Source organism: Ranitomeya imitator, chromosome 4 (genome assembly GCF_032444005.1).
Source record: "Ranitomeya imitator isolate aRanImi1 chromosome 4, aRanImi1.pri, whole genome shotgun sequence".
Classification (NCBI taxonomy): Eukaryota; Metazoa; Chordata; class Amphibia; order Anura; family Dendrobatidae; genus Ranitomeya; species Ranitomeya imitator.
In genome coordinates, this window is record NC_091285.1 from 90,824,402 (window position 1) to 91,062,784 (window position 238,383).

The following is a 238,383-nucleotide window of genomic DNA, read 5'->3' on the forward strand; positions in this document are numbered from 1 at the left end:
TCCGAATATTGTATGTGACGGAGGGTTAAAGGACTCTCCAAGGAGCAGCTAATTGAGGCTTTGGAAGGAGTTCGCCTGCAAGATGACACTGAGGAAGGATCCTCACAGCAAATGGAGGAAAGACTGCAGCCGGAGGTAAATACCCAAAAAAGTCAGTGGGTTGTGTGGTACGAGGAGGAGTTGGCATTTCTGGGAGAAGAGGCCACCATAGACGATAAGAGGAAGGCCATTCACAGAGCTCAGGAGATGGCATTGCTGGAGCAGATCGCTTTGGAAGCAGCTAGAAGCTCCAGACAGACTGTAACCTCAGCACCCACCATGAGGGAACTCCCCAGAGTGTCCCACAAAGACTTTAAGCCCTTTAATGAGGCTGCAGGCGACATTGAGGGCTTCTTCCAGGACTTTGAGCATCAGTGTTGATTAATGGAAGTACCGGAAAGGGAGCGAGTTCGACATCTTGTGGGGTTCTTAGAGGGTGGAGCTGCTGAAGCCTATAGAGCTATGGACCCTCGGGGGAACTGTGAGTATGCGGCGATTAAACAGACTATTCTAGAACATTATGCTATGTTAAACCTTGTTATCTTATTCTTATAATTATGCTAACATACAAAATTAGCATATGCTTTAATCCCACTGCTGCCAGTATTATGCGGTCTTGAAATGTTTTTGTACTTATTCTTATGATTTTGCTAACATGCAAATTAACATGTGATTTAATCTTTTGTATTTGTATAATTTTGCGGTTTTCAGTCAAGATAAGGAATCTTAAAAATCAAGCTGTTAAAGGTAGCATGGCTGAGTGGTCTAAGGCGCTGGATTTAGGCTCCAGTCTCTTTGGAGGCGTGGGTTCAAATCCCACTGCTGCCAGTGTATTTTGACTTTGAAACTTTTTAGCTTATATTTATGATTTTGCTAATAGAAAAATTAGCATGTGCTTTATTATTTTGTATTTGTATGAGTGCATGCTTTGCTGTTTTGCAAAAGACAGTAGATAGAATAATTCCTTTTTCCTTTTTGCTTAGAGACCTATCCATTTTCCACCTTGAAGAAGTTAAAATGTAGGAAAATTCACTAAACTTACTCTAAGGAAGCTTTTTTCATGTAGTATATTAAGGTAGCATGGCCAAGCGGTCTAAGGCGCTGGATTAAGGCTCCAGTCTCTTCAGAGGCGTGGGTTCAAACCCCACTGCTGCCAGTAGTTCTTCAGAACCTTTTGATCTAATTCAAATGATTTTGTATTTGCATCAGTGTGTGGATTTCTGTTTAGGAAAAGACAGTTGATAGAATCATTGTTTTTTCCTATTGTTTAGAGACTTAACCATTTTAAAACAGACCTGTAGGTTTAAATCCCACTGCTGCCAGTAGTAAGAGTTCCTTAAAACCTTTTTATCTTATTCTTATACATACGCTAACATACAAAATTACCATATGCTTTAATCCCACTGCTGCCAGTATTATGCGGTCTTGAAATGTTTTTGTACTTATTCTTATGATTTTGCTAACATGCAAATTAACATGTGATTTAATCTTTTGTATTTGTATAATTTTGCGGTTTTCAGTTAAGATAAGGAATCTTAAAAATCATGCTGCTCTTTGGAGGCGTGGGTTCAAATCCCACTGCTGCCAGTGTATTTTGACTTTGAAACTTTTTAGCTTATATTTATGATTTTGCTAATAGAAAAATTTGCATGTGCTTTATTATTTTGTATTTGTATGATTGCATGCTTTGCTGTTTTGCAAAAGACAGTAGATAGAATCATTGCTTTTTCCTTTTTGCTTAGAGACCTATCCATTTTCTGGGAGAAGCGGAGTCTCCCTAAGCTAGAAGATCGTTGGGTACAGCCGGGACCAGCTGCTTCGAAAGCATCACCAAACCAGGGATTCAAGCTTCAGGAGGCTAATTTTCATATTCCAGGTGCCTTCTGGGAGAAGCGAAGTCTCCCTAAGCTAGAAGATCGTTGGGTACAGCCGGGACCTGCTGAATTTTTGCCTGTAGGACATTATTGCAAGAGAGCTTGGCTGAGTAGATTACACAAGAAGGAAAACACACAGCAAGTCAGCAGGATCTAGGAGCAACATGGCAGATGTGACAACCTACATGGTGAGCTGCAGCATGTGCTACATGTTCACAGATCGACCAGAAGAAGAATCCAATTTCACCTGTCAGAAGTGTAGACTAGTGGCCCTTTTAGAAGAAAAGGTGCGGGGTCTGGAAGAAAGAATAGCAACTTTGAAACTCATCAAAGAGAATGAAGACTTTCTAGACAGAACAGAAGCATCTCTACTGGTCACAGAAGGTGCAAAAAGTGTCAGAGAACCTCCAAAAGCAGATGAGTGGAAGCATGTGACCAAAAGAAGCAAGAAGACCATGGAGAAATCACCAACCACACAACTGAAGAACCGATATCAAATCTTTGTAGAGGATGAAGATGGCACACCTAAGATTGAAGCAATACCAGCAAGCAAAAAAGAAAAGGGCACACAGCAACAAGTGACAGCAAAAAGTACAGCCAAGAAGCAACGAAGAGTGGTGGTGGTGGGAGACTCACTACTGAGAGGCACAGAAGCAGCCATCTGCAGACCGGACATAACTGCAAGAGAAGTATGCTGCCTTCCAGGTGCGATGATCAAGGATGTGACCGATAGGATACCAAAGCTCTTCAGCTCCAAGGACGTCCACCCATTTCTTCTGATACATGTTGGCACCAATGACACGGCAAGGAAGGACCTACCGACAATCTGCAAGGACTTTGAAGAGTTGGGGAAGAAAGTAAAGGAACTGGATGCACAGGTAGTTTTTTCTTCTATCCTTCCAGTAGATGGGCATGGCACCAGGAGATGGAACAGGATCCTTGATGCAAACAACTGGCTAAGACGATGGTGCAGACAACAAGGATTCGGATTCCTGGACCACGGTGTGAATTACTTGTACGATGGACTCCTCGCCAGAGACGGACTACACCTCAACAAACCTGGGAAACACACATTCGCCAGAAGACTCGCTACACTCATCAGGAGGGCGTTAAACTAGAAGAAGAGGGGACGGGAAGAAAAACATTAGACTCGAACAAAGACGACCCAGGAAAACATACTCAGAAGGGAGGTAAGAACATTTCTAAAACAATCCACAGTGAGGAGATTGGAACAAAACAAAATCCTCTAAACTGCATGCTCGCAAACGCCAGAAGCCTGACAAACAAGATGGAAGAACTAGAAGCAGAAATATCTACAGGTAACTTTGACATAGTGGGAATAACCGAGACATGGTTAGATGAAAGCTATGACTGGGCAGTTAACTTACAGGGTTACAGTCTGTTTAGAAAGGATCGTAAAAATCGGAGAGGAGGAGGGGTTTGTCTCTATGTAAAGTCTTGTCTAAAGTCCACTTTAAGGGAGGATATTATCGAAGGGAATGAGGATGTCGAGTCCATATGGGTTGAAATTCATGGAGGGAAAAATGGTAACAAAATTCTCATTGGGGTCTGTTACAAACCCCCAAATATAACAGAAAGCATGGAAAGTCTACTTCTAAAGCAGATAGATGAAGCTGCAACCCATAATGAGGTCCTGGTTATGGGGGACTTTAACTACCCGGATATTAACTGGGAAACAGAAACCTGTGAAACCCATAAAGGCAACAGGTTTCTGCTAATAACCAAGAAAAATTATCTTTCACAATTGGTGCAGAATCCAACCAGAGGAGCAGCACTTTTAGACCTAATACTATCTAATAGACCTGACAGAATAACAAATCTGCAGGTGGTTGGGCATTTAGGAAATAGCGACCACAATATTGTGCAGTTTCACCTGTCTTTCACTAGGGGGACTTGTCAGGGAGTCACAAAAACATTGAACTTTAGGAAGGCAAAGTTTGAACAGCTTAGAGATGCCCTTAATCTGGTAGACTGGGACAATATCCTCAGAAATGAGAATACAGATAATAAATGGGAAATGTTTAAGAACATCCTAAATAGGCAGTGTAAGCGGTTTATACCTTGTGGGAATAAAAGGACTAGAAATAGGAAAAACCCAATGTGGCTAAACAAAGAAGTAAGGCAGGCAATTAACAGTAAAAAGAAAGCATTTGCACTACTAAAGCAGGATGGCACCACTGAAGCTCTAAAAAACTATAGGGAGAAAAATACTTTATCTAAAAAACTAATTAAAGCTGCCAAAAAGGAAACAGAGAAGCACATTGCTAAGGAGAGTAAAACTAATCCCAAACTGTTCTTCAACTATATCAATAGTAAAAGAATAAAAACTGAAAATGTAGGCCCCTTAAAAAATAGTGAGGAAAGAATGGTTGTAGATGACGAGGAAAAAGCTAACATATTAAACACCTTCTTCTCCACGGTATTCACGGTGGAAAATGAAATGCTAGGTGAAATCCCAAGAAACAATGAAAACCCTATATTAAGAGTCACCAATCTAACCCAAGAAGAGGTGCGAAACCGGCTAAATAAGATTAAAATAGATAAATCTCCAGGTCCGGATGGCATACACCCACGAGTACTAAGAGAACTAAGTAATGTAATAGATAAACCATTATTTCTTATTTTTAGTGACTCTATAGCGACAGGGTCTGTTCCACAGGACTGGCGCATAGCAAATGTGGTACCAATATTCAAAAAGGGCTCTAAAAGTGAACCTGGAAATTATAGGCCAGTAAGTCTAACCTCTATTGTTGGTAAAATATTTGAAGGGTTTCTGAGGGATGTTATTCTGGATTATCTCAATGAGAATAACTGTTTAACTCCATATCAGCATGGGTTTATGAGAAATCGCTCCTGTCAAACCAATCTAATCAGTTTTTATGAAGAGGTAAGCTATAGACTGGACCACGGTGAGTCATTGGACGTGGTATATCTCGATTTTTCCAAAGCGTTTGATACCGTGCCACACAAGAGGTTGGTACACAAAATGAGAATGCTTGGTCTGGGGGAAAATGTGTGTAAATGGGTTAGTAACTGGCTTAGTGATAGAAAGCAGAGGGTGGTTATAAATGGTATAGTCTCTAACTGGGTCGCTGTGACCAGTGGGGTACCGCAGGGGTCAGTATTGGGACCTGTTCTCTTCAACATATTCATTAATGATCTGGTAGAAGGTTTACACAGTAAAATATCGATATTTGCAGATGATACAAAACTATGTAAAGCAGTTAATACAAGAGAAGATAGTATTCTGCTACAGATGGATCTGGATAAGTTGGAAACTTGGGCTGAAAGGTGGCAGATGAGGTTTAACAATGATAAATGTAAGGTTATACACATGGGAAGAAGGAATCAATATCACCATTACACACTGAACGGGAAACCACTGGGTAAATCTGACAGGGAGAAGGACTTGGGGATCCTAGTTAATGATAAACTTACCTGGAGCAGCCAGTGCCAGGCAGCAGCTGCCAAGGCAAACAGGATCATGGGGTGCATTAAAAGAGGTCTGGATACACATGATGAGAGCATTATACTGCCTCTGTACAAATCCCTAGTTAGACCGCACATGGAGTACTGTGTCCAGTTTTGGGCACCGGTGCTCAGGAAGGATATAATGGAACTAGAGAGAGTACAAAGGAGGGCAACAAAATTAATAAAGGGGATGGGAGAACTACAATACCCAGATAGATTAGCGAAATTAGGATTATTTAGTCTAGAAAAAAGACGACTGAGGGGCGATCTAATAACCATGTATAAGTATATAAGGGGACAATACAAATATCTCGCTGAGGATCTGTTTATACCAAGGAAGGTGACGGGCACAAGGGGGCATTCTTTGCGTCTGGAGGAGAGAAGGTTTTTCCACCAACATAGAAGAGGATTCTTTACTGTTAGGGCAGTGAGAATCTGGAATTGCTTGCCTGAGGAGGTGGTGATGGCGAACTCAGTCGAGGGGTTCAAGAGAGGCCTGGATGTCTTCCTGGAGCAGAACAATATTGTATCATACAATTATTAGGTTCTGTAGAAGGACGTAGATCTGGGGATTTATTATGATGGAATATAGGCTGAACTGGATGGACAAATGTCTTTTTTCGGCCTTACTAACTATGTTACTATGTTACTATGTCACCTTGAAGAAGTTAAAATGTACGAAAATTCACTAAACTTACTCTAAGGAAGCTTTTTTCATATAGTATATTAAGGTAGCATGGCTGAGCCGTCTAAGGCGGTGGATTAAGGCTCCAGTCTCTTCGGAGGCGTGGGTTCAAATCCCACTGCTGCCAGTAGGTCTTCAGAACCTTTTGATCTAATTCTTATGATTTTGTATTTGCATGAGTGTGTGGATTTATGTTTAGGAAAAGACAGTTGATAGAATCATTGGTTTTTCCTATTGTTTAGAGACTTAACCATTTTACAACAGACCTGTAGGTTCAAATCCCACTGCTGCCAGTAGTAAGAGTTCCTTAAAACCTTTTTATCTTATTCTTATAACTATGCTAACATACAAAATTAGCATATGCTTTAATCCCACTGCTGCCAGTATTATGAGGTCTTGAAATGTTTTTGTACTTATTCTTATGATTTTGCTAACATGCAAATTAGCATGTGATCTAATCTTCTTTTGTATTTGTATGATTTTTCGGTTTTCAGTTAAGATAAAGACCGTTGATAGAATCATTGTTTTTTCCTAATGTTTAGAGACATGCCCTTTTTCCAACATGCACTAATTTTAAATGTTGTCAAATGTACTTCACTTACTCTAAGGAAGCCTACTTAATCATGCTGAGTAAATCACATCGTGTAATACCACAACAGAAACCGAAGTGAAATGAAAGGGGATGATATTTTTTAAAAAAGTAGTAATTTTATTGAAACACAATTTAAACAGTAATATAAAACATTAGACATGGGGAGAAAACGCAAAGGGAAGGAGGGGGTTTAAACCACCAGACTAGAGAGAACGAGACTGCACTGACCCAAAGAGGACTAGACAAATGTTTAGATCACTAACAATACTATAGGATGGTAATAAAGTATGAAAATTAGAGCAAACTAGATGACCTCATGCAAAGTTATCTGGATGTAGTACAAGGTGCGACCCCCTAAGGCATAGAAATATCCTATAAATGGGGGGACAAAGAAACGTAATAACCATATATAATATATTAATTAGTATTAAGAGGCCATTACAGTGAATGGAACCTGAAATAGTAATATCCGAAAACCGTGTAAACAAAAGCAAAAAGTGAAGGGGACAGTGATGAAACAGAAATAATGTAGGGAGGATGAGAATAATAAGATACATAGTACCACCATGGCGGGGACCAGAGTGTATGATCTAGAAACATAAACAATAGAAGTGAAAGCTAAGAATAGGGTTCTCAAGCCCCTAAGTAAAAACTATGAATATTAGTGCACTTGGGAAGAAAGGAGGGGAGGGGGAGGGAAGGAACGCATGGGAACCGCGGCTGCACTTTCCCTCCTGCACTAGATACCTTCGCATTTAATTACAGGTAATGTACTCCCTGGCTACTTTACCCTATTTTGGCAGGTTTTCATTGTTGCACCCTATTAAGGTAGTATTCGCCTTTACATTAGCAGGTCCTTTCTTGCCTTGTATTTGGGATAGATTGATACTTACCTGTTACCTGGTGCCTGGTTATTTCTATCCATTTATAGGATATTTCTATGCCTTAGGGGGTCGCACCTTGTACTACATCCAGATAACTTTGCATGAGGTCATCTAGTTTGCTCTAATTTTCATACTTTATTACCATCCTATAGTATTGTTAGTGATCTAAACATTTGTCTAGTCCTCTTTGGGTCAGTGCAGTCTCGTTCTCTCTAGTCTAGTGGTTTAAACCCCCTCCTTCCCTTTGCGTTTTCTCCCCATGTCTAATGTTTTATATTACTGTTTAAATTGTGTTTCAATAAAATTACTACTTTTTTAAAAAATATCATCCCCTTTCATTTCACTTCGGTTTCTGTTGTGGTATTACACGATAGAATATGTGATTTATTTTGAGTTTTTGAAGTGACTTATAGCCTGTGTTCTTGCTAGGACTATGATAACATTAATCATGCTGAGTATGACTCAGCAGTATGAGTTCTTGAAAATCTTTTGTTCTTATTCTTATAATTATGATAACAGACAAAATTTGCATGTGCTTTCATCCCACTGCTGCCAGTATGATATGTGCTTGAAAATTGTTTTGAACTTACTCTTATGATTTTACTAACATACAAACTTACATGTGTTTTAATCTTCTTTTGTATTTGCTTAAGTGTTTTCTTTCAGGTTAAGATAAAAACAGTTGATAGAATTATTGTTTTTTTCCTAATATTTAGAGACATGTCTGTCATGATATGTACTTTTGCCCTGTCCTGTATTTGAATAATATGCCATTTGATGTATGTAACTGTTCTCTGGTTTCTATTAGCTGTAATTTATGTATTTTCTTGTGCTGGGAGTTCACCTGTAACAATATGTCTCCTTCCCCCAATACTTGCAGCCCTAAGCTATAATGTAATTAAGGTTTGTCAACACCACTAGTGAAGAATAGCCATTCTTTCTCACAGCAGGTGGATAGTCATATGTACATACTAGATAGACTAAGAGGAGCCGACCAGTCTAGAATCTTCAGGTGGACCCAACCATTGAATAGAAGGTGTGACCCCCACCCCCCTTCATGGACGGATCCCAGGAGCTCAGACAATCCATTCTTATTTTTGAGATCAGATGTGAGTTGATCCTTAAAGGGGAAGGAGTGGGGATTCTTAGCTGAGGCAAGACCCCACGTCCATCTGTGACTGCGGAAGCGAACGGGATGAGACTTGAGCTGAGGACATATCTCGTCGTTCGTGAGATTGTTTTGGCATCCTTTGGACTCATGTGGACTATTGCTTTGTTAGCTGGCACAAGGATTATCTGGAGGTGCCCCCGAATCTGTTCTGTTGGACTCGTGGAAGGACTATTGTTTCGTTTATCAGGTGCGGGATTACTGGAAAGCACCTCCAGATCTGTTTATTTACTTGGGCTTATTGTGGACTTCTGGTGGACTTGAAGGACATTATATATATTTGATGTTGTATGCTCCCTGCTTTAATAAATCTCATTGGATCATCCCTCGGCCCGTTGTCCATTCCTGCTCTGCTGTACACCCCGTCACAAACTGGTTGGCAGCAGTGGGATCAGAGCAGAAGGAATGGAGGACAAAGGCCCATCAACATTGGGAACCAGCACCGCAGAGTACAAGAGCTGGACTGCGATGAACCTACAAACAAAGGCCCATGAAGTAGGAGTCCGTTTTAAAGGACTCTCCAAGGAGCAGCTAATTGAGGCTTTGGAAGGAGTTCGCCTGCAAGATGACACTGAGGAAGGATCCTCACAGCAAATGGAGGAAAGACTGCAGCCGGAGGTAAATACCCAAAAAAGTCAGTGGGTTGTGTGGTACGAGGAGGAGTTGGCATTTCTGGGAGAAGAGGCCACCATAGACGATAAGAGGAAGGCCATTCACAGAGCTCAGGAGATGGCATTGCTGGAGCAGATCGCTTTGGAAGCAGCTAGAAGCTCCAGACAGACTGTAACCTCAGCACCCACCATGAGGGAACTCCCCAGAGTGTCCCACAAAGACTTTAAGCCCTTTAATGAGGCTGCAGGCGACATTGAGGGCTTCTTCCAGGACTTTGAGCATCAGTGTTGATTAATGGAAGTCCCGGAAAGGGAGCGAGTTCGACATCTTGTGGGGTTCTTAGAGGGTGGAGCTGCTGAAGCCTATAGAGCTATGGACCCTCGGGGGAACTGTGAGTATGCGGCGATTAAACAGACTATTCTAGAACATTATGCTATGTTAAACCTTGTTATCTTATTCTTATAATTATGCTAACATACAAAATTAGCATATGCTTTAATCCCACTGCTGCCAGTATTATGCGGTCTTGAAATGTTTTTGTACTTATTCTTATGATTTTGCTAACATGCAAATTAACATGTGATTTAATCTTTTGTATTTGTATAATTTTGCGGTTTTCAGTTAAGATAAGGAATCATAAAAATCATGCTTTTAAAGGTAGCATGGCCGAGTGGTCTAAGGCGCTGGATTTAGGTTCCAGTCTCTTTGGAGGCGTGGGTTCAAATCCCACTGCTGCCAGTAGGTCTTCAGAACCTTTTGATCTAATTCTTATGATTTTGTATTTGCATGAGTGTGTGGATTTCTGTTTAGGAAAAGACAGTTGATAGAATCATTGGTTTTTCCTATTGTTTAGAGACTTAACCATTTTACAACAGACCTGTAGGTTCAAATCCCACTGCTGCCAGTAGTAAGAGTTCCTTAAAACCTTTTTATCTTATTCTTATAACTATGCTAACATACAAAATTAGCATATGCTTTAATCCCACTGCTGCCAGTATTATGAGGTCTTGAAATGTTTTTGTACTTATTCTTATGATTTTGCTAACATGCAAATTAGCATGTGATCTAATCTTCTTTTGTATTTGTATGATTTTTCGGTTTTCAGTTAAGATAAAGACCGTTGATAGAATCATTGGTTTTTCCTAATGTTTAGAGACATGCCCTTTTTCCAACATGCACTAATTTTAAATGTTGTCAAATGTACTTCACTTACTCTAAGGAAGCCTACTTAATCATGCTGAGTATGACTCAGCAGTATGAGTTCTTGAAAATCTTTTGATCTTATTCTTATAATTATGAAAACAGACAAAATTTGCATGTGCTTTCATCCCACTGCTGCCAGTATGATATGTGCTTGAAAATTGTTTTGAACTTACTCTTATGATTTTACTAACATACAAACTTACATGTGTTTTAATCTTCTTTTGTATTTGCTTAAGTGTTTTCTTTCTGGTTAAGATAAAAACAGTTGATAGAATTATTGTTTTTTTCCTAATATTTAGAGACATGTCTGTCATGATATGTACTTTTGCCCTGTCCTGTATTTGAATAATATGCCATTTGATGTATGTAACTGTTCTCTGGTTTCTATTAGCTGTAATTTATGTATTTTCTTGTGCTGGGAGTTCACCTGTAACAATATGTCTCCTTCCCCCAATACTTGCAGCCCTAAGCTATAATGTAATTAAGGTTTGTCAACACCACTAGTGAAGAATAGCCATTCTTTCTCACAGCAGGTGGCTAGTCATATGTACATACTAGATAGACTAAGAGGAACCGACCAGTCTAGAATCTTCAGGTGGACCCAACCATTGAATAGAAGGTGTGACCCCCACCCCCCTTCATGGGCGGATCCCAGGAGCTCAGACAATCCATTCTTATTTTTGAGATCAGATGTGAGTTGATCCTTAAAGGGGAAGGAGTGGGGATTCTTAGCTGAGGCAAGACCCCACGTCCATCTGTGACTGCGGAAGCGAACGGGATGAGACTTGAGCTGAGGACATATCTCGTCGTTTGTGAGATTGTTTTGGCATCCCTTGGACTCATGTGGACTATTGCTTTGTTAGCTGGCACAAGGATTATCGGGAGGTGTCCCCGAATCTGTTCTGTTGGACTCGTGGAAGGACTATTGTTTCGTTTATCAGGTGCGGGATTACTGGAAAGCACCTCCAGATCTGTTTATTTACTTGGGCTTATTGTGGACTTCTGGTGGACTTGAAGGACATTATGGATATTTGATGTTGTATGCTCCCTGCTTTAATAAATCTCACTGGATCATCCCTCGGCCTGTTGTCCCTTCCTGCTCTGCTGTACACCCCGTCACAAACTGGTTGGCAGCAGTGGGATCAGAGCAGAAGGAATGGAGGACAAAGGCCCATCAACATTGGGAACCAGCACCGCAGAGTACAAGAGCTGGACTGCGATGAACCTACAAACAAAGGCCCATGAAGTAGGAGTCCGTTTTAAAGGACTCTCCAAGGAGCAGCTAATTGAGGCTTTGGAAGGAGTTCGCCTGCAAGATGACACTGAGGAAGGATCCTCACAGCAAATGGAGGAAAGACTGCAGCCGGAGGTAAATACCCAAAAAAGTCAGTGGGTTGTGTGGTACGAGGAGGAGTTGGCATTTCTGGGAGAAGAGGCCACCATAGACGATAAGAGGAAGGCCATTCACAGAGCTCAGGAGATGGCATTGCTGGAGCAGATCGCTTTGGAAGCGGCTAGAAGCTCCAGACAGACTGTAACCTCAGCACCCACCATGAGGGAACTCCCCAGAGTGTCCCACAAAGACTTTAAGCCCTTTAATGAGGCTGCAGGCGACATTGAGGGCTACTTCCAGGACTTTGAGCATCAGTGTTGATTAATGTAAGTCCCGGAAAGGGAGCGAGTTCGACATCTTGTGGGGTTCTTAGAGGGTGGAGCTGCTGAAGCCTATAGAGCTATGGACCCTCGGGCGAACTGTGAGTATGCGGCGATTAAACAGACTATTCTAGAACATTATGCTATGTTAAACCTTGTTATCTTATTCTTATAATTATGCTAACATACAAAATTAGCATATGCTTTAATCCCACTGCTGCCAGTATTATGCGGTCTTGAAATGTTTTTGTACTTATTTTTATGATTTTGCTAACATGCAAATTAACATGTGATTTAATCTTTTGTATTTGTATAATTTTGCGGTTTTCAGTTAAGATAAGGAATCGTAAAAATCATGCTGTTAAAGGTAGCATGGCCGAGTGGTCTAAGGCGCTGGATTTAGGCTCCAGTCTCTTTGGAGGCGTGGGTTCAAATCCCACTGCTGCCAGTGTATTTTTACTTTGAAACTTTTTAGCTTATATTTATGATTTTGCTAATAGAACAATTAGCATGTGTTTTATTATTTTGTATTTGTATGAGTGCATGCAAAAGACAGTAGATAGAATCATTGCTTTTTCCTTTTTGCTTAGAGACCTATCCATTTTCCACCTTGAAGAAGTTAAAATGTAGGAAAATTCACTAAACTTACTCTAAGGAAGCTTTTTTCATATAGTATATTAAGGTAGCATGGCCGAGCGGTCTAAGGCGCTGGATTAAGGCTCCAGTCTCTTCAGAGGCGTGGATTCAAATCCCACTGCTGCCAGTAGGTCTTCAGAACATTTTGATCTAATTCAAATGATTTTGTATTTGCATGAGTGTTTCTGTTTAGGAAAAGACAGTTGATAGAATCATTGTTTTTTCCTATTGTTTAGAGACTTAACCATTTTACAACAGACCTGTAGGTTTAAATCCCACTGCTGCCAGTAGTAAGAGTTCCTTAAAACCTTTTTATCTTATTCTTATACATAAGCTAACATACAAAATTAGCATATGCTTTAATCCCTCTGCTGCCAGTATTATGCGGTCTTGAAATGTTTTTGTACTTATTCTTATGATTTTGCTAACATGCAAATTAACATGTGATTTAATCTTTTGTATTTGTATAATTTTGCGGTTTTCAGTTAAGATAAGGAATCGTAAAAATCATGCTGAAAAAGGTAGCATGGCCGAGTGGTCAAAGGCGCTGGATTTAAGCTCCAGTCTCTTTGGAGGCGTGGGTTCAAATCCCACTGCTGCCAGTGTATTTTTACTTTGGAACTTTTTAGCTTATATTTATGATTTTGCTAATAGAAAAATTAGCATGTGCTTTATTATTTTGTATTTGTATGAGTGCATGCTTTGCTGTTTTGCAAAAGACAGTAGATAGAATCATTGCTTTTTCCTTTTTGCTTAGAGACCTATCCATTTTCCACCTTGAAGAAGTTAAAATGTAGGAAAATTCACTAAACTTACTCTAAGGAAGCTTTTTTCATGTAGTATATTACATCTCGTCTTGCCGAGATCCGCGAGGTTCCCCCCCTTGTCCTTAAGTCCGGCGGTTGAAATATTTATGAAATTGGTCAGTGACGATTTTAAAAAATTATCGACACGGCGGACTTTTGATAATTTAACTGCCAAACAACGGCAGGCAATCTCGCAGTTGCAATCAATGCGGGATGTTGTATTCAAGCCGGCGGACAAGGGGGGGAACATTGTGGTCTGGCCAAGCGGAAAATATGAGCGGGAGGCATTTCGCCAGCTCCGGGACTCCTGCACTTACCTTAAGCTGTCCTTCAACCCGATGGGCAGTTACTTGCGGGAGCTGGAGAGGTTTCTTGTTGGTGCTCTGGAGGGGGGTGTCATCCCCAAAAATGTGTTTGATGGCTTGATGGTCAGGTCTCCCAGGACTCCAACATTTTATCTATTACCAAAAGTCCACAAGGATGCCCTCAACCCCCCGGGGCGTCCTATTGTGTCCGGCATTGGGGGTCTTTGTGACCAAGCGTGTCGATTCATAGACTTCTATTTAAAACCCCTGGTTCAAATTTTACCGTCGTATGTCCGGGACACGACTGACGTCCTGGCACGGGTTGATGGCATCCTTGTGGACGATACTACCCTCCTCGTCACTGCTGACGTGGAGGGGTTATATACCTGCATAGAGCACGTCCATGGCTTGGAGGCGGCTCGCTTCTTCCTGGGGACCTCCGACCTGGACGGCCCACTACGTGGATTAGTCCTCGAGCTGCTGGACTATGTCCTTACCCACAATTTTTTCGTCTTTAAAGACGTTTTTTATTTACAGAAGCGTGGCACAGCCATGGGCGCGGCCTGTGCGCCCTCGTATGCGAATCTCTTCTTGGGACACTGGGAGAGATTCATTTTTGGCGACGAGGGCCCGCGGGCCGCTTCCCGTGTGCTGTGCTGGTATCGCTTCATTGATGATATTTTCTTTTTGTGGGACGGGACCGTCCGGCAGCTCGAGGACTTTATGGGTACTTTGAATAATAATATGTTTAATATAAAATTGACATATGTGTACAGTGATGTTGCGGTCGATTTTTTGGACATCCGCCTGGAGGTCGACCATTCTCGGCGTATCCAGGCTGATGTCTTCAGAAAGTCGACCTCCGTCAATGCGCTTCTACATGCGTCATCAGCACATGACCCATCCACGGTGAGGGCCGTCCCGGTCGGACAGTTCCTCAGGATGCGGCGAATATGCTCCTCTGAGCCCAGATTCGAGGCACAGGCCTCGGATCTGAAAGACCGTTTTCTGGCCCGGGGCTATAGCCGGAGATCTATTAAATACGGCTATGATCGCGCCAGAAGAACCCCACGTGAGACTCTTCTACATCCGTCCGCTAAGCGGACTAACAGGGATGGGGCCAATCCCATTCGTTTTATCTCAACTTACAACCACGAGTGGGGTAATATGCGCTCCATCCTTGCCAAACATTGGTCTGTCTTGAAGACCGAGCCCTCCCTGGCGACCTCCCTTGGCCCTAACCCACAGATGACATCGAGGAGGTGTAAAAATTTAAACGATTTATTGGTGCGTAGCCATTATGTCCCCACCCCGAACAACCCATTTGGAACAAGGGGGCCTAATGTGGGATGCTTCCCCTGTGGGCACTGTCTTGCCTGCACCAATGTCCTGCGATGCTCTAGCTTTATGTCCACGGATGGAACTAAAAAATATGATATCAGGGAGTGGATCTCTTGTGGCACAACCAATGTGGTTTATTATGCCACGTGCCCCTGTCCCATGGTGTACGTGGGCTTAACCACTCGGGAACTGAGAGTCAGGGTCCGTGAGCATGTGCGGGACATTGGTGCGGCCAGGACGGTGCCGGACATTGCTGAACTTAAATCAATACCCCGCCATTTCAGCCTGCACCACAAATGTGATGCAAAATTATTAAAGGTGAGAGGTATTGACGTTTTACATCTGGGAGTTCGAGGTGGGGACAATAAGAAATTTTTGGCACAAAAAGAAACAAAATGGATAGTGCAACTGGGCACTATGGCACCAAATGGCCTAAATGAGGCATTGAGTTTCTCCTCCTACTTATGATTACTGCTCCGCCTTCTGCTCATGGTGTGGTTGTCTATATTGTGTACCTCCTGCGTTCCTGAGGCTATTACAGTAGTTATAATCCTCTCTACCCGGTCCTCCATACCCGTTTGCAGTCGGGTGGTTGTTTTTATGCTGTTTTAATCTTTTTTTATGTGATTTTAATTGTTGTTCTTTTCTACATATTCATACTAATAGTGAACCGGAGTGATGTGATGCCCAGAGGTGTTCCTTGTTATATTGCCCTGTGGCCCTGCGAATTCTCATTACCATCCCTCCCATGATGTAAAGACCCCATCGACTGTGATTACGGCGCAAGTGAACATGACGGACAATACATGCATGAAGCAAGGAGCATGTTGGCCGTATCAGTCAACCAAAACACAGAAATATAGTTTTTTTGTTTGTTTATTATTATCAGTTTTTGTATTTGTTCTAATAGTTTTGTTATATATGTTTTCTGTTGTGCGTCTCCGTGTCCCACTTTTGTGTACTGTGGGATTGGAGTCTGATGGGTATTTCGATTCTTTTTGGAAGCTGGGGGTGAGGCGGGCGGACTTCGGATCGGTGCAACTGCATCTGATTGTCTAGAGTCACCATTTTGTATTCACATCAGTGGCAGTGTGCATCGCGCTGTGTGCCGCCTTGTCCCGGTGTGCACGGGCGTCTGCACGGCTTGTTCGCTGATTGCAGGCTTCTCCTGCATCTGCGTGCTTGCTGTGACGCCCGTTTGCACTGCCGGGACCTGTCGGACGCAGTGCGCATGCGCCGATAGCGCTACTGTTATTGGCCGCCGGGCGCCATGTGACCTGGGTCAGGGGCTATTTCAAGGTCCTTTTGAGCATTTTAGAGTTATCCCCTTGAGAAAGCGGCGGTGTGTAGCCGCGAAACGCGCGTCGGGGACCACCTCCCGACTGCCCCTCCACCCTGCCCGTGTTTTAGGTGAGTCCTTGTCCTGTGGCTGGCGTTTTATGATTTTCCATCTGTTTGTTACAGTGCCAGCAGCAATGGCACCGCTGTGTGCATAGGTTCTCACCTGTTACCTTAATGACACTGACACTTTTTGTCTACCTACCTTTAGACCGGTTAAACTTTGGCACTATCCCTGCGCTAGCTTTATTATTTCTGGTACCTTATGAGGTTGTAATTTATTATTCTATATGGCACATATGGGTTTATGTTTCTCCGGGTGGACATACGTGTGGTTTCACTGAGATCGATACTAGTGTCCAGTGTCCTACTTTCCCCTTTCTTTTTGGGAGGGGTGGGCAGGGGTCTGATATGTATACCCAGGTGGGTAGATATCATAAGGAGAGGGAGTAGGGATATGGGGGTTATGTTTTTCAGCTTATCACCAACGGCCATCTTTGTTCATATTATTTGAATATATTTGATATGTAATGATATGTTATGTGAAGTTTCTGAATAAAGTTGATCTATATTGTTCATCGATGCTCAGTTCTTCCTCCTGGCAATATAATTTGTTTTGAGCGGATAGTGAGTTCGGATTGTCTTGGTGGTATTTTCACCAGAAATCGGTTTTCTCACATTATGCATTTGGGATTTTTGTTCTCAGTATATTAAGGTAGCATGGCCGAGCGGTCTAAGGCGCTGGATTAAGGCTCCAGTCTCTTCAGAGGCGTGGGTTCAAATCACACTGCTACCAGTAGGTCTTCAGAACATTTTGATCTAATTCAAATGATTTTGTATTTGCATGAGTGTGTGGGTTTCTGTTTAGGAAAAGACAGTTGATAGAATCATTGTTTTTTCCTATTGTTTAGAGACTTAACCATTTTACAACAGACCTGTAGGTTTAAATCCCACTGCTGCCAGTAGTAAGAGTTCCTTAAAACCTTTGTATCTTATTCTTATACATACGCTAACATACAAAATTAACATATGCTTTAATCCCACTGCTGCCAGTATTATGCGGTCTTGAAATGTTTTTGTACTTATTCTTATGATTTTGCTAACATGCAAATTAACATGTGATTTAATCTTTTGTATTTGTATAATTTTGTGGTTTTCAGTTAAGATAAGGAATCTTAAAAATCGTGCTGCTAAAGGTAGAATGGCCGAGCAGTCTAAGGCGCTGCATTAAGGCTCCAGTCTCTTCAGAGGCGTGGGTTCAAATCCCACTGCTGCCAGTAGATCTTCAGAACCTTTTGATCTAATTCTTATGATTTTGTATTTGCATGAGTGTGTGGATTTCTGTTTAGGAAAAGACAGTTGATAGAACCATAGGTTTTTCCTATTGTTTAGAGACTTAACCATTTTACAACAGACCTGTAGGTTCAAATCCCACTGCTGCCAGTAGTAAGAGTTCCTTAATACCTTTTTATCTTATTCTTATACATAAGCTAACATACAAAATTAGCATGTGCTTTAATCCCACTGCTGCCAGTACTATGCGGTCTTGAAATGTTTTTGTACTTATTCTTATGATTTTGCTAACATGCAAATTAACATGTGATTTAATCTTTTGTATTTGTATAATTTTGCGGTTTTCAGTTAAGATAAGGAATCGTAAAAATCATGCTAAAAAAGGTAGCATGGCCGAGTGGTCTAAGGCGCTGGATTTAAGCTCCAGTCTCTTTGGAGGCGTGGGTTCAAATCCCACTGCTGCCAGTGTATTTTGACTTTGAAACTTTTTAGCTTATATTTATGATTTTGCTAATAGAAAAATTAGCATGTGCTTTATTATTTTGTATTTGTATGAGTGCATGCTTTGCTGTTTTGCAAAAGACAGTAGATAGAATAATTCCTTTTTCCTTTTTGCTTAGAGACCTATCCATTTTCCACCTTGAAGAAGTTAAAATGTAGGAAAATTCACTAAACTTACTCTAAGGAAGCTTTTTTCATATAGTATATTAAGGTAGCATGGCCGAGCGATCTAAGGCGCTGGATTAAGGCTCCAGTCTCTTCAGAGGCGTGTTTTCAAATCCCACTGCTGCCAGTAGGTCTTCAGAACCTTTTGATCTAATTCAAATGATTTTGTATTTGCATCAGTGTGTGGATTTCTGTTTAGGAAAAGACAGTTGATAGAATCATTGTTTTTTCCTATTGTTTAGAGACTTAACCATTTTAAAACAGACCTGTAGGTTTAAATCCCACTGCTGCCAGTAGTAAGAGTTCCTTAAAACCTTTTTATCTTATTCTTATAACTATGCTAACATACAAAATTAGCATATGCTTTAATCCCACTGCTGCCAGTATTATGAGGTCTTGAAATGTTTTTGTACTTATTCTTATGATTTTGCTAACATGCAAATTAGCATGTGATCTAATCTTCTTTTGTATTTGTATGATTTTTCGGTTTTCAGTTAAGATAAAGACCGTTGATAGAATCATTGGTTTTTCCTAATGTTTAGAGACATGCCCTTTTTCCAACATGCACTAATTTTAAATGTTGTCAAATGTACTTCACTTACTCTAAGGAAGCCTACTTAATCATGCTGAGTATGACTCAGCAGTATGAGTTCTTGAAAATCTTTTGTTCTTATTCTTATAATTATGATAACAGACAAAATTTGCATGTGCTTTCATCCCACTGCTGCCAGTATGATATGTGCTTGAAAATTGTTTTGAACTTACTCTTATGATTTTACTAACATACAAACTTACATGTGTTTTAATCTTCTTTTGTATTTGCTTAAGTGTTTTCTTTCTGGTTAAGATAAAAACAGTTGATAGAATTATTGTTTTTTATCTAATATTTAGAGACATGTCTGTCATGATATGTACTTTTGCCCTGTCCTGTATTTGAATAATATGCCATTTGATGTATGTAACTGTTCTCTGGTTTCTATTAGCTGTAATTTATGTAACATAGTAACATAGTAACATAGTAACATAGTTAGTAAGGCCGAAAAAAGACATTTGTCCATCCAGTTCAGCCTATATTCCGTCATAATAAATCCCCATTACTTGTGCTGGGAGTTCACCTGTAACAGTATGTCTCCTTCCCCCAATACTTGCAGCCCTAAGCTATAATGTAATTAAGGTTTGTCAACACCACTAGTGAAGAATAGCCATTCTTTCTCACAGCAGGTGGCTAGTCATATGTACATACTAGATAGACTAAGAGGAGCCTACCAGTCTAGAATCTTCAGGTGGACCCAACCATTGAATAGAAGGTGTGACCCCTACCTCCCTTCATGGGCAGATCACAGGAGCTCAGACAATCCATTCTTATTTTTGAGATCAGATGTGAGTTGATCCTTAAAGGGGAAGGAGTGGGGATTCTTAGCTGAGGCAAGACCCCACGTCCATCTGTGACTGCGGAAGCGAACGGGATGAGACTTGAGCTGAGGACATATCTCGTCGTTCATGAGATTGTTTTGGGATCCCTTGGACTCATGTGGACTATTGCTTTGTTAGCTGACACAAGGATTATCGGGAGGTGCCCCCGAATCTGTTCTGTTGGACTCGTGGAAGGACTATTGTTTCGTTTATCGGGTGCGGGATTACTGGAAAGCACCTCCAGATCTGTTTATTTACTTGGGCTTATTGTGGACTTCTGGTGAACTTGAAGGACATTATGGATATTTGATGTTGTATGCTCCCTGCTTTAATAAATCTCATTGGATCATCCCTCGGCCTGTTGTCCCTTCCTGCTCTGCTGTACACCCCGTCACAAACTGGTTGGCAGCAGTGGGATCAGAGCAGAAGGAATGGAGGACAAAGGCCCATCAACATTGGGAACCAGCACCACAGAGTACAAGAGCTGGACTGCGATGAACCTACAAACAAAGGCCCATGAAGTAGGAGTCCGTTTTAAAGGACTCTCCAAGGAGCAGCTAATTGAGGCTTTGGAAGGAGTTCGCCTGCAAGATGACACTGAGGAAGGATCCTCACAGCAAATGGAGGAAAGACTGCAGCCGGAGGTAAATACCCAAAAAAGTCAGTGGGTTGTGTGGTATGAGGAGGAGTTGGCATTTCTGGGAGAAGAGGCCACCATAGACGATAAGAGGAAGTCCATTCACAGAGCTCAGGAGATGGCATTGCTGGAGCAGATCGCTTTGGAAGCAGCTAGAAGCTCCAGACAGACTGTAACCTCAGCACCCACCATGAGGGAACTCCCCAGAGTGTCCCACAAAGACTTTAAGCCCTTTAATGAGGCTGCAGGCGACATTGAGGGCTTCTTCCAGGACTTTGAGCATCAGTGATGATTAATGGAAGTCCCGGAAAGGGAGCGAGTTTGACATCTTGTGGGGTTCTTAGAGGGTGGAGCTGCTGAAGCCTATAGAGCTATGGACCCTCGGGGGAACTGTGAGTATGCGGCGATTAAACAGACTATTCTAGAACATTATGCTATGTTAAACCTTGTTATCTTATTCTTATAATTATGCTAACATACAAAATTAGCATATGCTTTAATCCCACTGCTGCCAGTATTATGCGGTCTTGAAATGTTTTTGTACTTATTCTTATGATTTTGCTAACATGCAAATTAACATGTGATTTAATCTTTTGTGTTTGTATAATTTTGCGGTTTTCAGTTAAGATAAGGAATCTTAAAAATCATGCTGTTAAAGGTAGCATGGCCGAGTGGTCTAAGGCACTGGATTTAGGCTCCAGTCTCTTTGGAGGCGTGGGTTCAAATCCCACTGCTGCCAGTGTATTTTGACTTTGAAACTTTTTAGCTTATATTTATGATTTTGCTAATAGAAAAATTAGCATGTGCTTTATTATTTTGTATTTGTATGAGTGCATGCTTTGCTGTTTTGCAAAAGACAGTAGATAGAATCATTGCTTTTTCCTTTTTGCTTAGAGACCTATCCATTTTTCACCTTGAAGAAGTTAAAATGTAGGTAAATTCACTAAACTTACTCTAGGGAAGCTTTTTTCATATAGTATATTAAGGTAGCATGGCCGAGCGGTCTAAGGCGCTGGATTAAGGCTCCAGTCTCTTCAGAGGTGTAGGTTCAAATGCCAGTAGGCAGAACTTTTTGATCTAATTCAAATGATTTTGTATTTGCATGAGTGTGTGGGTTTCTGTTTAGGAAAAGACAGTTGATAGAATCATTGTTTTTTCCTATTGTTTAGAGACTTAACCATTTTAAAACAGACCTGTAGGTTTAAATCCCACTGCTGCCAGTAGTAAGAGTTCCTTAAAACCTTTTTATCTTATTCTTATACATACGCTAACATACAAAATTAGCATATGCTTTAATCCCACTGCTGCCAGTATTATGCGGTCTTGAAATGTTTTTGTACTTATTCTTATGATTTTGCTAACATGCAAATTAACATGTTATTTAATCTTTTGTATTTGTATACTTTTGCGGTTTTCAGTTAAGATAAGGAATCTTAAAAATCATGCTGCTAATGGTAGCATGGCCGAGCGGTCTAAGGCTCTGGATTAAGGCTCCAGTCTCTTCAGAGGCGTGGGTTCAAATCCCACTGCTGCCAGTAGGTCTTCAGAACCTTTTGATATAATTCTTATGATTTTGTATTTGCATGAGTGTGTGGATCTCTGTTTAGGAAAAGACAGTTGATAGAATCATTGGTTTTTCCTATTGTTTAGAGACTTAACCATTTTACAACAGACCTGTAGGTTCAAATCCCACTGCTGCCAGTAGTAAGAATTCCTTAAAACCTTTTTATCTTATTCTTATAACTATGCTAACATACAAAATTAGCATATGCTTTAATCCCACTGCTGCCAGTATTATGAGGTCTTGAAATGTTTTTGTACTTATTCTTATGATTTTGCTAACATGCACATTAGCATGTGATCTAATCTTCTTTTGTATTTGTATGATTTTTCGGTTTTCAGTTAAGATAAAGACCATTGATAGAATCATTGGTTTTTCCTAATGTTTAGAGACATGCCCTTTTTCCAACATGCACTAATTTTAAATTTTGTCAAATGTACTTCACTTACTCTAAGGAAGCCTACTTAATCATGCTGAGTATGACTCAGCAGTATGAGTTCTTGAAAATCTTTTGATCTTATTCTTATAATTATGATAACAGACAAAATTTGCATGTGCTTTCATCCCACTGCTGCCAGTTTGATATGTGCTTAAAAATTGTTTTGAACTTACTCTTATGATTTTACTAACATACAAACTTACATGTGTTTTAATCTACTTTTGTATTTGCTTAAGTGTTTTCTTTCTGGTTAAGATAAAAACAATTGATAGAATTATTGTTTTTTTCTTAATATTTAGAGACATGTCTGTCATGATATGTACTTTTGCCCTTGAAAAAACGAAATTTGAACTGCATTACTGCACTAGAAATATGAAAGATAAGAGAGATGCCTTAACGTGGCTACGAGGTACACATAAAATTGGCCATTTTTGTGCGCTAAAAGCTCTCATTTTTCATATTTCTAGTGCAGTAATGCAGTTCAAATTTCGTTTTTTCAAGTTTACATGTTTTGGCGCTGCAGTGTGCTGCCCTATTTATTTAACTATATACGAGTTGGCGACTCTGGGTTCAGCACCTGTTCACACTCAGTCTATGTTTGGATGTGCAGGTCAGGTTTTTGAAATGTACTTTTGCCCTGTCCTGTATTTGAATATGCCATTTGATGTATGTAACTGTTCTCTGGTTTCTATTAGCTGTAATTTATGTATTTTCTTGTGCTGGGAGTTCACCTGTAACAATATGTCTCCTTCCCCCAATACTTGCAGCCCTAAGCTATAATGTAACTAAGGTTTGTCAACACCACTAGTGAAGAATAGCCATTCTTTCTCACAACAGGTGGCTAGGCATATGTACATACTAGATAGACTAAGAGCAGCAGACCAGTCTAGAATCTTCAGGTGGACCCAACCATTGAATAGAAGGTGTGACCCCTACCCCCCTTCATGGGCGGATCCCAGGAGCCCAGACAATCCATTCTTATTTTTGAGATCAGATGTGAGTTGATCCTTAACCCCTTCATGACCCAGCCTATTTTGACCTTAAAGACCTTGCCGTTTTTTGCAATTCTGACCAGTGTCCCTTTATGAGGTAATAACTCAGGAACGCTTCAACGGATCCTAGCGGTTCTGAGATTGTTTTTTCGTGACATATTGGGCTTCATGTTAGTGGTAAATTTAGGTCAATAAATTCTGCGTTTATTTGTGATAAAATCGGAAATTTGGCGAAAATTTTGAAAATTTCGCAATTTTCACATTTTGAATTTTTATTCTGTTAAACCAGAGAGATATGTGACACAAAATAGTTAATAAATAACATTTCCCACATGTTTACTTTACATCACCACAATTTTGGAAACAAAATTTTTTTTTGTTAGGAAGTTATAAGGGTTAAAATTTGACCAGCGATTTGTCATTTTTACAACGAAATTTACAAAACCATTTTTTTTAGGGACCACCTCACATTTGAAGTCAGTTTGAGGGGTCTATATGGCTGAAAATACCCAAAAGTGACACCATTCTAAAAACTGCACCCCTCAAGGTACTCAAAACCACATTCAAGAAGTTTATTAACCCTTCAGGTGCTTCACAGCAGCAGAAGCAACATGGAAGGAAAAAATGAACATTTAACTTTTTAGTCACAAAAATTATCTTTTAGCAACAATTTTTTTATTTTCCCAATGGTAAAAGGAGAAACTGAACCACGAAAGTTGTTGTCCAATTTGTCCTGAGTACGCTGATACCTCATATGTGGGGGTAAACCACTGTTTGGGCGCACGGCAGGGCTTGGAAGGGAAGGAGCGCCATTTGACTTTTTGAATGAAAAATTGGCTCCACTCTTTAGCGGACACCATGTCACGTTTGGAGAGCCCCCGTGTGCCTAAAAATTGGAGCTCTCCCACAAGTGACCCCATTTTGGAAACTAGACGCCCCAAGGAACTTATCTAGATGCATAGTGAGCACTTTGAACCCCCAGGTGCTTCACAAATTGATCCGTAAAAATGAAAAAGTACTTTTTTTTCACAAAAAAATTCTTTTAGCCTCAATTTTTTCATTTTCACATGGGCAACAGGATAAAATGGATCCTAAAATGTGTTGGGCAATTTCTCCTGAGTACGCCGATACCTCATATGTGGGGGTAAACCACTGTTTGGGCACATGGTAAGGCTCGGAAGGGAAGGAGCGCCATTTGACTTTTTGAATGAAAAATTATTTCCATCGTTAGCGGACACCATGTCGCGTTTGGAGAGCTCCTGTGTGCCTAAACATTGGCGCTCCCCAACAAGTGACCCCATTTTGGAAACTAGACCCCCCCAAGGAACTTATTTAGATGCCTAGTGAGCACTTTAAACCCTCAGGTGCTTCACAAATTGATCTGTAAAAATGAAAAAGTACTTTTTTTTTACAAAAAAATTATTTTCGCCTCAATTTTTTCATTTTCACATGGGCAGTAGGATAAAATGGATCATAAAATTTGTTGGGCAATTTCTCCCGAGTACGCCGATACCTCATATGTGGGGGTAAACCACTGTTTGGGCACACGGCAGGGCTCGGAAGGGAAGGCGCGCCATTTGACTTTTTGAATGGAAAATTAGCTCCAATTGTTAGCGGACACCATGTCGCGTTTGGAGAGCCCCTGTGTGCCTATGCATTGGAGCTCCCCCACAAGTGACCCCATTTTGGAAACTAGACCCCCCCAGGAACTTATCTAGATGCATATTGAGCACTTTAAACCCCAAGGTGCTTCACAGAAGTTTATAACGCAGAGCCATGAAAATAAAAAATAATTTTTCTTTCCTCGAAAATGATTTTTTAGCCTGGAATTTCCTATTTTGCCAAGGATAATAGGAGAAATTGGACCCCAAATATTGTTGTCCAGTTTGTCCTGAGTACGCGGATACCCCATATGTGGGGGTAAACCACTGTTTGGGCGCACGGCAGGGCTCGGAAGGGATGGCACGCCATTTGGCTTTTTAAATGGAAAATTAGCTCCAATCATTAGCTGACACCATATCACGTTTGGAGAGCCCCTGTGTGCCTAAACATCGGAGATCCCCCAGAAATGACCCCATTTTGGAAACTAGACCCCCAAAGGAACTAATCTAGATGTGTGGTGAGGACTTTGAACCCCCAAGTGCTTCACAGAAGTTTATAACGCAGAGCCATGAAAATAAAAAAAAAAATATTTTCTCAAAAATGATCTTTTAGCCTGCAATTTTTTTATTTTACAAAGGGCAACAGGAGAAATTTGACCCCAAAAGTTGTTGTCCAGTTTCCAGTGGTGAGCACTTTGAACCCCCAAGTGCTTCACAGAAGTTTATAATGCAGAGCCGTGAAAATAATAAATACGTTTTCTTTCCTCAAAAATAATTATTTAGCCCAGAATTTTTTAATTTTCCCAAGGGTAACAGGAGAAATTTGACCCCAATATTTGTTGTCCAGTTTCTCCTGAGTACGGTGATACCCCATATGTGGGGGTAAACTACTGTTTGGGCACATGCCGGGGCTCGGAATTGAAGTAGTGACGTTTTGAAATGCAGACTTTGATGGAATGGTCTGCGGGCGTCACATTGCGTTTGCAGAGCCCCTGGTGTGCCTAAACAGTAGAAACCCCCCACAAGTGACCCCATTTTAGAAACTAGTCCCCCAAGGAACTTATCTAGATATGTGGTGAGCACTTTGAACCCCCAAGTGCTTCACAGACGTTTACAACGCAGAGCCGTGAAAATAAAAAATCATTTTTCTTTCCTCAAAAATGATGTTTTAGCAAGCATTTCTTTATTTTCACAAGGGTAACAGGAGAAATTGGACCCCAGTAATTGTTGCGCAGTTTGTCCTGAGTATGCTGGTACCCCATATGTGGGGGTAAACCACTGTTTGGGTGCACGTCGGGGCTCGGAAGTGAGGGAGCACCATTTGACTTTTTGAATACAAGATTGGCTGGAATCAATGGTGGCGCCATGTTGCGTTTGGAGACCCCCTGATGTGCCTAAACAGTGGAAACCCCTCAATTCTAACTCCAACACACCCCTAACCCTTATCCCAACTGTAGCCGTAACCCTAATCACAACCCTAACCCCAACACACCCGTAACCCCAACACACCCCTAACCCTAACCACAACCCTAATTCCAACCCAACCCTAGCCCTAAGGCTATGTGCCAACGTTGCGGATTCGTATGAGATTTTTCAGCACCATTTTTGAAAAATCCGCGGGTAAAAGGCACTGCGTTTTACCTGCGGAATTACCGCGGATTTCCAGTGTTTTTTTGTCCGGATTTCACCTGCGGATTCCTATTGAGGAACAGGTGTAAAACGATGCGGAATCCGCACAAAGAATTGACATGCTGCGGAAAATACAACGCAGCGTTCCCGCGTGGTATTTTCCGCACCATGGGCACAGCGGATTTGGCTTTCCATATGTTTACATGGTACTGTAAACCTGATGGAACTCTGCTGCGGATCCGCAGCGGCCAATCCGCACCGTGTGCACATAGCCTAATTCTAAAGGTATGTGCACACGCTGCGGAAAACGCTGCGGATCCGAAGCAGTTTGCCATGAGTTTACAGTTCAATGCAAACCTATGGAAAACAAAAATAGCTGTACACATGCTGCAGAAAAACTGCACGGAAACGCAGCGGTTTACATTCCGCAGCATGTCACTTCTTTCTGCGGATTCCGCAGCGGTTTTACAACTGCTCAAATAGAAAATCGCTGTTGTAAAACCGCATTGAAATGCGCAGAAAAAACATGGTAAATCCGCCATAAATCCGCAGCGGTTTAGCACTGCGGATTTATCAAATCCGCAGCGGAAAAATCCGCAGAGGACCAGAATACGTGTGCACATACCGAAACCCTAACCCTACCCCTAACCCTAACCCTACCCCTAACTCTAACCCTACCCCTACCCCTAACCCTAATTCTTACCCCAACCTTAGTGGGGAAAAAAAAAATATTTTTTTTATTGTCCCTACCTATGGGGGTGACAAGGGGGGGTCATTTACTATTTTTTTTATTTTGATCACTGAGATATAACCTTATGATCTCAGTGATCAAAATTCACTCTGGAACGAATCTGCCGGCCGGCAGATTCGGCGGGCGCACTGCACATGCGCCCGCCATTTTGGAAGATGGCGGCGCCCAGTGTTGTGAATTCTGTGGCTGAATTCACTCCTGTGGTCACAAGTGGTACTGCAGCTTCTGAGCTTCCTCCCTCAGGTGTTCTGGTGAGCTCGTTAACTGCTTCATTACTTAACTCCGCCTGATGCTGCTATCCTTGCTCCTTGTCAATGTTTCAGTGTTGGATCTGAGCTTCTCCTGATTGTTCCTGTGACCTGCTGCTCTGTATAGCTAAGTGCTTTTTGCTTTTTTTGTTGCTTTTTTTCTGTCCAGCTTGTCTTTTGTTTTGCTGGAAGCTCTGAGACGCAAAGGGTGTACCGCCGTGCCGTTAGTTCGGCACGGTGGGTTTTTTTTTTGCCCCCTTTGCGTGGTTTTGCTTTAGGGTTTTTAGTAGACTGCAAAGTTCGCTTTACTGTCTTCGCTCTGTCCTAGAATATCGGGCCCCACTTTGCTGAATCTATTTCATCCCTACGTTTTGTCTTTTCATCTTACTCACAGTCATTATATGTGGGGGGCTGCCTTTTCCTTTGGGGAATTTCTCTGGGGCAAGTCAGGCCTATTTTTCTATCTTCAGGCTAGCTAGTTTCTTAGGCTGTGCCGAGTTACCTAGGCAGTTGTTAGGCGCAATCCACAGCCGCTTTTAGTTGTGTTTAGGATAGGATCAGGTGTGCAGTCTACAGAGTTTCCACGTCTCAGAGCTCGTTCTTGTATTTTTGGGTATTTGTCAGATCACTGTGTGCGCTCTGATCGCTAAGCACACTGTGTTTCTGGATTGCCTTCATAACACCTGTCATTAGCAAACATAACAGTACAAGGAGCCAAACTAATGATTCTCAATAGAGGGAAAGAAAAAGTTCTGACATCATTTTTTTTTTTTTTCTGCTCTGTGTTCACTTTTTTTTTTCCCCTAGACATTTGGGTGATTCTGGACACAGGTGTGGACATGGATATTCAGGGTCTGTGCTCTTCAATGGATAATCTCGTTATAAATGTACAAAAAATTCAAGATACTATTGATCAGAAATCTATGTTAGAACCAAGAATTCCTATTCCTGATTTGTTTTTTGGAGATAGAACTAACTTTCTAAGTTTCAAAAATAATTGTAAGCTATTTCTGGCCTTGAAACCTCATTCTTCTGGTAATCCTATTCAACAGGTTTTGATTATTATTTCTTTTTTGCGCGGCGACCCTCAAGACTGGGCATTTTCTCTTGCGCCAGGAGACCCTGCATTGAGTAGTGTCGATGCGTTTTTCCTGGCGCTCGGATTGCTGTACGATGAGCCTAATTCAGTGGATCAGGCTGAGAAAAATTTGCTGGCTTTGTGCCAGGGTCAGGATGATATAGAAGTATATTGTCAGAAATTTAGGAAATGGTCAGTACTCACTCAGTGGAATGAATCTGCGCTTGCAGCTTTGTTCAGAAAGGGTCTCTCTGAGGCTCTTAAGGATGTCATGGTGGGATTTCCTATGCCTGCTGGTTTGAATGAGTCTTTGTCTTTGGCCATTCAGATCGGTCGACGCTTGCGCGAGCGTAAATCTGTGCACCATTTGGCGGTACTGCCTGAGGTTAAACCTGAGCCTATGCAGTGCGATAGGACTATGACTAGAGTTGAACGGCAGGAATACAGACGTCTGAATGGTCTGTGTTTCTACTGTGGTGATTCCACTCATGCTATTTCTGATTGTCCTAAGCGCACTAAGCGGTCCGCTAGGTCTGCCGTCATTGGTACTGTACAGTCCAAATTCCTTCTGTCCATTACCTTGATATGCTCTTTGTCGTCGTTTTCTGTCATGGCGTTTGTGGATTCGGGCGCTGCCCTGAATCTGATGGATTTGGATTATGCTAAACGTTGTGGGTCTTTCTTGGAGCCTTTGCGGTGTCCTATTCCATTGAGAGGAATTGATGCTACACCTTTGGCCAAGAATAAACCTCAATACTGGGCCCAGCTGACCATGTGCATGGCTCCTGCACATCAGGAAGTTATTCGCTTTCTGGTGTTGCATAATCTGCATGATGTGGTCGTGTTGGGGTTGCCATGGCTACAAACCCATAATCCAGTATTGGATTGGAATTCCATGTCGGTATCCAGCTGGGGTTGTCAGGGGGTACATGGTGATGTTCCATTTTTGTCGATTTCGTCATCCACCCCTTCTGAGGTCCCAGAGTTCTTGTCTGATTATCAGGATGTATTTGAAGAGCCCAAGTCCGATGCTCTACCTCCGCATAGGGACATATTCGCCCATCGTCATCACCACTGGGAGCAGGGTTCTTCTTTGTAGCCAAGAAGGATGGTTCGCTGAGACCGTGTATTGATTACCGCCTTCTTAATAAGATCACTGTTAAATTTCAGTATCCCTTGCCATTGTTATCTGACTTGTTTGCTCGGATTAAGGGGGCTAGTTGGTTCACTAAGATAGATCTTCGTGGTGCGTATAATCTGGTGAGAATCAGGCAAGGAGATGAATGGAAAACTGCATTCAATACGCCCGAGGGTCATTTTGAGTATCTAGTGATGCCGTTCGGACTTGCCAATGCTCCATCTGTGTTTCAGTCTTTAATGCATGACATCTTCCGTGAGTATCTGGATAAATTCCTGATTGTTTACTTGGATGACATTTTGATCTTCTCAGATGATTGGGAGTCTCATGTGAAGCAGGTCAGAATGGTTTTTCAGGTCCTGCGTGCTAACTCTTTGTTTGTGAAGGGATCAAAGTGTCTCTTCGGTGTGCAGAAAGTTTCATTTTTGGGGTTCATCTTTACCCCTTCTACTATCGAGATGGATCCAGTTAAGGTCCAAGCCATCCAGGATTGGATTCAGCCGACATCTCTGAAAAGTCTGCAAAAGTTCCTGGGCTTTGCTAATTTTTATCGTCGCTTCATCTGTAATTTTTCTAGCATTGCCAAACCATTGACCGATTTGACCAAGAAGGGTGCTGATTTGGTTAATTGGTCTTCTGCTGCTGTGGAAGCTTTTCAGGAGTTGAAGCGTCGTTTTTGTTCTGCCCCTGTGTTGTGTCAGCCAGATGTTTCTCTTCCGTTCCAGGTCGAGGTTGATGCTTCTGAGATTGGAGCAGGGGCGGTTTTGTCACAGAGAGGTTCTGATTGCTCAGTGATGAAACCATGTGCTTTCTTTTCCAGGAAGTTTTCGCCCGCTGAGCGTAATTATGATGTGGGCAATCGAGAGTTGCTGGCCATGAAGTGGGCATTCGAGGAGTGGCGTCATTGGCTTGAAGGAGCTAAGCATCGCGTGGTGGTATTGACTGATCATAAGAACTTGACTTATCTCGAGTCTGCCAAGCGCTTGAATCCTAGACAGGCCCGTTGGTCGTTATTTTTTGCCCGCTTCGACTTTGTGATTTCGTACCTTCCGGGCTCTAAAAATGTGAAGGCGGATGCTCTGTCTAGGAGTTTTGTGCCCGACTCTCCGAGTTTATCTGAGCCAGCGGGTATCCTCAAGGAAGGAGTCATTGTGTCTGCCATCTCCCCTGATTTGCGGCGGGTGCTGCAAAAATTTCAGGCGAATAAACCTGATCGTTGTCCAGCAGAGAAACTGTTCGTCCCTGATAGGTGGACTAATAAACTTATCTCTGAACTTCATTGTTCGGTGTTGGCTGGTCATCCTGGAATCTTTGGTACCAGAGAGTTAGTGGCTAGATCCTTCTGGTGGCCATCTCTGTCACGGGATGTACGTACTTTTGTGCAATCCTGTGGGATTTGTGCTAGGGCTAAGCCCTGCTGTTCTCGTGCCAGTGGGTTGCTTTTGCCCTTGCCGGTCCCAAAGAGGCCTTGGACACATATTTCGATGGATTTCATTTCTGACCTTCCCGTTTCTCAAAAGATGTCAGTCATTTGGGTGGTCTGTGATCGCTTTTCTAAAATGGTCCATCTGGTGCCCTTGGCTAAATTGCCTTCCTCCTCTGATTTGGTACCTTTGTTCTTTCAGCATGTGGTTCGGTTGCATGGCATTCCTGAGAATATTGTTTCTGACAGAGGTTCCCAGTTTGTTTCAAGGTTTTGGCGAGCCTTTTGTGGTAGGATGGGCATTGACCTATCCTTTTCCTCGGCTTTCCATCCTCAGACTAATGGCCAGACCGAACGAACCAATCAGACCTTGGAAACATATCTGAGATGTTTTGTTTCTGCAGACCAGGATGATTGGGTGTCCTTTTTGCCGTTGGCTGAGTTCGCCCTTAATAATCGGGCCAGCTCGGCTACCTTGGTTTCTCCATTTTTTTGCAATTCTGGGTTCCATCCTCGTTTCTCTTCAGGACAGGTTGAGTCTTCGGACTGTCCTGGTGTGGATTCTGTGGTGGATAGGTTGCAGCAGATCTGGACTCAGGTAGTGGACAATTTGATCTTGTCCCAGGAGAAAGCTCAACTTTTCGCTAATCGCAGACGCCGTGTGGGTCCCCGACTTCGTGTTGGGGATCTGGTTTGGTTATCTTCTCGTCATATTCCTATGAAGGTTTCCTCTCCTAAATTTAAACCTCGTTTTATTGGTCCGTATAGGATTTCTGAGGTTCTCAATCCTGTGTCTTTTCGTTTGACCCTCCCAGACTCCTTTTCCATACATAATGTATTCCATAGGTCGTTGTTGCGGAGATACGTGGCACCTATGGTTCCATCTGTTGAGCCTCCTGCCCCGGTTTTGGTGGAGGGGGAATTGGAGTATATTGTGGAGAAGATTTTGGATTCTCGTGTTTCTAGATGGAAACTCCAGTATCTGGTTAAATGGAAGGGTTATGCTCAGGAAGATAATTCCTGGGTTTTTGCCTCTGATGTTCATGCTTCCGATCTTGTTCGTGCCTTTCATGCGGCTCATCCTGGTCGGCCTGGGGGCTCTGGTGAGGGTTCGGTGACCCCTCCTCAAGGGGGGGGTACTGTTGTGAATTCTGTGGCTGAATTCACTCCTGTGGTCACAAGTGGTACTGCAGCTTCTGAGCTTCCTCCCTCAGGTGTTCTGGTGAGCTCGTTAACTGCTTCATTACTTAACTCCGCCTGATGCTGCTATCCTTGCTCCTTGTCAATGTTTCAGTGTTGGATCTGAGCTTCTCCTGATTGTTCCTGTGACCAGCTGCTCTGTATAGCTAAGTGCTTTTTGCTTTTTTTGTTGCTTTTTTTCTGTCCAGCTTGTCTTTTGTTTTGCTGGAAGCTCTGAGACGCAAAGGGTGTACCGCCGTGCCGTTAGTTCGGCACGGTGGGTTTTTTTTTGCCCCCTTTGCGTGGTTTTGCTTTAGGGTTTTTTGTAGACTGCAAAGTTCGCTTTACTGTCCTCGCTCTGTCCTAGAATATCGGGCCCCACTTTGCTGAATCTATTTCATCCCTACGTTTTGTCTTTTCATCTTACTCACAGTCATTATATGTGGGGGGCTGCCTTTTCCTTTGGGGAATTTCTCTGGGGCAAGTCAGGCCTATTTTTCTATCTTCAGGCTAGCTAGTTTCTTAGGCTGTGCCGAGTTGCCTAGGTAGTTGTTAGGCGCAATCCACAGCCGCTTTTAGTTGTGTTTAGGATAGGATCAGGTGTGCAGTCTACAGAGTTTCCACGTCTCAGAGCTCGTTCTTGTATTTTTGGGTATTTGTCAGATCACTGTGTGCGCTCTGATCGCTAAGCACACTGTGTTTCTGGATTGCCTTCATAACACCTGTCATTAGCAAACATAACAGCCCAGGAAAGAAGACGGACGGTCCCCGGGAGGCCAGGTAAGTATAAGGAGGGGGAGATCAGGGCACGGGGGGGGGCGTCGGAGCACGGGGGGGTGGATCGGAACACGGGGGGGTGGATTGGAGCACGGAGTGGGGGATCGCTGTGCGGGCGGGTGGATCGGAGCACGGGGGGGGAATCGCTGTGCGGGGGGGATCGCTGTGCGGGGGGGGATCGGAGTGCGGGGGGGTTTGATTGGAGCACGGGGGTGTGATTGGAGCACGGGGGGAGCGGGCAGGAGGACGGGGGAGCGGAGCACAGGACCGAGGGGAGCAGACCACAGATCGGGGGGCTGGGGGGGTGATCGGAGGAGTGGGGTGGGTGCACATTAGTGTGTCCAGCCATGGCCGATGATATTGCAGCATCGGCCATGGCTGGATTGTAATATTTCACCATTTTTTTAGGTGAAATATTACAAATTGCTCTGATTGGCAGTTTCACTTTCAACAGCCAATCAGAGCGATCGTAGCCACGAGGGGGTGAAGCCACCCCCCCTGGGCTAAACTACCACTCCCCCTGTCCCTGCAGATCGGGTGAAATGGGAGTTAACCCTTTCACCCGATCTGCAGGGACGCGATCTTTCCATGACGCATATGCTGCGTCATAGGTCGGAATGGCACCGACTTTCATGACGCAGCGTATGTGTCAAAGGTCGGGAAGGGGTTAAAGGGGAAGGAGTGGGGATTCTTAGCTGAGGCAAGACCCCACGTCTATCTGTGACTGCGGAAGCGAACGGGATGAGACTTGAGCTGAGGACATATCTCGTCATTCGTGAGATTGTTTTGGGATCCCTTGGACTCATGTGGACTATTGCTTTGTTAGCTGGCACAAGGATTATCGGGAAGTGCCCCCGAATCTGTTCTGTTGGACTCGTGGAAGGACTATTGTTTCGTTTATCGGGTGCGGGATTACTGGAAAGCACCTCCAGATCTGTTTATTTACTTGGGCTTATTGTGGACTTCTGGTGGACTTGAAGGACATTATGGATATTTGATGTTGTATGCTCCCTGCTTTAATAAATCTCATTGGATCATCCCTTGGCCTGTTGTCCCTTCCTGCTCTGCTGTACACCCCATCACAAACTGGTTGGCAGCAGTGGGATCAGAGCAGAAGGAATGGAGGACAAAGGCCCATCAACATTGGGAACCAGCACCGCAGAGTACAAGAACTGGACTGCGATGAACCTACAAACAAAGGCCCATGAAGTAGGAGTCCGTTTTAACCCTCCGTCACATACAACTGATCTGACAGGCGCTTCTCTTTTACTTTCATTTCTCCTTCCTCACCAGATTGTGAGGAAACCCCCTCCCTCCAGGTAGTCTCCTGTCTCTTGAAGGTCTGTGAAACCTGATATCACAGTTGGATTTCAGAGCTTCAGGGGAGAGGATATAGCTGCACAGATCTCTCAGGCTCATTGTATGTGAATACGTCACATTCAGTAAGGTTGGTATTTTATGTTTTTATTTATCACAATAGTTTATTTAGCTTGTTTTATGAATGTATAGCACAAAATGTGAGGATATTTCATAGAAATAAGGGAGATTTTATAAAAGAAAGTGTGCTGCTCAGGCATATACAGTAGTTCCCTAACATATTCCTTCTCTTGCTTCAGATTATCTGCTGAAATGGAGAGGAAAATGTACAATTTATCCAAACAACTTGATGTTGAGGAAGTAACAAACATGCTGTTAGATGATAGAGACCTCACACTGAATGAGGATTTAGGAGAGGAAAGTGAGATTGATTCTCATGATGAGGTGGAAGAATGTGTCCTGGATTCTGAAACAGAGCAAGATGGTGACAGTGGTGAGGATGAAGAAGTTGGATCATATTATATTGGAAAAGATAAAAATACTAAATGGAACAAGAAGCCATTCCAGAAAAAACGTAGGGAACCTTTAAACATTATTACTCACCTTCCTGCAGTAATAGGAACTGCACGTAATGCAAAAACTGCAGTTGAATGCTGGAACAGTATATTTACAGATGACATTCTGGACTCTATTGTCACATATACCAACCAATATATAGACATTATAAAGGACAAGTACATCTGCAACAGAACCATCAAGCCCACAGATGAAATAGAACTGCGTGCTTTTTTTGGATTACTGTACCTTGCAGGAGCTCATAGGGCAAATAGACAAAGTTTGGAGGAACTTTGGGGTAAAGATGGGGATGGAGTTGAAAAATGTAGCCTTGTTATGTCCATAAACAGATTCAAGATTCTAATTCGTTGCCTTCGGTTTGACGACAGAACTACCCGAACCGAACGCAAAACACATGACCGACTTGCTCCAATTCGTGATATATTTCAAAGATTTGTTGTAAACTGTAAACAAAGTTATTACTAGTGTTGAGCGATACCGTCCGATACTTGAAAGTATCGGTATCGGATAGTATCGGCCGATACCCGAAAAATATCGGATATCGCCGATACCGATATCCGATACCAATACAAGTCAATGGGACATCAAGTATCTGAAGGTATTCTCATGGTTCCCAGGGTCTGAAGGAGAGGAAATTCTCCTTCAGGCCCTGGGATCCATAGGGATGTGTAAAATAAAGAATTAAAATAAAAAATATTGATATGCTCACCTCTCCGGCGGCCCCTGGACATCACGCTGCTAACCGGGAGGCTTCTTTGTTTAAAATGAGCGCGTTTAGGGACTTCCATGATGTCACGGCTTGTGATTGGTCGCGTGCCACTCATGTGACCGCCACGCGACCAATCAGAAGCTGCGACGTCATTCTCAGGTCCTAAATTCCTAGAATGAGGAGTATAGGACCTGAGAATGACGTCGCGGTCGCTGGACACATTGCAGGATACACATCAGGGGAACAGCTGGCATTATGTTTAAAATGAGTGCGTTGAGGACCTGCGAATGACGTCCCGGCTTCTGATTGGTCGCGTGCCGCCCATGTGACCGGCACGCGACCAATCAGAAGCCACGACGTCATTCGCAGGTCCTTAATTCCTAGAATTAGGAGTTTTTGTGAATGAGAATGACGTCGCGGCTTCTGATTGGTCGCGTGCCGGTCACATGGGCGGCACGCGACCAATCAGAAGCCGCGACGTCATTCTCATTCACTAAACTCCTAATTCTAGGAATTCAGGACCTGCGAATGACGTCACGGCTTCTGATTGGTCGCGTGCCGGTCACATGGGCGGCACACGACCAATCAGAAGCCGGGACGTCATTCGCAGGTCCTAAAGGCGCGCATTTTAAACAAAGAAGCCTCCCGGTTAGCAGCGTGATGTCCAGGGGCCGCCGGAGAGGTGAGCATATCAATATTTTTTATTTTAATTCTTTATTTTACACATCCCTATTGATCCGATACCGATACCCGATATCACAAAAGTATCGGATCTCGGTATCGGAATTCCGATACCGCAAGTATCGGCCGATACCCGATACTTGCGGTATCGGAATGCTCAACACTAGTTATTACCCTGGAGAGAATCTCACTATTGACGAAATGCTCCCTGGTTTTCGTGGTAGATGTGCCTTTCGTCAATATATTCCATCAAAGCCAAACAAATATGGAATAAAAATTTATGCCCTTGTTGATGCCAGTAAGACCTACACTTACAACCTGGAAGTTTATGCAGGAAAACAACCAGAAGGTCCTTACTGTGTGAGCAACAAACCCATTGATGTTGTAAAAAGACTGGCTGAACCCTTATTTGGATCGGGTCGCAATATTACAGCTGACAATTGGTTTACAAGTTGTGATCTGAAAATTCAGAAGCTGTCATATGTGGGAACTGTAAGAAAAAACAAAAGGGAATTGCCGCCACAGTTTGTAAGTGTGAAAGAGAGACAACAGTACAGCAGTATGTTTGCATTCCATAATGGAAAGGCTTTAGTTTCCTATGTACCACATGCCAAAAAAATCGTACTTCTTCTATCAACACTTCATGATGATGCTGCCATCGATCCTGGGACTGGGGCAGAAAAAAAACCGGAGATAATTACATTTTACAATGCCACCAAAGGGGGTGTGGATACAGCAGATCAGATGTGCTCCACTTTCAACGTCAGCAGAAACATCAAACGCTGGCCAATGGTCATATTTTTTGCTATGTTGAATTTGGGTGGTATAAATTCACAAGTAATTTATCTTGAAAACAAGCTTGAACCACTCCGTAGACGATTGTATCTGAAAAAATTGGCCCATGAACTAGTACTTGGAGAGCTACGCAGGAGAAGCGTGAAAACAATCGGTATCCCCTCTCGCCTTCAAGTTCAGCTCAAAAGGTTCCGCCCAGAAGATGATGGTGAAAAGTCACCATCTGCACCACCTCACAAAAGAAGGAGATGCACCACCTGCCAAACGGAAAGCGGAACCAGAAGGCTTTCAAATTATGAATGTCTCAAATGTCATAAAGCAATTTGCCTGACACATGCAAAAATGGTGTGTAATTCTTGCTATTTGCTCTGCAAGTGTGACTTTTTCTGGGGAAACCTCAGCATCTACTTCTGATTGAATATGTTTTTAATAGTACTTAAGGTACCTTAAAATTAAGTTTGTGTTCAAAAATTTTCTTTGTACATTTTTGTGAGAGAGTCGAACTGGGGACTATTTGGCGGGAGTTTTGAAAAGTTTGTATTTCATAGTTATTAGTTTTATGTTAAGTAAATGTTTTTTTTGCAACTGATTATGTGTAGTCTCTTTTATTACATCCCTATGAAGGTCACTGATCACTTTTAGAGCACTGAAATTGCAAACATTAGATATTATAGGCATTTTTCCAGCAGGTGCCTGACAGGCACATTGTATGTGAACTCGTTAGTCCGAATATTGTATGTGACGGAGGGTTAAAGGACTCTCCAAGGAGCAGCTAATTGAGGCTTTGGAAGGAGTTCGCCTGCAAGATGACACTGAGGAAGGATCCTCACAGCAAATGGAGGAAAGACTGCAGCCGGAGGTAAATACCCAAAAAAGTCAGTGGGTTGTGTGGTACGAGGAGGAGTTGGCATTTCTGGGAGAAGAGGCCACCATAGACGATAAGAGGAAGGCCATTCACAGAGCTCAGGAGATGGCATTGCTGGAGCAGATCGCTTTGGAAGCAGCTAGAAGCTCCAGACAGACTGTAACCTCAGCACCCACCATGAGGGAACTCCCCAGAGTGTCCCACAAAGACTTTAAGCCCTTTAATGAGGCTGCAGGCGACATTGAGGGCTTCTTCCAGGACTTTGAGCATCAGTGTTGATTAATGGAAGTACCGGAAAGGGAGCGAGTTCGACATCTTGTGGGGTTCTTAGAGGGTGGAGCTGCTGAAGCCTATAGAGCTATGGACCCTCGGGGGAACTGTGAGTATGCGGCGATTAAACAGACTATTCTAGAACATTATGCTATGTTAAACCTTGTTATCTTATTCTTATAATTATGCTAACATACAAAATTAGCATATGCTTTAATCCCACTGCTGCCAGTATTATGCGGTCTTGAAATGTTTTTGTACTTATTCTTATGATTTTGCTAACATGAAAATTAACATGTGATTTAATCTTTTGTATTTGTATAATTTTGTGGTTTTCAGTTAAGATAAGGAATCTTAAAAATCAAGCTGTTAAAGGTAGCATGGCCGAGTGGTCTAAGGCGCTGGATTTAGGCTCCAGTCTCTTTGGAGGCGTGGGTTCAAATCCCACTGCTGCCAGTGTATTTTGACTTTGAAACTTTTTAGCTTATATTTATGATTTTGCTAATAGAAAAATTAGCATGTGCTTTATTATTTTGTATTTGTATGAGTGCATGCTTTGCTGTTTTGCAAAAGACAGTAGATAGAATAATTCCTTTTTCCTTTTTGCTTAGAGACCTATCCATTTTCCACCTTGAAGAAGTTAAAATGTAGGAAAATTCACTAAACTTACTCTAAGGAAGCTTTTTTCATGTAGTATATTAAGGTAGCATGGCCAAGCGGTCTAAGGCGCTGGATTAAGGCTCCAGTCTCTTCAGAGGCGTGGGTTCAAACCCCATTGCTGCCAGTAGTTCTTCAGAACCTTTTGATCTAATTCAAATGATTTTGTATTTGCATCAGTGTGTGGATTTCTGTTTAGGAAAAGACAGTTGATAGAATCATTGGTTTTTCCTATTGTTTAGAGACTTAACCATTTTACAACAGACCTGTAGGTTCAAATCCCACTGCTGCCAGTAGTAAGAGTTCCTTAAAACCTTTTTATCTTATTCTTATAACTATGCTAACATACAAAATTAGCATATGCTTTAATCCCACTGCTGCCAGTATTATGAGGTCTTGAAATGTTTTTGTACTTATTCTTATGATTTTGCTAACATGCAAATTAGCATGTGATCTAATCTTCTTTTGTATTTGTATGATTTTTCGGTTTTCAGTTAAGATAAAGACCGTTGATAGAATCATTGGTTTTTCCTAATGTTTAGAGACATGCCCTTTTTCCAACATGCACTAATTTTAAATGTTGTCAAATGTACTTCACTTACTCTAAGGAAGCCTACTTAATCATGCTGAGTATGACTCAGCAGTATGAGTTCTTGAAAATCTTTTGATCTTATTCTTATAATTATGAAAACAGACAAAATTTGCATGTGCTTTCATCCCACTGCTGCCAGTATGATATGTGCTTGAAAATTGTTTTGAACTTACTCTTATGATTTTACTAACATACAAACTTACATGTGTTTTAATCTTCTTTTGTATTTGCTTAAGTGTTTTCTTTCTGGTTAAGATAAAAACAGTTGATAGAATTATTGTTTTTTTCCTAATATTTAGAGACATGTCTGTCATGATATGTACTTTTGCCCTGTCCTGTATTTGAATAATATGCCATTTGATGTATGTAACTGTTCTCTGGTTTCTATTAGCTGTAATTTATGTATTTTCTTGTGCTGGGAGTTCACCTGTAACAATATGTCTCCTTCCCCCAATACTTGCAGCCCTAAGCTATAATGTAATTAAGGTTTGTCAACACCACTAGTGAAGAATAGCCATTCTTTCTCACAGCAGGTGGCTAGTCATATGTACATACTAGATAGACTAAGAGGAGCCAACCAGTCTAGAATCTTCAGGTGGACCCAACCATTGAATAGAAGGTGTGACCCCTACCCCCCTTCATGAGCGGATCCCAGGAGCTCAGATAATCCATTCTTATTTTTGAGATCAGATGTGAGTTGATCCTTAAAGGGGAAGGAGTGGGGATTCTTAGCTGAGGCAAGACCCCACGTCCATCTGTGACTGCGGAAGCGTACGGGATGAGACTTGAGCTGAGGACATATCTCGTCGTTCGTGAGATTGTTTTGGGATCCCTTGGACTCATGTGGACTATTGCTTTGTTAGCTGGCACAAGGATTATCTGGAGGTGCCCCCGAATCTGTTCTGTTGGACTCGTGGAAGGACTATTGTTTCGTTTATCGGGTGCGGGATTACTGGAAAGCACCTCCAGATCTGTTTATTTACTTGGGCTTATTGTGGACTTCTGGTGGACTTGAAGGACATTATGGATATTTGATGTTGTATGCTCCCTGCTTTAATAAATCTCATTGGATCATCCCTCGGCCTGTTGTCCCTTCCTGCTCTGCTGTACACCCCGTCACAAACTGGTTGGCAGCAGTGGGATCAGAGCATAAGGAATGGAGGACAAAGGCCCATCAACATTGGGAACCAGCACCGCAGAGTACAAGAGCTGGACTGCGATGAACCTACAAACAAAGGCCCATGAAGTAGGAGTCCGTTTTAAAGGACTCTCCAAGGAGCAGCTAATTGAGGCTTTGGAAGGAGTTCGCCTGCAAGATGACACTGAGGAAGGATCCTCACAGCAAATGGAGGAAAGACTGCAGCCGGAGGTAAATACCCAAAAAAGTCAGTGGGTTGTGTGGTACGAGGAGGAGTTGGCATTTCTGGGAGAAGAGGCCACCATAGACGATAAGAGGAAGGCCATTCACAGAGCTCAGGAGATGGCATTGCTGGAGCAGATCGCTTTGGAAGCAGCTAGAAGCTCCAGACAGACTGTAACCTCAGCACCCACCATGAGGGAACTCCCCAGAGTGTCCCACAAAGACTTTAAGCCCTTTAATGAGGCTGCAGGCGACATTGAGGGCTTCTTCCAGGACTTTGAGCATCAGTGTTGATTAATGGAAGTCCCGGAAAGGGAGCGAGTTCGACATCTTGTGGGGTTCTTAGAGGGTGGAGCTGCTGAAGCCTATAGAGCTATGGACCCTCGGGGGAACTGTGAGTATGCGGCGATTAAACAGACTATTCTAGAACATTATGCTATGTTAAACCTTGTTATCTTATTCTTATAATTATGCTAACATACACAATTAGCATATGCTTTAATCCCACTGCTGCCAGTATTATGCGGTCTTGAAATGTTTTTGTACTTATTCTTATGATTTTGCTAACATGCAAATTAACATGTAATTTAATCTTTTGTATTTGTATAATTTTGCGGTTTTCAGTTAAGATAAGGAATCGTAAAAATCATGCTGTTAAAGATAGCATGGCCGAGTGGTCTAAGGCGCTGGACTTAGGCTCCAGTCTCTTTGGAGGCGTGGGTTCAAATCCCACTGCTGCCAGTGTATTTCTACTTTGAAACTTTTTAGCTTATATTTATGATTTTGCTAATAGAAAAATTAGCATGTGTTTTATTATTTTGTATTTGTATGCGTCCATGCTTTGCTGTTTTGCAAAAGACAGTAGATAGAATCATTGCTTTTTCCTTTTTGCTTAGAGACCTATCCATTTTCCACCTTGAAGAAGTTAAACTGTAGGAAAATTCACTAAACTTACTCTAAGGAAGCTTTTTTTATGTAGTATATTAGGGTAGCATGGCCGAGCGGTCTAAGGCGCTGGATTAAGGCTCCAGTCTCTTCAGAGGCGTGGGTTCAAATCCCACTGCTGCCAGTAGGTCTTCAGAACATTTTGATCTAATTCAAATGATTTTGTATTTGCATGAGTGTGTGGGTTTCTGTTTAGGAAAAGACAGTTGATAGAATCATTGTTTTTTCCTATTGTTTAGAGACTTAACCATTTTACAACTGACCTGTAGGTTTAAATCCCACTGCTGCCAGTAGTAAGAGTTCCTTAAAACCTTTTTATCTTATTCTTATACATACGCTAATATACAAAATTAGCATATGCTTTAATCCCACTGCTGCCAGTATTATGCGGTCTTGAAATGTTTTTGTACTTATTCTTATGATTTTGCTAACATGCAAATTAACATGTGATTTAATCTTTTGTATTTGTATAATTTTGTGGTTTTCAGTTAAGATAAGGAATCTTAAAAATCATGCTGCTAAAGGTAGCATGGCCGAGCGGTCTAAGGCGCTGGATTAAGGCTCCAGTCTCTTCAGAGGCGTGGGTTCAAATCCCACTGCTGCCAGTGTATTTCTACTTTGAAACTTTTTAGCTTATATTTATGATTTTGCTAATAGAAAAATTAGCATGTGTTTTATTATTTTGTATTTGTATGAGTCCATGCTTTGCTGCTTTGCAAAAGACAGTAGATAGAATCATTGCTTTTTGCTTAGAGACCTATCCATTTTCCACCTTGAAGAAGTTAAAATGTAGGAAAATTCACTAAACTTACTCTAAGGAAGCTTTTTTTTATGTAGTATATTAAGGTAGCATGGCCGAGCGGTCTAAGGCGCTGGATTAAGCCTCCAGTCTCTTCAGAGGCGTGGGTTCAAATCCCACTGCTGCCAGTAGGTCTTCAGAACATTTTGATCTAATTCAAATGATTTTGTATTTGCATGAGTGTGTGGGTTTCTGTTTAGGAAAAGACGGTTGATAGAATCATTGTTTTTTCCTATTGTTTAGAGTCTTAACCATTTTACAACTGACCTGTAGGTTTAAATCCCACTGCTGCCAGTAGTAAGAGTTCCTTAAAACCTTTTTATCTTATTCTTATACATACGCTAATATACAAAATTAGCATATGCTTTAATCCCACTGCTGCCAGTATTATGCGGTCTTGAAATGTATTTGTACTTATTCTTATGATTTTGCTAACATGCAAATTAACATGTGATTTAATCTTTTGCATTTGTATAATTTTGTGGTTTTCAGTTAAGATAAGGAATCTTAAAAACCATGCTGCTAAAGGTAGCATGGCCGAGCGGTCTAAGGCGCTGGATTAAGGCTCCAGTCTCTTCAGAGGCGTGGGTTCAAATCCCACTGCTGCCAGTAGGTTTTCAGAACCTTTTGATCTAATTCTTATGATTTTGTATTTGCATGAGTGTGTGGATTTCTGTTTAGGAAAAGACAGTTGATAGAATCATTGGTTTTTCCTATTGTTTAGAGACTTAACCATTTTACAACAGACCTGTAGGTTCAAATCCCACTGCTGCCAGTAGTAAGAGTTCCTTAAAACCTTTTTATCTTATTCTTATAACTATGCTAACATACAAAATTAGCATATGCTTTAATCCCACTGCTGCCAGTATTATGAGGTCTTGAAATGTTTTTGTACTTATTCTTATGATTTTGCTAACATGCAAATTAGCATGTGATCTAATCTTCTTTTGTATTTGTATGATTTTTCGGTTTTCGGTTAAGATAAAGACCGTTGATAGAATCATTGGTTTTTCCTAATGTTTAGAGACATGCCCTTTTTCCAACATGCACTAATTTTAAATGTTGTCAAATGTACTTCACTTACTCTAAGGAAGCCTACTTAATCATGCTGAGTATGACTCAGCATAGTAACATAGTAACATAGTAACATAGTTAGTAAGGCCGAAAAAAGACATTTGTCCATCCAGTTCAGCCTATATTCCATCATAATAAATCCCCAGATCTACGTCCTTCTACAGAACCTAATAATTGTATGATACAATATTGTTCTGCTCCAGGAAGACATCCAGGCCTCTCTTGAACCCCTCGACTGAGTTCGCCATCACCACCTCCTCAGGCAAGCAATTCCAGATTCTCACTGCCCTAACAGTAAAGAATCCTCTTCTATGTTGGTGGAAAAACCTTCTCTCCTCCAGACGCAAAGAATGCCCCCTTGTGCCCGTCACCTTCCTTGGTATAAACAGATCCTCAGCGAGATATTTGTATTGTCCCCTTATATACTTATACATGGTTATTAGATCGCCCCTCAGTCGTCTTTTTTCTAGACTAAATAATCCTAATTTCGCTAATCTATCTGGGTATTGTAGTTCTCCCATCCCCTTTATTAATTTTGTTGCCCTCCTTTGTACTCTCTCTAGTTCCATTATATCCTTCCTGAGCACCGGTGCCCAAAACTGGACACAGTACTCCATGTGCGGTCTAACTAGGGATTTGTACAGAGGCAGTATAATGCTCTCATCATGTGTATCCAGACCTCTTTTAATGCACCCCATGATCCTGTTTGCCTTGGCAGCTGCTGCCTGGCACTGGCTGCTCCAGGTAAGTTTATCATTAACTAGGATCCCCAAGTCCTTCTCCCTGTCAGATTTACCCAGTGGTTTCCCATTCAGTGTGTAATGGTGATATTGATTCCTTCTTCCCATGTGTATAACCTTACATTTATCATTGTTAAACCTCATCTGCCACCTTTCAGCCCAAGTTTCCAACTTATCCAGATCCATCTGTAGCAGAATACTATCTTCTCTTGTATTAACTGCTTTACATAGTTTTGTATCATCTGCAAATATCGATATTTTACTGTGTAAACCTTCTACCAGATCATTAATGAATATGTTGAAGAGAACAGGTCCCAATACCGACCCCTGCGGTACCCCACTGGTCACAGCGACCCAGTTAGAGACTATACCATTTATTACCACCCTCTGCTTTCTATCACTAAGCCAGTTACTAACCCATTTACACACATTTTCCCCCAGACCAAGCATTCTCATTTTGTGTACCAACCTCTTGTGCGGCACGGTATCAAACGCTTTGGAAAAATCGAGATATACCACGTCCAATGACTCACCGTGGTCCAGCCTATAGCTTACCTCTTCATAAAAACTGATTAGATTGGTTTGACAGGAGCGATTTCTCATAAACCCATGCTGATATGGAGTTAAACAGTTATTCTCATTGAGATAATCCAGAATAACATCCCTCAGAAACCCTTCAAATATTTTACCAACAATAGAGGTTAGACTTACTGGCCTATAATTTCCAGGTTCACTTTTAGAGCCCTTTTTGAATATTGGCACCACATTTGCTATGCGCCAGTCCTGCGGAACAGACCCTGTCGCTATAGAGTCCCTAAAAATAAGAAATAATGGTTTATCTATTACATTACTTAGTTCTCTTAGTACTCGTGGGTGTATGCCATCCGGACCCGGAGATTTATCTATTTTAATCTTATTTAGCCGGTTTCGCACCTCTTCTTGGGTTAGATTGGTGACCCTTAATATAGGGTTTTCATTGTTTCTTGGGATTTCACCTAGCATTTCATTTTCCACCGTGAATACCGTGGAGAAGAAGGTGTTTAATATGTTAGCTTTTTCCTCGTCATCTACAACCATTCTTTCCTCACTATTTTTTAAGGGGCCTACATTTTCAGTTTTTATTCTTTTACTATTGATATAGCTGAAGAACAGTTTGGGATTAGTTTTACTCTCCTTAGCAATGTGCTTCTCTGTTTCCTTTTTGGCAGCTTTAATTAGTTTTTTAGATAAAGTATTTTTCTCCCTATAGTTTTTTAGAGCTTCAATGGTGCCATCCTGCTTTAGTAGTGCAAATGCTTTCTTTTTACTGTTAATTGCCTGTCTTACTTCTTTGTTTAGCCACATTGGGTTTTTCCTATTTCTAGTCCTTTTATTCCCACAAGGTATAAACCGCTTACACTGCCTATTTAGGATGTTCTTAAACATTTCCCATTTATTATCTGTATTCTTATTTCTGAGGATATTGTCCCAGTCTACCAGATTAAGGGCATCTCTAAGCTGGTCAAACTTTGCCTTCCTAAAGTTCAATGTTTTTGTGACTCCCTGACAAGTCCCCCTAGTGAAAGACAGGTGAAACTGTACAATATTGTGGTCGCTATTTCCTAGATGCCCGACCACCTGCAGATTTGTTATTCTGTCAGGTCTATTAGATAGTATTAGGTCTAAAAGTGCTGCTCCTCTGGTTGGATTCTGCACCAATTGTGAAAGATAATTTTTCTTGGTTATTAGCAGAAACCTGTTGCCTTTATGGGTTTCACAGGTTTCTGTTTCCCAGTTAATATCCGGGTAGTTAAAGTCCCCCATAACCAGGACCTCATTATGGGTTGCAGCTTCATCTATCTGCTTTAGAAGTAGACTTTCCATGGTTTCTGTTATATTTGGGGGTTTGTAACAGACCCCAATGAGAATTTTGTTACCATTTTTCCCTCCATGAATTTCGACCCATATGGACTCGACATCCTCATTTCCTTCGCTAATATCCTCCCTTAAAGTGGACTTTAGACAAGACTTTACATAGAGACAAACCCCTCCTCCTCTCCGATTTTTACGATCCTTTCTAAACAGACTGTAACCCTGTAAGTTAACTGCCCAGTCATAGCTTTCATCTAACCATGTCTCGGTTATTCCCACTATGTCAAAGTTACCTGTAGATATTTCTGCTTCTAGTTCTTCCATCTTGTTTGTCAGGCTTCTGGCGTTTGCGAGCATGCAGTTTAGAGGATTTTGTTTTGTTCCAATCTCCTCGCTCCAGCAGTATGAGTTCTTGAAAATCTTTTGATCTTATTCTTATAATTATGAAAACAGACAAAATTTGCATGTGCTTTCATCCCACTGCTGCCAGTATGATATGTGCTTGAAAATTGTTTTGAACTTACTCTTATGATTTTACTAACATACAAACTTACATGTGTTTTAATCTTCTTTTGTATTTGCTTAAGTGTTTTCTTTCTGGTTAAGATAAAAACAGTTGATAGAATTATTGTTTTTTTCCTAATATTTAGAGACATGTCTGTCATGATATGTACTTTTGCCCTGTCCTGTATTTGAATAATATGCCATTTGATGTATGTAACTGTTCTCTGGTTTCTATTAGCTGTAATTTATGTATTTTCTTGTGCAGGGAGTTCACCTGTAACAATATGTCTCCTTCCCCCAATACTTGCAGCCCTAAGCTATAATGTAATTAAGGTTTGTCAACACCACTAGTGAAGAATAGCCATTCTTTCTCACAGCAGGTGGCTAGTCATATGTACATACTAGATAGACTAAGAGGAGCCTACCAGTCTAGAATCTTCAGGTGGACCCAACCATTGAATAGAAGGTGTGACCCCTACCCCCCTTCATGGGCGGATCCCAGGAGCTCAGATAATCCATTCTTATTTTTGAGATCAGATGTGAGTTGATCCTTAAAGGGGAAGGAGTGGGGATTCTTAGCTGAGGCAAGACCCCACGTCCATCTGTGACTGCGGAAGCGTACGGGATGAGACTTGAGCTGAGGACATATCTCGTCGTTCGTGAGATTGTTTTGGGATCCCTTGGACTCATGTGGACTATTGCTTTGTTAGCTGGTACAAGGATTATCTGGAGGTGCCCCCGAATCTGTTCTGTTGGACTCGTGGAAGGACTATTGTTTCGTTTATCGGGTGCGGGATTACTGGAAAGCACCTCCAGATCTGTTTATTTACTTGGGCTTATTGTGGACTTCTGGTGGACTTGAAGGACATTATGGATATTTGATGTTGTATGCTCCCTGCTTTAATAAATCTCATTGGATCATCCCTCGGCCTGTTGTCCCTTCCTGCTCTGCTGTACACCCCGTCACAAACTGGTTGGCAGCAGTGGGATCAGAGCATAAGGAATGGAGGACAAAGGCCCATCAACATTGGGAACCAGCACCGCAGAGTACAAGAGCTGGACTGCGATGAACCTACAAACAAAGGCCCATGAAGTAGGAGTCCGTTTTAAAGGACTCTCCAAGGAGCAGCTAATTGAGGCTTTGGAAGGAGTTCGCCTGCAAGATGACACTGAGGAAGGATCCTCACAGCAAATGGAGGAAAGACGGCAGCCGGAGGTAAATACCCCAAAAAGTCAGTGGGTTGTGTGGTACGAGGAGGAGTTGGCATTTCTGGGAGAAGAGGCCACCATAGACGATAAGAGGAAGGCCATTCACAGAGCTCAGGAGATGGCATTGCTGGAGCAGATCGCTTTGGAAGCAGCTAGAAGCTCCAGACAGACTGTAACCTCAGCACCCACCATGAGGGAACTCCCCAGAGTGTCCCACAAAGACTTTAAGCCCTTTAATGAGGCTGCAGGCGACATTGAGGGCTTCTTCCAGGACTTTGAGCATCAGTGTTGATTAATGGAAGTCCCGGAAAGGTAGCGAATTCGACATCTTGTGGGGTTCTTAGAGGGTGGAGCTGCTGAAGCCTATAGAGCTATGGACCCTCGGGGGAACTGTGAGTATGCGGCGATTAAACAGACTATTCTAGAACATTATGCTATGTTAAACCTTGTTATCTTATTCTTATAATTATGCTAACATACACAATTAGCATATGCTTTAATCCCACTGCTGCCAGTATTATGCGGTCTTGAAATGTTTTTGTACTTATTCTTATGATTTTGCTAACATGCAAATTAACATGTGATTTAATCTTTTGTATTTGTATAATTTTGCGGTTTTCAGTTAAGATAAGGAATCGTAGAAATCATGCTGTTAAAGGTAGCATGGCCGAGTGGTCTAAGGCGCTGGACCTAGGCTCCAGTCTCTTTGGAGGCGTGGGTTCAAATCCCACTGCTGCCAGTGTATTTCTACTTTGAAACTTTTTAGCTTATATTTATGATTTTGCTAATAGAAAAATTAGCATGTGTTTTATTATTTTGTATTTGTATGCGTCCATGCTTTGCTGTTTTGCAAAAGACAGTAGATAGAATCATTGCTTTTTCCTTTTTGCTTAGAGACCTATCCATTTTCCACCTTGAAGAAGTTAAACTGTAGGAAAATTCATTAAACTTACTCTAAGGAAGCTTTTTTTATGTAGTATATTAGGGTAGCATGGCCGAGCGGTCTAAGGCGCTGGATTAAGGCTCCAGTCTCTTCAGAGGCGTGGGTTCAAATCCCACTGCTGCCAGTAGGTCTTCAGAACATTTTGATCTAATTCAAATGATTTTGTATTTGCATGAGTGTGTGGGTTTCTGTTTAGGAAAAGACAGTTGATAGAATCATTGTTTTTTCCTATTGTTTAGAGACTTAACCATTTTACAACTGACCTGTAGGTTTAAATCCCACTGCTGCCAGTAGTAAGAGTTCCTTAAAACCTTTTTATCTTATTCTTATACATACGCTAATATACAAAATTAGCATATGCTTTAATCCCACTGCTGCCAGTATTATGCGGTCTTGAAATGTTTTTGTACTTATTCTTATGATTTTGCTAACATGCAAATTAACATGTGATTTAATCTTTTGCATTTGTATAATTTTGTGGTTTTCAGTTAAGATAAGGAATCTTAAAAATCATGCTGCTAAAGGTAGCATGGCCGAGCGGTCTAAGGCGCTGGATTAAGGCTCCAGTCTCTTCAGAGGCGTGGGTTCAAATCCCACTGCTGCCAGTAGGTCTTCAGAACCATTTGATCTAATTCTTATGATTTTGTATTTGCATGAGTGTGTGGATTTCTGTTTAGGAAAAGACAGTTGATAGAATCATTGGTTTTTCCTATTGTTTAGAGACTTAACCATTTTACAACAGACCTGTAGGTTCAAATCCCACTGCTGCCAGTAGTAAGAGTTCCTTAAAACCTTTTTATCTTATTCTTATAACTATGCTAACATACAAAATTAGCATATGCTTTAATCCCACTGCTGCCAGTATTATGAGGTCTTGAAATGTTTTTGTACTTATTCTTATGATTTTGCTAACATGCAAATTAGCATGTGATCTAATCTTCTTTTGTATTTGTATGATTTTTCGGTTTTCGGTTAAGATAAAGACCGTTGATAGAATCATTGGTTTTTCCTAATGTTTAGAGACATGCCCTTTTTCCAACATGCACTAATTTTAAATGTTGTCAAATGTACTTCACTTACTCTAAGGAAGCCTACTTAATCATGCTGAGTATGACTCAGCAGTATGAGTTCTTGAAAATCTTTTGATCTTATTCTTATAATTATGAAAACAGACAAAATTTGCATGTGCTTTCATCCCACTGCTGCCAGTATGATATGTGCTTGAAAATTGTTTTGAACTTACTCTTATGATTTTACTAACATACAAACTTACATGTGTTTTAATCTTCTTTTGTATTTGCTTAAGTGTTTTCTTTCTGGTTAAGATAAAGACAGTTGATAGAATCATTGTTTTTTCCTATTGTTTAGAGACTTAACCATTTTACAACTGACCTGTAGGTTTAAATCCCACTGCTGCCAGTAGTAAGAGTTCCTTAAAACCTTTTTATCTTATTCTTATACATACGCTAATATACAAAATTAGCATATGCTTTAATCCCACTGCTGCCAGTATTATGCGGTCTTGAAATGTTTTTGTACTTATTCTTATGATTTTGCTAACATGCAAATTAACATGTGATTTAATCTTTTGTATTTGTATAATTTTGTGGTTTTCAGTTAAGATAAGGAATCTTAAAAATCATGCTGCTAAAGGTAGCATGGCCGAGCGGTCTAAGGCGCTGGATTAAGGCTCCAGTCTTTTCAGAGGCGTGGGTTCAAATCCCACTGCTGCCAGTGTATTTCTACTTTGAAACTTTTTAGCTTATATTTATGATTTTGCTAATAGAAAAATTAGCATGTGTTTTATTATTTTGTATTTGTATGAGTCCATGCTTTGCTGCTTTGCAAAAGACAGTAGATAGAATCATTGCTTTTTGCTTAGAGACCTATCCATTTTCCACCTTGAAGAAGTTAAAATGTAGGAAAATTCACTAAACTTACTCTAAGGAAGCTTTTTTTATGTAGTATATTAGGGTAGCATGGCCGAGCGGTCTAAGGCGCTGGATTAAGGCTCCAGTCTCTTCAGAGGCGTGGGTTCAAATCCCACTGCTGCCAGTAGGTCTTCAGAACATTTTGATCTAATTCAAATGATTTTGTATTTGCATGAGTGTGTGGGTTTCTGTTTAGGAAAAGACAGTTGATAGAATCATTGTTTTTTCCTATTGTTTAGAGACTTAACCATTTTACAACAGACCTGTAGGTTTAAATCCCACTGCTGCCAGTAGTAAGAGTTCCTTAAAACCTTTTTATCTTATTCTTATACATACGCTAATATACAAAATTAGCATATGCTTTAATCCCACTGCTGCCAGTATTATGCGGTCTTGAAATGTATTTGTACTTATTCTTATGATTTTGCTAACATGCAAATTAACATGTGATTTAATCTTTTGCATTTGTATAATTTTGTGGTTTTCAGTTAAGATAAGGAATCTTAAAAATCATGCTGCTAAAGGTAGCATGGCCGAGCGGTCTAAGGCGCTGGATTAAGGCTCCAGTCTCTTCAGAGGCGTGGGTTCAAATCCCACTGCTGCCAGTAGGTCTTCAGAACCTTTTGATCTAATTCTTATGATTTTGTATTTGCATGAGTGTGTGGATTTCTGTTTAGGAAAAGACAGTTGATAGAATCATTGGTTTTTCCTATTGTTTAGAGACTTAACCATTTTACAACAGACCTGTAGGTTCAAATCCCACTGCTGCCAGTAGTAAGAGTTCCTTAAAACCTTTTTATCTTATTCTTATAACTATGCTAACATACAAAATTAGCATATGCTTTAATCCCACTGCTGCCAGTATTATGAGGTCTTGAAATGTTTTTGTACTTATTCTTATGATTTTGCTAACATGCAAATTAGCATGTGATCTAATCTTCTTTTGTATTTGTATGATTTTTCGGTTTTCGGTTAAGATAAAGACCGTTGATAGAATCATTGGTTTTTCCTAATGTTTAGAGACATGCCCTTTTTCCAACATGCACTAATTTTAAATGTTGTCAAATGTACTTCACTTACTCTAAGGAAGCCTACTTAATCATGCTGAGTATGACTCAGCAGTATGAGTTCTTGAAAATCTTTTGATCTTATTCTTATAATTATGAAAACAGACAAAATTTGCATGTGCTTTCATCCCACTGCTGCCAGTATGATATGTGCTTGAAAATTGTTTTGAACTTACTCTTATGATTTTACTAACATACAAACTTACATGTGTTTTAATCTTCTTTTGTATTTGCTTAAGTGTTTTCTTTCTGGTTAAGATAAAAACAGTTGATAGAATTATTGTTTTTTTCCTAATATTTAGAGACATGTCTGTCATGATATGTACTTTTGCCCTGTCCTGTATTTGAATAATATGCCATTTGATGTATGTAACTGTTCTCTGGTTTCTATTAGCTGTAATTTATGTATTTTCTTGTGCAGGGAGTTCACCTGTAACAATATGTCTCCTTCCCCCAATACTTGCAGCCCTAAGCTATAATGTAATTAAGGTTTGTCAACACCACTAGTGAAGAATAGCCATTCTTTCTCACAGCAGGTGGCTAGTCATATGTACATACTAGATAGACTAAGAGGAGCCGACCAGTCTAGAATCTTCAGGTGGACCCAACCATTGAATAGAAGGTGTGACCCCTACCCCCCTTCATGGGCGGATCCCAGGAGCTCAGATAATCCATTCTTATTTTTGAGATCAGATGTGAGTTGATCCTTAAAGGGGAAGGAGTGGGGATTCTTAGCTGAGGCAAGACCCCACGTCCATCTGTGACTGCGGAAGCGTACGGGATGAGACTTGAGCTGAGGACATATCTCGTCGTTCGTGAGATTGTTTTGGGATCCCTTGGACTCATGTGGACTATTGCTTTGTTAGCTGGCACAAGGATTATCTGGAGGTGCCCCCGAATCTGTTCTGTTGGACTCGTGGAAGGACTATTGTTTCGTTTATCAGGTGCGGGATTACTGGAAAGCACCTCCAGATCTGTTTATTTACTTGGGCTTATTGTGGACTTCTGGTGGACTTGAAGGACATTATGGATATTTGATGTTGTATGCTCCCTGCTTTAATAAATCTCATTGGATCATCCCTCGGCCTGTTGTCCCTTCCTGCTCTGCTGTACACCCCGTCACAAACTGGTTGGCAGCAGTGGGATCAGAGCATAAGGAATGGAGGACAAAGGCCCATCAACATTGGGAACCAGCACCGCAGAGTACAAGAGCTGGACTGCGATGAACCTACAAACAAAGGCCCATGAAGTAGGAGTCCGTTTTAAAGGACTCTCCAAGGAGCAGCTAATTGAGGCTTTGGAAGGAGTTCGCCTGCAAGATGACACTGAGGAAGGATCCTCACAGCAAATGGAGGAAAGACGGCAGCCGGAGGTAAATACCCAAAAAAGTCAGTGGGTTGTGTGGTACGAGGAGGAGTTGGCATTTCTGGGAGAAGAGGCCACCATAGACGATAAGAGGAAGGCCATTCACAGAGCTCAGGAGATGGCATTGCTGGAGCAGATCGCTTTGGAAGCAGCTAGAAGCTCCAGACAGACTGTAACCTCAGCACCCACCATGAGGGAACTCCCCAGAGTGTCCCACAAAGACTTTAAGCCCTTTAATGAGGCTGCAGGCGACATTGAGGGCTTCTTCCAGGACTTTGAGCATCAGTGTTGATTAATGGAAGTCCCGGAAAGGGAGCGAGTTCGACATCTTGTGGGGTTCTTAGAGGGTGGAGCTGCTGAAGCCTATAGAGCTATGGACCCTCGGGGGAACTGTGAGTATGCGGCGATTAAACAGACTATTCTAGAACATTATGCTATGTTAAACCTTGTTATCTTATTCTTATAATTATGCTAACATACAAAATTAGCATATGCTTTAATCCCACTGCTGCCAGTATTATGCGGTCTTGAAATGTTTTTGTACTTATTCTTATGATTTTGCTAACATGCAAATTAACATGTGATTTAATCTTTTGTATTTGTATACTTTTGCGGTTTTCAGTTAAGATAAGGAATCGTAAAAATCATGCTGTTAAAGGTAGCATGGCCGAGTGGTCTAAGGCGCTGGACTTAGGCTCCAGTCTCTTTGGAGGCGTGGGTTCAAATACCACTGCTGCCAGTGTATTTCTACTTTGAAACTTTTTAGCTTATATTTATGATTTTGCTAATAGAAAAATTAGCATGTGTTTTATTATTTTGTATTTGTATGAGTCCATGCTTTGCTGTTTTGCAAAAGACAGTAGATAGAATCATTGCTTTTTGCTTAGAGACCTATCCATTTTCCACCTTGAAGAAGTTAAAATGTAGGAAAATTCACTAAACTTACTCCAAGGAAGCTTTTTTTATGTAGTACATTAGGGTAGCATGGCCGAGCGGTCTAAGGCGCTGGATTAAGGCTCCAGTCTCTTCAGAGGCGTGGGTTCAAATCCCACTGCTGCCAGTAGGTCTTCAGAACCTTTTGATCTAATTCAAATGATTTTGTATTTGCATGACTGTGTGGGTTTCTGTTTAGGAAAAGACAGTTGATAGAATCATTGTTTTTTCCTATTGTTTAGAGACTTAACCATTTTACAACAGACCTGTAGGTTTAAATCCCACTGCTGCCAGTAGTAAGAGTTCCTTAAAACCTTTTTATCTTATTCTTATACATACGCTAATATACAAAATTAGCATATGCTTTAATCCCACTGCTGCCAGTATTATGCGGTCTTGAAATGTATTTGTACTTATTCTTATGATTTTGCTAACATGCAAATTAACATGTGATTTAATCTTTTGCATTTGTATAATTTTGTGGTTTTCAGTTAAGATAAGGAATCTTAAAAATCATGCTGCTAAAGGTAGCATGGCCGAGCGGTCTAAGGCGCTGGATTAAGGCTCCAGTCTCTTCAGAGGCGTGGGTTCAAATCCCACTGCTGCCAGTAGGTCTTCAGAACCTTTTGATCTAATTCTTATGATTTTGTATTTGCATGAGTGTGTGGATTTCTGTTTAGGAAAAGACAGTTGATAGAATCATTGGTTTTTCCTATTGTTTAGAGACTTAACCATTTTACAACAGACCTGTAGGTTCAAATCCCACTGCTGCCAGTAGTAAGAGTTCCTTAAAACCTTTTTATCTTATTCTTATAACTATGCTAACATACAAAATTAGCATATGCTTTAATCCCACTGCTGCCAGTATTATGAGGTCTTGAAATGTTTTTGTACTTATTCTTATGATTTTGCTAACATGCAAATTAGCATGTGATCTAATCTTCTTTTGTATTTGTATGATTTTTCGGTTTTCGGTTAAGATAAAGACCGTTGATAGAATCATTGGTTTTTCCTAATGTTTAGAGACATGCCCTTTTTCCAACATGCACTAATTTTAAATGTTGTCAAATGTACTTCACTTACTCTAAGGAAGCCTACTTAATCATGCTGAGTATGACTCAGCAGTATGAGTTCTTGAAAATCTTTTGATCTTATTCTTATAATTATGAAAACAGACAAAATTTGCATGTGCTTTCATCCCACTGCTGCCAGTATGATATGTGCTTGAAAATTGTTTTGAACTTACTCTTATGATTTTACTAACATACAAACTTACATGTGTTTTAATCTTCTTTTGTATTTGCTTAAGTGTTTTCTTTCTGGTTAAGATAAAAACAGTTGATAGAATTATTGTTTTTTTCCTAATATTTAGAGACATGTCTGTCATGATATGTACTTTTGCCCTGTCCTGTATTTGAATAATATGCCATTTGATGTATGTAACTGTTCTCTGGTTTCTATTAGCTGTAATTTATGTATTTTCTTGTGCAGGGAGTTCACCTGTAACAATATGTCTCCTTCCCCCAATACTTGCAGCCCTAAGCTATAATGTAATTAAGGTTTGTCAACACCACTAGTGAAGAATAGCCATTCTTTCTCACAGCAGGTGGCTAGTCATATGTACATACTAGATAGACTAAGAGGAGCCGACCAGTCTAGAATCTTCAGGTGGACCCAACCATTGAATAGAAGGTGTGACCCCTACCCCCCTTCATGGGCGGATCCCAGGAGCTCAGATAATCCATTCTTATTTTTGAGATCAGATGTGAGTTGATCCTTAAAGGGGAAGGAGTGGGGATTCTTAGCTGAGGCAAGACCCCACGTCCATCTGTGACTGCGGAAGCGTACGGGATGAGACTTGAGCTGAGGACATATCTCGTCGTTCGTGAGATTGTTTTGGGATCCCTTGGACTCATGTGGACTATTGCTTTGTTAGCTGGCACAAGGATTATCTGGAGGTGCCCCCGAATCTGTTCTGTTGGACTCGTGGAAGGACTATTGTTTCGTTTATCAGGTGCGGGATTACTGGAAAGCACCTCCAGATCTGTTTATTTACTTGGGCTTATTGTGGACTTCTGGTGGACTTGAAGGACATTATGGATATTTGATGTTGTATGCTCCCTGCTTTAATAAATCTCATTGGATCATCCCTCGGCCTGTTGTCCCTTCCTGCTCTGCTGTACACCCCGTCACAAACTGGTTGGCAGCAGTGGGATCAGAGCATAAGGAATGGAGGACAAAGGCCCATCAACATTGGGAACCAGCACCGCAGAGTACAAGAGCTGGACTGCGATGAACCTACAAACAAAGGCCCATGAAGTAGGAGTCCGTTTTAAAGGACTCTCCAAGGAGCAGCTAATTGAGGCTTTGGAAGGAGTTCGCCTGCAAGATGACACTGAGGAAGGATCCTCACAGCAAATGGAGGAAAGACGGCAGCCGGAGGTAAATACCCAAAAAAGTCAGTGGGTTGTGTGGTACGAGGAGGAGTTGGCATTTCTGGGAGAAGAGGCCACCATAGACGATAAGAGGAAGGCCATTCACAGAGCTCAGGAGATGGCATTGCTGGAGCAGATCGCTTTGGAAGCAGCTAGAAGCTCCAGACAGACTGTAACCTCAGCACCCACCATGAGGGAACTCCCCAGAGTGTCCCACAAAGACTTTAAGCCCTTTAATGAGGCTGCAGGCGACATTGAGGGCTTCTTCCAGGACTTTGAGCATCAGTGTTGATTAATGGAAGTCCCGGAAAGGGAGCGAGTTCGACATCTTGTGGGGTTCTTAGAGGGTGGAGCTGCTGAAGCCTATAGAGCTATGGACCCTCGGGGGAACTGTGAGTATGCGGCGATTAAACAGACTATTCTAGAACATTATGCTATGTTAAACCTTGTTATCTTATTCTTATAATTATGCTAACATACAAAATTAGCATATGCTTTAATCCCACTGCTGCCAGTATTATGCGGTCTTGAAATGTTTTTGTACTTATTCTTATGATTTTGCTAACATGCAAATTAACATGTGATTTAATCTTTTGTATTTGTATAATTTTGCGGTTTTCAGTTAAGATAAGGAATCGTAAAAATCATGCTGTTAAAGGTAGCATGGCCGAGTGGTCTAAGGCGCTGGACTTAGGCTCCAGTCTCTTTGGAGGCGTGGGTTCAAATACCACTGCTGCCAGTGTATTTCTACTTTGAAACTTTTTAGCTTATATTTATGATTTTGCTAATAGAAAAATTAGCATGTGTTTTATTATTTTGTATTTGTATGAGTCCATGCTTTGCTGTTTTGCAAAAGACAGTAGATAGAATCATTGCTTTTTGCTTAGAGACCTATCCATTTTCCACCTTGAAGAAGTTAAAATGTAGGAAAATTCACTAAACTTACTCCAAGGAAGCTTTTTTTATGTAGTACATTAGGGTAGCATGGCCGAGCGGTCTAAGGCGCTGGATTAAGGCTCCAGTCTCTTCAGAGGCGTGGGTTCAAATCCCACTGCTGCCAGTAGGTCTTCAGAACCTTTTGATCTAATTCAAATGATTTTGTATTTGCATGAGTGTGTGGGTTTCTGTTTAGGAAAAGACAGTTGATAGAATCATTGTTTTTTCCTATTGTTTAGAGACTTAACCATTTTACAACAGACCTGTAGGTTTAAATCCCTGCTGCCAGTAGTAAGAGTTCCTTAAAACCTTTTTATCTTATTCTTATACATACGCTAATATACAAAATTAGCATATGCTTTAATCCCACTGCTGCCAGTATTATGCGGTCTTGAAATGTTTTTGTACTTATTCTTATGATTTTGCTAACATGCAAATTAACATGTGATTTAATCTTTTGTATTTGTATAATTTTGTGGTTTTCAGTTAAGATAAGGAATCTTAAAAATCATGCTGCTAAAGGTAGCATGGCCGAGCGGTCTAAGGCGCTGGATTAAGGCTCCAGTCTCTTCAGAGGCGTGGGTTGAAATCCCACTGCTGCCAGTAGGTCTTCAGAACCTTTTGATCTAATTCTTATGATTTTGTATTTGCATGAGTGTGTGGATTTCTGTTTAGGAAAAGACAGTTGATAGAATCATTGGTTTTTCCTATTGTTTAGAGACTTAACCATTTTACAACAGACCTGTAGGTTCAAATCCCACTGCTGCCAGTAGTAAGAGTTCCTTAAAACCTTTTTATCTTATTCTTATAACTATGCTAACATACAAAATTAGCATATGCTTTAATCCCACTGCTGCCAGTATTTTGAGGTCTTGAAATGTTTTTGTACTTATTCTTATGATTTTGCTAACATGCAAATTAGCATGTGATCTAATCTTCTTTTGTATTTGTATGATTTTTCGGTTTTCGGTTAAGATAAAGACCGTTAATAGAATCATTGGTTTTTCCTAATGTTTAGAGACATGACCTTTTTCCAACATGCACTAATTTTAAATGTTGTCAAATGTACTTCACTTACTCTAAGGAAGCCTACTTAATCATGCTGAGTATGACTCAGCAGTATGAGTTCTTGAAAATCTTTTGATCTTATTCTTATAATTATGAAAACAGACAAAATTTGCATGTGCTTTCATCCCACTGCTGCCAGTATGATATGTGCTTGAAAATTGTTTTGAACTTACTCTTATGATTTTACTAACATACAAACTTACATGTGTTTTAATCTTCTTTTGTATTTGCTTAAGTGTTTTCTTTCTGGTTAAGACAAAAACAGTTGATAGAATTATTGTTTTTTTCCTAATATTTAGAGACATGTCTGTCATGATATGTACTTTTGCCCTGTCCTGTATTTGAATAATATGCCATTTGATGTATGTAACTGTTCTCTGGTTTCTATTAGCTGTAATTTATGTATTTTCTTGTGCTGGGAGTTCACCTGTAACAATATGTCTCCTTCCCCCAATACTTGCAGCCCTAAGCTATAATGTAATTAAGGTTTGTCAACACCACTAGTGAAGAATAGCCATTCTTTCTCACAGCAGGTGGCTAGTCATATGTACATACTAGATAGACTAAGAGGAGCCAACCAGTCTAGAATCTTCAGGTGGACCCAACCATTGAATAGAAGGTGTGACCCCTACCCCCCTTCATGAGCGGATCCCAGGAGCTCAGATAATCCATTCTTATTTTTGAGATCAGATGTGAGTTGATCCTTAAAGGGGAAGGAGTGGGGATTCTTAGCTGAGGCAAGACCCCACGTCCATCTGTGACTGCGGAAGCGTACGGGATGAGACTTGAGCTGAGGACATATCTCGTCGTTCGTGAGATTGTTTTGGGATCCCTTGGACTCATGTGGACTATTGCTTTGTTAGCTGGCACAAGGATTATCTGGAGGTGCCCCCGAATCTGTTCTGTTGGACTCGTGGAAGGACTATTGTTTCGTTTATCGGGTGCGGGATTACTGGAAAGCACCTCCAGATCTGTTTATTTACTTGGGCTTATTGTGGACTTCTGGTGGACTTGAAGGACATTATGGATATTTGATGTTGTATGCTCCCTGCTTTAATAAATCTCATTGGATCATCCCTCGGCCTGTTGTCCCTTCCTGCTCTGCTGTACACCCCGTCACAAACTGGTTGGCAGCAGTGGGATCAGAGCATAAGGAATGGAGGACAAAGGCCCATCAACATTGGGAACCAGCACCGCAGAGTACAAGAGCTGGACTGCGATGAACCTACAAACAAAGGCCCATGAAGTAGGAGTCCGTTTTAAAGGACTCTCCAAGGAGCAGCTAATTGAGGCTTTGGAAGGAGTTCGCCTGCAAGATGACACTGAGGAAGGATCCTCACAGCAAATGGAGGAAAGACTGCAGCCGGAGGTAAATACCCAAAAAAGTCAGTGGGTTGTGTGGTACGAGGAGGAGTTGGCATTTCTGGGAGAAGAGGCCACCATAGACGATAAGAGGAAGGCCATTCACAGAGCTCAGGAGATGGCATTGCTGGAGCAGATCGCTTTGGAAGCAGCTAGAAGCTCCAGACAGACTGTAACCTCAGCACCCACCATGAGGGAACTCCCCAGAGTGTCCCACAAAGACTTTAAGCCCTTTAATGAGGCTGCAGGCGACATTGAGGGCTTCTTCCAGGACTTTGAGCATCAGTGTTGATTAATGGAAGTCCCGGAAAGGGAGCGAGTTCGACATCTTGTGGGGTTCTTAGAGGGTGGAGCTGCTGAAGCCTATAGAGCTATGGACCCTCGGGGGAACTGTGAGTATGCGGCGATTAAACAGACTATTCTAGAACATTATGCTATGTTAAACCTTGTTATCTTATTCTTATAATTATGCTAACATACAAAATTAGCATATGCTTTAATCCCACTGCTGCCAGTATTATGCGGTCTTGAAATGTTTTTGTACTTATTCTTATGATTTTGCTAACATGCAAATTAACATGTGATTTAATCTTTTGTATTTGTATAATTTTGCGGTTTTCAGTTAAGATAAGGAATCGTAAAAATCATGCTGTTAAAGGTAGCATGGCCGAGTGGTCTAAGGCGCTGGACTTAGGCTCCAGTCTCTTTGGAGGCGTGGGTTCAAATCCCACTGCTGCCAGTAGGTCTTCAGAACCATTTGATCTAATTCTTATGATTTTGTATTTGCATGAGTGTGTGGATTTCTGTTTAGGAAAAGACAGTTGATAGAATCATTGGTTTTTCCTATTGTTTAGAGACTTAACCATTTTACAACAGACCTGTAGGTTCAAATCCCACTGCTGCCAGTAGTAAGAGTTCCTTAAAACCTTTTTATCTTATTCTTATAACTATGCTAACATACAAAATTAGCATATGCTTTAATCCCACTGCTGCCAGTATTATGAGGTCTTGAAATGTTTTTGTACTTATTCTTATGATTTTGCTAACATGCAAATTAGCATGTGATCTAATCTTTTGTATTTGTATGATTTTTCGGTTTTCGGTTAAGATAAAGACCGTTGATAGAATCATTGGTTTTTCCTAATGTTTAGAGACATGCCCTTTTTCCAACATGCACTAATTTTAAATGTTGTCAAATGTACTTCACTTACTCTAAGGAAGCCTACTTAATCATGCTGAGTATGACTCAGCAGTATGAGTTCTTGAAAATCTTTTGATCTTATTCTTATAATTATGAAAACAGACAAAATTTGCATGTGCTTTCATCCCACTGCTGCCAGTATGATATGTGCTTGAAAATTGTTTTGAACTTACTCTTATGATTTTACTAACATACAAACTTACATGTGTTTTAATCTTCTTTTGTATTTGCTTAAGTGTTTTCTTTCTGGTTAAGATAAAAACAGTTGATAGAATTATTGTTTTTTTCCTAATATTTAGAGACATGTCTGTCATGATATGTACTTTTGCCCTGTCCTGTATTTGAATAATATGCCATTTGATGTATGTAACTGTTCTCTGGTTTCTATTAGCTGTAATTTATGTATTTTCTTGTGCAGGGAGTTCACCTGTAACAATATGTCTCCATCCCCCAATACTTGCAGCCCTAAGCTATAATGTAATTAAGGTTTGTCAACACCACTAGTGAAGAATAGCCATTCTTTCTCACAGCAGGTGGCTAGTCATATGTACATACTAGATAGACTAAGAGGAGCCGACCAGTCTAGAATCTTCAGGTGGACCCAACCATTGAATAGAAGGTGTGACCCCTACCCCCCTTCATGGGCGGATCCCAGGAGCTCAGATAATCCATTCTTATTTTTGAGATCAGATGTGAGTTGATCCTTAAAGGGGAAGGAGTGGGGATTCTTAGCTGAGGCAAGACCCCACATCCATCTGTGACTGCGGAAGCGTACGGGATGAGACTTGAGCTGAGGACATATCTCGTCGTTCGTGAGATTGTTTTGGGATCCCTTGGACTCATGTGGACTATTGCTTTGTTAGCTGGCACAAGGATTATCTGGAGGTGCCCCCGAATCTGTTCTGTTGGACTCGTGGAAGGACTATTGTTTCGTTTATCGGGTGCGGGATTACTGGAAAGCACCTCCAGATCTGTTTATTTACTTGGGCTTATTGTGGACTTCTGGTGGACTTGAGGGACATTATGGATATTTGATGTTGTATGCTCCCTGCTTTAATAAATCTCATTGGATCATCCCTCGGCCTGTTGTCCCTTCCTGCTCTGCTGTACACCCCGTCACAAACTGGTTGGCAGCAGTGGGATCAGAGCATAAGGAATGGAGGACAAAGGCCCATCAACATTGGGAACCAGCACCGCAGAGTACAAGAGCTGGACTGCGATGAACCTACAAACAAAGGCCCATGAAGCAGGAGTCCGTTTTAAAGGACTCTCCAAGGAGCAGCTAATTGAGGCTTTGGAAGGAGTTCGCCTGCAAGATGACACTGAGGAAGGATCCTCACAGCAAATGGAGGAAAGACTGCAGCCGGAGGTAAATACCCAAAAAAGTCAGTGGGTTGTGTGGTACGAGGAGGAGTTGGCATTTCTGGGAGAAGAGGCCACCATAGACGATAAGAGGAAGGCCATTCACAGAGCTCAGGAGATGGCATTGCTGGAGCAGATCGCTTTGGAAGCAGCTAGAAGCTCCAGACAGACTGTAACCTCAGCACCCACCATGAGGGAACTCCCCAGAGTGTCCCACAAAGACTTTAAGCCCTTTAATGAGGCTGCAGGCGACATTGAGGGCTTCTTCCAGGACTTTGAGCATCAGTGTTGATTAATGGAAGTCCCGGAAAGGGAGCGAGTTCGACATCTTGTGGGGTTCTTAGAGGGTGGAGCTGCTGAAGCCTATAGAGCTATGGACCCTCGGGGGAACTGTGAGTATGCGGCGATTAAACAGACTATTCTAGAACATTATGCTATGTTAAACCTTGTTATCTTATTCTTATAATTATGCTAACATACAAAATTAGCATATGCTTTAATCCCACTGCTGCCAGTATTATGCGGTCTTGAAATGTTTTTGTACTTATTCTTATGATTTTGCTAACATGCAAATTAACATGTGATTTAATCTTTTGTATTTGTATAATTTTGCGGTTTTCAGTTAAGATAAGGAATCGTAAAAATCATGCTGTTAAAGGTAGCATGGCCGAGTGGTCTAAGGCGCTGGACTTAGGCTCCAGTCTCTTTGGAGGCGTGGGTTCAAATCCCACTGCTGCCAGTGTATTTCTACTTTGAAACTTTTTAGCTTATATTTATGATTTTGCTAATAGAAAAATTAGCATGTGTTTTATTATTTTGTATTTGTATGAGTCCATGCTTTGCTGTTTTGCAAAAGACAGTAGATAGAATCATTGCTTTTTGCTTAGAGACCTATCCATTTTCCACCTTGAAGAAGTTAAACTGTAGGAAAATTCACTAAACTTACTCTAAGGAAGCTTTTTTTATGTAGTATATTAGGGTAGCATGGCCGAGCGGTCTAAGGCGCTGGATTAAGGCTCCAGTCTCTTCAGAGGCGTGGGTTCAAATCCCACTGCTGCCAGTAGGTCTTCAGAACATTTTGATCTAATTCAAATGATTTTGTATTTGCATGAGTGTGTGGGTTTCTGTTTAGGAAAAGACAGTTGATAGAATCATTGTTTTTTCCTATTGTTTAGAGACTTAACCATTTTACAACAGACCTGTAGGTTTAAATCCCACTGCTGCCAGTAGTAAGAGTTCCTTAAAACCTTTTTATCTTATTCTTATACATACGCTAATATACAAAATTAGCATATGCTTTAATCCCACTGCTGCCAGTATTATGCGGTCTTGAAATGTTTTTGTACTTATTCTTATGATTTTGCTAACATGCAAATTAACATGTGATTTAATCTTTTGCATTTGTATAATTTTGTGGTTTTCAGTTAAGATAAGGAATCTTAAAAATCATGCTGCTAAAGCTAGCATGGCCGAGCGGTCTAAGGCGCTGGATTAAGGCTCCAGTCTCTTCAGAGGCGTGGGTTCAAATCCCACTGCTGCCAGTAGGTCTTCAGAACCATTTGATCTAATTCTTATGATTTTGTATTTGCATGAGTGTGTGGATTTCTGTTTAGGAAAAGACAGTTGATAGAATCATTGGTTTTTCCTATTGTTTAGAGACTTAACCATTTTACAACAGACCTGTAGGTTCAAATCCCACTGCTGCCAGTAGTAAGAGTTCCTTAAAACCTTTTTATCTTATTCTTATAACTATGCTAACATACAAAATTAGCATATGCTTTAATCCCACTGCTGCCAGTATTATGAGGTCTTGAAATGTTTTTGTACTTATTCTTATGATTTTGCTAACATGCAAATTAGCATGTGATCTAATCTTTTGTATTTGTATGATTTTTCGGATTTCGGTTAAGATAAAGACCGTTGATAGAATCATTGGTTTTTCCTAATGTTTAGAGACATGCCCTTTTTCCAACATGCACTAATTTTAAATGTTGTCAAATGTACTTCACTTACTCTAAGGAAGCCTACTTAATCATGCTGAGTATGACTCAGCAGTATGAGTTCTTGAAAATCTTTTGATCTTATTCTTATAATTATGAAAACAGACAAAATTTGCATGTGCTTTCATCCCACTGCTGCCAGTATGATATGTGCTTGAAAATTGTTTTGAACTTACTCTTATGATTTTACTAACATACAAACTTACATGTGTTTTAATCTTCTTTTGTATTTGCTTAAGTGTTTTCTTTCTGGTTAAGATAAAAACAGTTGATAGAATTATTGTTTTTTTCCTAATATTTAGAGACATGTCTGTCATGATATGTACTTTTGCCCTGTCCTGTATTTGAATAATATGCCATTTGATGTATGTAACTGTTCTCTGGTTTCTATTAGCTGTAATTTATGTATTTTCTTGTGCAGGGAGTTCACCTGTAACAATATGTCTCCATCCCCCAATACTTGCAGCCCTAAGCTATAATGTAATTAAGGTTTGTCAACACCACTAGTGAAGAATAGCCATTCTTTCTCACAGCAGGTGGCTAGTCATATGTACATACTAGATAGACTAAGAGGAGCCGACCAGTCTAGAATCTTCAGGTGGACCCAACCATTGAATAGAAGGTGTGACCCCTACCCCCCTTCATGGGCGGATCCCAGGAGCTCAGATAATCCATTCTTATTTTTGAGATCAGATGTGAGTTGATCCTTAAAGGGGAAGGAGTGGGGATTCTTAGCTGAGGCAAGACCCCACATCCATCTGTGACTGCGGAAGCGTACGGGATGAGACTTGAGCTGAGGACATATCTCGTCGTTCGTGAGATTGTTTTGGGATCCCTTGGACTCATGTGGACTATTGCTTTGTTAGCTGGCACAAGGATTATCTGGAGGTGCCCCCGAATCTGTTCTGTTGGACTCGTGGAAGGACTATTGTTTCGTTTATCGGGTGCGGGATTACTGGAAAGCACCTCCAGATCTGTTTATTTACTTGGGCTTATTGTGGACTTCTGGTGGACTTGAAGGACATTATGGATATTTGATGTTGTATGCTCCCTGCTTTAATAAATCTCATTGGATCATCCCTCGGCCTGTTGTCCCTTCCTGCTCTGCTGTACACCCCGTCACAAACTGGTTGGCAGCAGTGGGATCAGAGCATAAGGAATGGAGGACAAAGGCCCATCAACATTGGGAACCAGCACCGCAGAGTACAAGAGCTGGACTGCGATGAACCTACAAACAAAGGCCCATGAAGTAGGAGTCCGTTTTAAAGGACTCTCCAAGGAGCAGCTAATTGAGGCTTTGGAAGGAGTTCGCCTGCAAGATGACACTGAGGAAGGATCCTCACAGCAAATGGAGGAAAGACTGCAGCCGGAGGTAAATACCCAAAAAAGTCAGTGGGTTGTGTGGTACGAGGAGGAGTTGGCATTTCTGGGAGAAGAGGCCACCATAGACGATAAGAGGAAGGCCATTCACAGAGCTCAGGAGATGACATTGCTGGAGCAGATCGCTTTGGAAGCAGCTAGAAGCTCCAGACAGACTGTAACCTCAGCACCCACCATGAGGGAACTCCCCAGAGTGTCCCACAAAGACTTTAAGCCCTTTAATGAGGCTGCAGGCGACATTGAGGGCTTCTTCCAGGACTTTGAGCATCAGTGTTGATTAATGGAAGTCCCGGAAAGGGAGCGAGTTCGACATCTTGTGGGGTTCTTAGAGGGTGGAGCTGCTGAAGCCTATAGAGCTATGGACCCTCGGGGGAACTGTGAGTATGCGGCGATTAAACAGACTATTCTAGAACATTATGCTATGTTAAACCTTGTTATCTTATTCTTATAATTATGCTAACATACACAATTAGCATATGCTTTAATCCCACTGCTGCCAGTATTATGCGGTCTTGAAATGTTTTTGTACTTATTCTTATGATTTTGCTAACATGCAAATTAACATGTGATTTAATCTTTTGTATTTGTATAATTTTGCGGTTTTCAGTTAAGATAAGGAATCGTAAAAATCATGCTGTTAAAGGTAGCATGGCCGAGTGGTCTAAGGCGCTGGACTTAGGCTCCAGTCTCTTTGGAGGCGTGGGTTCAAATCCCACTGCTGCCAGTAGGTCTTCAGAACCATTTGATCTAATTCTTATGATTTTGTATTTGCATGAGTGTGTGGATTTCTGTTTAGGAAAAGACAGTTGATAGAATCATTGGTTTTTCCTATTGTTTAGAGACTTAACCATTTTACAACAGACCTGTAGGTTCAAATCCCACTGCTGCCAGTAGTAAGAGTTCCTTAAAACCTTTTTATCTTATTCTTATAACTATGCTAACATACAAAATTAGCATATGCTTTAATCCCACTGCTGCCAGTATTATGAGGTCTTGAAATGTTTTTGTACTTATTCTTATGATTTTGCTAACATGCAAATTAGCATGTGATCTAATCTTTTGTATTTGTATGATTTTTCGGTTAAGATAAAGACCGTTGATAGAATCATTGGTTTTTCCTAATGTTTAGAGACATGCCCTTTTTCCAACATGCACTAATTTTAAATGTTGTCAAATGTACTTCACTTACTCTAAGGAAGCCTACTTAATCATGCTGAGTATGACTCAGCAGTATGAGTTCTTGAAAATCTTTTGATCTTATTCTTATAATTATGAAAACAGACAAAATTTGCATGTGCTTTCATCCCACTGCTGCCAGTATGATATGTGCTTGAAAATTGTTTTGAACTTACTCTTATGATTTTACTAACATACAAACTTACATGTGTTTTAATCTTCTTTTGTATTTGCTTAAGTGTTTTCTTTCTGGTTAAGATAAAAACAGTTGATAGAATTATTGTTTTTTTCCTAATATTTAGAGACATGTCTGTCATGATATGTACTTTTGCCCTGTCCTGTATTTGAATAATATGCCATTTGATGTATGTAACTGTTCTCTGGTTTCTATTAGCTGTAATTTATGTATTTTCTTGTGCAGGGAGTTCACCTGTAACAATATGTCTCCATCCCCCAATACTTGCAGCCCTAAGCTATAATGTAATTAAGGTTTGTCAACACCACTAGTGAAGAATAGCCATTCTTTCTCACAGCAGGTGGCTAGTCATATGTACATACTAGATAGACTAAGAGGAGCCGACCAGTCTAGAATCTTCAGGTGGACCCAACCATTGAATAGAAGGTGTGACCCCTACCCCCCTTCATGGGCGGATCCCAGGAGCTCAGATAATCCATTCTTATTTTTGAGATCAGATGTGAGTTGATCCTTAAAGGGGAAGGAGTGGGGATTCTTAGCTGAGGCAAGACCCCACATCCATCTGTGACTGCGGAAGCGTACGGGATGAGACTTGAGCTGAGGACATATCTCGTCGTTCGTGAGATTGTTTTGGGATCCCTTGGACTCATGTGGACTATTGCTTTGTTAGCTGGCACAAGGATTATCTGGAGGTGCCCCCGAATCTGTTCTGTTGGACTCGTGGAAGGACTATTGTTTCGTTTATCGGGTGCGGGATTACTGGAAAGCACCTCCAGATCTGTTTATTTACTTGGGCTTATTGTGGACTTCTGGTGGACTTGAGGGACATTATGGATATTTGATGTTGTATGCTCCCTGCTTTAATAAATCTCATTGGATCATCCCTCGGCCTGTTGTCCCTTCCTGCTCTGCTGTACACCCCGTCACAAACTGGTTGGCAGCAGTGGGATCAGAGCATAAGGAATGGAGGACAAAGGCCCATCAACATTGGGAACCAGCACCGCAGAGTACAAGAGCTGGACTGCGATGAACCTACAAACAAAGGCCCATGAAGTAGGAGTCCGTTTTAAAGGACTCTCCAAGGAGCAGCTAATTGAGGCTTTGGAAGGAGTTCGCCTGCAAGATGACACTGAGGAAGGATCCTCACAGCAAATGGAGGAAAGACTGCAGCCGGAGGTAAATACCCAAAAAAGTCAGTGGGTTGTGTGGTACGAGGAGGAGTTGGCATTTCTGGGAGAAGAGGCCACCATAGACGATAAGAGGAAGGCCATTCACAGAGCTCAGGAGATGGCATTGCTGGAGCAGATCGCTTTGGAAGCAGCTAGAAGCTCCAGACAGACTGTAACCTCAGCACCCACCATGAGGGAACTCCCCAGAGTGTCCCACAAAGACTTTAAGCCCTTTAATGAGGCTGCAGGCGACATTGAGGGCTTCTTCCAGGACTTTGAGCATCAGTGTTGATTAATGGAAGTCCCGGAAAGGGAGCGAGTTCGACATCTTGTGGGGTTCTTAGAGGGTGGAGCTGCTGAAGCCTATAGAGCTATGGACCCTCGGGGGAACTGTGAGTATGCGGCGATTAAACAGACTATTCTAGAACATTATGCTATGTTAAACCTTGTTATCTTATTCTTATAATTATGCTAACATACAAAATTAGCATATGCTTTAATCCCACTGCTGCCAGTATTATGCGGTCTTGAAATGTTTTTGTACTTATTCTTATGATTTTGCTAACATGCAAATTAACATGTGATTTAATCTTTTGTATTTGTATAATTTTGCGGTTTTCAGTTAAGATAAGGAATCGTAAAAATCATGCTGTTAAAGGTAGCATGGCCGAGTGGTCTAAGGCGCTGGACTTAGGCTCCAGTCTCTTTGGAGGCGTGGGTTCAAATCCCACTGCTGCCAGTGTATTTCTACTTTGAAACTTTTTAGCTTATATTTATGATTTTGCTAATAGAAAAATTAGCATGTGTTTTATTATTTTGTATTTGTATGAGTCCATGCTTTGCTGTTTTGCAAAAGACAGTAGATAGAATCATTGCTTTTTGCTTAGAGACCTATCCATTTTCCACCTTGAAGAAGTTAAACTGTAGGAAAATTCACTAAACTTACTCTAAGGAAGCTTTTTTTATGTAGTATATTAGGGTAGCATGGCCGAGCGGTCTAAGGCGCTGGATTAAGGCTCCAGTCTCTTCAGAGGCGTGGGTTCAAATCCCACTGCTGCCAGTAGGTCTTCAGAACATTTTGATCTAATTCAAATGATTTTGTATTTGCATGAGTGTGTGGGTTTCTGTTTAGGAAAAGACAGTTGATAGAATCATTGTTTTTTCCTATTGTTTAGAGACTTAACCATTTTACAACTGACCTGTAGGTTTAAATCCCACTGCTGCCAGTAGTAAGAGTTCCTTAAAACCTTTTTATCTTATTCTTATACATACGCTAATATACAAAATTAGCATATGCTTTAATCCCACTGCTGCCAGTATTATGCGGTCTTGAAATGTTTTTGTACTTATTCTTATGATTTTGCTAACATGCAAATTAACATGTGATTTAATCTTTTGTATTTGTATAATTTTGTGGTTTTCAGTTAAGATAAGGAATCTTAAAAATCATGCTGCTAAAGGTAGCATGGCCGAGCGGTCTAAGGCGCTGGATTAAGGCTCCAGTCTCTTCAGAGGCGTGGGTTCAAATCCCACTGCTGCCAGTGTATTTCTACTTTGAAACTTTTTAGCTTATATTTATGATTTTGCTAATAGAAAAATTAGCATGTGTTTTATTATTTTGTATTTGTATGAGTCCATGCTTTGCTGCTTTGCAAAAGACAGTAGATAGAATCATTGCTTTTTGCTTAGAGACCTATCCATTTTCCACCTTGAAGAAGTTAAAATGTAGGAAAATTCACTAAACTTACTCTAAGGAAGCTTTTTTTTATGTAGTATATTAGGGTAGCATGGCCGAGCGGTCTAAGGCGCTGGATTAAGGCTCCAGTCTCTTCAGAGGCGTGGGTTCAAATCCCACTGCTGCCAGTAGGTCTTCAGAACATTTTGATCTAATTCAAATGATTTTGTATTTGCATGAGTGTGTGGGTTTCTGTTTAGAAAAGACAGTTGATAGAATCATTGTTTTTTCCTATTGTTTAGAGACTTAACCATTTTACAACAGACCTGTAGGTTTAAATCCCACTGCTGCCAGTAGTAAGAGTTCCTTAAAACCTTTTTATCTTATTCTTATACATACGCTAATATACAAAATTAGCATATGCTTTAATCCCACTGCTGCCAGTATTATGCGGTCTTGAAATGTTTTTGTACTTATTCTTATGATTTTGCTAACATGCAAATTAACATGTGATTTAATCTTTTGCATTTGTATAATTTTGTGGTTTTCAGTTAAGATAAGGAATCTTAAAAATCATGCTGCTAAAGGTAGCATGGCCGAGCGGTCTAAGGCGCTGGATTAAGGCTCCAGTCTCTTCAGAGGCGTGGGTTCAAATCCCACTGCTGCCAGTAGGTCTTCAGAACCATTTGATCTAATTCTTATGATTTTGTATTTGCATGAGTGTGTGGATTTCTGTTTAGGAAAAGACAGTTGATAGAATCATTGGTTTTTCCTATTGTTTAGAGACTTAACCATTTTACAACAGACCTGTAGGTTCAAATCCCACTGCTGCCAGTAGTAAGAGTTCCTTAAAACCTTTTTATCTTATTCTTATAACTATGCTAACATACAAAATTAGCATATGCTTTAATCCCACTGCTGCCAGTATTATGAGGTCTTGAAATGTTTTTGTACTTATTCTTATGATTTTGCTAACATGCAAATTAGCATGTGATCTAATCTTTTGTATTTGTATGATTTTTCGGTTTTCGGTTAAGATAAAGACCGTTGATAGAATCATTGGTTTTTCCTAATGTTTAGAGACATGCCCTTTTTCCAACATGCACTAATTTTAAATGTTGTCAAATGTACTTCACTTACTCTAAGGAAGCCTACTTAATCATGCTGAGTATGACTCAGCAGTATGAGTTCTTGAAAATCTTTTGATCTTATTCTTATAATTATGAAAACAGACAAAATTTGCATGTGCTTTCATCCCACTGCTGCCAGTATGATATGTGCTTGAAAATTGTTTTGAACTTACTCTTATGATTTTACTAACATACAAACTTACATGTGTTTTAATCTTCTTTTGTATTTGCTTAAGTGTTTTCTTTCTGGTTAAGATAAAAACAGTTGATAGAATTATTGTTTTTTTCCTAATATTTAGAGACATGTCTGTCATGATATGTACTTTTGCCCTGTCCTGTATTTGAATAATATGCCATTTGATGTATGTAACTGTTCTCTGGTTTCTATTAGCTGTAATTTATGTATTTTCTTGTGCAGGGAGTTCACCTGTAACAATATGTCTCCATCCCCCAATACTTGCAGCCCTAAGCTATAATGTAATTAAGGTTTGTCAACACCACTAGTGAAGAATAGCCATTCTTTCTCACAGCAGGTGGCTAGTCATATGTACATACTAGATGGACTAAGAGGAGCCGACCAGTCTAGAATCTTCAGGTGGACCCAACCATTGAATAGAAGGTGTGACCCCTACCCCCCTTCATGGGCGGATCCCAGGAGCTCAGATAATCCATTCTTATTTTTGAGATCAGATGTGAGTTGATCCTTAAAGGGGAAGGAGTGGGGATTCTTAGCTGAGGCAAGACCCCACATCCATCTGTGACTGCGGAAGCGTACGGGATGAGACTTGAGCTGAGGACATATCTCGTCGTTCGTGAGATTGTTTTGGGATCCCTTGGACTCATGTGGACTATTGCTTTGTTAGCTGGCACAAGGATTATCTGGAGGTGCCCCCGAATCTGTTCTGTTGGACTCGTGGAAGGACTATTGTTTCGTTTATCGGGTGCGGGATTACTGGAAAGCACCTCCAGATCTGTTTATTTACTTGGGCTTATTGTGGACTTCTGGTGGACTTGAAGGACATTATGGATATTTGATGTTGTATGCTCCCTGCTTTAATAAATCTCATTGGATCATCCCTCGGCCTGTTGTCCCTTCCTGCTCTGCTGTACACCCCGTCACAAACTGGTTGGCAGCAGTGGGATCAGAGCATAAGGAATGGAGGACAAAGGCCCATCAACATTGGGAACCAGCACCGCAGAGTACAAGAGCTGGACTGCGATGAACCTACAAACAAAGGCCCATGAAGTAGGAGTCCGTTTTAAAGGACTCTCCAAGGAGCAGCTAATTGAGGCTTTGGAAGGAGTTCGCCTGCAAGATGACACTGAGGAAGGATCCTCACAGCAAATGGAGGAAAGACTGCAGCCGGAGGTAAATACCCAAAAAAGTCAGTGGGTTGTGTGGTACGAGGAGGAGTTGGCATTTCTGGGAGAAGAGGCCACCATAGACGATAAGAGGAAGGCCATTCACAGAGCTCAGGAGATGGCATTGCTGGAGCAGATCGCTTTGGAAGCAGCTAGAAGCTCCAGACAGACTGTAACCTCAGCACCCACCATGAGGGAACTCCCCAGAGTGTCCCACAAAGACTTTAAGCCCTTTAATGAGGCTGCAGGCGACATTGAGGGCTTCTTCCAGGACTTTGAGCATCAGTGTTGATTAATGGAAGTCCCGGAAAGGGAGCGAGTTCGACATCTTGTGGGGTTCTTAGAGGGTGGAGCTGCTGAAGCCTATAGAGCTATGGACCCTCGGGGGAACTGTGAGTATGCGGCGATTAAACAGACTATTCTAGAACATTATGCTATGTTAAACCTTGTTATCTTATTCTTATAATTATGCTAACATACAAAATTAGCATATGCTTTAATCCCACTGCTGCCAGTATTATGCGGTCTTGAAATGTTTTTGTACTTATTCTTATGATTTTGCTAAGATGCAAATTAACATGTGATTTAATCTTTTGTATTTGTATAATTTTGCGGTTTTCAGTTAAGATAAGGAATCGTAAAAATCATGCTGAAAAAGGTAGCATGGCCGAGTGGTCAAAGGCGCTGGATTTAAGCTCCAGTCTCTTTGGAGGCGTGGGTTCAAATCCCACTGCTGCCAGTGTATTTTTACTTTGGAACTTTTTAGCTTATATTTATGATTTTGCTAATAGAAAAATTAGCATGTGCTTTATTATTTTGTATTTGTATGAGTGCATGCTTTGCTGTTTTGCAAAAGACAGTAGATAGAATCATTGCTTTTTCCTTTTTGCTTAGAGACCTATCCATTTTCCACCTTGAAGAAGTTAAAATGTAGGAAAATTCACTAAACTTACTCTAAGGAAGCTTTTTTCATGTAGTATATTACATCTCGTCTTGCCGAGATCCGCGAGGTTCCCCCCCTTGTCCTTAAGTCCGGCGGTTGAAATATTTATGAAATTGGTCAGTGACGATTTTAAAAAATTATCGACACGGCGGACTTTTGATAATTTAACTGCCAAACAACGGCAGGCAATCTCGCAGTTGCAATCAATGCGGGATGTTGTATTCAAGCCGGCGGACAAGGGGGGGAACATTGTGGTCTGGCCAAGCGGAAAATATGAGCGGGAGGCATTTCGCCAGCTCCGGGACTCCTGCACTTACCTTAAGCTGTCCTTCAACCCGATGGGCAGTTACTTGCGGGAGCTGGAGAGGTTTCTTGTTGGTGCTCTGGAGGGGGGTGTCATCCCCAAAAATGTGTTTGATGGCTTGATGGTCAGGTCTCCCAGGACTCCAACATTTTATCTATTACCAAAAGTCCACAAGGATGCCCTCAACCCCCCGGGGCGTCCTATTGTGTCCGGCATTGGGGGTCTTTGTGACCAAGCGTGTCGATTCATAGACTTCTATTTAAAACCCCTGGTTCAAATTTTACCGTCGTATGTCCGGGACACGACTGACGTCCTGGCACGGGTTGATGGCATCCTTGTGGACGATACTACCCTCCTCGTCACTGCTGACGTGGAGGGGTTATATACCTGCATAGAGCACGTCCATGGCTTGGAGGCGGCTCGCTTCTTCCTGGGGACCTCCGACCTGGACGGCCCACTACGTGGATTAGTCCTCGAGCTGCTGGACTATGTCCTTACCCACAATTTTTTCGTCTTTAAAGACGTTTTTTATTTACAGAAGCGTGGCACAGCCATGGGCGCGGCCTGTGCGCCCTCGTATGCGAATCTCTTCTTGGGACACTGGGAGAGATTCATTTTTGGCGACGAGGGCCCGCGGGCCGCTTCCCATGTGCTGTGCTGGTATCGCTTCATTGATGATATTTTCTTTTTGTGGGACGGGACCGTCCGGCAGCTCGAGGACTTTATGGGTACTTTGAATAATAATATGTTTAATATAAAATTGACATATGTGTACAGTGATGTTGCGGTCGATTTTTTGGACATCCGCCTGGAGGTCGACCATTCTCGGCGTATCCAGGCTGATGTCTTCAGAAAGTCGACCTCCGTCAATGCGCTTCTACATGCGTCATCAGCACATGACCCATCCACGGTGAGGGCCGTCCCGGTCGGACAGTTCCTCAGGATGCGGCGAATATGCTCCTCTGAGCCCAGATTCGAGGCACAGGCCTCGGATCTGAAAGACCGTTTTCTGGCCCGGGGCTATAGCCGGAGATCTATTAAATACGGCTATGATCGCGCCAGAAGAACCCCACGTGAGACTCTTCTACATCCGTCCGCTAAGCGGACTAACAGGGATGGGGCCAATCCCATTCGTTTTATCTCAACTTACAACCACGAGTGGGGTAATATGCGCTCCATCCTTGCCAAACATTGGTCTGTCTTGAAGACCGAGCCCTCCCTGGCGACCTCCCTTGGCCCTAACCCACAGATGACATCGAGGAGGTGTAAAAATTTAAACGATTTATTGGTGCGTAGCCATTATGTCCCCACCCCGAACAACCCATTTGGAACAAGGGGGCCTAATGTGGGATGCTTCCCCTGTGGGCACTGTCTTGCCTGCACCAATGTCCTGCGATGCTCTAGCTTTATGTCCACGGATGGAACTAAAAAATATGATATCAGGGAGTGGATCTCTTGTGGCACAACCAATGTGGTTTATTATGCCACGTGCCCCTGTCCCATGGTGTACGTGGGCTTAACCACTCGGGAACTGAGAGTCAGGGTCCGTGAGCATGTGCGGGACATTGGTGCGGCCAGGACGGTGCCGGACATTGCTGAACTTAAATCAATACCCCGCCATTTCAGCCTGCACCACAAATGTGATGCAAAATTATTAAAGGTGAGAGGTATTGACGTTTTACATCTGGGAGTTCGAGGTGGGGACAATAAGAAATTTTTGGCACAAAAAGAAACAAAATGGATAGTGCAACTGGGCACTATGGCACCAAATGGCCTAAATGAGGCATTGAGTTTCTCCTCCTACTTATGATTACTGCTCCGCCTTCTGCTCATGGTGTGGTTGTCTATATTGTGTACCTCCTGCGTTCCTGAGGCTATTACAGTAGTTATAATCCTCTCTACCCGGTCCTCCATACCCGTTTGCAGTCGGGTGGTTGTTTTTATGCTGTTTTAATCTTTTTTTATGTGATTTTAATTGTTGTTCTTTTCTACATATTCATACTAATAGTGAACCGGAGTGATGTGATGCCCAGAGGTGTTCCTTGTTATATTGCCCTGTGGCCCTGCGAATTCTCATTACCATCCCTCCCATGATGTAAAGACCCCATCGACTGTGATTACGGCGCAAGTGAACATGACGGACAATACATGCATGAAGCAAGGAGCATGTTGGCCGTATCAGTCAACCAAAACACAGAAATATAGTTTTTTTGTTTGTTTATTATTATCAGTTTTTGTATTTGTTCTAATAGTTTTGTTATATATGTTTTCTGTTGTGCGTCTCCGTGTCCCACTTTTGTGTACTGTGGGATTGGAGTCTGATGGGTATTTCGATTCCTTTTGGAAGCTGGGGGTGAGGCGGGCGGACTTCGGATCGGTGCAACTGCATCTGATTGTCTAGAGTCACCATTTTGTATTCACATCAGTGGCAGTGTGCATCGCGCTGTGTGCCGCCTTGTCCCGGTGTGCACGGGCGTCTGCACGGCTTGTTCGCTGATTGCAGGCTTCTCCTGCATCTGCGTGCTTGCTGTGACGCCCGTTTGCACTGCCGGGACCTGTCGGACGCAGTGCGCATGCGCCGATAGTGCTACTGTTATTGGCCGCCGGGCGCCATGTGACCTGGGTCAGGGGCTATTTCAAGGTCCTTTTGAGCATTTTAGAGTTATCCCCTTGAGAAAGCGGCGGTGTGTAGCCGCGAAACGCGCGTCGGGGACCACCTCCCGACTGCCCCTCCACCCTGCCCGTGTTTTAGGTGAGTCCTTGTCCTGTGGCTGGCGTTTTATGATTATCCATCTGTTTGTTACAGTGCCAGCAGCAATGGCACCGCTGTGTGCATAGGTTCTCACCTGTTACCTTAATGACACTGACACTTTTTGTCTACCTACCTTTAGACCGGTTAAACTTTGGCACTATCCCTGCGCTAGCTTTATTATTTCTGGTACCTTATGAGGTTGTAATTTATTATTCTATATGGCACATATGGGTTTATGTTTCTCCGGGTGGACATACGTGTGGTTTCACTGAGATCGATACTAGTGTCCAGTGTCCTACTTTCCCCTTTCTTTTTGGGAGGGGTGGGCAGGGGTCTGATATGTATACCCAGGTGGGTAGATATCATAAGGAGAGGGAGTAGGGATATGGGGGTTATGTTTTTCAGCTTATCACCAACGGCCATCTTTGTTCATATTATTTGAATATATTTGATATGTAATGATATGTTATGTGAAGTTTCTGAATAAAGTTGATCTATATTGTTCATCGATGCTCAGTTCTTCCTCCTGGCAATATAATTTGTTTTGAGCGGATAGTGAGTTCGGATTGTCTTGGTGGTATTTTCACCAGAAATCGGTTTTCTCACATTATGCATTTGGGATTTTTGTTCTCAGTATATTAAGGTAGCATGGCCGAGCGGTCTAAGGCGCTGGATTAAGGCTCCAGTCTCTTCAGAGGCGTGGGTTCAAATCACACTGCTACCAGTAGGTCTTCAGAACATTTTGATCTAATTCAAATGATTTTGTATTTGCATGAGTGTGTGGGTTTCTGTTTAGGAAAAGACAGTTGATAGAATCATTGTTTTTTCCTATTGTTTAGAGACTTAACCATTTTACAACAGACCTGTAGGTTTAAATCCCACTGCTGCCAGTAGTAAGAGTTCCTTAAAACCTTTGTATCTTATTCTTATACATACGCTAACATACAAAATTAACATATGCTTTAATCCCACTGCTGCCAGTATTATGCGGTCTTGAAATGTTTTTGTACTTATTCTTATGATTTTGCTAACATGCAAATTAACATGTGATTTAATCTTTTGTATTTGTATAATTTTGTGGTTTTCAGTTAAGATAAGGAATCTTAAAAATCGTGCTGCTAAAGGTAGAATGGCCGAGCAGTCTAAGGCGCTGCATTAAGGCTCCAGTCTCTTCAGAGGCGTGGGTTCAAATCCCACTGCTGCCAGTAGATCTTCAGAACCTTTTGATCTAATTCTTATGATTTTGTATTTGCATGAGTGTGTGGATTTCTGTTTAGGAAAAGACAGTTGATAGAACCATTGGTTTTTCCTATTGTTTAGAGACTTAACCATTTTACAACAGACCTGTAGGTTCAAATCCCACTGCTGCCAGTAGTAAGAGTTCCTTAATACCTTTTTATCTTATTCTTATACATAAGCTAACATACAAAATTAGCATGTGCTTTAATCCCACTGCTGCCAGTACTATGCGGTCTTGAAATGTTTTTGTACTTATTCTTATGATTTTGCTAACATGCAAATTAACATGTGATTTAATCTTTTGTATTTGTATAATTTTGCGGTTTTCAGTTAAGATAAGGAATCGTAAAAATCATGCTAAAAAAGGTAGCATGGCCGAGTGGTCTAAGGCGCTGGATTTAAGCTCCAGTCTCTTTGGAGGCGTGGGTTCAAATCCCACTGCTGCCAGTGTATTTTGACTTTGAAACTTTTTAGCTTATATTTATGATTTTGCTAATAGAAAAATTAGCATGTGCTTTATTATTTTGTATTTGTATGAGTGCATGCTTTGCTGTTTTGCAAAAGACAGTAGATAGAATAATTCCTTTTTCCTTTTTGCTTAGAGACCTATCCATTTTCCACCTTGAAGAAGTTAAAATGTAGGAAAATTCACTAAACTTACTCTAAGGAAGCTTTTTTCATATAGTATATTAAGGTAGCATGGCCGAGCGATCTAAGGCGCTGGATTAAGGCTCCAGTCTCTTCAGAGGCGTGTTTTCAAATCCCACTGCTGCCAGTAGGTCTTCAGAACCTTTTGATCTAATTCAAATGATTTTGTATTTGCATCAGTGTGTGGATTTCTGTTTAGGAAAAGACAGTTGATAGAATCATTGTTTTTTCCTATTGTTTAGGGACTTAACCATTTTAAAACAGACCTGTAGGTTTAAATCCCACTGCTGCCAGTAGTAAGAGTTCCTTAAAACCTTTTTATCTTATTCTTATAACTATGCTAACATACAAAATTAGCATATGCTTTAATCCCACTGCTGCCAGTATTATGAGGTCTTGAAATGTTTTTGTACTTATTCTTATGATTTTGCTAACATGCAAATTAGCATGTGATCTAATCTTCTTTTGTATTTGTATGATTTTTCGGTTTTCAGTTAAGATAAAGACCGTTGATAGAATCAGTGGTTTTTCCTAATGTTTACAGACATGCCCTTTTTCCAACATGCACTAATTTTAAATGTTGTCAAATGTACTTCACTTACTCTAAGGAAGCCTACTTAATCATGCTGAGTATGACTCAGCAGTATGAGTTCTTGAAAATCTTTTGTTCTTATTCTTATAATTATGATAACAGACAAAATTTGCATGTGCTTTCATCCCACTGCTGCCAGTATGATATGTGCTTGAAAATTGTTTTGAACTTACTCTTATGATTTTACTAACATACAAACTTACATGTGTTTTAATCTTCTTTTGTATTTGCTTAAGTGTTTTCTTTCTGGTTAAGATAAAAACAGTTGATAGAATTATTGTTTTTTATCTAATATTTAGAGACATGTCTGTCATGATATGTACTTTTGCCCTGTCCTGTATTTGAATAATATGCCATTTGATGTATGTAACTGTTCTCTGGTTTCTATTAGCTGTAATTTATGTAACATAGTAACATAGTAACATAGTAACATAGTTAGTAAGGCCGAAAAAAGACATTTGTCCATCCAGTTCAGCCTATATTCCGTCATAATAAATCCCCATTACTTGTGCTGGGAGTTCACCTGTAACAGTATGTCTCCTTCCCCCAATACTTGCAGCCCTAAGCTATAATGTAATTAAGGTTTGTCAACACCACTAGTGAAGAATAGCCATTCTTTCTCACAGCAGGTGGCTAGTCATATGTACATACTAGATAGACTAAGAGGAGCCTACCAGTCTAGAATCTTCAGGTGGACCCAACCATTGAATAGAAGGTGTGACCCCTACCTCCCTTCATGGGCAGATCACAGGAGCTCAGACAATCCATTCTTATTTTTGAGATCAGATGTGAGTTGATCCTTAAAGGGGAAGGAGTGGGGATTCTTAGCTGAGGCAAGACCCCACGTCCATCTGTGACTGCGGAAGCGAACGGGATGAGACTTGAGCTGAGGACATATCTCGTCGTTCATGAGATTGTTTTGGGATCCCTTGGACTCATGTGGACTATTGCTTTGTTAGCTGACACAAGGATTATCGGGAGGTGCCCCCGAATCTGTTCTGTTGGACTCGTGGAAGGACTATTGTTTCGTTTATCGGGTGCGGGATTACTGGAAAGCACCTCCAGATCTGTTTATTTACTTGGGCTTATTGTGGACTTCTGGTGAACTTGAAGGACATTATGGATATTTGATGTTGTATGCTCCCTGCTTTAATAAATCTCATTGGATCATCCCTCGGCCTGTTGTCCCTTCCTGCTCTGCTGTACACCCCGTCACAAACTGGTTGGCAGCAGTGGGATCAGAGCAGAAGGAATGGAGGACAAAGGCCCATCAACATTGGGAACCAGCACCACAGAGTACAAGAGCTGGACTGCGATGAACCTACAAACAAAGGCCCATGAAGTAGGAGTCCGTTTTAAAGGACTCTCCAAGGAGCAGCTAATTGAGGCTTTGGAAGGAGTTCGCCTGCAAGATGACACTGAGGAAGGATCCTCACAGCAAATGGAGGAAAGACTGCAGCCGGAGGTAAATACCCAAAAAAGTCAGTGGGTTGTGTGGTATGAGGAGGAGTTGGCATTTCTGGGAGAAGAGGCCACCATAGACGATAAGAGGAAGTCCATTCACAGAGCTCAGGAGATGGCATTGCTGGAGCAGATCGCTTTGGAAGCAGCTAGAAGCTCCAGACAGACTGTAACCTCAGCACCCACCATGAGGGAACTCCCCAGAGTGTCCCACAAAGACTTTAAGCCCTTTAATGAGGCTGCAGGCGACATTGAGGGCTTCTTCCAGGACTTTGAGCATCAGTGATGATTAATGGAAGTCCCGGAAAGGGAGCGAGTTTGACATCTTGTGGGGTTCTTAGAGGGTGGAGCTGCTGAAGCCTATAGAGCTATGGACCCTCGGGGGAACTGTGAGTATGCGGCGATTAAACAGACTATTCTAGAACATTATGCTATGTTAAACCTTGTTATCTTATTCTTATAATTATGCTAACATACAAAATTAGCATATGCTTTAATCCCACTGCTGCCAGTATTATGCGGTCTTGAAATGTTTTTGTACTTATTCTTATGATTTTGCTAACATGCAAATTAACATGTGATTTAATCTTTTGTGTTTGTATAATTTTGCGGTTTTCAGTTAAGATAAGGAATCTTAAAAATCATGCTGTTAAAGGTAGCATGGCCGAGTGGTCTAAGGCACTGGATTTAGGCTCCAGTCTCTTTGGAGGCGTGGGTTCAAATCCCACTGCTGCCAGTGTATTTTGACTTTGAAACTTTTTAGCTTATATTTATGATTTTGCTAATAGAAAAATTAGCATGTGCTTTATTATTTTGTATTTGTATGAGTGCATGCTTTGCTGTTTTGCAAAAGACAGTAGATAGAATCATTGCTTTTTCCTTTTTGCTTAGAGACCTATCCATTTTTCACCTTGAAGAAGTTAAAATGTAGGTAAATTCACTAAACTTACTCTAGGGAAGCTTTTTTCATATAGTATATTAAGGTAGCATGGCCGAGCGGTCTAAGGCGCTGGATTAAGGCTCCAGTCTCTTCAGAGGTGTAGGTTCAAATGCCAGTAGGCAGAACTTTTTGATCTAATTCAAATGATTTTGTATTTGCATGAGTGTGTGGGTTTCTGTTTAGGAAAAGACAGTTGATAGAATCATTGTTTTTTCCTATTGTTTAGAGACTTAACCATTTTAAAACAGACCTGTAGGTTTAAATCCCACTGCTGCCAGTAGTAAGAGTTCCTTAAAACCTTTTTATCTTATTCTTATACATACGCTAACATACAAAATTAGCATATGCTTTAATCCCACTGCTGCCAGTATTATGCGGTCTTGAAATGTTTTTGTACTTATTCTTATGATTTTGCTAACATGCAAATTAACATGTTATTTAATCTTTTGTATTTGTATACTTTTGCGGTTTTCAGTTAAGATAAGGAATCTTAAAAATCATGCTGCTAATGGTAGCATGGCCGAGCGGTCTAAGGCTCTGGATTAAGGCTCCAGTCTCTTCAGAGGCGTGGGTTCAAATCCCACTGCTGCCAGTAGGTCTTCAGAACCTTTAGATATAATTCTTATGATTTTGTATTTGCATGAGTGTGTGGATCTCTGTTTAGGAAAAGACAGTTGATAGAATCATTGGTTTTTCCTATTGTTTAGAGACTTAACCATTTTACAACAGACCTGTAGGTTCAAATCCCACTGCTGCCAGTAGTAAGAATTCCTTAAAACCTTTTTATCTTATTCTTATAACTATGCTAACATACAAAATTAGCATATGCTTTAATCCCACTGCTGCCAGTATTATGAGGTCTTGAAATGTTTTTGTACTTATTCTTATGATTTTGCTAACATGCACATTAGCATGTGATCTAATCTTCTTTTGTATTTGTATGATTTTTCGGTTTTCAGTTAAGATAAAGACCATTGATAGAATCATTGGTTTTTCCTAATGTTTAGAGACATGCCCTTTTTCCAACATGCACTAATTTTAAATTTTGTCAAATGTACTTCACTTACTCTAAGGAAGCCTACTTAATCATGCTGAGTATGACTCAGCAGTATGAGTTCTTGAAAATCTTTTGATCTTATTCTTATAATTATGATAACAGACAAAATTTGCATGTGCTTTCATCCCACTGCTGCCAGTTTGATATGTGCTTAAAAATTGTTTTGAACTTACTCTTATGATTTTACTAACATACAAACTTGAAAAAACGAAATTTGAACTGCATTACTGCACTAGAAATATGAAAGATAAGAGAGATGCCTTAACGTGGCTACGAGGTACACATAAAATTGGCCATTTTTGTGCGCTAAAAGCTCTCATTTTTCATATTTCTAGTGCAGTAATGCAGTTCAAATTTCGTTTTTTCAAGTTTACATGTTTTGGCGCTGCAGTGTGCTGCCCTATTTATTTAACTATATACGAGTTGGCGACTCTGGGTTCAGCACCTGTTCACACTCAGTCTATGTTTGGATGTGCAGGTCAGGTTTTTGAAATGTACTTTTGCCCTGTCCTGTATTTGAATATGCCATTTGATGTATGTAACTGTTCTCTGGTTTCTATTAGCTGTAATTTATGTATTTTCTTGTGCTGGGAGTTCACCTGTAACAATATGTCTCCTTCCCCCAATACTTGCAGCCCTAAGCTATAATGTAACTAAGGTTTGTCAACACCACTAGTGAAGAATAGCCATTCTTTCTCACAACAGGTGGCTAGGCATATGTACATACTAGATAGACTAAGAGCAGCAGACCAGTCTAGAATCTTCAGGTGGACCCAACCATTGAATAGAAGGTGTGACCCCTACCCCCCTTCATGGGCGGATCCCAGGAGCCCAGACAATCCATTCTTATTTTTGAGATCAGATGTGAGTTGATCCTTAACCCCTTCATGACCCAGCCTATTTTGACCTTAAAGACCTTGCCGTTTTTTGCAATTCTGACCAGTGTCCCTTTATGAGGTAATAACTCAGGAACGCTTCAACGGATCCTAGCGGTTCTGAGATTGTTTTTTCGTGACATATTGGGCTTCATGTTAGTGGTAAATTTAGGTCAATAAATTCTGCGTTTATTTGTGATAAAATCGGAAATTTGGCGAAAATTTTGAAAATTTCGCAATTTTCACATTTTGAATTTTTATTCTGTTAAACCAGAGAGATATGTGACACAAAATAGTTAATAAATAACATTTCCCACATGTTTACTTTACATCACCACAATTTTGGAAACAAAATTTTTTTTTGTTAGGAAGTTATAAGGGTTAAAATTTGACCAGCGATTTGTCATTTTTACAACGAAATTTACAAAACCATTTTTTTTAGGGACCACCTCACATTTGAAGTCAGTTTGAGGGGTCTATATGGCTGAAAATACCCAAAAGTGACACCATTCTAAAAACTGCACCCCTCAAGGTACTCAAAACCACATTCAAGAAGTTTATTAACCCTTCAGGTGCTTCACAGCAGCAGAAGCAACATGGAAGGAAAAAATGAACATTTAACTTTTTAGTCACAAAAATTATCTTTTAGCAACAATTTTTTTATTTTCCCAATGGTAAAAGGAGAAACTGAACCACGAAAGTTGTTGTCCAATTTGTCCTGAGTACGCTGATACCTCATATGTGGGGGTAAACCACTGTTTGGGCGCACGGCAGGGCTTGGAAGGGAAGGAGCGCCATTTGACTTTTTGAATGAAAAATTGGCTCCACTCTTTAGCGGACACCATGTCACGTTTGGAGAGCCCCCGTGTGCCTAAAAATTGGAGCTCTCCCACAAGTGACCCCATTTTGGAAACTAGACGCCCCAAGGAACTTATCTAGATGCATAGTGAGCACTTTGAACCCCCAGGTGCTTCACAAATTGATCCGTAAAAATGAAAAAGTACTTTTTTTTCACAAAAAAATTCTTTTAGCCTCAATTTTTTCATTTTCACATGGGCAACAGGATAAAATGGATCCTAAAATGTGTTGGGCAATTTCTCCTGAGTACGCCGATACCTCATATGTGGGGGTAAACCACTGTTTGGGCACATGGTAAGGCTCGGAAGGGAAGGAGCGCCATTTGACTTTTTGAATGAAAAATTATTTCCATCGTTAGCGGACACCATGTCGCGTTTGGAGAGCTCCTGTGTGCCTAAACATTGGCGCTCCCCAACAAGTGACCCCATTTTGGAAACTAGACCCCCCCAAGGAACTTATTTAGATGCCTAGTGAGCACTTTAAACCCTCAGGTGCTTCACAAATTGATCTGTAAAAATGAAAAAGTACTTTTTTTTTACAAAAAAATTATTTTCGCCTCAATTTTTTCATTTTCACATGGGCAGTAGGATAAAATGGATCATAAAATTTGTTGGGCAATTTCTCCCGAGTACGCCGATACCTCATATGTGGGGGTAAACCACTGTTTGGGCACACGGCAGGGCTCGGAAGGGAAGGCGCGCCATTTGACTTTTTGAATGGAAAATTAGCTCCAATTGTTAGCGGACACCATGTCGCGTTTGGAGAGCCCCTGTGTGCCTATGCATTGGAGCTCCCCCACAAGTGACCCCATTTTGGAAACTAGACCCCCCCAGGAACTTATCTAGATGCATATTGAGCACTTTAAACCCCAAGGTGCTTCACAGAAGTTTATAACGCAGAGCCATGAAAATAAAAAATAATTTTTCTTTCCTCGAAAATGATTTTTTAGCCTGGAATTTCCTATTTTGCCAAGGATAATAGGAGAAATTGGACCCCAAATATTGTTGTCCAGTTTGTCCTGAGTACGCGGATACCCCATATGTGGGGGTAAACCACTGTTTGGGCGCACGGCAGGGCTCGGAAGGGATGGCACGCCATTTGGCTTTTTAAATGGAAAATTAGCTCCAATCATTAGCTGACACCATATCACGTTTGGAGAGCCCCTGTGTGCCTAAACATCGGAGATCCCCCAGAAATGACCCCATTTTGGAAACTAGACCCCCAAAGGAACTAATCTAGATGTGTGGTGAGGACTTTGAACCCCCAAGTGCTTCACAGAAGTTTATAACGCAGAGCCATGAAAATAAAAAAAAAAATATTTTCTCAAAAATGATCTTTTAGCCTGCAATTTTTTTTATTTTACAAAGGGCAACAGGAGAAATTTGACCCCAAAAGTTGTTGTCCAGTTTCCAGTGGTGAGCACTTTGAACCCCCAAGTGCTTCACAGAAGTTTATAATGCAGAGCCGTGAAAATAATAAATACGTTTTCTTTCCTCAAAAATAATTATTTAGCCCAGAATTTTTTAATTTTCCCAAGGGTAACAGGAGAAATTTGACCCCAATATTTGTTGTCCAGTTTCTCCTGAGTACGGTGATACCCCATATGTGGGGGTAAACTACTGTTTGGGCACATGCCGGGGCTCGGAATTGAAGTAGTGACGTTTTGAAATGCAGACTTTGATGGAATGGTCTGCGGGCGTCACATTGCGTTTGCAGAGCCCCTGGTGTGCCTAAACAGTAGAAACCCCCCACAAGTGACCCCATTTTAGAAACTAGTCCCCCAAGGAACTTATCTAGATATGTGGTGAGCACTTTGAACCCCCAAGTGCTTCACAGACGTTTACAACGCAGAGCCGTGAAAATAAAAAATCATTTTTCTTTCCTCAAAAATGATGTTTTAGCAAGCATTTCTTTATTTTCACAAGGGTAACAGGAGAAATTGGACCCCAGTAATTGTTGCGCAGTTTGTCCTGAGTATGCTGGTACCCCATATGTGGGGGTAAACCACTGTTTGGGTGCACGTCGGGGCTCGGAAGTGAGAGAGCACCATTTGACTTTTTGAATACAAGATTGGCTGGAATCAATGGTGGCGCCATGTTGCGTTTGGAGACCCCCTGATGTGCCTAAACAGTGGAAACCCCTCAATTCTAACTCCAACACACCCCTAACCCTTATCCCAACTGTAGCCGTAACCCTAATCACAACCCTAACCCCAACACACCCGTAACCCCAACACACCCCTAACCCTAACCACAACCCTAATTCCAACCCAACCCTAGCCCTAAGGCTATGTGCCAACGTTGCGGATTCGTATGAGATTTTTCAGCACCATTTTTGAAAAATCCGCGGGTAAAAGGCACTGCGTTTTACCTGCGGAATTACCGCGGATTTCCAGTGTTTTTTTGTCCGGATTTCACCTGCGGATTCCTATTGAGGAACAGGTGTAAAACGATGCGGAATCCGCACAAAGAATTGACATGCTGCGGAAAATACAACGCAGCGTTCCCGCGTGGTATTTTCCGCACCATGGGCACAGCGGATTTGGCTTTCCATATGTTTACATGGTACTGTAAACCTGATGGAACTCTGCTGCGGATCCGCAGCGGCCAATCCGCACCGTGTGCACATAGCCTAATTCTAAAGGTATGTGCACACGCTGCGGAAAACGCTGCGGATCCGAAGCAGTTTGCCATGAGTTTACAGTTCAATGCAAACCTATGGAAAACAAAAATAGCTGTACACATGCTGCAGAAAAACTGCACGGAAACGCAGCGGTTTACATTCCGCAGCATGTCACTTCTTTCTGCGGATTCCGCAGCGGTTTTACAACTGCTCAAATAGAAAATCGCTGTTGTAAAACCGCATTGAAATGCGCAGAAAAAACATGGTAAATCCGCCATAAATCCGCAGCGGTTTAGCACTGCGGATTTATCAAATCCGCAGCGGAAAAATCCGCAGAGGACCAGAATACGTGTGCACATACCGAAACCCTAACCCTACCCCTAACTCTAACCCTACCCCTACCCCTAACCCTAATTCTTACCCCAACCTTAGTGGGGAAAAAAAAAATATTTTTTTTATTGTCCCTACCTATGGGGGTGACAAGGGGGGGTCATTTACTATTTTTTTTATTTTGATCACTGAGATATAACCTTATGATCTCAGTGATCAAAATTCACTCTGGAACGAATCTGCCGGCCGGCAGATTCGGCGGGCGCACTGCACATGCGCCCGCCATTTTGGAAGATGGCGGCGCCCAGTGTTGTGAATTCTGTGGCTGAATTCACTCCTGTGGTCACAAGTGGTACTGCAGCTTCTGAGCTTCCTCCCTCAGGTGTTCTGGTGAGCTCGTTAACTGCTTCATTACTTAACTCCGCCTGATGCTGCTATCCTTGCTCCTTGTCAATGTTTCAGTGTTGGATCTGAGCTTCTCCTGATTGTTCCTGTGACCTGCTGCTCTGTATAGCTAAGTGCTTTTTGCTTTTTTTGTTGCTTTTTTTCTGTCCAGCTTGTCTTTTGTTTTGCTGGAAGCTCTGAGACGCAAAGGGTGTACCGCCGTGCCGTTAGTTCGGCACGGTGGGTTTTTTTTTTGCCCCCTTTGCGTGGTTTTGCTTTAGGGTTTTTTGTAGACTGCAAAGTTCGCTTTACTGTCTTCGCTCTGTCCTAGAATATCGGGCCCCACTTTGCTGAATCTATTTCATCCCTACGTTTTGTCTTTTCATCTTACTCACAGTCATTATATGTGGGGGGCTGCCTTTTCCTTTGGGGAATTTCTCTGGGGCAAGTCAGGCCTATTTTTCTATCTTCAGGCTAGCTAGTTTCTTAGGCTGTGCCGAGTTACCTAGGCAGTTGTTAGGCGCAATCCACAGCCGCTTTTAGTTGTGTTTAGGATAGGATCAGGTGTGCAGTCTACAGAGTTTCCACGTCTCAGAGCTCGTTCTTGTATTTTTGGGTATTTGTCAGATCACTGTGTGCGCTCTGATCGCTAAGCACACTGTGTTTCTGGATTGCCTTCATAACACCTGTCATTAGCAAACATAACAGTACAAGGAGCCAAACTAATGATTCTCAATAGAGGGAAAGAAAAAGTTCTGACATCATTTTTTTTTTTTTCTGCTCTGTGTTCACTTTTTTTTTTCCCCTAGACATTTGGGTGATTCTGGACACAGGTGTGGACATGGATATTCAGGGTCTGTGCTCTTCAATGGATAATCTCGTTATAAATGTACAAAAAATTCAAGATACTATTGATCAGAAATCTATGTTAGAACCAAGAATTCCTATTCCTGATTTGTTTTTTGGAGATAGAACTAAGTTTCTAAGTTTCAAAAATAATTGTAAGCTATTTCTGGCCTTGAAACCTCATTCTTCTGGTAATCCTATTCAACAGGTTTTGATTATTATTTCTTTTTTGCGCGGCGACCCTCAAGACTGGGCATTTTCTCTTGCGCCAGGAGACCCTGCATTGAGTAGTGTCGATGCGTTTTTCCTGGCGCTCGGATTGCTGTACGATGAGCCTAATTCAGTGGATCAGGCTGAGAAAAATTTGCTGGCTTTGTGCCAGGGTCAGGATGATATAGAAGTATATTGTCAGAAATTTAGGAAATGGTCAGTACTCACTCAGTGGAATGAATCTGCGCTTGCAGCTTTGTTCAGAAAGGGTCTCTCTGAGGCTCTTAAGGATGTCATGGTGGGATTTCCTATGCCTGCTGGTTTGAATGAGTCTTTGTCTTTGGCCATTCAGATCGGTCGACGCTTGCGCGAGCGTAAATCTGTGCACCATTTGGCGGTACTGCCTGAGGTTAAACCTGAGCCTATGCAGTGCGATAGGACTATGACTAGAGTTGAACGGCAGGAATACAGACGTCTGAATGGTCTGTGTTTCTACTGTGGTGATTCCACTCATGCTATTTCTGATTGTCCTAAGCGCACTAAGCGGTCCGCTAGGTCTGCCGTCATTGGTACTGTACAGTCCAAATTCCTTCTGTCCATTACCTTGATATGCTCTTTGTCGTCGTTTTCTGTCATGGCGTTTGTGGATTCGGGCGCTGCCCTGAATCTGATGGATTTGGATTATGCTAAACGTTGTGGGTCTTTCTTGGAGCCTTTGCGGTGTCCTATTCCATTGAGAGGAATTGATGCTACACCTTTGGCCAAGAATAAACCTCAATACTGGGCCCAGCTGACCATGTGCATGGCTCCTGCACATCAGGAAGTTATTCGCTTTCTGGTGTTGCATAATCTGCATGATGTGGTCGTGTTGGGGTTGCCATGGCTACAAACCCATAATCCAGTATTGGATTGGAATTCCATGTCGGTATCCAGCTGGGGTTGTCAGGGGGTACATGGTGATGTTCCATTTTTGTCGATTTCGTCATCCACCCCTTCTGAGGTCCCAGAGTTCTTGTCTGATTATCAGGATGTATTTGAAGAGCCCAAGTCCGATGCTCTACCTCCGCATAGGGACATATTCGCCCATCGTCATCACCACTGGGAGCAGGGTTCTTCTTTGTAGCCAAGAAGGATGGTTCGCTGAGACCGTGTATTGATTACCGCCTTCTTAATAAGATCACTGTTAAATTTCAGTATCCCTTGCCATTGTTATCTGACTTGTTTGCTCGGATTAAGGGGGCTAGTTGGTTTACTAAGATAGATCTTCGTGGTGCGTATAATCTGGTGAGAATCAGGCAAGGAGATGAATGGAAAACTGCATTCAATACGCCCGAGGGTCATTTTGAGTATCTAGTGATGCCGTTCGGACTTGCCAATGCTCCATCTGTGTTTCAGTCTTTAATGCATGACATCTTCCGTGAGTATCTGGATAAATTCCTGATTGTTTACTTGGATGACATTTTGATCTTCTCAGATGATTGGGAGTCTCATGTGAAGCAGGTCAGAATGGTTTTTCAGGTCCTGCGTGCTAACTCTTTGTTTGTGAAGGGATCAAAGTGTCTCTTCGGTGTGCAGAAAGTTTCATTTTTGGGGTTCATCTTTACCCCTTCTACTATCGAGATGGATCCAGTTAAGGTCCAAGCCATCCAGGATTGGATTCAGCCGACATCTCTGAAAAGTCTGCAAAAGTTCCTGGGCTTTGCTAATTTTTATCGTCGCTTCATCTGTAATTTTTCTAGCATTGCCAAACCATTGACCGATTTGACCAAGAAGGGTGCTGATTTGGTTAATTGGTCTTCTGCTGCTGTGGAAGCTTTTCAGGAGTTGAAGCGTCGTTTTTGTTCTGCCCCTGTGTTGTGTCAGCCAGATGTTTCTCTTCCGTTCCAGGTCGAGGTTGATGCTTCTGAGATTGGAGCAGGGGCGGTTTTGTCACAGAGAGGTTCTGATTGCTCAGTGATGAAACCATGTGCTTTCTTTTCCAGGAAGTTTTCGCCCGCTGAGCGTAATTATGATGTGGGCAATCGAGAGTTGCTGGCCATGAAGTGGGCATTCGAGGAGTGGCGTCATTGGCTTGAAGGAGCTAAGCATCGCGTGGTGGTATTGACTGATCATAAGAACTTGACTTATCTCGAGTCTGCCAAGCGCTTGAATCCTAGACAGGCCCGTTGGTCGTTATTTTTTGCCCGCTTCGACTTTGTGATTTCGTACCTTCCGGGCTCTAAAAATGTGAAGGCGGATGCTCTGTCTAGGAGTTTTGTGCCCGACTCTCCGAGTTTATCTGAGCCAGCGGGTATCCTCAAGGAAGGAGTCATTGTGTCTGCCATCTCCCCTGATTTGCGGCGGGTGCTGCAAAAATTTCAGGCGAATAAACCTGATCGTTGTCCAGCAGAGAAACTGTTCGTCCCTGATAGGTGGACTAATAAACTTATCTCTGAACTTCATTGTTCGGTGTTGGCTGGTCATCCTGGAATCTTTGGTACCAGAGAGTTAGTGGCTAGATCCTTCTGGTGGCCATCTCTGTCACGGGATGTACGTACTTTTGTGCAATCCTGTGGGATTTGTGCTAGGGCTAAGCCCTGCTGTTCTCGTGCCAGTGGGTTGCTTTTGCCCTTGCCGGTCCCAAAGAGGCCTTGGACACATATTTCGATGGATTTCATTTCTGACCTTCCCGTTTCTCAAAAGATGTCAGTCATTTGGGTGGTCTGTGATCGCTTTTCTAAAATGGTCCATCTGGTGCCCTTGGCTAAATTGCCTTCCTCCTCTGATTTGGTACCTTTGTTCTTTCAGCATGTGGTTCGGTTGCATGGCATTCCTGAGAATATTGTTTCTGACAGAGGTTCCCAGTTTGTTTCAAGGTTTTGGCGAGCCTTTTGTGGTAGGATGGGCATTGACCTATCCTTTTCCTCGGCTTTCCATCCTCAGACTAATGGCCAGACCGAACGAACCAATCAGACCTTGGAAACATATCTGAGATGTTTTGTTTCTGCAGACCAGGATGATTGGGTGTCCTTTTTGCCGTTGGCTGAGTTCGCCCTTAATAATCGGGCCAGCTCGGCTACCTTGGTTTCTCCATTTTTTTGCAATTCTGGGTTCCATCCTCGTTTCTCTTCAGGACAGGTTGAGTCTTCGGACTGTCCTGGTGTGGATTCTGTGGTGGATAGGTTGCAGCAGATCTGGACTCAGGTAGTGGACAATTTGATCTTGTCCCAGGAGAAAGCTCAACTTTTCGCTAATCGCAGACGCCGTGTGGGTCCCCGACTTCGTGTTGGGGATCTGGTTTGGTTATCTTCTCGTCATATTCCTATGAAGGTTTCCTCTCCTAAATTTAAACCTCGTTTTATTGGTCCGTATAGGATTTCTGAGGTTCTCAATCCTGTGTCTTTTCGTTTGACCCTCCCAGACTCCTTTTCCATACATAATGTATTCCATAGGTCGTTGTTGCGGAGATACGTGGCACCTATGGTTCCATCTGTTGAGCCTCCTGCCCCGGTTTTGGTGGAGGGGGAATTGGAGTATATTGTGGAGAAGATTTTGGATTCTCGTGTTTCTAGACGGAAACTCCAGTATCTGGTTAAATGGAAGGGTTATGCTCAGGAAGATAATTCCTGGGTTTTTGCCTCTGATGTTCATGCTTCCGATCTTGTTCGTGCCTTTCATGCGGCTCATCCTGGTCGGCCTGGGGGCTCTGGTGAGGGTTCGGTGACCCCTCCTCAAGGGGGGGGTACTGTTGTGAATTCTGTGGCTGAATTCACTCCTGTGGTCACAAGTGGTACTGCAGCTTCTGAGCTTCCTCCCTCAGGTGTTCTGGTGAGCTCGTTAACTGCTTCATTACTTAACTCCGCCTGATGCTGCTATCCTTGCTCCTTGTCAATGTTTCAGTGTTGGATCTGAGCTTCTCCTGATTGTTCCTGTGACCAGCTGCTCTGTATAGCTAAGTGCTTTTTGCTTTTTTTGTTGCTTTTTTTCTGTCCAGCTTGTCTTTTGTTTTGCTGGAAGCTCTGAGACGCAAAGGGTGTACCGCCGTGCCGTTAGTTCGGCACGGTGGGTTTTTTTTTGCCCCCTTTGCGTGGTTTTGCTTTAGGGTTTTTTGTAGACTGCAAAGTTCGCTTTACTGTCCTCGCTCTGTCCTAGAATATCGGGCCCCACTTTGCTGAATCTATTTCATCCCTACGTTTTGTCTTTTCATCTTACTCACAGTCATTATATGTGGGGGGCTGCCTTTTCCTTTGGGGAATTTCTCTGGGGCAAGTCAGGCCTATTTTTCTATCTTCAGGCTAGCTAGTTTCTTAGGCTGTGCCGAGTTGCCTAGGTAGTTGTTAGGCGCAATCCACAGCCGCTTTTAGTTGTGTTTAGGATAGGATCAGGTGTGCAGTCTACAGAGTTTCCACGTCTCAGAGCTCGTTCTTGTATTTTTGGGTATTTGTCAGATCACTGTGTGCGCTCTGATCGCTAAGCACACTGTGTTTCTGGATTGCCTTCATAACACCTGTCATTAGCAAACATAACAGCCCAGGAAAGAAGACGGACGGTCCCCGGGAGGCCAGGTAAGTATAAGGAGGGGGAGATCAGGGCACGGGGGGGGCGTCGGAGCACGGGGGGGTGGATCGGAACACGGGGGGGTGGATTGGAGCACGGAGTGGGGGATCGCTGTGCGGGCGGGTGGATCGGAGCACGGGGGGGGAATCGCTGTGCGGGGGGGATCGCTGTGCGGGGGGGGATCGGAGTGCGGGGGGGTTTGATTGGAGCACGGGGGTGTGATTGGAGCACGGGGGGAGCGGGCAGGAGGACGGGGGAGCGGAGCACAGGACCGAGGGGAGCAGACCACAGATCGGGGGGCTGGGGGGGTGATCGGAGGAGTGGGGTGGGTGCACATTAGTGTGTCCAGCCATGGCCGATGATATTGCAGCATCGGCCATGGCTGGATTGTAATATTTCACCATTTTTTTAGGTGAAATATTACAAATCGCTCTGATTGGCAGTTTCACTTTCAACAGCCAATCAGAGCGATCGTAGCCACGAGGGGGTGAAGCCACCCCCCCTGGGCTAAACTACCACTCCCCCTGTCCCTGCAGATCGGGTGAAATGGGAGTTAACCCTTTCACCCGATCTGCAGGGACGCGATCTTTCCATGACGCATATGCTGCGTCATAGGTCGGAATGGCACCGACTTTCATGACGCAGCGTATGCGTCAAAGGTCGGGAAGGGGTTAAAGGGGAAGGAGTGGGGATTCTTAGCTGAGGCAAGACCCCACGTCTATCTGTGACTGCGGAAGCGAACGGGATGAGACTTGAGCTGAGGACATATCTCGTCATTCGTGAGATTGTTTTGGGATCCCTTGGACTCATGTGGACTATTGCTTTGTTAGCTGGCACAAGGATTATCGGGAAGTGCCCCCGAATCTGTTCTGTTGGACTCGTGGAAGGACTATTGTTTCGTTTATCGGGTGCGGGATTACTGGAAAGCACCTCCAGATCTGTTTATTTACTTGGGCTTATTGTGGACTTCTGGTGGACTTGAAGGACATTATGGATATTTGATGTTGTATGCTCCCTGCTTTAATAAATCTCATTGGATCATCCCTTGGCCTGTTGTCCCTTCCTGCTCTGCTGTACACCCCATCACAAACTGGTTGGCAGCAGTGGGATCAGAGCAGAAGGAATGGAGGACAAAGGCCCATCAACATTGGGAACCAGCACCGCAGAGTACAAGAACTGGACTGCGATGAACCTACAAACAAAGGCCCATGAAGTAGGAGTCCGTTTTAACCCTCCGTCACATACAACTGATCTGACAGGCGCTTCTCTTTTACTTTCATTTCTCCTTCCTCACCAGATTGTGAGGAAACCCCCTCCCTCCAGGTAGTCTCCTGTCTCTTGAAGGTCTGTGAAACCTGATATCACAGTTGGATTTCAGAGCTTCAGGGGAGAGGATATAGCTGCACAGATCTCTCAGGCTCATTGTATGTGAATACGTCACATTCAGTAAGGTTGGTATTTTATGTTTTTATTTATCACAATAGTTTATTTAGCTTGTTTTATGAATGTATAGCACAAAATGTGAGGATATTTCATAGAAATAAGGGAGATTTTATAAAAGAAAGTGTGCTGCTCAGGCATATACAGTAGTTCCCTAACATATTCCTTCTCTTGCTTCAGATTATCTGCTGAAATGGAGAGGAAAATGTACAATTTATCCAAACAACTTGATGTTGAGGAAGTAACAAACATGCTGTTAGATGATAGAGACCTCACACTGAATGAGGATTTAGGAGAGGAAAGTGAGATTGATTCTCATGATGAGGTGGAAGAATGTGTCCTGGATTCTGAAACAGAGCAAGATGGTGACAGTGGTGAGGATGAAGAAGTTGGATCATATTATATTGGAAAAGATAAAAATACTAAATGGAACAAGAAGCCATTCCAGAAAAAACGTAGGGAACCTTTAAACATTATTACTCACCTTCCTGCAGTAATAGGAACTGCACGTAATGCAAAAACTGCAGTTGAATGCTGGAACAGTATATTTACAGATGACATTCTGGACTCTATTGTCACATATACCAACCAATATATAGACATTATAAAGGACAAGTACATCTGCAACAGAACCATCAAGCCCACAGATGAAATAGAACTGCGTGCTTTTTTTGGATTACTGTACCTTGCAGGAGCTCATAGGGCAAATAGACAAAGTTTGGAGGAACTTTGGGGTAAAGATGGGGATGGAGTTGAAAAATGTAGCCTTGTTATGTCCATAAACAGATTCAAGATTCTAATTCGTTGCCTTCGGTTTGACGACAGAACTACCCGAACCGAACGCAAAACACATGACCGACTTGCTCCAATTCGTGATATATTTCAAAGATTTGTTGTAAACTGTAAACAAAGTTATTACTAGTGTTGAGCGATACCGTCCGATACTTGAAAGTATCGGTATCGGATAGTATCGGCCGATACCCGAAAAATATCGGATATCGCCGATACCGATATCCGATACCAATACAAGTCAATGGGACATCAAGTATCTGAAGGTATTCTCATGGTTCCCAGGGTCTGAAGGAGAGGAAATTCTCCTTCAGGCCCTGGGATCCATAGGGATGTGTAAAATAAAGAATTAAAATAAAAAATATTGATATGCTCACCTCTCCGGCGGCCCCTGGACATCACGCTGCTAACCGGGAGGCTTCTTTGTTTAAAATGAGCGCGTTTAGGGACTTCCATGATGTCACGGCTTGTGATTGGTCGCGTGCCGCTCATGTGACCGCCACGCGACCAATCAGAAGCCGCGACGTCATTCTCAGGTCCTAAATTCCTAGAATGAGGAGTATAGGACCTGAGAATGACGTCGCGGTCGCTGGACACATTGCAGGATACACATCAGGGGAACAGCTGGCATTATGTTTAAAATGAGTGCGTTGAGGACCTGCGAATGACGTCCCGGCTTCTGATTGGTCGCGTGCCGCCCATGTGACCGGCACGCGACCAATCAGAAGCCACGACGTCATTCGCAGGTCCTTAATTCCTAGAATTAGGAGTTTTTGTGAATGAGAATGATGTCGCGGCTTCTGATTGGTCGCGTGCCGGTCACATGGGCGGCACGCGACCAATCAGAAGCCGCGACGTCATTCTCATTCACTAAACTCCTAATTCTAGGAATTCAGGACCTGCGAATGACGTCACGGCTTCTGATTGGTCGCGTGCCGGTCACATGGGCGGCACACGACCAATCAGAAGCCGGGACGTCATTCGCAGGTCCTAAAGGCGCGCATTTTAAACAAAGAAGCCTCCCGGTTAGCAGCGTGATGTCCAGGGGCCGCCGGAGAGGTGAGCATATCAATATTTTTTATTTTAATTCTTTATTTTACACATCCCTATTGATCCGATACCGATACCCGATATCACAAAAGTATCGGATCTCGGTATCGGAATTCCGATACCGTAAGTATCGGCCGATACCCGATACTTGCGGTATCGGAATGCTCAACACTAGTTATTACCCTGGAGAGAATCTCACTATTGACGAAATGCTCCCTGGTTTTCGTGGTAGATGTGCCTTTCGTCAATATATTCCATCAAAGCCAAACAAATATGGAATAAAAATTTATGCCCTTGTTGATGCCAGTAAGACCTACACTTACAACCTGGAAGTTTATGCAGGAAAACAACCAGAAGGTCCTTACTGTGTGAGCAACAAACCCATTGATGTTGTAAAAAGACTGGCTGAACCCTTATTTGGATCGGGTCGCAATATTACAGCTGACAATTGGTTTACAAGTTGTGATCTGAAAATTCAGAAGCTGTCATATGTGGGAACTGTAAGAAAAAACAAAAGGGAATTGCCGCCACAGTTTGTAAGTGTGAAAGAGAGACAACAGTACAGCAGTATGTTTGCATTCCATAATGGAAAGGCTTTAGTTTCCTATGTACCACATGCCAAAAAAATCGTACTTCTTCTATCAACACTTCATGATGATGCTGCCATCGATCCTGGGACTGGGGCAGAAAAAAAACCGGAGATAATTACATTTTACAATGCCACCAAAGGGGGTGTGGATACAGCAGATCAGATGTGCTCCACTTTCAACGTCAGCAGAAACATCAAACGCTGGCCAATGGTCATATTTTTTGCTATGTTGAATTTGGGTGGTATAAATTCACAAGTAATTTATCTTGAAAACAAGCTTGAACCACTCCGTAGACGATTGTATCTGAAAAAATTGGCCCATGAACTAGTACTTGGAGAGCTACGCAGGAGAAGCGTGAAAACAATCGGTATCCCCTCTCGCCTTCAAGTTCAGCTCAAAAGGTTCCGCCCAGAAGATGATGGTGAAAAGTCACCATCTGCACCACCTCACAAAAGAAGGAGATGCACCACCTGCCAAACGGAAAGCGGAACCAGAAGGCTTTCAAATTATGAATGTCTCAAATGTCATAAAGCAATTTGCCTGACACATGCAAAAATGGTGTGTAATTCTTGCTATTTGCTCTGCAAGTGTGACTTTTTCTGGGGAAACCTCAGCATCTACTTCTGATTGAATATGTTTTTAATAGTACTTAAGGTACCTTAAAATTAAGTTTGTGTTCAAAAATTTTCTTTGTACATTTTTGTGAGAGAGTCGAACTGGGGACTATTTGGCGGGAGTTTTGAAAAGTTTGTATTTCATAGTTATTAGTTTTATGTTAAGTAAATGTTTTTTTTGCAACTGATTATGTGTAGTCTCTTTTATTACATCCCTATGAAGGTCACTGATCACTTTTAGAGCACTGAAATTGCAAACATTAGATATTATAGGCATTTTTCCAGCAGGTGCCTGACAGGCACATTGTATGTGAACTCGTTAGTCCGAATATTGTATGTGACGGAGGGTTAAAGGACTCTCCAAGGAGCAGCTAATTGAGGCTTTGGAAGGAGTTCGCCTGCAAGATGACACTGAGGAAGGATCCTCACAGCAAATGGAGGAAAGACTGCAGCCGGAGGTAAATACCCAAAAAAGTCAGTGGGTTGTGTGGTACGAGGAGGAGTTGGCATTTCTGGGAGAAGAGGCCACCATAGACGATAAGAGGAAGGCCATTCACAGAGCTCAGGAGATGGCATTGCTGGAGCAGATCGCTTTGGAAGCAGCTAGAAGCTCCAGACAGACTGTAACCTCAGCACCCACCATGAGGGAACTCCCCAGAGTGTCCCACAAAGACTTTAAGCCCTTTAATGAGGCTGCAGGCGACATTGAGGGCTTCTTCCAGGACTTTGAGCATCAGTGTTGATTAATGGAAGTACCGGAAAGGGAGCGAGTTCGACATCTTGTGGGGTTCTTAGAGGGTGGAGCTGCTGAAGCCTATAGAGCTATGGACCCTCGGGGGAACTGTGAGTATGCGGCGATTAAACAGACTATTCTAGAACATTATGCTATGTTAAACCTTGTTATCTTATTCTTATAATTATGCTAACATACAAAATTAGCATATGCTTTAATCCCACTGCTGCCAGTATTATGCGGTCTTGAAATGTTTTTGTACTTATTCTTATGATTTTGCTAACATGCAAATTAACATGTGATTTAATCTTTTGTATTTGTATAATTTTGTGGTTTTCAGTTAAGATAAGGAATCTTAAAAATCAAGCTGTTAAAGGTAGCATGGCCGAGTGGTCTAAGGCGCTGGATTTAGGCTCCAGTCTCTTTGGAGGCGTGGGTTCAAATCCCACTGCTGCCAGTGTATTTTGACTTTGAAACTTTTTAGCTTATATTTATGATTTTGCTAATAGAAAAATTAGCATGTGCTTTATTATTTTGTATTTGTATGAGTGCATGCTTTGCTGTTTTGCAAAAGACAGTAGATAGAATAATTCCTTTTTCCTTTTTGCTTAGAGACCTATCCATTTTCCACCTTGAAGAAGTTAAAATGTAGGAAAATTCACTAAACTTACTCTAAGGAAGCTTTTTTCATGTAGTATATTAAGGTAGCATGGCCAAGCGGTCTAAGGCGCTGGATTAAGGCTCCAGTCTCTTCAGAGGCGTGGGTTCAAACCCCACTGCTGCCAGTAGTTCTTCAGAACCTTTTGATCTAATTCAAATGATTTTGTATTTGCATCAGTGTGTGGATTTCTGTTTAGGAAAAGACAGTTGATAGAATCATTGGTTTTTCCTATTGTTTAGAGACTTAACCATTTTACAACAGACCTGTAGGTTCAAATCCCACTGCTGCCAGTAGTAAGAGTTCCTTAAAACCTTTTTATCTTATTCTTATAACTATGCTAACATACAAAATTAGCATATGCTTTAATCCCACTGCTGCCAGTATTATGAGGTCTTGAAATGTTTTTGTACTTATTCTTATGATTTTGCTAACATGCAAATTAGCATGTGATCTAATCTTCTTTTGTATTTGTATGATTTTTCGGTTTTCAGTTAAGATAAAGACCGTTGATAGAATCATTGGTTTTTCCTAATGTTTAGAGACATGCCCTTTTTCCAACATGCACTAATTTTAAATGTTGTCAAATGTACTTCACTTACTCTAAGGAAGCCTACTTAATCATGCTGAGTATGACTCAGCAGTATGAGTTCTTGAAAATCTTTTGATCTTATTCTTATAATTATGAAAACAGACAAAATTTGCATGTGCTTTCATCCCACTGCTGCCAGTATGATATGTGCTTGAAAATTGTTTTGAACTTACTCTTATGATTTTACTAACATACAAACTTACATGTGTTTTAATCTTCTTTTGTATTTGCTTAAGTGTTTTCTTTCTGGTTAAGATAAAAACAGTTGATAGAATTATTGTTTTTTTCCTAATATTTAGAGACATGTCTGTCATGATATGTACTTTTGCCCTGTCCTGTATTTGAATAATATGCCATTTGATGTATGTAACTGTTCTCTGGTTTCTATTAGCTGTAATTTATGTATTTTCTTGTGCTGGGAGTTCACCTGTAACAATATGTCTCCTTCCCCCAATACTTGCAGCCCTAAGCTATAATGTAATTAAGGTTTGTCAACACCACTAGTGAAGAATAGCCATTCTTTCTCACAGCAGGTGGCTAGTCATATGTACATACTAGATAGACTAAGAGGAGCCAACCAGTCTAGAATCTTCAGGTGGACCCAACCATTGAATAGAAGGTGTGACCCCTACCCCCCTTCATGAGCGGATCCCAGGAGCTCAGATAATCCATTCTTATTTTTGAGATCAGATGTGAGTTGATCCTTAAAGGGGAAGGAGTGGGGATTCTTAGCTGAGGCAAGACCCCACGTCCATCTGTGACTGCGGAAGCGTACGGGATGAGACTTGAGCTGAGGACATATCTCGTCGTTCGTGAGATTGTTTTGGGATCCCTTGGACTCATGTGGACTATTGCTTTGTTAGCTGGCACAAGGATTATCTGGAGGTGCCCCCGAATCTGTTCTGTTGGACTCGTGGAAGGACTATTGTTTCGTTTATCGGGTGCGGGATTACTGGAAAGCACCTCCAGATCTGTTTATTTACTTGGGCTTATTGTGGACTTCTGGTGGACTTGAAGGACATTATGGATATTTGATGTTGTATGCTCCCTGCTTTAATAAATCTCATTGGATCATCCCTCGGCCTGTTGTCCCTTCCTGCTCTGCTGTACACCCCGTCACAAACTGGTTGGCAGCAGTGGGATCAGAGCATAAGGAATGGAGGACAAAGGCCCATCAACATTGGGAACCAGCACCGCAGAGTACAAGAGCTGGACTGCGATGAACCTACAAACAAAGGCCCATGAAGTAGGAGTCCGTTTTAAAGGACTCTCCAAGGAGCAGCTAATTGAGGCTTTGGAAGGAGTTCGCCTGCAAGATGACACTGAGGAAGGATCCTCACAGCAAATGGAGGAAAGACTGCAGCCGGAGGTAAATACCCAAAAAAGTCAGTGGGTTGTGTGGTACGAGGAGGAGTTGGCATTTGTGGGAGAAGAGGCCACCATAGACGATAAGAGGAAGGCCATTCACAGAGCTCAGGAGATGGCATTGCTGGAGCAGATCGCTTTGGAAGCAGCTAGAAGCTCCAGACAGACTGTAACCTCAGCACCCACCATGAGGGAACTCCCCAGAGTGTCCCACAAAGACTTTAAGCCCTTTAATGAGGCTGCAGGCGACATTGAGGGCTTCTTCCAGGACTTTGAGCATCAGTGTTGATTAATGGAAGTCCCGGAAAGGGAGCGAGTTCGACATCTTGTGGGGTTCTTAGAGGGTGGAGCTGCTGAAGCCTATAGAGCTATGGACCCTCGGGGGAACTGTGAGTATGCGGCGATTAAACAGACTATTCTAGAACATTATGCTATGTTAAACCTTGTTATCTTATTCTTATAATTATGCTAACATACACAATTAGCATATGCTTTAATCCCACTGCTGCCAGTATTATGCGGTCTTGAAATGTTTTTGTACTTATTCTTATGATTTTGCTAACATGCAAATTAACATGTAATTTAATCTTTTGTATTTGTATAATTTTGCGGTTTTCAGTTAAGATAAGGAATCGTAAAAATCATGCTGTTAAAGGTAGCATGGCCGAGTGGTCTAAGGCGCTGGACTTAGGCTCCAGTCTCTTTGGAGGCGTGGGTTCAAATCCCACTGCTGCCAGTGTATTTCTACTTTGAAACTTTTTAGCTTATATTTATGATTTTGCTAATAGAAAAATTAGCATGTGTTTTATTATTTTGTATTTGTATGCGTCCATGCTTTGCTGTTTTGCAAAAGACAGTAGATAGAATCATTGCTTTTTCCTTTTTGCTTAGAGACCTATCCATTTTCCACCTTGAAGAAGTTAAACTGTAGGAAAATTCACTAAACTTACTCTAAGGAAGCTTTTTTTATGTAGTATATTAGGGTAGCATGGCCGAGCGGTCTAAGGCGCTGGATTAAGGCTCCAGTCTCTTCAGAGGCGTGGGTTCAAATCCCACTGCTGCCAGTAGGTCTTCAGAACATTTTGATCTAATTCAAATGATTTTGTATTTGCATGAGTGTGTGGGTTTCTGTTTAGGAAAAGACAGTTGATAGAATCATTGTTTTTTCCTATTGTTTAGAGACTTAACCATTTTACAACTGACCTGTAGGTTTAAATCCCACTGCTGCCAGTAGTAAGAGTTCCTTAAAACCTTTTTATCTTATTCTTATACATACGCTAATATACAAAATTAGCATATGCTTTAATCCCACTGCTGCCAGTATTATGCGGTCTTGAAATGTTTTTGTACTTATTCTTATGATTTTGCTAACATGCAAATTAACATGTGATTTAATCTTTTGTATTTGTATAATTTTGTGGTTTTCAGTTAAGATAAGGAATCTTAAAAATCATGCTGCTAAAGGTAGCATGGCCGAGCGGTCTAAGGCGCTGGATTAAGGCTCCAGTCTCTTCAGAGGCGTGGGTTCAAATCCCACTGCTGCCAGTGTATTTCTACTTTGAAACTTTTTAGCTTATATTTATGATTTTGCTAATAGAAAAATTAGCATGTGTTTTATTATTTTGTATTTGTATGAGTCCATGCTTTGCTGCTTTGCAAAAGACAGTAGATAGAATCATTGCTTTTTGCTTAGAGACCTATCCATTTTCCACCTTGAAGAAGTTAAAATGTAGGAAAATTCACTAAACTTACTCTAAGGAAGCTTTTTTTTATGTAGTATATTAGGGTAGCATGGCCGAGCGGTCTAAGGCGCTGGATTAAGCCTCCAGTCTCTTCAGAGGCGTGGGTTCAAATCCCACTGCTGCCAGTAGGTCTTCAGAACATTTTGATCTAATTCAAATGATTTTGTATTTGCATGAGTGTGTGGGTTTCTGTTTAGGAAAAGACGGTTGATAGAATCATTGTTTTTTCCTATTGTTTAGAGTCTTAACCATTTTACAACTGACCTGTAGGTTTAAATCCCACTGCTGCCAGTAGTAAGAGTTCCTTAAAACCTTTTTATCTTATTCTTATACATACGCTAATATACAAAATTAGCATATGCTTTAATCCCACTGCTGCCAGTATTATGCGGTCTTGAAATGTATTTGTACTTATTCTTATGATTTTGCTAACATGCAAATTAACATGTGATTTAATCTTTTGCATTTGTATAATTTTGTGGTTTTCAGTTAAGATAAGGAATCTTAAAAACCATGCTGCTAAAGGTAGCATGGCCGAGCGGTCTAAGGCGCTGGATTAAGGCTCCAGTCTCTTCAGAGGCGTGGGTTCAAATCCCACTGCTGCCAGTAGGTCTTCAGAACCTTTTGATCTAATTCTTATGATTTTGTATTTGCATGAGTGTGTGGATTTCTGTTTAGGAAAAGACAGTTGATAGAATCATTGGTTTTTCCTATTGTTTAGAGACTTAACCATTTTACAACAGACCTGTAGGTTCAAATCCCACTGCTGCCAGTAGTAAGAGTTCCTTAAAACCTTTTTATCTTATTCTTATAACTATGCTAACATACAAAATTAGCATATGCTTTAATCCCACTGCTGCCAGTATTATGAGGTCTTGAAATGTTTTTGTACTTATTCTTATGATTTTGCTAACATGCAAATTAGCATGTGATCTAATCTTCTTTTGTATTTGTATGATTTTTCGGTTTTCGGTTAAGATAAAGACCGTTGATAGAATCATTGGTTTTTCCTAATGTTTAGAGACATGCCCTTTTTCCAACATGCACTAATTTTAAATGTTGTCAAATGTACTTCACTTACTCTAAGGAAGCCTACTTAATCATGCTGAGTATGACTCAGCAGTATGAGTTCTTGAAAATCTTTTGATCTTATTCTTATAATTATGAAAACAGACAAAATTTGCATGTGCTTTCATCCCACTGCTGCCAGTATGATATGTGCTTGAAAATTGTTTTGAACTTACTCTTATGATTTTACTAACATACAAACTTACATGTGTTTTAATCTTCTTTTGTATTTGCTTAAGTGTTTTCTTTCTGGTTAAGATAAAAACAGTTGATAGAATTATTGTTTTTTTCCTAATATTTAGAGACATGTCTGTCATGATATGTACTTTTGCCCTGTCCTGTATTTGAATAATATGCCATTTGATGTATGTAACTGTTCTCTGGTTTCTATTAGCTGTAATTTATGTATTTTCTTGTGCAGGGAGTTCACCTGTAACAATATGTCTCCTTCCCCCAATACTTGCAGCCCTAAGCTATAATGTAATTAAGGTTTGTCAACACCACTAGTGAAGAATAGCCATTCTTTCTCACAGCAGGTGGCTAGTCATATGTACATACTAGATAGACTAAGAGGAGCCTACCAGTCTAGAATCTTCAGGTGGACCCAACCATTGAATAGAAGGTGTGACCCCTACCCCCCTTCATGGGCGGATCCCAGGAGCTCAGATAATCCATTCTTATTTTTGAGATCAGATGTGAGTTGATCCTTAAAGGGGAAGGAGTGGGGATTCTTAGCTGAGGCAAGACCCCACGTCCATCTGTGACTGCGGAAGCGTACGGGATGAGACTTGAGCTGAGGACATATCTCGTCGTTCGTGAGATTGTTTTGGGATCCCTTGGACTCATGTGGACTATTGCTTTGTTAGCTGGTACAAGGATTATCTGGAGGTGCCCCCGAATCTGTTCTGTTGGACTCGTGGAAGGACTATTGTTTCGTTTATCGGGTGCGGGATTACTGGAAAGCACCTCCAGATCTGTTTATTTACTTGGGCTTATTGTGGACTTCTGGTGGACTTGAAGGACATTATGGATATTTGATGTTGTATGCTCCCTGCTTTAATAAATCTCATTGGATCATCCCTCGGCCTGTTGTCCCTTCCTGCTCTGCTGTACACCCCGTCACAAACTGGTTGGCAGCAGTGGGATCAGAGCATAAGGAATGGAGGACAAAGGCCCATCAACATTGGGAACCAGCACCGCAGAGTACAAGAGCTGGACTGCGATGAACCTACAAACAAAGGCCCATGAAGTAGGAGTCCGTTTTAAAGGACTCTCCAAGGAGCAGCTAATTGAGGCTTTGGAAGGAGTTCGCCTGCAAGATGACACTGAGGAAGGATCCTCACAGCAAATGGAGGAAAGACTGCAGCCGGAGGTAAATACCCAAAAAAGTCAGTGGGTTGTGTGGTACGAGGAGGAGTTGGCATTTCTGGGAGAAGAGGCCACCATAGACGATAAGAGGAAGGCCATTCACAGAGCTCAGGAGATGGCATTGCTGGAGCAGATCGCTTTGGAAGCAGCTAGAAGCTCCAGACAGACTGTAACCTCAGCACCCACCATGAGGGAACTCCCCAGAGTGTCCCACAAAGACTTTAAGCCCTTTAATGAGGCTGCAGGCGACATTGAGGGCTTCTTCCAGGACTTTGAGCATCAGTGTTGATTAATGGAAGTCCCGGAAAGGTAGCGAGTTCGACATCTTGTGGGGTTCTTAGAGGGTGGAGCTGCTGAAGCCTATAGAGCTATGGACCCTCGGGGGAACTGTGAGTATGCGGCGATTAAACAGACTATTCTAGAACATTATGCTATGTTAAACCTTGTTATCTTATTCTTATAATTATGCTAAAATACACAATTAGCATATGCTTTAATCCCACTGCTGCCAGTATTATGCGGTCTTGAAATGTTTTTGTACTTATTCTTATGATTTTGCTAACATGCAAATTAACATGTGATTTAATCTTTTGTATTTGTATAATTTTGCGGTTTTCAGTTAAGATAAGGAATCGTAGAAATCATGCTGTTAAAGGTAGCATGGCCGAGTGGTCTAAGGCGCTGGACCTATGCTCCAGTCTCTTTGGAGGCGTGGGTTCAAATCCCACTGCTGCCAGTGTATTTCTACTTTGAAACTTTTTAGCTTATATTTATGATTTTGCTAATAGAAAAATTAGCATGTGTTTTATTATTTTGTATTTGTATGCGTCCATGCTTTGCTGTTTTGCAAAAGACAGTAGATAGAATCATTGCTTTTTCCTTTTTGCTTAGAGACCTATCCATTTTCCACCTTGAAGAAGTTAAACTGTAGGAAAATTCATTAAACTTACTCTAAGGAAGCTTTTTTTATGTAGTATATTAGGGTAGCATGGCCGAGCGGTCTAAGGCGCTGGATTAAGGCTCCAGTCTCTTCAGAGGCGTGGGTTCAAATCCCACTGCTGCCAGTAGGTCTTCAGAACATTTTGATCTAATTCAAATGATTTTGTATTTGCATGAGTGTGTGGGTTTCTGTTTAGGAAAAGACAGTTGATAGAATCATTGTTTTTTCCTATTGTTTAGAGACTTAACCATTTTACAACTGACCTGTAGGTTTAAATCCCACTGCTGCCAGTAGTAAGAGTTCCTTAAAACCTTTTTATCTTATTCTTATACATACGCTAATATACAAAATTAGCATATGCTTTAATCCCACTGCTGCCAGTATTATGCGGTCTTGAAATGTTTTTGTACTTATTCTTATGATTTTGCTAACATGCAAATTAACATGTGATTTAATCTTTTGTATTTGTATAATTTTGTGGTTTTCAGTTAAGATAAGGAATCTTAAAAATCATGCTGCTAAAGGTAGCATGGCCGAGTGGTCTAAGGCGCTGGATTAAGGCTCCAGTCTCTTCAGAGGCGTGGGTTCAAATCCCACTGCTGCCAGTGTATTTCTACTTTGAAACTTTTTAGCTTATATTTATGATTTTGCTAATAGAAAAATTAGCATGTGTTTTATTATTTTGTATTTGTATGAGTCCATGCTTTGCTGCTTTGCAAAAGACAGTAGATAGAATCATTGCTTTTTGCTTAGAGACCTATCCATTTTCCACCTTGAAGAAGTTAAAATGTAGGAAAATTCACTAAACTTACTCTAAGGAAGCTTTTTCTATGTAGTATATTAGGGTAGCATGGCCGAGCGGTCTAAGGCGCTGGATTAAGGCTCCAGTCTCTTCAGAGGCGTGGGTTCAAATCCCACTGCTGCCAGTAGGTCTTCAGAACATTTTGATCTAATTCAAATGATTTTGTATTTGCATGAGTGTGTGGGTTTCTGTTTAGGAAAAGACAGTTGATAGAATCATTGTTTTTTCCTATTGTTTAGAGACTTAACCATTTTACAACAGACCTGTAGGTTTAAATCCCACTGCTGCCAGTAGTAAGAGTTCCTTAAAACCTTTTTATCTTATTCTTATAACTATGCTAACATACAAAATTAGCATATGCTTTAATCCCACTGCTGCCAGTATTATGAGGTCTTGAAATGTTTTTGTACTTATTCTTATGATTTTGCTAACATGCAAATTAGCATGTGATCTAATCTTCTTTTGTATTTGTATGATTTTTCGGTTTTCGGTTAAGATAAAGACCGTTGATAGAATCATTGGTTTTTCCTAATGTTTAGAGACATGCCCTTTTTCCAACATGCACTAATTTTAAATGTTGTCAAATGTACTTCACTTACTCTAAGGAAGCCTACTTAATCATGCTGAGTATGACTCAGCAGTATGAGTTCTTGAAAATCTTTTGATCTTATTCTTATAATTATGAAAACAGACAAAATTTGCATGTGCTTTCATCCCACTGCTGCCAGTATGATATGTGCTTGAAAATTGTTTTGAACTTACTCTTATGATTTTACTAACATACAAACTTACATGTGTTTTAATCTTCTTTTGTATTTGCTTAAGTGTTTTCTTTCTGGTTAAGATAAAGACAGTTGATAGAATCATTGTTTTTTCCTATTGTTTAGAGACTTAACCATTTTACAACTGACCTGTAGGTTTAAATCCCACTGCTGCCAGTAGTAAGAGTTCCTTAAAACCTTTTTATCTTATTCTTATACATACGCTAATATACAAAATTAGCATATGCTTTAATCCCACTGCTGCCAGTATTATGCGGTCTTGAAATGTTTTTGTACTTATTCTTATGATTTTGCTAACATGCAAATTAACATGTGATTTAATCTTTTGTATTTGTATAATTTTGTGGTTTTCAGTTAAGATAAGGAATCTTAAAAGTCATGCTGCTAAAGGTAGCATGGCCGAGCGGTCTAAGGCGCTGGATTAAGGCTCCAGTCTCTTCAGAGGCGTGGGTTCAAATCCCACTGCTGCCAGTGTATTTCTACTTTGAAACTTTTTAGCTTATATTCATGATTTTGCTAATAGAAAAATTAGCATGTGTTTTATTATTTTGTATTTGTATGAGTCCATGCTTTGCTGCTTTGCAAAAGACAGTAGATAGAATCATTGCTTTTTGCTTAGAGACCTATCCATTTTCCACCTTGAAGAAGTTAAAATGTAGGAAAATTCACTAAACTTACTCTAAGGAAGCTTTTTTTATGTAGTATATTAGGGTAGCATGGCCGAGCGGTCTAAGGCGCTGGATTAAGGCTCCAGTCTCTTCAGAGGCGTGGGTTCAAATCCCACTGCTGCCAGTAGGTCTTCAGAACATTTTGATCTAATTCAAATGATTTTGTATTTGCATGAGTGTGTGGGTTTCTGTTTAGGAAAAGACAGTTGATAGAATCATTGTTTTTTCCTATTGTTTAGAGACTTAACCATTTTACAACAGACCTGTAGGTTTAAATCCCACTGCTGCCAGTAGTAAGAGTTCCTTAAAACCTTTTTATCTTATTCTTATACATACGCTAATATACAAAATTAGCATATGCTTTAATCCCACTGCTGCCAGTATTATGCGGTCTTGAAATGTATTTGTACTTATTCTTATGATTTTGCTAACATGCAAATTAACATGTGATTTAATCTTTTGCATTTGTATAATTTTGTGGTTTTCAGTTAAGATAAGGAATCTTAAAAATCATGCTGCTAAAGGTAGCATGGCCGAGCGGTCTAAGGCGCTGGATTAAGGCTCCAGTCTCTTCAGAGGCGTGGGTTGAAATCCCACTGCTGCCAGTAGGTCTTCAGAACCTTTTGATCTAATTCTTATGATTTTGTATTTGCATGAGTGTGTGGATTTCTGTTTAGGAAAAGACAGTTGATAGAATCATTGGTTTTTCCTATTGTTTAGAGACTTAACCATTTTACAACAGACCTGTAGGTTCAAATCCCACTGCTGCCAGTAGTAAGAGTTCCTTAAAACCTTTTTATCTTATTCTTATAACTATGCTAACATACAAAATTAGCATATGCTTTAATCCCACTGCTGCCAGTATTATGAGGTCTTGAAATGTTTTTGTACTTATTCTTATGATTTTGCTAACATGCAAATTAGCATGTGATCTAATCTTCTTTTGTATTTGTATGATTTTTCGGTTTTCGGTTAAGATAAAGACCGTTGATAGAATCATTGGTTTTTCCTAATGTTTAGAGACATGCCCTTTTTCCAACATGCACTAATTTTAAATGTTGTCAAATGTACTTCACTTACTCTAAGGAAGCCTACTTAATCATGCTGAGTATGACTCAGCAGTATGAGTTCTTGAAAATCTTTTGATCTTATTCTTATAATTATGAAAACAGACAAAATTTGCATGTGCTTTCATCCCACTGCTGCCAGTATGATATGTGCTTGAAAATTGTTTTGAACTTACTCTTATGATTTTACTAACATACAAACGTACATGTGTTTTAATCTTCTTTTGTATTTGCTTAAGTGTTTTCTTTCTGGTTAAGATAAAAACAGTTGATAGAATTATTGTTTTTTTCCTAATATTTAGAGACATGTCTGTCATGATATGTACTTTTGCCCTGTCCTGTATTTGAATAATATGCCATTTGATGTATGTAACTGTTCTCTGGTTTCTATTAGCTGTAATTTATGTATTTTCTTGTGCAGGTAGTTCACCTGTAACAATATGTCTCCTTCCCCCAATACTTGCAGCCCTAAGCTATAATGTAATTAAGGTTTGTCAACACCACTAGTGAAGAATAGCCATTCTTTCTCACAGCAGGTGGCTAGTCATATGTACATACTAGATAGACTAAGAGGAGCCGACCAGTCTAGAATCTTCAGGTGGACCCAACCATTGAATAGAAGGTGTGACCCCTACCCCCCTTCATGGGCGGATCCCAGGAGCTCAGATAATCCATTCTTATTTTTGAGATCAGATGTGAGTTGATCCTTAAAGGGGAAGGAGTGGGGATTCTTAGCTGAGGCAAGACCCCACGTCCATCTGTGACTGCGGAAGCGTACGGGATGAGACTTGAGCTGAGGACATATCTCGTCGTTCGTGAGATTGTTTTGGGATCCCTTGGACTCATGTGGACTATTGCTTTGTTAGCTGGTACAAGGATTATCTGGAGGTGCCCCCGAATCTGTTCTGTTGGACTCGTGGAAGGACTATTGTTTCGTTTATCGGGTGCGGGATTACTGGAAAGCACCTCCAGATCTGTTTATTTACTTGGGCTTATTGTGGACTTCTGGTGGACTTGAAGGACATTATGGATATTTGATGTTGTATGCTCCCTGCTTTAATAAATCTCATTGGATCATCCCTCGGCCTGTTGTCCCTTCCTGCTCTGCTGTACACCCCGTCACAAACTGGTTGGCAGCAGTGGGATCAGAGCATAAGGAATGGAGGACAAAGGCCCATCAACATTGGGAACCAGCACCGCAGAGTACAAGAGCTGGACTGCGATGAACCTACAAACAAAGGCCCATGAAGTAGGAGTCCGTTTTAAAGGACTCTCCAAGGAGCAGCTAATTGAGGCTTTGGAAGGAGTTCGCCTGCAAGATGACACTGAGGAAGGATCCTCACAGCAAATGGAGGAAAGACTGCAGCCGGAGGTAAATACCCAAAAAAGTCAGTGGGTTGTGTGGTACGAGGAGGAGTTGGCATTTCTGGGAGAAGAGGCCACCATAGACGATAAGAGGAAGGCCATTCACAGAGCTCAGGAGATGGCATTGCTGGAGCAGATCGCTTTGGAAGCAGCTAGAAGCTCCAGACAGACTGTAACCTCAGCACCCACCATGAGGGAACTCCCCAGAGTGTCCCACAAAGACTTTAAGCCCTTTAATGAGGCTGCAGGCGACATTGAGGGCTTCTTCCAGGACTTTGAGCATCAGTGTTGATTAATGGAAGTCCCGGAAAGGTAGCGAGTTCGACATCTTGTGGGGTTCTTAGAGGGTGGAGCTGCTGAAGCCTATAGAGCTATGGACCCTCGGGGGAACTGTGAGTATGCGGCGATTAAACAGACTATTCTAGAACATTATGCTATGTTAAACCTTGTTATCTTATTCTTATAATTATGCTAAAATACACAATTAGCATATGCTTTAATCCCACTGCTGCCAGTATTATGCGGTCTTGAAATGTTTTTGTACTTATTCTTATGATTTTGCTAACATGCAAATTAACATGTGATTTAATCTTTTGTATTTGTATAATTTTGCGGTTTTCAGTTAAGATAAGGAATCGTAGAAATCATGCTGTTAAAGGTAGCATGGCCGAGTGGTCTAAGGCGCTGGACCTATGCTCCAGTCTCTTTGGAGGCGTGGGTTCAAATCCCACTGCTGCCAGTGTATTTCTACTTTGAAACTTTTTAGCTTATATTTATGATTTTGCTAATAGAAAAATTAGCATGTGTTTTATTATTTTGTATTTGTATGCGTCCATGCTTTGCTGTTTTGCAAAAGACAGTAGATAGAATCATTGCTTTTTCCTTTTTGCTTAGAGACCTATCCATTTTCCACCTTGAAGAAGTTAAACTGTAGGAAAATTCATTAAACTTACTCTAAGGAAGCTTTTTTTATGTAGTATATTAGGGTAGCATGGCCGAGCGGTCTAAGGCGCTGGATTAAGGCTCCAGTCTCTTCAGAGGCGTGGGTTCAAATCCCACTGCTGCCAGTAGGTCTTCAGAACATTTTGATCTAATTCAAATGATTTTGTATTTGCATGAGTGTGTGGGTTTCTGTTTAGGAAAAGACAGTTGATAGAATCATTGTTTTTTCCTATTGTTTAGAGACTTAACCATTTTACAACTGACCTGTAGGTTTAAATCCCACTGCTGCCAGTAGTAAGAGTTCCTTAAAACCTTTTTATCTTATTCTTATACATACGCTAATATACAAAATTAGCATATGCTTTAATCCCACTGCTGCCAGTATTATGCGGTCTTGAAATGTTTTTGTACTTATTCTTATGATTTTGCTAACATGCAAATTAACATGTGATTTAATCTTTTGTATTTGTATAATTTTGTGGTTTTCAGTTAAGATAAGGAATCTTAAAAATCATGCTGCTAAAGGTAGCATGGCCGAGTGGTCTAAGGCGCTGGATTAAGGCTCCAGTCTCTTCAGAGGCGTGGGTTCAAATCCCACTGCTGCCAGTGTATTTCTACTTTGAAACTTTTTAGCTTATATTTATGATTTTGCTAATAGAAAAATTAGCATGTGTTTTATTATTTTGTATTTGTATGAGTCCATGCTTTGCTGCTTTGCAAAAGACAGTAGATAGAATCATTGCTTTTTGCTTAGAGACCTATCCATTTTCCACCTTGAAGAAGTTAAAATGTAGGAAAATTCACTAAACTTACTCTAAGGAAGCTTTTTCTATGTAGTATATTAGGGTAGCATGGCCGAGCGGTCTAAGGCGCTGGATTAAGGCTCCAGTCTCTTCAGAGGCGTGGGTTCAAATCCCACTGCTGCCAGTAGGTCTTCAGAACATTTTGATCTAATTCAAATGATTTTGTATTTGCATGAGTGTGTGGGTTTCTGTTTAGGAAAAGACAGTTGATAGAATCATTGTTTTTTCCTATTGTTTAGAGACTTAACCATTTTACAACAGACCTGTAGGTTTAAATCCCACTGCTGCCAGTAGTAAGAGTTCCTTAAAACCTTTTTATCTTATTCTTATAACTATGCTAACATACAAAATTAGCATATGCTTTAATCCCACTGCTGCCAGTATTATGAGGTCTTGAAATGTTTTTGTACTTATTCTTATGATTTTGCTAACATGCAAATTAGCATGTGATCTAATCTTCTTTTGTATTTGTATGATTTTTCGGTTTTCGGTTAAGATAAAGACCGTTGATAGAATCATTGGTTTTTCCTAATGTTTAGAGACATGCCCTTTTTCCAACATGCACTAATTTTAAATGTTGTCAAATGTACTTCACTTACTCTAAGGAAGCCTACTTAATCATGCTGAGTATGACTCAGCAGTATGAGTTCTTGAAAATCTTTTGATCTTATTCTTATAATTATGAAAACAGACAAAATTTGCATGTGCTTTCATCCCACTGCTGCCAGTATGATATGTGCTTGAAAATTGTTTTGAACTTACTCTTATGATTTTACTAACATACAAACTTACATGTGTTTTAATCTTCTTTTGTATTTGCTTAAGTGTTTTCTTTCTGGTTAAGATAAAGACAGTTGATAGAATCATTGTTTTTTCCTATTGTTTAGAGACTTAACCATTTTACAACTGACCTGTAGGTTTAAATCCCACTGCTGCCAGTAGTAAGAGTTCCTTAAAACCTTTTTATCTTATTCTTATACATACGCTAATATACAAAATTAGCATATGCTTTAATCCCACTGCTGCCAGTATTATGCGGTCTTGAAATGTTTTTGTACTTATTCTTATGATTTTGCTAACATGCAAATTAACATGTGATTTAATCTTTTGTATTTGTATAATTTTGTGGTTTTCAGTTAAGATAAGGAATCTTAAAAGTCATGCTGCTAAAGGTAGCATGGCCGAGCGGTCTAAGGCGCTGGATTAAGGCTCCAGTCTCTTCAGAGGCGTGGGTTCAAATCCCACTGCTGCCAGTGTATTTCTACTTTGAAACTTTTTAGCTTATATTCATGATTTTGCTAATAGAAAAATTAGCATGTGTTTTATTATTTTGTATTTGTATGAGTCCATGCTTTGCTGCTTTGCAAAAGACAGTAGATAGAATCATTGCTTTTTGCTTAGAGACCTATCCATTTTCCACCTTGAAGAAGTTAAAATGTAGGAAAATTCACTAAACTTACTCTAAGGAAGCTTTTTTTATGTAGTATATTAGGGTAGCATGGCCGAGCGGTCTAAGGCGCTGGATTAAGGCTCCAGTCTCTTCAGAGGCGTGGGTTCAAATCCCACTGCTGCCAGTAGGTCTTCAGAACATTTTGATCTAATTCAAATGATTTTGTATTTGCATGAGTGTGTGGGTTTCTGTTTAGGAAAAGACAGTTGATAGAATCATTGTTTTTTCCTATTGTTTAGAGACTTAACCATTTTACAACAGACCTGTAGGTTTAAATCCCACTGCTGCCAGTAGTAAGAGTTCCTTAAAACCTTTTTATCTTATTCTTATACATACGCTAATATACAAAATTAGCATATGCTTTAATCCCACTGCTGCCAGTATTATGCGGTCTTGAAATGTATTTGTACTTATTCTTATGATTTTGCTAACATGCAAATTAACATGTGATTTAATCTTTTGCATTTGTATAATTTTGTGGTTTTCAGTTAAGATAAGGAATCTTAAAAATCATGCTGCTAAAGGTAGCATGGCCGAGCGGTCTAAGGCGCTGGATTAAGGCTCCAGTCTCTTCAGAGGCGTGGGTTGAAATCCCACTGCTGCCAGTAGGTCTTCAGAACCTTTTGATCTAATTCTTATGATTTTGTATTTGCATGAGTGTGTGGATTTCTGTTTAGGAAAAGACAGTTGATAGAATCATTGGTTTTTCCTATTGTTTAGAGACTTAACCATTTTACAACAGACCTGTAGGTTCAAATCCCACTGCTGCCAGTAGTAAGAGTTCCTTAAAACCTTTTTATCTTATTCTTATAACTATGCTAACATACAAAATTAGCATATGCTTTAATCCCACTGCTGCCAGTATTATGAGGTCTTGAAATGTTTTTGTACTTATTCTTATGATTTTGCTAACATGCAAATTAGCATGTGATCTAATCTTCTTTTGTATTTGTATGATTTTTCGGTTTTCGGTTAAGATAAAGACCGTTGATAGAATCATTGGTTTTTCCTAATGTTTAGAGACATGCCCTTTTTCCAACATGCACTAATTTTAAATGTTGTCAAATGTACTTCACTTACTCTAAGGAAGCCTACTTAATCATGCTGAGTATGACTCAGCAGTATGAGTTCTTGAAAATCTTTTGATCTTATTCTTATAATTATGAAAACAGACAAAATTTGCATGTGCTTTCATCCCACTGCTGCCAGTATGATATGTGCTTGAAAATTGTTTTGAACTTACTCTTATGATTTTACTAACATACAAACGTACATGTGTTTTAATCTTCTTTTGTATTTGCTTAAGTGTTTTCTTTCTGGTTAAGATAAAAACAGTTGATAGAATTATTGTTTTTTTCCTAATATTTAGAGACATGTCTGTCATGATATGTACTTTTGCCCTGTCCTGTATTTGAATAATATGCCATTTGATGTATGTAACTGTTCTCTGGTTTCTATTAGCTGTAATTTATGTATTTTCTTGTGCAGGTAGTTCACCTGTAACAATATGTCTCCTTCCCCCAATACTTGCAGCCCTAAGCTATAATGTAATTAAGGTTTGTCAACACCACTAGTGAAGAATAGCCATTCTTTCTCACAGCAGGTGGCTAGTCATATGTACATACTAGATAGACTAAGAGGAGCCGACCAGTCTAGAATCTTCAGGTGGACCCAACCATTGAATAGAAGGTGTGACCCCTACCCCCCTTCATGGGCGGATCCCAGGAGCTCAGATAATCCATTCTTATTTTTGAGATCAGATGTGAGTTGATCCTTAAAGGGGAAGGAGTGGGGATTCTTAGCTGAGGCAAGACCCCATGTCCATCTGTGACTGCGGAAGCGTACGGGATGAGACTTGAGCTGAGGACATATCTCGTCGTTCGTGAGATTGTTTTGGGATCCCTTGGACTCATGTGGACTATTGCTTTGTTAGCTGGCACAAGGATTATCTGGAGGTGCCCCCGAATCTGTTCTGTTGGACTCGTGGAAGGACTATTGTTTCGTTTATCGGGTGCGGGATTACTGGAAAGCACCTCCAGATCTGTTTATTTACTTGGGCTTATTGTGGACTTCTGGTGGACTTGAAGGACATTATGGATATTTGATGTTGTATGCTCCCTGCTTTAATAAATCTCATTGGATCATCCCTCGGCCTGTTGTCCCTTCCTGCTCTGCTGTACACCCCGTCACAAACTGGTTGGCAGCAGTGGGATCAGAGCATAAGGAATGGAGGACAAAGGCCCATCAACATTGGGAACCAGCACCGCAGAGTACAAGAGCTGGACTGCGATGAACCTACAAACAAAGGCCCATGAAGTAGGAGTCCGTTTTAAAGGACTCTCCAAGGAGCAGCTAATTGAAGCTTTGGAAGGAGTTCGCCTGCAAGATGACACTGAGGAAGGATCCTCACAGCAAATGGAGGAAAGACTGCAGCCGGAGGTAAATACCCAAAAAAGTCAGTGGGTTGTGTGGTACGAGGAGGAGTTGGCATTTCTGGGAGAAGAGGCCACCATAGACGATAAGAGGAAGGCCATTCACAGAGCTCAGGAGATGGCATTGCTGGAGCAGATCGCTTTGGAAGCAGCTAGAAGCTCCAGACAGACTGTAACCTCAGCACCCACCATGAGGGAACTCCCCAGAGTGTCCCACAAAGACTTTAAGCCCTTTAATGAGGCTGCAGGCGACATTGAGGGCTTCTTCCAGGACTTTGAGCATCAGTGTTGATTAATGGAAGTCCCGGAAAGGGAGCGAGTTCGACATCTTGTGGGGTTCTTAGAGGGTGGAGCTGCTGAAGCCTATAGAGCTATGGACCCTCGGGGGAACTGTGAGTATGCGGCGATTAAACAGACTATTCTAGAACATTATGCTATGTTAAACCTTGTTATCTTATTCTTATAATTATGCTAACATACAAAATTAGCATATGCTTTAATCCCACTGCTGCCAGTATTATGCGGTCTTGAAATGTTTTTGTACTTATTCTTATGATTTTGCTAACATGCAAATTAACATGTGATTTAATCTTTTGTATTTGTATAATTTTGCGGTTTTCAGTTAAGATAAGGAATCGTAAAAATCATGCTGTTAATGGTAGCATGGCCGAGTGGTCTAAGGCGCTGGACTTAGGCTCCAGTCTCTTTGGAGGCGTGGGTTCAAATCCCACTGCTGCCAGTGTATTTCTACTTTGAAACTTTTTAGCTTATATTTATGATTTTGCTAATAGAAAAATTAGCATGTGTTTTATTATTTTGTATTTGTATGAGTCCATGCTTTGCTGTTTTGCAAAAGACAGTAGATAGAATCATTGCTTTTTGCTTAGAGACCTATCCATTTTCCACCTTGAAGAAGTTAAAATGTAGGAAAATTCACTAAACTTACTCTAAGGAAGCTTTTTTCATGTAGTACATTAGGGTAGCATGGCCGAGTGGTCTAAGGCGCTGGGTTAAGGCTCCAGTCTCTTCAGAGGCGTGGGTTCAAATCCCACTGCTGCCAGTAGGTCTTCAGAACCTTTTGATCTAATTCAAATGATTTTGTATTTGCATGAGTGTGTGGGTTTCTGTTTAGGAAAAGACAGTTGATAGAATCATTGTTTTTCCTATTGTTTAGAGACTTAACCATTTTACAACAGACCTGTAGGTTTAAATCCCTGCTGCCAGTAGTAAGAGTTCCTTAAAACCTTTTTATCTTATTCTTATACATACGCTAATATACAAAATTAGCATATGCTTTAATCCCACTGCTGCCAGTATTATGCGGTCTTGAAATGTTTTTGTACTTATTCTTATGATTTTGCTAACATGCAAATTAACATGTGATTTAATCTTTTGTATTTGTATAATTTTGTGGTTTTCAGTTAAGATAAGGAATCTTAAAAATCATGCTGCTAAAGGTAGCATGGCCGAGCGGTCTAAGGCGCTGGATTAAGGCTCCAGTCTCTTCAGAGGCGTGGGTTGAAATCCCACTGCTGCCAGTAGGTCTTCAGAACCTTTTGATCTAATTCTTATGATTTTGTATTTGCATGAGTGTGTGGATTTCTGTTTAGGAAAAGACAGTTGATAGAATCATTGGTTTTTCCTATTGTTTAGAGACTTAACCATTTTACAACAGACCTGTAGGTTCAAATCCCACTGCTGCCAGTAGTAAGAGTTCCTTAAAACCTTTTTATCTTATTCTTATAACTATGCTAACATACAAAATTAGCATATGCTTTAATCCCACTGCTGCCAGTATTATGAGGTCTTGAAATGTTTTTGTACTTATTCTTATGATTTTGCTAACATGCAAATTAGCATGTGATCTAATCTTCTTTTGTATTTGTATGATTTTTCGGTTTTCGGTTAAGATAAAGACCGTTGATAGAATCATTGGTTTTTCCTAATGTTTAGAGACATGCCCTTTTTCCAACATGCACTAATTTTAAATGTTGTCAAATGTACTTCACTTACTCTAAGGAAGCCTACTTAATCATGCTGAGTATGACTCAGCAGTATGAGTTCTTGAAAATCTTTTGATCTTATTCTTATAATTATGAAAACAGACAAAATTTGCATGTGCTTTCATCCCACTGCTGCCAGTATGATATGTGCTTGAAAATTGTTTTGAACTTACTCTTATGATTTTACTAACATACAAACTTACATGTGTTTTAATCTTCTTTTGTATTTGCTTAAGTGTTTTCTTTCTGGTTAAGATAAAAACAGTTGATATAATTATTGTTTTTTTCCTAATATTTAGAGACATGTCTGTCATGATATGTACTTTTGCCCTGTCCTGTATTTGAATAATATGCCATTTGATGTATGTAACTGTTCTCTGGTTTCTATTAGCTGTAATTTATGTATTTTCTTGTGCTGGGAGTTCACCTGTAACAATATGTCTCCTTCCCCCAATACTTGCAGCCCTAAGCTATAATGTAATTAAGGTTTGTCAACACCACTAGTGAAGAATAGCCATTCTTTCTCACAGCAGGTGGCTAGTCATATGTACATACTAGATAGACTAAGAGGAGCCAACCAGTCTAGAATCTTCAGGTGGACCCAACCATTGAATAGAAGGTGTGACCCCTACCCCCCTTCATGAGCGGATCCCAGGAGCTCAGATAATCCATTCTTATTTTTGAGATCAGATGTGAGTTGATCCTTAAAGGGGAAGGAGTGGGGATTCTTAGCTGAGGCAAGACCCCACGTCCATCTGTGACTGCGGAAGCGTACGGGATGAGACTTGAGCTGAGGACATATCTCGTCGTTCGTGAGATTGTTTTGGGATCCCTTGGACTCATGTGGACTATTGCTTTGTTAGCTGGCACAAGGATTATCGGGAGGTGCCCCCGAATCTGTTCTGTTGGACTCGTGGAAGGACTATTGTTTCGTTTATCGGGTGCGGGATTACTGGAAAGCACCTCCAGATCTGTTTATTTACTTGGGCTTATTGTGGACTTCTGGTGGACTTGAAGGACATTATGGATATTTGATGTTGTATGCTCCCTGCTTTAATAAATCTCATTGGATCATCCCTCGGCCTGTTGTCCCTTTCTGCTCTGCTGTACACCCCGTCACAAACTGGTTGGCAGCAGTGGGATCAGAGCATAAGGAATGGAGGACAAAGGCCCATCAACATTGGGAACCAGCACCGCAGAGTACAAGAGCTGGACTGCGATGAACCTACAAACAAAGGCCCATGAAGTAGGAGTCCGTTTTAAAGGACTCTCCAAGGAGCAGCTAATTGAGGCTTTGGAAGGAGTTCGCCTGCAAGATGACACTGAGGAAGGATCCTCACAGCAAATGGAGGAAAGACTGCAGCCGGAGGTAAATACCCAAAAAAGTCAGTGGGTTGTGTGGTACGAGGAGGAGTTGGCATTTCTGGGAGAAGAGGCCACCATAGACGATAAGAGGAAGGCCATTCACAGAGCTCAGGAGATGGCATTGCTGGAGCAGATCGCTTTGGAAGCAGCTAGAAGCTCCAGACAGACTGTAACCTCAGCACCCACCATGAGGGAACTCCCCAGAGTGTCCCACAAAGACTTTAAGCCCTTTAATGAGGCTGCAGGCGACATTGAGGGCTTCTTCCAGGACTTTGAGCATCAGTGTTGATTAATGGAAGTCCCGGAAAGGGAGCGAGTTCGACATCTTGTGGGGTTCTTAGAGGGTGGAGCTGCTGAAGCCTATAGAGCTATGGACCCTCGGGGGAACTGTGAGTATGCGGCGATTAAACAGACTATTCTAGAACATTATGCTATGTTAAACCTTGTTATCTTATTCTTATAATTATGCTAACATACACAATTAGCATATGCTTTAATCCCACTGCTGCCAGTATTATGCGGTCTTGAAATGTTTTTGTACTTATTCTTATGATTTTGCTAACATGCAAATTAACATGTGATTTAATCTTTTGTATTTGTATAATTTTGCGGTTTTCAGTTAAGATAAGGAATCGTAAAAACCATGCTGTTAAAGGTAGCATGGCCGAGTGGTCTAAGGCGCTGGACTTAGGCTCCAGTCTCTTTGGAGGCGTGGGTTCAAATCCCACTGCTGCCAGTGTATTTCTACTTTGAAACTTTTTAGCTTATATTTATGATTTTGCTAATAGAAAAATTAGCATGTGTTTTATTATTTTGTATTTGTATGCGTCCATGCTTTGCTGTTTTGCAAAAGACAGTAGATAGAATCATTGCTTTTTCCTTTTTGTTTAGAGACCTATCCATTTTCCACCTTGAAGAAGTTAAACTGTAGGAAAATTCACTAAACTTACTCTAAGGAAGCTTTTTTTATGTAGTATATTAGGGTAGCATGGCCGAGCGGTCTAAGGTGCTGGATTAAGGCTCCAGTCTCTTCAGAGGCGTGGGTTCAATTCCCACTGCTGCCTTCAGAACATTTTGATCTAATTCAAATGATTTTGTATTTGCATGAGTGTGTGGGTTTCTGTTTAGGAAAAGACAGTTGATAGAATCATTGTTTTTTCCTATTGTTTAGAGACTTAACCATTTTACAACTGTCCTGTAGGTTTAAATCCCACTGCTGCCAGTAGTAAGAGTTCCTTAAAACCTTTTTATCTTATTCTTATACATACGCTAATATACAAAATTAGCATATGCTTTAATCCCACTGCTGCCAGTATTATGCGGTCTTGAAATGTTTTTGTACTTATTCTTATGATTTTGCTAACATGCAAATTAACATGTGATTTAATCTTTTGTATTTGTATAATTTTGCGGTTTTCAGTTAAGATAAGGAATCGTAAAAATCATGCTGTTAAAGGTAGCATGGCCGAGTGGTCTAAGGCGCTGGACTTAGGCTCCAGTCTCTTTGGAGGCGTGGGTTCAAATCCCACTGCTGCCAGTGTATTTCTACTTTGAAACTTTTTAGCTTATATTTATGATTTTGCTAATAGAAAAATTAGCATGTGTTTTATTATTTTGTATTTGTATGCGTCCATGCTTTGCTGTTTTGCAAAAGACAGTAGATAGAATCATTGCTTTTTCCTTTTTGTTTAGAGACCTATCCATTTTCCACCTTGAAGAAGTTAAACTGTAGGAAAATTCACTAAACTTACTCTAAGGAAGCTTTTATTATGTAGTATATTAGGGTAGCATGGCCGAGCGGTCTAAGGCGCTGGATTAAGGCTCCAGTCTCTTCAGAGGCGTGGGTTCAAATCCCACTGCTGCCTTCAGAACATTTTGATCTAATTCAAATGATTTTGTATTTGCATGAGTGTGTGGGTTTCTGTTTAGGAAAAGACAGTTGATAGAATCATTGTTTTTTCCTATTGTTTAGAGACTTAACCATTTTACAACTGTCCTGTAGGTTTAAATCCCACTGCTGCCAGTAGTAAGAGTTCCTTAAAACCTTTTTATCTTATTCTTATACATACGCTAATATACAAAATTAGCATATGCTTTAATCCCACTGCTGCCAGTATTATGCGGTCTTGAAATGTTTTTGTACTTATTCTTATGATTTTGCTAACATGCAAATTAACATGTGATTTAATCGTTTGTATTTGTATAATTTTGTGGTTTTCAGTTAAGTTAAGGAATCTTAAAAATCATGCTGCTAAAGGTAGCATGGCCGAGCGGTCTAAGGCGCTGGATTAAGGCTCCAGTCTCTTCAGAGGCGTGGGTTCAAATCCCACTGCTGCCAGTGTATTTCTACTTTGAAACTTTTTAGCTTATATTTATGATTTTGCTAATAGAAAAATTAGCATGTGTTTTATTATTTTGTATTTGTATGAGTCCATGCTTTGCTGCTTTGCAAAAGACAGTAGATAGAATCATTGCTTTTTGCTTAGAGACCTATCCATTTTCCACCTTGAAGAAGTTAAAATGTAGGAAAATTCACTAAACTTACTCTAAGGAAGCTTTTTTTATGTAGTATATTAGGGTAGCATGGCCGAGCGGTCTAAGGCGCTGGATTAAGGCTCCAGTCTCTTCAGAGGAGTGGGTTCAAATCCCACTGCTGCCAGTAGGTCTTCAGAACATTTTGATCTAATTCAAATGATTTTGTATTTGCATGAGTGTGTGGGTTTCTGTTTAGGAAAAGACAGTTGATAGAATCATTGTTTTTTCCTATTGTTTAGAGACTTAACCATTTTACAACAGACCTGTAGGTTTAAATCCCACTGCTGCCAGTAGTAAGAGTTCCTTAAAACCTTTTTATCTTATTCTTATACATACGCTAATATACAAAATTAGCATATGCTTTAATCCCACTGCTGCCAGTATTATGCGGTCTTGAAATGTTTTTGTACTTATTCTTATGATTTTGCTAACATGCATCTTATTCTTATACATACGCTAATATACAAAATTAGCATATGCTTTAATCCCACTGCTGCCAGTATTATGCGGTCTTGAAATGTTTTTGTACTTATTCTTATGATTTTGCTAACATGCAAATTAACATGATTAAATCTTTTGCATTTGTATAATTTTGTGGTTTTCAGTTAAGATAAGGAATCTTAAAAATCATGCTGCTAAAGGTAGCATGGCCGAGCGGTCTAAGGCGCTGGATTAAGGCTCCAGTCTCTTCAGAGGCGTGGGTTCAAATCCCACTGCTGCCAGTAGGTCTTCAGAACCTTTTGATCTAATTCTTATGATTTTGTATTTGCATGAGTGTGTGGATTTCTGTTTAGGAAAAGACAGTTGATAGAATCATTGGTTTTTCCTATTGTTTAGAGACTTAACCATTTTACAACAGACCTGTAGGTTCAAATCCCACTGCTGCCAGTAGTAAGAGTTCCTTAAAACCTTTTTATCTTATTCTTATAACTATGCTAACATACAAAATTAGCATATGCTTTAATCCCACTGCTGCCAGTATTATGAGGTCTTGAAATGTTTTTGTACTTATTCTTATGATTTTGCTAACATGCAAATTAGCATGTGATCTAATCTTCTTTTGTATTTGTATGATTTTTCGGTTTTCGGTTAAGATAAAGACCGTTGATAGAATCATTGGTTTTTCCTAATGTTTAGAGACATGCCCTTTTTCCAACATGCACTAATTTTAAATGTTGTCAAATGTACTTCACTTACTCTAAGGAAGCCTACTTAATCATGCTGAGTATGACTCAGCAGTATGAGTTCTTGAAAATCTTTTGATCTTATTCTTATAATTATGAAAACAGACAAAATTTGCATGTGCTTTCATCCCACTGCTGCCAGTATGATATGTGCTTGAAAATTGTTTTGAACTTACTCTTATGATTTTACTAATATACAAACTTACATGTGTTTTAATCTTCTTTTGTATTTGCTTAAGTGTTTTCTTTCTGGTTAAGATAAAGACAGTTGATAGAATCATTGTTTTTTCCTATTGTTTAGAGACTTAACCGTTTTACAACTGACCTGTAGGTTTAAATCCCACTGCTGCCAGTAGTAAGAGTTCCTTAAAACCTTTTTATCTTATTCTTATACATACGCTAACATACAAAATTAGCATATGCTTTAATCCCACTGCTGCCAGTATTATGCGGTCTTGAAATGTTTTTGTACTTATTCTTATGATTTTGCTAACATGCAAATTAACATGTGATTTAATCTTTTGTATTTGTATAATTTTGTGGTTTTCAGTTAAGATAAGGAATCTTAAAAATCATGCTGCTAAAGGTAGCATGGCTGAGCGGTCTAAGGCGCTGGACTAAGGCTCCAGTCTCTTCAGAGGCGTGGGTTCAAATCCCACTGCTGCCAGTAGGTCTTCAGAACCTTTTGATCTAATTCTTATGATTTTGTATTTGCATGAGTGTGTGGATTTCTGTTTAGGAAAAGACAGTTGATAGAATCATTGGTTTTTCCTATTGTTTAGAGACCTAACCATTTTACAACAGACCTGTAGGTTCAAATCCCACTGCTGCCAGTAGTAAGAGTTCCTTAAAACCTTTTTATCTTATTCTTATAACTATGCTAACATACAAAATTAGCATATGCTTTAATCCCACTGCTGCCAGTATTATGAGGTCTTGAAATGTTTTTGTACTTATTCTTATGATTTTGCTAACATGCAAATTAGCATGTGATCTAATCTTCTTTTGTATTTGCATAATTTTTCGGTTTTCAGTTAAGATAAAGACCGTTGATAGAATCATTGGTTTTTCCTAATGTTTAGAGACATGCCCTTTTTCCAACATGCACTAATTTTAAATGTTGTCAAATGTACTTCACTTACTCTAAGGAAGCCTACTTAATCATGCTGAGTATGACTCAGCAGTATGAGTTCTTGAAAATCTTTTGATCTTATATATATAATTATGATAACAGACAAAATTTGCATGTGCTTTCATCCCACTGATGCCAGTATGATATGTGCTTGAAAATTGTTTTGAACTTACTCTTATGATTTTACTAACATACAAACTTACATGTGTTTTAATCTTCTTTTGTATTTGCTTAAGTGTTTTCTTTCTGGTTAAGATAAAAACAGTTGATAGAATTATTGTTTTTTTCCTAATATTTAGAGACATGTCTGTCATGATATGTACTTTTGCCCTGTCCTGTATTTGAATAATATGCCATTTGATGTATGTAACTGTTCTCTGGTTTCTATTAGCTGTAATTTATGTATTTTCTTGTGCTGGGAGTTCCCCTGTAACAATATGTCTCCTTCCCCCAATACTTGCAGCCCTAAGCTATAATGTAATTAAGGTTTGTCAACACCACTAGTGAAGAATAGCCATTCTTTCTCACAGCAGGTGGCTAGTCATATGTACATACTAGATAGACTTAGAGGAGCCGACCAGTCTAGAATCTTCAGGTGGACCCAACCATTGAATAGAAGGTGTGACCCCTACCCCCCTTCAAGGGCGGATTCCAGGAGCTCAGACAATCCATTCTTATTTTTGAGATCAGATGTGAGTTGATCCTTAAAGGGGAAGGAGTGGGGATTCTTAGCTGAGGCAAGACCCCACGTCCATCTGTGACTGCGGAAGCGAACGGGATGAGACTTGAGCTGAGGACATATCTCGTCGTTCGTGAGATTGTTTTGGGATCCCTTGGACTCATGTGGACTATTGCTTTGTTAGCTGGCACAAGGATTATCGGGAGGTGCCCCCGAATCTGTTCTGTTGGACTCGTGGAAGGACTATTGTTTCGTTTATCGGGTGCGGGATTACAGGAAAGCACCTCCAGATCTGTGTATTTACTTGGGCTTATTGTGGACTTCTGGTGGACTTGAAGGACATTATGGATATTTGATGTTGTATGCTCCCTGCTTTAATAAATCTCATTGGATCATCCCTCGGCCTGTTGTCCCTTCCTGCTCTGCTGTACACCCCGTCACAAACTGGTTGGCAGCAGTGGGATCAGAGCAGAAGGAATGGAGGACAAAGGCCCATCAACATTGGGAACCAGCACCGCAGAGTACAAGAACTGGACTGCGATGAACCTACAAACAAAGGCCCATGAAGTAACATAGTAACATAGTAACATAGTTAGTAAGGCCGAAAAAAGACATTTGTCCATCCAGTTCAGCCTATATTCCATCATAATAAATCCACAGATCTACGTCTTTCTACAGAACCTAATAATTGTATGATACAATATTGTTCTGCTCCAGGAAGACATCCAGGCCTCTCTTGAACCTCTCGACTGAGTTCACCATCACCACCTCCTCAGGCAAGCAATTCTAGATTCTCACTGCCCTAACAGTAAACAATCCTCTTCTATGTTGGTGGAAAAACCTTCTCTCCTCCAGACGCAAAGAATGCCCCCTTGTGCCCGTCACCTTCCTTGGTATAAACAGATCCTCAGCGAGATATTTGTATTGTCCCCTTATATACTTATACATGGTTATTAGATCGCCCCTCAGTCATCTTTTTTCTAGACTAAATAATCCTAATTTCGCTAATCTATCTGGGTATTGTAGTTCTCCCATCCCCTTTATTAATTTTGTTGCCCTCCTTTGTACTCTCTTTAGTTCCATTATATCCTTCCTGAGCACCGGTGCCCAAAACTGGACACAGTACTCCATGTGCGGTCTAACTAGGGATTTGTACAGAGGCAGTATAATGCTCTCATCATGTGTATCCAGACCTCTTTTAATGCACCCCATGATCCTGTTTGCCTTGGCAGCTGCTGCCTGGCACTGGCTGCTCCAGGTAAGTTTATCATTAACTAGGATCCCCAAGTCCTTCTCCCTGTCAAGTAGGAGTCCGTTTTAAAGGACTCTACAAGGAGCAGCTAATTGAGGCTTTGGAAGGAGTTCGCCTGCAAGATGACACTGAGGAAGGATCCTCACAGCAAATGGAGGAAAGACTGCAGCCGGAGGTAAATACCCAAAAAAGTCAGTGGGTTGTGTGGTACGAGGAGGAGTTGGCATTTCTGGGAGAAGAGGCCACCATAGACGATGAGAGGAAGGCCATTCACAGAGCTCAGGAGATGGCATTGCTGGAGCAGATCGCTTTGGAAGCAGCTAGAAGCTCCAGACAGACTGTAACCTCAGCACCCACCATGAGGGAACTCCCCAGAGTGTCCCACAAAGACTTTAAGCCCTTTAATGAGGCTGCAGGCGACATTGAGGGCTTCTTCCAGGACTTTGAGCATCAGTGTTGATTAATGGAAGTCCCGGAAAGGGAGCGAGTTCGACATCTTGTGGGGTTCTTAGAGGGTGGAGCTGCTGAAGCCTATAGAGCTATGGACCCTCGGGGGAACTGTGAGTATGCGGCGATTAAACAGACTATTCTAGAACATTATGCTATGTTAAACCTTGTTATCTTATTCTTATAATTATGCTAACATACAAAATTAGCATATGCTTTAATCCCACTGCTGCCAGTATTATGCGGTCTTGAAATGTTTTTGTACTTATTCTTATGATTTTGCTAACATGCAAATTAACATGTGATTTAATCTTTTGTATTTGTATAATTTTGTGGTTTTCACTTAAGATAAGGAATCTTAAAAATCATGCTGTTAAAGGTAGCATGGCCGAGCGGTCTAAGGCGCTGGATTAAGGCTCCAGTCTCTTTGGAGGCGTAGGTTTAAATCCCACTGCTGCCCATGTATTATGACTTTGAAACTTCTTAGCTTATATTTATGATTTTGCTAATAGAAAAATTAGCATGTGTTTTATTATTTTGTATGAGTGCATGCTTTGCTGTTTTGCAAAAGACAGTAGATAGAATAACTCCTTTTTCCTTTTTGCTTAGAGACCTATCCATTTTCCACCTTCAAGAAGTTAAAATGTAGGAAAATTCACTAAACTTACTCTAAGGAAGCTTTTTTCATGTAGTATATTAAGGTAGCATGGCCGAGCGGTCTAAGGCGCTGGATTAAGGCTTCAGTCTCTTCAGAGGCGTGGGTTCAAATCCCACTGCTGCCAGTAGGTCTTCAGAACATTTTGATCTAATTCAAATGATTTTGTATTTGCATGAGTGTGTGGGTTTCTGTTTAGGAAAAGACAGTTGATAGAATCATTGTTTTTTCCTATTGTTTAGAGACTTAACCATTTTACAACAGACCTGTAGGTTTAAATCCCACTGCTGCCAGTAGTAAGAGTTCCTTAAAACCTTTTTATCTTATTCTTCTACATACGCTAATATACAAAATTAGCATATGCTTTAATCCCACTGCTGCCAGTATTATGCGGTCTTGAAATGTTTTTGTACTTATTCTTATGATTTTGCTAACATGCAAATTAACATGTGATTTAATCTTTTGTATTTGTATAATTTTGTGGTTTTCAGTTAAGATAAGGAATCTTAAAAATCATGCAGCTAAAGGTAGCATGGCCGAGCGGTCTAAGGCGCTGGATTAAGGCTCCAGTCTCTTCAGAGGCGTGGGTTCAAATCCCACTGCTGCCAGTAGGTCTTCAGAACCTTTTGATCTAATTCTTATGATTTTGTATTTGCATGAGTGTGTGGATTTCTGTTTAGGAAAAGACAGTTGATAGAATCATTGGTTTTTCCTATTGTTTAGAGACTTAACCATTTTACAACAGACCTGTAGGTTCAAATCCCACTGCTGCCAGTAGTAAGAGTTCCTTAAAACCTTTTTATCTTATTCTTATAACTATGCTAACATACAAAATTAGCATATGCTTTAATCCCACTGCTGCCAGTATTATGAGGTCTTGAAATGTTTTTGTACTTATTCTTATGATTTTGCTAACATGCAAATTAGCATGTGATCTAATCTTCTTTTGTATTTGTATGATTTTTCGGTTAAGATAAAGACCGTTGATAGAATCATTGGTTTTTCCTAATGTTTAGAGACATGCCCTTTTTCCAACATGCACTAATTTTAAATGTTGTCAAATGTACTTCACTTACTCTAAGGAAGCCTACTTAATCATGCTGAGTATGACTCAGCAGTATGAGTTCTTGAAAATCTTTTGATCTTATTCTTATAATTATGATAACAGACAAAATTTGCATGTGCTTTCATCCCACTGATGCCAGTATGATATGTGCTTGAAAATTGTTTTGAACTTACTCTTATGATTTTACTAACATACAAACTTACATGTGTTTTAATCTTCTTTTGTATTTGCTTAAGTGTTTTCTTTCTGGTTAAGATAAAAACAGTTGATAGAATTATTGTTTTTTTCCTAATATTTAGAGACATGTCTGTCATGATATGTACTTTTGCCCTGTCCTGTATTTGAATAATATGCCATTTGATGTATGTAACTGTTCTCTGGTTTCTATTAGCTGTAATTTATGTATTTTCTTGTGCTGGGAGTTCCCCTGTAACAATATGTCTCCTTCCCCCAATACTTGCAGCCCTAAGCTATAATGTAATTAAGGTTTGTCAACACCACTAGTGAAGAATAGCCATTCTTTCTCACAGCAGGTGGCTAGTCATATGTACATACTAGATAGACTTAGAGGAGCCGACCAGTCTAGAATCTTCAGGTGGACCCAACCATTGAATAGAAGGTGTGACCCCTACCCCCCTTCAAGGGCGGATTCCAGGAGCTCAGACAATCCATTCTTATTTTTGAGATCAGATGTGAGTTGATCCTTAAAGGGGAAGGAGTGGGGATTCTTAGCTGAGGCAAGACCCCACGTCCATCTGTGACTGCGGAAGCGAACGGGATGAGACTTGAGCTGAGGACATATCTCGTCGTTCGTGAGATTGTTTTGGGATCCCTTGGACTCATGTGGACTATTGCTTTGTTAGCTGGCACAAGGATTATCGGGAGGTGCCCCCGAATCTGTTCTGTTGGACTCGTGGAAGGACTATTGTTTCGTTTATCGGGTGCGGGATTACAGGAAAGCACCTCCAGATCTGTGTATTTACTTGGGCTTATTGTGGACTTCTGGTGGACTTGAAGGACATTATGGATATTTGATGTTGTATGCTCCCTGCTTTAATAAATCTCATTGGATCATCCCTCGGCCTGTTGTCCCTTCCTGCTCTGCTGTACACCCCGTCACAAACTGGTTGGCAGCAGTGGGATCAGAGCAGAAGGAATGGAGGACAAAGGCCCATCAACATTGGGAACCAGCACCGCAGAGTACAAGAACTGGACTGCGATGAACCTACAAACAAAGGCCCATAAAGTAACATAGTAACATAGTTAGTAAGGCCGAAAAAAGACATTTGTCCATCCAGTTCAGCCTATATTCCATCATAATAAATCCACAGATCTACGTCTTTCTACAGAACCTAATAATTGTATGATACAATATTGTTCTGCTCCAGGAAGACATCCAGGCCTCTCTTGAACCCCTCGACTGAGTTCACCATCACCACCTCCTCAGGCAAGCAATTCTAGATTCTCACTGCCCTAACAGTAAACAATCCTCTTCTATGTTGGTGGAAAAACCTTCTCTCCTCCAGACGCAAAGAATGCCCCCTTGTGCCCGTCACCTTCCTTGGTATAAACAGATCCTCAGCGAGATATTTGTATTGTCCCCTTATATACTTATACATGGTTATTAGATCGCCCCTCAGTCATCTTTTTTCTAGACTAAATAATCCTAATTTCGCTAATCTATCTGGGTATTGTAGTTCTCCCATCCCCTTTATTAATTTTGTTGCCCTCCTTTGTACTCTCTCTAGTTCCATTATATCCTTCCTGAGCACCGGTGCCCAAAACTGGACACAGTACTCCATGTGCGGTCTAACTAGGGATTTGTACAGAGGCAGTATAATGCTCTCATCATGTGTATCCAGACCTCTTTTAATGCACCCTATGATCCTGTTTGCCTTGGCAGCTGCTGCCTGGCACTGGCTGCTCCAGGTAAGTTTATCATTAACTAGGATCCCCAAGTCCTTCTCCCTGTCAAGTAGGAGTCCGTTTTAAAGGACTCTACAAGGAGCAGCTAATTGAGGCTTTGGAAGGAGTTCGCCTGCAAGATGACACTGAGGAAGGATCCTCACAGCAAATGGAGGAAAGACTGCAGCCGGAGGTAAATACCCAAAAAAGTCAGTGGGTTGTGTGGTACGAGGAGGAGTTGGCATTTCTGGGAGAAGAGGCCACCATAGACGATGAGAGGAAGGCCATTCACAGAGCTCAGGAGATGGCATTGCTGGAGCAGATCGCTTTGGAAGCAGCTAGAAGCTCCAGACAGACTGTAACCTCAGCACCCACCATGAGGGAACTCCCCAGAGTGTCCCACAAAGACTTTAAGCCCTTTAATGAGGCTGCAGGCGACATTGAGGGCTTCTTCCAGGACTTTGAGCATCAGTGTTGATTAATGGAAGTCCCGGAAAGGGAGCGAGTTCGACATCTTGTGGGGTTCTTAGAGGGTGGAGCTGCTGAAGCCTATAGAGCTATGGACCCTCGGGGGAACTGTGAGTATGCGGCGATTAAACAGACTATTCTAGAACATTATGCTATGTTAAACCTTGTTATCTTATTCTTATAATTATGCTAACATACAAAATTAGCATATGCTTTAATCCCACTGCTGCCAGTATTATGCGGTCTTGAAATGTTTTTGTACTTATTCTTATGATTTTGCTAACATGCAAATTAACATGTGATTAGGAAAACTGTAGGAAAATTCACTAAACTTACTCCAAGGAAGCTTTTTTTATGTAGTATATTAGGGTAGCATGGCCGAGCGGTCTAAGGCGCTGGATTAAGGCTCCAGTCTCTTCAGAGGCGTGGGTTCAAATCCCACTGCTGCCAGTAGGTCTTCAGAACATTTTGATCTAATTCAAATGATTTTGTATTTGCATGAGTGTGTGGGTTTCTGTTTAGGAAAAGACAGTTGATAGAATCATTGTTTTTTCCTATTGTTTAGAGACTTAACCATTTTACAACAGACCTGTAGGTTTAAATCCCACTGCTGCCAGTAGTAAGAGTTCCTTAAAACCTTTTTATCTTATTCTTATACATACGCTAATATACAAAATTAGCATATGCTTTAATCCCACTGCTGCCAGTATTATGTGGTCTTGAAATGTTTTTGTACTTATTCTTATGATTTTGCTAACATGCAAATTAACATGTGATTTACATTTGCTATGCATACATTTGCTATGCGCCAGTCCTGCGGAACAGACCCTGTCGCTATACAGTCACTAAAAATAAGAAATAATGGTTTATCTATTACATTACTTAGTTCTCTTAGTACTCGTGGGTGTATGCCATCCGGACCCGGAGATTTATCTATTTTAATCTTATTTAGCCGGTTTCGCACCTCTTCTTGGGTTAGATTGGTGACCCTTTATATAGGGTTTTCATTTTTTCTTGGGATTTCACCTAGCATTTCATTTTCCACCGTGAATACCGTGGAGAAGAAGGTGTTTAATATGTTAGCTTTTTCCTCGTCATCTACAACCATTCTTTCCTCACTATTTTTTAAGGGGCCTACATTTTCAGTTTTTATTCTTTTACTATTGATATAGTTGAAGAACAGTTTGGGATTAGTTTTACTCTCCTTAGCAATGTGCTTCTCTGTTTCCTTTTTGGCAGCTTTAATTAGTTTTTTAGATAAAGTATTTTTCTCCCTATAGTTTTTTAGAGCTTCAATGGTGCCATCCTGCTTTAGTAGTGCAAATGCTTTCTTTTTACTGTTAATTGCCTGTCTTACTTCTTTGTTTAGCCACATTGGGTTTTTCCTATTTCTAGTCCTTTTATTCCCACAAGGTATAAACTGCTTACACTGCCTATTTAGGATGTTCTTAAACATTTCCCATTTATTATCTGTATTCTCATTTCTGAGGATATTGTCCCAGTCTACCAGATTAAGGGCATCTCTAAGCTGTTCAAACTTTGCCTTCCTAAAGTTCAATGTTTTTGTGACTCCCTGACAAGTCCCCCTAGTGAAAGACAGGTGAAACTGCACAATATTGTGGTCGCTATTTCCTAAATGCCCAACCACCTGCAGATTTGTTATTCTGTCAGGTCTATTAGATAGTATTAGGTCTAAAAGTGCTGCTCCTCTGGTTGGATTCTGCACCAATTGTGAAAGATAATTTTTCTTGGTTATTAGCAGAAACCTGTTGCCTTTATGGGTTTCACAGGTTTCTGTTTCCCAGTTAATATCCGGGTAGTTAAAATCCCCCATAACCAGGACCTCATTATGGGTTGCAGCTTCATCTATCTGCTTTAGAAGTAGACTTTCCATGCTTTCTGTTATATTTGGGGGTTTGTAACAGACCCCAATGAGAATTTTGTTACCATTTTTCCCTCCATGAATTTCAACCCATATGGACTCGACATCCTCATTCCCTTCGCTAATATCCTCCCTTAAAGTGGACTTTAGACAAGACTTTACATAGAGACAAACCCCTCCTCCTCTCCGATTTTTACGATCCTTTCTAAACAGACTGTAACCCTGTAAGTTAACTGCCCAGTCATAGCTTTCATCTAACCATGTCTCGGTTATTCCCACTATGTCAAAGTTACCTGTAGATATTTCTGCTTCTAGTTCTTCCATCTTGTTTGTCAGGCTTCTGGCGTTTGCGAGCATGCAGTTTAGAGGATTTTGTTTTGTTCCAATCTCCTCACTGTGGATTGTTTTAGAAATGTTCTTACCTCCCTTCTGAGTATGTTTTCCTGGGTCGTCTTTGTTCGAGTCTAATGTTTTTCTTCCCGTCCCCTCTTCTTCTAGTTTAACGCCCTCCTGATGATTGTAGCGAGTCTTCTGGCGAATGTGTGTTTCCCAGGTTTGTTGAGGTGTAGTCCGTCTCTGGCGAGGAGTCCATCATACCAGTAATTCACACCGTGGTCCAGGAATCCAAATCCTTGTTGTCTGCACCATCGTCTTAGCCAGTTGTTTGCATCAAGGATCCTGTTCCATCTCCTGGTGCCATGCCCGTCTACTGGAAGGATAGAAGAAAAAACTACCTGTGCATCCAGTTCCTTTACTTTCTTCCCCAACTCTTCAAAGTCCTTGCAGATTGTCGGTAGGTCCTTCCTTGCCGTGTCATTGGTGCCAACATGTATCAGAAGAAATGGGTGGACGTCCTTGGAGCTGAAGAGCTTTGGAATCCTATCGGTCACATCCTTGATCATCGCACCTAGAAGGCAGCATACTTCTCTTGCAGTTATGTCCGGTCTGCAGATGGCTGCTTCGGTGCCTCTCAGTAGTGAGTCTCCCACCACCACCACTCTTCGTTGCTTCTTGGCTGTACTTTTTGCTGTCACTTGTTGCTGTGTGCCCTTTTCTTTTTTGCTTGCTGGTATTGCTTCATTCTTAGGTGTGCCATCTTCATCCTCTACAAAGATTTGATATCGGTTCTTCAGTTGTGTGGTTGGTGATTTCTCCATGGTCTTCTTGCTTCTTTTGGTCACATGCTTCCACTCATCTGCTTTTGGAGGTTCTCTGACACTTTTTGCACCTTCTGTGACCAGTAGAGATGCTTCTGTTCTGTCTAGAAAGTCTTCATTCTCTTTGATGAGTTTCAAAGTTGCTATTCTTTCTTCCAGACCCCGCACCTTTTCTTCTAAAAGGGCCACTAGTCTACACTTCTGACAGGTGAAATTGGATTCTTCTTCTGGTCGATCTGTGAACATGTAGCACATGCTGCAGCTCACCATGTAGGTTGTCACATCTGCCATGTTGCTCCTAGATCCTGCTGACTTGCTGTGTGTTTTCCTTCTTGTGTAATCTACTCAGCCAAGCTCTCTTGCAATAATGTCCTACAGGCAAAAATATGCAAATTAGCCTCCTGAAGCTTGAATCCCTGGTTTGGTGATGCTTTCGAAGCAGCTGGTCCCGGCTGTACCCAACGATCTTCTAGCTTAGGGAGACTTCGCTTCTCCCAGAAGGCACCTGGAATATGCAAATTAGCCTCCTGAAGCTTGAATCCCTGGTTTCCCTGGTAGTGGTGTTGACAAACCTTAATTACATTATAGCTTAGGGCTGCAAGTATTGGGGGAAGGAGACATATTGTTACAGGTGAACTCCCAGCACAAGAAAATACATAAATTACAGCTAATAGAAACCAGAGAACAGTTACATACATCAAATGGCATATTATTCAAATACAGGACAGGGCAAAAGTACATATCATGACAGACATGTCTCTAAATATTAGGAAAAAAAACAATAATTCTATCAACTGTTTTTATCTTAACCAGAAAGAAAACACTTAAGCAAATACAAAAGAAGATTAAAACACATGTAAGTTTGTATGTTAGTAAAATCATAAGAGTAAGTTCAAAACAATTTTCAAGCACATATCATACTGGCAGCAGTGGGATGAAAGCACATGCAAATTTTGTCTGTTATCATAATTATAAGAATAAGATCAAAAGATTTTCAAGAACTCATACTGCTGAGTCATACTCAGCATGATTAAGTAGGCTTCCTTAGAGTAAGTGAAGTACATTTGACAACATTTAAAATTAGTGCATGTTGGAAAAAGGGCATGTCTCTAAACATTAGGAAAAACCAATGATTCTATCAACGGTCTTTATCTTAACTGAAAACCGAAAAATCATACAAATACAAAAGAAGATTAGATCACATGCTAATTTGCATGTTAGCAAAATCATAAGAATAAGTACAAAAACATTTCAAGACCTCATAATACTGGCAGCAGCGGGATTAAAGCATGTGCTAATTTTGTATGTTAGCATAGTTATAAGAATAAGATAAAAAGGTTTTAAGGAACTCTTACTACTGGCAGCAGTGGGATTTGAACCTACAGGTCTGTTGTAAAATGGTTAAGTCTCTAAACAATAGGAAAAACCAATGATTCTATCAACTGTCTGTTCCTAAACAGAAATCCACACACTCATGCAAATACAAAATCATAAGAATTAGATCAAAATGTTCTGAAGACAGCAGTGGGATTTGAACCCACGCCTCTGAAGAGACTGGAGCCTTAATCCAGCGCCTTAGACCGCTCGGCCATGCTACCTTTAGCAGCATGATTTTTCAGATTCCTTATCTTAACTGAAAACCACAAAATTATACAAATACAAAAGATTAAATCACATGTTAATTTGCATGTTAGCAAAATCATAAGAATAAGTACAAAAACATTTCAAGACCGCATAATACTGGCAGCAGTGGGATTAAAGCATATGCTAATTTTGTATGTTAGCGTATGTATAAGAATAAGATAAAAAGGTTTTAAGGAACTCTTACTACTGGCAGCAGTGGGATTTAAACCTACAGGTCTGTTTTAAAATGGTTAAGTCTCTAAACAATAGGAAAAAACAATGATTCTATCAACTGTCTTTTCCTAAACAGAAACCCACACACTCATGCAAATACAAAATCATTTGAATTAGATCAAAATGTTCTGAAGACCTACTGGCAGCAGTGGGATTTGAACCCACGCCTCTGAAGAGACTGGAGCCTTAATCCAGCGCCTTAGACCGCTCGGCCATGCTACCTTAATATACTACATGAAAAAAGCTTCCTTAGAGTAAGTTTAGTGAATTTTCCTACATTTTAACTTCTTCAAGGTGGAAAATGGATAGGTCTCTAAGCAAAAAGGAAAAAGCAATGATTCTATCTACTGTCTTTTGCAAAACAGCAAAGCATGCACTCATACAAATACAAAATAATAAAACACATGCTAATTTTTCTATTAGCAAAATCATAAATATAAGCTAAAAAGTTTCAAAGTCAAAATACACTGGCAGCAGTGGGATTTGAACCCACGCCTCCAAAGAGACTGGAGCCTAAATCCAGCGCCTTAGACCACTCGGCCATGCTACCTTTAACAGCATGATTTTTATGATTCCTTATCTTAACTGAAAACCGCAAAATTATACAAATACAAAATATTAAATCACATGTTAATTTGCATGTTAGCAAAATCATAAGAATAAGTACAAAAGCATTTCAAGACCGAATAATACTGGCAGCAGTGGGATTAAAGCATATGCTAATTTTGTATGTTAGCATAATTATAAGAATAAGATAACAAGGTTTAACATAGCATAATGTTCTAGAATAGTCTGTTTAATCGCTGCATACTCACAGTTCCCCCGAGGGTCCATAGCTCTATAGGCTTCAGCAGCTCCACCCTCTAAGAACCCCACAAGATGTCGAACTCGCTCCCTTTCCGGGACTTCCATTAATCAACACTGATGCTCAAAGTCCTGGAAGAAGCCCTCAATGTCGCCTGCAGCCTCATTAAAGGGCTTAAAGTCTTTGTGGGACACTCTGGGGAGTTCCCTCATGGTGGGTGCTGAGGTTACAGTCTGTCTGGAGCTTCTAGCTGCTTCCAAAGCGATCTGCTCCAGCAATGCCATCTCCTGAGCTCTGTGAATGGCCTTCCTCTTATCGTCTATGGTGGCCTCTTCTCCCAGAAATGCCAACTCCTCCTCGTACCACACAACCCACTGACTTTTTGGGGTATTTACCTCCGGCTGCAGTCTTTCCTCCATTTGCTGTGAGGATCCTTCCTCAGTGTCATCTTGCAGGCGAACTCCTTCCAAAGCCTCAATTAGCTGCTCCTTGGAGAGTCCTTTAAAACGGACTCCTACTTCATGGGCCTTTGTTTGTAGGTTCATCGCAGTCCAGCTCTTGTACTCTGCGGTGCTGGTTCCCAATGTTGATGGGCCTTTGTCCTCCATTCCTTCTGCTCTGATCCCACTGCTGCCAAACAGTTTGTGACGGGGTGTACAGCAGAGCAGGAAGGGACAACAGGCCGAGGGATGATCCAATGAGATTTATTAAAGCAGGGAGCATACAACATCAAATATCCATAATGTCCTTCAAGTCCACCAGAAGTCCACAATAAGCCCAAGTAAATAAACAGATCTGGAGATGCTTTCCAGTAATCCCGCACCCGATAAACGAAACAATAGTCCTTCCACGAGTCCAACAGAACAGATTCGGGGGCACCTCCCGATAATCCTTGTGCCAGCTAACAAAGCAATAGTCCACATGAGTCCAAGGGATCCCAAAACAATCTCACGAACGACGAGATATGTCCTCAGCTCAAGACTCATCCCGTTCGCTTCCGCAGTCACAGATGGACATGGGGTCTTGCCTCAGCTAAGAATCCCCACTCCTTCCCCTTTAAGGATCAACTCACATCTGATCTCAAAAATAAGAATGGATTGTCTGAGCTCCTGGGATCCGCCCATGAAGGGGGGTAGGGGTCACACCTTCTATTCAATGGTTGGGTCCACCTGAAGATTCTAGACTGGTCGGCTCCTCTTAGTCTATCTAGTATGTACATATGACTAGCCACCTGCTGTGAGAAAGAATGGCTATTCTTCACTAGTGGTGTTGACAAACCTTAATTACATTATAGCTTAGGGCTGCAAGTATTGGGGGAAGGAGACATATTGTTACAGGTGAACTCCCAGCACAAGAAAATACATAAATTACAGCTAATAGAAACCAGAGAACAGTTACATACATCAAATGGCATATTATTCAAATACAGGACAGGGCAAAAGTACATATCATGACAGACATGTCTCTAAATATTAGGAAAAAAAACAATAATTCTATCAACTGTTTTTATCTTAACCAGAAAGAAAACACTTAAGCAAATACAAAAGAAGATTAAAACACATGTAAGTTTGTATGTTAGTAAAATCATAAGAGTAAGTTCAAAACAATTTTCAAGCACATATCATACTGGCAGCAGTGGGATGAAAGCACATGCAAATTTTGTCTGTTATCATAATTATAAGAATAAGATCAAAAGATTTTCAAGAACTCATACTGCTGAGTCATACTCAGCATGATTAAGTAGGCTTCCTTAGAGTAAGTGAAGTACATTTGACAACATTTAAAATTAGTGCATGTTGGAAAAAGGGCATGTCTCTAAACATTAGGAAAAACCAATGATTCTATCAACGGTCTTTATCTTAACTGAAAAGCGAAAAATCATACAAATACAAAAGAAGATTAGATCACATGCTAATTTGCATGTTAGCAAAATCATAAGAATAAGTACAAAAACATTTCAAGACCTCATAATACTGGCAGCAGCGGGATTAAAGCATGTGCTAATTTTGTATGTTAGCATAGTTATAAGAATAAGATAAAAAGGTTTTAAGGAACTCTTACTACTGGCAGCAGTGGGATTTCAACCTACAGGTCTGTTGTAAAATGGTTAAGTCTCTAAACAATAGGAAAAACCAATGATTCTATCAACTGTCTTTTCCTAAACAGAAATCCACACACTCATGCAAATACAAAATCATAAGAATTAGATCAAAATTTTCTGAAGACAGCAGTGGGATTTGAACCCACGCCTCTGAAGAGACTGGAGCCTTAATCCAGCGCCTTAGACCGCTCGGCCATGCTACCTTTAGCAGCATGATTTTTAAGATTCCTTATCTTAACTGAAAACCACAAAATTATACAAATACAAAAGATTAAATCACATGTTAATTTGCATGTTAGCAAAATCATAAGAATAAGTACAAAAACATTTCAAGACCGCATAATACTGGCAGCAGTGGGATTAAAGCATATGCTAATTTTGTATGTTAGCGTATGTATAAGAATAAGATAAAAAGGTTTTAAGGAACTCTTACTACTGGCAGCAGTGGGATTTAAACCTACAGGTCTGTTTTAAAATGGTTAAGTCTCTAAACAATAGGAAAAAACAATGATTCTATCAACTGTCTTTTCCTAAACAGAAACCCACACACTCATGCAAATACAAAATCATTTGAATTAGATCAAAATGTTCTGAAGACCTACTGGCAGCAGTGGGATTTGAACCCACGCCTCTGAAGAGACTGGAGCCTTAATCCAGCGCCTTAGACCGCTCGGCCATGCTACCTTAATATACTACATGAAAAAAGCTTCCTTAGAGTAAGTTTAGTGAATTTTCCTACATTTTAACTTCTTCAAGGTGGAAAATGGATAGGTCTCTAAGCAAAAAGGAAAAAGCAATGATTCTATCTACTGTCTTTTGCAAAACAGCAAAGCATGCACTCATACAAATACAAAATAATAAAACACATGCTAATTTTTCTATTAGCAAAATCATAAATATAAGCTAAAAAGTTTCAAAGTCAAAATACACTGGCAGCAGTGGGATTTGAACCCACGCCTCCAAAGAGACTGGAGCCTAAATCCAGCGCCTTAGACCACTCGGCCATGCTACCTTTAACAGCATGATTTTTATGATTCCTTATCTTAACTGAAAACCGCAAAATTATACAAATACATAGTAACATAGTAACATAGTAACATAGTTAGTAAGGCCGAAAAAAAGACATTTGTCCATCCAGTTCAGCCTATATTCCATCATAATAAATCCCCAGATCTACGTCCTTCTACAGAACCTAATAATTGTATGATACAATATTGTTCTGCTCCAGGAAGACATCCAGGCCTCTCTTGAACCCCTCGACTGAGTTCGCCATCACCACCTCCTCAGGAAAGCAATTCCAGATTCTCACTGCCCTAACAGTAAAGAATCCTCTTCTATGTTGGTGGAAAAACCTTCTCTCCTCCAGACGCAAAGAATGCCCCCTTGTGCCCGTCACCTTCCTTGGTATAAACAGATCCTCAGCGAGATATTTGTATTGTCCCCTTATATACTTATACATGGTTATTAGATCGCCCCTCAGTCGTCTTTTTTCTAGACTAAATAATCCTAATTTCGCTAATCTATCTGGGTATTGTAGTTCTCCCATCCCCTTTATTAATTTTGTTGCCCTCCTTTGTACTCTCTCTAGTTCCATTATATCCTTCCTGAGCACCGGTGCCCAAAACTGGACACAGTACTCCATGTGCGGTCTAACTAGGGATTTGTACAGAGGCAGTATAATGCTCTCATCATGTGTATCCAGACCTCTTTTAATGCACCCCGTGATCCTGTTTGCCTTGGCAGCTGCTGCCTGGCACTGGCTGCTCCAGGTAAGTTTATCATTAACTAGGATCCCCAAGTTCTTCTCCCTGTCAGATTTACCCAGTGGTTTCCCGTTCAGTGTGTAATGGTGATATTGATTCCCTCTTCCCATGTGTATAACCTTACATTTATCATTGTTAAACCTCATCTGCCACCTTTCAGCCCAAGTTTCCAACTTATCCAGATCCATCTGTAGCAGAATACTATCTTCTCTTGTATTAACTGCTTTACATAGTTTTGTATCATCTGCAAATATCGATATTTTACTGTGTAAACCTTCTACCAGATCATTAATGAATATGTTGAAGAGAACAGGTCCCAATACTGACCCCTGCGGTACCCCACTGGTCACAGCGACCCAGTTAGAGGCTATACCATTTATAACCACCCTCTGCTTTCTATCACTAAGCCAGTTACTAACCCATTTACACACATTTTCCCCCAGACCAAGCATTCTCATTTTGTGTACCAACCTCTTGTGCGGCACGGTATCAAACGCTTTGGAAAAATCGAGATATACCACGTCCAATGACTCACCGTGGTCCAGTCTATAGCTTACCTCTTCATAAAAACTGATTAGATTGGTTTGACAGGAGCGATTTCTCATAAACCCATGCTGATATGGAGTTAAACAGTTATTCTCATTGAGATAATCCAGAATAACATCCCTCAGAAACCCTTCAAATATTTTACCAACAATAGAGGTTAGACTTACTGGCCTATAATTTCCAGGTTCACTTTTAGAGCCCTTTTTGAATATTGGCACCACATTTGCTATGCGCCAGTCCTGCGGAACAGACCCTGTCGCTATAGAGTCACTAAAAATAAGAAATAATGGTTTATCTATTACATTACTTAGTTCTCTTAGTACTCGTGGGTGTATGCCATCCGGACCCGGAGATTTATCTATTTTAATCTTATTTAGCCGGTTTCGCACCTCTTCTTGGGTTAGATTGGTGACCCTTAATATAGGGTTTTCATTGTTTCTTGGGATTTCACCTAGCATTTCATTTTCCACCGTGAATACCGTGGAGAAGAAGGTGTTTAATATGTTAGCTTTTTCCTCGTCATCTACAACCATTCTTTCCTCACTATTTTTTAAGGGGCCTACATTTTCAGTTTTTATTCTTTTACTATTGATATAGTTGAAGAACAGTTTGGGATTAGTTTTACTCTCCTTAGCAATGTGATTCTCTGTTTCCTTTTTGGCAGCTTTAATTAGTTTTTTAGATAAAGTATTTTTCTCCCTATAGTTTTTTAGAGCTTCAATGGTGCCATCCTGCTTTAGTAGTGCAAATGCTTTCTTTTTACTGTTAATTGCCTGTCTTACTTCTTTGTTTAGCCACATTGGGTTTTTCCTATTTCTAGTCCTTTTATTCCCACAAGGTATAAACCGCTTACACTGCCTATTTAGGATGTTCTTAAACATTTCCCATTTATTATCTGTATTCTCATTTCTGAGGATATTGTCCCAGTCTACCAGATTAAGGGCATCTCTAAGCTGTTCAAACTTTGCCTTCCTAAAGTTCAATGTTTTTGTGACTCCCTGACAAGTCCCCCTAGTGAAAGACAGGTGAAACTGCACAATATTGTGGTCGCTATTTCCTAAATGCCCAACCACCTGCAGATTTGTTATTCTGTCAGGTCTATTAGATAGTATTAGGTCTAAAAGTGCTGCTCCTCTGGTTGGATTCTGCACCAATTGTGAAAGATAATTTTTCTTGGTTATTAGCAGAAACCTGTTGCCTTTATGGGTTTCACAGGTTTCTGTTTCCCAGTTAATATCCGGGTAGTTAAAGTCCCCCATAACCAGGACCTCATTATGGGTTGCAGCTTCATCTATCTGCTTTAGAAGTAGACTTTCCATGCTTTCTGTTATATTTGGGGGTTTGTAACAGACCCCAATGAGAATTTTGTTACCATTTTTCCCTCCATGAATTTCAACCCATATGGACTCGACATCCTCATTCCCTTCGCTAATATCCTCCCTTAAAGTGGACTTTAGACAAGACTTTACATAGAGACAAACCCCTCCTCCTCTCCGATTTTTACGATCCTTTCTAAACAGACTGTAACCCTGTAAGTTAACTGCCCAGTCATAGCTTTCATCTAACCATGTCTCGGTTATTCCCACTATGTCAAAGTTACCTGTAGATATTTCTGCTTCTAGTTCTTCCATCTTGTTTGTCAGGCTTCTGGCGTTACAAAATACTAATATTTACTAATAATACTAATACGTTACAAAATACATAATACAAAATATTAAATCACATGTTAATTTGCATGTTAGCAAAATCATAAGAATAAGTACAAAAGCATTTCAAGACCGCATAATACTGGCAGCAGTGGGATTAAAGCATATGCTAATTTTGTATGTTAGCATAATTATAAGAATAAGATAACAAGGTTTAACATAGCATAATGTTCTAGAATAGTCTGTTTAATCGCTGCATACTCACAGTTCCCCCGAGGGTCCATAGCTCTATAGGCTTCAGCAGCTCCACCCTCTAAGAACCCCACAAGATGTCGAACTCGCTCCCTTTCCGGGACTTCCATTAATCAACACTGATGCTCAAAGTCCTGGAAGAAGCCCTCAATGTCGCCTGCAGCCTCATTAAAGGGCTTAAAGTCTTTGTGGGACACTCTGGGGAGTTCCCTCATGGTGGGTGCTGAGGTTACAGTCTGTCTGGAGCTTCTAGCTGCTTCCAAAGCGATCTGCTCCAGCAATGCCATCTCCTGAGCTCTGTGAATGGCCTTCCTCTTATCGTCTATGGTGGCCTCTTCTCCCACAAATGCCAACTCCTCCTCGTACCACACAACCCACTGACTTTTTGGGGTATTTACCTCCGGCTGCAGTCTTTCCTCCATTTGCTGTGAGGATCCTTCCTCAGTGTCATCTTGCAGGCGAACTCCTTCCAAAGTCTCAATTAGCTGCTCCTTGGAGAGTCCTTTAAAACGGACTCCTACTTCATGGGCCTTTGTTTGTAGGTTCATCGCAGTCCAGCTCTTGTACTCTGCGGTGCTGGTTCCCAATGTTGATGGGCCTTTGTCCTCCATTCCTTCTGCTCTGATCCCACTGCTGCCAAACAGTTTGTGACGGGGTGTACAGCAGAGCAGGAAGGGACAACAGGCTGAGGGATGATCCAATGAGATTTATTAAAGCAGGGAGCATACAACATCAAATATCCATAATGTCCTTCAAGTCCACCAGAAGTCCACAATAAGCCCAAGTAAATAAACAGATCTGGAGGTGCTTTCCAGTAATCCCGCACCCGATTAACGAAACAATAGTCCTTCCACGAGTCCAACAGAACAGATTCGGGGGCACCTCCCGATAATCCTTGTGCCAGCTAACAAAGCAATAGTCCACATGAGTCCAAGGGATCCCAAAACATTCTCACGAACGACGAGATATGTCCTCAGCTCAAGACTCATCCCGTTCGCTTCCGCAGTCACAGATGGACATGGGGTCTTGCCTCAGCTAAGAATCCCCACTCCTTCCCCTTTAAGGATCAACTCACATCTGATCTCAAAAATAAGAATGGATTGTCTGAGCTCCTGGGATCCGCCCATGAAGGGGGGTAGGGGTCACACCTTCTATTCAATGGTTGGGTCCACCTGAAGATTCTAGACTGGTCGGCTCCTCTTAGTCTATCTAGTATGTACATATGACTAGCCACCTGCTGTGAGAAAGAATGGCTATTCTTCACTAGTGGTGTTGACAAACCTTAATTACATTATAGCTTAGGGCTGCAAGTATTGGGGGAAGGAGACATATTGTTACAGGTGAACTCCCAGCACAAGAAAATACATAAATTACAGCTAATAGAAACCAGAGAACAGTTACATACATCAAATGGCATATTATTCAAATACAGGACAGGGCAAAAGTACATATCATGACAGACATGTCTCTAAATATTAGGAAAAAAAACAATAATTCTATCAACTGTTTTTATCTTAACCAGAAAGAAAACACTTAAGCAAATACAAAAGAAGATTAAAACACATGTAAGTTTGTATGTTAGTAAAATCATAAGAGTAAGTTCAAAACAATTTTCAAGCACATATCATACTGGCAGCAGTGGGATGAAAGCACATGCAAATTTTGTCTGTTATCATAATTATAAGAATAAGATCAAAAGATTTTCAAGAACTCATACTGCTGAGTCATACTCAGCATGATTAAGTAGGCTTCCTTAGAGTAAGTGAAGTACATTTGACAACATTTAAAATTAGTGCATGTTGGAAAAAGGGCATGTCTCTAAACATTAGGAAAAACCAATGATTCTATCAACGGTCTTTATCTTAACTGAAAACCGAAAAATCATACAAATACAAAAGAAGATTAGATCACATGCTAATTTGCATGTTAGCAAAATCATAAGAATAAGTACAAAAACATTTCAAGACCGCATAATACTGGCAGCAGCGGGATTAAAGCATGTGCTAATTTTGTATGTTAGCATAGTTATAAGAATAAGATAAAAAGGTTTTAAGGAACTCTTACTACTGGCAGCAGTGGGATTTCAACCTACAGGTCTGTTGTAAAATGGTTAAGTCTCTAAACAATAGGAAAAACCAATGATTCTATCAACTGTCTTTTCCTAAACAGAAATCCACACACTCATGCAAATACAAAATCATAAGAATTAGATCAAAACGTTCTGAAGACAGCAGTGGGATTTGAACCCACGCCTCTGAAGAGACTGGAGCCTTAATCCAGCGCCTTAGACCGCTCGGCCATGCTACCTTTAGCAGCATGATTTTTAAGATTCCTTATCTTAACTGAAAACCACAAAATTATACAAATACAAAAGATTAAATCACATGTTAATTTGCATGTTAGCAAAATCATAAGAATAAGTACAAAAACATTTCAAGACCGCATAATACTGGCAGCAGTGGGATTAAAGCATATGCTAATTTTGTATGTTAGCGTATGTATAAGAATAAGATAAAAAGGTTTTAAGGAACTCTTACTACTGGCAGCAGTGGGATTTAAACCTACAGGTCTGTTTTAAAATGGTTAAGTCTCTAAACAATAGGAAAAAACAATGATTCTATCAACTGTCTTTTCCTAAACAGAAACCCACACACTCATGCAAATACAAAATCATTTGAATTAGATCAAAATGTTCTGAAGACCTACTGGCAGCAGTGGGATTTGAACCCACGCCTCTGAAGAGACTGGAGCCTTAATCCAGCGCCTTAGACCGCTCGGCCATGCTACCTTAATATACTACATGAAAAAAGCTTCCTTAGAGTAAGTTTAGTGAATTTTCCTACATTTTAACTTCTTCAAGGTGGAAAATGGATAGGTCTCTAAGCAAAAAGGAAAAAGCAATGATTCTATCTACTGTCTTTTGCAAAACAGCAAAGCATGCACTCATACAAATACAAAATAATAAAACACATGCTAATTTTTCTATTAGCAAAATCATAAATATAAGCTAAAAAGTTTCAAAGTCAAAATACACTGGCAGCAGTGGGATATGAACCCACGCCTCCAAAGAGACTGGAGCCTAAATCCAGCGCCTTAGACCACTCGGCCATGCTACCTTTAACAGCATGATTTTTACGATTCCTTATCTTAACTGAAAACCGCAAAATTATACAAATACAAAATATTAAATCACATGTTAATTTGCATGTTAGCAAAATCATAAGAATAAGTACAAAAGCATTTCAAGACCGCATAATACTGGCAGCAGTGGGATTAAAGCATATGCTAATTTTGTATGTTAGCATAATTATAAGAATAAGATAACAAGGTTTAACATAGCATAATGTTCTAGAATAGTCTGTTTAATCGCTGCATACTCACAGTTCCCCGAGGGTCCATAGCTCTATAGGCTTCAGCAGCTCCACCCTCTAAGAACCCCACAAGATGTCGAACTCGCTCCCTTTCCGGGACTTCCATTAATCAACACTGATGCTCAAAGTCCTGGAAGAAGCCCTCAATGTCGCCTGCAGCCTCATTAAAGGGCTTAAAGTCTTTGTGGGACACTCTGGGGAGTTCCCTCATGGTGGGTGCTGAGGTTACAGTCTGTCTGGAGCTTCTAGCTGCTTCCAAAGTGATCTGCTCCAGCAATGCCATCTCCTGAGCTCTGTGAATGGCCTTCCTCTTATCGTCTATGGTGGCCTCTTCTCCCAGAAATGCCAACTCCTCCTCGTACCACACAACCCACTGACTTTTTTGGGTATTTACCTCCGGCTGCAGTCTTTCCTCCATTTGCTGTGAGGATCCTTCCTCAGTGTCATCTTGCAGGCGAACTCCTTCCAAAGCCTCAATTAGCTGCTCCTTGGAGAGTCCTTTAAAACGGACTCCTACTTCATGGGCCTTTGTTTGTAGGTTCATCGCAGTCCAGCTCTTGTACTCTGCGGTGCTGGTTCCCAATGTTGATGGGCCTTTGTCCTCCATTCCTTCTGCTCTGATCCCACTGCTGCCAAACAGTTTGTGACGGGGTGTACAGCAGAGCAGGAAGGGACAACAGGCCGAGGGATGATCCAATGAGATTTATTAAAGCAGGGAGCATACAACATCAAATATCCATAATGTCCTTCAAGTCCACCAGAAGTCCACAATAAGCCCAAGTAAATAAACAGATCTGGAGGTGCTTTCCAGTAATCCCGCACCCGATAAACGAAACAATAGTCCTTCCACGAGTCCAACAGAACAGATTCGGGGGCACCTCCCGATAATCCTTGTGCCAGCTAACAAAGCAATAGTCCACATGAGTCCAAGGGATCCCAAAACAATCTCACGAACGACGAGATATGTCCTCAGCTCAAGACTCATCCCGTTCGCTTCCGCAGTCACAGATGGACATGGGGTCTTGCCTCAGCTAAGAATCCCCACTCCTTCCCCTTTAAGGATCAACTCACATCTGATCTCAAAAATAAGAATGGATTGTCTGAGCTCCTGGGATCCGCCCATGAAGGGGGGTAGGGGTCACACCTTCTATTCAATGGTTGGGTCCACCTGAAGATTCTAGACTGGTCGGCTCCTCTTAGTCTATCTAGTATGTACATATGACTAGCCACCTGCTGTGAGAAAGAATGGCTATTCTTCACTAGTGGTGTTGACAAACCTTAATTACATTATAGCTTAGGGCTGCAAGTATTGGGGGAAGGAGACATATTGTTACAGGTGAACTCCCAGCACAAGAAAATACATAAATTACAGCTAATAGAAACCAGAGAACAGTTACATACATCAAATGGCATATTATTCAAATACAGGACAGGGCAAAAGTACATATCATGACAGACATGTCTCTAAATATTAGGAAAAAAACAATAATTCTATCAACTGTTTTTATCTTAACCAGAAAGAAAACACTTAAGCAAATACAAAAGAAGATTAAAACACATGTAAGTTTGTATGTTAGTAAAATCATAAGAGTAAGTTCAAAACAATTTTCAAGCACATATCATACTGGCAGCAGTGGGATGAAAGCACATGCAAATTTTGTCTGTTATCATAATTATAAGAATAAGATCAAAAGATTTTCAAGAACTCATACTGCTGAGTCATACTCAGCATGATTAAGTAGGCTTCCTTAGAGTAAGTGAAGTACATTTGACAACATTTAAAATTAGTGCATGTTGGAAAAAGGGCATGTCTCTAAACATTAGGAAAAACCAATGATTCTATCAACGGTCTTTATCTTAACTGAAAACCACAAAATTATACAAATACAAAAGATTAAATCACATGTTAATTTGCATGTTAGCAAAATCATAAGAATAAGTACAAAAACATTTCAAGACCGCATAATACTGGCAGCAGTGGGATTAAAGCATATGCTAATTTTGTATGTTAGCGTATGTATAAGAATAAGATAAAAAGGTTTTAAGGAACTCTTACTACTGGCAGCAGTGGGATTTAAACCTACAGGTCTGTTTTAAAATGGTTAAGTCTCTAAACAATAGGAAAAAACAATGATTCTATCAACTGTCTTTTCCTAAACAGAAACCCACACACTCATGCAAATACAAAATCATTTGAATTAGATCAAAATGTTCTGAAGACCTACTGGCAGCAGTGGGATTTGAACCCACGCCTCCAAAGAGACTGGAGCCTAAATCCAGCGCCTTAGACCACTCGGCCATGCTACCTTTAACAGCATGATTTTTACGATTCCTTATCTGAAATGAAAACCGCAAAATTATACAAATACAAAAGATTAAATCACAAGTTAATTTGCATGTTAGCAAAATCATAAGAATAAGTACAAAAACATTTCAAGACCGCATAATACTGGCAGCAGTGGGATTAAAGCATATGCTAATTTTGTATGTTAGCATAATTATAAGAATAAGATAACAAGGTTTAACATAGCATAATGTTCTAGAATAGTCTGTTTAATCGCCGCATACTCACAGTTCCCCCGAGGGTCCATAGCTCTATAGGCTTCAGCAGCTCCACCCTCTAAGAGCCCCACAAGATGTCGAATTCGCTCTCTTTCCGGGACTTCCATTAATCAACACTGATGCTCAAAGTCCTGGAAGAAGCCCTCAATGTCGCCTGCAGCCTCATTAAAGGGCTTAAAGTCTTTGTGGGACACTCTGGGGAGTTCCCTCATGGTGGGTGCTGAGGTTACAGTCTGTCTGGAGCTTCTAGCTGCTTCCAAAGCGATCTGCTCCAGCAATGCCATCTCCTGAGCTCTGTGAATGGCCTCCCTCTTATCGTCTATGGTGGCCTCTTCTCCCAGAAATGCCAACTCCTCCTCGTACCACACAACCCACTGAGTTTTTTGGGTATTTACCTCCGGCTGCAGTCTTTCCTTCATTTGCTGTGAGGATCTTTCCTCAGTGTCATCTTGCAGGCGAACTCCTTCCAAAGCCTCAATTAGCTGCTCCTTGGAGAGTCCTTTAAAACGGACTCCTACTTGACAGGGAGAAGGACTTGGGGATCCTAGTCAATGATAAACTTACCTGGAGCAGCCAGTGCCAGGCAGCAGCTGCCAAGGCAAACAGGATCATGGGGTGCATTAAAAGAGGTCTGGATACACATGATGAGAGCATTATACTGCCTCTGTACAAATCCCTAGTTAGACCGCACATGGAGTACTGTGTCCAGTTTTGGGCACCGGTGCTCAGGAAGGATATAATGGAACTAGAGAGAGTACAAAGGAGGGCAACAAAATTAATAAAGGGGATGGGAGAACTACAATACCCAGATAGATTAGCGAAATTAGGATTATTTAGTCTAGAAAAAAGATGACTGAGGGGCGATCTAATAACCATGTATAAGTATATAAGGGGACAATACAAATATCTCGCTGAGGATCTGTTTATACCAAGGAAGGTGACGGGCACAAGGGGGCATTCTTTGCGTCTGGAGGAGAGAAGGTTTTTCCACCAACATAGAAGAGGATTGTTTACTGTTAGGGCAGTGAGAATCTGGAATTGCTTGCCTGAGGAGGTGGTGATGGTGAACTCAGTCGAGGGGTTCAAGAGAGGCCTGGATGTCTTCCTGGAGCAGAACAATATTGTATCATACAATTATTAGGTTCTGTAGAAGGACGTAGATCTGTGGATTTATTATGATGGAATATAGGCTGAACTGGATGGACAAATGTCTTTTTTCGGCCTTACTAACTATGTTACTATGTTGCTATGTTACTATGTTACTTCATGGGCCTTTGTTTGTAGGTTCATCGCAGTCCAGTTCTTGTACTCTGCGGTGCTGGTTCCCAATGTTGATGGGCCTTTGTCCTCCATTCCTTCTGCTCTGATCCCACTGCTGCCAACCAGTTTGTGACGGGGTGTACTGCAGAGCAGAAAGGGACAACAGGCCGAGGGATGATCCAATGAGATTTATTAAAGCAGGGAGCATACAACATCAAATATCCATAATGTCCTTCAAGTCCACCAGAAGTCCACAATAAGCCCAAGTAAATACACAGATCTGGAGGTGCTTTCCAGTAATCCCGCACCCGATAAACGAAACAATAGTCCTTCCACGAGTCCAATAGAAGAGATTCGGGGGCACCTCCCGATAATCCTTGTGCCAGCTAACAAAGCAATAGTCCACATGAGTCCAAGGGATCCCAAAACAATCTCACGAACGACGAGATATGTCCTCAGCTCAAGTCTCATCCCGTTCGCTTCCGCAGTCACAGATGGACGTGGGGTCTTGCCTCAGCTAAGAATCCCCACTCCTTCCCCTTTAAGGATCAACTCACATCTGATCTCAATAATAAGAATGGATTGTCTGAGCTCCTGGAATCCGCCCTTGAAGGGGGGTAGGGGTCACACCTTCTATTCAATGGTTGGGTCCACCTGAAGATTCTAGACTGGTCGGCTCCTCTTAGTCTATCTAGTATGTACATATGACTAGCCACCTGCTGTGAGAAAGAATGGCTATTCTTCACTAGTGGTGTTGACAAACCTTAATTAAATTATAGCTTAGGGCTGCAAGTATTGGGGGAAGGAGACATATTGTTACAGGGGAACTCCCAGCACAAGAAAATACATAAATTACAGCTAATAGAAACCAGAGAACAGTTACATACATCAAATGGCATATTATTCAAATACAGGACAGGGCAAAAGTACATATCATGACAGACATGTCTCTAAATATTAGGAAAAAAAAACAATAATTCTATCAACTGTTTTTATCTTAACCAGAAAGAAAACACTTAAGCAAATACAAAAGAAGATTAACCCCTTAGTGACAGAGCCAATTTGGTACTTAATGACCAGGCCAATTTTTGCAATTCTGACCACTGTCACTTTATGAGGTTATAACTCTGGAACGCTTCAACGGATCCCGCTGATTCTGAGAATGTTTTTTCGTGACATATTGTACTTCATGCTAGTGGTAACATTTCTTCGATATTACTTGCGATTATTTATGAAAAAAACGGAAATATGGCGAAAATTTTTAAAATTTTGCAATTTTCAATCTTTGTATTTTTATGCCCTTAAATCAGAGAGATATGTCATGAAAAATAGTTAATAAATAACATTTCCCACATGTCTACTTTACATCAGCACAATTTTGGAAACAAAATTTTTTTTTGTTAGGGAGTTATAAGGGTTAAAAGTTGACCAGCAATTTCTCATTTTTACAACACCATTTTTTTATAGGGACCACATCACATTTGAAGTCATTTTGAGGGGTCTATATGATAGAAAATAATGAAGTGTGACACCATTCTAAAAACTACACCCCTCAAGGTTCTCAAAACCACATTCAAGAAGTTTATTAACCCTTTACGTGCTTCACAGGAACTGAAACAATGTGGAAGGAAAAAATGAACATTTAACTTTTTTTTGCAAACATCTTAATTCAGAACCATTTTTTTTATTTTCACAAGTGTAAAAACAGAAATGTAACCATAAATTTTGTTATGCAATTTCTCCTGAATACGCCAATACCCCATATGTGGGGGTAAACCACTGTTAGGGCGCACCGCAGAACTTAGGAGTGAAGGAGCACCGTTTGACTTTTTCAATGCAGAATTGGCTGGAATTGAGATCGGACACCATGTCACATTTAGAGAGCCCCTGATGTACCTAAACAGTGGAAACTCCCCACATGTGACACCATTTTGGAAACTAGACCCCTTAAGGAACTTATCTAGATGTGTGGTGAGCACTTTGAACCCCCAAGTGCTTCACAGAAGTTTATAACGTAGAGCCGTGAAAATAAAAAATCGGTTTTGTTTACACAAAAATGATCTTTTCGCCCACAAATTCTTATTTTCACAAGGGTAACAGGAGAAATTAGACCACAAAAGTTGTTGAGCAATTTCTCCTGAGTACACTGATATCCAATATGTGGGGGTAAACAACTGTTAGGGCGCACCGCAGAGCTTGGAAGAGAAGGAGTGCCGTTTTACTTTTTCAATGTAGAATTGGCTGGAATTGAGATTGGACGCCATGTCGCGTTTGGAGAGCCCCTGATGTGCCTAAACAGTGGAAATCCCCCACAAGTGACCCCATTTTAGAAACTAGACCCCCCATGGAACTTATCTAGATGTGTGGTGAGAACCTTGAATGCCCAAGTGCTTCACAGAAGTTTATAATGCAGAGCCGTGAAAATAAAAAATATTTTTTTTTTCCACAAAAAAGATATTTTTGCCCACAAATTTTTATTTTCACAAGGGTAACAGGAGAAATTAGACCACTAAAGTTGTTGTGCAATTTCTCCTGAGTACGTCGATACCCAATATGTGGGGGTAAACCACTGTTTGGGCGCACCGCAGAGCTTGGAAGAGAAAGAGTGCCGTTTTACTTTTTCAATGTAGAATTGGCTGGAATTGAGATCGGACGCCATGTCGCGTTTGGAGAGCCCCTGATGTGCCTAAACAATAGAAATCCCCCACAAGTGACCCCATTTTAGAAACTAGACCCCCCATGGAACTTATCTAGATGTGTGGTGAGAACCTTGAATGCCCAAGTGCTTCACAGAAGTTTATAATGCAGAGCCGTGAAAATAAAAAATATTTTTTTTTTCCACAAAAAAGATTTTTTAGCCACCAAATTTTTATTTTCACAAGGGTAACAAGAGAAATTGGACCCCAAAAGTTGTTGTCCAATTTGTCCTGAGTATGCTGGTACCCCATATGTGGGGGTAAACCACTGTTTGGGCGCACGGCAGAGCTCGGAAGGGAAGGAGCGCCTTTTTGGAATGCAGTCTTTGATAGAATGGTCTGTGGGCATTATGTTGCGATTGCAGAGCCCCTGATGTACCTAAACTGTAGTAACCCCCCACAAGTGACCCCATTTTGGAAACTAGACCCCCCAAGGAACTTATCTAGATGTGTGGTGAGAACTTTGAATGCCCAAGTGCTTCACAGAAGTTTAGAATGCAGAGTCGTGAAAATAAAAAATATTATTTTTTTCACAAAAAAGATTTTGTAGCCCCCAAGTTTTTATTTTCACAAGGGTAATAAGAGAAATTTGACCCCAGAAGTTGTTGTCCAATTTATCCCGAGTACGCTGATGCCCCATATGTGGGGGTAACCCACTGTTTGGGCGCACGGCAGAGCTCAGAAGGGAGGGAGCACCATTTGACTTTTTGAGCGCAAAATTGGCTGTCGTATTTGGAAACCCCCTGATGTACCTAAACAGTGGAAACCCCCCAATTCTAGCTCCAACCCTAACCCCAACACACCCCTAACCCTAATCCCAACCTCATCCATAATCCTAATCACTAACCCTAACCATAATCACAACCCTTACCCCAAAACAACCCTAATGTCAACCCTAACCATAACCCTAATCAAAACCCTAAATCCAACACACCCCTAATCCTAATCTCAACCCTAACCTCAAACCTAACCCTAATCCCAATACACCCCTAATCACAACCCTAACCTTAACCCTAATCCCAAACCTAACCCTAATCCCAAGCGTAACCCTAATGCCAACCCTAACCCTAATACGAACCCTAATCCAAACCCTAACCCTAATCCCAGCTCTAACCCTAACTTTAGCCCCAACCCTAACCCTAGCCCAAGGGCTACTTTCACACTTGCGTCGTTTGGCATTCCATTGCAATCCGTTGTTTTGGACAAGAAACGGATCCTGCAAATGTGCCCGCAGGATGCGTTTTTTGCCCATAGACTTGTATTGCCGACGGATCGTGACGGATGGCCACACGTCGCGTCCGTCGTGCACTGGATCAGTTGTGTTTTGGCGGAGCGTCGGCACAAAAAAACGTTCAATGAAACGTTTTTTTGTACGTCGTATCCGCCATTTCTGACCGCGCATGCGTGGCCGTAACTCCGCCCCCTCCTCCCCAGGACATAGATTGGGCAGCGGATGTGTTGAAAAACTACAGCTGCTGCCCACGTTGTGCACAATTTTCACAACGTGCGTCGGTATGTCGGGCCGACGCATTGCGACAGCCCCGTACCGACGTAAGTGTGAAAGAAGCCTAACCCTAAGTTTAGCCCCAACCCTAACCCTAAATTTAGCCCCAACCCTAGCCCTAACCCTAGCCCTACCCCTAACCTAACCCTACCCCTAACCCTACCCCTAACCCTAACCTAACCCTACCCCTAACCTAACCCTACCCCTAACCCTACCCCTAACCTAACCCTACCCCTAACCCTAACCTAACCCTACCCCTAACCCTACCCCTAACCTAACCCTACCCCTAACCCTACCCCTAACCCTACCCCTAACCCTACCCCTAACCCTAACCCTAACCCTAACCCTACCCCTAACCTAACCCTACCCCTAACCCTAACCCTACCCCTACCCCTAACCCTACCCCTAACCCTAACCCTAATTTTAGCCCCAACTGCTGTTCTCCTGCCGGCCGGCAGATGGAGACAGATGGCGGGCGCACTGGGCATGCGTCCGCCATGTTCTGCTGCCGGCGGCCAGGAGGAGCAGCAAGAGGATCCAGGGACCTAGGTGAGTATGCTAGGGTCCCCGAATCCCCCTATTTCTCTGTCCTCTGATGTGCGATCACATCAGAGGACAGAGAATTACACTTTACTTTTTTTTTTTTTTTTTTTTTTTTTTGCGGTCGCCGGTAAACAGTTAATTACCGGCGATCGCAAAACAGGGGTCGGTAATACCGACCCCGATCGTGCTCTTTGGGGTCTCGGCTACCCCCGGCAGCCGAGACCACAAAGATTCTCCCGGTGCCGGCCGGCGGGCGCACTGCGCATGCGCCCGCCATTTTGAAGATGGCGGCGCCCACTGGGAGACACGAGGAGCATCGGGGGAGCCAGGTGAGTATTGGGGGGCCACCTGGGACCCCTTTTCTCTGTCCTCCGATGTGTGATCACATCGGAGGACAGAGAAATTAAAAAGAGATCGCTTTTTTTTTTTTTTTTTTTGCGATCGCCGGCAAACGGTTAATTACCGGCGATCGCAAATGCGGGGTGGGTTAAAAAAACCCCGAATCATGTTCTCTGGGGTCTCGGCTACCCTCGGCAGCCGAGACCCCGGAGAAAATCGGCCTCTGGGGGGCGCTATGGACTTTTTCCACAGCGCCGTTAATTAACGGCGCTGTGGTTTAAGTACCCTTAGCGGCCGCCGTTAAAAGGCGTATCGGCGGTCGCTAAGGGGTTAAAACACATGTAAGTTTGTATGTTAGTAAAATCATAAGAGTAAGTTCAAAACAATTTTCAAGCACATATCATACTGGCAGCAGTGGGATGAAAGCACATGCAAATTTTGTCTGTTATCATAATTATAAGAATAAGATCAAAAGATTTTCAAGAACTCATACTGCTGAGTCATACTCAGCATGATTAAGTAGGCTTCCTTAGAGTAAGTAGGAAACAGGAACACATGGGCTACTTGCACAGTGAACAAGTCTGTATGATCATGTTCACACACCACCAAGAAACCTGAAGACACAAAAGAGAATAGTGAAACCAAAAACACTCAGTTTGAAAAAATGTTGCAGTAATCCGCAAGTGCTAGTAAAAGATGTAAAAAACAGGGTATTTGGTTGATACGTTTTTTGCAAAAAATGTATACTAAGCTGCTCTACCAATCTTAACGGTATACCCTTATCAGAGCAGTCCTAACTAATGTATGCAATCCCTATCTGATGTACTTAGAGTAAGTGAAGTACATTTGACAACATTTAAAATTAGTGCATGTTGGAAAAAGGGCATGTCTCTAAACATTAGGAAAAACCAATGATTCTATCAACGGTCTTTATCTTAACTGAAAACCGAAAAATCATACAAATACAAAAGAAGATTAGATCACATGCTAATTTGCATGTTAGCAAAATCATAAGAATAAGTACAAAAACATTTCAAGACCTCATAATACTGGCAGCAGTGGGATTAAAGCATATGCTAATTGTGTATGTTAGCATAGTTATAAGAATAAGATAAAAAGGTTTTAAGGAACTCTTACTACTAGCAGCAGTGGGATTTGAACCTACAGGTCTGTTGTAAAATGGATAAGTCTCTAAACAATAGGAAAAACCAATGATTCTATCAACTGTCTTTTCCTAAACAGAAATCCACACACTCATGCAAATACAAAATCAAAAGAATTAGATCAAAAGGTTCTGAAGACCTACTGGCAGCAGTGGGATTTGAACCCACGCCTCTGAAAAGACTGGAGCCTTAATCCAGCGCCTTAGACTGCTCGGCGATGCTACCTTAATATACTATGTGAGAAAAGCTTCCCTAGAGTAAGTTTAGTGAATTTACCTACATTTTAACTTCTTCAAGGTGGAAAATGGATAGGTCTCTAAGCAAAAAGGAAAAAGCAATGATTCTATCTACTGTCTTTTGCAAAACAGCAAAGCATGCACTCATACAAATACAAAATAATAAAGTACATGCTAATTTTTCTATTAGCAAAATCATAAATATAAGCTAAAAAGTTTCAAAGTCAAAATACACTGGCAGCAGTGGGATTTGAACCCACGCCTCCAAAGAGACTGGAGCTTAAATCCAGCGCCTTAGACCACTCGGCCATGCTACCTTTAACAGCATGATTTTTACGATTCCTTATCTTAACTGAAAACCGCAAAATTATACAAATACAAACGATTAAATCACATGTTAATATGCATGTTAGCAAAATCATAAGAATAAGTACAAAAACATTTCAAGACCGCATAATACTGGCAGCAGTGGGATTAAAGCATATGCTAATTTTGTATGTTAGCATAATTATAAGAATAAGATAACAAGGTTTAACATAGCATAATGTTCTAGAATAGTCTGTTTAATCGCCGCATACTCACAGTTCCCCCGAGGGTCCATAGCTCTATAGGCTTCAGCAGCTCCACCCTCTAAGAGCCCCACAAGATGTCGAACTCGCTCCCTTTCCGGGACTTCCATTAATCAACACTGATGCTCAAAGTCCTGGAAGAAGCCCTCAATGTCGCCTGCAGCCTCATTAAAGGGCTGAAAGTCTTTGTGGGACACTCTGGGGAGTTCCCTCATGGTGGGTGCTGAGGTTACAGTCTGTCTGGAGCTTCTAGCTGCTTCCAAAGTGATCTGCTCCAGCAATGCCATCTCCTGAGCTCTGTGAATGGCCTCCCTCTTATCATCTATGGTGGCCTCTTCTCCCAGAAATGCCAACTCCTCCTCGTACCACACAACCCACTGACTTTTTTGGGTATTTACCTCCGGCTGCAGTCTTTCCTCCATTTGCTGTGAGGATCCTTCCTCAGTGTCATCTTGCAGGCGAACTCCTTCCAAAGCCTCAATTAGCTGCTCCTTGGAGAGTCCTTTAAAACGGACTCCTACTTCATGGGCCTTTGTTTGTAGGTTCATCGCAGTCCAGTTCTTGTACTCTGCGGTGCTGGTTCCCAATGTTGATGGGCCTTTGTCCTCCATTCCTTCTGCTCTGATCCCACTGCTGCCAACCAGTTTGTGATGGGGTGTACAGCAGAGCAGGAAGGGACAACAGGCCGAGGGATGATCCAATGAGATTTATTAAAGCAGGGAGCATACAACATCAAATATCCATAATGTCCTTCAAGTCCACCAGAAGTCCACAATAAGCCCAAGTAAATAAACAGATCTGGAGGTGCTTTCCAGTAATCCCGCACCCGATAAATGAAACAATAGTCCTTCCACAAGTCCAACAGAACAGATTCGGGGGCACCTCCCGATAATCCTTGTGCCAGCTAACAAAGCAATAGTCCACATGAGTCCAAGGGATGCCAAAACAATCTCACGAACGGCGAGATATGTCCTCAGCTCAAGTCTCATCCCGTTCGCTTCCGCAGTCACAGATGGACGTGGGGTCTTACCTCAGCTAAGAATCCCCACTCCTTCCCCTTTAAGGATCAACTCACATCTGATCTCAAAAATAAGAATGGATTGTCTGAGCTCCTGGGATCCGCCCATGAAGGGGGGTAGGGGTCACACCTTCTATTTAATGGTTGGGTCTACCTGAAGATTCTAGACTGGTCGGCTCCTCTTAGTCTATCTAGTATGTACATGTACATGTATGTACACCTGCTGTGAGAAAGAATGGCTATTCTTCACTAGTGGTGTTGACAAACCTTAATTACATTATAGCTTAGGGCTGCAAGTATTGGGGGAAGGAGACATATTGTTACAGGTGAACTCCCAGCACAAGAAAATACATAAATTACAGCTAATAGAAACCAGAGAACAGTTACATACATCAAATGGCATATTATTCATATACAGGACAGGGCAAAAGTACATATCATGACAGACATGTCTCTAAATATTAGGAAAAAAAACAATAATTCTATCAACTGTTTTTATCTTAACCAGAAAGAAAACACTTAAGCAAATACAAAAGAAGATTAAAACACATGTAAGTTTGTATGTTAGTAAAATCATAAAAGTAAGTTCAAAACAATTTTCAAGCACATATCATACTGGCAGCAGTGGGATGAAAGCACATGCAAATTTTGTCTGTTATCATAATTATAAGAATAAGATCAAAAGATTTTCAAGAACTCATACTGCTGAGTCATACTCAGCATGATTAAGTAGGCTTCCTTAGAGTAAGTGAAGTATATTTGACAACATTTAAAATTAGTGCATGTTGGAAAAAGGGCATGTCTCTAAACATTAGGAAAAACCAATGATTCTATCAACGGTCTTTATCTTAACTGAAAACCGAAAAATCATACAAATACAAAAGAAGATTAGATCACATGCTAATTTGCATGTTAGCAAAATCATAAGAATAAGTACAAAAACATTTCAAGACCTCATAATACTGGCAGCAGTGGGATTAAAGCATATGCTAATTTTGTATGTTAGCATAGTTCTAAGAATAAGATAAAAAGGTTTTAAGGAACTCTTACTACTGGCAGCAGTGGGATTTGAACCTACAGGTCTGTTGTAAAATGGTTAAAGGGACTCTGTCACCTGAATTTGGTGGGACTGGTTTTGGGTCATATGGGCGGAGTTTTCGGGTGTTTGATTCACCCTTTCCTTACCCGCTGGCTGCATGCTGGCCGCAATATTGGATTGAAGTTCATTCTCTGTCCTCCATAGTACACGCCTGCGCAAAGCAATCTTGCCTTGAGCAGGCGTGTACTATGGAGGACAAAGAATGAACTTCAATCCAATATTGCAGCCAGCATGCAGCCAGCGGGTAAGGAAAGGGTGAATCAAACACCCGAAAACTCCGCCTATATGACCCAAAACCAGTCCCGCCAAAGTCAGGTGACAGGTTCCCTTTAAGTCTCTAAACAATAGGGAAAACCAATGATTCTATCAACTGTCTTTTCCTAAACAGAAATCCACACACTCATGCAAATACAAAATCATAAGAATTAGATCAAAAGGTTCTGAAGATCTACTGGCAGCAGTGGGATTTGAACCCACGCTTCTGAAGAGACTGGAGCCTTAATCCTTCGCCTTAGATCGCTCAGCCATGCTACTTTTAGCAGCACGATTTTTAAGATTCCTTATCTTAACTGAAAACCACAAAATTATACAAATACAAAAGATTAAATCACATGTTAATTTGCATGTTAGCAAAATCATAAGAATAAGTACAAAAACATTTCAAGACCGCATAATACTGGCAGCAGTGGGATTAAAGCATATGCTAATTTTGTATGTTAGCGTATGTATAAGAATAAGATAAAAAGGTTTTAAGGAACTCTTACTACTGGCAGCAGTGGGATTTAAACCTACAGGTCTGTTTTAAAAAGGTTAAGTCTCTAAACAATAGGAAAAAACAATGATTCTATCAACTGTCTTTTCCTAAACAGAAACCCACACACTCATGCAAATACAAGATCATTTGAATTAGATCAAAAGGTTCTGAAGACCTACTGGTGCTCAGGAAGGATATAATGGAACTAGAGAGAGTACAAAGGAGGGCAACAAAATTAATAAAGGGGATGGGAGAACTACAATACCCAGATAGATTAGCGAAATTAGGATTATTTAGTCTAGAAAAAAGACGACTGAGGGGCGATCTAATAACCATGTATAAGTATATAAGGGGACAATACAAATATCTCGCTGAGGATCTGTTTATACCAAGGAAGGTGACGGGCACAAGGGGGCATTCTTTGCGTCTGGAGGAGAGAAGGTTTTTCCACCAACATAGAAGAGGATTCTTTACTGTTAGGGCAGTGAGAATCTGGAATTGCTTGCCTGAGGAGGTGGTGATGGCGAACTCAGTCGAGGGGTTCAAGAGAGGCCTGGATGTCTTCCTGGAGCAGAACAATATTGTATCATACAATTATTAGGTTCTGTAGAAGGACGTAGATCTGGGTATTTATTATGATGGAATATAGGCTGAACTGGATGGACAAATGTCTTTTTTCGGCCTTACTAACTATGTTACTATGTTACTATGTTACTGGCAGCAGTGGGATTTGAACCCACGCCTCTGAAGAGACTGGAGCCTTAATCCAGCGCCATAGACCGCTCGGCCATGCTACCTTAATATACTATATGAAAAAAGCTTCCCTAGAGTAAGTTTAGTGAATTTACCTACATTTTAACTTCTTCAAGGTGGAAAATGGATAGGTCTCTAAGCAAAAAGCAATGATTCTATCTACTGTCTTTTGCAAAACAGCAAAGCATGCACTCATACAAATACAAAATAATAAAGCACATGCTAATTTTTCTATTAGCAAAATCATAAATATGAGCTAAAAAGTTTCAAAGTCAAAATACACTGGCATTTGAACCCATGCCTCCAAAGAGACTGGAGCCTAAATCCAGCACCTTAGACCACTCAGCTATGCTACCTTTAACAGCATGATTTTTAAGATTCCTTATCTTAACTGAAAACCGCAAAATTATACAAATACAAAAGAAGATTAAATCACATGCTAATTTGCATGTTAGCAAAATCATAAGAATAAGTACAAAAACATTTCAAGACCTCATAATACTGGCAGCAGTGGGATTAAACCATATGCTAATTTTGTATGTTAGCATAATTATAAGAATAAGATAACAAGGTTTTAAGGAACTCTTACTACTGCCAGCAGTGGGATTTAAACCTACAGGTCTGTTGTAAAATGGTTAAGTCTCTAAACAATAGGAAAAACCAATGATTCTATCAACTGTCTTTTCCTAAACAGAAATTCACACACTCATGCAAATACAAAATCATAAGAATTAGATCAAAAGGTTCTGAAGACCTACTGGCAGCAGTGGGATTTGAACCCACGCCTCTGAAGAGACTGGAACCTTAAAGGGACTCTGTCACCTGAATTTGACGGGACTGGTTTTGGGTCATATGGGCGGAGTTTTCGGGTGTTTGATTCACCCTTCCCTTACCCGCTGGCTGCATGCTGGCTGCAATATTGGATTGAAGTTCATTCTCTGTCCTCCATAGTACACGCCTGTGAAAAGCAATCTTGCCTTGTGCAGGCGTGTACTATGGAGGACAGAGAATGAACTTCAATCCAATATTGCAGCCAGCATGCAGCCAGCGGGTAAGGAAAGGGTGAATCAAACACCCGAAAACTCCGCCCATATGACCCAAAACCAGTCCCACCAAATTCAGGTGACTGGTTCCCTTTAACCCATCACCTTAGACCGCTCGGCCATACTACCTTAACATGCTACATTAAATAGGCTTCCTTAGAGTAAGTGAAGAACATAGCATAATGTTCTAGAATAGTCTGTTTAATTGCCGCATACTCACAGTTCCCCCGAGGGTCCATAGCTCTATTTGCTTCAGCAGCTTCACCCTTTAAGAGCCCCACAAGATCTCAAGCTCACTCCCTTTCCGGGACTTCCATTAATCAACACTGATGCTCAAAGTCCTGGAAGAAGCCCTCAATGTCGCCTGCAGCCTCATTAAAGGGCTTAAAGTCTTTGTGGGACACTCTGGGGAGTTCCCTCATGGTGGGTGCTGAGGTTACAGTCTGTCTGGAGCTTCTAGCTGCTTCCAAAGCGATCTGCTCCAGCAATGCCATCTCATGAGCTCTGTGAATGGCCTCCCTCTTATCGTCTATGGTGTCCTCTTCTCCCAGAAATGCCAACTCCTCCTCGTACCACACAACCCACTGACTTTTTTGGGTATTTACCTCCGGCTGCAGTCTTTCCTCCATTTGTTGTGAGGATCCTTCCTCAGCGTCATCTTGCAGGCGAACTCCTTCCAAAGCCTCAATTAGCTGCTCCTTGGAGAGTCCTTTAAAATGGACTCCTACTTCATGGGCCTTTGTTTGTAGGTTCATCGCAGTCCAGTTCTTGTACTCTGCGGTGCTGGTTCCCGATGTTGATGGGCCTTTGTCCTCCATTCCTTCTGCTCTGATCCCTGTTGTGAGTTCCGTTCTGGAGCTCCCTCCTGTGGTTGCTAATGGTATTTTTGCGAGTTCTGCCCTCGGGCTCCCTCTGGTGGTTTCGAGTGGAACTGCTGCTCTGTTAGGTGTCTGTAGCAGCTGTCTTCACTAATCGCCTTGCCTGGGTTTGTTATTTAAACCTGCTCTGGGCGTTAGTCCATGCCTGCTGTCAATGTTCTTGGTTGGATTTGATTCTTCCCTTGGATTTCTCATATGGCCAGTCCTTGTCTGCAAAAGATAAGTTTTGCTAGTTTTGTTTGTCCATTTGTTTGGACTCTATTGCTTTGCATTTTGTCTCTTTTGTCCAGCTTGTCACTATGTCTTATTCAGGCTAGCTGGAAGCTCTGGGAAATCAGATTTGCCCCGCCACACCGTGAGTCGGTGTGGAGTTCATTTTTGTAAACTCTGCGTGGATTTTGTAGTTTTTAATACTGACCGCACAGTATCCTTTGCTCTCTGTCTATCTAGTTTAGTACTGGCCTCCCTTTGCTGAAATCTAATTTCATTTCTGTGTTCGTCATTTCCCTCTCCTTTCACAGTCAATATTTGTGGGGGGCTGTCTTTCCTTTTGGGGGTTTCTCTGAGGCAAGATAGCGTTCTATTTCCTTCTTTAGGGGTAGTTATATCTGAGGCTGTGACAAGGTGTCTAGGGAGTGTCAGGAACATCCCACGGCTATTTCTAGTTGTGTTGTTAGGATTAGGGATTACGGTCAGTAGAGATACCACCTTCTCAGAGCTCGTTCCATGTTGCGTTTTAGCCACCAGGTCATTTCAGTGTGGCCTCTTAACCACCAGGTCATAACAGTACAGCAGGCCAAGAATGAATTGAATGCATCTCAAAAGAAGGAAAAAAGAAGAGTTCTGAACCATTTTTTTTCTGTGCTCTGTTCTGTCTTCTTTTTCCTCTTGATATCTGGGTGGTGCTGGATATATGCTCTGGTATGGAGGTTCAGGGTTTGTTTTCTCGTGTGGATCAACTTGCTGCAAGAGTCCAGAGTATCCAAGATTATATTGTTCAGACTCCGGCTCTAGAGCCAAGAATTCCTACTCCTGATTTGTTTTTTGGGGACAGATCCAAGTTTTTGAACTTTAAAAATAGCTGCAAATTGTTTTTTGCTTTGAAACCCCGTTCTTCTGGTGATCCCATTCAGCAAGTGAAAATCATCATATCCTTACTGCGTGGTGATCCTCAAGACTGGGCATTTGCTCTTGAAACAGGGAATCCGGCATTATTGAATGTAGATGCATTCTTTCAGGCGCTCGGATTGTTGTATGACGAACCTAACTCTGTAGAGCATGCTGAGAAAACACTGTTGGCCCTGTGTCAGGGTCAGGAAGCAGCAGAGTTATATTGCCAGAAATGTAGAAAATGGTCTGTGCTCACTAAATGGAATGAAGAGGCGCTGGCTGCTATTTTCAGAAAGGGTCTTTCTGAAACCCTTAAAGATGTTATGGTGGGCTTTCCTACGCCTACCGGTTTGAACGAATCTATGTCTCTAGCCATTCAGATTGATCGGCGCTTGCATGAGCGCAAGGCTGTGCACCACATGGCAGTGTCCTCTGAGCGAAGTCCTGAGCCTATGCAATGTGATAGGATTTTGACTAGAGCAGAAAGGCAGAAATTCAGACGTCAGAATGGCCTGTGTTTTTACTGTGGTGATTCAACTCATGCTATTTCTGATTGCACTAAGCGTACTAGGAGGGTCCCTAGGTCTGTTACCATTAGTACTGTGCAGCCTAAATTTCTCTTGTCTGTTACCCTGATTTGCTCATTGTCGTCCTTTTCTGTTATGGCATTTGTGGATTCTGGCGCTGCCCTGAACTTAATGGACTTAGAATTTGCCAAGCGCTGTGGTTTTTCCTTGGAACCTTTGCAGAGTCCTATTCCCTTAAGGGGGATTGATGCTACGCCATTGGCCAAGAATAAACCTCAGTACTGGACACAGTTAACCATGTGCATGGCTCCAGCACATCAGGAAAATATTCGTTTTTTGGTGTTGCATAATTTACATGATGTTGTTGTGCTGGGTTTTCCATGGTTACAGGTACATAATCCAGTGCTGGATTGGAGATCTATGTCTGTGACTGGTTGGGGTTGTCAGGGGATACATAGTGATATTCCTTTGATGTCCATTTCCTCGTCCCCTTCTTCTGAAGTTCCTGAGTTTTTGTCGGATTTCCAGGATGTATTTGATGAGCCCAAGTCCAGTTCCCTGCCTCCTCATAGGGACTGCGATTGTGCCATTAATTTGATTCCTGGCTGTAAGTTCCCTAAGGGCCGACTTTTCAATCTGTCTGTGCCAGAGCATGCCGCTATGCGGAGTTATGTAAAGGAGTCCTTGGAGAAAGGGCATATTCGCCCGTCTTTGTCACCGTTGGGAGCGGGATTTTTTTTTTGTTGCCAAGAAGGATGGCTCCTTGAGACCCTGTATAGATTATCGCCTTCTCAATAAGATCACTGTCAAATTCCAGTATCCATTACCTTTGCTTTCTGATTTGTTTGCTCGGATTAAGGGTGCTAGTTGGTTTACTAAAATCTACCTCCGAGGGGCGTATAATCTTGTGCATATTAAACAAGGTGATGAATGGAAAACAGCATTTAATACGCCTGAAGGCCATTTTGAATATCTTGTAATGCCATTCGGGCTCTCTAATGCTCCATCGGTATTTCAGTCCTTTATGCATGATATCTTCCGGAATTATCTGGATAAATTTATGATTGTGTATTTGGATGATATTTTGGTTTTCTCCGATGATTGGGAGTCTCATGTGAAGCAGGTTAGGATGGTGTTTCAGGTCCTTCGTACTAATGCGTTGTTTGTTAAGGGGTCTAAGTGCCTCTTTGGAGTTCAGAGGGTTTCTTTTTTGGGTTTCATTTTTTCTCCCTCGTCTATTGAAATGGACCCTGTTAAAGTCCAGGCCATTCATGATTGGACTCAACCTACATCTGTAAAGAGCCTTCAGAAATTTTTGGGCTTTGCCAATTTTTATTGTCGCTTCATTGCAAATTTTTCTAGTGTGGTGAAGCCTCTAACCGATTTGACGAGGAAGGGCGCTGATGTGGTGAATTGGTCCTCTGCGGCTGTTGAGGCCTTTCAGGAGCTTAAACGTCGTTTTACTTCTGCCCCTGTGTTGCGTCAGCCAGATGTTTCTCTCCCTTTTCAGGTTGAGGTTGATGCTTCTGAGATTGGGGCAGGGGCCGTTTTGTCTCAGAGAAATTCTGATGGCTCTTTGATGAAACCTTGTGCCTTCTTCTCCAGAAAATTTTCGTCTTCTGAGCGTAATTATGATGTCGGCAATCGGGAGTTGTTGGCTATGAAGTGGGCATTTGAGGAGTGGCGACATTGGCTTGAAGGAGCCAAGCATCGCGTGGTGGTCTTGACTGATCACAAGAATCTGATTTACCTCGAGCCTGCTAAGCGGTTGAATCCTAGACAGGCTCGGTGGTCTTTGTTTTTCTCACGTTTTGATTTTGTGGTCTCGTATATTCCTGGATCTAAGAATGTGAAGGCTGATGCCCTTTCTAGGAGTTTTTTGCCTGATTCTCCGGGTGTTCTTGAGCCGGCTGGGATCCTTAAGGAGGGGGTGATTCTTTCTGCCATCTCCCCTGATTTACAGCGGGTACTTCAGGAGTTTCAGGCTGATAAACCTGACCGCTGTCCTGTGGGGAAATTGTTTATTCCTGATAGATGGACTAGTAGGGTAATTTCTGAGGTTCATTGTTCTGTGTTGGCTGGTCACCCTGGGATTTTCGGCACCAGTGATTTGGTGGCTAGGTCCTTTTGGTGGCCTTCCTTGTCGCGGGATGTGCGTTCGTTTGTGCAGTCCTGTGGGACCTGTGCTCGGGCTAAGCCTTGCTGTTCCCGTGCCAGCGGGTTGCTTTTGCCTTTGCCTATTCCTGAGAGGTCCTGGACGCATATTTCCATGGATTTTATTTCTGATCTTCCTGTTTCTCAGAAGATGTCTGTCATGTGGGTGGTTTGTGACCGGTTTTCTAAGATGGTCCATTTGGTGCCGTTGCCTAAGTTGCCTTCCTCTTCTGATTTGGTTCTATTATTTTTTCAGCATGTGGTTCGTTTGCATGGTATTCCGGAGAATATTGTGTCTGACAGAGGTTCCCAGTTCGTTTCTAGGTTTTGGTGGTCCTTTTGTGCTAGAATGGGCATTGATTTGTCTTTTTCTTCTGCATTCCATCCTCAGAAAAATGGCCAAATGGAGCGAACCAATCAGACCTTGGAAACTTATTTGAGATGCTTTGTGTCTGCTGATCAGGATGATTGGGTGACCTTTTTGCCATTGGCCGTGTTTGCCCTTAATAATCGGGCTAGTTTGGCTACCTTGGTTTCGCCTTTTTTGTGTAACTTTGGTTTTCATCCTCGCTTTTCTTCAAGGCAGCTTGAGCCTTCTGACTGTCCTGGTGTGGATTCCGTGGTGGACAGGTTGCAGCAAATTTGGTCTCATGTGGTGGACAATTTGACGTTGTCTCAGGAGAAGGCTCAGCGTTTTGCTAACCGTCGTCGGTGTGTTGGTCCCCGGCTTCGTGTTGGGGATTTGGTCTGGTTGTCTTCTCGTCATGTTCCTATGAAGGTTTCTTCCCCTAAGTTCAAGCCTCGCTTTATTGGGCCTTATAAGATTTCTGAAATTATCAATCCAGTGTTTTTTCTGTTGTGAATTCTGTTGTCAAGCTCCCTCCTGTAGTCATGAATGGTACTTCGGCTGATTCTGTCCATGGGCTTCCTCTGTTGGTTGTGAGTGGGGCTGCGGCTTCTGAGTTTGCTTCCACAGGTGACGAGGTTAATTCGTTAGCTGGCTGCTCTATTTAACTCCACTTAGATCATTGCTCCATGCCACCTGTCAATGTTCCAGTATTGGTCTAGTTCACTCCTGGATCGTTCTTGTGACCTGTCTTCCCAGCAGAAGCTAAGTTCCTGCTTGTTTTTCTTTAGTTTGCTATTTTTCTGTCGAGCTTGCTTTTTTGATTTTTGTCTTGCTTGCTGGAAGCTCTGGGACGCAGAGGGAGCACTCACGGTGCGGAGGGTCTTTTGCGCCCTCTGCGTGGTCTTTTTGTAGTTTTTTGTGCTGACCGCAAAGTTACATTTCCTATCCTCAGTCTGTTCAGTAAGTCGGGCCTCACTTTGCTAAATCTATTTCATCTCTGTGTTTGTATTTTCATCTTTACTCACAGTCATTATATGTGGGGGGCTGCCTTTTCCTTTGGGGAATTTCTCTGAGGCAAGGTAGGCTTATTTTTCTATCTTCAGGGCTAGCTAGTTCCTTAGGCTGTGTCGAGTTGCGTAGGGAGCGTTAGGAGCAATCCACGGCTATTTCTAGTGTGTGTGATAGGATTAGGGATTGCGGTCAGCAGAGTTCCCACGTCTCAGAGCTCGTCCTATATTATTTGTAATTATCAGGTCATTCCGTGTGCTCTTAACCACCAGGTCCATTATTGTCCTTACCACCAGGTCATAACACTTTTCGTTTGGCCCTTCCAGCTTCCTTTTCCATTCATAAAGTGTTCCATAGATCCTTGTTGCGGAGATATGTGGTACCTATGGTTCCCTCCGTTGATCCTCCTGCTCCGGTGTTGGTTGAGGGGGAATTGGAATATGTGGTAGAGAAGATTTTGGATTCTCATTTTTCGAGGCGGAAGCTTCAGTATCTGGTCAAGTGGAAGGGTTATGGCCAGGAGGATAATTCTTGGGTTGTTGCCTCCGATGTTCATGCTCCCGATTTGGTTCATGCTTTCCATTTGGCTCGTCCTGATCGGCCTGGGAGCTCTGGTGAGGGTTCGGTGACCCCTCCTCAAGGGGGGGTACTGTTGTGAGTTCCGTTCTGGAGCTCCCTCCTGTGGTTGCTAATGGTATTTTTTGCGAGTTCTGCCCTTGGGCTCCCTCTGGTGGTTTCGAGTGGAACTGCTGCTCCGCTAGGTGGCTGTAGCAGCTGTCTTCACTAATCGCCTTGCCTGGGTTTGTTATTTAAACATGCTCTGGGCGTTAGTCCATGCCTGCTGTCAATGTTCTTGGTTGGATTTGATTCTTCCCTTGGATTTCTCATATGGCCAGTCCTTGTCTGCAAAAGATAAGTTTTGCTAGTTTTGTTTGTCCATTTGTTTGGACTCTATTGCTTTGCATTTTGTCTCTTTTGTCCAGCTTGTCACTATGTCTTATTCAGGCTAGCTGGAAGCTCTGGGAAATCAGATTTGCCCCGCCACACCGTGAGTCGGTGTGGAGTTCATTTTTGTAAACTCTGCATGGATTTTGTAGTTTTTAATACTGACCGCACAGTATCCTTTGCTCTCTGTCTATCTAGTTTAGTACTGGCCTCCCTTTGCTGAAATCTAATTTCATTTCTGTGTTCGTCATTTCCCTCTCCTTTCACAGTCAATATTTGTGGGGGGCTGTCTTTCCTTTTGGGGGTTTCTCTGAGGCAAGATAGCGTTCTATTTCCTTCTTTAGGGGTAGTTATATCTGAGGCTGTGACAAGGTGTCTAGGGAGTGTCAGGAACACCCACGGCTATTTCTAGTTGTGTTGTTAGGATTAGGGATTGCGGTCAGTAGAGATACCACCTTCTCAGAGCTCGTTCCATGTTGCATTTTAGCCACCAGGTCATTTCAGTGTGGCCTCTTAACCACCAGGTCATAACAGATCCCACTGCTGCCATCCAGTTTGTGACGGGGTGTACGGCAGAGCAGGAAGGGACAACAGGCCGAGGTATGATCCAATGAGATTTATTAAAGCAGGGAGCATACAACATCAAATATCCATAATGTTCTTCAAGTCCACCAGAAGTCCACAAAAAGTCCAAGTAAATAAACAGATCTGGAGGTGCTTTCCAGTAATCCTGCACCCGATAAACGAAACAATAGTCCTTCCACGAGTCCAACAGAACAGATTCGGGGGCACCTCCCGATAATCCTTGTGCCAGCTAACAAAGCAATAGTCCACATGAGTCCAAGGGATCCCAAAACAATCTCACGAATGACGAGATATGTCCTCAACTCAAGTCTCATCCCGTTCGCTTCCGCAGTCACAGATGGACATGGGGTCTTGCCTCAGCTAAGAATCCCACTCCTTCCCCTTTAAGGATCAACTCACATCTGATCTCAAAAATAAGAATGGATTGTCTGAGCTCCTGGGATCCGCCCATGAAGGGGGGTAGGGGTCACACCTTCTATTCAATGGTTGGGTCCACCTGAAGATTCTAGACTGGTTGGCTCCTCTTAGTCTAGTCTTAGTCTTAGTCTTAGTCTTGTTTCCAAAATTGTGCTGATGTAAAGTAAACATGTGGGAAATGTTATTTATTAACTATTTTGTGTCACATACCAGGGATTCAAGCTTCAGGAGGCTAATTTGCATATTCCAGGTGCCTTCTGGGAGAAGCGAAGTCTCCCTAAGCTAGAAGATCGTTGGGTACAGCCGGGACCAGCTGCTTCGAAAGCATCACCAAACCAGGGATTCAAGCTTCAGGAGGCTAATTTGCATATTCCAGGTGCCTTCTGGGAGAAGCGAAGTCTCCCTAAGCTAGAAGATCGTTGGGTACAGCCGGGACCAGCTGCTTCGAAAGCATCACCAAACCAGGGATTCAAGCTTCAGGAGGCTAATTTGCATATTCCAGGTGCCTTCTGGGAGAAGCGAAGTCTCCCTAAGCTAGAAGATCGTTGGGTACAGCCGGGACCAGCTGCTTCGAAAGCATCACCAAACCAGGGATTCAAGCTTCAGGAGGCTAATTTGCATATTCCAGGTGCCTTCTGGGAGAAGCGAAGTCTCCCTAAGCTAGAAGATCGTTGGGTACAGCCGGGACCAGCTGCTTCGAAAGCATCACCAAACCAGGGATTCAAGCTTCAGGAGGCTAATTTGCATATTCCAGGTGCCTTCTGGGAGAAGCGAAGTCTCCCTAAGCTAGAAGATCGTTGGGTACAGCCGGGACCAGCTGCTTCGAAAGCATCACCAAACCAGGGATTCAAGCTTCAGGAGGCTAATTTGCATATTCCAGGTGCCTTCTGGGAGAAGCGAAGTCTCCCTAAGCTAGAAGATCGTTGGGTACAGCCGGGACCAGCTGCTTCGAAAGCATCACGAAACCAGGGATTCAAGCTTCAGGAGGCTAATTTGCATATTCCAGGTGCCTTCTGGGAGAAGCGAAGTCTCCCTAAGCTAGAAGATCGTTGGGTACAGCCGGGACCAGCTGCTTCGAAAGCATCACCAAACCAGGGATTCAAGCTTCAGGAGGCTAATTTGCATATTCCAGGTGCCTTCTGGGAGAAGCGAAGTCTCCCTAAGCTAGAAGATCGTTGGGTACAGCCGGGACCAGCTGCTTCGAAAGCATCACCAAACCAGGGATTCAAGCTTCAGGAGGCTAATTTGCATATTCCAGGTGCCTTCTGGGAGAAGCGAAGTCTCCCTAAGCTAGAAGATCGTTGGGTACAGCCGGGACCAGCTGCTTCGAAAGCATCACCAAACCAGGGATTCAAGCTTCAGGAGGCTAATTTGCATATTCCAGGTGCCTTCTGGGAGAAGCAAAGTCTCCCTAAGCTAGAAGATCGTTGGGTACAGCCGGGACCAGCTGCTTCGAAAGCATCACCAAACCAGGGATTCAAGCTTCAGGAGGCTAATTTGCATATTCCAGGTGCCTTCTGGGAGAAGCGAAGTCTCCCTAAGCTAGAAGATCGTTGGGTACAGCCGGGACCAGCTGCTTCGAAAGCATCACCAAACCAGGGATTCAAGCTTCAGGAGGCTAATTTGCATATTCCAGGTGTCTTCTGGGAGAAGCGAAGTCTCCCTAAGCTAGAAGATCGTTGGGTACAGCCGGGACCAGCTGCTTCGAAAGCATCACCAAACCAGGGATTCAAGCTTCAGGAGGCTAATTTGCATATTCCAGGTGCCTTCTGGGAGAAGCGAAGTCTCCCTAAGCTAGAAGATCGTTGGGTACAGCCGGGACCAGCTGCTTCGAAAGCATCACCAAACCAGGGATTCAAGCTTCAGGAGGCTAATTTGCATATTCCAGGTGCCTTCTGGGAGAAGCGAAGTCTCCCTAAGCTAGAAGATCGTTGGGTACAGCCGGGACCAGCTGCTTCGAAAGCATCACCAAACCAGGGATTCAAGCTTCAGGAGGCTAATTTGCATATTCCAGGTGTCTTCTGGGAGAAGCGAAGTCTCCCTAAGCTAGAAGATCGTTGGGTACAGCCGGGACCAGCTGCTTCGAAAGCATCACCAAACCAGGGATTCAAGCTTCAGGAGGCTAATTTGCATATTCCAGGTGCCTTCTGGGAGAAGCGAAGTCTCCCTAAGCTAGAAGATCGTTGGGTACAGCCGGGACCAGCTGCTTCGAAAGCATCACCAAACCAGGGATTCAAGCTTCAGGAGGCTAATTTGCATATTCCAGGTGCCTTCTGGGAGAAGCGAAGTCTCCCTAAGCTAGAAGATCGTTGGGTACAGCCGGGACCAGCTGCTTCGAAAGCATCACCAAACCAGGGATTCAAGCTTCAGGAGGCTAATTTGCATATTCCAGGTGCCTTCTGGGAGAAGCGAAGTCTCCCTAAGCTAGAAGATCGTTGGGTACAGCCGGGACCAGCTGCTTCGAAAGCATCACCAAACCAGGGATTCAAGCTTCAGGAGGCTAATTTGCATATTCCAGGTGCCTTCTGGGAGAAGCGAAGTCTCCCTAAGCTAGAAGATCGTTGGGTACAGCCGGGACCAGCTGCTTCGAAAGCATCACCAAACCAGGGATTCAAGCTTCAGGAGGCTAATTTGCATATTCCAGGTGCCTTCTGGGAGAAGCGAAGTCTCCCTAAGCTAGAAGATCGTTGGGTACAGCCGGGACCAGCTGCTTCGAAAGCATCACCAAACCAGGGATTCAAGCTTCAGGAGGCTAATTTGCATATTCCAGGTGTCTTCTGGGAGAAGCGAAGTCTCCCTGAGCTAGAAGATCGTTGGGTACAGCCGGGACCAGCTGCTTCGAAAGCATCACCAAACCAGGGATTCAAGCTTCAGGAGGCTAATTTGCATATTCCAGGTGCCTTCTGGGAGAAGCGAAGTCTCCCTAAGCTAGAAGATCGTTGGGTACAGCCGGGACCAGCTGCTTCGAAAGCATCACCAAACCAGGGATTCAAGCTTCAGGAGGCTAATTTGCATATTCCAGGTGCCTTCTGGGAGAAGCGAAGTCTCCCTAAGCTAGAAGATCGTTGGGTACAGCCGGGACCAGCTGCTTCGAAAGCATCACCAAACCAGGGATTCAAGCTTCAGGAGGCTAATTTGCATATTCCAGGTGCCTTCTGGGAGAAGCGAAGTCTCCCTAAGCTAGAAGATCGTTGGGTACAGCCGGGACCAGCTGCTTCGAAAGCATCACCAAACCAGGGATTCAAGCTTCAGGAGGCTAATTTGCATATTCCAGGTGCCTTCTGGGAGAAGCGAAGTCTCCCTAAGCTAGAAGATCGTTGGGTACAGCCGGGACCAGCTGCTTCGAAAGCATCACCAAACCAGGGATTCAAGCTTCAGGAGGCTAATTTGCATATTCCAGGTGTCTTCTGGGAGAAGCGAAGTCTCCCTAAGCTAGAAGATCGTTGGGTACAGCCGGGACCAGCTGCTTCGAAAGCATCACCAAACCAGGGATTCAAGCTTCAGGAGGCTAATTTGCATATTCCAGGTGCCTTCTGGGAGAAGCGAAGTCTCCCTAAGCTAGAAGATCGTTGGGTACAGCCGGGACCAGCTGCTTCGAAAGCATCACCAAACCAGGGATTCAAGCTTCAGGAGGCTAATTTGCATATTCCAGGTGCCTTCTGGGAGAAGCGAAGTCTCCCTAAGCTAGAAGATCGTTGGGTACAGCCGGGACCAGCTGCTTCGAAAGCATCACCAAACCAGGGATTCAAGCTTCAGGAGGCTAATTTGCATATTCCAGGTGCCTTCTGGGAGAAGCGAAGTCTCCCTAAGCTAGAAGATCGTTGGGTACAGCCGGGACCAGCTGCTTCGAAAGCATCACCAAACCGCGCGCCGTAAGAATTTTTGCCTGTAGGACATTATTGCAAGAGAGCTTGGCTGAGTAGATTACACAAGAAGGAAAACACACAGCAAGTCAGCAGGATCTAGGAGCAACATGGCAGATGTGACAACCTACATGGTGAGCTGCAGCATGTGCTACATGTTCACAGATCGACCAGAAGAAGAATCCAATTTCACCTGTCAGAAGTGTAGACTAGTGGCCCTTTTAGAAGAAAAGGTGCGGGGTCTGGAAGAAAGAATAGCAACTTTGAAACTCATCAAAGAGAATGAAGACTTTCTAGACAGAACAGAAGCATCTCTACTGGTCACAGAAGGTGCAAAAAGTGTCAGAGAACCTCCAAAAGCAGATGAGTGGAAGCATGTGACCAAAAGAAGCAAGAACATAGTAACATAGTAACATAGTTAGTAAGGCCGAAAAAAGACATTTGTCCATCCAGTTCAGCCTATATTCCATCATAATAAATACCCAGATCTACGTCCTTCTACAGAACCTAATAATTGTATGATACAATATTGTTCTGCTCCAGGAAGACATCCAGGCCTCTCTTGAACCCCTCGACTGAGTTCGCCATCACCACCTCCTCAGGCAAGCAATTCCAGATTCTCACTGCCCTAACAGTAAAGAATCCTCTTCTATGTTGGTGGAAAAACCTTCTCTCCTCCAGACGCAAAGAATGCCCCCTTGTGCCCGTCACCTTCCTTGGTATAAACAGATCCTCAGCGAGATATTTGTATTGTCCCCTTATATACTTATACATGGTTATTAGATCGCCCCTCAGTCGTCTTTTTTCTAGACTAAATAATCCTAATTTCGCTAATCTATCTGGGTATTGTAGTTCTCCCATCCCCTTTATTAATTTTGTTGCCCTCCTTTGTACTCTCTCTAGTTCCATTATATCCTTCCTGAGCACCGGTGCCCAAAACTGGACACAGTACTCCATGTGCGGTCTAACTAAGGATTTGTACAGAGGCAGTATAATGCTCTCATCATGTGTATCCAGACCTCTTTTAATGCACCCCATGATCCTGTTTGCCTTGGCAGCTGCTGCCTGGCACTGGCTGCTCCAGGTAAGTTTATCATTAACTAGGATCCCCAAGTCCTTCTCCCTGTCAGATTTACCCAGTGGTTTCCCGTTCAGTGTGTAATGGTGATATTGATTCCCTCTTCCCATGTGTATAACCTTACATTTATCATTGTTAAACCTCATCTGCCACCTTTCAGCCCAAGTTTCCAACTTATCCAGATCCATCTGTAGCAGAATACTATCTTCTCTTGTATTAACTGCTTTACATAGTTTTGTATCATCTGCAAATATCGATATTTTACTGTGTAAACCTTCTACCAGATCATTAATGAATATGTTGAAGAGAACAGGTCCCAATACTGACCCCTGCGGTACCCCACTGGTCACAGCGACCCAGTTAGAGACTATACCATTTATAACCACCCTCTGCTTTCTATCACTAAGCCAGTTACTAACCCATTTACACACATTTTCCCCCAGACCAAGCATTCTCATTTTGTGTACCAACCTCTTGTGCGGCACGGTATCAAACGCTTTGGAAAAATCGAGATATACCACGTCCAATGACTCACCGTGGTCCAGTCTATAACTTACCTCTTCATAAAAACTGATTAGATTGGTTTGACAGGAGCGATTTCTCATAAACCCATGCTGATATGGAGTTAAACAGTTATTCTCATTGAGATAATCCAGAATAACATCCCTCAGAAACCCTTCAAATATTTTACCAACAATAGAGGTTAGACTTACTGGCCTATAATTTCCAGGTTCACTTTTAGAGCCCTTTTTGAATATTGGCACCACATTTGCTATGCGCCAGTCCTGCGGAACACACCCTGTCGCTATAGAGTCACTAAAAATAAGAAATAATGGTTTATCTATTACATTACTTAGTTCTCTTAGTACTCGTGGGTGTATGCCATCCGGACCCGGAGATTTATCTATTTTAATCTTATTTAGCCGGTTTCGCACCTCTTCTTGGGTTAGATTGGTGACCCTTAATATAGGGTTTTCATTGTTTCTTGGGATTTCACCTAGCATTTCATTTTCCACCGTGAATACCGTGGAGAAGAAGGTGTTTAATATGTTAGCTTTTTCCTCGTCATCTACAACCATTCTTTCCTCACTATTTTTTAAGGGGCCTACATTTTCAGTTTTTATTCTTTTACTATTGATATAGTTGAAGAACAGTTTGGGATTAGTTTTACTCTCCTTAGCAATGTGCTTCTCTGTTTCCTTTTTGGCAGCTTTAATTAGTTTTTTAGATAAAGTATTTTTCTCCCTATAGTTTTTTAGAGCTTCAATGGTGCCATCCTGCTTTAGTAGTGCAAATGCTTTCTTTTTACTGTTAATTGCCTGTCTTACTTCTTTGTTTAGCCACATTGGGTTTTTCCTATTTCTAGTCCTTTTATTCCCACAAGGTATAAACCGCTTACACTGCCTATTTAGGATGTTCTTAAACATTTCCCATTTATTATCTGTATTCTCATTTCTGAGGATATTGTCCCAGTCTACCAGATTAAGGGCATCTCTAAGCTGTTCAAACTTTGCCTTCCTAAAGTTCAATGTTTTTGTGACTCCCTGACAAGTCCCCCTAGTGAAAGACAGGTGAAACTGCACAATATTGTGGTCGCTATTTCCTAAATGCCCAACCACCTGCAGATTTGTTATTCTGTCAGGTCTATTAGATAGTATTAGGTCTAAAAGTGCTGCTCCTCTGGTTGGATTCTGCACCAATTGTGAAAGATAATTTTTCTTGGTTATTAGCAGAAACCTGTTGCCTTTATGGGTTTCACAGGTTTCTGTTTCCCAGTTAATATCCGGGTAGTTAAAGTCCCCCATAACCAGGACCTCATTATGGGTTGCAGCTTCATTTATCTGCTTTAGAAGTAGACTTTCCATGCTTTCTGTTATATTTGGGGGTTTGTAACAGACCCCAATGAGAATTTTGTTACCATTTTTCCCTCCATGAATTTCAACCCATATGGACTCGACATCCTCATTCCCTTCGCTAATATCCTCCCTTAAAGTGGACTTTAGACAAGACTTTACATAGAGACAAACCCCTCCTCCTCTCCGATTTTTACGATCCTTTCTAAACAGACTGTAACCCTGTAAGTTAACTGCCCAGTCATAGCTTTCATCTAACCATGTCTCGGTTATTCCCACTATGTCAAAGTTACCTGTAGATATTTCTGCTTCTAGTTCTTCCATCTTGTTTGTCAGGCTTCTGGCGTTTGCGAGCATGCAGTTTAGAGGATTTTGTTTTGTTCCAATCTCCTCACTGTGGATTGTTTTAGAAATGTTCTTACCTCCCTTCTGAGTATGTTTTCCTGGGTCGTCTTTGTTCGAGTCTAATGTTTTTCTTCCCGTCCCCTCTTCTTCTAGTTTAACGCCCTCCTGATGAGTGTAGCGAGTCTTCTGGCGAATGTGTGTTTCCCAGGTTTGTTGAGGTGTAGTCCGTCTCTGGCGAGGAGTCCATCATACCAGTAATTCACACCGTGGTCCAGGAATCCAAATCCTTGTTGTCTGCACCATCGTCTTAGCCAGTTGTTTGCATCAAGGATCCTGTTCCATCTCCTGGTGCCATGCCCGTCTACTGGAAGGATAGAAGAAAAAACTACCTGTGCATCCAGTTCCTTTACTTTCTTCCCCAACTCTTCAAAGTCCTTGCAGATTGTCGGTAGGTCCTTCCTTGCCGTGTCATTGGTGCCAACATGTATCAGAAGAAATGGGTGGACGTCCTTGGAGCTGAAGAGCTTTGGTATCCTATCGGTCACATCCTTGATCATCGCACCTGGAAGGCAGCATACTTCTCTTGCAGTTATGTCCGGTCTGCAGATGGCTGCTTCGGTGCCTCTCAGTAGTGAGTCTCCCACCACCACCACTCTTCGTTGCTTCTTGGCTGTACTTTTTGCTGTCACTTGTTGCTGTGTGCCCTTTTCTTTTTTGCTTGCTAGTATTGCTTCATTCTTAGGTGTGCCATCTTCATCCTCTACAAAGATTTGATATCGGTTCTTCAGTTGTGTGGTTGGTGATTTCTCCATGGTCTTCTTGCTTCTTTTGGTCACATGCTTCCACTCATCTGCTTTTGGAGGTTCTCTGACACTTTTTGCACCTTCTGTGACCAGTAGAGATGCTTCTGTTCTGTCTAGAAAGTCTTCATTCTCTTTGATGAGTTTCAAAGTTGCTATTCTTTCTTCCAGACCCCGCACCTTTTCTTCTAAAAGGGCCACTAGTCTACACTTCTGACAGGTGAAATTGGATTCTTCTTCTGGTCGATCTGTGAACATGTAGCACATGCTGCAGCTCACCATGTAGGTTGTCACATCTGCCATGTTGCTCCTAGATCCTGCTGACTTGCTGTGTGTTTTCCTTCTTGTGTAATCTACTCAGCCAAGCTCTCTTGCAATAATGTCCTACAGGCAAAAATTTGCGCCCCGTAAGGCGCGCGGTTTGGTGATGCTTTCGAAGCAGCTGGTCCCGGCTGTACCCAACGATCTTCTAGCTTAGGGAGACTTCGCTTCTCCCAGAAGGCACCTGGAATATGCAAATTAGCCTCCTGAAGCTTGAATCCCTGGTTTGGTGATGCTTTCGAAGCAGCTGGTCCCGGCTGTACCCAACGATCTTCTAGCTTAGGGAGACTTCGCTTCTCCCAGAAGGCACCTGGAATATGCAAATTAGCCTCCTGAAGCTTGAATCCCTGGTTTGGTGATGCTTTCGAAGCAGCTGGTCCCGGCTGTACCCAACGATCTTCTAGCTTAGGGAGACTTCGCTTCTCCCAGAAGGCACCTGGAATATGCAAATTAGCCTCCTGAAGCTTGAATCCCTGGTTTGGTGATGCTTTCGAAGCAGCTGGTCCCGGCTGTACCCAACGATCTTCTAGCTTAGGGAGACTTCGCTTCTCCCAGAAGGCACCTGGAATATGCAAATTAGCCTCCTGAAGCTTGAATCCCTGGTTTGGTGATGCTTTCGAAGCAGCTGGTCCCGGCTGTACCCAACGATCTTCTAGCTTAGGGAGACTTCGCTTCTCCCAGAAGGCACCTGGAATATGCAAATTAGCCTCCTGAAGCTTGAATCCCTGGTTTGGTGATGCTTTCGAAGCAGCTGGTCCCGGCTGTACCCAACGATCTTCTAGCTTAGGGAAACTTCGCTTCTCCCAGAAGGCACCTGGAATATGCAAATTAGCCTCCTGAAGCTTGAATCCCTGGTTTGGTGATGCTTTCGAAGCAGCTGGTCCCGGCTGTACCCAACGATCTTCTAGCTTAGGGAGACTTCGCTTCTCCCAGAAGGCACCTGGAATATGCAAATTAGCCTCCTGAAGCTTGAATCCCTGGTTTGGTGATGCTTTCGAAGCAGCTGGTCCCGGCTGTACCCAACGATCTTCTAGCTTAGGGAGACTTCGCTTCTCCCAGAAGGCACCTGGAATATGCAAATTAGCCTCCTGAAGCTTGAATCCCTGGTTTGGTGATGCTTTCGAAGCAGCTGGCCCGGCTGTACCCAACGATCTTCTAGCTTAGGGAGACTTCGCTTCTCCCAGAAGGCACCCGGAATATGCAAATTAGCCTCCTGAAGCTTGAATCCCTGGTTTGGTGATGCTTTCGAAGCAGCTGGTCCCGGCTGTACCCAACGATCTTCTAGCTTAGGGAGACTTCGCTTCTCCCAGAAGGCACCCGGAATATGCAAATTAGCCTCCTGAAGCTTGAATCCCTGGTTTGGTGATGCTTTCGAAGCAGCTGGTCCCGGCTGTACCCAACGATCTTCTAGCTTAGGGAGACTTCGCTTCTCCCAGAAGACACCTGGAATATGCAAATTAGCCTCCTGAAGCTTGAATCCCTGGTTTGGTGATGCTTTCGAAGCAGCTGGTCCCGGCTGTACCCAACGATCTTCTAGCTTAGGGAGACTTCGCTTCTCCCAGAAGACACCTGGAATATGCAAATTAGCCTCCTGAAGCTTGAATCCCTGGTTTGGTGATGCTTTCGAAGCAGCTGGTCCCGGCTGTACCCAACGATCTTCTAGCTTAGGGAGACTTCGCTTCTCCCAGAAGGCACCTGGAATATGCAAATTAGCCTCCTGAAGCTTGAATCCCTGGTTTGGTGATGCTTTCGAAGCAGCTGGTCCCGGCTGTACCCAACGATCTTCTAGCTTAGGGAGACTTCGCTTCTCCCAGAAGACACCTGGAATATGCAAATTAGCCTCCTGAAGCTTGAATCCCTGGTTTGGTGATGCTTTCGAAGCAGCTGGTCCCGGCTGTACCCAACGATCTTCTAGCTTAGGGAGACTTCGCTTCTCCCAGAAGGCACCTGGAATATGCAAATTAGCCTCCTGAAGCTTGAATCCCTGGTTTGGTGATGCTTTCGAAGCAGCTGGTCCCGGCTGTACCCAACGATCTTCTAGCTTAGGGAGACTTCGCTTCTCCCAGAAGACACCTGGAATATGCAAATTAGCCTCCTGAAGCTTGAATCCCTGGTTTGGTGATGCTTTCGAAGCAGCTGGTCCCGGCTGTACCCAACGATCTTCTAGCTTAGGGAGACTTCGCTTCTCCCAGAAGGCACCTGGAATATGCAAATTAGCCTCCTGAAGCTTGAATCCCTGGTTTTGAAGAAGACCATGGAGAAATCACCAACCACACAACTGAAGAACCGATATCAAATCTTTGTAGAGGATGAAGATGGCACACCTAAGAATGAAGCAATACCAGCAAGCAAAAAAGAAAAGGGCACACAGCAACAAGTGACAGCAAAAAGTACAGCCAAGAAGCAACGAAGAGTGGTGGTGGTGGGAGACTCACTACTGAGAGGCACAGAAGCAGCCATCTGCAGACCGGACATAACTGCAAGAGAAGTATGCTGCCTTCCAGGTGCGATGATCAAGGATGTGACCGATAGGATACCAAAGCTCTTCAGCTCCAAGGACGTCCACCCATTTCTTCTGATACATGTTGGCACCAATGACACGGCAAGGAAGGACCTACCGACAATCTGCAAGGACTTTGAAGAGTTGGGGAAGAAAGTAAAGGAACTGGATGCACAGGTAGTTTTTTCTTCTATCCTTCCAGTAGACGGGCATGGCACCAGGAGATGGAACAGGATCCTTGATGCAAACAACTGGCTAAGACGATGGTGCAGACAACAAGGATTTGGATTCCTGGACCACGGTGTGAATTACTGGTATGATGGACTCCTCGCCAGAGACGGACTACACCTCAACAAACCTGGGAAACACACATTCGCCAGAAGACTCGCTACACTCATCAGGAGGGCGTTAAACTAGAAGAAGAGGGGACGGGAAGAAAAGCATTAGACTCGAACAAAGACGACCCAGGAAAACATACTCAGAAGGGAGGTAAGAACATTTCTAAAACAATCCACAGTGAGGAGATTGGAACAAAACAAAATCCTCTAAACTGCATGCTCGCAAACGCCAGAAGCCTGACAAACAAGATGGAAGAACTAGAAGCAGAAATATCTACAGGTAACTTTGACATAGTGGGAATAACCGAGACATGGTTAGATGAAAGCTATGACTGGGCAGTTAACTTACAGGGTTACAGTCTGTTTAGAAAGGATCGTAAAAATCGGAGAGGAAGAGGGGTTTGTCTCTATGTAAAGTCTTGTCTAAAGTCCACTTTAAGGGAGGATATTAGCGAAGGGAATGAGGATGTCGAGTCCATATGGGTTGAAATTCATGGAGGGAAAAATGGTAACAAAATTCTCATTGGGGTCTGTTACAAACCTCCAAATATAACAGAAAGCATGGAAAGTCTACTTCTAAAGCAGATAGATGAAGCTGCAACCCATAATGAGGTCCTGGTTATGGGGGACTTTAACTACCCGGATATTAACTGGGAAACAGAAACCTGTGAAACCCATAAAGGCAACAGGTTTCTGCTAATAACTAAGAAAAATTATCTTTCACAATTGGTGCAGAATCCAACCAGAGGAGCAGCACTTTTAGACCTAATACTATCTAATAGACCTGACAGAATAACAAATCTGCAGGTGGTTGGGCATTTAGGAAATAGCGACCACAATATTGTGCAGTTTCACCTGTCTTTCACTAGGGGGACTTGTCAGGGAGTCACAAAAACATTGAACTTTAGGAAGGCAAAGTTTGAACAGCTTAGAGATGCCCTTAATCTGGTAGACTGGGACAATATCCTCAGAAATGAGAATACAGATAATAAATGGGAAATGTTTAAGAACATCCTAAATAGGCAGTGTAAGCGGTTTATACCTTGTGGGAATAAAAGGACTAGAAATAGGAAAAACCCAATGTGGCTAAACAAAGAAGTAAGACAGGCAATTAACAGTAAAAAGAAAGCATTTGCACTACTAAAGCAGGATGGCACCATTGAAGCTCTAAAAAACTATAGGGAGAAAAATACTTTATCTAAAAAACTAATTAAAGCTGCCAAAAAGGAAACAGAGAAGCACATTGCTAAGGAGAGTAAAATTAATCCCAAACTGTTCTTCAACTATATCAATAGTGAAAGAATAAAAACTGAAAATGTAGGCCCCTTAAAAAATAGTGAGGAAAGAATGGTTGTAGATGACGAGGAAAAAGCTAACATATTAAACACCTTCTTCTCCACGGTATTCACGGTGGAAAATGAAATGCTAGGTGAAATCCCAAGAAACAATGAAAACCCTATATTAAGGGTCACCAATCTAACCCAAGAAGAGGTGCGAAACCGGCTAAATAAGATTAAAATAGATAAATCTCCGGGTCCGGATGGCATACACCCACGAGTACTAAGAGAACTAAGTAATGTAATAGATAAACCATTATTTCTTATTTTTAGTGACTCTATAGCGACAGGGTCTGTTCCGCAGGACTGGCGCATAGCAAATGTGGTGCCAATATTCAAAAAGGGCTCTAAAAGTGAACCTGGAAATTATAGGCCAGTAAGTCTAACCTCTATTGTTGGTAAAATATTTGAAGGGTTTCTGAGGGATGTTATTCTGGATTATCTCAATGAGAATAACTGTTTAACTCCATATCAGCATGGGTTTATGAGAAATCGCTCCTGTCAAACCAATCTAATCAGTTTTTATGAAGAGGTAAGCTACAGGCTGGACCACGGTGAGTCATTGGACGTGGTATATCTCGATTTTTCCAAAGCGTTTGATACCGTGCCGCACAAGAGGTTGGTACACAAAATGAGAATGCTTGGTCTGGGGGAAAATGTGTGTAAATGGGTTAGTAACTGGCTTAGTGATAGAAAGCAGAGGGTGGTTATAAATGGTATAGTCTCTAACTGGGTCGCTGTGACCAGTGGGGTACCGCAGGGGTCAGTATTGGGACCTGTTCTCTTCAACATATTCATTAATGATCTGGTAGAAGGTTTACACAGTAAAATATCGATATTTGCAGATGATACAAAACTATGTAAAGCAGTTAATACAAGAGAAGATAGTATTCTGCTACAGATGGATCTGGATAAGTTGGAAACTTGGGCTGAAAGGTGGCAGATGAGGTTTAACAATGATAAATGTAAGGTTATACACATGGGAAGAGGGAATCAATATCACCATTACACACTGAACGGGAAACCACTGGGTAAATCTGACAGGGAGAAGGACTTGGGGATCCTAGTTAATGATAAACTTACCTGGAGCAGCCAGTGCCAGGCAGCAGCTGCCAAGGCAAACAGGATCATGGGGTGCATTAAAAGAGGTCTGGATACACATGATGAGAGCATTATACTGCCTCTGTACAAATCCCTAGTTAGACCGCACATGGAGTACTGTGTCCAGTTTTGGGCACCGGTGCTCAGGAAGGATATAATGGAACTAGAGAGAGTACAAAGGAGGGCAACAAAATTAATAAAGGGGATGGGAGAACTACAATACCCAGATAGATTAGCGAAATTAGGATTATTTAGTCTAGAAAAAAGACGACTGAGGGGCGATCTAATAACCATGTATAAGTATATAAGGGGACAATACAAATATCTCGCTGAGGATCTGTTTATACCAAGGAAGGTGACGGGCACAAGGGGGCATTCTTTGCGTCTGGAGGAGAGAAGGTTTTTCCACCAACATAGAAGAGGATTCTTTACTGTTAGGGCAGTGAGAATCTGGAATTGCTTGCCTGAGGAGGTGGTGATGGCGAACTCAGTCGAGGGGTTCAAGAGAGGCCTGGATGTCTTCCTGGAGCAGAACAATATTGTATCATACAATTATTAGGTTCTGTAGAAGGACGTAGATCTGGGTATTTATTATGATTTATTATGATGGAATATAGGCTGAACTGGATGGACAAATGTCTTTTTTCGGCCTTACTAACTATGTTACTATGTTACTATGTTACATATCTCTCTGGCTTAACAGAATAAAAATTCAAAATGTGAAAATTGCGAAATTTTCAAAATTTTCGTCAAATTTCCGTTTTTATCACAAATAAACGCAGAATTTATTGACCTAAATTTACAACTAACATGAAGCCCAATATGTCACGAAAAAACAATCTCAGAACCGCTAGGATCCGTTGAAGCGTTCCTGAGTTATTACCTCATAAAGGGACACTGGTCAGAATTGCAAAAAACGGCAAGGTCTTTAAGGTCAAAATAGGCTGGGTCATGAAGGGGTTAAGGATCAACTCACATCTGATCTCAAAAATAAGAATGGATTGTCTGGGCTCCTGAGATCCGCCCATGAAGGGGGGTAGGGGTCACACCTTCTATTCAATGGTTGGGTCCACCTGAAGATTCTAGACTGGTTGGCTCCTCTTAGTCTATCTAGTATGTACATATGACTAGCCACCTGCTGTGAGAAAGAATGGCTATTCTTCACTAGTGGTGTTGACAAACCTTAATTACATTACAGCTTAGGGCTGCAAGTATTGGGGGAAGGAGACATATTGTTACAGGTGAACTCCCAGCACAAGAAAATACATAAATTACAGCTAATAGAAACCAGAGAACAGTTACATACATCAAATGGCATATTATTCAAATACAGGACAGGGCAAAAGTACATATCATGACAGACATGTCTCTAAATATTAGGAAAAAAACAATAATTCTATCAACTGTTTTTATCTTAACCAGAAAGAAAACAATTAAGCAAATACAAAAGAAGATTAAAACACATGTAAGTTTGTATGTTAGTAAAATCATAAGAGTAAGTTCAAAACAATTTTCAAGCACATATCATACTGGCAGCAGTGGGATGAAAGCACATGCAAATTTTGTCTGTTATCATAATTATAAGAATAAGATCAAAAGATTTTCAAGAACTCACACTGCTGAGTCATACTCAGCATGATTAAGTAGGCTTCCTTAGAGTAAGTGAAGTACATTTGACAACATTTAAAATTAGTGCATGTTGGAAAAAGGGCATGTCTCTAAACATTAGGAAAAACCAATGATTCTATCAACGGTCTTTATCTTAACTGAAAACCGAAAAATCATACAAATACAAAAGAAGATCACATGCTTATTTGCATGTTAGCAAAATCATAAGAATAAGTAATAAGTACAAATACATTTCAAGACCTCATAATGCAGGCAGCAGTGGGATTAAAGCACATGCTAATTTTTTTAGAAGCAAAATCATAAATATAGGCTAAAAAGTTTCAAAGTCAAAATACACTGGCAGCAGTGGGATACGAACCCCCACATCCAAAGAGACTGAAGCCTAAATCCAGCACCTTAGACCACTCAGCCATGCTACCTTTAACAGCATGATTTTTAAGATTCCTTATCTTAACTGAAAACCGCAAAATCATACAAATACAAAAGAAGATTAGATCACATGCTTATTTGCATGTTAGCAAAATCATAAGAATAAGTACAAAAACATTTCAAGACCTCATAATACTGGCAGCAGTGGGATTAAAGCATATGCTAATTTTGTATGTTAGCATAGTTATAAGAATAAGATAAAAAGGTTTTAAGGAACTCTTACTACTGGCAGCAGTGGGATTTGAACCTACAGGTCTGTTGTAAAATGGTTAAGTCTCTAAACAATTGGAAAAACCAATGATTCTATCAACTGTCTTTTCCTAAACAGAAATCCACACACTCATGCAAATACAAAATCATAAGAATTAGATCAAAAGGTTCTGAAGACCTACTGGCAGCAGTGGGATTTGAACCCACGCCTCTAAAGAGACCAGAGCCTTAATCCAGCACCTTAGACCGCTCGGCCATGCTACCTTAATATGCTACATTAAAAAAGCTTCCTTAGAGTAAGTTTAGTGTATTTTCCTACATTTTAACTTCTGCAAGGTGGAAAATGGATTGGTCTCTAAACAAAAAGGAAAAAGCAATGATTCTATCTACTGTCTTTTGCAAAACAGCAAAGCATGCACTCATACAAATGCAAAATAATAAAGCACATGCTAATTTTTCTATTAGCAAAATCATAAATATAAGCTAAAAAGTTTCAAAGTCAAAATACACTGGCAGCAGTGGGATTTGAACCCACGCCTCCAAAGAGACTGGAGCCTAAATCCAGCGCCTTAGACCACTCGGCCATGCTACATTTAACAGCGAGATTTTTAAGATTCCTTATCTTAACTGAAAACCGCAAAATTATACAAATACAAAAGATTAAATCACATGTTAATTTGCATGTTAGCAAAATCATAAGAATAAGTACAAAAAACTTTCAAGACTGCATAATACTGGCAGCAGTGGGATTAAAGCATATGCTAATTTTGTATGTTAGCGTATGTATAAGAATAAGATAAAAAGGTTTTAAGGAACTCTTACTACTGGCAGCAGTGGGATTTAAACCTACAGGTCTGTTTTAAAATGGTTAAGTCTCTAAACAATAGGAAAAAACAATGATTCTATCAACTGTCTTTTCCTAAACAGAAACCCACACACTCATGCAAATACACAACCAGAAGTCCACAATAAGCCCAAGTAAATAAACAGATCTGGAGGTGCTTTCCAGTAATCCCGCACCCGATAAACGAAACAATAGTCCTTCCACGAGTCCAACAGAACAGATTCGGGGGCACCTCCCGATAATCCATGTGCCAGCTAACAAAGCAATAGTCCACATGAGTCCAAGGGATCCCAAAACAATCTAACCAAAGACGAGATATGTCCTCAGCTCAAGACTCATCCCGTTCGCTTCCGCAGTCACAGATGGACAAGGGGTCTTGCCTCAGCTAAGAATCCCCACTCCTTCCCCTTTAAGGATCAACTCACATCTGATCTCAAAAATAAGAATGGATTGTCTGAGCTCCTGGAATCCGCCCATGAAGGGGGGTAGGGGTCACACCTTCTATTCAATGGTTGGGTCCACCTGAAGATTCTAGACTGGTCGGCTCCTCTTAGTCTATCTAGTATGTACATATGACTAGCCACCTGCTGTGAGAAAGAATGGCTATTCTTCACTAGTGGTGTTGACAAACCTTAATTACATTATAGCTTAGGGCTGCAAGTATTGGGGGAAGGAGACATATTGTTACAGGTGAACTCCCAGCACAAGAAAATACATAAATTACAGCTAATAGAAACCAGAGAACAGTTACATACATCAAATGGCATATTATTCAAATACAGGACAGGGCAAAAGTACATATCATGACAGACATGTCTCTAAATATTAGGAAAAAAACAATAATTCTATCAACTGTTTTTATCTTAACCAGAAAGAAAACACTTAAGCAAATACAAAAGAAGATTAAAACACATGTAAGTTTGTATGTTAGTAAAATCATAAGAGTAAGTTCAAAACAATTTTCAAGCACATATCATACTGGCAGCAGTGGGATGAAAGCACATGCAAATTTTGTCTGTTATCATAATTATAAGAATAAGATCAAAAGATTTTCAAGAACTCACACTGCTGAGTCATACTCAGCATGATTAAGTAGGCTTCCTTAGAGTAAGTGAAGTACATTTGACAACATTTAAAATTAGTGCATGTTGGAAAAAGGGCATGTCTCTAAACATTAGGAAAAACCAATGATTCTATCAACGGTCTTTATCTTAACTGAAAACCGAAAAATCATACAAATACAAAAGAAGATTAGATCACATGCTAATTTGCATGTTAGCAAAATCATAAGAATAAGTACAAAAACATTTCAAGACCTCATAATACTGGCAGCAGCGGGATTAAAGCATATGCTAATTTTGTATGTTAGCATAGTTATAAGAATAAGATAAAAAGGTTTTAAGGAACTCTTACTACTGGCAGCAGTGGGATTTCAACCTACAGGTCTGTTGTAAAATGGTTAAGTCTCTAAACAATAGGAAAAACCAATGATTCTATCAACTGTCTTTTCCCGAACAGAAATCCACACACTCATGCAAATACAAAATCATAAGAATTAGATCAAAAGGTTCTGAAGACCTACTGGCAGCAGAGGGATTTGAACCCACGCCTCTGAAGAGACTGGAGCCTTAATCCAGCGCCTTAGACCGCTCGGCCATGCTACCTTTAGCAGCATGATTTTTAAGATTCCTTATCTTAACTGAAAACCACAAAATTATACAAATACAAAAGATTAAATCACATGTTAATTTGCATGTTAGCAAAATCATAAGAATAAGTACAAAAACATTTCAAGACCGCATAATACTGGCAGCAGTGGGATTAAAGCATATGCTAATTTTGTATGTTAGCGTATGTATAAGAATAAGATAAAAAGGTTTTAAGGAACTCTTACTACTGGCAGCAGTGGGATTTAAACCTACAGGTCTGTTTTAAAATGGTTAAGCCTCTAAACAATAGGAAAAAACAATGATTCTATCAACTGTCTTTTCCTAAACAGAAACCCACACACTCATGCAAATACACAATCATTTGAATTAGATCAAAAAGTTCTGCTTACTGGCATTTGAACCTACGCCTCTGAAGAGACTGGAGCCTTAATCCAGCGCCTTAGACCGCTCGGCCATGCTACCTTAATATACTATATGAAAAAAAGCTTCCCTAGAGTAAGTTTAGTGAATTTACCTACATTTTAACTTCTTCAAGGTGAAAAATGGATAGGTCTCTAAGCAAAAAGGAAAAAGCAATGATTCTATCTACTGTCTTTTGCAAAACAGCAAAGCATGCAATCATACAAATACAAAATAATAACATAGTAACATAGTAACATAGTTAGTAAGGCCGAAAAAAGACATTTGTCCATCCAGTTCAGCCTATATTCCATCATAATAAATATCCAGATCTACGTCCTTCTACAGAACCTAATAATTGTATGATACAATATTGTTCTGCTCCAGGAAGACATCCAGGCCTCTCTTGAACCCCTCGACTGAGTTCGCCATCACCACCTCCTCAGGCAAGCAATTCCAGATTCTCACTGCCCTAACAGTAAAGAATCCTCTTCTATGTTGGTGGAAAAACCTTCTCTCCTCCAGACGCAAAGAATGCCCCCTTGTGCCCGTCACCTTCCTTGGTATAAACAGATCCTCAGCGAGATATTTGTATTGTCCCCTTATATACTTATACATGGTTATTAGATCGCCCCTCAGTCGTCTTTTTTCTAGACTAAATAATCCTAATTTCGCTAATCTATCTGGGTATTGTAGTTCTCACATCCCCTTTATTAATTTTGTTGCCCTCCTTTGTACTCTCTCTAGTTCAATAAAGCACATGCTAATTTTTCTATTAGCAAAATCATAAATATAAGCTAAAAAGTTTCAAAGTCAAAATACACTGGCAGCAGTGGGATTTGAACCCACGCCTCCAAAGAGACTGGAGCCTAAATCCAGCGCCTTAGACCACTCGGCCATGCTACCTTTAACAGCATGATTTTTGACATTCCTTATCTTAACTGAAAACCGCAAAATTATACAAATACAAAAGATTAAATCACATGTTAATTTGCATGTTAGCAAAATCATAAGAATAAATACAAAAACATTTCAAGACCGCATAATACTGGCAGCAGTGGGATTAAAGCATATGCTAATTTTGTATGTTAGCATAATTATAAGAATAAGATAACAAGGTTTAACATAGCATAATGTTCTAGAATAGTCTGTTTAATCGCCGTATACTCACAGTTCCCCCGAGGGTCCATAGCTCTATAGGCTTCAGCAGCTCCACCCTCTAAGAGCCCCACAAGATGTCGAACTCGCTCCCTTTCCGGGACTTCCATTAATCAACACTGATGCTCAAAGTCCTGGAAGAAGCCCTCAATGTCGCCTGCAGCCTCATTAAAGGGCTTAAAGTCTTTGTGGGACACTCTGGGGAGTTCCCTCATGGTGGGTGCTGAGGTTACAGTCTGTCTGGAGCTTCTAGCTGCTTCCAAAGCGATCTGCTCCAGCAATGCCATCTCCTGAGCTCTGTGAATGGCCTCCCTCTTATCGTCTATGGTGGCCTCTTCTCCCAGAAATGCCAACTCCTCCTCGTACCACACAACCCACTGACTTTTTTGGGTATTTACCTCCAGCTGCAGTCTTTCCTCCATTTGCTGTGAGGATCCTTCCTCAGTGTCATCTTGCAGGCGAACTCCTTCCAAAGCCTCAATTAGCTGCTCCTTGGAGAGTCCTTTAAAACGGACTCCTACTTCATGGGCCTTTGTTTGTAGGTTCATCGCAGTCCAGTTCTTGTACTCTGCGGTGCTGGTTCCCAATGTTGATGGGCCTTTGTCCTCCATTCCTTCTGATCTGATCCCACTGCTGCCAACCAGTTTGTGATGGGGTGTACAGCAGAGCAGGAAGGGACAACAGGCCAAGGGATGATCCAATGAGATTTATTAAAGCAGGGAGCATACAACATCAAATATCCATAATGTCCTTCAAGTCCACCAGAAGTCCACAATAAGCCCAAGTAAATAAACAGATCTGGAGGTGCTTTCCAGTAATCCCGCACCCGATAAACGAAACAATAGTCCTTCCACGAGTCCAACAGAACAGATTCGGGGGCACCTCCCGATAATCCTTGTGCCAGCTAACAAAGCAATAGTCCACATGAGTCCAAGGGATCCCAAAACAATCTCACGAATGACGAGATATGTCCTCAGCTCAAGTCTCATCCCGTTCGCTTCCGCAGTCACAGATGGACGTGGGGTCTTGCCTCAGCTAAGAATCCCCACTCCTTCCCCTTTAACCTCTTCCCGACCTTTGACGCATACTCTGCGTCATGAAAGTCGGTGCCATTCCGACCCATGACGCAGCATATGCGTCATGGAAAGATCGCGTCCCTGCAGATCGGGTGAAAGGGTTAACTCCCATTTCACCCGATCTGCAGGGACAGGGGGAGTGGTAGTTTAGCCCAGGGGGGGTGGCTTCACCCCCTCGTGGCTACGATCGCTCTGATTGGCTGTTGAAAGTGAAACTGCCAATCAGAGCGATTTGTAATATTTCACCTAAAAAAATGGTGAAATATTACAATCCAGCCATGGCCGATGCTGCAATATCATCGGCCATGGCTGGACACACTAATGTGCACCCACCCCACTCCTCCGATCGCCCCCCCAGCCCCCCGATCTATGGTCTGCTCCCCTCGGTCCTGTGCTCCGCTCCCCCGTCCTCCTGCCTGCTCCCCCCGTGCTCCAATCACACCCCCCGTGCTCCAATCAAACCCCCCCGCACTCCGATCCCCCCCAGCACAGTGATCCCCCCCCGCACAGCGATTCCCCCCCCGTGCTCCGATCCACCCGCCCGCACAGCGATCCCCCACTCCGTGCTCCAATCCACCCCCCCGTGTTCCGATCCACCCCCCCGTGCTCCGACGCCCCCCCGTGCCCTGATCTCCCCCCCTTATACTTACCTGGCCTCCCGGGGACCGTCCGTCTTCTTTCCTGGGCGCCGCCATCTTCCAAAATGGCGGGCGCATGTGCAGTGCGCCCGCCGAATCTGTCGGCCGGCAGATTCGTTCCAGAGTGAATTTTGATCACTGAGATAGGTTATATCTCAGTGATCAAAATAAAAAAAATAGTAAATGACCCCCCCCTTGTCACCCCCATAGGTAGGGACAATAAAAAAAATATATATTTTTTTTCCACTAAGGTTGGGGTAAGAATTAGGGTTAGGGGTAGGGTTAGGGGTAGGGTTAGGGTTAGGGGTAGGGTTAGGGGTAGGGTTAGGGTTAGGGGTAGGGTTAGGTTTAGTGTTAGGGTTTCGGTATGTGCACACGTATTCTGGTCCTCTGCGGATTTTTCCTCTGCGGATTTGATAAATCCGCAGTGCTAAACCGCTGCGGATTTATGGCGGATTTACCATGTTTTTTCTGCGCATTTCAATGCGGTTTTACAACAGCGATTTTCTATTTGAGCAGTTGTAAAACCGCTGCGGAATCCACAGAAAGAAGTGACATGCTGCGGAATGTAAACCGCTGCGTTTCCGTGCAGTTTTTCTGCAGCATGTGTACAGCGATTTTTGTTTTCCATAGGTTTGCATTGAACTGTAAACTCATGGGAAACTGCTGCGGATCCGCAGCGTTTTCCGCAGCATGTGCACATACCTTTAGAATTAGGCTATGTGCACACGGTGCGGATTGGCCGCTGCGGATCCGCAGCAGAGTTCCATCAGGTTTACAGTACCATGTAAACATATGGAAAGCCAAATCCGCTGTGCCCATGGTGCGGAAAATACCACGCGGGAACGCTGCGTTGTATTTTCCGCAGCATGTCAATTCTTTGTGCGGATTCCGCAGCGTTTTACACCTGTTCCTCAATAGGAATCCGCAGGTGAAATCCAGACAAAAAACACTGGAAATCCGCGGTAAATCCGCAGGTAAAACGCAGTGCCTTTTACCCGCGGATTTTTCAAAAATGGTGCTGAAAAATCTCATACGAATCCGCAACGTTGGCACATAGCCTTAGGGCTAGGATTGGGTTGGAATTAGGGTTGTGGTTAGGGTTAGGGGTGTGTTGGGGTTACGGGTGTGTTGGGGTTAGGGTTGTGATTAGGGTTACGGCTACAGTTGGGATAAGGGTTAGGGGTGTGTTGGAGTTAGAATTGAGGGGTTTCCACTGTTTAGGCACATCAGGGGGTCTCCAAACGCAACATGGCGCCACCATTGATTCCAGCCAATCTTGTATTCAAAAAGTCAAATGGTGCTCCCTCACTTCCGAGCCCCGACGTGCACCCAAACAGTGGTTTACCCCCACATATGGGGTACCAGCATACTCAGGACAAACTGCGCAACAATTACTGGGGTCCAATTTCTCCTTTTACCCTTGTGAAAATAAAGAAATGCTTGCTAAAACATCATTTTTGAGGAAAGAAAAATGATTTTTTATTTTCACGGCTCTGCGTTGTAAACGTCTGTGAAGCACTTGGGGGTTCAAAGTGCTCACCACATATCTAGATAAGTTCCGTGGGGGGTCTAGTTTCTAAAATGGGGTCACTTGTGGGGGGTTTCTACTGTTTAGGCACATCAGGGGCTCTGCAAACGCAATGTGACGCCCGCAGACCATTCCATCAAAGTCTGCATTTCAAAAGTCACTACTTCCCTTCTGAGCCCCGACGTGTGCCCAAACAGTGGTTTACCCCCACACATGGGGTATCAGCGTACTCAGGAGAAACTGGACAACAACTTTTGGGGTCCAATTTCTCCTGTAACCCTTGGGAAAATAAAAAATTCTGGGCTAAATAATTATTTTTGAGGAAAGAAAACGTATTTATTATTTTCACGGCTCTGCATTATAAACTTCTGTGAAGCACTTGGGGGTTCAAAGTGCTCACCACACATCTAGATAAGTTCCTTTCGGGGTCTAGTTTCCAAAATGGGGTCACTTGTGGGGGGTTTCTACTGTTAAGCCACATCAGGGGCTCTGCAAACGCAACGTGACGCCCACAGAGCATTCCATCAAAGTCTGCATTTCAAAATGTCACTACTTCACTTCCGAGCCCCGGCATGTGCCCAAACAGTGGTTTACCCCCACATATGGGGTATCAGCGTACTCAGGAGAAACTGGACAACAACTTTTGGGGTCAAATTTCTCCTGTTACCCTTTGTAAAATAAAAAATTGCAGGCTAAAAGATCATTTTTGAGAAAATAATTTTTATTTTTTATTTTCATGGCTCTGCGTTATAAACTTCTGTGAAGCACTTGGGGGTTCAAAGTCCTCACCACACATCTAGATTAGTTCCTTTGGGGGTCTAGTTTCCAAAATGGGGTCATTTCTGGGGGATCTCCAATGTTTAGGCACACAGGGGCTCTCCAAACGTGACATGGTGTCCGCTAATGATTGGAGCTAATTTTCCATTTAAAAAGCCAAATGGCGTGCAATCCCTTCAGAGCCCTGCCGTGCGCCCAAACAGTGGTTTACCCCCACATATGGGGTATCAGCGTACTCAGGACAAAATGGACAACAATATTTGGGGTCCAATTTCTCCTATTATCCTTTGCAAAATAGGAAATTCCAGGCTAAAAAATCATTTTTGAGGAAAGAAAAATTATTTTTTATTTTCATGGCTCTGCGTTATAAACTTCTGTGAAGCACCTTGGGGTTTAAAGTGCTCAATATGCATCTAGATAAGTTCCTTGGGGGGTCTAGTTTCCAAAATGGGGTCACTTGTGGGGGAGCTCCAATGCATAGGCACACAGGGGCTCTCCAAACGTGACATGGTGTCCGCTAACAATTGGAGCTAATTTTCCATTCAAAAAGTCAAATGGCGCGCCTTCCCTTCCGAGCCCTGCCGTGTGCCCAAACAGTGGTTTACCCCCACATATTAGGTATCGGCGTACTCGGGAGAAATTGCCCAACAAATTTTATGATCCATTTTATCCTACTGCCCATGTGAAAATGAAAAAATTGAGGCGAAAATAATTTTTTTGTGAAAAAAAAGTACTTTTTCTTTTTAACAGATTAATTTGTGAAGCACCTGAGGGTTTAAAGTGCTCACTAGGCATCTAAATAAGTTCCTTGGGGGGTCTAGTTTCCAAAATGGGGTCACTTGTGGGGGAGCGCCAATGTTTAGGCACACAGGAGCTCTCCAAACGCGACATGGTGTCCGCTAACGATGGAAATAATTTTTCATTCAAAAAGTCAAATGGCGCTCCTTCCCTTCCGAGCCTTACCGTGTGCCCAAACAGTGGTTTACCCCCACATATGAGGTATCGGCGTACTCAGGAGAAATTTCCCAACACATTTTAGGATCCATTTTATCCTGTTGCCCATGTAAAAATGAAAAAATTGAGGCTAAAAGAATTTTTTTGTGAAAAAAAAGTACTTTTTCATTTTTACGGATCAATTTGTGAAACACCTGGGGGTTCAAAGTGCTCACTATGCATCTAGATAAGTTCCTTGGGGCGTCTAGTTTCCAAAATGGGGTCACTTGTGGGGGAGCTCCAATTTTTAGGCACACGGGGGCTCTCCAAACGTGACATGGTGTCCGCTAAAGAGTGGAGCCAATTTTTCATTCAAAAAGTCAAATGGCGCTCCTTCCCTTCCAAGCCCTGCCGTGCGCCCAAACAGTGGTTTACCCCCACATATGAGGTATCAGCATACTCAGGACAAATTGGACAACAACTTTCATGGTTCAGTTTCTCCTTTTTCCATTGGGAAAATAAAAAAATTGTTGCTAAAAGATAATTTTTGTGACTAAAAAGTTAAATGTTCATTTTTTCCTTCCATGTTGCTTCTGCTGCTGTGAAGCACCTGAAGGGTTAATAAACTTCTTGAATGTGGTTTTGAGTACCTTGAGGGGTGCAGTTTTTAGAATGGTGTCACTTTTGGGTATTTTCAGCCATATAGACCCCTCAAACTGACTTCAAATGTGAGGTGGTCCCTAAAAAAAATGGTTTTGTAAATTTCGTTGTAAAAATGACAAATCGCTGGTCAAATTTTAACCCTTATAACTTCCTAACAAAAAAAAATTTTGTTTCCAAAATTGTGCTGATGTAAAGGAAACATGTGGGAAATGTTATTTATTAACTATTTTGTGTCACATATCTCTCTGGCATAACAGAATAAAAATTCAAAATGTGAAAATTGCGAAATTTTCAAAATTTTCGCCAAATTTCCGTTTTTATCACAAATAAACGCAGAATTTATTGACCTAAATTTACAACTAACATGAAGCCCAATATGTCACGAAAAAACAATCTCAGAACCGCTAGGATCCGTTGAAGCGTTCCTGAGTTATTACCTCATAAAGGGACACTGGTCAGAATTGCAAAAAACGGCAAGGTCTTTAAGGTCAAAATAGGCTGGGTCATGAAGGGGTTAAGGATCAACTCACATCTGATCTCAAAAATAAGAATGGATTGTCTGAGCTCCTGGGATCCGCCCATGAAGGGGGGTAGGGGTCACACCTTCTATTCAATGGTTGGGTCCACCTGAAGATTCTAGACTGGTTGGCTCCTCTTAGTCTATCTAGTATGTACATATGACTAGCCACCTGCTGTGAGAAAGAATGGCTATTCTTCACTAGTGGTGTTGACAAACCTTAATTACATTATAGCTTAGGGCTGCAAGTATTGGGGGAAGGAGACATATTGTTACAGGTGAACTCCCAGCACAAGAAAATACATAAATTACAGCTAATAGAAACCAGAGAACAGTTACATACATCAAATGGCATATTATTCAAATACAGGACAGGGCAAAAGTACATATCATGACAGACATGTCTCTAAATATTAGGAAAAAAACAATAATTCTATCAACTGTTTTTATCTTAACCAGAAAGAAAACACTTAAGCAAATACAAAAGAAGATTAAAACACATGGGGTTCAAGAGAGGCCTGGATGTCTTCCTGGAGCAGAACAATATTGTATCATACAATTATTAGGTTCTGTAGAAGGACGTAGATCTGGGTATTTATTATGATGGAATATAGGCTGAACTGGATGGACAAATGTCTTTTTTCGGCCTTACTAACTATGTTACTATGTTACTATGTTACATGTAAGTTTTTATGTTAGTAAAATCATAAGAGTAAGTTCAAAACAATTTTCAAGCACATATCATACTGGCAGCAGTGGGATGAAAGCACATGCAAATTTTGTCTGTTATCATAATTATAAGAATCAGATCAAAAGATTTTCAAGAACTCATACTGCTGAGTCATACTCAGCATGATTAAGTAGGCTTCCTTAGAGTAAGTGAAGTACATTTGACAACATTTAAAATTAGTGCATGTTGGAAAAAGGGCATGTCTCTAAACATTAGGAAAAACCAATGATTCTATCAACGGTCTTTATCTTAACTGAAAACCGAAAAATCATACAAATACAAAAGAAGATTAGATCACATGCTAATTTGCATAGTAACATAGTAACATAGTTAGTAAGGCCGAAAAAAGACATTTGTCCATCCAGTTCAGCCTATATTCCATCATAATAAATCCCCAGATCTACGTCCTTCTACAGAACCTAATTGTATGATACAATATTGTTCTGCTCCAGGAAGACATCCAGGCCTCTCTTGAACCCCTCGACTGAGTTCGCCATCACCACCTCCTCAGGCAAGCAATTCCAGATTCTCACTGCCCTAACAGTAAAGAATCCTCTTCTATGTTGGTGGAAAAACCTTCTCTCCTCCAGACGCAAAGAATGCCCCCTTGTGCCCGTCACCTTCCTTGGTATAAACAGATCCTCAGCGAGATATTTGTATTGTCCCCTTATATACTTATACATGGTTATTAGATCGCCCCTCAGTCGTCTTTTTTCTAGACTAAATAATCCTAATTTCGCTAATCTATCTGGGTATTGTAGTTCTCCCATCCCCTTTATTAATTTTGTTGCCCTCCTTTGTACTCTCTCTAGTTCCATTATATCCTTCCTGAGCACCGGTGCCCAAAACTGGACACAGTACTCCATGTGCGGTCTAACTAGGGATTTGTACAGAGGCAGTATAATGCTCTCATCATGTGTATCCAGACCTCTTTTAATGCACCCCATGATCCTGTTTGCCTTGGCAGCTGCTGCCTGGCACTGGCTGCTCCAGGTAAGTTTATCATTAACTAGGATCCCCAAGTCCTTCTCCCTGTCAGATTTACCCAGTGGTTTCCCATTCAGTGTGTAATGGTGACATTGATTCCTTCTTCCCATGTGTATAACCTTACATTTATCATTGTTAAACCTCATCTGCCACCTTTCAGCCCAAGTTTCCAACTTATCCAGATCCATCTGTAGCAGAATACTATCTTCTCTTGTATTAACTACTTTACATAGTTTTGTATCATCTGCAAATATCGATATTTTACTGTGTAAACCTTCTACCAGATCATTAATGAATATGTTGAAGAGAACAGGTCCCAATACCGACCCCTGCGGTACCCCACTGGTCACAGCGACCCAGTTAGAGACTATACCATTTATAACCACCCTCTGCTTTCTATCACTAAGCCAGTTACTAACCCATTTACACACAATTTCCCCCAGACCAAGCATTCTCATTTTGTGTACCAACCTCTTGTGCGGCACGGTATCAAACGCTTTGGAAAAATCGAGATATACCACGTCCAATGACTCACCGTGGTCCAGCCTATAGCTTCTACTAACATACAAACTTACATGTGTTTTAATCTTCTTTTGTATTTGCTTAAGTGTTTTCTTTCTGGTTAAGATAAAAACAGTTGATAGAATTATTGTTTTTTTCCTAATATTTAGAGACATGTCTGTCATGATATGTACTTTTGCCCTGTCCTGTATTTGAATAATATGCCATTTGATGTATGCAACTGTTCTCTGGTTTCTATTAGCTGTAATTTATGTATTTTCTTGTGCTGGGAGTTCACCTGTAACAATATGTCTCCTTCCCCCAATACTTGCAGCCGTAGCTATAATGTAATTAAGGTTTGTCAACACCACTAGTGAAGAATAGCCATTCTTTCTCACAGCAGGTGGCTAGTCATATGTACATACTAGATAGACTAAGAGGAGCCGACCAGTCTAGAATCTTCAGGTGGACCCAACCATTGAATAGAAGGTGTGACCCCTACCCCCCTTCATGGGCGGATCCCAGGAGCTCAGATAATCCATTCTTATTTTTGAGATCAGATGTGAGTTGATCCTTAAAGGGGAAGGAGTGGGGATTCTTAGCTGAGGCAAGACCCCACGTCCATCTGTGACTGCGGAAGCGTACGGGATGAGACTTGAGCTGAGGACATATCTCGTCGTTCGTGAGATTGTTTTGGGATCCCTTGGACTCATGTGGACTATTGCTTTGTTAGCTGGCACAAGGATTATCTGGAGGTGCCCCCGAATCTGTTCTGTTGGACTCGTGGAAGGACTATTGTTTCGTTTATCGGGTGCGGGATTACTGGAAAGCACCTCCAGATCTGTTTATTTCCTTGGGCTTATTGTGGACTTCTGGTGGACTTGAAGGACATTATGGATATTTGATGTTGTATGCTCCCTGTTTTAATAAATCTCATTGGATCATCCCTCGGCCTGTTGTCCCTTCCTGCTCTGCTGTACACCCCGTCACAAACTGGTTGGCAGCAGTGGGATCAGAGCAGAAGGAATGGAGGACAAAGGCCCATCACCATTGGGAACCAGCACCGCAGAGTACAAGAGCTGGACTGCGATGAACCTACAAACAAAGGCCCATGAAGTAGGAGTCCGTTTTAAAGGACTCTCCAAGGAGCAGCTAATTGAGGCTTTGGAAGGAGTTCGCCTGCAAGATGACACTGAGGAAGGATCCTCACAGCAAATGGAGGAAAGACTGCAGCCGGAGGTAAATACCCAAAAAAGTCAGTGGGTTGTGTGGTACGAGGAGGAGTTGGCATTTCTGGGAGAAGAGGCCACCATAGACGATAAGAGGAAGGCCATTCACAGAGCTCAGGAGATGGCATTGCTGGAGCAGATCGCTTTGGAAGCAGCTAGAAGCTCCAGACAGACTGTAACCTCAGCACCCACCATGAGGGAACTCCCCAGAGTGTCCCACAAAGACTTTAAGCCCTTTAATGAGGCTGCAGGCGACATTGAGGGCTTCTTCCAGGACTTTGAGCATCAGTGTTGATTAATGGAAGTCCCGGAAAGGGAGCGAGTTCGACATCTTGTGGGGTTCTTAGAGGGTGGAGCTGCTGAAGCCTATAGAGCTATGGACCCTCGGGGGAACTGTGAGTATGCGGCGATTAAACAGACTATTCTAGAACATAATGCTATGTTAAACCTTGTTATCTTATTCTTATAATTATGCTAACATACAAAATTAGCATATGCTTTAATCCCACTGCTGCCAGTATTATGCGGTCTTGAAATGATTTTGTACTTATTCTTATGATTTTGCTAACATGCAAATTAACGTGATTTAATCTTTTGTATTTGTATAATTTTGCGGTTTTCAGTTAAGATAAGGAATCGTAAAAATCATGCTGTTAAAGGTAGCATGGCCGAGTGGTCTAAGGCGCTGAAATTAGGCTCCAGTATCTTTGGAGGCGTGGGTTCAAATCCCACTGCTGCACTTCAGAACATTTTGATCTAATTCAAATGATTTTGTATTTGCATGAGTGTGTGGATTTCTGTTTAGGAAAAGACAGTTGATAGAATCATTGGTTTTTCCTATTGTTTAGAGACTTAACCATTTTAAAACAGACCGGTAGGTTCAAATCCCACTGCTGCCAGTAGTAAGAGTTCCTTAAAACCTTTTTATCTTATTCTTACAACTATGCTAACATACAAATTTAGCATATGCTTTAATCCCACTGCTGCCAGTATTATGAGGTCTTGAAATGTTTTTGTACTTATTCTTATGATTTTGCTAACATGCAAATTAGCATGTGATCTAATCTTCTTTTGTATTTGTATGATTTTTCGGTTTTTGGTTAAGATAAAGACCGTTGATAGAATCATTGGTTTTTCCTAATGTTTAGAGACATGCCCTTTTTCCAACATGCACTAATTTTAAATGTTGTCAAATGTACTTCACTTACTCTAAGGAAGCTTACTTAATCATGCTGAGTATGACTCAGCAGTATGAGTTCTTGAAAATCTTTTGATCTTATTCTTATAATTATGAAAACAGACAAAATTTGCACGTGCTTTCATCCCACTGCTGCCAGTATGATATGTGCTTGAAAATTGTTTTGAACTTATTCTTATGATTTTACTAACATACAAACTTACATGTGTTTTAATCTTCTTTTGTATTTGCTTAAGTGTTTTCTTTCTGGTTAAGATAAAAACAGTTGATAGAATTATTGTTTTTTTCCTAATATTTAGAGACATGTCTGTCATGATATGTACTTTCGCCCTGTCCTGTATTTGAATAATATGCCATTTGATGTATGTAACTGTTCTCTGGTTTCTATTAGCTGTAATTTATGTATTTTCTTGTGCTGGGAGTTCACCTGTAACAATATCTCTCCTTCCCCCAATACTTGCAGCCCTAAGCTATAATGTAATTAACGTTTGTCAACACCACTAGTGAAGAATAGCCATTCTTTCTCACAGCAGGTGGCTAGTCATATGTACATACTAGATAGACTAAGAGGAGCCGACCAGTCTAGAATCTTCAGGTGGACCCAACCATTGAATAGAAGGTGTGACCCCTACCCCCCTTCATGGGCGGATCCCAGGAGCTCAGATAATCCATTCTTATTTTTGAGATCAGATGTGAGTTGATCCTTAAAGGGGAAGGAGTGGGGATTCTTAGCTGAGGCAAGACCCCACGTCCATCTGTGACTGCGGAAACGTACGGGATGAGACTTGAGCTGAGGACATATCTCGTCGTTCGTGAGATTGTTTTGGGATCCCTTGGACTCATGTGGACTATTGCTTTGTTAGCTGGCACAAGGATTATCTGGAGGTGCCCCCGAATCTGTTCTGTTGGACTCGTGGAAGGACTATTGTTTCGTTTATCGGGTGCGGGATTACTGGAAAGCACCTCCAGATCTGTTTATTTCCTTGGGCTTATTGTGGACTTCTGGTGGACTTGAAGGACATTATGGATATTTGATGTTGAATGCTCCCTAATTTAATAAATCTCATTGGATCATCCCTCGGCCTGTTGTCCCTTCCTGCTCTGCTGTACACCCCGTCACAAACTGGTTGGCAGCAGTGGGATCAGAGCAGAAGGAATGGAGGACAAAGGCCCATCAACATTGGGAACCAGCACCGCAGAGTACAAGAGCTGGACTGCGATGAACCTACAAACAAAGGCCCATGAAGTAGGAGTCCGTTTTAAAGGACTCTCCAAGGAGCAGCTAATTGAGGCTTTGGAAGGAGTTCGCCTGCAAGATGACACTGAGGAAGGATCCTCACAGCAAATGGAGGAAAGACTGCAGCCGGAGGTAAATACCCAAAAAAGTCAGTGGGTTGTGTGGTACGAGGAGGAGTTGGCATTTCTGGGAGAAGAGGCCACCATAGACGATAAGAGGAAGGCCATTCACAGAGCTCAGGAGATGGCATTGCTGGAGCAGATCACTTTGGAAGCAGCTAGAAGCTCCAGACAGACTGTAACCTCAGCACCCACCATGAGGGAACTCCCCAGAGTGTCCCACAAAGACTTTAAGCCCTTTAATGAGGCTGCAGGCGACATTGAGGGCTTCTTCCAGGACTTTGAGCATCAGTGTTGATTAATGGAAGTCCCGGAAAGGGAGCGAGTTCGACATCTTGTGGGGTTCTTAGAGGGTGGAGCTGCTGAAGCCTATAGAGCTATGGACCCTCGGGGGAACTGTGAGTATGCGGCGATTAAACAGACTATTCTAGAACATAATGCTATGTTAAACCTTGTTATCTTATTCTTATAATTATGCTAACATACAAAATTAGCATATGCTTTAATCCCACTGCTGCCAGTATTATGCGGTCTTGAAATGCTTTTGTACTTATTTTTATGATTTTGCTAACATGCAAATTAACATGTGATTTAATCTTTTGCATTTGTATAATTTTGCGGTTTTCAGTTAAGATAAGGAATCGTAAAAATCATGCTGTTAAAGGTAGCATGGCCGAGTGGTCTAAGGCGCTGGACTTAGGCTCCAGTCTCTTTGGAGGCGTGGGTTCAAATCCCACTGCTGCCAGTGTATTTCTACTTTGAAACTTTTTAGCTTATATTTATGATTTTGCTAATAGAAAAATTAGCATGTGTTTTATTATTTTGTATTTGTATGAGTCCATGCTTTGCTGTTTTGCAAAAGACAGTAGATAGAATCATTGCTTTTTCCTTTTTGCTTAGAGACCTATCCATTTTCCACCTTGAAGAAGTTAAACTGTAGGAAAATTCACTAAACTTACTCTAAGGAAGCTTTTTTTATGTAGTATGTTAGGGTAGCATGGCCGAGCGGTCTACGGCGCTGGATTAAGGCTCCAGTCTCTTCAGAGGCGTGGGTTCAAATCCCACTGCTGCCAGTAGGTCTTCAGAACATTTTGATCTAATTCAAATGATTTTGTATTTGCATGAGTGTGTGGGTTTCTGTTTAGGAAAAGACAGTTGATAGAATCATTGTTTTTTCCTATTGTTTAGAGACTTAACCATTTTACAACAGACCTGTAGGTTTAAATCCCACTGCTGCCAGTAGTAAGAGTTCCTTAAAACCTTTTTATCTTATTCTTATACATACGCTAATATACAAAATTAGCATATGCTTTAATCCCACTGCTGCCAGTATTATGCGGTCTTGAAATGTTTTTGTACTTATTCTTATGATTTTGCTAACATGCAAATTAACATGTGATTTAATCTTTTGTATTTGTATAATTTTGTGGTTTTCAGTTAAGATAAGGAATCTTAAAAATCATGCTGCTAAAGGTAGCATGGCCGAGCGGTCTAAGGCGCTGGATTAAGGCTCCAGTCTCTTCAGAGGCGTGGGTTCAAATCCCACTGCTGCCAGTAGGTATTCAGAACCTTTTGATCTAATTCTAATGATTTTGTATTTGCATGAGTGTGTGGATTTCTGTTTAGGAAAAGACAGTTGATAGAATCATTGGTTTTTCCTATTGTTTAGAGACTTAACCATTTTACAACAGACCTGTAGGTTCAAATCCCACTGCTGCCAGTAGTAAGAGTTCCTTTAAAACCTTTTTATCTTATTCTTATAACTATGCTAACATACAAAATTAGCATATGCTTTAATCCCACTGCTGCCAGTATTATGAGGTCTTGAAATGTTTTTGTACTTATTCTTATGATTTTGCTAACATGCAAATTAGCATGTGATCTAATCTTCTTTTGTATTTGTATGATTTTTCGGTTTTCGGTTAAGATAAAGACCGTTGATAGAATCATTGGTTTTTCCTAATGTTTAGAGACATGCCCTTTTTCCAACATGCACTAATTTTAAATGTTGTCAAATGTACTTCACTTACTCTAAGGAAGCCTACTTAATCATGCTGAGTATGACTCAGCAGTATGAGTTCTTGAAAATCTTTTGATCTTATTCTTATAATTATGAAAACAGACAAAATTTGCATGTGCTTTCATCCCACTGCTGCCAGTATGATATGTGCTTGAAAATTGTTTTGAACTTACTCTTATGATTTTACTAACATACAAACTTACATGTGTTTTAATCTTCTTTTGTATTTGCTTAAGTGTTTTCTTTCTGGTTAAGATAAAAACAGTTGATAGAATTATTGTTTTTTTCCTAATATTTAGAGACATGTCTGTCATGATATGTACTTTTGCCCTGTCCTGTATTTGAATAATATGCCATTTGATGTATGTAACTGTTCTCTGGTTTCTATTAGCTGTAATTTATGTATTTTCTTGTGCTGGGAGTTCACCTGTAACAATATGTCTCCTTCCCCCAATACTTGCAGCCCTAAGCTATAATGTAATTAAGGTTTGTCAACACCACTAGTGAAGAATAGCCATTCTTTCTCACAGCAGGTGGCTAGTCATATGTACATACTAGATAGACTAAGAGGAGCCGACCAGTCTAGAATCTTCAGGTGGACCCAACCATTGAATAGAAGGTGTGACCCCTACCCCCCTTCATGGGCGGATCCCAGGAGCTCAGATAATCCATTCTTATTTTTGAGATCAGATGTGAGTTGATCCTTAAAGGGGAAGGAGTGGGGATTCTTAGCTGAGGCAAGACCCCACGTCCATCTGTGACTGCGGAAGCGTACGGGATGAGACTTGAGCTGAGGACATATCTCGTCGTTCGTGAGATTGTTTTGGGATCCCTTGGACTCATGTGGACTATTGCTTTGTTAGCTGGCACAAGGATTATCTGGAGGTGCCCCCGAATCTGTTCTGTTGGACTCGTGGAAGGACTATTGTTTCGTTTATCGGGTGCGGGATTACTGGAAAGCACCTCCAGATCTGTTTATTTCCTTGGGCTTATTGTGGACTTCTGGTGGACTTGAAGGACATTATGGATATTTGATGTTGTATGCTCCCTGCTTTAATAAATCTCATTGGATCATCCCTCGGCCTGTTGTCCCTTCCTGCTCTGCTGTACACCCCGTCACAAACTGGTTGGCAGCAGTGGGATCAGAGCAGAAGGAATGGAGGACAAAGGCCCATCAACATTGGGAACCAGCACCGCAGAGTACAAGAGCTGGACTGCGATGAACCTACAAACAATGGCCCATGAAGTAGGAGTCCGTTTTAAAGGACTCTCCAAGGAGCAGCTAATTGAGGCTTTGGAAGGAGTTCGCCTGCAAGATGACACTGAGGAAGGATCCTCACAGCAAATGGAGGAAAGACTGCAGCCGGAGGTAAATACCCAAAAAAGTCAGTGGGTTGTGTGGTACGAGGAGGAGTTGGCATTTCTGGGAGAAGAGGCCACCATAGACGATAAGAGGAAGGCCATTCACAGAGCTCAGGAGATGGCATTGCTGGAGCAGATCGCTTTGGAAGCAGCTAGAAGCTCCAGACAGACTGTAACCTCAGCACCCACCATGAGGGAACTCCCCAGAGTGTCCCACAAAGACTTTAAGCCCTTTAATGAGGCTGCAGGCGACATTGAGGGCTTCTTCCAGGACTTTGAGCATCAGTGTTGATTAATGGAAGTACCGGAAAGGGAGCGAGTTCGACATCTTGTGGGGTTCGTAGAGGGTGGAGCTGCTGAAGCCTATAGAGCTATGGACCCTCAGGGGAACTGTGAGTATGCGGCGATTAAACAGACTATTCTAGAACATTATGCTATGTTAAACCTTGTTATCTTATTCTTATAATTATGCTAACATACAAAATTAGCATATGCTTTAATCCCACTGCTGCCAGTATTATGCGGTCTTGAAATGTTTTTGTACTTATTCTTATGATTTTGCTAACATGCAAATTAACGTGATTTAATCTTTTGTATTTGTATAATTTTGCGGTTTTCAGTTAAGATAAGGAATCGTAAAAATCATGCTGTTAAAGGTAGCATGGCCGAGTGGTCTAAGGCGCTGAAATTAGGCTCCAGTATATTTGGAGGCGTGGGTTCAAATCCCACTGCTGCACTTCAGAACATTTTGATCTAATTCAAATGATTTTGTATTTGCATGAGTGTGTGGGTTTCTGTTTAGGAAAAGACAGTTGATAGAATCATTGTTTTTTCCTATTGTTTAGAGACTTAACCATTTTACAACAGACCTGTAGGTTTAAATCCCACTGCTGCCAGTAGTAAGAGTTCCTTAAAACCTTTTTATCTTATTCTTATACATACGCTAATATACAAAATTAGCATATGCTTTAATCCCACTGCTGCCAGTATTATGCGGTCTTGAAATGTTTTTGTACTTATTCTTATGATTTTGCTAACATGCAAATTAACATGTGATTTAATCTTTTGTATTTGTATAATTTTGTGGTTTTCAGTTAAGATAAGGAATCTTAAAAATCATGCTGCTAAAGGTAGCATGGCCGAGCGGTCTAAGGGGCTGGATTAAGGCTCCAGTCTCTTCAGAGGCGTGGGTTCAAATCCTACTGCTGCCAGTAGGTCTTCAGAACCTTTTGATCTAATTCTTATGATTTTGTATTTGCATGAGTGTGTGGATTTCTGTTTAGGAAAAGACAGTTGATAGAATCATTGGTTTTTCCTATTGTTTAGAGACTTAACCATTTTAAAACAGACCGGTAGGTTCAAATCCCACTGCTGCCAGTAGTAAGAGTTCCTTAAAACCTTTTTATCTTATTCTTACAACTATGCTAACATACAAAATTAGCATATGCTTTAATCCCACTGCTGCCAGTATTATGAGGTCTTGAAATGTTTTTGTACTTATTCTTATGATTTTGCTAACATGCAAATTAGCATGTGATCTAATCTTCTTTTGTATTTGTATGATTTTTCGGTTTTTGGTTAAGATAAAGACCGTTGATAGAATCATTGGTTTTTCCTAATGTTTAGAGACATGCCCTTTTTCCAACATGCACTAATTTTAAATGTTGTCAAATGTACTTCACTTACTCTAAGGAAGCTTAGTTAATCATGCTGAGTATGACTCAGCAGTATGAGTTCTTGAAAATCTTTTGATCTTATTCTTATAATTATGAAAACAGACAAAATTTGCATGTGCTTTCATCCCACTGCTGCCAGTATGATATGTGCTTGAAAATTGTTTTGAACTTACTCTTATGATTTTACTAACATACAAACTTACATGTGTTTTAATCTTCTTTTGTATTTGCTTAAGTGTTTTCTTTCTGGTTAAGATAAAAACAGTTGATAGAATTATTGTTTTTTTCCTAATATTTAGAGACATGTCTGTCATGATATGTACTTTCGCCCTGTCCTGTATTTGAATAATATGCCATTTGATGTATGTAACTGTTCTCTGGTTTCTATTAGCTGTAATTTATGTATTTTCTTGTGCTGGGAGTTCACCTGTAACAATATCTCTCCTTCCCCCAATACTTGCAGCCCTAAGCTATAATGTAATTAACGTTTGTCAACACCACTAGTGAAGAATAGCCATTCTTTCTCACAGCAGGTGGCTAGTCATATGTACATACTAGATAGACTAAGAGGAGCCGACCAGTCTAGAATCTTCAGGTGGACCCAACCATTGAATAGAAGGTGTGACCCTTACCCCCCTTCATGGGCGGATCCCAGGAGCTCAGATAATCCATTCTTATTTTTGAGATCAGATGTGAGTTGATCCTTAAAGGGGAAGGAGTGGGGATTCTTAGCTGAGGCAAGACCCCACGTCCATCTGTGACTGCGGAAGCGTACGGGATGAGACTTGAGCTGAGGACATATCTCGTCGTTCGTGAGATTGTTTTGGGATCCCTTGGACTCATGTGGACTATTGCTTTGTTAGCTGGCACAAGGATTATCTGGAGGTGCCCCCGAATCTGTTCTGTTGGACTCGTGGAAGGACTATTGTTTCGTTTATCGGGTGCGGGATTACTGGAAAGCACCTCCAGATCTGTTTATTTCCTTGGGCTTATTGTGGACTTCTGGTGGACTTGAAGGACATTATGGATATTTGATGTTGAATGCTCCCTGCTTTAATAAATCTCATTGGATCATCCCTCGGCCTGTTGTCCCTTCCTGCTCTGCTGTACACCCCATCACAAACTGGTTGGCAGCAGTGGGATCAGAGCAGAAGGAATGGAGGACAAAGGCCCATCAACATTGGGAACCAGCACCGCAGAGTACAAGAGCTGGACTGCGATGAACCTACAAACAAAGGCCCATGAAGTAGGAGTCCGTTTTAAAGGACTCTCCAAGGAGCAGCTAATTGAGGCTTTGGAAGGAGTTCGCCTGCAAGATGACACTGAGGAAGGATCCTCACAGCAAATGGAGGAAAGACTGCAGCCGGAGGTAAATACCCAAAAAAGTCAGTGGGTTGTGTGGTACGAGGAGGAGTTGGCATTTCTGGGAGAAGAGGCCACCATAGACGATAAGAGGAAGGCCATTCACAGAGCTCAGGAGATGGCATTGCTGGAGCAGATCACTTTGGAAGCAGCTAGAAGCTCCAGACAGACTGTAACCTCAGCACCCACCATGAGGGAACTCCCCAGAGTGTCCCACAAAGACTTTAAGCCCTTTAATGAGGCTGCAGGCGACATTGAGGGCTTCTTCCAGGACTTTGAGCATCAGTGTTGATTAATGGAAGTCCCGGAAAGGGAGCGAGTTCGACATCTTGTGGGGTTCTTAGAGGGTGGAGCTGCTGAAGCCTATAGAGCTATGGACCCTCGGGGGAACTGTGAGTATGCGGCGATTAAACAGACTATTCTAGAACATAATGCTATGTTAAACCTTGTTATCTTATTCTTATAATTATGCTAACATACAAAATTAGCATATGCTTTAATCCCACTGCTGCCAGTATTATGCGGTCTTGAAATGTTTTTGTACTTATTCTTATGATTTTGCTAACATGCAAATTAACATGTGATTTAATCTTTTGTATTTGTATAATTTTGCGGTTTTCAGTTAAGATAAGGAATCGTAAAAATAATGCTGTTAAAGGTAGCATGGCCGAGTGGTCTAAGGCGCTGGACTTAGGCTCCAGTCTCTTTGGAGGCGTGGGTTCAAATCCCACTGCTGCCAGTGTATTTCTACTTTGAAACTTTTTAGCTTATATTTATGATTTTGCAAATAGAAAAATTAGCATGTGTTTTATTATTTTGTATTTGTATGAGTCCATGCTTTGCTGTTTTGCAAAAGACAGTAGATAGAATCATTGCTTTTTCCTTTTTGCTTAGAGACCTATCCATTTTCCACCTTGAAGAAGTTAAACTGTAGGAAAATTCACTAAAATTACTCTAAGGAAGCTTTTTTTATGTAGTATATTAGGGTAGCATGGCCGAGCGGTCTATGGCGCTGGATTAAGGCTCCAGTCTCTTCAGAGGCGTGGGTTCAAATCCCACTGCTGCCAGTAGGTCTTCAGAACATTTTGATCTAATTCAAATGATTTTGTATTTGCATGAGTGTGTGGGTTTCTGTTTAGGAAAAGACAGTTGATAGAATCATTGTTTTTTCCTATTGTTTAGAGACTTAACCATTTTACAACAGACCTGTAGGTTTAAATCCCACTGCTGCCAGTAGTAAGAGTTCCTTAAAACCTTTTTATCTTAATCTTATAACTATGCTAACATACAAAATTAGCATATGCTTTAATCCCACTGCTGCCAGTATTATGAGGTCTTGAAATGTTTTTGTACTTATTCTTATGATTTTGCTAACATGCAAATTAGCATGTGATCTAATCTTCTTTTGTATTTGTATGATTTTTCGGTTTTCGGTTAAGATAAAGACCGTTCATAGAATCATTGGTTTTTCCTAATGTTTAGAGACATGCCCTTTTTCCAACATGCACTAATTTTAAATGTTGTCAAATGTACTTCACTTACTCTAAGGAAGCCTACTTAATCATGCTGAGTATGACTCAGCAGTATGAGTTCTTGAAAATCTTTTGATCTTATTCTCATAATTATGAAAACAGACAAAATTTGCATGTGCTTTCATCCCACTGCTGCCAGTATGATATGTGCTTGAAAATTGTTTTGAACGTACTCTTATGATTTTACTAACATACAAACTTACATGTGTTTTAATCTTCTTTTGTATTTGCTTAAGTGTTTTCTTTCTGGTTAAGATAAAAACAGTTGATAGAATTATTGTTTTTTTCCTAATATTTAGAGACATGTCTGTCATGATATGTACTTTTGCCCTGTCCTGTATTTGAATAATATGCCATTTGATGTATGTAACTGTTCTCTGGTTTCTATTAGCTGTAATTTATGTATTTTCTTGTGCAGGGAGTTCACCTGTAACAATATGTCTCCTTCCCCCAATACTTGCAGCCCTAAGCTATAATGTAATTAAGGTTTGTCAACACCACTAGTGAAGAATAGCCATTCTTTCTCACAGCAGGTGGCTAGTCATATGTACATACTAGATAGACTAAGAGGAGCCCACCAGTCTAGAATCTTCAGGTGGACCCAACCATTGAATAGAAGGTGTGACCCCCACCCCCCTTCATGGGCGGATCCCAGGAGCTCAGACAATCCATTCTTATTTTTGAGATCAGATGTGAGTTGATCCTTAAAGGGGAAGGAGTGGGGATTCTTAGCTGAGGCAAGACCCCACGTCCATCTGTGACTGCGGAAGCGAACGGGATGAGACTTGAGCTGAGGACATATCTCGTCGTTCGTGAGATTGTTTTGGCATCCCTTGGACTCATGTGGACTATTGCTTTGTTAGCTGGCACAAGGATTATCTGGAGGTGCCCCCGAATCTGTTCTGTTGGACTCGTGGAAGGACTATTGTTTCGTTTATCGGGTGCGGGATTACTGGAAAGCATCTCCAGATCTGTTTATTTACTTGGGCTTATTGTGGACTTCTGGTGGACCTGAAGGACATTATATATATTTGATGTTGTATGCTCCCTGCTTTAATAAATCTCATTGGATCATCCCTCGGCCCGTTGTCCCTTCCTGCTCTGCTGTACACCCCGTCACAAACTGGTTGGCAGCAGTGGGATCAGAGCAGAAGGAATGGAGGACAAAGGCCCATCAACATTGGGAACCAGCACCGCAGAGTACAAGAGCTGGACTGCGATGAACCTACAAACAAAGGCCCATGAAGTAGGAGTCCGTTTTAAAGGACTCTCCAAGGAGCAGCTAATTGAGGCTTTGGAAGGAGTTCGCCTGCAAGATGACACTGAGGAAGGATCCTCACAGCAAATGGAGGAAAGACTGCAGCCGGAGGTAAATACCCAAAAAAGTCAGTGGGTTGTGTGGTACGAGGAGGAGTTGGCATTTCTGGGAGAAGAGGCCACCATAGACGATAAGAGGAAGGCCATTCACAGAGCTCAGGAGATGGCATTAACATAGTAACATAGTTAGTAAGGCCGAAAAAAGACATTTGTCTGTTGTGAATTCTGTGGTCACAAGTGGTATTGCAGTCTCTGGGCGTCCTCCCTCAGGTGTTTTGGTGAGCTCGTTGGCTGCCTTGCTATTTAGCTCCACCTGAGTCTGTCTTCCTTGCTCCTTGTCAATGTTCCAGTGTTGGATCTGAGCTACTGCATCTTTCCTTGGGCCTGCTGCTCTGCTAGATAAGTGCTTCTAGTTTGTTTTCTGTTTTTTCTGTCCAGCTTGTTATTATCTTTTGCTGGAAGCTCTGAGAAGCAAAGGGGTGCACCGCCGTGCTGTTAGTTCGGCACGGTGGGTCTTTTTTGCCCCTTTGCGTGGTTTTCGTTTTAGGGTTTTTTGTAGACTGCATAGTTCTCTTTGCTATCCTCGCTCTGTCTAGAATATCGGGCCTCACTTTGCTGAATCTATTTCATTCCTACGTTTGTCTTTTCATCTTGCTAACAGTCATTATATGTGGGGGCTGCCTATTCCTTTGGGGTATTTCTCTGAGGTAAGTCAGGCTTGTATTTCTATCTTCAGGCTAGTCAGCTCCTCAGGCAGTGCCGAGTTGCATAGGTAGTGATAGGCGCAATCCACTGCTGCTTCCAGTTGTGTGAGGACAGTTCAGGTACTGCAGTCTACAGAGATTCCACGTCTCAGAGCTTGTCCTATTGTTTTGGGTTTTTGCCAGATCTCTGTATGTGCGCTGATTACTGCACGCTGTGTTGCCTGATTGCCAGCCATAACAGTACAAGGAGCCAATTCAATGATTTCCAATAGAGGGAAAAAAGAAATCCTGACATCATTTTTTTTTCTTAGCTCTGTCTTCAGTCTTTTTTTTCCCCTAGACATTAGAGTGCTTCAGGACACAGCTGTGGACATGGATATTCAGGCTCTGTGCTCCTCAATGGATAATCTCGTTGTAAATGTACAAAAGATTCAAGATACTATTGATCAGAAATCGATGCTAGAACCAAGAATTCCGATTCCTGATTTGTTTTTTGGTGACAGAACTAAGTTCCTGAGCTTCAGAAATAATTGTAAGCTATTTTTGGCCTTGAAACCTCATTCTTCTGGTAATCCTATTCAACAGGTTTTGATTATTATTTCTTTTTTGCGCGGCGACCCACAGGACTGGGCGTTTTCTCTTGCACCAGGAGATTCTGCATTGAGTAATATTGATGCATTTTTCCAGGCGCTGGGATTGCTTTACGATGAGCCTAATTCAGTGGATCAAGCTGAGAAAAATCTGCTGGCTTTATGCCAGGGTCAGGATGATGTAGAACTATATTGTCAGAAATTTAGAAAATGGTCAATACTCACTCTGTGGAATGAATCTGCACTAGCGGCTTTGTTCAGAAAGGGTCTCTCTGAAGCTCTTAAGGATGTAATGGTGGGATTTCCTATGCCTGCTGGTTTGAATGAGTCTATGTCCTTGGCCATTCAGATCGGTCGTCGCTTGCGCGAGCGTAAATCTGTGCACCATCTGGCGGTATTGTCTGAGAGTAAGCCTGAGCCTATGCAGTGCAACAGGACTATGACTAAAGTAGAACGGCACGAACACAGACGTCTGAACAGACTGTGTTTCTATTGTGGTGATTCTACTCATGCTATTTCTAATTGTCCTAAACGCACTAGGCGGTTCGATAGCTCTGCCGTTATTGGTACTGTACAGTCCAAATTCCTTTTGTCCATTACCTTAATGTGCTCTTTGTCATCATATTCTGTCATGGCGTTTGTGGATTCAGGCGCTGCCCTGAATCTGATGGATTTGGATTATGCTAAACGTTGTGGATTTTTCTTGGAGCCTTTGCGGTGTCCTATTCCGTTGAGAGGAATTGATGCTACACCTCTGGCCAAGAATAAGCCTCAGTACTGGGCCCAGCTGACCATGTGCATGGCTCCTGCACATCAGGAAGTTATTCGCTTTTTGGTACTGCATAATTTGCATGATGTGGTCGTGTTGGGGTTGCCATGGCTACAAACCCATAATCCAGTATTGGATTGGAACTCTATGTCGGTAACCAGCTGGGGTTGTCAGGGAGTACATGGTGATGTTCCATTTTTGTCTATTTCGTCATCCATTCCTTCTGACATCCCAGAGTTCTTGTCGGACTTTCAGGATGTATTTGAAGAGTCCAAGTCTGATGCCCTTCCTCCGCATAGGAATTGTGATTGTGCTATCGATTTGATTCCTGGTAGTAAATTCCCTAAGGGTCGTTTATTTAATTTGTCCGTACCTGAACACACCGCTATGCGCAGTTATGTGAAGGAGTCCCTGGAGAAGGGACATATTCGCCCATCGTCGTCACCATTGGGAGCAGGGTTCTTTTTTGTAGCCAAGAAGGATGGTTCGCTAAGACCGTGTATTGATTACCGCCTTCTTAATAAGATCACTGTTAAGTTTCAGTATCCCTTGCCATTGATTTCTGACTTGTTTGCTCGGATTAAGGGGGCTAGTTGGTTTACTAAGATTGATCTTCGTGGTGCGTATAATCTGGTGAGAATCAGGCAGGGAGATGAATGGAAAACGGCATTTAATACGCCCGAGGGTCATTTTGAGTATCTGGTGATGCCGTTCGGACTTGCCAATGCTCCATCTGTTTTTCAGTCTTTTATGCATGACATTTTTCGTGAGTATCTGGATAAATTCTTGATTGTTTACTTGGATGACATTTTGATCTTCTCAGATGATTGGGAGTCTCATGTAAAGCAAGTCAGAATGGTTTTCCAGGTACTGCGTGCTAATTCCTTGTTTGTGAAGGGATCAAAGTGTCTCTTCGGTGTGCAGAAAGTTTCATTTTTGGGGTTCATCTTTTCCCCTTCTACTATCGAGATGGATCCGGTTAAGGTTCAGGCCATCCAGGATTGGACTCAGCCGACATCTCTAAAAAGTTTGCAGAAATTCCTGGGCTTTGCTAATTTTTATCGTCGCTTCATCTGTAATTTTTCTAGCATTGCCAGACCATTGACCGATTTGACCAAGAAGGGTGCTGATTTGGTTAATTGGTCTTCTGCTGCCGTGGAAGCTTTTCAGGAGTTGAAGCGTCGTTTTTGCTGTGCCCCTGTGTTGTGTCAACCTGATGTTTCTCTTCCGTTCCAGGTCGAGGTTGATGCTTCTGAGATTGGTGCAGGGGCGGTTTTGTCACAGAGAGGTTCTGGTTGCTCAGTGTTCAAACCATGTGCTTTCTTTTCCAGGAAATTTTCTGCTGCTGAGCGTAATTATGATGTGGGCAACCGAGAGTTGCTGGCCATGAAGTGGGCATTCGAGGAGTGGCGTCATTGGCTTGAGGGTGCTAAGCATCGCGTGGTGGTTTTGACTGATCATAAGAACCTTACTTATCTTGAGTCTGCCAAGCGCTTGAATCCTAGACAGGCCCGTTGGTCGTTATTTTTTGCTCGTTTTGATTTTGTGATTTCATACCTTCCGGGCTCTAAAAATGTGAAGGCGGATGCTCTGTCTAGGAGTTTTGTGCCCGACTCTCCGGGGTTATCTGAGCCGGCGAGTATCCTCAAGGAAGGAGTCATTGTGTCTGCCATCTCCCCTGATTTGCGGAGAGTGTTGCAGAAATTTCAGGCTAATAAACCTGATCGTTGTCCGGCCGAGAAACTGTTCGTCCCTGATAGGTGGACTAGTAAAGTTATCTCTGAACTTCATTGTTCGGTGCTGGCCGGTCATCCAGGAATCTTTGGTACCAGGGAGTTGGTTGCTAGATCCTTTTGGTGGCCGTCTCTGTCGCGGGATGTGCGTGCTTTTGTGCAGTCCTGTGGAATTTGTGCTAGGGCTAAGCCCTGCTGTTCACGTGCCAGTGGGTTGCTTTTGCCCTTGCCGGTCCCGAAGAGGCCTTGGACACATATTTCGATGGATTTCATTTCTGACCTTCCCGTTTCTCAAAAGATGTCTGTCATTTGGGTGGTCTGTGATCGCTTTTCTAAAATGGTCCATCTGGTGCCCTTGGTTAAATTGCCTTCCTCCTCTGATTTGGTGCCTTTGTTCTTCCAGCATGTGGTTCGTTTGCATGGCATTCCTGAGAATATTGTTTCTGACAGAGGTTCCCAGTTTGTCTCAAGGTTCTGGCGAGCCTTTTGTGGTAGGATGGGCATTGACCTATCTTTTTCCTCGGCCTTCCATCCTCAGACTAATGGCCAGACCGAACGAACCAATCAGACCTTGGAAACATATCTGAGATGTTTTGTTTCCGCTGACCAGGATGATTGGGTGTCATTTTTGCCGTTGGCTGAGTTCGCCCTTAATAATCGGGCCAGCTCGGCTACCTTGGTCTCTCCATTTTTCTGCAATTCTGGGTTCCATCCTCGTTTCTCTTCAGGACAGGTTGAGTCTTCGGACTGTCCTGGTGTGGATTATGTGGTGGACAGGTTGCAGCAGATCTGGACTCAGGTAGTGGACAATTTGACCTTGTCCCAGGAGAAGGCTCAGCTTTTCGCTAATCGCAGACGCCGTGTGGGACCCCGACTTCGTGTTGGGGATCTGGTTTGGTTATCTTCTCGTCATATACCTATGAAGGTTTCCTCTCCTAAATTTAAACCTCGTTTTATTGGTCCGTATAGGATTTCTGAGATTCTCAATCCGGTGTCTTTTCGTCTGACCCTCCCAGACTCCTTTTCCATACATAATGTATTCCATAGGTCGTTGTTGAGGAGATACGTGGCACCTATGGTTCCATCTGTGGAGCCTCCTGCCCCTGTTTTGGTGGAGGGGGAATTGGAGTATATTGTGGAGAAGATTTTGGATTCTCGTGTCTCTAGACGGAAACTCCAGTATCTGGTCAAATGGAAGGGTTATGCTCAGGAAGATAATTCCTGGGTTTTTGCCTCTGATGTCCATGCCCCAGATCTTGTTCGTGCCTTTCATGTGGCTCATCCTGGTCGGCCTGGGGGTTCTGGTGAGGGTTCGGTGACCCCTCCTCAAGGGGGGGGTACTGTTGTGAATTCTGTGGTCACAAGTGGTATTGCAGTCTCTGGGCGTCCTCCCTCAGGTGTTTTGGTGAGCTCGTTGGCTGCCTTGCTATTTAGCTCCACCTGAGTCTGTCTTCCTTGCTCCTTGTCAATGTTCCAGTGTTGGATCTGAGCTACTGCATCTTTCCTTGGGCCTGCTGCTCTGCTAGATAAGTGCTTCTAGTTTGTTTTCTGTTTTTTCTGTCCAGCTTGTTATTATCTTTTGCTGGAAGCTCTGAGAAGCAAAGGGGTGCACCGCCGTGCTGTTAGTTCGGCACGGTGGGTCTTTTTTGCCCCTTTGCGTGGTTTTCGTTTTAGGGTTTTTTGTAGACTGCATAGTTCTCTTTGCTATCCTCGCTCTGTCTAGAATATCGGGCCTCACTTTGCTGAATCTATTTCATTCCTACGTTTGTCTTTTCATCTTGCTAACAGTCATTATATGTGGGGGCTGCCTATTCCTTTGGGGTATTTCTCTGAGGTAAGTCAGGCTTGTATTTCTATCTTCAGGCTAGTCAGCTCCTCAGGCAGTGCCGAGTTGCATAGGTAGTGATAGGCGCAATCCACTGCTGCTTCCAGTTGTGTGAGGACAGTTCAGGTACTGCAGTCTACAGAGATTCCACGTCTCAGAGCTTGTCCTATTGTTTTGGGTTTTTGCCAGATCTCTGTATGTGCGCTGATTACTGCACGCTGTGTTGCCTGATTGCCAGCCATAACATTTGTCCATCCAGTTCAGCCTATATTCCATCATAATAAATACCCAGATCTACGTCCTTCTACAGAACCTAATAATTGTATGATACAATATTGTTCTGCTCCAGGAAGACATCCAGGCCTCTCTTGAACCCCTCGACTGAGTTTGCCATCACCACCTCCTCAGGCAAGCAATTCCAGATTCTCACTGCCCTAACAGTAAAGTATCCTCTTCTATGTTGGTGGAAAAACCTTCTCTTCTCCAGACGCAAAGAATGCCCCCTTGTGCCCGTCACCTTCCTTGGTATAAACAGATCCTCAGCGAGATATTTGTATTGTCCCCTTATATACTTATACATGGTTATTAGATCGCCCCTCAGTCGTCTTTTTTCTAGACTAAATAATCCTAATTTCGCTAATCTATCTGGGTATTGTAGTTCTCCCATCCCCTTTATTAATTTTGTTGCCCTCCTTTGTACTCTCTCTAGTTCCATTATATCCTTCCTGAGCACCGGTGCCCAAAACTGGACACAGTACTCCATGTGCGGTCTAACTAGGGATTTGTACAGAGGCAGTATAATGCTCTCATCATGTGTATCCAGACCTCTTTTAATGCACCCCATGATCCTGTTTGCCTTGGCAGCTGCTGCCTGGCACTGGCTGCTCCAGGTAAGTTTATCATTAACTAGGATCCCCAAGTCCTTCTCCCTGTCAGATTTACCCAGTGGTTTCCCGTTCAGTGTGTAATGGTGATATTGATTCCCTCTTCCCATGTGTATAACCTTACATTTATCATTGTTAAACCTCATCTGCCACCTTTCAGCCCAAGTTTCCAACTTATCCAGATCCATCTGTAGCAGAATACTATCTTCTCTTGTATTAACTGCTTTACATAGTTTTGTATCATCTGCAAATATCGATATTTTACTGTGTAAACCTTCTACCAGATCATTAATGAATATGTTGAAGAGAACAGGTCCCAATACTGACCCCTGCGGTACCCCACTGGTCACAGCGACCCAGTTAGAGGCTATACCATTTATAACCACCCTCTGCTTTCTATCACTTAGCCAGTTACTAACCCATTTACACACATTTTCCCCCAGACCAAGCATTCTCATTTTGTGTACCAACCTCTTGTGCGGCACGGTATCAAACGCTTTGGAAAAATCGAGATATACCAGGTCCAATGACTCACCGTGGTCCAGCCTATAGCTTACCTCTTCATAAAAACTGATTAGATTGGTTTGACAGGAGCGATTTCTCATAAACCCATGCTGATATGGAGTTAAACAGTTATTCTCATTGAGATAATCCAGAATAACATCCCTCAGAAACCCTTGCTGGAGCAGATCGCTTTGGAAGCAGCTAGAAGCTCCAGACAGACTGTAACCTCAGCACCCACCATGAGGGAACTCCCCAGAGTGTCCCACAAAGACTTTAAGCCCTTTAATGAGGCTGCAGGCGACATTGAGGGCTTCTTCCAGGACTTTGAGCATCAGTGTTGATTAATGGAAGTCCCTGAAAGGGAGCGAGTTCGACATCTTGTGGGGTTCTTAGAGGGTGGAGCTGCTGAAGCCTATAGAGCTATGGACCCTCGGGGGAACTGTGAGTATGCGGCGATTAAACAGACTATTCTAGAACATTATGCTATGTTAAACCTTGTTATCTTATTCTTATAATTATGCTAACATACAAAATTAGCATATGCTTTAATCCCACTGCTGCCAGTATTATGCGGTCTTGAAATGTTTTTGTACTTATTCTTATGATTTTGCTAACATGCAAATTAACATGTGATTTAATCTTTTGTATTTGTATAATTTTGCGGTTTTCAGTTAAGATAAGGAATCGTAAAAATCATGCTGTTAAAGGTAGCATGGCCGAGTGGTCTAAGGCGCTGGATTTAGGTTCCAGTCTCTTTGGAGGCGTGGGTTCAAATCCCACTGCTGCCAGTAGGTCTTCAGAACCTTTTGATCTAATTCTTATGATTTTGTATTTGCATGAGTGTGTGGATTTCTGTTTAGGAAAAGACAGTTGATAGAATCATTGGTTTTTCCTATTGTTTAGAGACTTAACCATTTTACAACAGACCTGTAGGTTCAAATCCCACTGCTGCCAGTAGTAAGAGTTCCTTAAAACCTTTTTATCTTATTCTTATAACTATGCTAACATACAAAATTAGCATATGCTTTAATCCCACTGCTGCCAGTATTATGAGGTCTTGAAATGTTTTTGTACTTATTCTTATGATTTTGCTAACATGCAAATTAGCATGTGATCTAATCTTCTTTTGTATTTGTATGATTTTTCGGTTTTCAGTTAAGATAAAGACCGTTGATAGAATCATTGGTTTTTCCTAATGTTTAGAGACATGCCCTTTTTCCAACATGCACTGATTTTAAATGTTGTCAAATGTACTTCACTTACTCTAAGGAAGCCTACTTAATCATGCTGAGTATGACTCAGCAGTATGAGTTCTTGAAAATCTTTTGATCTTATTCTTATAATTATGAAAACAGACAAAATTTGCATGTGCTTTCATCCCACTGCTGCCAGTATGATATGTGCTTGAAAATTGTTTTGAACTTACTCTTATGATTTTACTAACATACAAACTTACATGTGTTTTAATCTTCTTTTGTATTTGCTTAAGTGTTTTCTTTCTGGTTAAGATAAAAACAGTTGATAGAATTATTGTTTTTTTCCTAATATTTAGAGACATGTCTGTCATGATATGTACTTTTGCCCTGTCCTGTATTTGAATAATATGCCATTTGATGTATGTAACTGTTCTCTGGTTTCTATTAGCTGTAATTTATGTATTTTCTTGTGCTGGGAGTTCACCTGTAACAATATGTCTCCTTCCCCCAATACTTGCAGCCCTAAGCTATAATGTAATTAAGGTTTGTCAACACCACTAGTGAAGAATAGCCATTCTTTCTCACAGCAGGTGGCTAGTCATATGTACATACTAGATAGACTAAGAGGAGCCCACCAGTCTAGAATCTTCAGGTGGACCCAACCATTGAATAGAAGGTGTGACCCCCACCCCCCTTCATGGGCGGATCCCAGGAGCTCAGACAATCCATTCTTATTTTTGAGATCAGATGTGAGTTGATCCTTAAAGGGGAAGGAGTGGGGATTCTTAGCTGAGGCAAGACCCCACGTCCATCTGTGACTGCGGAAGCGAACGGGATGAGACTTGAGCTGAGGACATATCTCGTCGTTCGTGAGATTGTTTTGGCATCCCTTGGACTCATGTGGACTATTGCTTTGTTAGCTGGCACAAGGATTATCTGAGGTGCCCCCGAATCTGTTCTGTTGGACTCGTGGAAGGACTATTGTTTCGTTTATCGGGTGCGGGATTACTGGAAAGCATCTCCAGATCTGTTTATTTACTTGGGCTTATTGTGGACTTCTGGTGGACTTGAAGGACATTATATATATTTGATGTTGTATGCTCCCTGCTTTAATAAATCTCATTGGATCATCCCTCGGCCCGTTGTCCCTTCCTGCTCTGCTGTACACCCCGTCACAAACTGGTTGGCAGCAGTGGGATCAGAGCAGAAGGAATGGAGGACAAAGGCCCATCAACATTGGGAACCAGCACCGCAGAGTACAAGAGCTGGACTGCGATGAACCTACAAACAAAGGCCCATGAAGTAGGAGTCCGTTTTAAAGGACTCTCCAAGGAGCAGCTAATTGAGGCTTTGGAAGGAGTTCGCCTGCAAGATGACACTGAGGAAGGATCCTCACAGCAAATGGAGGAAAGACTGCAGCCGGAGGTAAATACCCAAAAAAGTCAGTGGGTTGTGTGGTACGAGGAGGAGTTGGCATTTCTGGGAGAAGAGGCCACCATAGACGATAAGAGGAAGGCCATTCACAGAGCTCAGGAGATGGCATTAACATAGTAACATAGTAACATAGTTAGTAAGGCCGAAAAAAGACATTTGTCCATCCAGTTCAGCCTATATTCCATCATAATAAATACCCAGATCTACGTCCTTCTACAGAACCTAATAATTGTATGATACAATATTGTTCTGCTCCAGGAAGACATCCAGGCCTCTCTTGAACCCCTCGACTGAGTTTGCCATCACCACCTCCTCAGGCAAGCAATTCCAGATTCTCACTGCCCTAACAGTAAAGTATCCTCTTCTATGTTGGTGGAAAAACCTTCTCTTCTCCAGACGCAAAGAATGCCCCCTTGTGCCCGTCACCTTCCTTGGTATAAACAGATCCTCAGCGAGATATTTGTATTGTCCCCTTATATACTTATACATGGTTATTAGATCGCCCCTCAGTCGTCTTTTTTCTAGACTAAATAATCCTAATTTCGCTAATCTATCTGGGTATTGTAGTTCTCCCATCCCCTTTATTAATTTTGTTGCCCTCCTTTGTACTCTCTCTAGTTCCATTATATCCTTCCTGAGCACCGGTGCCCAAAACTGGACACAGTACTCCATGTGCGGTCTAACTAGGGATTTGTACAGAGGCAGTATAATGCTCTCATCATGTGTATCCAGACCTCTTTTAATGCACCCCATGATCCTGTTTGCCTTGGCAGCTGCTGCCTGGCACTGGCTGCTCCAGGTAAGTTTATCATTAACTAGGATCCCCAAGTCCTTCTCCCTGTCAGATTTACCCAGTGGTTTCCCGTTCAGTGTGTAATGGTGATATTGATTCCCTCTTCCCATGTGTATAACCTTACATTTATCATTGTTAAACCTCATCTGCCACCTTTCAGCCCAAGTTTCCAACTTATCCAGATCCATCTGTAGCAGAATACTATCTTCTCTTGTATTAACTGCTTTACATAGTTTTGTATCATCTGCAAATATCGATATTTTACTGTGTAAACCTTCTACCAGATCATTAATGAATATGTTGAAGAGAACAGGTCCCAATACTGACCCCTGCGGTACCCCACTGGTCACAGCGACCCAGTTAGAGGCTATACCATTTATAACCACCCTCTGCTTTCTATCACTTAGCCAGTTACTAACCCATTTACACACATTTTCCCCCAGACCAAGCATTCTCATTTTGTGTACCAACCTCTTGTGCGGCACGGTATCAAACGCTTTGGAAAAATCGAGATATACCAGGTCCAATGACTCACCGTGGTCCAGCCTATAGCTTACCTCTTCATAAAAACTGATTAGATTGGTTTGACAGGAGCGATTTCTCATAAACCCATGCTGATATGGAGTTAAACAGTTATTCTCATTGAGATAATCCAGAATAACATCCCTCAGAAACCCTTGCTGGAGCAGATCGCTTTGGAAGCAGCTAGAAGCTCCAGACAGACTGTAACCTCAGCACCCACCATGAGGGAACTCCCCAGAGTGTCCCACAAAGACTTTAAGCCCTTTAATGAGGCTGCAGGCGACATTGAGGGCTTCTTCCAGGACTTTGAGCATCAGTGTTGATTAATGGAAGTCCCTGAAAGGGAGCGAGTTTGACATCTTGTGGGGTTCTTAGAGGGTGGAGCTGCTGAAGCCTATAGAGCTATGGACCCTCGGGGGAACTGTGAGTATGCGGCGATTAAACAGACTATTCTAGAACATTATGCTATGTTAAACCTTGTTATCTTATTCTTATAATTATGCTAACATACAAAATTAGCATATGCTTTAATCCCACTGCTGCCAGTATTATGCGGTCTTGAAATGTTTTTGTACTTATTCTTATGATTTTGCTAACATGCAAATTAACATGTGATTTAATCTTTTGTATTTGTATAATTTTGCGGTTTTCAGTTAAGATAAGGAATCGTAAAAATCATGCTGTTAAAGGTAGCATGGCCGAGTGGTCTAAGGCGCTGGATTTAGGTTCCAGTCTCTTTGGAGGCGTGGGTTCAAATCCCACTGCTGCCAGTAGGTCTTCAGAACCTTTTGATCTAATTCTTATGATTTTGTATTTGCATGAGTGTGTGGATTTCTGTTTAGGAAAAGACAGTTGATAGAATCATTGGTTTTTCCTATTGTTTAGAGACTTAACCATTTTACAACAGACCTGTAGGTTCAAATCCCACTGCTGCCAGTAGTAAGAGTTCCTTAAAACCTTTTTATCTTATTCTTATAACTATGCTAACATACAAAATTAGCATATGCTTTAATCCCACTGCTGCCAGTATTATGAGGTCTTGAAATGTTTTTGTACTTATTCTTATGATTTTGCTAACATGCAAATTAGCATGTGATCTAATCTTCTTTTGTATTTGTATGATTTTTCGGTTTTCAGTTAAGATAAAGACCGTTGATAGAATCATTGGTTTTTCCTAATGTTTAGAGACATGCCCTTTTTCCAACATGCACTGATTTTAAATGTTGTCAAATGTACTTCACTTACTCTAAGGAAGCCTACTTAATCATGCTGAGTATGACTCAGCAGTATGAGTTCTTGAAAATCTTTTGATCTTATTCTTATAATTATGAAAACAGACAAAATTTGCATGTGCTTTCATCCCACTGCTGCCAGTATGATATGTGCTTGAAAATTGTTTTGAACTTACTCTTATGATTTTACTAACATACAAACTTACATGTGTTTTAATCTTCTTTTGTATTTGCTTAAGTGTTTTCTTTCTGGTTAAGATAAAAACAGTTGATAGAATTATTGTTTTTTTCCTAATATTTAGAGACATGTCTGTCATGATATGTACTTTTGCCCTGTCCTGTATTTGAATAATATGCCATTTGATGTATGTAACTGTTCTCTGGTTTCTATTAGCTGTAATTTATGTATTTTCTTGTGCTGGGAGTTCACCTGTAACAATATGTCTCCTTCCCCCAATACTTGCAGCCCTAAGCTATAATGTAATTAAGGTTTGTCAACACCACTAGTGAAGAATAGCCATTCTTTCTCACAGCAGGTGGCTAGTCATATGTACATACTAGATAGACTAAGAGGAGCCGACCAGTCTAGAATCTTCAGGTGGACCCAACCATTGAATAGAAGGTGTGACCCCCACCCCCCTTCATGGGCGGATCCCAGGAGCTCAGACAATCCATTCTTATTTTTGAGATCAGATGTGAGTTGATCCTTAAAGGGGAAGGAGTGGGGATTCTTAGCTGAGGCAAGACCCCACGTCCATCTGTGACTGCGGAAGCGAACGGGATGAGACTTGAGCTGAGGACATATCTCGTCGTTTGTGAGATTGTTTTGGGATCCCTTGGACTCATGTGGACTATTGCTTTGTTAGCTGGCACAAGGATTATCGGGAGGTGCCCCCGAACCTGTTCTGTTGGACTCGTGGAAGGACTATTGTTTCGTTTATCGGGTGCGGGATTACTGGAAAGCACCTCCAGATCTGTTTATTTCCTTGGGCTTATTGTGGACTTCTGGTGGACTTGAAGGACATTATGGATATTTGATGTTGTATGCTCCCTGCTTTAATAAATCTCATTGGATCATCCCTCGGCCTGTTGTCCCTTCCTGCTCTGCTGTACACCCCGTCACAAACTGGTTGGCAGCAGTGGGATCAGAGCAGAAGGAATGGAGGACAAAGGCCCATCAACATTGGGAACCAGCACCGCAGAGTACAAGAGCTGGACTGCGATGAACCTACAAACAAAGGCCCATGAAGTAGGAGTCCGTTTTAAAGGACTCTCCAAGGAGCAGCTAATTGAGGCTTTGGAAGGAGTTCGCCTGCAAGATGACACTGAGGAAGGATCCTCACAGCAAATGGAGGAAAGACTGCAGCCGGAGGTAAATACCCAAAAAAGTCAGTGGGTTGTGTGGTACGAGGAGGAGTTGGCATTTCTGGGAGAAGAGGCCACCATAGACGATAAGAGGAAGGCCATTCACAGAGCTCAGGAGATGGCATTGCTGGAGCAGATCGCTTTGGAAGCAGCTAGAAGCTCCAGACAGACTGTAACCTCAGCACCCACCATGAGGGAACTCCCCAGAGTGTCCCACAAAGACTTTAAGCCCTTTAATGAGGCTGCAGGCGACATTGAGGGCTTCTTCCAGGACTTTGAGCATCAGTGTTGATTAATGGAAGTCCCGGAAAGGGAGCGAGTTCGACATCTTGTGGGGTTCTTAGAGGGTGGAGCTGCTGAAGCCTATAGAGCTATGGACCCTCGGGGGAACTGTGAGTATGCGGCGATTAAACAGACTATTCTAGAACATTATGCTATGTTAAACCTTGTTATCTTATTCTTATAATTATGCTAACATACAAAATTAGCATATGCTTTAATCCCACTGCTGCCAGTATTATGCGGTCTTGAAATGTTTTTGTACTTATTCTTATGATTTTGCTAACATGCAAATTAACATGTGATTTAATCTTTTGTATTTGTATAATTTTGCGGTTTTCAGTTAAGATAAGGAATCGTAAAAATCATGCTGTTAAAGGTAGCATGGCCGAGTGGTCTAAGGCGCTGGATTTAGGTTCCAGTCTCTTTGGAGGCGTGGGTTCAAATCCCACTGCTGCCAGTAGGTCTTCAGAACCTTTTGATCTAATTCTTATGATTTTGTATTTGCATGAGTGTGTGGATTTCTGTTTAGGAAAAGACAGTTGATAGAATCATTGGTTTTTCCTATTGTTTAGAGACTTAACCATTTTACAACAGACCTGTAGGTTCAAATCCCACTGCTGCCAGTAGTAAGAGTTCCTTAAAACCTTTTTATCTTATTCTTATAACTATGCTAACATACAAAATTAGCATATGCTTTAATCCCACTGCTGCCAGTATTATGAGGTCTTGAAATGTTTTTGTACTTATTCTTATGATTTTGCTAACATGCAAATTAGCATGTGATCTAATCTTCTTTTGTATTTGTATGATTTTTCGGTTTTCAGTTAAGATAAAGACCGTTGATAGAATCATTGGTTTTTCCTAATGTTTAGAGACATGCCCTTTTTCCAACATGCACTGATTTTAAATGTTGTCAAATGTACTTCACTTACTCTAAGGAAGCCTACTTAATCATGCTGAGTATGACTCAGCAGTATGAGTTCTTGAAAATCTTTTGATCTTATTCTTATAATTATGAAAACAGACAAAATTTGCATGTGCTTTCATCCCACTGCTGCCAGTATGATATGTGCTTGAAAATTGTTTTGAACTTACTCTTATGATTTTACTAACATACAAACTTACATGTGTTTTAATCTTCTTTTGTATTTGCTTAAGTGTTTTCTTTCTGGTTAAGATAAAAACAGTTGATAGAATTATTGTTTTTTTCCTAATATTTAGAGACATGTCTGTCATGATATGTACTTTTGCCCTGTCCTGTATTTGAATAATATGCCATTTGATGTATGTAACTGTTCTCTGGTTTCTATTAGCTGTAATTTATGTATTTTCTTGTGCTGGGAGTTCACCTGTAACAATATGTCTCCTTCCCCCAATACTTGCAGCCCTAAGCTATAATGTAATTAAGGTTTGTCAACACCACTAGTGAAGAATAGCCATTCTTTCTCACAGCAGGTGGCTAGTCATATGTACATACTAGATAGACTAAGAGGAGCCCACCAGTCTAGAATCTTCAGGTGGACCCAACCATTGAATAGAAGGTGTGACCCCCACCCCCCTTCATGGGCGGATCCCAGGAGCTCAGACAATCCATTCTTATTTTTGAGATCAGATGTGAGTTGATCCTTAAAGGGGAAGGAGTGGGGATTCTTAGCTGAGGCAAGACCCCACGTCCATCTGTGACTGCGGAAGCGAACGGGATGAGACTTGAGCTGAGGACATATCTCGTCGTTCGTGAGATTGTTTTGGCATCCCTTGGACTCATGTGGACTATTGCTTTGTTAGCTGGCACAAGGATTATCTGGAGGTGCCCCCGAATCTGTTCTGTTGGACTCGTGGAAGGACTATTGTTTCGTTTATCGGGTGCGGGATTACTGGAAAGCATCTCCAGATCTGTTTATTTACTTGGGCTTATTGTGGACTTCTGGTGGACTTGAAGGACATTATATATATTTGATGTTGTATGCTCCCTGCTTTAATAAATCTCATTGGATCATCCCTCGGCCCGTTGTCCCTTCCTGCTCTGCTGTACACCCCGTCACAAACTGGTTGGCAGCAGTGGGATCAGAGCAGAAGGAATGGAGGACAAAGGCCCATCAACATTGGGAACCAGCACCGCAGAGTACAAGAGCTGGACTGCGATGAACCTACAAACAAAGGCCCATGAAGTAGGAGTCCGTTTTAAAGGACTCTCCAAGGAGCAGCTAATTGAGGCTTTGGAAGGAGTTCGCCTGCAAGATGACACTGAGGAAGGATCCTCACAGCAAATGGAGGAAAGACTGCAGCCGGAGGTAAATACCCAAAAAAGTCAGTGGGTTGTGTGGTACGAGGAGGAGTTGGCATTTCTGGGAGAAGAGGCCACCATAGACGATAAGAGGAAGGCCATTCACAGAGCTCAGGAGATGGCATTAACATAGTAACATAGTAACATAGTTAGTAAGGCCGAAAAAAGACATTTGTCCATCCAGTTCAGCCTATATTCCATCATAATAAATACCCAGATCTACGTCCTTCTACAGAACCTAATAATTGTATGATACAATATTGTTCTGCTCCAGGAAGACATCCAGGCCTCTCTTGAACCCCTCGACTGAGTTTGCCATCACCACCTCCTCAGGCAAGCAATTCCAGATTCTCACTGCCCTAACAGTAAAGTATCCTCTTCTATGTTGGTGGAAAAACCTTCTCTTCTCCAGACGCAAAGAATGCCCCCTTGTGCCCGTCACCTTCCTTGGTATAAACAGATCCTCAGCGAGATATTTGTATTGTCCCCTTATATACTTATACATGGTTATTAGATCGCCCCTCAGTCGTCTTTTTTCTAGACTAAATAATCCTAATTTCGCTAATCTATCTGGGTATTGTAGTTCTCCCATCCCCTTTATTAATTTTGTTGCCCTCCTTTGTACTCTCTCTAGTTCCATTATATCCTTCCTGAGCACCGGTGCCCAAAACTGGACACAGTACTCCATGTGCGGTCTAACTAGGGATTTGTACAGAGGCAGTATAATGCTCTCATCATGTGTATCCAGACCTCTTTTAATGCACCCCATGATCCTGTTTGCCTTGGCAGCTGCTGCCTGGCACTGGCTGCTCCAGGTAAGTTTATCATTAACTAGGATCCCCAAGTCCTTCTCCCTGTCAGATTTACCCAGTGGTTTCCCGTTCAGTGTGTAATGGTGATATTGATTCCCTCTTCCCATGTGTATAACCTTACATTTATCATTGTTAAACCTCATCTGCCACCTTTCAGCCCAAGTTTCCAACTTATCCAGATCCATCTGTAGCAGAATACTATCTTCTCTTGTATTAACTGCTTTACATAGTTTTGTATCATCTGCAAATATCGATATTTTACTGTGTAAACCTTCTACCAGATCATTAATGAATATGTTGAAGAGAACAGGTCCCAATACTGACCCCTGCGGTACCCCACTGGTCACAGCGACCCAGTTAGAGGCTATACCATTTATAACCACCCTCTGCTTTCTATCACTTAGCCAGTTACTAACCCATTTACACACATTTTCCCCCAGACCAAGCATTCTCATTTTGTGTACCAACCTCTTGTGCGGCACGGTATCAAACGCTTTGGAAAAATCGAGATATACCAGGTCCAATGACTCACCGTGGTCCAGCCTATAGCTTACCTCTTCATAAAAACTGATTAGATTGGTTTGACAGGAGCGATTTCTCATAAACCCATGCTGATATGGAGTTAAACAGTTATTCTCATTGAGATAATCCAGAATAACATCCCTCAGAAACCCTTGCTGGAGCAGATCGCTTTGGAAGCAGCTAGAAGCTCCAGACAGACTGTAACCTCAGCACCCACCATGAGGGAACTCCCCAGAGTGTCCCACAAAGACTTTAAGCCCTTTAATGAGGCTGCAGGCGACATTGAGGGCTTCTTCCAGGACTTTGAGCATCAGTGTTGATTAATGGAAGTCCCTGAAAGGGAGCGAGTTCGACATCTTGTGGGGTTCTTAGAGGGTGGAGCTGCTGAAGCCTATAGAGCTATGGACCCTCGGGGGAACTGTGAGTATGCGGCGATTAAACAGACTATTCTAGAACATTATGCTATGTTAAACCTTGTTATCTTATTCTTATAATTATGCTAACATACAAAATTAGCATATGCTTTAATCCCACTGCTGCCAGTATTATGCGGTCTTGAAATGTTTTTGTACTTATTCTTATGATTTTGCTAACATGCAAATTAACATGTGATTTAATCTTTTGTATTTGTATAATTTTGCGGTTTTCAGTTAAGATAAGGAATCGTAAAAATCATGCTGTTAAAGGTAGCATGGCCGAGTGGTCTAAGGCGCTGGATTTAGGTTCCAGTCTCTTTGGAGGCGTGGGTTCAAATCCCACTGCTGCCAGTAGGTCTTCAGAACCTTTTGATCTAATTCTTATGATTTTGTATTTGCATGAGTGTGTGGATTTCTGTTTAGGAAAAGACAGTTGATAGAATCATTGGTTTTTCCTATTGTTTAGAGACTTAACCATTTTACAACAGACCTGTAGGTTCAAATCCCACTGCTGCCAGTAGTAAGAGTTCCTTAAAACCTTTTTATCTTATTCTTATAACTATGCTAACATACAAAATTAGCATATGCTTTAATCCCACTGCTGCCAGTATTATGAGGTCTTGAAATGTTTTTGTACTTATTCTTATGATTTTGCTAACATGCAAATTAGCATGTGATCTAATCTTCTTTTGTATTTGTATGATTTTTCGGTTTTCAGTTAAGATAAAGACCGTTGATAGAATCATTGGTTTTTCCTAATGTTTAGAGACATGCCCTTTTTCCAACATGCACTGATTTTAAATGTTGTCAAATGTACTTCACTTACTCTAAGGAAGCCTACTTAATCATGCTGAGTATGACTCAGCAGTATGAGTTCTTGAAAATCTTTTGATCTTATTCTTATAATTATGAAAACAGACAAAATTTGCATGTGCTTTCATCCCACTGCTGCCAGTATGATATGTGCTTGAAAATTGTTTTGAACTTACTCTTATGATTTTACTAACATACAAACTTACATGTGTTTTAATCTTCTTTTGTATTTGCTTAAGTGTTTTCTTTCTGGTTAAGATAAAAACAGTTGATAGAATTATTGTTTTTTTCCTAATATTTAGAGACATGTCTGTCATGATATGTACTTTTGCCCTGTCCTGTATTTGAATAATATGCCATTTGATGTATGTAACTGTTCTCTGGTTTCTATTAGCTGTAATTTATGTATTTTCTTGTGCTGGGAGTTCACCTGTAACAATATGTCTCCTTCCCCCAATACTTGCAGCCCTAAGCTATAATGTAATTAAGGTTTGTCAACACCACTAGTGAAGAATAGCCATTCTTTCTCACAGCAGGTGGCTAGTCATATGTACATACTAGATAGACTAAGAGGAGCCGACCAGTCTAGAATCTTCAGGTGGACCCAACCATTGAATAGAAGGTGTGACCCCCACCCCCCTTCATGGGCGGATCCCAGGAGCTCAGACAATCCATTCTTATTTTTGAGATCAGATGTGAGTTGATCCTTAAAGGGGAAGGAGTGGGGATTCTTAGCTGAGGCAAGACCCCACGTCCATCTGTGACTGCGGAAGCGAACGGGATGAGACTTGAGCTGAGGACATATCTCGTCGTTTGTGAGATTGTTTTGGGATCCCTTGGACTCATGTGGACTATTGCTTTGTTAGCTGGCACAAGGATTATCGGGAGGTGCCCCCGAACCTGTTCTGTTGGACTCGTGGAAGGACTATTGTTTCGTTTATCGGGTGCGGGATTACTGGAAAGCACCTCCAGATCTGTTTATTTCCTTGGGCTTATTGTGGACTTCTGGTGGACTTCAAGGACATTATGGATATTTGATGTTGTATGCTCCCTGCTTTAATAAATCTCATTGGATCATCCCTCGGCCTGTTGTCCCTTCCTGCTCTGCTGTACACCCCGTCACAAACTGGTTGGCAGCAGTGGGATCAGAGCAGAAGGAATGGAGGACAAAGGCCCATCAATATTGGGAACCAGCACCGCAGAGTACAAGAGCTGGACTGCGATGAACCTACAAACAAAGGCCCATGAAGTAGGAGTCCGTTTTAAAGGACTCTCCAAGGAGCAGCTAATTGAGGCTTTGGAAGGAGTTCGCCTGCAAGATGACACTGAGGAAGGATCCTCACAGCAAATGGAGGAAAGACTGCAGCCGGAGGTAAATACCCAAAAAAGTCAGTGGGTTGTGTGGTACGAGGAGGAGTTGGCATTTCTGGGAGAAGAGGCCACCATAGACGATAAGAGGAAGGCCATTCACAGAGCTCAGGAGATGGCATTGCTGGAGCAGATCGCTTTGGAAGCAGCTAGAAGCTCCAGACAGACTGTAACCTCAGCACCCACCATGAGGGAACTCCCCAGAGTGTCCCACAAAGACTTTAAGCCCTTTAATGAGGCTGCAGGCGACATTGAGGGCTTCTTCCAGGACTTTGAGCATCAGTGTTGATTAATGGAAGTCCCGGAAAGGGAGCGAGTTCGACAGCTTGTGGGGTTCTTAGAGGGTGGAGCTGCTGAAGCCTATAGAGCTATGGACCCTCGGGGGAACTGTGAGTATGCGGCGATTAAACAGACTATTCTAGAACATTATGCTATGTTAAACCTTGTTATCTTATTCTTATAATTATGCTAACATACAAAATTAGCATATGCTTTAATCCCACTGCTGCCAGTATTATGCGGTCTTGAAATGTTTTTGTACTTATTCTTATGATTTTGCTAACATGCAAATTAACATGTGATTTAATCTTTTGTATTTGTATAATTTTGCGGTTTTCAGTTAAGATAAGGAATCGTAAAAATCATGCTGTTAAAGGTAGCATGGCTGAGTGGTCTAAGGCGCTGAACTTAGGCTCCAGTCTCTTTGGAGGCGTGGGTTCAAATGCCAGTGTATTTCTACTTTGAAACTTTTTAGCTTATATTTATGATTTTGTTAATAGAAAAATTAGCATGTGTTTTATTATTTTGTATTTGTATGAGTCCATGCTTTGCTGTTTTGCAAAAGACAGTAGATAGAATCATTGCTTTTTCCTTTTTGCTTAGAGACCTATCCATTTTCCACCTTGAAGAAGTTAAACTGTAGGAAAATTCACTAAACTTACTCTAAGGAAGCTTTTTTTATGTAGTATATTAGGGTAGCATGGCCGAGCGGTCTAAGGTGCTGGATTAAGGCTCCAGTCTCTTCAGAGGCGTGGGTTCAAATCCCACTGCGGCCAGTAGGTCTTCAGAACATTTTGATCTAATTCAAATGATTTTGTATTTGCATGAGTGTGTGGGTTTCTGTTTAGGAAAAGACAGTTGATAGAATCATTGTTTTTTCCTATTGTTTAGAGACTTAACCATTTTACAACAGACCTGTAGGTTTAAATCCCACTGCTGCCAGTAGTAAGAGTTCCTTAAAACCTTTTTATCTTATTCTTATACATACGCTAATATACAAAATTAGCATATGCTTTAATCCCACTGCTGCCAGTATTATGCGGTCTTGAAATGTTTTTGTACTTATTCTTATGATTTTGCTAACATGCAAATTAACATGTGATTTAATCTTTTGTATTTGTATAATTTTGTGGTTTTCAGTTAAGATAAGGAATCTTAAAAATCATGCTGCTAAAGGTAGCATGGCCGAGCGGTCTAAGGGGCTGGATTAAGGCTCCAGTCTCTTCAGAGGCGTGGGTTCAAATCCTACTGCTGCCAGTAGGTCTTCAGAACCTTTTGATCTAATTCTTATGATTTTGTATTTGCATGAGTGTGTGGATTTCTGTTTAGGAAAAGACAGTTGATAGAATCATTGGTTTTTCCTATTGTTTAGAGACTTAACCATTTTACAACAGACCTGTAGGTTCAAATCCCACTGCTGCCAGTAGTAAGAGTTCCTTAAAACCTTTTTATCTTATTCTTATAACTATGCTAACATACAAAATTAGCATATGCTTTAATCCCACTGCTGCCAGTATTATGAGGTCTTGAAATGTTTTTGTACTTATTCTTATGATTTTGCTAACATGCAAATTAGCATGTGATCTAATCTTCTTTTGTATTTGTATGATTTTTCGGTTTTCGGTTAAGATAAAGACCGTTCATAGAATCATTGGTTTTTCCTAATGTTTAGAGACATGCCCTTTTTCCAACATGCACTAATTTTAAATGTTGTCAAATGTACTTCACTTACTCTAAGGAAGCCTACTTAATCATGCTGAGTATGACTCAGCAGTATGAGTTCTTGAAAATCTTTTGATCTTATTCTCATAATTATGAAAACAGACAAAGTTTGCATGTGCTTTCATCCCACTGCTGCCAGTATGATATGTGCTTGAAAATTGTTTTGAACGTACTCTTATGATTTTACTAACATACAAACTTACATGTGTTTTAATCTTCTTTTGTATTTGCTTAAGTGTTTTCTTTCTGGTTAAGATAAAAACAGTTGATAGAATTATTGTTTTTTTCCTAATATTTAGAGACATGTCTGTCATGATATGTACTTTTGCCCTGTCCTGTATTTGAATAATATGCCATTTGATGTATGTAACTGTTCTCTGGTTTCTATTAGCTGTAATTTATGTATTTTCTTGTGCAGGGAGTTCACCTGTAACAATATGTCTCCTTCCCCCAATACTTGCAGCCCTAAGCTATAATGTAATTAAGGTTTGTCAACACCACTAGTGAAGAATAGCCATTCTTTCTCACAGCAGGTGGCTAGTCATATGTACATACTAGATAGACTAAGAGGAGCCCACCAGTCTAGAATCTTCAGATGGACCCAACCATTGAATAGAAGGTGTGACCCCCACCCCCCTTCATGGGCGGATCCCAGGAGCTCAGACAATCCATTCTTATTTTTGAGATCAGATGTGAGTTGATCCTTAAAGGGGAAGGAGTGGGGATTCTTAGCTGAGGCAAGACCCCACGTCCATCTGTGACTGCGGAAGCGAACGGGATGAGACTTGAGCTGAGGACATATCTCGTCGTTCGTGAGATTGTTTTGGCATCCCTTGGACTCATGTGGACTATTGCTTTGTTAGCTGGCACAAGGATTATCTGGAGGTGCCCCCGAATCTGTTCTGTTGGACTCGTGGAAGGACTATTGTTTCGTTTATCGGGTGCGGGATTACTGGAAAGCACCTCCAGATCTGTTTATTTACTTGGGCTTATTGTGGACTTCTGGTGGACTTGAAGGACATTATATATATTTGATGTTGTATGCTCCCTGCTTTAATAAATCTCATTGGATCATCCCTCGGCCCGTTGTCCCTTCCTGCTCTGCTGTACACCCCGTCACAAACTGGTTGGCAGCAGTGGGATCAGAGCAGAAGGAATGGAGGACAAAGGCCCATCAACATTGGGAACCAGCATCGCAGAGTACAAGAGCTGGACTGCGATGAACCTACAAACAAAGGCCCATGAAGTAGGAGTCCGTTTTAAAGGACTCTCCAAGGAGCAGCTAATTGAGGCTTTGGAAGGAGTTCGCCTGCAAGATGACACTGAGGAAGGATCCTCACAGCAAATGGAGGAAAGACTGCAGCCGGAGGTAAATACCCAAAAAAGTCAGTGGGTTGTGTGGTACGAGGAGGAGTTGGCATTTCTGGGAGAAGAGGCCACCATAGACGATAAGAGGAAGGCCATTCACAGAGCTCAGGAGATGGCATTGCTGGAGCAGATCGCTTTGGAAGCAGCTAGAAGCTCCAGACAGACTGTAACCTCAGCACCCACCATGAGGGAACTCCCCAGAGTGTCCCACAAAGACTTTAAGCCCTTTAATGAGGCTGCAGGCGACATTTAGGGCTTCTTCCAGGACTTTGAGCATCAGTGTTGATTAATAGAAGTCCCTGAAAGGGAGCGAGTTCGACATCTTGTGGGGTTCTTAGAGGGTGGAGCTGCTGAAGCCTATAGAGCTATGGACCCTCGGGGGAACTGTGAGTATGCGGCGATTAAACAGACTATTCTAGAACATTATGCTATGTTAAACCTTGTTATCTTATTCTTATAATTATGCTAACATACAAAATTAGCATATGCTTTAATCCCACTGCTGCCAGTATTATGCGGTCTTGAAATGTTTTTGTACTTATTCTTATGATTTTGCTAACATGCAAATTAACATGTGATTTAATCTTTTGTATTTGTATAATTTTGCGGTTTTCAGTTAAGATAAGGAATCGTAAAAATCATTCTGTTAAAGGTAGCATGGCCGAGTGGTTTAAGGCGCTGGATTTAGGTTCCAGTCTCTTTGGAGGCGTGGGTTCAAATCCCACTGCTGCCAGTAGGTCTTCAGAACCTTTTGATCTAATTCTTATGATTTTGTATTTGCATGAGTGTGTGGATTTCTGTTTAGGAAAAGACAGTTGATAGAATCATTGGTTTTTCCTATTGTTTAGAGACTTAACCATTTTACAACAGACCTGTAGGTTCAAATCCCACTGCTGCCAGTAGTAAGAGTTCCTTAAAACCTTTTTATCTTATTCTTATAACTATGCTAACATACAAAATTAGCATATGCTTTAATCCCACTGCTGCCAGTATTATGAGGTCTTGAAATGTTTTTGTACTTATTCTTATGATTTTGCTAACATGCAAATTAGCATGTGATCTAATCTTCTTTTGTATTTGTATGATTTTTCGGTTTTCAGTTAAGATAAAGACCGTTGATAGAATCATTGGTTTTTCCTAATGTTTAGAGACATGCCCTTTTTCCAACATGCACTAATTTTAAATGTTGTCAAATGTACTTCACTTACTCTAAGGAAGCCTACTTAATCATGCTGAGTATGACTCAGCAGTATGAGTTCTTGAAAATCTTTTGATCTTATTCTTATAATTATGAAAACAGACAAAATTTGCATGTGCTTTCATCCCACTGCTGCCAGTATGATATGTGCTTGAAAATTGTTTTGAACTTACTCTTAAGATTTTACTAACATACAAACTTACATGTGTTTTAATCTTCTTTTGTATTTGCTTAAGTGTTTTCTTTCTGGTTAAGATAAAAACAGTTGATAGAATTATTGTTTTTTTCCTAATATTTAGAGACATGTCTGTCATGATATGTACTTTTGCCCTGTCCTGTATTTGAATGATATGCCATTTGATGTATGTAACTGTTCTCTGGTTTCTATTAGCTGTAATTTATGTATTTTCTTGTGCTGGGAGTTCACCTGTAACAATATGTCTCCTTCCCCCAATACTTGCAGCCCTAAGCTATAATGTAATTAAGGTTTGTCAACACCACTAGTGAAGAATAGCCATTCTTTCTCACAGCAGGTGGCTAGTCATATGTACATACTTGATAGACTAAGAGGAGCCGACCAGTCTAGAATCTTCAGGTGGACCCAACCATTGAATAGAAGGTGTGACCCCTACCCCCCTTCATGGGCGGATCCCAGGAGCTCAGACAATCCATTCTTATTTTTGAGATCAGATGTGAGTTGATCCTTAAAGGGGAAGGAGTGGGGATTCTTAGCTGAGGCAAGACCCCACGTCCATCTGTGACTGCGGAAGCGAACGGGATGAGACTTGAGCTGAGGACATATCTCGTCGTTTGTGAGATTGTTTTGGCATCCCTTGGACTCATGTGGACTATTGCTTTGTTAGCTGGCACAAGGATTATCGGGAGGTGCCCCCGAATCTGTTCTGTTGGACTCGTGGAAGGACTATTGTTTCGTTTATCGGGTGCGGGATTACTGGAAAGCACCTCCAGATCTGTTTATTTACTTGGGCTTATTGTGGACTTCTGGTGGACTTGAAGGACATTATGGATATTTGATGTTGTATGCTCCCTGCTTTAATAAATCTCATTGGATCATCCCTCGGCCTGTTGTCCCTTCCTGCTCTGCTGTACACCCCGTCACAAACTGGTTGGCAGCAGTGGGATCAGAGCAGAAGGAATGGAGGACAAAAGCCCATCAACATTGGGAACCAGCACCGCAGAGTACAAGAGCTGGACTGCGATGAACCTACAAACAATGGCCCATGAAGTAGTAGTCCGTTTTAAAGGACTCTCCAAGGAGCAGCTAATTGAGGCTTTGGAAGGAGTTCGCCTGCAAGATGACACTGAGGAAGGATCCTCACAGCAAATGGAGGAAAGACTGCAGCCGGAGGTAAATACCCAAAAAAGTCAGTGGGTTGTGTGGTACGAGGAGGAGTTGGCATTTCTGGGAGAAGAGGCCACCATAGACGATAAGAGGAAGGCCATTCACAGAGCTCAGGAGATGGCATTGCTGGAGCAGATCGCTTTGGAAGCGGCTAGAAGCTCCAGACAGACTGTAACCTCAGCACCCACCATGAGGGAACTCCCCAGAGTGTCCCACAAAGACTTTAAGCCCTTTAATGAGGCTGCAGGCGACATTGAGGGCTACTTCCAGGACTTTGAGCATCAGTGTTGATTAATGGAAGTCCCGGAAAGGGAGCGAGTTCGACATCTTGTGGGGTTCTTAGAGGGTGGAGCTGCTGAAGCCTATAGAGCTATGGACCCTCGGGCGAACTGTGAGTATGCGGCGATTAAACAGACTATTCTAGAACATTATGCTATGTTAAACCTTGTTATCTTATTCTTATAATTATGCTAACATACAAAATTAGCATATGCTTTAATCCCACTGCTGCCAGTATTATGCGGTCTTGAAATGTTTTTGTACTTATTTTTATGATTTTGCTAACATGCAAATTAACATGTGATTTAATCTTTTGTA

The 238,383-nt window shown here is 41.6% G+C and overlaps 75 non-coding genes across 75 annotated transcripts; 65 read left to right on the top strand and 10 right to left on the bottom strand.

Moving 5' to 3' along the window:
- The first annotated feature begins 785 nt into the window (after positions 1 to 785).
- Positions 786 to 867, top strand: TRNAL-UAG (transfer RNA leucine (anticodon UAG)). The gene has a single exon. It is a non-coding gene; the product is annotated as a tRNA-Leu (tRNA).
- A 9,135-nt stretch (positions 868 to 10,002) lies between these two features.
- TRNAL-UAG (transfer RNA leucine (anticodon UAG)) lies at positions 10,003 to 10,084 on the top strand. Its single transcript has one exon. It is a non-coding gene; the product is annotated as a tRNA-Leu (tRNA).
- A 2,484-nt stretch (positions 10,085 to 12,568) lies between these two features.
- On the top strand, positions 12,569 to 12,650 carry TRNAL-UAG (transfer RNA leucine (anticodon UAG)). Its single transcript has one exon. It is a non-coding gene; the product is annotated as a tRNA-Leu (tRNA).
- A 708-nt stretch (positions 12,651 to 13,358) lies between these two features.
- TRNAL-UAA (transfer RNA leucine (anticodon UAA)) lies at positions 13,359 to 13,440 on the top strand. Its single transcript has one exon. It is a non-coding gene; the product is annotated as a tRNA-Leu (tRNA).
- A 4,864-nt stretch (positions 13,441 to 18,304) lies between these two features.
- TRNAL-UAA (transfer RNA leucine (anticodon UAA)) lies at positions 18,305 to 18,386 on the top strand. The gene has a single exon. It is a non-coding gene; the product is annotated as a tRNA-Leu (tRNA).
- A 2,908-nt stretch (positions 18,387 to 21,294) lies between these two features.
- Positions 21,295 to 21,376, top strand: TRNAL-UAG (transfer RNA leucine (anticodon UAG)). The gene has a single exon. It is a non-coding gene; the product is annotated as a tRNA-Leu (tRNA).
- Positions 21,377 to 39,040: 17,664 nt separating this feature from the next.
- On the top strand, positions 39,041 to 39,122 carry TRNAL-UAG (transfer RNA leucine (anticodon UAG)). Its single transcript has one exon. It is a non-coding gene; the product is annotated as a tRNA-Leu (tRNA).
- Positions 39,123 to 41,934: 2,812 nt separating this feature from the next.
- TRNAL-UAG (transfer RNA leucine (anticodon UAG)) lies at positions 41,935 to 42,016 on the top strand. The gene has a single exon. It is a non-coding gene; the product is annotated as a tRNA-Leu (tRNA).
- A 246-nt stretch (positions 42,017 to 42,262) lies between these two features.
- On the top strand, positions 42,263 to 42,344 carry TRNAL-AAG (transfer RNA leucine (anticodon AAG)). Its single transcript has one exon. It is a non-coding gene; the product is annotated as a tRNA-Leu (tRNA).
- Positions 42,345 to 42,743: 399 nt separating this feature from the next.
- TRNAL-AAG (transfer RNA leucine (anticodon AAG)) lies at positions 42,744 to 42,825 on the top strand. Its single transcript has one exon. It is a non-coding gene; the product is annotated as a tRNA-Leu (tRNA).
- Positions 42,826 to 43,546: 721 nt separating this feature from the next.
- Positions 43,547 to 43,628, top strand: TRNAL-AAG (transfer RNA leucine (anticodon AAG)). The gene has a single exon. It is a non-coding gene; the product is annotated as a tRNA-Leu (tRNA).
- A 5,426-nt stretch (positions 43,629 to 49,054) lies between these two features.
- Positions 49,055 to 49,136, top strand: TRNAL-UAG (transfer RNA leucine (anticodon UAG)). Its single transcript has one exon. It is a non-coding gene; the product is annotated as a tRNA-Leu (tRNA).
- A 246-nt stretch (positions 49,137 to 49,382) lies between these two features.
- Positions 49,383 to 49,464, top strand: TRNAL-AAG (transfer RNA leucine (anticodon AAG)). Its single transcript has one exon. It is a non-coding gene; the product is annotated as a tRNA-Leu (tRNA).
- Positions 49,465 to 49,863: 399 nt separating this feature from the next.
- TRNAL-AAG (transfer RNA leucine (anticodon AAG)) lies at positions 49,864 to 49,945 on the top strand. The gene has a single exon. It is a non-coding gene; the product is annotated as a tRNA-Leu (tRNA).
- A 1,368-nt stretch (positions 49,946 to 51,313) lies between these two features.
- TRNAL-AAG (transfer RNA leucine (anticodon AAG)) lies at positions 51,314 to 51,395 on the top strand. The gene has a single exon. It is a non-coding gene; the product is annotated as a tRNA-Leu (tRNA).
- A 399-nt stretch (positions 51,396 to 51,794) lies between these two features.
- Positions 51,795 to 51,876, top strand: TRNAL-AAG (transfer RNA leucine (anticodon AAG)). The gene has a single exon. It is a non-coding gene; the product is annotated as a tRNA-Leu (tRNA).
- Positions 51,877 to 54,360: 2,484 nt separating this feature from the next.
- On the top strand, positions 54,361 to 54,442 carry TRNAL-UAG (transfer RNA leucine (anticodon UAG)). The gene has a single exon. It is a non-coding gene; the product is annotated as a tRNA-Leu (tRNA).
- A 239-nt stretch (positions 54,443 to 54,681) lies between these two features.
- Positions 54,682 to 54,763, top strand: TRNAL-AAG (transfer RNA leucine (anticodon AAG)). The gene has a single exon. It is a non-coding gene; the product is annotated as a tRNA-Leu (tRNA).
- Positions 54,764 to 55,162: 399 nt separating this feature from the next.
- Positions 55,163 to 55,244, top strand: TRNAL-AAG (transfer RNA leucine (anticodon AAG)). Its single transcript has one exon. It is a non-coding gene; the product is annotated as a tRNA-Leu (tRNA).
- A 2,484-nt stretch (positions 55,245 to 57,728) lies between these two features.
- On the top strand, positions 57,729 to 57,810 carry TRNAL-UAG (transfer RNA leucine (anticodon UAG)). Its single transcript has one exon. It is a non-coding gene; the product is annotated as a tRNA-Leu (tRNA).
- A 239-nt stretch (positions 57,811 to 58,049) lies between these two features.
- TRNAL-AAG (transfer RNA leucine (anticodon AAG)) lies at positions 58,050 to 58,131 on the top strand. The gene has a single exon. It is a non-coding gene; the product is annotated as a tRNA-Leu (tRNA).
- A 2,963-nt stretch (positions 58,132 to 61,094) lies between these two features.
- On the top strand, positions 61,095 to 61,176 carry TRNAL-UAG (transfer RNA leucine (anticodon UAG)). The gene has a single exon. It is a non-coding gene; the product is annotated as a tRNA-Leu (tRNA).
- Positions 61,177 to 63,657: 2,481 nt separating this feature from the next.
- On the top strand, positions 63,658 to 63,739 carry TRNAL-UAG (transfer RNA leucine (anticodon UAG)). Its single transcript has one exon. It is a non-coding gene; the product is annotated as a tRNA-Leu (tRNA).
- A 239-nt stretch (positions 63,740 to 63,978) lies between these two features.
- Positions 63,979 to 64,060, top strand: TRNAL-AAG (transfer RNA leucine (anticodon AAG)). The gene has a single exon. It is a non-coding gene; the product is annotated as a tRNA-Leu (tRNA).
- A 2,962-nt stretch (positions 64,061 to 67,022) lies between these two features.
- TRNAL-UAG (transfer RNA leucine (anticodon UAG)) lies at positions 67,023 to 67,104 on the top strand. The gene has a single exon. It is a non-coding gene; the product is annotated as a tRNA-Leu (tRNA).
- Positions 67,105 to 69,578: 2,474 nt separating this feature from the next.
- Positions 69,579 to 69,660, top strand: TRNAL-UAG (transfer RNA leucine (anticodon UAG)). Its single transcript has one exon. It is a non-coding gene; the product is annotated as a tRNA-Leu (tRNA).
- A 239-nt stretch (positions 69,661 to 69,899) lies between these two features.
- On the top strand, positions 69,900 to 69,981 carry TRNAL-AAG (transfer RNA leucine (anticodon AAG)). Its single transcript has one exon. It is a non-coding gene; the product is annotated as a tRNA-Leu (tRNA).
- A 399-nt stretch (positions 69,982 to 70,380) lies between these two features.
- TRNAL-AAG (transfer RNA leucine (anticodon AAG)) lies at positions 70,381 to 70,462 on the top strand. Its single transcript has one exon. It is a non-coding gene; the product is annotated as a tRNA-Leu (tRNA).
- Positions 70,463 to 70,702: 240 nt separating this feature from the next.
- TRNAL-AAG (transfer RNA leucine (anticodon AAG)) lies at positions 70,703 to 70,784 on the top strand. The gene has a single exon. It is a non-coding gene; the product is annotated as a tRNA-Leu (tRNA).
- A 398-nt stretch (positions 70,785 to 71,182) lies between these two features.
- On the top strand, positions 71,183 to 71,264 carry TRNAL-AAG (transfer RNA leucine (anticodon AAG)). The gene has a single exon. It is a non-coding gene; the product is annotated as a tRNA-Leu (tRNA).
- A 2,481-nt stretch (positions 71,265 to 73,745) lies between these two features.
- On the top strand, positions 73,746 to 73,827 carry TRNAL-UAA (transfer RNA leucine (anticodon UAA)). The gene has a single exon. It is a non-coding gene; the product is annotated as a tRNA-Leu (tRNA).
- A 4,864-nt stretch (positions 73,828 to 78,691) lies between these two features.
- On the top strand, positions 78,692 to 78,773 carry TRNAL-UAA (transfer RNA leucine (anticodon UAA)). The gene has a single exon. It is a non-coding gene; the product is annotated as a tRNA-Leu (tRNA).
- Positions 78,774 to 81,681: 2,908 nt separating this feature from the next.
- Positions 81,682 to 81,763, top strand: TRNAL-UAG (transfer RNA leucine (anticodon UAG)). Its single transcript has one exon. It is a non-coding gene; the product is annotated as a tRNA-Leu (tRNA).
- A 17,513-nt stretch (positions 81,764 to 99,276) lies between these two features.
- On the top strand, positions 99,277 to 99,358 carry TRNAL-UAG (transfer RNA leucine (anticodon UAG)). Its single transcript has one exon. It is a non-coding gene; the product is annotated as a tRNA-Leu (tRNA).
- A 2,812-nt stretch (positions 99,359 to 102,170) lies between these two features.
- TRNAL-UAG (transfer RNA leucine (anticodon UAG)) lies at positions 102,171 to 102,252 on the top strand. The gene has a single exon. It is a non-coding gene; the product is annotated as a tRNA-Leu (tRNA).
- Positions 102,253 to 102,498: 246 nt separating this feature from the next.
- TRNAL-AAG (transfer RNA leucine (anticodon AAG)) lies at positions 102,499 to 102,580 on the top strand. The gene has a single exon. It is a non-coding gene; the product is annotated as a tRNA-Leu (tRNA).
- Positions 102,581 to 102,979: 399 nt separating this feature from the next.
- Positions 102,980 to 103,061, top strand: TRNAL-AAG (transfer RNA leucine (anticodon AAG)). The gene has a single exon. It is a non-coding gene; the product is annotated as a tRNA-Leu (tRNA).
- Positions 103,062 to 103,782: 721 nt separating this feature from the next.
- Positions 103,783 to 103,864, top strand: TRNAL-AAG (transfer RNA leucine (anticodon AAG)). The gene has a single exon. It is a non-coding gene; the product is annotated as a tRNA-Leu (tRNA).
- Positions 103,865 to 106,348: 2,484 nt separating this feature from the next.
- Positions 106,349 to 106,430, top strand: TRNAI-UAU (transfer RNA isoleucine (anticodon UAU)). Its single transcript has one exon. It is a non-coding gene; the product is annotated as a tRNA-Ile (tRNA).
- A 246-nt stretch (positions 106,431 to 106,676) lies between these two features.
- TRNAL-AAG (transfer RNA leucine (anticodon AAG)) lies at positions 106,677 to 106,758 on the top strand. Its single transcript has one exon. It is a non-coding gene; the product is annotated as a tRNA-Leu (tRNA).
- Positions 106,759 to 107,157: 399 nt separating this feature from the next.
- TRNAL-AAG (transfer RNA leucine (anticodon AAG)) lies at positions 107,158 to 107,239 on the top strand. Its single transcript has one exon. It is a non-coding gene; the product is annotated as a tRNA-Leu (tRNA).
- A 239-nt stretch (positions 107,240 to 107,478) lies between these two features.
- Positions 107,479 to 107,560, top strand: TRNAL-AAG (transfer RNA leucine (anticodon AAG)). The gene has a single exon. It is a non-coding gene; the product is annotated as a tRNA-Leu (tRNA).
- A 1,047-nt stretch (positions 107,561 to 108,607) lies between these two features.
- On the top strand, positions 108,608 to 108,689 carry TRNAL-AAG (transfer RNA leucine (anticodon AAG)). The gene has a single exon. It is a non-coding gene; the product is annotated as a tRNA-Leu (tRNA).
- A 239-nt stretch (positions 108,690 to 108,928) lies between these two features.
- On the top strand, positions 108,929 to 109,010 carry TRNAL-AAG (transfer RNA leucine (anticodon AAG)). The gene has a single exon. It is a non-coding gene; the product is annotated as a tRNA-Leu (tRNA).
- Positions 109,011 to 111,975: 2,965 nt separating this feature from the next.
- Positions 111,976 to 112,057, top strand: TRNAI-UAU (transfer RNA isoleucine (anticodon UAU)). Its single transcript has one exon. It is a non-coding gene; the product is annotated as a tRNA-Ile (tRNA).
- A 246-nt stretch (positions 112,058 to 112,303) lies between these two features.
- Positions 112,304 to 112,385, top strand: TRNAL-AAG (transfer RNA leucine (anticodon AAG)). Its single transcript has one exon. It is a non-coding gene; the product is annotated as a tRNA-Leu (tRNA).
- Positions 112,386 to 112,784: 399 nt separating this feature from the next.
- Positions 112,785 to 112,866, top strand: TRNAL-AAG (transfer RNA leucine (anticodon AAG)). Its single transcript has one exon. It is a non-coding gene; the product is annotated as a tRNA-Leu (tRNA).
- Positions 112,867 to 113,105: 239 nt separating this feature from the next.
- On the top strand, positions 113,106 to 113,187 carry TRNAL-AAG (transfer RNA leucine (anticodon AAG)). Its single transcript has one exon. It is a non-coding gene; the product is annotated as a tRNA-Leu (tRNA).
- Positions 113,188 to 114,234: 1,047 nt separating this feature from the next.
- TRNAL-AAG (transfer RNA leucine (anticodon AAG)) lies at positions 114,235 to 114,316 on the top strand. Its single transcript has one exon. It is a non-coding gene; the product is annotated as a tRNA-Leu (tRNA).
- A 239-nt stretch (positions 114,317 to 114,555) lies between these two features.
- Positions 114,556 to 114,637, top strand: TRNAL-AAG (transfer RNA leucine (anticodon AAG)). Its single transcript has one exon. It is a non-coding gene; the product is annotated as a tRNA-Leu (tRNA).
- A 2,965-nt stretch (positions 114,638 to 117,602) lies between these two features.
- Positions 117,603 to 117,684, top strand: TRNAL-UAG (transfer RNA leucine (anticodon UAG)). Its single transcript has one exon. It is a non-coding gene; the product is annotated as a tRNA-Leu (tRNA).
- Positions 117,685 to 120,967: 3,283 nt separating this feature from the next.
- On the top strand, positions 120,968 to 121,049 carry TRNAL-UAG (transfer RNA leucine (anticodon UAG)). The gene has a single exon. It is a non-coding gene; the product is annotated as a tRNA-Leu (tRNA).
- Positions 121,050 to 121,768: 719 nt separating this feature from the next.
- Positions 121,769 to 121,850, top strand: TRNAL-UAG (transfer RNA leucine (anticodon UAG)). Its single transcript has one exon. It is a non-coding gene; the product is annotated as a tRNA-Leu (tRNA).
- Positions 121,851 to 122,569: 719 nt separating this feature from the next.
- On the top strand, positions 122,570 to 122,651 carry TRNAL-AAG (transfer RNA leucine (anticodon AAG)). Its single transcript has one exon. It is a non-coding gene; the product is annotated as a tRNA-Leu (tRNA).
- An 837-nt stretch (positions 122,652 to 123,488) lies between these two features.
- On the top strand, positions 123,489 to 123,570 carry TRNAL-AAG (transfer RNA leucine (anticodon AAG)). Its single transcript has one exon. It is a non-coding gene; the product is annotated as a tRNA-Leu (tRNA).
- A 5,153-nt stretch (positions 123,571 to 128,723) lies between these two features.
- On the top strand, positions 128,724 to 128,805 carry TRNAL-AAG (transfer RNA leucine (anticodon AAG)). The gene has a single exon. It is a non-coding gene; the product is annotated as a tRNA-Leu (tRNA).
- Positions 128,806 to 132,004: 3,199 nt separating this feature from the next.
- TRNAL-AAG (transfer RNA leucine (anticodon AAG)) lies at positions 132,005 to 132,086 on the top strand. The gene has a single exon. It is a non-coding gene; the product is annotated as a tRNA-Leu (tRNA).
- Positions 132,087 to 136,672: 4,586 nt separating this feature from the next.
- Positions 136,673 to 136,754, bottom strand: TRNAL-AAG (transfer RNA leucine (anticodon AAG)). Its single transcript has one exon. It is a non-coding gene; the product is annotated as a tRNA-Leu (tRNA).
- A 246-nt stretch (positions 136,755 to 137,000) lies between these two features.
- Positions 137,001 to 137,082, bottom strand: TRNAL-UAG (transfer RNA leucine (anticodon UAG)). Its single transcript has one exon. It is a non-coding gene; the product is annotated as a tRNA-Leu (tRNA).
- A 2,958-nt stretch (positions 137,083 to 140,040) lies between these two features.
- Positions 140,041 to 140,122, bottom strand: TRNAL-AAG (transfer RNA leucine (anticodon AAG)). The gene has a single exon. It is a non-coding gene; the product is annotated as a tRNA-Leu (tRNA).
- A 246-nt stretch (positions 140,123 to 140,368) lies between these two features.
- Positions 140,369 to 140,450, bottom strand: TRNAL-UAG (transfer RNA leucine (anticodon UAG)). Its single transcript has one exon. It is a non-coding gene; the product is annotated as a tRNA-Leu (tRNA).
- A 5,901-nt stretch (positions 140,451 to 146,351) lies between these two features.
- On the bottom strand, positions 146,352 to 146,433 carry TRNAL-AAG (transfer RNA leucine (anticodon AAG)). The gene has a single exon. It is a non-coding gene; the product is annotated as a tRNA-Leu (tRNA).
- Positions 146,434 to 146,679: 246 nt separating this feature from the next.
- TRNAL-UAG (transfer RNA leucine (anticodon UAG)) lies at positions 146,680 to 146,761 on the bottom strand. Its single transcript has one exon. It is a non-coding gene; the product is annotated as a tRNA-Leu (tRNA).
- A 2,480-nt stretch (positions 146,762 to 149,241) lies between these two features.
- On the bottom strand, positions 149,242 to 149,323 carry TRNAL-UAG (transfer RNA leucine (anticodon UAG)). The gene has a single exon. It is a non-coding gene; the product is annotated as a tRNA-Leu (tRNA).
- An 8,231-nt stretch (positions 149,324 to 157,554) lies between these two features.
- On the bottom strand, positions 157,555 to 157,636 carry TRNAL-UAA (transfer RNA leucine (anticodon UAA)). Its single transcript has one exon. It is a non-coding gene; the product is annotated as a tRNA-Leu (tRNA).
- A 29,206-nt stretch (positions 157,637 to 186,842) lies between these two features.
- TRNAL-UAG (transfer RNA leucine (anticodon UAG)) lies at positions 186,843 to 186,924 on the bottom strand. Its single transcript has one exon. It is a non-coding gene; the product is annotated as a tRNA-Leu (tRNA).
- A 3,145-nt stretch (positions 186,925 to 190,069) lies between these two features.
- On the bottom strand, positions 190,070 to 190,151 carry TRNAL-UAG (transfer RNA leucine (anticodon UAG)). Its single transcript has one exon. It is a non-coding gene; the product is annotated as a tRNA-Leu (tRNA).
- A 13,051-nt stretch (positions 190,152 to 203,202) lies between these two features.
- On the top strand, positions 203,203 to 203,284 carry TRNAL-UAG (transfer RNA leucine (anticodon UAG)). The gene has a single exon. It is a non-coding gene; the product is annotated as a tRNA-Leu (tRNA).
- A 727-nt stretch (positions 203,285 to 204,011) lies between these two features.
- Positions 204,012 to 204,093, top strand: TRNAL-AAG (transfer RNA leucine (anticodon AAG)). The gene has a single exon. It is a non-coding gene; the product is annotated as a tRNA-Leu (tRNA).
- Positions 204,094 to 209,616: 5,523 nt separating this feature from the next.
- TRNAL-UAG (transfer RNA leucine (anticodon UAG)) lies at positions 209,617 to 209,698 on the top strand. Its single transcript has one exon. It is a non-coding gene; the product is annotated as a tRNA-Leu (tRNA).
- Positions 209,699 to 219,523: 9,825 nt separating this feature from the next.
- TRNAL-UAG (transfer RNA leucine (anticodon UAG)) lies at positions 219,524 to 219,605 on the top strand. Its single transcript has one exon. It is a non-coding gene; the product is annotated as a tRNA-Leu (tRNA).
- Positions 219,606 to 223,450: 3,845 nt separating this feature from the next.
- On the top strand, positions 223,451 to 223,532 carry TRNAL-UAG (transfer RNA leucine (anticodon UAG)). The gene has a single exon. It is a non-coding gene; the product is annotated as a tRNA-Leu (tRNA).
- A 2,484-nt stretch (positions 223,533 to 226,016) lies between these two features.
- Positions 226,017 to 226,098, top strand: TRNAL-UAG (transfer RNA leucine (anticodon UAG)). Its single transcript has one exon. It is a non-coding gene; the product is annotated as a tRNA-Leu (tRNA).
- A 3,846-nt stretch (positions 226,099 to 229,944) lies between these two features.
- Positions 229,945 to 230,026, top strand: TRNAL-UAG (transfer RNA leucine (anticodon UAG)). Its single transcript has one exon. It is a non-coding gene; the product is annotated as a tRNA-Leu (tRNA).
- A 5,850-nt stretch (positions 230,027 to 235,876) lies between these two features.
- On the top strand, positions 235,877 to 235,958 carry TRNAL-UAG (transfer RNA leucine (anticodon UAG)). The gene has a single exon. It is a non-coding gene; the product is annotated as a tRNA-Leu (tRNA).
- Positions 235,959 to 238,383: the final 2,425 nt, after the last annotated feature.